The 288,358-nt window shown below is 40.8% G+C and overlaps 8 protein-coding genes across 8 annotated transcripts; 4 read left to right on the plus strand and 4 right to left on the minus strand.

Annotated features, from left to right (window-relative positions):
• Window positions 1–527: 527 nt before the first annotated feature.
• On the plus strand, window positions 528–8,436 carry wfdc2 (WAP four-disulfide core domain 2). The gene is made up of 3 exons (XM_034171634.1): window positions 528–793; window positions 883–1,014; window positions 6,843–8,436. Exons 1-3 carry the CDS (start codon window positions 640–642, stop codon window positions 7,001–7,003), a joined length of 447 nt encoding a protein of 148 aa, XP_034027525.1. The 5' UTR covers window positions 528–639; the 3' UTR covers window positions 7,004–8,436.
• A 3,024-nt stretch (window positions 8,437–11,460) lies between these two features.
• On the minus strand, window positions 11,461–28,882 carry pigt (phosphatidylinositol glycan anchor biosynthesis, class T). Its single transcript, XM_034173222.1, has 11 exons — window positions 28,489–28,882; window positions 25,828–26,005; window positions 25,535–25,662; window positions 23,024–23,124; window positions 22,679–22,853; window positions 22,452–22,549; window positions 22,157–22,313; window positions 18,180–18,380; window positions 14,548–14,713; window positions 14,226–14,309; window positions 11,461–14,119 (listed from the first exon to the last, which is right to left on the minus strand). The coding sequence occupies exons 1-11, from the start codon at window positions 28,838–28,840 to the stop codon at window positions 13,870–13,872; spliced, it is 1,890 nt and encodes a 629-aa protein (XP_034029113.1). The 5' UTR covers window positions 28,841–28,882; the 3' UTR covers window positions 11,461–13,869.
• A 1,405-nt stretch (window positions 28,883–30,287) lies between these two features.
• On the plus strand, window positions 30,288–127,155 carry phactr3a (phosphatase and actin regulator 3a). Its single transcript, XM_034171542.1, is given in 22 exon segments — window positions 30,288–30,454; window positions 76,290–76,454; window positions 81,155–81,322; window positions 83,397–83,459; window positions 83,462–83,611; window positions 83,758–83,820; window positions 83,823–83,982; window positions 84,057–84,154; window positions 84,157–84,198; window positions 84,201–84,344; window positions 95,655–95,717; window positions 101,003–101,296; window positions 106,000–106,167; window positions 108,251–108,466; window positions 108,613–108,841; window positions 108,917–109,167; window positions 112,253–112,406; window positions 124,529–124,584; window positions 125,518–125,579; window positions 125,690–125,830; window positions 126,098–126,174; window positions 126,537–127,155. Coding segments are annotated over 22 exon segments (2,883 nt in total). The 5' UTR covers window positions 30,288–30,351; the 3' UTR covers window positions 126,553–127,155.
• Window positions 127,156–127,239: 84 nt separating this feature from the next.
• Window positions 127,240–173,509, minus strand: sycp2 (synaptonemal complex protein 2). The gene is made up of 46 exons (XM_034173223.1): window positions 173,430–173,509; window positions 169,534–169,622; window positions 169,272–169,412; window positions 169,063–169,191; window positions 168,863–168,967; window positions 168,754–168,778; window positions 168,348–168,433; window positions 168,172–168,263; window positions 168,000–168,034; window positions 167,784–167,926; window positions 167,592–167,644; window positions 166,046–166,091; window positions 165,625–165,729; window positions 165,445–165,508; window positions 164,823–164,971; window positions 164,661–164,735; window positions 159,583–159,669; window positions 158,863–158,968; window positions 157,853–157,998; window positions 151,009–151,063; window positions 150,592–150,637; window positions 150,387–150,466; window positions 149,827–150,209; window positions 148,126–148,253; window positions 147,972–148,008; window positions 147,007–147,077; window positions 146,841–146,901; window positions 146,719–146,762; window positions 146,539–146,599; window positions 143,645–143,807; window positions 143,357–143,424; window positions 143,068–143,247; window positions 139,314–139,445; window positions 138,852–138,965; window positions 134,698–134,812; window positions 133,772–134,070; window positions 132,336–132,620; window positions 131,620–131,671; window positions 130,469–130,603; window positions 130,147–130,319; window positions 129,866–129,960; window positions 129,611–129,710; window positions 129,391–129,449; window positions 127,981–128,059; window positions 127,743–127,799; window positions 127,240–127,606 (listed from the first exon to the last, which is right to left on the minus strand). Exons 2-46 carry the CDS (start codon window positions 169,555–169,557, stop codon window positions 127,535–127,537), a joined length of 4,755 nt encoding a protein of 1,584 aa, XP_034029114.1. The 5' UTR covers window positions 169,558–169,622; window positions 173,430–173,509; the 3' UTR covers window positions 127,240–127,534.
• Window positions 173,510–183,191: 9,682 nt separating this feature from the next.
• On the minus strand, window positions 183,192–197,335 carry ppp1r3da (protein phosphatase 1, regulatory subunit 3Da). Its single transcript, XM_034173224.1, has 3 exons — window positions 196,987–197,335; window positions 196,628–196,735; window positions 183,192–185,137 (listed from the first exon to the last, which is right to left on the minus strand). The coding sequence occupies exon 3, from the start codon at window positions 185,107–185,109 to the stop codon at window positions 184,198–184,200; it is 912 nt and encodes a 303-aa protein (XP_034029115.1). The 5' UTR covers window positions 185,110–185,137; window positions 196,628–196,735; window positions 196,987–197,335; the 3' UTR covers window positions 183,192–184,197.
• Window positions 197,336–205,874: 8,539 nt separating this feature from the next.
• Window positions 205,875–212,048, plus strand: fam217b (family with sequence similarity 217 member B). The gene is made up of 4 exons (XM_034173226.1): window positions 205,875–206,375; window positions 206,453–206,546; window positions 207,292–207,356; window positions 207,437–212,048. The coding sequence occupies exons 1-4, from the start codon at window positions 206,266–206,268 to the stop codon at window positions 208,872–208,874; spliced, it is 1,707 nt and encodes a 568-aa protein (XP_034029117.1). The 5' UTR covers window positions 205,875–206,265; the 3' UTR covers window positions 208,875–212,048.
• Window positions 212,049–223,472: 11,424 nt separating this feature from the next.
• On the minus strand, window positions 223,473–248,460 carry ttll9 (tubulin tyrosine ligase-like family, member 9). Its single transcript, XM_034171543.1, has 14 exons — window positions 248,452–248,460; window positions 248,008–248,051; window positions 240,282–240,365; window positions 240,087–240,198; window positions 234,943–235,116; window positions 233,281–233,349; window positions 233,077–233,182; window positions 232,964–233,004; window positions 232,802–232,889; window positions 230,740–230,798; window positions 230,429–230,625; window positions 224,703–224,816; window positions 223,771–223,895; window positions 223,473–223,606 (listed from the first exon to the last, which is right to left on the minus strand). Exons 1-14 carry the CDS (start codon window positions 248,458–248,460, stop codon window positions 223,530–223,532), a joined length of 1,299 nt encoding a protein of 432 aa, XP_034027434.1. The 3' UTR covers window positions 223,473–223,529.
• A 17,855-nt stretch (window positions 248,461–266,315) lies between these two features.
• Window positions 266,316–266,760, plus strand: LOC117511538 (endothelin-1-like). The gene is made up of 2 exons (XM_034171544.1): window positions 266,316–266,439; window positions 266,519–266,760. Exons 1-2 carry the CDS (start codon window positions 266,373–266,375, stop codon window positions 266,758–266,760), a joined length of 309 nt encoding a protein of 102 aa, XP_034027435.1. The 5' UTR covers window positions 266,316–266,372.
• The last annotated feature ends 21,598 nt before the right edge of the window (window positions 266,761–288,358 follow it).

Genomic DNA, 288,358 nt, shown 5'->3' on the forward strand with positions numbered 1-288,358 from the left:
GTGACAAAGGGGGACCTTATTTCACAAAATCCTTCCCTTATTGGTCCCTGTGGGCATTGGAGGGAGGTCCAGCCCCCTCCCCATAATGGAACATATTATGATTTATATTGTAACTTGAATGCCTTCAAGTGGTAAAACCAGTTCAACCCAGTTTGACATGCACATTTAGACAAATAACAGACTAAAAGCACATCAAACTAATTACATAATACCAAAACAAATAGCAACGAAAACAAAATAACAAAATAATAGATAAACACTCAAATATATCTAACAGTAGCTAACTTGGAAAATGGCCACCGCCTTGGCTTTCCCAGTGGTCAACTGACCAGACTTGGTATTACTTTAGGAATCATTATGCCAAATTTGGTGCTAGTATTATCATTTGCATGATTTTGCTGTAAAACCTATGTTCTCTGCTCCATAATTACCCTCCTTGCACATGCACTACTCTTTACAGTGCTTTACATAAGTGGGAAAAAAAACTCATCATGTGGGGCCAATGTATACATTTAAATCAAGTCAATACAAAGTCCCCATTAATTTGACAGGCACAAGGACCCAGCGTCCTCTGGTCAAGCTGCTTCTTCCACTCAGTATAAAAGTAACAGGAAGCTCGATTGTGTGCAACAAGTTAAAATGGGCCAACACTGGTGGGCCATTTGGGCCCTGGCTGCTGTGCTTTGTGCGTTTATGAACTTGAACACAGTTTTTGGTGTCAGCGTTCCTGGTCCTCCTCCACCACCACCACCACCTCTTCATCCTCCTCCTCATCCTCATCCTCCTCGTCCAGGTATGTTTTGTTTATGTTGTTGATTTTACACAAACTTGGTGATGGTTCTATCAATTCGCTCCCCCCCTCCCCTTTTTCCCATCTTTCAGAACCACCCAAGCCAGGCAACTGCCCACGCAAAGCAAAGTACGGTAAATGGTGCACATGTGACTCAGACTGTCACGGCAAGGAGAAATGCTGCATAATCAACTGTCAACCCATGTGTGTCGCCCCTTACAAATGTAAGAGCCACAAACACACATGTCTAGTGCTTCATCGCTCTCTACGTTAGATAAAACCTAGAGCTCAAAAATCATCCAGAAAGGTGGTTATGGTTGATGAACATAAGTTTATACGAGGGCTGTGATAAAAGTATCCGACCTTATTATTTTTTTCAAAAACCATATGGATTTGAATCACGTGTGATTACATCAGACATGCTTGAACCCTTGTGGGCATGCGAGAGTTTTTTCACACCTGTCGGTTACGTCATTCGCCTGTGGGCAGTCTTTGAGTGAGGAGTGGCCCACCCTCTCGTGGATTTTTTCATTGTTTAGGAATGGCTCAGAGACTGCTGCGTTGTTTGATAAAAAATTTTTCAAAAACTGTAAGGCACAACTGAGTGGACACCATTCGATAAATTCAGCTGGTTTTCGGTGAAAATTTTAACAGCTGATGACAGATTTTTGTGTGTAAGTGTCGTTTTAAGGATGGCCCACGGCGATCTGTGCTCCGAGGCGGCGTCCTCTCGCTGTTTCAAGGTGAAAACTTCCACATTTAGGCTCTGTTCACCCAGTAAGTCGTCAGAGAACTTTCAGAAGAGCTCGGGATCAGCAGTTTATTCGGACATTCCACTGTTAAAGGAGATTTTGTAATGAAAGAACGTGCGGGCAGAGTCGCATGTCGGGCCGGACCCGACCGTGGGGGGTCGTGACAGGAAAAACACCTCCGTTGGAAACCTTAACGGACAAGTTGGAACATGCCCAGCTGTTAAACAATTTCTCAGATACTCACTTGCTGAAAGCCATCAAAAGCCGCCTGAATTTTACAAATGGTTTTCAACACGGAGGTGTTTTTCATGTCGCGGCGCAGACAGATTTGCCACGTCGTCACGGATCCGACTCGGCAAATTCGTCTGCACGTTCTTTCATTACAAAATCTCCTTTAACAGTGGAATGTCTGGGTAAACTCCTGATGCCGGCTTCTTCTGAAACTTCTCTGTTCTCTGACGACGTCCTGGGTGAACAGGGCCTTAAATTAGGATGTTTTCAGCTCGAAACAGCCAGACGGATGCCACCTCCAACCGCGCCGATCCGCTTTGTGGGCTGTCCTTAAAGCGAAAGAAACTCCATAATCTCTCATCAGCCGTTAAACTTTTCACCGAAAACCAGCTGAATTTCTCGAATAGTGTCCACTCGGATATCCTTCACAGGTCCTGAAAAAATTTGATAAAGCAACGCGCGCCGTCTCCAGCGGCTTCTCAAAGAGATTCCGACGGGCGGGGTGGAGCACTCCTCACTCAAGGCCTGCCCACAGGCGAATGACGTCACCGACGCGTGAAAAAACTCACGCATGCGCACAAGGGTTCAAGCATGTCTGGTGTAATCGCACGTGATTCAAATCCATATAATTTTTTTTTTTAAATAAAACTGCCGGTTAGTTTTATCACAGACCTCGTATACACTTTTACAAAAATAATAATATTTACAACATGGGCTTACTTCATTGTGTCACAATGTCAGATTTTCAGTGGGTCAGTAATTTACATGCAGTAAGGTGAAGACCTCCTTACACTGCATGGAAAATTCCACATTATTCAAAAAATTGATGGGATTACTTATTACATTTCTGGATAACTAATCTGCATAATATGGGGTCAACTGGGGACTTTTGGCTGTTTTTAAGGTCCCAACTGAAGAATCTGTACCCTCTTGGGAGCAGGATTTTTTATTTATTTTTTAAGATTTATTTGAAAGCTTCTGGAAAGTGTTGGTTCTCCACATAGTCCAGGGTCAAGCAGATTTTCGGTACCACTTAAGGGGAATAATCAACATTTACAATCCAGCCTCTGTGTACCCTGACCTACATAAAACTGTATGGTGGCCATCCCAGTGTGGTAGCTGTTGCTAGGTAGAGGTCAATGAAGAATTATACAGATGTCAAGTTTTTAAAATGCGCCAATTATATTGAAGGGTTATTTGTCTGATTATAACAATCCAAAAAAGGTATAGTTTGGACTAACTATGACTGAACATTTTGGAGTTATAGTGTTAAAACAGCAAATAATGTTCACAATGGTCAGCTTGTGCAGGGGCTAGAAGTTAAAGTTCCAATTTTTGTAAAAAGTTATGGAAATTAATAGTTTGCTCTATCTGTTATGCTTAGTTATTGCATTACAGGGCAACACGTTATACGTCATAGAATCCAGTAGATGTTCACCCTGTTTGACCTTTACTTTGGAGACCAAACATTCAACATAGTCAAAACTATTCCATATTAACTCGACCAATAATTTGCATCACTTTTTACTAAATTGGAGTGACATTACTTTAACGTTTGACCCCTGTACAAACTGTAACTGACCTTTGTCACCATTTTTGCTGTTTTTACTCCATAACACTGAGACACAGATAGGCCAAAGTATACTTTTTGGAATCTTTATGATCATACAAATAATGTGGTGTAGTTTTTTTTAATAAGATTGGCATATTTTCATGCACTCTGTCTTCTCGTTTATACTGTGTTAGAGTTGATTTAACACCATGACAGAGTTCATTTAACTATTTGCAGTGGGACCAAATGTCGTCCCTGCAATGGCACCATGAGGAACTGCATAATCAATTCTACAATTTAAGAAGGATGGAATCATAATAGCATCATCATTGAGGAAGGATATCCAAATTAATATAAAGGATTAACAAAACGTTGGTTCTAAAGCTCCAACAGAACTTCGGGGTCACAACAAATAAACTGATAGAGGAGTCTGAGGCATCAGATAGAAATGTGACATCATCTATTAATACAAAATCTGAAGAAAAAACAAGACCATTGCTGTTTAGTGTTGATAACCTCGACAAACAGAGTTCTCTCTTAAAGCTAAATGATGTCATCTGAGGTTTTGTTCAATCTTTAGGACAAAATTAAATTTTTGGATGTAAATTTGGACCTCTTTCTTCGACAATGTCAATTTCTGGAATCTTCCAAGCTGTTTAAAGAGGCGGTCATACTGGAATGTGTAAATTATTGTCCCACTTAAAATTTCATATAGTGCAACTATTGTTTTAAAATAACTTTGTATAGAAATAAAACAGGTATTCTAACCGCGTAATACACATAAGATATGTTGGAACATGTGCAGTAGGACTAAATTGAGTTTGAAGGTTTTTAATCCAAGGTGTAGGCAAATTTATGTCCACAATTCATTTGACAAATGAAGTGGTTTTCACACACAAAAAAAGGTCTAACCTATAGCACACACATTACATTTAGATATTCAAAAAAGAGCAGAGCCAATAAAATGTACCAAGAATTTGTTGAAGGTATTATGCACTCCAATGAGCACCATTCATTTTCTAGAAATGGTTTTCGTTTCTATGCTGCACATCTGGTCTAAAATACTAAAATATATTTAAGTAAATTGCACTTTAACTTAGTACAGAATAATCTGACATAAATTAGGAAGGAGTCCAACAATTTCCAAAATGCCTTTTTTTTTTTTTTTTTTTTAGCAAAATGCTATGTACACAAGTTATTTCAATTTGAAAAGAAAACTCAAGCTGTGCCCACAAATCGTTTGTGACAACAAAACTATTTGCATCATTATAATTTGGATTAAATGTAGCTTTAGACACCCCATGAGTGGTTCAATAGAAATTTTAACATTTCCAGACATTCTTACTCTAATAAAATGTTCAATTCATTACTATATATATATATATATATATATATATATATATATATATATATATATATATATATATATATATATATATATATATATATAAAATCACCATCAGACCTTGTATAAAAAAAGTATACTCAACAAAAATATAAACGCAACAGTTTTGGTTTTGCTCCCATTTTGTATGAGATGAACTCAAAGATCTAAAACTTTTTCCACATACACAATATCACCATTTCCCTCAAATATTGTTCACAAACCAGTCTAAATCTATGATAGTGAGCACTTCTCCTTTGCTGAGATAATCCATCCCACCTCACAGGTGTGCCATACCAAGATGCTGATTAGACACCATGATTAGTGCACAGGTGTGCAGTTTTGTTTTATTGGGGGGGGGGGGATACCAGTCAGTATCTGGTGTGACCACCATTTGCCTCATGCAGTGCAACACATCTCCTTCGCATAGAGTTGATCAGGTTGTCAATTGTGGCCTGTGGAATGTTGGTCCACTCCTCTTCAATGGCTGTGCGAAGTTGCTGTATATTGGCAGGAACTGGTACACGCTGTCGTATACGCCGGTCCAGAGCATCCCAAACATGCCCAATGGGTGACATGTCCGGTGAGTATGCCGGCCATGCAAGAACTGGGACATTTTCAGCTTCCAAGAATTGTGTACAGATCCTTGCAACATGGGGCCGTGCATTATCCTGCTGCAACATGAGGTGATGTTCTTGGATGTATGGCACAACAATGGGCCTCAGGATCTCGTCACGGTATCTCTGTGCATTCAAAATGCCATCAATAAAATGCACCTGTGTTCTTCATCCATAACAGACGCCTGCCCATACCATAACCCCACCGCCACCATGGGCCACTCGATCCACAACATTGACATCAGAAAACCGCTCACCCACACGACGCCACACACGCTGTCTGCCATCTGCCCTGAACAGTGTGAACCGGGATTCATCCGTGAAGAGAACACCTCTCCAACGTGCCAAACGCCAGCGAATGTGAGCATTTGCCCACTCAAGTCGGTTACGACGACGAACTGGAGTCAGGTCCAGATCCCGATGAGGACGATGAGCATGCAGATGAGCTTCCCTGAGACGGTTTCTGACAGTTTGTGCAGAAATTCTTTGGTTATGCAAACCAATTGTTTCAGCAGCTGTCCGAGTGGCTGGTCTCAGACGATCTTGGAGGTGAACATGCTGGATGTGGAGGTCCTGGGCTGGTGTGGTTACACGTGGTCTGCGGTTGTGAGGCTGGTTGGATGTACTGCCAAATTCTCTGAAACGCCTTTGGAGACGGCTTATGGTAGAGAAATGAACATTCAATACACGAGCAACAGCTCTGGTTCCTGCTGTCAGCATGCCAATTGCACACGCCCTCAAATCTTGCGACATCTGTGGCATTGTGCTGTGTGATAAAACTGCACCTTTCAGAGTGGCCTTTTATTGTGGACAGTCTAAGGCACACCTGTGCACTCACTAATCATGGTGTCTAATCAGCATCTTGGTATGGCACACCTGTGAGGTGGGATGGATTATCTCAGCAAAGAAGAAGTGCTCACTATCACAGATTTAGACTGGTTTGTGAACAATATTTGAGGGAAATGGTGATATTGTGTATGTGGAAAAAGTTTTAGATCTTTGAGTTCATCTCATACAAAATGGGAGCAAAACCAAAAGTGTTGCGTTTATATTTTTGTTGAGTGTATATATATATATATATATATATATATATATATATATATATATATATATATATATATATATATATATATATATATATAAAATCACCATCAGACCCTGTATAAAAAAAGTAATGTTCACTCATTGACAAAATGATTATAAAACCCCTATTTAAATGCAACGCAATTTTATTATGAATTGTGGTAGACTGCCTATTACGGTATGCGAGTTTATAAACCAAAAATTCTAGTTTTTAAGGTAAAAAATGGTTATATGATTTACTTCATTATATTAATGTGTAAACATTACTTTTTTATTTACAGGGCTTTCACTCCACTGCACAAATTTTATCTTTCAGACACATGCACCTGCTTAATGAAAACTGTTTTCGCCTCTGTGTAATTTTGCCACTGCTTCGGTTTTATGTCTTTTTATTGATTTGGATTTAGAGGTGTTAATCCCTGTCTGTCCTCAGCCAAGCCTGGAGACTGTCCGCATGTCTGGGTCAACTCATGGCCATGGTGGCCGTGCCCAGAAGAGTGCTTGGATGACAGCGAATGCAACTACGACCTCAAATGCTGTCCCAATTACTGTGGCCAACATGAATGCATGCCACCAATCGGTTTGATATCATAAATGATCATCCCTGCAAAATTTGTGCATCTTGTATATTTTCTCTGTAATCTTGAACATTTTGTGCAGCTGTTTTTGTTGTGACCTAATAACATGGCCTTAAAGTACTCAAAAAGCAGTCATGCTTTATTGAAGTTTATGGTCCCTTTTGAAAAACCCCTCAAAAGCCATCTTTTGCAGACTTTGGGCTCTTTTGACTTTGTCTTTGAAGCTCTTTGTACTTTCAGGTATACCGCCTACAAGCTGTCCTCCTTACGACTGGGATACGGTGTGTGCTAATGGCTGCTCGTATGACTTCGAATGTGGCCCTTTCCAAAAATGCTGCTCCAGTGGATTCTGCTACAAATGCATGTACCCAGTGTAGCAAAGGTACGCCAGTGGAGGTCAGGATTTCATAGCTTACTTGATTAAGCGTGACTGTAAATACAATATTTTCTGGCGTATAAAGTGAAGGGGGTGTTTCCCACTAGTTTAGGTCCAGCGACTTAACGTATATTTCAGTGCAACTTATATATCGGGGGGGTGGTGGTTCACATTTATTTTTAATAATGACAGTTATAATGACTGTTAATATCAGACTTTTCTAGGAATCAAAACACTAAACAAAATAAACTCACAAAAGAATAACTACCAATAATAATAATAATAAACCACAATGCACAAAAACCCAAATGAAACAACTGATAATACAGAAGAAGGGTGCAACTTATACTCAGGTAGATTAATATATGGTATTTTCTGGAGTATAAGTCACACAAGAGGAAAACACCCATGAAACAAATCACACTTCATTCAGGTGTGTTCACTTAGTTCACCCAGGTGTTAACTAACTGAGCAGACCTGAATTGCCTCATTTATGCAGTTAGAGCAGAGAGAACTCGAGAATATGCAGTAATTTTGTCACAAGGACCTGATTTATAAGACATGGGCCACCTGTAGATAACTTTGCACCAGATGGAAAATAAATACCACAATCCCTCACTTCTGTACCTGTAGTATTAATGTAACATTTTTTTCTGTTACCCTGAACACTAAGACATCATAAATGTTTTTTGTCTCACCAGGTCTGTGTCCACGAGCCTGGATAACCCTAATTTGTACCAGTTACTCCTCCTATGAGGGTCAGTCTGGATTGGACATGATGCAGTAATAAAATGACATGGACCCACCTGATTGGACAAGAAGTGAAAACATTGACTCATTTGGTTCTCATAGTCTGTGTGAACTTTGATTTGGTTTCTTTCATGTAATAGAATGAGAAAATGTTTAATTTTTTTTTCTTAACTTTTAAAGCACTCAGATGTGCAGAGTCACACAAGATATGACATGACTGTTTAACATTTTTATTTTCATTCTAAAATAAATAACTTTTTTTATTTTAAGTACAGTCAATATGCAAAGCGGACATACCCTTGGGCTTTTAAACATTTCATAACACTGCATTTACGCAAAAAAGTATGTGCATATATATATATATATATATATATATATATATATATATACATACACACACACTTTTTTTTGCATAAATGCAGCGTTAAGTACAAGATCAATTCACTAACATATTTTTAGAAAGTTGGTCAAATGTTACACATAAACACCAAGCCATTTTTAGATGGAGCCAAAAAAGGGTGATGGTAAGATTTATTTATTTTTAGACACTGCATGATAGGGAACTTTGGGTCATGTTGGAGGTGTGCAACCTGGCAGTATCCTTTTGTTGTTATTTATGTGAAAATATTATACACAATTATGGAAGGAAAGGTGGTTGACATCACCTGAATCAAATGAGATACAGAGTTGTAAATGTAACAAAGGAAGAAAATAATGGCCGCAGATACGTAACATGTCCAGTTATTGTAAGACCCAATCCTAATATCCCGCCCTTTACCCGTCCACTTCACCCTTTCCCTTCATTTTACAATGTGTGGTGCATTTCCTTGAGTATGAGCCAACAAGACTGAACCCAGAATAGAGACCTGAGGAATCCCACATATAATCTTTGTAAATTAAGACTGAGCCTCACTGAAACTTTGGTCTCACATGTCAAGTTTAACATAAGAGATGCCAGATCTGAGAATTGTTGGAAATGTTTTGCACTGAATCAAAAATAAATACATAGGTAAAAATTCTGCATGTCTCAGTGTGCAACTTATTACTGAAATATGAGATAAACTATGAAAACACACAGCTGTTTAAACTGTACTGGACTTCAATGTGTTAAAGCCAGTGGTGGGCATAGTTCCGCTAACCTGCCAATTATCCAAGATAATGTTTTCATTATCAGATTAGCTTTTCAGATAATGCTTAAAACAGTCAGACTAATTATCTTACGATAAGTTTTGGTCCAATAATTTATAGACCGCTAATGTATTTTTGCAGACGTGGTGAAGCTGAATCATTACAAACATCTATGAAACCTAAAATCAGTTTAGTACCTACCTGTTACATGTTTTATAGTAGATGTGCAGTTCTATCCTCCATAAACAGAGAAGAGCTGGTTCTAGAAGAAACCGCTCTATCCTCTGCAGACAAAGAAGAGCTGGTCACAAAGAAAGAAAAAAGCTAATTTCTTTTGACCCCTTAATGATATGCTGGCAATATCACCCAAGTCATCCCAAGGCATACATTTTTAATTTATGGTTAAAATTTTAACCAAACTAATTTCAGACAAGTTATTTAAATTTATGTCACGTTTTATAAAGTGAAAATGTCAGATACATGTTTTAGTTTTAAAGTAATGCACTAATTTTGAAGGTTTTAGTGTGGACATGTTGTGCCCAGGTGCATTGTGGGTACCTCAGTACATTCACGACAGAAGAATTGCATTTGAGACGCTCTGATCAGGCTCCACACAGACAACAGCATCAAACTCTTTGTATATTGTGCCTAAAACTCTTGTGAATATATTCTCTGGGTTTATAGACATTGTTATTGTGTTTAAGTAAAAATGCCAGAAGCAGCCCAGGTTGCTCCTCCATTATTTTCAATTGGAATCAATGCAATCGATTCCTGCTATTAGAGTCCTGTTTATGCCAAACACTGTCTGTCGTCTTTGTTCCAGAGTAATATATATAAGACGTCTGAAATTTAGTTTGCATTTATTAAATTCCACACGTTAAACGTAGCAGACAGGGATTATCTGGAATTTTGTTTTGGCAAGTTTTCACAGTCTCTACTGCCATCTACTGGCCAGTAGTGTTCATGGCAGTATTTGCCCTAGTACTGAGCGTCCAGTAGTTGGCAGTGCTCTATTTATTTTGACACCCGTTATATGAGACAGTTATCCAATTACAACTTGGCTTTTTTTTTTTTTTTTTAAATGCCTTTGTTTTTTGTTTTGTTTTTTTTGTTTTTTTTACAAAAAAAAGGTATCTCTTAAAAAAGCACATTTATCTGTAAACACCAACACATGGCTCACCTCACATTAACATGTTGGTTTATGAATGAGTCAACCAATCAGTGTTAGCAGAGGCACATTTTACCCATAATCCTTTGCCATCTGTCTGTGTTTGTTACAAAACTTCAAAATTAATATAAGTGCATTATTCAACATTGAAAGATATATGTTATATTTTAACTTTGTACAAATGACAGAATTGACATTAATGGAGTTATTCTATCAGTATTAATTTTATTTATAAACCAAACCATAAGTCAGCACCGCTTTATTTTCCAAGACCTCCACCTCACGGCAACGCTGTTATCGAGTAGAGAGTTGAGCTTCGCTGCTCCTCTCAACTGCTTCACTGCTGGGAGCTATGTAGTAAACAGAAGCTTCCAGCAGCATGCAGGACACACAAAGACAGAAGTGCTGACTCATTGTTTGGGTCTGTAGTCACCTTTGATACGAACAGAATCGACTGTGGTATTAAAACTCAAAATTAGCTTGTAGGTAGTTGCAAGTATACCGGAGACAATACTGGAAGTTATCAGTTATCTGTAGCTTCCGATAAATTTTTGGGTGGTTTATCGGTTTAGCTTTCTTTATAAGATAACTTTTCATTTAGCTCATTATCTGTTATCGAAGCTAATTTTTTGGTTAGCGGTGCCCACCACTAGTTAAAGCCTCCATTAAGCACTTCACAGTTTCCACTTTTAACACTGTGGAGAGTCATGCTAAAGGAGTAAAAATGATGGCCAAAGTTTTCCAAAGAGAATATTAAACAAATTAAATGCAAACTGCCATTTCCTGCCTTTGTATTTCAACCATTTTCCAAATATTCAGGGCTGATAATCACTGTCAAAGGTAATCAAAGGTTTGTTTGAACACAATGACTAAGAAATATGTATTTGTCATTTTATTTAAGACAATAAATTGATGTTCCCCGACACAAACAATAAGTCTTTAAACAATGTCCCCCACATCATCGACAGGAAATGAAGCAAACGCGTACACATGAGCGGAGAAGACGTGTGTGTTATTCTACAAAATTGATGGGCGGTTGATTGTCATGCAGAAATAATTTTTATGAAGTTTTTATGAAGTTATTAGTCCAATTCAAACAATTTGAGGAAACTGATTATCTCAAATAGAAATTAATTTTGTTTGGCTTCTCCCGTTTGGAATGGCCAAAGTGGAGCCGGTGTCACAGACCGAACAGTCCACCCCTAAAAATCCGTCCGCCTTTTGCATGTGTGCATGTGTCATTTCAGACCACAGCAGCATGTCTGAGACGGAGTCTCTTTACCCAAAACAATCAAATGGATTAATGGGATTATTAACCATCAGACAATAAAGGTAAAACCTCTTAAATCATTCTAAAGTCAGTTTTAAGCAGAAACAAGGCTGTTTTAATTCCAAACTCAACCGACGCGCTGTGAACGCATCAGCTAGCAGCTCGTTTAGTAGTGGCGCTCTGATCGCTTCTGCCGCCTTTTATGATGAAATAATGCTGAATTTATGTGGAAATTATTGTTGTACAAAAGCTTCAGATAACTGTCACTGAAACAGATGGTGACTGGAGTGCAGTTTGAAGCAAAAATGATCTGATAATCCGTGAACCGCTACATCAGGGGGGACCAATGTTTAGAGGGACCGTTCGGTCTGCAGCACCGGTACTGAGCCACATGTTGATTTAGCACAGGATTTACATTAGACGCCCTTCATGAAGCAACTCCAGATGGTTAAGAAGATTTTGGCAGAGATGGGCTTTGAACCTTTAGCTGGGAAGCAAAAGTACAAACTAATGCGCCACTGTGCCGTCCCAAACTGATAAGGTCAAACTAACCAAGACAAATGACCTCAAATAGCTGGAGCATTCATAATTATTAATCACTACTCAACCATATTTATTTTACTTAATTAAATAATTATGAATGCTCCTTAGCGCAGGGGTGGTGGCCAAGTGGTTAATGCGCTTGGTTTCAGTTCAGAAGGCTCCGGGTTCAAATCCCACCCCTGCCACATTTCTTCATGTAATGTGGAGTTGCGTCAGGAAGGGCATCCGGCGTAAAACCTGTGCCAATTCAACATGCAGATCCACCTTGGATTTGCTGTGGCGACCCCGAGTGCAAACAAGGGAGCAGCCGAAGGGACTTACTTAGTGATTAATAAACTTAAATGTATAAACTGAGTAACTCCATTTACGGTGTTGAACTTAACAGGCCACAAGGTGGTGCACTGGTCAGTTGGCAGCAGCACACGGTGCTGCCATGCACAGCCCAGTCCTTCATGTGATTCAGCCATAAAATGCAGTACATTCTCATGACAAGGTCACCCCCACACACACACACCACACCCCCCCCACCCCTAGTCACAAGCCATTTGGGGGGGGGTTAAGAGCCACGTAAAGGGACAGAAGAAATATGAATACCACAACTTTTGGGGTAAACCCCTCCACATAAAGGGGTGACGATGGAAATAAGAATAAAGAGTTTGGGAACATTCTGTGACTGAATACTTACAGTTTTGACTCAGCCTTGAATGAATATTATAATTATTAAAATTAAAATACTTGGAATACTTGTGGAAATAGATTCACTTATCTCATCTTCAACCACTTGAATTCAAAATTGAACCACTTTTCCAAGATTGGGTCACGGGTTTGGGGAGAGCACACTGTAAACTGTATTGTCTGGTGTATAAGATGCAATTTTTTTTTTTTATTTACACTAGTTTAAGAGGATCTACAACTTATACTCCAGAAAATACGGTAATTATCTTTTGGCTTTAGTTTGTGGGTCAAAGAAGCTTATTTTAAAGTACATCAGGGTCCTCAGAAACTGTGATGTACATAACTTTTCTTAGTGTCTCATTAACTGAAAACTGAACACTAATTGTGCTGAAATACGGGACACACCTGCAGCTGTTTGGAAGACTTGTTGTAATTTTAAGGCTGGATGTGAGACGGCAAGCCGCTCCCATTCTGTGAAGTGGTGATTGGAAAATTTTGGCCGACGATCTAACTGTGAATCTGACAAAGAAGTTCATTTTGATTTTTCTTTGTAGAGAATTTTCTCTCAGGCTCCAAAACACAAAATGAGGTTTAAAAAAAAAAAAAAGCATCATAATACTACTCCTACACAAGGTCACGCTCATCCCATATTTGCAGAAACAGACTTTAGCTACATTTTCCTCGTAGTAACAAAAACTACAGTATACTACACATTTGGTTGTTCGTACTTGACAAATAAAACTCTTATGCCGTGCCCAACTCAAAGTCCACTGTTTTTCCATTTTCAGTCAGGATCCTGATGAAATTTGTATTAACATCTTATTTCATTTAAGAATGATTCTTCCAAGTGATGTTTTAAAAAACCAATCACACCAGTGTTTGACTCTTTTCTTCCCTGAAAAGTCACATACTCACCCGTGGTTTCACCAAAAACACCAAAAAGTTGGCACCAGTTTGTGCCCGTGTCCACACTCATAGTGGCGGGACGCCTCTAATCTTGCGAATGACGTTTGCTATCCGCTTAGCTAATCCCGGGCTGGGCTCTTCTATCTGGAAACTACGGGTCAGTAGGTTGTACAAGGAGCCGTAGCCCACGGCAATCACGGTGCAGGTCAGGCAGATGACATTGTAAGGCATACTGAAGTCTGGAGTTGGCAAGTTGACCAGGAGAGGCTCTGTGTAGATCCGTACGAAGAAGCTAGTCTCCTCTCTGCAGGGAAAACTAGCAGGAAGACCCAAAAGAAGCTGCTCAAGTTGATTTTACTAACAGGACTTAAGTTTCAAGAAGCCCATCTTAAACTGTTGCTTTTCTGCAATTATATACTTACAACGAGCTGAAAAGGGGACCTTCATGAGTGATGTTTGTGTCCATGGCAACAATACTTGGCACAAGAGCACTGATGACAGAAGACCTAAAGGTTAACACATTTCAGTCATTACAAAAGTTAGAAAGGGATTATCCTCCCCCCACCCCATTCCCAAAATAAATCCAAAAAGAGTTTTGACTTCAAATCCACATGTTGCAGAAGTACTAAATCATGAGATATCGGAATTCACACACACACACACACACACACAAGTTCAGTTTGAAGAGAAACAGCATCAACGATTTCAGGAAATCATGAGGAAATGAGACCCTGGTGTACGTACCCGACGTACAAACCGTGGTTGGCATCAGGAGTGTATTCGGTCCACTTAAGCAGAGCCCTCTCAAACTGGATGCTAACCTCGGTCACCGAGTTAGGAGGAAGCTGGACCAGCATCTCCAGCAAGTGTGGCCTCACACGGTCCTTGGACGGCTGGTAGTGGATGTAACCTGGCAGAGGAAGAGAAACCCGAACAGTCACTCAAGACTCCTGTGATCCTTTGTAGCTTTAGCAAGTCATATCCACACATAATCCACTTTAAGGATGCCAAGAAAGTGATTGATAATGTGGAGTAAGAATGCAAGTCATATCCACACATAATGCACTTTAAGAATGCCAAGAAAGTGATTGATAATGTGGAGTAAGAATGCAAACACAAAAAGAACATTTTTACAACAGAGAAATATGACTCGCTAGCTCCACCCTGTGGTGAAAAGTATCAACTACTTGGAGTAAGTCCTCCGATATGGTAAGGAAATATCACAGATGGATTCAAAGTTATGGAAAACATTTTTGACTTTCCAGGATATGAGGCAGAGATGAGATTATAAGAAGTGCTGTACAGAGCATCTGAATTTGGCAGTACATCTGGATCTGCAACTGTCCTCGAGCAAAACTAAGACCAAAGCTTTCAATGACTTCTTGGACTCAAAACTGTCAGCAGTATATACTTGTTACATTGATCTCTGCACATTCCTGCCTCTGGGTGTTTGATCTTTGACATCAAGAAATGTTTGAGAAGAGCTCAGAGTGATGATGAGGTCCCTGGAGAGAGTTGATGCTGATACCTTTGCAGTAGAATGAAGGTCCAAGTAATTAAGAGTCCCTACCCTTGTAGAGCACCTTGGAGTGGTTTAAGTTATTTAGTGCCATATAAATGAACTGAATTCTTCCTGCAAATACATCTTAAGCTGTGCAATGGTACAGAGTCACCTTCTTCTGGAGCCATGCCTTTGTTATGTGGGCAGAATGTAGTTTTGCATCGTCTTGCTGAAAAAATGCAAGGATGTCCCTGGAAAAGATGTCATCTTTAAGGCAGCATGTGTCGCTCTAAAAGTTCAGTACTAAGTTAATGCTGCCATCACAGAAGAGTAAATTACCTTTGCCGATGGCACTGGCACAACCCCACACCATGACTGACTTTTGTACTTGTTGCTGAAAACAAGTCTGGATGCTCCTTTAGGTCTTTGGTCTGGAGCACACTGTGTCCATTTCTTCCAAAAATAAATAAATAAAAGATATGGCATAGCATTTCATCGGACCACAACACACATTTCCACTGTGATGGTACAACCCAGATGCCTTGGAGCCCAGATTAGTCAACGCCACTTCTGGACAGTTGACGTAATGGTGCGTTTACACATAAGCAAGACGTGTTACGAATGTCATTTTTCTGTCATTTGTGACACATTCCTGACATTCTTAACGTGACTTAATGCATCTGAATAGGTTTCTTAATAGTGCGTGTTGGTGTGTGATATTCTTGATATTCGTGGAGCATGTTTTTGGCTGCCAAAAAAGTCTTCCATGAATGTCACACACCACCCTCATTTGCCTCATGTCGTAGAGGTTGCAACTGAGCGTATTGATCCGTCTTGATGAGTAGTGATCCTTAATAGAATGTGACAACGTTCCTAGTGGTTCCTATGATGGTTCTTGGAGCCCAAACTGTTACGTGTTATTACGAAGTGACACGGAAACTGTCAAGTTTTAACACTACTTGTAATGCAGTCATATTTCACTGCACGCCATGACGGATCACCGTTTTCCGTCCTGTGCACACAATTATTAAACTCGGCTCCACAACGTTCAGTTTGATGCAGTATGCCGAAGAGGAACAGTGACGCGAAGTCGGCCAAGTGTTGTTCCACAGTTCCTGCTGAAGCTCCTCAGGTCACTCCTGCAGGTGTTCCACCTGCTGTTGTGACTGATGAGCAGGAGAACGAGTCTGAGCCAGAGGAACCAGAGGAGTGAGACGAGACTCACGTGCAGCCAGACATCTCCTCACCTCCTCCAGAGCCCAACTACGCAAGCAATGATGAAGTTCTTTTTCTGCTGTGGATTCATCTGGGAGGTGAGGAACAATCTGGAGTGGTGTGAAGTCTTCATCAGCTGATGGTAGAATATGTGGGGTATGTGGAGACAATTCTCCAAATTCAAAACAGCCCGGGGCAATATCCTTGACCATGCGTAATGGCTCGTAATAATTCGCCAGTGACACGTGCCATTAATCCTAACGTGTCTTAACAGGTCCTAACAGTTCCTGGGGGCACCTGACACTTCTGCACAGAATCATCACATTCGTGATCAGTGGCCAAGAATGTGTACTTTGTGTAATTCGTGACTTGTCGTCATTATGTGTAAATGCACCATAAGGCTTCTTTTTGCAGAGTAAAGATTAATTGTCATTTGTGAATGCAAGTACTTATTGTAAAGTTTCCCAAAGTGATGCCTTACCCATGTGGTTATATCAAATATCGATGAATGATTGTTCTTAATGCAGTGCCATTTGACATATCGGAGATCACGGGTGTTCAATTTAGGCTTGCACCCTTTGCCCTTTATGCAATGAAATTCCTCCAGATTAGAATGTGTCAAAGGCCTTAAATGCATGAATGGATGTATATTAACTAATTAAATTAACACAAAACACACTATCTTGGGTTCAAACTGTCTGCAGTGACAAGCAGAAGTCAAAGTAAGTGTAAGGTTCCCCCCGGATTCCTTCCCAAGCCAACTTTTTCTGAATTGGGACTTTCTTTCTGCCTGCTCTAAACACAGATGATTGGCTCAGTCCATTTATGAATGAGTGAAATAGCCTTTGGCAGAGCAGACAGACATGAAAACTGTCCAGGTTAGGGGATCATGAGGAATGGGATTGAGAACCAATCACGGAGACAGATGAGGTGAAGTGCTTGCATTGTAATGTTACATCAGTTATGATACTGCGGCTATGTGGCACATTTTCAAGAGAATGATCAAGCGTGCAGGTGCCTCATATTGATGAGGACCCCAACAACTGCCAAGGGGATGCCAAGTATCACCTGGCTGTGGCAGACAGATGCGTGGAGGAGGGTTGACAGTTCTGTAGTGTACTGAATATGGTGACGCACGGCAACATCTCATTTCAGGAACAACTGAAGACATGCTCTGGAATTTCTGACCGCATCAAACTGTGATCACAAACAGGTACTCATGAAAACACTTTTCTAAATCCTCTTTGGCTATTAATTGACCGAAATGGAGCTTTTTAAATGGTGGTACCCCAACAGGATAATCTCCAGCTAATCAAATGTTTCAGCTGACCCCAAAGCCATTTAAATCTGTTAACTTGAGGTCTACAGGTTTAAGTGAGCAGCATATATGACTTAATTAAAAGTGAAATAATTTGGGGAAAAAAGAAATCAAAACAGAGATTTTTTTTTCCATGAATTTCCTACTTCTAACTGAAAGAGTAAGCCATAAAGCTCTATGTCAGCCCTGAAGCCTGTCAGGCTATAGTTTATCCCCAGATACTGTCACATGAAATGAATGCAGGTTTCTCCCCTTGTGAAGGCTGATACCCACTTACATCTGGGTGGACAGGTAGCCTGATGCACACATCTGGAATCAAATTTATTTTCTACAGTGACTCACTGGGCTTGTTGTCCTTTCCCTTGCTGATGACAGTGAGGGTGTGGACGTAAAGACGCAGATACCAGGGCACCGAGTCCAGTAGCAGCACAGGAAATGACCTGTACGGGTGATTGTTGTACATCAGTGTGTGAATCTCTCCTGTCTGCAGCCCGTAACCGGCCACATAACGTTCAGCATGCAGCCGAGGATGCAGCATTTCATCTGTGGGCAGGAGAGTAAAAAAAAAAAAAACACACACAAATACAAGGCACGTGAAGGAACACTCAACAGAACATGGTTCAATTCAACAAGCACAGAGCTGATAATCTATTTTTTTTTTTTTTTTTACTATGGTGCACATTATAAATGGATGTTACATCACAATATTTTCCAAATTAACAAAAGGATTATACAACCCCTGACAAAAATTATGGAATCACCGGCCTCGGAGGATGTTCATTCAGTTGTTTAATTTTGTAGAAAAAAAGCAGATCACAGACATGACACAAAACTAAAGTCATTTCAAGCTTTAAGAAACACGATAAGAAATCAGGAAAAAAAATTGTGGCAGTCAGTAACGGTTACTTTTTTAGACCAAGCAGAGGGGAAAAAAAAAATGGAATCACTCAATTCTGAGGAAAAAATTATGGAATCATGAAAAACAAAAGAACACTCCAACACATCACTAGTATTTTGTTGCACCACCTCTGGCTTTTATAACAGCTTGCAGTCTCTGAGGCATGGACTTAATGAGTGACAAACAGTACTCTTCATCAATCTGGCTCCAACTTTCTCTGATTGCTGTTGCCAGATCAGCTTTGCAGGTTGGAGCCTTGTCACTGACCATTTTCTTCAACTTCCAAAGATTTTCAATTGGATTAAGATCCGGACTATTTGCAGGCCATGACACTGACCCTATGTGTCTTTTTGCAAGGAATGTTTTCACAGTTTTTGCTCTATGGCAAGATGCATTATCATCTTGAAAAATGATTTCATCATCCCCAAACATTCTTTCAATTGATGGGATAAGAAAAGTGTCCAAAATATCAACGTAAACTTGTGCATTTATTGATGATGTAATGACAGCCATCTCCCCAGTGCCTTTACCTGACATGCAGCCCCATATCATTAATAACTGTGGAAATTTACATGTTCTCTTCAGGCAGTCACCTTTATAAATCTCATTGGAACAGCACCAAACAAAAGTTCCAGCATCATCACCTTGCCCAATGCAGATTCGAGATTCATCACTGAATATGACTTTCATCCAGTCATCCACAGTCCACGATTGTGTTTCCTTAGCCCATTGTAACCTTGTTTTTTTCTGTTTAGGTGTTAATGATGGCTTTCGTTTAGCTTTTCTGTATGTAAATCCCATTTCCTTTAGGCGGTTTCTTACAGTTCGGTCACAGACGTTGACTCCAGTTTCCTCCCATTCGTTCATTTGTTTTGTTGTGCATTTTCGATTTTTGAGAAATACTGCTTTAAGTTTTCTGTCTTGACGCTTTGATGTCTTCCTTGGTCTACCAGTATGTTTGCCTTTAACAACCTTCCCATGTTGTTTGTATTTGGTCCAGAGTTTAGACACAGCTGACTGTGAACAACCAACATCTTTTGCAATATTGTGTGATGATTTGCCCTCTTTTAAGAGTTTGATAATCCTCTCCTTTGTTTCAATTGACATCTCTCATGTTGGAGCCATGATTCATGTCAATCCACTTGGTGCAACAGCTCTCCAAGGTGTGATCACTCCTTTTTAGATGCAGACTAACGAGCAGATCTGATCTGATGCAGTTGTTAGTTTTGGGGATGAAAATTTACAGGGTGATTCCATAATTTATTCCTCAGAATTGAGTGAGTCCATATTTTTTTCCCTCTGCTTGGTCTAAAAAAGTAACCGTTACTGACTGCCACAATTTTTTTTTCTTGATTTCTTATAGTGTTTCTTAAAGCCAGAAAGTTGCCATTTGAAATGACTTTAGTTTTGTGTCATGTCTGATCTGCTTTTTTTCTACAAAATTAAACAACTGAATGAACATCCTCCGAGGCCGGTGATTCCATAATTATTGCCAGGGGTTGTATAATCTATGATGTTCAGGTCTGATTACCAGTGAGGAGACACACAGGCCTGTGACAAAACCAGACTTTGGTCACAACACTAAAGTTACATCACTAGAAAAGAACTGTTGTCATTTCGCCTTTAAAAGATTTTGCTGGTCACAATGTATTTCTGACCACTATAATCCATGTCCAGGTGGCAGCTCTGTGAGGAAAATTTGCAGGATCCCCAACAATTTGCTGGACATCATAGATGGCCTACACACAGGTACTGCGAGTTCTGTGCAAAGCAAAGGCAAAATCTTTGACTTCTTCATGGAGAATTCTACCATTGATCAGGGAAACATTCCGGTTCCTACACTATTCGATGGCTGACATCTCAAGTTCCGCCACCGGGGTATCCACTGAGTTGTGGAGGCTGAGGTGCCTTCATCCACAAGTCAAGGTCAGTAAACTTTCCCTTGCCGACAAAGGTACTTATGTTGATGGTCTCTACAACCCTTCACAGATGATGTGATCTTTGAAGAACCAATGGAAACCCTGATGGCAGTGCTTGAGAAGCTGAATGTCTAAGAACCAGACTTTCAATGACTTCCTGAACTTTGCCATCAAAACTGTAGCTGTATGTGGTGAAATTGTCAAACACCCACTTACCTCAGCAGTAACGTTCATGTCTCCAAGCCCTCTGTCTTTGAGACAGACATGGCTGAAAAGAAATTATGGAGTCACGAGTTGCTTCTCAGATGCGTTTCATGATGCAAATGCTTTTTCAGGAGAAAAAAGGTCCACGTCTTTAGGGTGCCGGTGTTTCCGGTCTTACTGTATAGTTCTGAGATTTGGACAATAACCAGTGATGTAAGGAGATGAATGGATGTCTTTGGATGTCTTAGGTCACTGCACTGATGTTGTAAAAGTAACAGCTAATTTGGGAGACAGAGATGAGAAGTATCACATGCATTATGAGGGAATGTCAGCTGCAACATTTTTGGCCATGTGTCTCTTTGCATGATACAGCATGCAGTTGCCTCAAAGTTGAGGACTCCTGCAGCTGGAGAAAGCCAAGGGGATGCCTGTGTTTCACCTGGCTGAAGCAAAAAGATTGTTACTTTTGACAAGTGAGGATGGACCGGCTGTCTGCCTGAGATGTTGTCATCCACCATAGTGTGGTGGATGCAGCGATGCATGGCACCAGCGGCAGCTCCCAGACCTGATCTGATGATCAGGGTGAGTTTCCCCACACAATGATGGAAGTTAACAGAAATAGACAATGAGAGTAAATTTACTGTAGATGTACCTAGTTTGGCATCTAAAAAGCAGGAACTACTTTTGTGATAGAGAGATGACAATGTGACATCCCCCCCCAAAAAAATCATCCAAAATGCTCAAATACTACAATATCCTTTGATTAAAATAAATATGGCCCAAAAAAATAACCATAGCAGCATCACAGCAACTCCTATCATCATCGCAGAACACTTGTCATTGCACTGAAACATGCAACAGGCACCAAGTGACACCACGGTCATAAATTACAGTCTTCAGCCACCTTGACACTTGCAGGAATTTGATCCCCGCACTGACACACAATCTTGCATACCAATAAGTAAATTGTGCCTAATCTGTGCGAGGCTATGTGCAAGTGCGCAAAGAAAAGTTTAAAATGTTCAAAATTTCTGTCACGCATGAATTTCGTGCCACTTGCGTGAACACTGCACAACCTATTCACAAACACTGCATGTCACGGCGTATCAATGCGTGCCATTGCGTGCAAGGCCTCGCACAGATTACGAGTTTACTCACTGGCATGCAAGAATGCATGCCAGCATGGGGATCAAATTTGTGCAAGTGTCAAGGTGGCCTTACAAAGACTTTCAACTCTGGTGTTTGTGCCTGCGAAAAATGAAGATTATTCTCTTCTGACTTCAGTTTGACTCACTCACCCTCACTAGACTTCCAGCGTATCAGCAGGTTGAGGGAGCGCACGGACCCATAAGTGGCTTGTTCCTTCAGATCGTAGACTGAGAAGGTCCGTCTGTCCCCCAGAACGACTGCCTGGGTCAGTAGGGGAGAGGCAGGGCTCAGATCGAAGTGCTCCCCCTGTAAATGGACCAACATCTGGAAATGTCTACATTGTCCTGGGAAATAATTATGATTAAAGAAGTGCTGCTTCATCTTTTTTTTTAAATATCTCTGCTGCTTTGTGCATCATGTGGAGAATAAAAAACAAATGCTGACCTGTGAATTATCGGTGATGTCAACATAGATTTTGCTGGAAGAAGCCAGCGGACAGGCGTCCGTCAGCGTGCGAGAAAACATCTTGAACAGAGACCACTCTAAAGGAACAAACAAACGTGTTATTGGTTTGCTTCTTTAAACATGAGAACTCCAAAACAATAAAAGATGGAAACAAATCTAAATGAAGGAGATAACATCAAAGAATGGCCAGCGGTGTTTTGATTCACCTCGCTTGCTCTGTCCAGAAGTGTGCAGATCAAAAACCACATTCAGCGTCTGTCTCAGCTCCCAGGATGTGGTTTGACACTGCTCGTCCTGACACAGCGGTCTGATGTGGACCGCCTCCGAGTGGAAGCTGCTGTGGAAAAGTTTCTCTGACTTCAACAGGACAGCGAGACCAGCCTTATTAAAAACAACATGGAATGCAAGACAGAAAGCGTTGAAGAAGAAATATAAAATCAAAAATTGCAACTGCAGTTACAGGTTTAAAGATGTGATTAAATGTGCCACACAAAGTGGCGGACATGGTTAGTTCCTGCAGTGATTGTTAGACGAGATATACACAGACACACCTTGGAGGCGCAGGGTAACAGTTTCTTCCAGGGGGTCAAGTTTTCAGTGCAAACAATTTCTCCTGGCAGGGTGGCGTAGCGAAGAAAGCGGTGATCCGTCACTTCAAGACAAACAAACACAAAACAAAACCTCAAGAATTATCTTCCATACCTGCATCCTGCAAAATCTTAAAAAGGCAAGTTGACTTATTTTCAACCTGAGACATCAATCAATTCCATTTTCAAACAATTGCTGAACAAGAAGTACAACTGTATCAACAGGGTCCCAGTGTTCTGTCGAGATGTGTGGGTTTGTCGATTTATGCGTCCGGACCACTGACCTCTATATAATACTGGATCGCTCACTGGCCAATATTTTTGAAGCAAACCGGCCGCCATATTACCACTCCGTTGTTGCTCTCCTGAATGCTCTTTTCTATTGATCTTTAGTGAGGCACACGTAACTTTATTCTTTGTAATTTTGTTTAAAAATATCTTCAACAAACTGCACAAATTACCAGATCAAAGGCTGTGGATGAATATTTCACCTGTGAGTATGACTGAAATGGGAAGTAATGAACAATAATTTGAAGAGTTCTCTCCCTTATTCCAGCATATAAGCAAAGATAATAATAATAATAATAATAAGTGGCTTATTAACACAACATGTGCAGTCACGTGTTTTGTGTTGGATGAACTATTTTAAGACATTTATTAGGTCTACTTGTGCATAGTTTTGGAGCTTTAGGCGTTGAGAATCAGCTCAGTTATTACTTGAAATTGTTGATGTTCTAATAAGCTGTCTATGTGTGGTCTGCATACGTTGGGAGTGGCAAGATGGCAGCCAATGAGCTATCCAGTAATATACACAGATCAGTGGTCAACCCCGACAGGGGGATGGGTGAAAATGTTGGTCAAGAGAACTGTGCACACATGACCATGTGCGTGGGGGGGCTGGCATCTCAATAGGAATGACATCTCCGGGACACCGGCAGTACGGCTTTAAATGAACTCAAACGACTGTGTGACACAACAATATATGTGTTTTAGGAGTTATAAAAATAATGACTGATTATAGGCCACACTGTTTGTACTCTATATTCTCTCTCTAATGATCCAGTTAATCTAGGTCAGGGGTCTTCAACTCCAGTCCTCAAGGACCAGTGTCCTGCACCTTTTAGATGTGTCCCTGGTCCAACATATCTGAATCAAATGGTTGAATTACGTCCTCAGTATGCAGTCAGGTTCTCCAGAGTGCTGCTAATGAACTCATTAATTGACTCAGGTGTGTTGAAGCAATGACATCTAAAAGTTGCAGGACACTAGCCCTTGAGGACTGGAGTTGAAGACCCCTGATCTAGACTATGCTGCACACTGTTTAGCCTAACTGGAGCTAGCTAATTATATCTGGGTTATTGCTGTTGACATGTTAGCCTGTCCATCAAACACTGATGTTTTTGTCTACGACCAACACTTATAAAGGTACATAGGAGATATATACATTAGACCTGTAATGGTTGAAAACAGGGAGACCACACCCACAGTTTACCTTAATCACCTGCTGCTGGTAAATTTCTCTCCCCCAATCAAGAATGTGCACAATGTTCAAAAGAAGACAGGAAGTGAACTCAGCACCGAGTCATTGCAAATGGAAAACATTATAATTTGTAATAAAATAATGAGAAAAAAATTAACCTTTTTATCAGTTACCATTATTTCTACTAAATCCTTCTGTTCTGGAGCATTAAAAAAAAAGAAGTTTCTGGTTTAATATTTATTCCTAGCAATATGTCAGTTGTTTCTTGTTTTCGTTACTTGACCTGGTTCAAAGCGGTGCTTACATCACATATTTCTGGTGATATTATTACATTTTTAGAGGGACTATTTACCTACAGACAGACAGACAGACAGACAGACAGACAGACAGACACCGGAACTATGTTATACCGGCCCAGGGTTGATACAATCCAGTATATGAAAGGAAGAAAAAACAAATAAAACCAAACAACAGCCACATTTCCAACATTTTGTGCCACCAACTAAAAAAGTAGGTCACTGGTGTTATTTTGCTTCTATTTTGAGTGAACGTTGGATTTTGAGATTACCACACTGACATGCATTTATTTCTCAAATTAAAGATAAAAAAATGAAAATTTCTCACAAATGTAACACTTATCAAATGTTTCTACTACTTGAAGTAGATGTGCATTTGTCTGAAATCTCGTAACTGTTTTTGAAAACGCTAACAGGCAGAAAGCGGACAGCCTCAGCAGCCAGGATGGTGGGATCTGGATCCATTTCAGGCATCCAGACGCCAACATCCCTGAATTAAATTCTTTCAGGACTGAGTCCACATTTTTACAAAATCACCTCCTGTTTCAACTACTGGAGCATAGTAATAGAGCTCTACATCACTCAGAGTCTCGATTGTTAAGGGTTTTAATTTAACTACGGTGTTAAAATATGAACTTATCCCTTAAGGTACCCGATTACAGTCCATCTTACATTTTGCAAAGCCACCTAAAGTCTTACCATTATGGACCCCCAACGGTTTGAAGGAGGCACTGGGCTGCACGGTGTTGGTGGAGTCTATGAAGTTCAGTGAGGCGCAGAAGATCCCTGACAAAACGTTAGTCAGCTCCTTCCATGTGCCGTCCACACTTAAAGTGGAGGAAAAAGAAAGGGGGAAAAAAAAGAAGTACAAAGTGTAATATACAAATCTCCTGAAAGAATAGTGACATATAATCAGCTATTTACAAAAACTCACCCAAATATAAAAACTGCATTTGTTTTAAAGGCAGACTTTGCTCATATGTTGCACTCACTCTGTCACAGAGTCCTGAAACCAGACCCACAGCTCAGCCCCGGGTGGGGAGGGCAGAAATGGCTGACCCCACTGCATGGTCCTCCAGTAGCCCTGTGTGAAGGAGATGTGCAGCTCTCGCATGGAAAACTTTGAGATAACCTGGCCAAGTGACTTGGGGAACAGCCGGTAATGAGAAACTGAGGAATAAAATGCCACATTTTAGACAGCAAAAATAATGTTGTCTGTATTGATAATAGAAAAGTCACTCTGAGCTGTTATTCATTGATCGACTGGGTAGAAGGAAAAAAGGGTAGGAGGAAAAAACAAACTTTGTCATCACTGTAATGTGATTGTGCCAAAATAACATGCCTGATTTTTTTTTACATTCATAGCGATGTAAAAACTAAACTTCATTTGTACAACTTTAAAACCAGATTGTCACTTACTTAACAGATTAAACTGCTGTTGAACTGACATTACCACTACACAATTTCTAACTTTTATAAACTAAACAAACAGTTCTATAGGTTTAGACCTGAGAATATTTCTGTCCAGGTACAGCTCTGCAACATTTCCTGCAAATCCGCTAGTGTTAAAAATTGATGCTGTACCGCAACCTTGCCTCTGCCCATTCCACTGCATCCTGGGCACACCAGTTAGTACGGCTGAGTGGAAATGGAGCAGCATCCACCAGCCAGCCAGCAGGTGGCAGACAAGCTGCACGTTCAGCCACATGTGTGCCTAATTTTGAATCCAGACACGCCTATGGGATATGATATACTCAAAAACAATGTTTCTTTTTATATTTGATGCATCGTTCTATTGAAGTGCTTATTTTTAAGTTTTCAACTTGAGATCCTTTTATTGCAATGTGACTAAAACACTTCAATGCCCTGTTACCATGGATACACAAATGATCAAGTTCAGCAAACACCAATTTTCAACAAGGAATAAATGTAAATTAGGAATTCTCAAGATGCATATTTACAACTGGAAGTCAAATAAAAACAGCATGTAGGCATTCATTTACAGCCACCATCACCAATAAATGGACTGCTGTTCGGGTACAGAACCAAATACCGTGCTATATGGACCCAGACCTATCATTAGAATTTGACAGACCATTTCTGTTTTAAGCTGGGCAACTTTTCTTGCGGCAGCACGGTGACTTAGTGGTTAGCACTGTTGCCTCACAGCAAGAAGGTCGTGGGTTCAATTCCCGTGGCCTTTCTGTGTGGAGTTTGCATGTTCTCCCTGTGTTTGCGTGGGTTTCCTCCGGGTGCTCCAGTTTCCTCCCACATCCAAAGACATGCGGGTTAGATGGATTATCTTTAAATTGTCCGTAGGTGTGTGTGTGGGTGTGTCTGTGTTTGTTTGTCTGTTTGTGGCCCTGCGACAGACTGGCGTCCTGTCCTGGGTGTACCCCGCCTCGCGCTCTATGACTGCTGGGATAGGCTCCAGCCCCCCGCGACCTTTAATTGGACTAAGCGGTAGAAGATGAATGAATTAATTAACTTTTCTTGCATTTACAGTCATCTTATTTTAACTGTGCAGCTTTCCTCTTTGTTTTTACGGTAGACAGTGAAAGTATACACAGGAAAGGTAGCGACAAATCACAGCATTGTTACACAGTGTCTCTGGTTCAGGAGCAGCTTGACACTTGGAATGCAACACCTGTAGTCCATTTCCTGGACCCGTCTGTGCGTGGTTGCTCTTGATACATGGACACCAGTGTCAGTCCACTCCTTGTGAAGTGCCACCAAGTTCTTGAATCAGCTTTGTTTGACAGGCTGTGGTCATCCCTGCTGCTTTTCCTACCACGCTTTTCCCTTCCTGTCAACTTTTCATGAATATGCTTTGATATAGCACTCTGCAAATAGAAAAGCAATGACTTTTTGCAGCTTACCCTCTTTGAAGAGGAGGGAGTGTCTACCGGACAACTGTCAAGTTAGCAGTCTTCCCCGTGATTGCGGTTGTGTGTACTGAACCAGATAGAGTTTCACGGTATTAAAACGGCATAAATAGTATGTTCAAATCCCAGCCGGACCGGAAAAATCACTAAGGACCCTTGGGCAAGGTACTTAATCCCCAAGTTGCTCGCGGTGTGTAGTAAGCACCTTGTATGGCAGTACCCTGGCATCAGTGTGTCAGTATGTTTGTATGAATGGGTGAATGTGAGTCATAACTGTAAAGCGCTTTGAGCGTTTGATGCAGATGGAAAAATGCAGTCCATTTACCATTTAAATAACAACTTACACACCCCCCACCCCCACTTTTTTAATTATCAATTAATTAATTGATAATCAATTAATTATCAACATTAAAATAAAAATGCTTGAAATTTTTTTTAGTTTATATGTAAGGCATGAGCCTAGAATATCTCAAAATTTACACATCCTGAAATATCTGTCCAAAAAAAAAAATAAAAAATAAAAAATAAAAAATTTCCACAGTATTCTAATTTTTACTATCCTTGACCTATTTTAGGGGGTCAAAAGGTCACATTGTTTCCCCGTTTTATGCTCATACAGCAGAGGGTATTTTAGCATTGTGTTATATTATATTTTAGATCCACCTGTACTGGGCTACTTTGCTTGAGGAATTTTTTCGAACTGGACCTCTTCGAATTTTAATTTTGAACTGGTTTACAATCACGTAACCACCGTATAAGACACTCTACCTCTATTTCGTGTCGTAAAATCTGTTTCCCACAGGGTGCGGAACTGAAAGCTAGCGTAAATATCACCGGAGTGCAGCGGTCTGAGCACCAGCTCCTCCTGGAAGTCGTCTATGGGCGGCGGGACGCCAGCTGAGGCTTCGACGGCAGACGGGAGTTGTTCGCCTATTGAAGCTGCTTCTTCCACCGCGGTCTCTTCCCAAAGACGGTCCTCGCCCACCACGGCTCGGTGTGGCTCATTTACCGCAGAGTCATCGCTGACTGGTGCTGTCTTTTCGTCGTCGGCAGCATTACACACTGATAACCTACAAATTAATAACAACAAAACTACGAAAACGCACTTTGAAGGTACCATTTTTCTGCTGCGAAGTGATTTCACTTCCGTGATTTGACGTCACACCGCCGAGTAGCCAATAGGCTGCTTCCATGGAGTCCTTTGCATTTTGTTTTTATGTTCAAAAAATAAACGATATTTAAAACAAACAAACAAACAAAAAAAATCAATAAAGAAGCGCACATCTTACTTTATTTAAAAATAATGTAATTTCGCGGACATATAAATAAAAGTTTAAATTAATTTTACGTTATTTGTAATTATATATAAAAATATATTAAATTAATTTTATGAAACATTATTGTTGAAGCAGTTTTAAACAGGTTTTTTTTTCGTGTGCATGGCTTAGTGCAACTTTTGGGCTAATGTTCAAATATTTAGGCATATAAATATTCATTTTTCTTAAAAAAAATGCAAATGAGAGATAGAGAAGTATGAGCACTTTTCAACTTTAAAATACACATTTTCTTCCTTTTATGTTAAAAAAAAGTGCATTTCCTTTTGGTCGTTTACCGTAATTTCCAGTAAGTTTTATTTAATTAGGCTTTTCTAATCATTTTTATTATTAAGTCACAAAGGCAACACACACAAGTAAATCTGTTTTGTTTTTTTAAATGTGAAAGGCAAGTTTGTGATTTGATACGAACCCCCCCCCCCCCCCCCCCCCCCGAAATATTCAAACAAATGTAAGTTGATTTTTGATGGAATAGTAACACTTGAACATTTAACATTATTTTTAAAAATCTAAATTCTAATGTGCCTAAAACTTTTACACAGTACAGATACACTGAGCTTATATTTAACATATTTTAATATAATAGCATGTGGTGTAATGCAATTTGACATAGTTGATGTGTTATTTATAACAGACAATGTGTCCCATTATTTATATCTTTTAAAATGGGAAAAAAAATAGACGAGCAAACTCTAGTTTGGCAAACTAGTGACCAAAAGAAAAGAAAAGAAAAAAAAAAACATATGTGGCATAATCATAATGTCAATTTGTCAGAAACATGATTGGCTCGACATTATTCCTGAATGCTGGTACCACGTGACCCACGTGTCATCGCATTTTGCACTTAAATACATAATGAAACATACATTTATAGCTTATATTACTTAGTTTGCGGCACAGTGCGTTGGTATAACCTGCAAAATAAAAAGTAAAATAAAATAGCCTAAAATAGAAATTGAGCCTGAAATTTTGTCTTTCTCTCCCTCTTTTTTTTTTTTTTTTTTGTATATGACCCACATATCCTAAAATAAACACCGCACGCGCCTGGTCAGCGTGCACAGCCTGCATTATATTTGGTGTTGCTGAGCTTCGGGCATCATCGGGGGGCACGTCACCCCTCCCACATCCACGCGGCGCGCACGGACGCATGCACGGAATCTGCACTCGGCTCCGTGGCGGTGGTTGGATGCTCGAAGACGCTGCTGTCGGGCCGAATTAAATCTTCTTTTCCTCCCGACCTTGCCCGGCTCCGGTTGGCTTTTGAATATCTGACCGGGGATTCCTGCGCTGCCTCCCGATGGCTGCAGCGGGCGGACTGGACAGCTGTCTGCAGCGGGCCAGATCTCAAAGTGACCCGAACATCCTCACCGAACCGGACATCGATTTGGCGCACAGCGCAGGTAAGACGGACGGACGGACGGATGGAAGAATGTTTGTTTGATTGTGTGCCGTTTCTCCGCGCGCGCGCTCCGGGACGCGAGGACACCGGAGAGATAATTAGCGCATGTGCGCGTCCAGCAGCCAGACTGAGATTACGAGCGGCGGCGATGATGCAAATTGAAAATTAATGTTCCGTGTCTGTGGATGATGGCTGCTGCGCGCACACACACGTTTAAACGCCGGTGGGTTCCACAGGCTTCGGTCATTTACATATATATATATATATGTGTGTGTGTGTGGTCCGTGATGTGGGCACTCACGCACGCTCACAAACACATGGCGGCTGCTGGAGCTCCGCACTGACAGCTCATCTGACTCACCCCTCCTTCCCCAGGACTGATCAATAATCAATACATACCAAGTGATCACGTGCTGCAGGTGGTCTGTTCGGCTCAGCGGTGCGTGAACGCCACGCATCGATTCATGCGTGAGTGGTATGTGCACAGAATGGCCTCCATCAACAGATAGGAAAAAATAATCATCAATTTTTTGGTCAACATACATTTTTAAGGGGGAGGCCAAATTTTGTCTTGTTTGTGCTCCTTTTTTTTTTGTTTAATTTGAATAAGTTTAGCTCTAAACAATTTTACAAAGATACCTGCTTTAAAAACCGTTTGAAACCAGACGTTATATTTAATTTTCATGATTGAAAATAATTCAGTTTATTTTTATCGAGCAACACCACAACATAAGTCACCCCAAGGTGAAATAAAATGCCACCAACTGGCTATATTTGAACTTTAAAGTTTAAAAGTACAAGGGAAACAGCTTTTAAACCTTTTCAAAGTTAAATTACCTCACGTGGATGGCTAATAGAGAATTTTTAAAACATTGTTTTAAATTGATCTCCACCAAAGTTTTAAAGTCTGTAAATGCTTTGAAACCATTAAATCCGTGTGAACTGGCAGCTGGATTAAACTGGTTTTAGCTATTTGGTTTTAAACTGATAATAATGAGTGCTTTTAAACTTCTTGAAACGTGTTATAAACATGGATAAATCAGATATTATGTTTTCATTTTTAGTGTTTCAAACAAGTCTAAAGCCAACAGTAAATTAGTTTATATATATTTAAGATAATCTGATTTTTAAATGGTTTCAAACTGAAAGACATGAAGATCAATGGCTTAAAGTGCTTTTAAGAAACACTTTGAAACGGAGTTAAATCAGATGGTATAATTTTTGTGATTGAAAATAATTCAGTTTATTTATATCGAGTCACATCACAGCATATGTTGCCCCAAGATGAACTAAAATGGCTATATTTGAAAATTTAAGTAAATGGTGATTTTAAATTATTTCACACCAAGGAAAGCAGCTTTTAAACCTGTTGACATTAAAATGGATGTCTCAACATTGGCTATATTAGAGAATTTTAAAAAATGGTTTTAAACTGATCTACTGATTTAAAGTTTAAAAAATATTTCATTATATAAATGCAGTCCATTTACTAATAATGTACAGCTGAATTAAACTGGCTATTTGGTTTTAAACTTTTTTAAAACAATCATAATGACTGTTAAATCAGATATCATGTTACTTTTCACCATTTCAAAGCAGTCTGAAGCAAACAGTAACATTATTTTACATATACTACATATTTTAAATAATCTGACTTTTTAAATGGTTTCAAACTGAAAGACACAAAGTTCGATGGTTTAAGTGTTTTAAGCCATTTAAAATTGGGTTAATGTGCATTTAAATGTTATATTTGAGCTAAATGCTGGTTTTTAAACTGCTTTATGGCTAGTTTTATACATTGTCAATCATTTTTAAATGGTGTTAGATAACAATTTTCACTGATTTTTTTTTTTTTTTTTTTTTTTTTTTTTTTTTTTACATCAGACAGTCTGGTTTAAACTGAGACCAAATGTAGACTAATGATCTTTCAAGTCTTATAGTTGTTCTGGGAATGGTTTTAAACACTTTAAACTGGTCTTATTTTAAATACGGTTTCAACTTTTTTTTTAAAGTAATTGAACATGGTTGAATGATGTCTTACATTTTACAATGGTAACAGCACACTTGTCAAAAATATTTTAAAAGTGCTTTTAATTCAGAAGTTAATGCCATTTTAACTAGTGTTAAAATGTTCTGAACAAAATGCAGTGCTTCAAATGAGTTAAACTGGGTTTTAAACCAAGTGCTTACTGCTTTTTTATATAGGATTTTAAATGGATGAATACCAATGGAAAAATGGCATGACCCAATTTTAAATGTTCTGTTCATCATAAATAAGATTTTAACAGGTGTTCCACAGTAAATATGATTTAATGACATAAAATGCATTTCAACTTCTTCAAACATTAAATAAACAAAGTGTTTCATTCGCATTAAAATGTTTCAAACTGGTTGTAAAACACTGAAAAAGGAAACGTGACTTAAGTATGTACATCAGTTGCACATGATTAGAATGTGCCCAAATAACATAATTTTCAAATGTAGGAAAATTGTTATTTGGACTTTTAAGTCACTTTAAATAAGTTAAAATCAGCATTTACTGCTTTGTTGTTGTTTTTTAACTGTTTATAACAGCTACAAACTGATCATAAAGATATGCGAGACGAACTGATTTTGTCTTCAGTTTTAAACTAAGATTGATGGAATGGTTTGAGTTACTTTTAAGCCACTTCATACATATATTAAATAGTTTTATTCTTCACAGGCTTTAAACATTTTAAAATCACGTGTTAAATGTCTTACACTGAATTTCCAGTCTGAATTTGAGGTCATCCAGTTTTAAAGTGATTCATCCCGACTTTCAAGTGCTTTTAATACAGTTAAACTGCTTTTAAACCAGATTTCCATTTTCAAACTGTATCTAAACATCTGTAAATTGGATTTAAAGTGTAAAACGATGACATTAACTGTTTTTTTTTTCTTTTTTTTCTGTGATCAAGGAAAATATTAGGTGGTGGTTAACTTGCATTCAGAAAAAAAACTCTGTTCACATTTTGATATTTTTCTGGTGGTTAATTATAAACGTGATTAAAATAATCAGACCTCCTTTTGATGGTGTGTGCTCTGATAGTCTCCTGGCTGCATGTATAATGAACTGATCTTTCAATATTAAGAGAATAATGTGCAGAGAACATCTCCTTCCCGTGGTTCTTATTATGTCTCATTTATTTCATTGGTTCTTGCGTTCCGTTCAAATGGATTTTTACATAAGCGAGACTATTTAGGGCCACTTTGTGTGGGTTTGGAAAGACTCATTGCTCGCTCCCACTCATGCTTAGTTTTACGCACATGCACAAGACTTGACTGAATGATTCAGAAAAACAAGTGCCATTCACCTTTCAACTGTTGTCTAATGAGGCTTGTGTTTTTCACACCTGTGTAAGATCACAGCACATTTTTTAAGGAGCCATGCTGGAATCAAACCTCCTGTGGATGATTAAATTCACACGTGTCGATGTGGTAATGTCACACTAGGTCTTTGACACACCTGAACAAACAACACGACCGCTCTGGTGATGAGAGGTGCAGAACATTGGATGTGAATGTGCAAATGAAAGGCACTGTAAATGCATTCGTCATTGCAAGGACAATGTCAGTGTCTGCTGACCCAAAGTACACACTACCCCCATCCCAACCCCTCCCCTGTGCCAGCGTCTGGGACACCAGCCTTTGCCAAAGTAATCCTTTGGCAAAGTAATCCTTTGGCAAAGGCTGCTTTTTCACCCCGACACAGCAGACTGTGCAGCTGCAGAGGCTGACACCGTTTCCTCCAAACACTGGAGAGAAGAGTCAAAAGCAACGACAGTTCCAGCTGATACAAAACCAACAATGATTTTTCTCTTGAACAAATGAATGCATAATATTCCAGCCAGTCTCACGCTTTTGTTTTTTCATGCTCTTTTCAGGACACTTTTTTTTTTTTAGTTTTATTTTACTAATTCTATCCTTTTTCCTTCCCCTACCCCTGACCATAACCCCCACAGACCCTCCCACATCACTGCATTTTGTGATATAGTCACAAAATAAATTTGTGCTTGTGTCATGAAAATGTAGAGCGTTTCGTAATGGTATCACAATCTAAGAGATTAATTTACTTTTCATGAAGCCATCATGAAATGGTGTGAGATTGGACTTAATATTCATGCAGAAATGTAAATGTAGTTCTCAGCTTTTTCATTAAGGTCTATGGTGACCTGACATTTGACCCCAGTGACCTTGACCATCGCCAAAATTCTATTGACCTCTGTGTGTGTCAGACTCCAAACCCTCGTCCATGTCGTGACACCTGGATAACGGATCAAGTAGGGGACTGCCTATTGGGGTGAAATGTGGAACAGCTGTGAAGGCAAATGAAGGTTTCAGCAGGTCCTCAAACCTCAATCGTCTTGGATTTCCCAGCCATCAGACCAGGCTGAAGATCTGTCAAGGACCGTGTGTTTGTCTGCATGCAATGGCATTCCCATGTTCAACAAACCCACGCACAGGCACCTCTAGATCAAACCTGGATGCAGAATTGCAGCATCCCATCAGGAATCAACCAAGAGACAATCTTCCTCGCCACCGAGGGATTGATATGATTATTGACCCCTGTCTAATCTTGACAGGACAGTTCCGGAATCCACATGAATGTGTATCACAGTTGGGCTAAATAGGATTTTAAATCAAATTTGTCCTTTGCCAAGATGAATGCTTAAAGGGTAATTTTAAGGTCAACCTTCACTGGCAGACCAGAGCCAAGTTTGGTAGAAATAAACAAAAGAATCTGGGAGGAGAAAGTTAACAAACAGACTCAGTGATTGCCCAGTGCCTGAATTTTGGCAAATTTGAAGTCACCTGGGCAACTGCAGAACTCACCTCTATATTTGCGCCAAATGTTGCACAAATTAGACTAAAAAAGCTCAATTTGACCTTTGACTCCAGTGACCTTGAACCGCAATAATTGGCCTGTAGTAAATGTGACCTCATCTGGGCAACTGCAGAAATTCAAATTAGAGTGAAAAACATACATTTTGACTTTTGACCCTTGCAAGAACAAATCCTGTTCTGGGGTCAGTGTTCATCGACCACAGGACCCCAGAGGAGTCAAAAAACATACAAACGTCCCTGAAATTATATCATGATAAACGCTTTAAAGGCAGCCAGCTGATATTCAGTGTTTTCTCTCTTGCTCGCTGTAACATTTCTGAGTCGTCGCCTTGTGGATATTGAAGTGAGAGTTCTCCGTGAACCTTTTGATTTGAGAATATGTTTGTAAAGGCTGATTAACAAATGAGCAGCAACACGCTGTTAAAAAGCTTCAGCCACTTACTTTGTTTGTTCAGTCAAGGATTCTTTCAGATGCGCCGCTAATAAAATGTCACTTTTGTTCAAAGTTGCACTTAATCTTCATTGAGTTTGACCAAGCTGACTGTTTGGAGGGGACACCTGAAAGCTTCATTCCATAAAGAAACCCCATCAGTCCTGCATGAACTGGTCCACAGCGTCAAGAACACCGGTGATTATATATTAGTATAAGGACAATGAAAACATGATTATATTTATTCTGCCTAATATGAGCGAAGCGTCACACAGCGGCGCGAAGCTCACTCATGGTACAGGGCGTCCTAAACAGGAAGTGCCAAATTTTGAGTCCACAGTGAAACAGGAAATGTCAAACACTTCCTGGATTGACAGACGAGATCCCATGGAATCTCGCGGGAACTCAGTGGCAAGTTCACACTGAAACAGGAAGTGCCAAATTTCGAGTCCATAGTGAAACAGAAACTGTCAAATGTTGCACACTTACTGGCATGGGTAGAGCTAGAGTGGAGGCCAGGGTTGCACTGGACTCCCCTGAAATCTGATTGGACACAGATGATTGAGATGTCACAGCACCGCATGTCTGGTTGAAAAGAGCTGCATTTTAAAATCAGTGAGTCACACTGACTGCTAGGTTCCTCCTGTCCAGTAGTTGGTGCTGTGTACCACAAAAAGTTCTAATCCACCTTAGTAGAAGAAGAAAAATGTTTGCCTCAGATTTGAACTGAACACGTCGTTTGAACCGTGGACTAATAATTACACCAAAGTTATATTGGTGAGTAAACGACCGTATTTTATGTCAGAAATGAGGTCCAGGTTGTTAAAAGCGGCATTTCTCCTTTAATTCAGGTTGTCTTATATATGCATTTGTCTCCAGTGTTTTTTAAGCGAGCAGGCAACTGTTGATTAAATAACCTCTTAATTTTGCTGTCTGAAGGACTTAAATAATCACTTAATTTTGCTCTCTGAGTGACACCAGGATGATGCATTTCACTTAAAAATACACACGCCACAAAGTGTTCCTCAACTGTACTCAAAAGCATTGGAACACTTGGCATTTCACTCATTTTAATTTGTTTATGCAATTTCAAATACAAATAAATAAATCTAAAGTTATCTTCCTTAACTGAAACTGAAAGCAAATGTCTACAACTTGATATAAGTTAATTAAAAATATAAAATCCAGCTTCCTGATGAAGTGGTGTAGAGGAGGATTTTCTTAAAAAGAAGACCTGATAGTTCAGCTACAATTTGACAGAAAGTACATTTCAGATGAAAGCTTAGATTTGATGTTTTGGTGAAACTTTTGTATTTCTTCATAATTGATGTAAATAAAGTCAAAGACATATTCAGTGACTTGGGAATGTTCATGTTTCCATCCCCTGACTTGTCTGAATAAAACTGATTATTATTTACAGGTTTTATCAAGTTTTAGAGATTTGCTTGCAGTTTGAGTTTGAGGAAGATAATTTTAGAAATTTTTATTCTTTATATTTTTGTATTTCTTGTATTTGAAATGGCATAAACAAATTAAAATGTGTGAAATTCCAATTGTTCCAATACTTTAGGAGGACACTGTATCCTAATGTTATGATGAATGCACCACCTTTCTGTGAGAGCTCCCACAGAAACTCAAAGGCAAAAAATGGTAAATGGATTGCATATTGCATTTATATAGCGCTTTTCCATATGTATCAGACGCTCAATGCTCTTTACAATAATGCCTCACATTCACCCCGATGTGAGGGTGCTGCCATACAAGATACGCACTACACACCAGGAGCAACTAGGGGATTAAGGACCTTGCCCAAGGGCCCTTAGTGATTTTCCGGTCAGGCTGGGATTTGAACTAGGGATCCTCTGGTCTCAAGTCCAACAGCTTAACCACTAGACCATCACATGGATTGACAGAGAAGATCCCATGGAATCTCGCGGAAGTGCCAAATTTTGAGTCCACAGTGAAATTTTTTTTAAAAAGGCAGGGGGTCTTGGGCTGAAAAGAAGAAGCTGAAAGGTTTTAGCCATGCTCATGGTCCCAAGAACCATTTTACTGAAAAAAAAAGTCTGAAGGACCTAAATGACATGGTTAGATGGTGAGGAGCTTCCAGGCATGTGAGAGACAAATAAAGAAAAATGCTTAAAAAGACAGGGGGTCTGGGGGAGCGGAGCTCCCATGCTAATGCTCCCCTGAAGCATTTACTCAAAAAAAAAAAAAAATAGTCTGAAGGACCTAAATGACATGGTGAGATGCTGAAGAGCTTCACTCGTTCATGTCCACGACATATACATACACTCAACAAAAATATAAACGCAACACTTTTGGTTTTGCTCCCATTTTGTATGAGATGAACTCAAAGATCGAAAACTTTTTCCACATACGCAATATCACCATTTCCCTCAAATATTGTTCACAAACCAGTCTAAATCTGTGATAGTGAGCACTTCTCCTTTGCTGAGATAATCCATCCTACCTCACAGGTGTGCCATACCAAGATGCTGATTAGACACCATGATTAGTGCACAGGTGTGCCTTAGACTGCCCACAATAAAAGGCCACTCTGAAAGGTGCAGTTTTGTTTTATTGGGGGGATACCAGTCAGTATCTGGTGTGACCACCATTTGCCTCATGCAGTGCAACACATCTCCTTCGCATAGAGTTGATCAGGTTGTCAGTTGTGGCCTGTGGAATGTTGGTCCACTCCTCTTCAATGGCTGTGCGAAGTTGCTGGATATTGGCAGGAACTGGTACACGCTGTCGCTTTGAGTTCATCTCATACAAAATGGGAGCAAAACCAAAAGTGTTGCGTTTATATTTTTGTTGAGTGTATTATATACTTATTTTTTTAAACAAAACAAAACAATTTTTTTAAACCAGACTCACACAAAGGTGTTCTTTTCCTGTAATAATTAGTATATGTGATTATGTTCAGTTTGTTTAATCTCATTTTAGAGCTAGATAACAAAATGTGTGTAAGCTAAGGTGAATTGCACAGTCACTGCTGTTAGCTTTGTCTGCTCGTAGCTTCCTTTGATTTAAGCTAACTTTACTGAGCTAGCTTCTATAATGTTTTAAACTTGGGATAGCTTGAGCTAGCTAGCTTCCATGAGCTTTCTCTGACTTTAGCTAACTAACATTAGCATTCTATAACTTGGAGAAAGTTGCATGAAATTTATGAAAATGGCTAAATTTACTAAGAGGGCACAGCTCCACGTTTTCCAAAAATCAAACATATTGCCAGAGTGAACAGTTTTTACTGGTGTTCTATTTTTGTTATTTCCCATAATACAATGTGTGGCTAATCAATGGTGCATTGGTGCGAAAGTATTGGAAGAGGATTGGTTTGGTACAGTCACTTGCCCAGTTCCGGATCATTGCCAGTTCTGGATCACTGCTGTAGTTTTTGTGCCGCCGTTTCTCGTAATCAGCACGAATAAGCTAATACTTGGTACCAATGGAAAGATTGATGTTTTGTCTACAAACGACCACAAGCTCGACCGGATCCAGCCGTCCTTGTGATCAGCAGAGGAATCAAAACATCCCGGTGTCTGCGGTGTGCGCGCTTTTTCTGACTCACTGATTACTGCAAGTTTTAAAGTAACGATCTCTAAAACATAGCAAAGGTGAGTTAGCCGTTCGGTGTTTTTGGTTCTAGAGTGGGAAAATACTTACTTACTTGGGTAGAAAATGTCAGTGTGTTATGTCTTGCTGTTTAATTGCTGCGCACATTTATCTCCGACGTGAAAATTTGCCAGTTGCGGATCACTGAAGCAGCAGCCTTGTGTCTGTAGTTGTGAACCTTGTGGACTTTGGGGGTCATCTCGACATCACGAATGGACATGAGTGTGGGGGCTTTTACTTTTTAATTCGGGAGAAATCTCACCTCCACACTTCATTTTTTGCTCGTAAAAATGTATAACGGCGCTTTTCGAAACAAAGTAAATTCTCATTTAATAAGTATTATTTCTATCATTTTGTGTTCAAAACACATTCTCGGGCACAGTGTGTATCATTCTGCATTAGAAGGGCTCCAGACAGATGCCAGGAATACCCCCAAAGTGACGCAGAGTGTCCTGATCCGGAACTGGCAAAAGTGATCCGTTTCTGGCAAATGTTTGCGGCACACTTAATGTGGCTTCACACTTTAAGTAGAAGCGCTACTCCACCCATACTTTTTCAGCTAAATAACATCCAAATACCCAATACAACAATACACAATAAAGGACATTCAGTTGCATTATGGCTCCGTATAACGGGACTTTAAGAAAGGTGATCAGGAACTGGGCAGCCGTCTGTACCGGAGTCTATATGCTGCGTTCAGAACCCTCGGACATTCGGTAAGACCCGACAGAAAAAATGCCCTACTACTGGAGAAAGTGTGTTCGTGACATGACCTTGGAGAGCCTTTGAAATACATTGAGTCATCAACTACTCGGCCTGTACCACGGTAAAGCTATGCTGACATTATCTTTTGGGCTAAATAATTGATGTGTGGTGCTGCTAACTTAACTAACTTTACATAGAATGTGAATATATTACATATTACAATGTTAAAAATTCATTTAAAGATGCATTTTCAACATTAGTAACATTGTTGTCTCTCCACTTGCAAAGGGAGAGACGTTAACTTCCGTACCCCGGGTTGCTTAATTTCTTCGTGAGCAGAAAGTCCGGCCCGAAGTAGCATTGAAGGCATTTTTCCACAAGCTAAAGGTTGGTATATCCCAAAATTCCAAGAGTTCTGAATGCAGCATTACTCTTGAGTTATTTACATAGACTGTGTACATATATTGGACAAAGCCTGTGTGACATCACCCATTGGTTTTCAATAGAGACACCTAACAGCCAAAATGACCCCCCAGTTCTGGGCATCACCATGTTGGCAGCGCTTACTTTGCCCATAGATTGTATATACGGGTTATTTGGTCTTTCCCTGGCAAGTTCCGATCTCCTCTGCAAGGGTGGAAAAGGAAGCCGGCGTTCCATTTCATTGGCTGAGAGCTCTTTGCTCTGAGCGCTTCTGATTGGCTCAGACAGATACAAGCCATTCACAGCACTGGCTGGTTCCCTCCTCCTATGTGCCACTGTGCTCATTTTTATGCATGTTTATTTTTTGCCACATAAAATTCTACTCAAAAATAGTTTTTAGCCCAAATGTTTTTCAACAGACATGCCAAGTTAAAGCAGACCAGCAATAAATAAATAAAAAAATGTCCCCACTTCCTGTGTGTGACATCACAACCGGGTAGTTTTCTGCCTGTTTTTGCCAGTCTGTGCCTGCCTGCTTTTCCTCCCGAGCGGAGAAGGCAGGAACCAGCCAGTGTCTGATTTGGCACAAGTTTGAACATGACAGAAATGCATTAGTGCCATGCTTTGTAGACCATCAAAACATGGCCTAACACTCGGGTTTTGAGAACTGCCTATGCCAGACAGATTTACCACATTGTGCCAAACTGTTTCTGTTTCTTCATTGTTGATGTAAATTCATCATCGAGCCCTGGTAGCACTGTCCAGCATTCAATTTACACTGTCTATTTTTATTTCAAAAGGTGAAATGAAATTTTTTTTATTTTGTCATTGTTCAATAACTTTTGACATTTTATTACATATTATGATAATGCAAAATTAGTTTATTTGCATTTATTTCTGAAAATATTTTAAATTCTGTTATTAAAATTCAGGGGTGTTTACAATTCTGGGCAGATTATCCGACTTTCTTTACCACCTCATGAGTTAAAGTATTTGGCAACCACTGATTGGGGTGTTTTTATCTCTGCTGTTGACACCTAGACAGTCAGATCTACAGTAACATCAGACAAAACAAGACGTGAAGAGCAAAATGTAAACTATTCAGTACATAAAATGTTGAGATATAGATATAAAATTAGGAGATTATGAAGTTAAAAATGATTTTGAATGTACAGTGCATCCGGTAAGTATTCACAGTGCTTCACTTTTTTCACATTTTGTTATGTTACAGGCTGATTCCAAAATGGAGTAAATTAATTTTTTTTCCCCTCAAAACCCACAACACCCCATAATGACACCTGAAAAAACTTTTTTTTTTTTCAAATTTATTGAAAATAAATAACTAAGAAATCACACCCTTTGCTCAATAATTTGTTGATGCACCTTAGGCAGCGATTACAGCCTCAAGTCTTCTTGAATATGATGCCACAAGCTTGGTGCTCCTATCTTTGGGCAGTGTTGCCCATTCCTCTTTGCAGCACCTCTCAAGCTGCATCAGGTTGGATGGGGAGCATCGGTGCACAGCCATTTTTAGATCTCTCCAGAGATGTTCAATCAGATTCAGGTCTGGGCTCTAGCTGGGCCACTCAAGGACATTCACAGAGTTGTCCTGAAGCCACTCCTTTGATATCTTGGCTGTGTGCTTTGGGTCATTGTCCTGCTGAAAGATGAACCGTCACCCCAGTCTGAGATCAAGAGCGCTCTGGAGCAGGTTTTCATCCAGGATGTCTCTGTACATTGCTGCATTCATCTTTCCCTCAATCCTGACTAGTCTCCCAGTTCCTGTTGCTGAAAAACATCCCCACAGCATGATGCTGCCACCACTATGCTTCACTGTAGGGATGGTGCCTGATTTCCTTCAAACATGATGCCTGGCATTCACACCAGAGCATTCAGTCTTTGTCTCATCAGACCAGAGAATTTTGTTTCTCATGGTCTGAGAGTCCTTCAGGTGCCTTTTGTCAAACTCCAGGTGTGCTGCCATGTGCCTTTTACTAAGGAGTGGCTTCTGTCTGGCCACTCTACCTTACATGCCTGATTGGTGGATTGCTGCAGAGATGGTTGTCCTTCTGGACATGCACTGTCTACTGTGGGACCGTATATCTAGACAGGTGTGTGTCTTTCCAAATCATGTCCAATCAACTGAATTTATCCAAGTTGACTCCAATTAAGCTGTAGAAACATCTCAAAGGTGATCAGTGGAAATAGGATGCACCTGAGCATTTTGAGCTTCATGACACAGGCTGTGAATAATTGTGTACATATGATTCTACATAAGCTTGTGGCATCATATTCAAGAAGACTTGAGGCTGTAATTGCTGCCAAAGGTGCATCAACAAATTATTGAGCAAAGGGTGTGGATGGTTATGTACATGTGTTTTCTTGGGATTTTTAATAATTTTGCAAAAATCTAAAAAAGAAAGAAAGGAAAAAAACAGACTTCTTTCACATTGTCATTATGGGATATTTTGTGTAGAATTTTGAGGGGAAAATAATGAATTTCATCCATTTTGGAATAAGACTGTAATGTAACAAAACGTTGGAAAAGTGAGGCGCTGTGAATACTTTCCGGATGCACCGTATCATGAAAAAAAGAGATCTTTTTCTCATTAGAACTTCAGTAATTGTTTTTTCCTATTTCATGTGATTAAAATAAAAATAATATTTCTAACTCCACTGAGAGCTTAGTTTGAGCTATGACAGTGACTCACCCTGACCCACAGCAGTGTCTTGAACATAATATCTCCATTCTCCTCAGCCATCATGAGCGAATAGCGGAAATTGTGACTCAGTGTTTCTTATTTAACCTCCTAGGGCCTGGCATCCACATATGTGGACATGACATTTTTGGTTGTCTAGACCATAATACTAAGTTTTGTTTCATGAGAACCTCCGGGTCTTAGGAGGATAACAACCTCCCTGATTTTTAAGACTGTTTTATAAAAAATGAATATGAAATTGTAAAAAAATACTCTTGAAATTGTTTTTGAGATGAGGTGCACAATATTTGTATTTTTAGCTGTTTAGGACACGATGTTGGTGGCACGGTGGATTAGTGGCTAGTGCTGTTGCCTCACAGCAAAAAGGTCCCGGGTTCGATTCTGATATGGTTCGTTCTCCTCATGTTTGATTGGGTTCTCTCCGGGTACTCCGACTTCCTCCCATTTTCAAAGACTTGTTGGTTTAGTGAGTTGGTGACTCTAAATTGACTGTAGGTATGAATTAATTTGTCTGTCTGTATGTGTCGACCCTGTGATAGACTGGCAGCCTGTCCAGGGTGCACCCGCCTCTCACCCAGTGACTACTAGGCTGATAGCGGGTTGAGAAAATGAACAAATGAATAACATGATGTCTTCTGACTCCTGCACTGTTTAATTCTTGTATGGACTGGGTGTTGGGTAGGGTTTTGGAAACCAGTGAGCTCAGTACATTTTTTTTTTTTTTTTTTTTTTTACAAGTGAAGGTTTAATGACCTTGACTTTGCAGATGATGCTGTGATCTTTGCATAATCAATGGATACTCTAATTGCAGCATACGAGGATCTGAATGAGGCTTCAGAGTCTCTTGGTTTGACATGCTCAAGGATCAAGACTACGATCAAGACTTCCATTGAGTTCCTGGAGTCAGCCATCAGAACTGTATCTGTATGTGGTGAAGTTGAGTTTGTACAAACATTGAGTTATCTCAGCAGTAACATTTATGTCTCTGGGTCCTTGGCCTTTGAGATTGACAGATGCCTAGGAACGGCTTATGGAGCCTTGAGGTTGTTGGACAGAGGTGCTTTTGAATGCTGATATCTTTTGCAGGAGAACAAATGTCCACGTTTTTACGGTCCTGGTGCTTCCTGTCTTACTGTATAGTTGTGAGACTTGGATGCTAACCAGTGACCTAAAGTGACAACTTGAAGTCTTTGGTACTCTGTCTCTTTAGAGGGTCCTTGGGTACCGTCTGAATGACTAAGTGGTCAGTTGCTCAGTGGAGGAGCAACTAACAATTGCACTGTGAACAAACATCTGCTATGATATTTTAACTACGTTCCTTTGGCCATGATCCAGGGTGCATGTGCTTCAGTGGCTTGGAAGACAGCTGGGCGCCTCATATTTTACCTGGCTGTGGCAGATAGATGGTTAGTCTTCAGACGTGGGGATAGACTTGTTACCTGCCTGGGTGATTGCCATCTAGCACCCAAGGTGGTTCCGTGAGGTGGTGGATGCTCCCAGACTTGACCTGTTTATGACAAAATATTGAAGCTGATGATGAATGAATATGAGTTCATGTTGTGTTAACACACACAGACATAAACAGTGCTGTAATTCTGACACTGAATATATTTACCCTCGAATTAAAGCTCACAATCTGCCTTCAATGCTCACAGTCACAGTTTGCTATCAGTTCTAACATACTGTGATAGATGACTGAAAAGTTTGTCAATGTCCAAATATACACTCACTGGCCACTTTATTAGATACACCTTGCTAGTACCGGGTTGGACCCCTTTTTGCCTTCAGAACTGCCTTAATTCTTCATGTCATAGATTGAACAAAGTGTTGGAAATATTGACATGATGGCATCACACAGTCGCCCATTCAACCAGTCTGTCCATTCTCCTCTGACCTCCGATATCAACAAGTCCATACAACTGCCGCTCACTGGATATCTTCTCTTTTTCAGACCATTCTCTGTAAACTCTAGAGATGGTTGTGTGTGAAAATCCCAGTAGATCAGCAGTTTCTGAAATACTCAGACCAGTATGTCTGTCACCAAAAACCATGCCACCTTCAAAGTCACTGAAATCTCCTTTCTTCCCCATTCTGATGCTCGGTTAGAACTTCAGCACGTCATCTTCACCACGTCTAAATGCCTAAATGCATGAAGTTGCTGCCATGTGATTGGCTGATTTGCTATTTGTGTTAACAAGCAGTTGAACAGGTGTACCTAATAAAGTGGCCAGTGAGTGTATAGTGGACCTAATTCTGTCTATCATGGACACCACAGAGGCCTGAAATAATAATCAATCTGTTCCAAAGCAGATTCTTTGGACTGTCATGCTGACAGCAGATCAACACGAAGAATCTTTTTGTCTGCTCAGTAATGAGGCAGTTGAGTTCACTTGCTGGAGCAAAAGAAGGAGCTGAAGAGAAGCTGGAAGTGGTGCAGTAGTCGGGATGACTTTTCACCGCTGCTGTGTTGTGGTTAGTCTTGAACCAAAAACAAAAAGCATAAATGCGGCAGTGTTAAGAGTGCGGATATTATATTTGATGATGAATGTGAGACCAGTGACGGGCACCGCAGGCACTGAGTTGTTGTCTCTTGTGTTTTGCAGTCTGCATGTGGTTGGGCAACAGTAACGAAATTTCAGTGACAGAAAAGTCCAGCCATCTGTTAGCTTAGTATTTAAAATTTGTTCTGATTGTAATTCCGTTACTGTGGAATTACCCGGCTGTTATCTTGAATCCATAAACATTCAGAGAGCGAAATAAAGCCACGTTTTTATTATTATTATTATTATTATTATTTTATTTATTTATTTATTTTAACTGTGCCGTTGTGATCACACCTGTCCATAGGGATGTTGTTTTCTTATCAAAACTCCTTCCAAAATATTCAACACATGGTTTTGGCAGAAACAATGTTTTTTTTTTTTTTTTTCTGGAACCAAATTAGCAAACTGCTTCACAAAACGATTCACTGTTTCAACACAGACTCCTATATCGGCCCTGAGGCCCATTGTTGTTGGTGCCTGCTGGTTGTCCAACTGTTCTGCCAAAATAGCAAACTGACCGTATTTATAATTGCATCTCTCTGTCTGAGGCAGACGATGAAAGTGCTTTGCAACATATCGCATTCACCCGGGCACATTAAAAGACCCCTGTATGGTCAGGGGCTTGAACTCATGACCCTTTGGTTACAAGTCCCCTTCCTTAACTTTTGTGCTGCCGCTTCCCCGATGAAGGACTTGGTCCCTGCAACAGTTCATTCTTTTGAAAAGCTTCAAACCGTAAAGTGTGTATCTCACGGAGCGATGAAAGCTAAGGAAAGCAGCGAATTTTGGGTTTCATCAGGGTTCATAAAAGGCTGCAATAGTTTCTAAGGTGGCAAACAGTATTTCTTGTCACAAATAGATTTTGAACATGTTCAAAATTTCTTAGCAAATTTATTTTTCTGCAAATGTTTGTAAAACAGTTTTAAGCATTTTGTAACTGGGGTAACGTGTGTTGCTAAAGTTCTTTTTGGTTCACAGCCACTCTCTGATCCAAACAGTTTTTTTTTTCTTCTTTTTCTTTATCTTTTTTTCTTCTCTTCTGCAGCAGCAGACAGATAAAGCACTTCTGTCTCAAGGGCAACAAAAATTCACTACATTTGTCAGCATTCACCAGTCTGAGATACTAGCCTAAATGAGCAGATGGCCACTTCTCTGAGTTCAGTCTGCTGGAGGTTTCTTCCTGTTACAGTACAAAACAACCAAATGTTTCATGCTGATGTTGACAGCCTGCTTGTTCACGTGTTGAGTCGGGTCTACACTGAAGCAAAACGTCGGATTTGTTGGATTTGCATGACTTCAGTATGTCGTACATGATCAGAATGTGTCCAAATAATTTCATTTTGTTCCATGATTCATTGTTTTGAAACACTTCAAACCGTAAATAAACAAATTGCTTCACAAAATGATACACTTTCATGAAGAGATTCTCAGAAATTGATTCTGTTGTGTGGGCCGCTGAAGAGGAGGTACTGCTGGCCCACCACCACCAGATGGCGCCCTGCTTGAAGTGCGGGCTTCAAGCACGAGAGGGCGTCGGAGCAACAGAGAGTGACAGCTGTCACTCATCATCAGCACCAGCTGTCACTCATCATCCACATCACCATAAAAGCCGGACTGCAACTCCACCTCCCCACTGAGAAATCAGCTACCGTAAGAGGTAATTTCTCTGCTACAGTTAACTCTGACTTAGAGTCTGAACTCTTTTGCAGCCATTTTCCTGTGATGTTTTCCTTATCTGTGGAATTGGCGTTTGGTGTGATCAGCAGCGGCTTCGCTTCACACTCCAACCAGATAAGTGGTTAGACAGGAGCTGCACGAGTGTGTGATTGGAGGTGGAGGTGCTCCCTCCCAAAAGGAATTACTGAGTGTGCGGACACACACTCATCTACACTGTTTCTGTTCTCTGCCAGCAGTACCAGGTCTGACAGCTGGAGACAGTGGCCACCTGGGGATCCAGGACTTGGCGGCTCCGGTGTTCTTCAGATCCGTTGGCGGTGGGGGCCGTGTGGGATCCGGCTCGGTTCTGGACGGACGTCTTCTATCCTCAAGCCTACCCACACGTCACTCTACATATTACCAAAACTGTATTTGTCTGTATTCCGTTGTGCACTTCACAACATTAAATTGTTACTGTTTGGCTTATCCATTGCCCGTTCATTTAACGCCCCCTGTTGTGGGTCCGTGTTCCTACACTTTCACAACAGATTCACTGTTTTAAATCACCAAATTTCAGCAAAAGCATTTATTGTTTTTATGTGCTTGAAATTTCAAAAATATGATGCAGTGCTAAAATACCCTCAGCTGTATGAGCATGACTGGACTTATGCTGAGCATGGACAGATGGATGGACAGATGGAGGGACAGACGGACAGACACAAAAAACCTTTGCAATACCCGATGGCCATATTTGATGGCCTCAGGTAATGAAACAGGTTTTAAGAACAATAATATTTGTATGTCTCAAAAGACCCAAATAATCAAACTGTTTCATAAAATTATTCCCCGTTTCTAAACACTTGGCTCACTAAGTGAAACAGTTTCTTCAGAAAATGATTCAGTGTTTCAAAACACTTTAAACACTATGATGGTAATAATATACTGCGTGAGCAGATGTCTGAGAAAGGAATTCATGATTTTGCTCCAATCCTGTCTGTCCATCTGCTGATTTGTTTGTGTGATTCACTGACACGACTACAAAAACTAACAGATTTTGGTGAAGAGTCAGAGCAGAGCTGAGGTCACATTAGAGGTGAGTCACTTACCTCAGCGGTGACATTTGAGTATCTGGAACTTTGGCCTTTGAGATGGAGAGATGCCTGTGAAGCCTTTATGAGGTCACACAGTTTTTGGACAGTCCTGATAGCGTGTCAACATTAAAGGATTACCTGTTGACAAAAATCGTTGCCAGTTACTGATTTTGAGTGTCAGTTCAGACGACAGCACAGAACAGAATTACATCAGGCTAGAATGAGGTGCTTCAAAATATTGCATGTAATGAAGCGATGTATATTTCAGATGTAATTTTAATAAAACATCAAATTTTGGGTGAGGGGTCAAAACTCCTGGAAAGCATTTTGTCAGCTCAAAACAGGGAAAATATTGAATTTGTCTTTACATGTATAAACATTAAAAACCATAACCAGAAGAAAATAATGATTTTCTCTTTGCATACTTTATTATCTCCCGTGACCCCTCTCAGGGTTTGAGAATGCACAGAATAAACTATAACAAATTACATATTAATGTGAATAGAAGAGGTGGTGAGCACTGGTGCAAATTTGTATCTTTATATCAGTTTTTGTTTTGTTGTTTGTGAATCAAGCAGAAGTAAATCTAGCAAATATGTAAAATTTAGCAGAAATAGTAAAACATTCTGCTGTATAAAGTGTTGAAAGTAATTTCAACTCATAACAGTGTAACAAAAATTAAAATGTAAAAAATCTCAATGACTTCAATGTTTAATCAGTTATTAAAATAGTTAGATTCTTGTTTCAAATGGTATTTTTCTATTTTGTTTTTTATTTACACACGCACACACATGCACGCACACACACGCACACACACACACACACACAGATGTTTTTTTTATTAATTATGAAGTATCTTTATTTTGAACACATAAAAAACAAAATTATATGCATCTGAATGCTGGAATAACATCAAATTTTAAAGAAAAAAATTCAGACTTCTGTATATAAAAAGTTTTAAAATGCTGCACTTTAAATTCCCAGTGAAATGTAATCTTGACAACATGACATCAATTAAATAAAAAATATAAATGCCAGAATAATGGGTTGCATAAGCAATGGCACCATTTTGTGTAACACACATAAATCATCATTTTTATGGCCAGTTTTTTTCAGACAAGTCAAAGGATGGATACATGAACATTTTCAAGTCGCTGAATATGTCTTGTCTTTATTTTTGGTACATCAATCATTAATACATACAAACTGTGTGGTACTTTGTGATAAATTTGTTTGGGGGAGGCAGCTCTCAAAAACTGGGCAACCTTGGAAGAAGGAGACCAGAAAGCGTAGAAAACCGATACATAAATCAAAGGTCATACAAAATGGTTTATTAGTTATGAAATAATCCCACTAAGTGATGACAATGTAACCTTTTTGAGGTAATAATGCATTAGCTGATGATGCATTTCTGCTCAGTGGTTTGCAGCATGGCGTGTAATAGCCTGATTTAAGCAAATATCTCAGTGTTTAAAATGGGCTTCTTGGGCTGAAGTGACAAACCAGAAGTAATCAGGATAATCAGGATTCTTGCTGAGCTGTGATTCTGGGAAAGATGTTAATGCTGATGATTTTTACTCTGATATGGTCCCAAGATCAGCTAGAATATTTTGGCCATGTGGAGCGTTTCTCTGTGCATGATCCACCATGTGGGACCCCAGTGGCTGGAGGAGGCTGAAGACATGCCCATGTTTCACCTTAGCCACAGCTGATAGATGGTTACTTTGGGGAGTTGGGGATGGCCGTCTTGTCTGCCTGGGTGGATGTCATCCAGGACCTAAGGTAGTTCTATGGTGTGGTGCACCAGTTCGTGCTCCCAGACCTGAGCTGTACAACATTATAAGGGTGATTCTTTAACTACGGGCACTATTGGCCTTGTAAATGTTATTTCCACCGCACCATTGCCTTACAATATAAAGCACCTTGGGGCAACTGTTTGTTGTGATTTGGCGCTATATACATGTGCTCTGATGTCACTGTTTATCGCCATAGAAACTACCCAAACAATCTTTCATATAAACTGTTTAAAGGGACATTACAGTGTTGTGGTGGAAATTACGGCAATAGTGTGGGACAACTACATTTTGTTTAAAAAAGTCACAACAGTTGTATGACATTGAATACCCCAATTATGTTTTGATTATTTTACTGATATTTTATTCAGAGATATTTTAAAACATTAGAAAAAACTTTTCTTTACCATTCATTTTTATCATTGAAGAACTTAAAAAAAAATCATTCTGTGTTGCAAAGCGGTTATCATATCACAGTGTCAGGAACTGGCAAATTGACACCCCGCAGGCGCCCCTATCTGCTGATGTGCACAGAACAGAAGCAGTGACAGAGGTTCGGTGACTGTCTCTTGCGTAACTGGGGACAGGTGCGCTTGTCACCGGGCCGTGTTTTTTTTTTTTTTGGTGAGTGAATGTGGTGTGCGTGTGTGACCCCATCCGCCCTTCCCAATCAGCCTACAACAACCTACTCAAAGCCAACTGACAACTTCTATCAGGAAGGGCCGACCACCAAAACTACACAAAGACAGAGAAGAATGAAAGACAAGTGATGAAGGCAGTAACTATGAAGTGAGACACCGAGGAGACGGGGCCCCAACCATACAACATACGACAAATAACTACACATGAACAATCAGTGACAGCAACAGTCTGTTGTCTAATTAGTGACCATCCGTACCCTAATCTAGGACACCAGACTCTTGATCCCCTTGAGAGCACCCAAAACCAAACTGTGGTGACGGCCACAAACACATAACCATCCACACACAGAGACCCATATCACAGCTAAATATCTGATCACTACTGTGGCTGGTGTGTTGGGTCAAGACAAAAGTACAGAACCTTACCATATGACATGGACCACTCCGGCATGTCAGAAGCCATACGTCCGACCGCAAGCAATGACAGGCCATGTGTTCTACTCCGGACGGAGCAACTTGCTGCCTGCTGCTCCGCCTCCACAGCCGGCACAGCGTCTCCTCTCTGGCAGAGCAAAGCCCATGTAGGATGCAGCAGAACCAGAACTCCAGCGAATGAGGCAGGCAGTTAGTTTATGAAATAAAAGGATTTTCAAAGCGGACAGACGAGGTGGAACAACGGGTTTGAATCTCACCTGAGAGGACAGGAGCTCCGTTCACATTTCTAGTTGAAGTGACTTGAATCTGACCTTTTTTGTGTGTGCCTGCAAGCGTATGTGTTATCCAATTTTTACAATAATATTCCAGCAGCTGGAAACACTCTTTTTGTTGTCATGTACATTGACAAGATAATAATTATGTTAATAATGAAATTTAAAATGAGGCTTATCTTGAAAATTAACCCCTTAACGCCCATCGTCGAATATATGCTACAATCTCTGACTCAAATATGCAACTTACCAAATTGACCTGTATGCCCGTTGTCGCAAATTTGCAACATACCATCATTATTATTATAACATAAAGTCATTACCAGAATACCCAATATTACTATCTAGTTTTTGTGCAAAAGTGAAATTAATAATCTCAACATTATTTACCATCTACTTAAAGGCAAAAACACACACAAAACATTTTTTTTATATACAGCTATATAAATTCGGGCGTTAAGGGGTTAACTGACTTATTTGATGGAGAAAAATAATCACATTTGATTTCATTGGCATGGGAATGCTAGTAACATTTCAGTTTAGATTTTCTTTTGATCCAGAGATGAAGACCAAAAATTGGGGAGAAAAAAGGCAAATACGACACTATCAAATTTCTGTCAAACCTAAAACATTTGCAGATTAGTTAATGCTAAGTATTTTAACTTTTAGCCTAATATTTACAAATACCAAGTGAAATATTTAACTAAATGTTGAGACAAATACGCACCTTAATAAAAGAGCTAATTGCTCCTCCCTGAAAGACAGATAATAACCAGTTTTGCCACAGTAAGTTTGAAAAGCTACTTTAGTAGTTACTTTAAACAGTAACATTTTACAGTTACTTCATTAGCAGCTGTGGACAACTTGTTGGCAGCAAATTTCCACCCGGGTTTTGGGTTCAAATTGGCTGTGCCACCCAGCACAAAATTTCTAAAAAATGAACTGAAATGTTGCTGAAAATGTACCAATTATATCATAATTCAAGCTTATAGAGTCATAAATTTGCCATTTTAAACCAATAAATAAAGTAATAAGAAATATATTTCTCATTTTCTTCATATCAAATCGCAAACAGCAGCGATCAGAGAATCATCATGTTCTGTGGCCACAATGCTGTGAAGGGTAGCAGCTGAAAACAGTGTCTCTGCTGCGCTCTGAACAGAAGAAATAAGAAAAACTGCCATGAAAATTCTACATTAAAATAATCCAAAGGTCCTTCTGTGTCTGCATGTGATGATATATTCAGAAATTTACACTTTATTTTACAGTTGAAAGGCTCAGAGTTTGAAAAACAGTAGACAGAGTGAGCGATGAGAGAGAGAGAAGGGGCACAGTGTCAGTGATGGAGGAAAGTGAAACTGATTCACAAAGGTTTTCATTTAAAAGAGCGGGTTTGACAAATCAGTCCAGGTTCAGCTCTTGTTCAAACAAGGCAGTTAGGTGTTATATTGTTTAAAAAGAGAAAGTAATGCAATCCCACTCAAGAATGTTGAAAATAAAACCAACAAAACTATCAGGATGACAGAAAAACTGCCTGCTAAACTGGATTAAAAACTACTGTGTGTCATTTTTGAAGAAGAGAGCAAAAGCTATGTCCATTAAATATTATGTGTTTAGACTTTGACATAAACATGCAAAAAAAGAACTTTGAGCTTACAAATATTACAACATAAATGTAATTTCTTTTGTTTGTTATTGTTGCTTTCAAAGCATCTAAAATCACTCAAAATGAGTTAAAATAGGGCTTGCCAAGAATATTTTAGTGGTATAAAACACCTATAGTGCCAGGGCGGCCACTGCGGCTATAGGTGTTTTATATTTCAATTGCAGTTTCATGGGCACTTCTAAAATATTAAAATAATAATAAATTAATAAAAAATGGCTGTTTGTGCAAAGGTTTGTGGGGTTTTTTTGTTTTGGGGGGGGGGGGTCTCTCAGAGGGGGTCTCGCCCGGGAAGTAATTCAGTGTAAAACCGCCACTGGGCACAAAACTCCACATCGTGCCCAGTCCTTGTGGGCGCAGCAGCAGCAGATTTGGTATTGGATGGCGTTTGAGCCGTGTGTCGCTGCGGCTATTGTTTGTGTGTGTGTGCACCTGCATGTTGTGCTATGTGCGTCCATGAGGAACTGGTGGAGAATGTTCTCATCTATGTCAGACTCGTGCAAACAAGAAGAAGAAGAAACCAGAGCCGCAATGTGCAGTTGAATTGACACCAGCTGAAGACGAGAAAGAAATAAAGAGCAGCCCTGAACACTTGTCAGACACACTGGCGTGAAGGCAGCCTGTTATCTGCAGCAGTTCAGACTATAATAGTTAAATGGAATGGAAGGTTAAATGGGATTCAGCAAGAAGCAGGCACTGTGGTGCAAAGGGGTAAAGATCCAAGAGAGGCAACTCCTCTGGGCATCATGTCTGTGAAACACTGAAGGCCCACTTTTTTGGAACAGGAGGAGAACTGCAGCTGTTGACTGAATTGGAGATGAGACAGAGGAGAGAGAAATGGTGCAAGGAGAAAAGGAGGAAAAGCGTCAGCTTTTGTTGAAAGAAAGCCAAGAAGTCCTAATTGGCAAGCGGACACAGTAAGATGATGGATAGTTTGTAGCAGAGCACTAACGGAGCGTGAGCTTCCACAGCTCCTCTTCATCGTTGTGTCTGTCCCTTGGTGGTGAGGAAAATGGTCTCTTGGTTGATTCCTGAACGGGGTGATTGACCCAGAGATGAGTTGACTTCATATCGAGACATTATCAGGTTCAACAATGATGATTTAAAAAAAACAAAGAAAGTCGTAAGTCTTTACAATAAGGGTGCAGTAATTAACATTAGTTAATCATTAGTACCGGTAAGTCCCTTCGGCTGCTCCCTTGTTTGCACTCGGGGTTGCCACAGCAAATCCAAGGTGGATCTGCATGTTGATTTGGCACAGGTTTTACGCCGGATGCCCTTCCTGACGCAACTCCACATTACATGGCATGTGGCAGGGGTGGGATTTGAACCCGGAACCTTCTGCACTGAAACCAAGCACATTAACCACTTGGCCACCACCCCTGCTAACATTAGTTAATCATTACTAAGCATTAACAGTGAATGAAGAATTAGCTTGGATGATTGCTAATCATTTATTAATGTGTTCATGATAGTTAAAGCATTAAATAACAGGTAATTTGGAGTTATGGACGGTCCATAGCAATCATATATTAATGGTGTTCATGTTATGTACTGCATTAATAAGCACTAACTAACAGTTCATTAAGATTGAATGAACTCAGCCCGATTCTCTGATCATCTACTGCTGAATTCCCATGAAAAATCTTAAAGCCCTCCCAAAAATGACAGCTTTGAGAAGTAGGAAGGCTACATTTTAGTTGAGGGGCGAACATGATTTTTTTGGATTAAGCATTTTTGTGAACAACTTTTGTTTAAAAAAGTTATGCATTCACAGCAGATTACATAATTGTTGTATATATTAAAATAGTGATGAAAACATATTTCAAATTTATATTTAACTTTTTTCCCAGAAGGTTTTGACATTTCTTTTTAAATTAATATTTACAACTCAGGCACTTACAATGAATAAATAAATTTTCTTAAACTTAACACTTGTGATTTGTTATATTTTTACATAGAATTTTTAAAAATATTTTATTATTGTGAACTGCGAGCAGGAACGTGTTTGAAAGTACTTCTTTGTCAGTGCGTTCAATGAAACTCTGACATCGGAACTTTTAAAATCAGCCACTGAAAAGTTTGAAACTTGAAATGAAATACTGTTTTACAAATAGAATATTTTTGTAATTATAATCTTTTATCAGGATCATATTGGAAGCTTTATTCATTTATTTTTAGTTCTATTTTTATTTTTACTTTAGTCAAGTTATTGCTGTACTTATTTATTGACTGTGTCTGCACTAGTTTTCGGAGCGTGTGATACTTTTTAATTGTACATGCTTCAAGTGCAGTAGAATGACAATAACATTTAATTGAATCATACTTTATTTCCTCACATTTCCTAATCTGAGGTGTGTGTGTACACGCAGTCACACCTGTATCCTCTCAGTAGCTTTGCAGATCTGTGAGGTTCAGTCAGAAACACACAATGAGGACAGAGGATAGTCACAGGCTCTGTCCACAAAAACACATTCCTGTCCAGGAGACAGAACAGAGACCCAGATTAAGGCTGAGTTACAGAGAGAGAGAGAGAGAGAGAGAGAAAGAGAGAGAGCTGAAGTGGACAAGCCTCAGCAGAGATGAGAGAACGCTGCATGAGGCGTTGATAGGCACTTATGCTCCAGTTTTATTGAGCTTCTCCTCCAGGGCCTCTCAGGAGCTGCTAAATTAAATACACAGCCAGATCAGATAACTGGATGAGAAGGAATACAGTTGTAAAAATGAAACCAATCGAAGCGTTTCATTGTGCTGCGGTACAGTGTGTGAAATTCTTTTTTCAAGTTTGTTGAAGGAAAGCTAGTGAGAGTTTACAGTCCAGTGTCAAGGATACAATTTGTGGCCCATCAGGATGTGTAACAGTAAAAACAGAAACAGGCAGCTGTTACATGCAATAAAAAATTCTGCACAGGAAAAAAGAGAAAAATGTTAAACACAAATAAATGAAGTTTGTCCAAATTAAGTTTGCATGTTGGTATAAATATTGCTTGTTTGGTAATTTGGACAACCTTAATTCACCTGAGTGTTAACAATCGAAGCACTTTAACCAGGACTGGTTTAAAAAAAAAAACAAAAAAAACTTTTTTCGGAAAAAGTCATGATTTTTTTTAAAGACTTTTATTGATTTAAATCAACTTTTTTATTTTTTATTTTTTATTTCACTCTTCTAAATGAGACAACACAAATAATATCATTAGTTATAGTCTTTAATGACATGTTAAAAAATAAAGGTACAACATGTACAAGTACCATTAATTAATAGTACTCATTTCATATTTTCGTGATGTTTTAAGTACTGATTGCTATGGAAATCATTATTTATTTATTTTTTTCTACAGCAACTTAAATCATGATTTAAATCATACCAGCCCTGAATTTACCTATGTTTTCTGTTTTTTAAACTTCTGTTGTTTATTTAATAGAATATTGTCACCTGAATGGTTGAAAAGATTGGAATGTGTGACTACTCCATTTTCCTGTTTTTATTTTTATGCATTTGTTCCTTGCAGTATGCAATTAGAAGATATTTAGAAATATTTCAGACTTGGACCTGAACCATTTCCATATTCAATATGCAATGTTTGTTAGTCAGCTTAGGCATCAGGATTTGAGCCTTGGTCCAACAGCAGAAACACAAAATGCCCTCACAAAAGTGGCGGTCAGTCTTTGAGGTTTGTCCACATTCATATACTACGTAAAACATTTGTAAGTTAGCAAGATATTTTAAGAACACCTGACCTGATTTGATCAAACTTGGTATGCACATTGGGTCTGTGACTGTGAAGAAGTGAGTTGTTATTGGTTTGGGTCACTCAATTATCAGGGTCAGAGGTCAAGGTCAAATTTATGGGCCCTGTGCTACTATAGAGGAAAAGGCTGTTTTATGGAAATTAGTTCACTTATTTTATAGTTGTAAACTTGACCATTTAAAATAACTTTTAAATGTGAACAAGTGAACAACATTTCTGTGCTCTTTTTTTGATAGACCCTATAGTTTTCTTCTTGTTTTAGTTCTTGGCCAACAAAAGAGGAATTTTCATTATTATTTATTTAGACAGAATTACCAAAGTTATTATAGTGCAAAACTTTTGCTGTTAAAATTTGGACACTCAGATCAATTCTCAGACAGTAACACTAAGGAGAGATTTGACAAGCAGTGTTTGCTGTGAGCTTCAGCACCATGGACAGCTCCTGAATGCACCACGGTCGTGTCCTGTGTGCTGATCAGTCCAGAGCACAGATGCCTCCACTTGATCTGCTTTTTCAGTGTGTGTGTGTGTGTGTGTGTGTGTCAGTGACACATTAATGAGCAAAGCACAATGTGCAGATCCAGGCACAAATTCTGTTTAATTTAATCTCGCCAAAAGCTCGAAACCAGTCCCATTAAAGGTGCTGTTATAGCTGTTGTCCGTTCTTTTTGATTAATCATTGCTTCTAGAAACTTCTTCATCAACATCAGCTCATCTTATGCTCATCCCCATTTGCATTTCCAAATTCCCTGTGAAGAATCAGTCAGTGATCAGATTGTGATGGTTGGATTTTGATCAATTTGATCCTGAGCCATCAGCAATAAAATTCATAAAATCAGTTGTTCTCCATCAACTTCAGTCGGGAACAACTCTGAACATGATTGAAATAAACTGACTTAACTCATCTAAAAGCTCACTGGCGCAGATATTTAACTTATAAAGGTTGCTTATTTTTGTCATGGGTCAGGTTTGTTTGTCTCTGTCATTCTGCCGTTGTTCTTGTTGTTGTTGTTGTTCTCCATGCTATCTGGCTTATTTCCTCTGTGGTAAATATTTTCTATTATCTAACACCTAAATAGAGCCTTGTTATTTGATTGGTGGTTTGTATGTCACGTGATATGGATCATTTGTCCCATTTGCCATTGTGTTCCATTGACCATGCAAATTTTGTTCATTTACCGTGTAATTTGGGTTCCATATGTTTTGTACCATTGCACGGCACCACCACCATGCGTGCTCACACTAGCTGCAGTGGTGCTTAGCTTAAAAACAAACTTGGTGGGATTTGTTTTATTAACGGTGCTCATTATTGTAACACACAAAAAACCCAAATTGAGTATGTCATAAACCTGTGTAAAAATAAATAAATACATAAATATCTTTTAAAAACATTCCATCTTTCACCTCATGAAATATTCTCACCATTGCACTCATAAACATTCATTATTTGTATACTACTTTTACTTTGATATTCCTTCCGTGTTCATTGTGTGTAGCTTCACTTCCTGTTTGTTCTTGTTCCACTGCTTTCCTCCATATTTTCCCTTACTGTTACAGATCTTTTCTGCCGTCCCGTGTTCCTGGTTTTTGCGTGTCATTTTAGATTGATCACTTGGTATGAGGACTCTCTGTTACTGACCTTTGCCTGTTTTTGGATAACCTTGTCCTACCTGCTTTAGACAAATTGTTACCTGATGGATTGATCATCGTGTGCCTGGTCTGTTGCCTGTTTTTGATTAAACCTGCTTTGTGGTTCTCTGCCATGAGGTCCATTTGCCAAACTGTTACAGTTTTATTTGGAAGATTTATTCACTTTTATATTTCATGCTGCTGATGAGAACTATTCAGTCAGTGAAGTAAAAATTAATTACTTCCACTGAGGAGGGGGTTATGTTTTCAGCCTGTTTATTTCTGTGCCTGTTGTGTGATTGTCAGCTGGATATTGCCAAAACACATTAATGAATTTCAGTTAAATTTGGTGGAGTTGTAGGTTTTGGGTCTAGGAAGAGTTGAGTAGATTTTGAGTGCAATGTGGATTCCAGATTATTTTTAAATACACTGCTCAAAAAACAATTAAAGGAATACTTTTTGATCAGAGTACAGCATCAAGCCAATTCAACTTCTGGTATATTGATCTGGTTGTTAATCAGTTTCAGCTGCTTTGGCGTTAATTAAATTAACAACAGGTGGACCAGAGGGACAAAAATGAGACGACCCCCAAAACAGGAATGGTTTTACAGCCACAGATGTTTTTTTTTTTCCCTCCTCATTTTTCTGACTGATTTTTCTCTAGTTTTGCATTTGTCTAGGGTCAGTGTCACTACAGGTAGCATGGTGCGGAACCTGGACCCTACACAGATTGCACAGGTAGTCCAACTCCTCCAGAATGGCACATCAACATGTGCCATTGCCAGAAGGTTTGCTGTGTCTCACAGCACAGTCTCAAGAGCATGGAGGAAACTCCAGGAGACTGGCAGTTACTCTAGGAGAGCTGGACAGGGCCTTAGAAGGTCCTTAACCCTTCAGCAGGACCAATATCTGCTTCTTTGTGGAAGGAGGAGCAGGATGAGCTCTGCCAGAGCCCTACAAAAATGACCTCCAGCAGGCCACTGGTGTGGATGTCTCTGACCAAACAATCAGAAACAGACTTCATGAGGGTGGCCTGAGGGCCTGACATCTTCTAGTGGGCCCTGTGCTCATTGCCTGGCACTGGCATCTGCCATAGCACACCAGAATTGGCAGATTGTCGACTGGTGCCCTGTTTTTATGACAGATGAGAGTAGGGTCAACCTGAGCACGTGACAGAGGTGAAAGGGTCCTGGAGAACGTTATGTTGCCTGCAGCATCATTCATCATGACCAGCTTGATGGTAGATCAGAGATGGTCTCGGGAGGCAAATCCCTGGAAGGACACATGGACCTCTACAGGCTAGACAACAGCACCCAGACTGTTATTAGGTATAGGGATGAAATCCTTGGACCCATTGCCAGACCCTGTACTGTTGCAGTGAGTGCTGGGTTGGTACTGGTGCACCACAGTGCCCGGCAGTATGTGGTGACAGAAAATCCTTTTAGCAGTTGAAGGATTGTGGTTTAAACCTCTACTAAAAAGTGAGGCATTACAGTTGTTGTGATAGAAAACTTTTTCATGGTCGACATATTTTGTTCTTTTCCTCACTGTCTGTTCGGCAACTGTGAGGACTACAATGTTCAAATTCTTTGAATCTGTTGATTTCAGGATGAAAAGAAGAGTGAGATCATATTTACTGGTGACTGCAGGAAGTTTAATTAGTCTTTTCAGTTTCATGGTCACACATGTACAGTAAATGCGGTTGTGCATCTTTCATGTTTGCTGTCAAATATCAACAGCTTTTACTGCAGATTAGTATAGAAGGATTTTCCACTATATTTAAGAAAAGACAATCAAATGTATTGATAGACTTTCCTGCAACGTACGTGTGTGTGTGTGTGTGTGTGTGTGTGTGTGTGTGTGTGTGTGTGTGTGTGTGTGTGTGTGTGTGTGTGTGTGTGTGTGTGTGTGTGTGTGTGTGTGTGTGTGTGTGTGTGTGTGTGTGTGTGTGTGTGTGTGTGTCTGAAGTTACAGGATGCTTAAAACTATTATTTCTATGCAGAAGGTACCTGGTGCGCTCCGATATCTGTGTAGTTTTTCTGTACCCACCGGGGTGTTGAACCAAATAATTCAACAAAAAATATTATACGCATCTTATTTAAAATGATAAAACACATTTTTTTTCAGTCTGATAAAGGAGCATCTTTTCCCCTTCACATTTAAGATCATTATTTAGATGAATAATCATCACAATGACAATGTGATCAAATTTACTTTGTGATTGAATTTCAGGTTTTCTCTCTCTCTCTCTCCTCTCTCTCTCTCTCTCCTCTCTCTCTCTCTCTCTCTCATCTCTCTCTCTCTCTCTCTCTCTTTTAGCACTTTTGGAGAACTGCACTGGTATTTATGCCAAGTTGGGAAGCCACACCTCTTGGCGGAGCAGAAATGGTTCCAAGTAAATGAGGAACTACATGTTCATCCATCAATGTAACGATTTGAGTCAGGCGCTGCAGTGGACGGATTTTTTGCTCCATCGTGTTGGATTCAATGTTCATAGTCGGCCTTTTGCACAAGAACACTGGACTGATTTGCGGGTTTGTTTTTAAGAGAGGTTGCTGTATCTCTATTTTATGAAATTCTGTCATAACCATTGTAGTTTTGCAATTGTAAAGGAACCGAGTGTTTGTGTTTGGCCCCCACAGTCTGTGTGTCCTGTGATGTTCTTGCGATGGTTGTTTACACGGTTATTACACGCTATCATAGTGCAGCCACAGAGCCGTGACAAATGAGGTCATTGGACAGTTAGTACGTGTGAGACAGGGCATGTGGTCTTATAAAATGAGCTGTTGGTCGCCACTCTTACCAATTGGTCGTGATGTGTTTGAGGCCATAGTTCAGCCACATGGTGAGAACTGGTGAAATTTATGGTTCTCTGTAGGAGAACAAAAACATATACAGTGAGGCAAATAAGTATTTGATCCACTTTTGATTTTGCAAGTTTTCCCACCTACAAAGAATGGAAATGTCTGTAATTTTTATCGTAGATACACTTCAACTGTGAGAGACAGAATCTAAGAAAAAGAATCAGAAAATTGGACATCGGACGGATAACAGTTCCATTATGTCTCTTGCTATTCTCACCATAATACATCGTATGAGTGTCACTCTGTGAGAGCAACACTTTTTTATTCCGCTGCGTTGGAGTCTGTGAAGAACTGGTGCTTTTTGTTTGTGAATTCACTCGCTCACATGCACGACTTGAATTTTCTCCTTTCTGTTCCTGACAAGCACATCTTGAATGTCCATTTTACTCGTCTTTCACTGAAATACAGCGAGAAGCCATTTTATTGGTGGACAAAGGTAAAAACAGTGGTCTCCATTTACTATCAGGTAAATGTGTTTCCAGTGTCACAAAAGAAACCTGGGGTCATTTAAGGCAGAAATCTGCCGTGTGGCCTCAGTGGTTACTGAGATACCCAGAGGGATGACTTGTTTGGGGTCAAAGGTAAAAAAAATAGGCGTGTCTAGTCGTTTTTGGTCCATTCCATCTCTGTGGGGTTGGAGCTCATGGACACTTGGGCTTGCTGAGATTGAAGTAGTGGACATGCAGATTATGTTGGACCTTTTGAACTTGCTTTGCTGGATGGCTGGTTGTCATGTTGGAGGTACATCTGGCTTGGTGAAAATCTCCTTCCTCAGTGTCTGTTCTGACTTGCGAAAACAGTCTGTTTCACTGCGACTCTAATCTTCACCCCATCAGTGTAGACCAGGTTGCTCAGTGGATAAGAAGCTGGCCTGATTAGCATATGTAGACCTGGGTTTGATACCGTTCATGGTACCTGTCTGTGTCCTTTGACAAGACATTTAATCCACATTGTTTCAGATGACCTATCTGTCAATGGGTACAAGACTTGCGTGGGGAAGTAACCTGCATCAGACTGGCGTCCCTTCCAGAGTGAGTCTCGTGCCTTGTCCACACGGAAATGGAACTTTCCCTGTACAGTCTTGTTCTTTGTCATTTTCAAAAAATGTTCCATAAACAAGGCACCGTTTCAAGAAAAACTGTGTACATATGAAACCACTGAAAATGCTGTAGTATATATGCCAGGCCTGTATGTGGCGATGTAACACTCCCACAAAAAAATGGAGAAGATGACATGGAACATGTGCATCAAGCTTGACGGTGAACACAAATGCTGAAGCAAGCGCAAAAGCTGAGACATTGGTGTAGACCAGGGGTGGGCAACTTGTTCCAGAAAGGGCCATGAGGGTGCAGGTTTTCTTTGCAGCCACTGACTCCACCAGGTGATTTCACTGATTAATATCACTTTGAGCAGGTGGAATCAGTTAATGAGTCACGTTGATGAGTCAATAATAACAGACTACACGTCTGTAGTCTGTTGTTATTGTCGTTACGTGACGGCTTGCAGCTGAGATTCAGGCTACAATTACAGAGATGGAGCTATGACATCATTATTTCACAAAAAAACAGAAAACATAGCATTACAATAGTCCAATCTGGAAGAAATAAAAGCAAGAATCAGCGTCTCATATATCACAGAGTTGATATGACACAAAACTTTTGCAGATACGCCTGAACTCATCTCCGTGTTGATGGGCTGTTGTTAGAGCTAGAACTCAGTGCCTCAAAAGTCCTTGAAAATGCTCCCTTCTGTGGCGTTCCTTTACCCCCCCCCCCCCCCCACACACACACACACACACAGGTAAAATCTGAAAACACCAAAGGTTTCTTCTTCACGTCACAGATTCCAACACTTGGTCTTAATATTTCTGTCCTGTATCTTTATTATAACTCTAGTTTGATTTTGGGGATACAAACAAGTGTTCATGTTCACCTCAGGAGATCTTTGCTCAGCTGTGAAAGCTCACTGGAGCCATCAGCCATCGCGTTTTTAAAGAGTCCTTCCTGTCACACACACAATAGGGTGAGCCTCATGTCACTTCAACCTGCTCGCCCGACACCAACTCTCAACCCCCGACGGTTGTGAGATGTTCTCGCTCTAAGAAATGTCATCCTGTCCCACCCAGAAGCTCTCTCTCCAATCAGGTAATGGAAGTCTTGGTTCACCCCATCTGCCTTTTGTGCTGCGAATCACTTCAATTGAACGACCTACAAGTTCCACGCTGAGGTGTGCGGCTCCTTTTTACCCTCAAACATGCAGAAATTGTTTATTTTTTAACACGTTTTGTCACTGAGAGGAAGGAAAGCTTTCCCACAACAGAGAGGTCACATATTAACATTTCTAATAGTTCAAGTCCCTCTGGATCAGCTTCATCCTCAGAGTTTGTGCACAGGTGTGTCCGCTGTGGGTCTGAGGGTATTTTTCGCTGACGACGGTTTCAGACTCCAACAGCAGCATCAGGTGGGGGAGGAGCAGCATGTAATTTTATTCATGATATTTACAACCGATTGGGTCAAAGCCTGAAAATTTATACAAAGCGTACTGTGCATGTGTTTGAACGAGAGAGTAAACACGCTGCTTGCAGAACGTGCACGCTTTGATATGCAACTGTTCCACTGAGCCCCCAGCATGCTGCAGGAGCAGAGTGCATCATGGTCTCCAGGCAGGAAAAGGCAAGGTGCAAATCATTGCTGTTTGCACTGTAACCTCCAAACGAGTCCCCAAAATAATCACGACATTTGCAACGCAAGTGTGCAGAAATGTGAGCGTGGGTTTGGTTTAGGCTTATTAAAAACAACTTAATGTGCTGTAACAGCTCAAACACGAGCTGCAATTAGAACGAGAAACCAGTGTGCAGCAGCAGCTCGCCACATTTTTCTGATTGTGCCGTGTCACCTTACAACTGTTCCTCAGGGAATGAATGGCTGTGAGCCAAGGTAAAGGGACTTTTTTATTCTCAGACTGTTGCATGACCTGACTAAATCACTGCTCTGTTGTAATTATGTAAGTTCCCTCTGTATGTGGATCCATATACCCTGCCCAATAATAACAATAATAATTTGTGCTTATTGCCTGCCTGATAGTCAACGTGTCCAATCGTGTGCATCCATCAATGTTATTTAAAATCTCAGAAACCAGTGATTTTAGTGTCAACTTATTTAACAGACAAGTTTCCATTGGCAGTTCATCAAAAACACAAGTGTTACCAGAGTTATGATTTAAAAAAACCCATCAGACATTCAATTTTTTTTCAATTTATTTTCATTTATATAGCGCCAAATCGCAACAGAGTTGCCTCAAGGTGCTTCACACAAGTAAAGTCTAACCTTACTAACCCCCAGAGCAGCAGTGGTAAGGAAAAACTCCCTCTGAGGAAGAAACCTCAAGCAGACCAGACTCAAAGGGGTGACCCTCTGCTTGGGCCATGCTACAAACATAAATTACAGAACAATTCACAAAATGAATACACAGGAAATGCTGTTGGTGCACAGGACAGGAGGGTCTCCAGTACAAATACCACACCCATCTCTAGATGGAGCCGCACCTTAAACAGAGAGAAAAAAACAGAATCAGTCATCAGAAAGACAAGAAATACAGGATAATTTGTCAGCATTAAACAAAAAAAAAAAAAAAAAAAAAAACAGGAAATACTAAGGTGATTGCCAGCCACTAGCCCAAAGCTTCACTAAAAGACCCAGAATTTAGGTAAAGCTGAGGCCGCGGCACACTCCATTTCCAAATAAAATGAATTGGAGTAAAAAGCGTAGAACTATACTATGCCAGTATGCTAACCATATGAAAGGGAAAATAAGTGCGTCTTAAGTCTGGACCTGAAAGTTTCCACAGAATCTGACTGTTTTATTGACGCAGGGAGATCATTCCACAGAACAGGGACATGATAAGAGAAAGCTCTATGACCTGCAGACTTCTTATTGACCCTAGGGACACAAAGTAGTCCTGCACACTGAGAACGCAAAGCCCGGGCTGGTACGTAGGGTTTAAGTAGGGAGGTGCCAGTCCACGAACAATTTTATAGACTAATAGCAGAACCTTAAAATCTGATCTCACTGGAACAGAAAGCCAGTGAAGAGATCCCAAAATGGCTGTAATGTGGTTGAACTTTCTACTTTGTGTCAAAAGTCTGGCTGCGGCATTTTGAACCAATTGGAGAGCCCTAATGCTGGACTGTGGTAAACCAGAAAATACAACATTGCAGTAGTCCCAAGCAGTCCTTGTAATATTTCTAATGTGGAGGTCAAAGGATGTAGGATCAAAAATTTACACAGTTAAATTCATTTCTTTATATAACACCAAATAATTATGCAAGTTACCTCAGCACATCATACAGGAGCAAAATCTAGGCCAGTGGGGGACAAGACGACCTAAAACGGTGCATGTTTCCCGTACAACTGATCACCCTCATAGTGTTGTGAAGTGTAGGAACACGGACCCACAACAGAGGGCGCAAATGAACGGACAATGGAGGAAGTCAAATAACACTTTACTGTTGTGAATAAGCACAACAAACACAACGGATTACAACAATAGACAAAGAAGTCAATTCACAAAAATGTGTCACGTGGGCAGGCTCGAAGATAAGAGACGTCTGTCCAAAGCAGAGCCGGAACCACACGATTTCCTCCGCCACCGAACCCCGGGAATACTGGAGCCGCCAAGTCCCGAACTCCCAGGTGGCCACTGCCTCCGCGTGTCGGATCTGGTACTGCTGGCGAGGAACAAAAACAGTTAAATGTGGGTGCGTTTGCACCCAGCAACCCGTATGGCGGGAAAACCACCTCCACCTCTCGTTGGAAGAATGTCTGCTATTTAACGCACAAAAGTAACAAAGGGTTAATGTCAAAGAACACAGTCGGCTGAGTACGGTACCTTCTAGGTAGAGCGATATCTCGGCAAAGAGGTGGAGATGTCATCCTGCTGATATACCCCTGCTGATCAGATGATTGGTGACAGCTGTTGTAGGCGATAAGTGACAGCTGTCACCCCGGCTGCTCCTGTGAGGCGGCAGCGCCCTCTGGTGCCTGGAGCCCGCACTCCAGACAGGGCGCCCTCTGGTGGTGGTGGGCCAGCAGTACCTCCTCTTCAGCGGCCCACACAACAAATAGGTGATTTCACAGATGATCAAGGCCCAAATCCACAAAGCATCTCAGAGCACTCCTAACTTAGCCTAAAAATTCCTGGCAAGGAATCCTATCCTCAGAGTGATCCAGGAAGTGCCCAAGAGCAACTGAGCAAGGAGGGGACGCAACAGTTTTATCTTGTGAGAAGGCGGGGTTGACTCCGTTGCTAGGTATGATGCAGTCTTCTAAGAACTGTGAAAAAAAGAACTGTCACAAAAAAAAGGAAATGAGAGGAAAAAAAAAAACAAATGCGCTCTGTGCTCCCCATTTAAATGGACAGTGAAATCAGCGATCATATAACCTGAACTGTTTTAAGAAATGTATAATCGTGAAAATAATTTAATGTCATGATGATTAAACTCTGCTTGACGTTTCTTCCTCAGAGGGAGCTTTTCCTTAGCGCTGCTGCTCTGGGGGTTGCTAACGTTAGACCTTACTTGTGTGAAGCGCCTTGAGGCAACTCTATTGTGATTTGGCGCTATATCAATGAAAATAAATTGAAAATTGAAATTGAAAATACCCTTTATTGTCATTACACAAAATGTACAATGACACTGGAGAGAGCTTCTCCTTTGTCAGTGCAGACAGATAAAGTAAAAGTGTGAGGTGACCATCTGCTATTCTCACCATGCAATGACAGAAATATCATGGCAAAAGAACTATATGAGGTCTCGTGATCACGATGATGGAAGATGTAAGTCCTATATGCACCCTGTGGCCCATTGGTGCTGGTGCTTGTCTCATGAAGTATATACCTCCTTCAGTGAAACCCAACCTCCATGATCGCATCAGCTAGAAGAAACAGTGGCACAGCGACCAGCTGCCATTCGTTTTCAGAGTGGGCCTTTTTTTAGCAACAAGACACAATTGGTCACTATGCCGCCAGGTAGTTCCAGCCAAAATAGACAAGAAGTCTATTTTATGCAAATGTTGAATGATGTGACACAGTGACTGCCAAACCCAGTGATTGACAGCGTGATGCACATTGTTTGATTGTGTGAACAAACAAATCCAAGATGATGGAACAGGCGATAGCTGTATTTCTGTATAAATCTAACATGTTTGGTATTTCTTCTCTTAGGCTTAGTAAATTACTGTAAAATAGACACTTTTAAATCTGAAAAGTTTGTTCTTGTAACCAGATGAAAGTTTGTTCTTGTAACCAGATGAAATCTCTGAGGGTATTACAAGACACACAAATCAGTCATACGTTGGTTCCATCAAACAGCGAGTGAAAGCTCATTGGTTCCCCCGTCTTTTATATCTATTAAAACATTATGTGCAAGTAACGCCATTTAACCACAAGCTGGGCCCGCCTTGGAACGCCAGACAAGCGGCAAACGCAAACTGCTTGTCACCCTTGTTTGTAGCTAATCTGACCATAGGGGCACTCCCTCAATGCAAACTGTGACCATTAACCTCGACCCCTAAACTTAACTCTTTCAATGTAAAAATGAATCCGAACTCCCTTAAATTAAAACCAAACCTACGTTCAGCATGAAGGAGGAGAAAAAAGCCTCCAAACTGATTTTTGTGTCTGACTGTTTGTGCTGCAGCCACACTGACAGTCCTCAATCTCAACACCAACATATGGCAACAAACGAGGGCCTCGGGCTTTTCCTATTGGCTGTCAGCCGCGTTGACATCACTTCATGTTCTTGGTGCCAGTAGCCCACATACTGGAGCTTCACACTCGAGCTGTAATCACTTTGATGATCTGGAAGCTTGACCTTTGCAGACTCATGGAGCCTGACACGGACACAGAAACCGCGTCCCAGAAACAACTTCTGTTCCCAACCAGTGACTCATCTCATTAACACGAGCCTTCGCGCTTTCTGTCTTTCTTTCAGCTGACTTAAAATTTTAAGAGATGATGTGATGTCACCATGACTTGGTCCTTCCAGGTCAGCCAGGTTCAAACCCAAATATTTCATATGGATGCACACATGAACTGTCCAGCAGGTGCCAGTGTTCAGCGTGTTTTCTTTTTGATACTGACTTTGGTGCAATGTTTCGTGACAGATGTTGCAAGGTTATTGAAACATTACAGGATGGAGTTCCGAGTTGTAGTGCCAACAAAAAGTTTTCATATCATCCCCAGCCGCACATTAATCTGTTCTTTAGTTCTCTTCTATTGTATATTTATGCAATTGTATATTGTTGCATATTTATTAAATATATTTACATACGTATTTACACATTTTTTTTGTATGTGAAGGGTTCAGATGCAAAACCCAGAAGTTCAATAAAAAAAGGAGACTGCAGTTCAAATGAGGATTTAAAAGAAAATATACGAGGTCTGTGAGAAAAGTATCCGACCTTTTTATTTTATGCAAAAATATATGGATTTGATTCATATGTTTTTACGTCAGCCAAGCTTGAACCTTCGTGCACATGCGTGAGTTTTTTCACGCCTGTCGGTTGCGTCATTCACCTGATGGAAAATTCGATGGAATAAAGCCCAAATCATTCCGCCATTTCCTCGCAATGAAAAAAACGACAAGAGGGGTGGACCAGTGCTCACTCAAAGCCTGCCCACAGGTGAAATGACGCCACCGACAGCGTGTAAAACTCACGCATGCGCACGAAGGTTCAAGCTTGGCTGACGTAAAAAACATATGAATCAAATCCATATATTTTTTGCATATAATGAAAAGGTCGGGTACTTTTCTCACAGACCTCGTAAAATGCACAGATTTCCATAAATCAAATAAAAGTCATTCATTCAAATTCTTTAATATTTTGTCACACTGATAGTTCCCGAAGCAGTTAAGTGCACGCTGGCCTCAACTAAAAATTTGTCATTTTGGAGCTATTGTGTTTCGCATCTGAACCCTTCACATGTTGCGTATATGTGTCCATATTATGCCACATAGTGCACATTGTATTTCTCCGTGCAGTTGCTATCTGTTGCATGAAAAAAAAAATCGAATGAATACTGTGAGAAAGTTATTATTCCCGAAAAAAAAAACAGACAAAGTAAAACATGTTCTAATGCTATATTACAAGTAAAATGCAACAATGTGCAAGATCATGTTACCCATTCTGCCATGTTTTTTTTTTTTTGTTTGGGGTTTTGCATGGATTGGGGGCGGGGACTATATCACTGTAATTTTGTTGGTTTTTGTAATTTAGTTATATTCAGCTAACATTTACAAACTGACTGGTTGGTACGAATACAGTAAAAGTCACCAGATTTGTCACTAGCTGCTTGATACTATTTAGTCGCTAAGAGCCAAAACGTCACTAAATCTAATACAAAGTCTCTAAATTGGCAGCACTGGCTAGCAGGTTACGGAGTATCAAAGAACACACCCACCGCAGCATCCTTGCAATCTGACTGGTTAAAAACATAACAAAAATCCCACATCATTTTTTAGCCAGCTCAGGGGATTCGTTAAACCCATGAGTGCCTCTGAGAAGATTTATTACTTGGAGACAGCATGGAGAAACCTGACTGGATACAGGAAGCTGATGTGGAGGCAGCCACAGCTCTCACTGCTATAAATAAATGTCAGTAGAATATAAATAATTAACTAAGTTATTGAAATCCTTTTGCAAAACAAATGAAACATGAATGAAAATATTAAACACGGAAAATAAAAATTCTCCCTCTGACAGGTGTCTCAGCTAGTGCAGAAGCCGTTGCTGCTCCTCTGGCCTTTGCCATTTTCGTGTATTATACTGTACTTAATTGGTAAATAAACAAAACTGAAGATGTAATAACTAATCTGCAATGAAAAAAGTCCAGATTTAATTATGCATTTTGGTCCAGTGAGCAGAAACACTGTACTTATGTATTTCTGCACTAAGGAATCTTTTATTGTGTTACAAAGTGGGGCCGTGCTTCGCTGTTATTATTCCTATAATATAGTATTTTCTCATTGTAAATTAGGCTTTCACTAGAAAGCACCATTCTTCTGCCTTTTTAATAAATTATTGCTGCATGAAAAAAAGAAAAAAAATACTAACAAGAGATAACCGTTACCAAGGATGCGACCTCAGCGTCCCCAGTGGACATTGTTGCCTTCTGTTCAGTGAAATTTTACTTTCAGATTTGCCGAATGAAACGTAGCCCAAAGAGCAGAAAAACACTTGATAATTTTGCTATTTATCCGCCAGTGTGGTCCAGCTTCACCAGCACGAATTCACAGTCATGTGACGGCATCATGGACGTTGAGGATGGTGACTGAGAAACAATCATCAAAGAACCAATGCTTTATGATGCAACATTTTCTAATCCCATTCATGTGAGGGGACTTTGCCTGAACAGCCACTTTGTGCAGGCGTTTGTTTCTGTCATTTCCTTTAATAAATCCCTCTGCCATTCTTGATCTCAGCTTTTCTCTTTCATTGATACCCTTTTTTGTCTTTCTGAGCTCAGGCTCTTCTCTTTCTCTCACTCATTATCTGCACTCACTGACTGTGGCAGGACCCTGAAGGCAGCAGGCTGCAGACAGATGGCAGCACAGTTGTAATGCCAGGGATGTAAAGCGAGGAGGTTAGCCGGCGTGTCAGTGGGTAAGAAGGTGGTGCGTTCAAGGGCACGTTGGCAGCTGCCTGTTTGGATGTTAGGGCTTTAGAGCAGGAAGAAGGTGAGGTTTTTGTGATGGCTGCAGCAATGATGGGAATCAAGGATCACTTTCTTTATAGCTGCAGTGAAACCGCTGCAACATGCACACATAAGATCAGAGGTCTCAAACTGCCGGTAGGGGGCCTGCTTTATGACCGTCAGTCAGCAGTTTGCAGCCCAGTGCAGACATCATGTATTAAATGTGGCCAGTGTGTTCATTTTGCTTTGCACCATGGTATAAATGGTGTGTGTCACTGTTCTGTACAAGACCAAGTTTGAGGTTGGGACAGGACGTGTGTGAGGACAGTGGTAACTGCGGTGACATGTGAGGTCTAAGGTTCAAGGTGGAGGTGGGATTATATCAATCAAATCACTGTTGTAGCTGGTCCGGTTAGTAGCGCCTCTCATTGACTCACAGCTGAGCTCCGGCTGCTGCTCAGGGTCATGGAGCTGTAAGGTGCAGGGGTCCCTGGGTCAACTTTGAGCTCTTTCCTGTTGCAAGGTGATGGACAGATTGATGAATGAGATCAGACAGGAGTCTCAATGGACTGTAATGTTTGCAGATGACATTGTGATCCGTAGTGAGAGCAGGTTGGGTAAACCTGGAGAGTTGAAGATATGCTCTGGAGAGAAGGGGAATTAAATCAGGAGGAGCAACATGGAGTACGTGTGAATGAGGTGGAGCACAGCAGAATGGTAGGTTGGAAGGACACAACAACAGTCTTGCACAGAGAAGTGTGACACTTAGACGTGTCACATTGAATCTTCATATTTGTTCAACTATGACTAAGCAACTACAACTGCAAAACAAAAAAAGTTTCCTGTTGAGTCCATATAAAGACATGTAAATTTTAATGTGGGCAGTTTCTGCCCTGAATTTAACAGTCCTTAGTGATTTTTACATGGGTTCTCTTCCTCTCTGGGTTGGCCAGCAGACAGCACCCAAAAACCAATCTGAACTGAAGGCTACATATTGGTTTGAAATAAAAATGCACTGATAGTAAATCATAAATATTCATAATAAACCACGCTTGAATACTAAAGCAAATTATAAACACTAATACTTGACAGAAAAACTCAATTCATGTCCGCTTCAGAAGTAAGTCCTACATATGCCCTATGGCCCATTGGTGCCAACACTTATCCTGGATTCCAAAGCATGAAGCAGATGATAGTCTATGTCTTTTCATGGACAGGTCACCAGACTGACTCAGGTTGCTTCCTCAGCCAAGGCTGGTATCCATTTACAGCTGGATGGACTGAGACAATGTAGAGTTAGCGCCTTGTCTGAAGGCACAGAATGGTAGTTTGAGCAGGATTTGTACCTGTCTACATATTAGTAGCCTGTCTCCTTATCCCAATGAACTACCTGCCTTATCCTGTTTCAGAGTGCACAGAATTTTCTGTCAAGTCAGAGCAAACAGTTTTTATCTTACCACTATAAAGGCTGCAGGTGATGCAACTTTTTATGGACAATCCTGAGAACCTTGTCCTTACATTTATTCAGGAATGTAGTTGTGATGTTTAACCAACTACATGATATATAGTTGCCATTCTGTAATACTGAGAATCAAGCTTCACCCACAGCAGTGACTGCAACAAGTTTTAACCCACATCGCATAGCAGACAGTATATCTGGCTCAGCTTCCAGAAAATTGTGGTAGTTTGACAGGAATTTTTGTCTTGTTTATATCACTTGTGTCTCTCCCTGGATGGGACAGCTGGGTGGACTGAGACAATGCAGAGGAAGTGCCTTCAAAGGTCGGGGATTGAACCCAGGTCTACATATTGGTAGCCCAACTCAATCCCATTGAGCTACCTCTGCAGATAGTTGATTCAAGTGAATAGTTTGCAGATTTTGCAGCGTTCAATAGAAGCGTGTGTTGGAACACATCCCAAATCCACTGGCAATGTGCACTTTAGATGGTGCACCGCTTATCGTGAAGATAAGGCTGTGCACGTGGCTGTGTATGAGAACTGCAGCAGCAGGTAGTAAAAACAAGTTATTCCATGGTGATTATTGAAACTTTGCATGTAGTGTCACGTACATCGTCGCTGCTCAAACCGTTCTGTAAAATAATCCATCGCTGTAAACATCACAAATAGGTTCCCTGTCATATTTGTAGCTCACATCTTCTGCATTTGCGGTTTTCAGAGCTGGAAACAACCTTCTGAAGCTGGACTTTAGCGTTTTATTGTGGAATAAGCATTTTTACACTCGGGTTTAGGGTGAGGGTTTTTACATTTTAAGAGGGCATGTTTCACCTGTATTTCTAATTGCTTCGGTGACATTTTGTGAGGCGGGAGGCTGCAGGACTCCTGCAGAGCTGCTGAAATCTGCTGACGTGCTGCTTAAGTGGGGTGTGGCCCCTGATGGCACAAATATGCTCGGCTTTATTTGCAAAGTCACGTGATCATATTCCTGACTTTATTACCTGCTTTAAAATGTTTTAAATGTATGCCAGAGTGCAGCGTGCACCAGGATGGTTTTTATTTGTGTGTGTGTGTGTGTGTGTGTGTGTGTGTGTGTGTGTGTGTGTGTGTGTTGTGTGTGTGTGTGTGTGTGTGTGTGTGTGTGTGTGTGTGTGTGTGTGTGTGTGTGTGTGTGGCGTCTTGCCGTCCACCACCTGATCGGGATGACAGCGTGTGCAGACTCCTCATGCACAGACGATAGAACTCGTGGTGCACTGCATCAACGCGACACGTGGCTTTAATAAATCCTGCACGCAGTGTTATATTAATTAGACGTGCACGTAATCGCTGCACACAGCTCATTCATGCTTCTCTGACACACATTTTAAGACATAAACCTCCATGTGCATGTGTTCCCTGCGATCATCCCACACTTCTACCATTCTCACAAAAAAAAAAAACATAAATAAATAAACACCCCTCTATAAAAAATGAAGAGTTACTTGATATGTATTATCAATAGCCGCTTTGTGATTGGACGAGGCCAGATTCTCCTGCATGCTCTTCCGTATAGCAACAGCTCCCCCCACACACTCCCCTCCCCTCCCACTTCTTCTCCCTGGAATCCCCCTTCTTTGCACCCCCCAACTCTTTCCCTCCTTCAAATGCAGTCAGATCTCATCTTCCATGTGGATTGGCCGCCCTACCCATATGCATCGGTGCTGCAACATTGGCTTCAGATGTAGCTATGTCTGCACAGGGGGCTCTCTCCTCCAGCTACAGACAGACTCTCTCCTCCCACCGGGCTCTCACTGTTGCTGCCGCATCTGGATGTGGTCACCATGGCAACAGCAGCAGGCCTAACCCCACCTCCTCTTCCCCCTCTTGCACAGACATACGGCCTCTAACCCCTCCTCCTCCATCCTCCTCCCTCCCTCCCCCCTCCTCTCTCACTGTTTCTCTCTTTTTGACCGGGTGCATTTCCTTCCAGATTGACCTGGATTCTGTGCAGCATCAACTCTGCTGATGTGGCATGTGTGACTGCAGCTGAGATGGCGTTATGAGACCGATGTGCACGGGCTGCTGGCATTTTAAAAGCAACGTTTAGGCCCAAATGTTCAAATTGCCGTCACTTTCCTCTAATCATTATGACCATCCTGTTCCTCAAAGAAGAGGCTGTGCACAGCATGAAAAGGAGCAAGCTGATTGGTCCCTCCTCCATCACTGTACGCCACATCACACCCTGCATCCCCCCCAAACAATCCTCGCCTCCTCGGCCTGAATATTTGAACAAGCTCTCTCCTCCTCCTGAAGGTTGATTTCACTCCAGTTTTGTCACACTGGCAACATGTAGCTCTTCAGTACATGAGATTCATTTGCAAACACCGGTTTCGTGCCTCTTTGTGACTGGATGTGAGCAGCCCTGTGGACATGGACCCACCCATTGCCAAAGTGCTTTCAAGAGAGAAACAAGCTCTCTGTAAAGGCATGGCAGTGTGGCAGCTCATCCATTATTATAACTACATTAATATATAATTTAAAAGCAACTGCACTTTTCATGGATTATTGTGTTAGCTTACGTTGTTTTCATTCCTGTTATCGTGAGGATAAATGGATCAACGTCAGACACACACATAATTGGCATAAGCACACTGAAATCATAATGGTACTGTGTAACGCCATTGGCAGCTCTAGAAGGGGAGTTTGAGGCGGCCAGTACCACCTCTGGATCCATTACAAATCATATTCCAACCCAACCATCCAAGAAACTCAGTGGCTTCTGCTTTGCACAGGGATTTTTTTTGTTTTATTCACCCACGTATTTTGCAGGGTATATGCCAAGGCTTTAACAACCTATGAATGAGTGACTGACTGAATGAATAAATAATAATAATATTTATTAAATTTTTGTGTTGTAAAAATATTTTGACCATAAATATTAATGGTTTCTATTCCTAGCCAGTAAAATCTCAGTTAAGTTAAATAAAATGTTTCTTGTTACAAAGTAACAGGCGTGAGTGAATGCATTTACCCCCATGGCCACCCCATTTAATAAATTATAGAGCCGCCCCTGCGTGATTTCTTTGTCTGTTTGGGTTCGCTGTGCAACGTGGTAGAGCAAAAATAAAAGTAATTTGCTGATGTTTACTTCACCTAAAAACAGAGATACACTATGTGTGCAAATGTTGACTCATCTGAACAACTGTCCTTGTTGTTGCCGGCCGTGTGTCTGATGCCTTTTCTGGGAAAGCACAGAGACGCACACACCTGTTGATCTTCTGGAAAATCCATCGCCTGTGTGTCTGTTGTGTTCTCACAGCCAAATTATTACTGTGAAATATATTTAACCTGACAAATGATGTATTGCTCAAAGGGAGGAGATTCAGGATGGCCCTGAGGGAATATTCCTTGATCAAATTAGTCCTCCTAATTCAATCATCTCACAGTGGCTGGAGTCCATCATGATTTATTCAGTGAGGTGAGAAAACTAACCCTGCTTCATTCTCTCTCTCTCTTTCTTCCCACCTCATTTTTTATCTACATACTTGGTCGGTTTCCTGCCATTTCCTCCTTCTGGATCAACTCTTGGGCCTTCTCCACTCACGCTGCAGTGGAAGTGTTGGACCAGCAGAGGGTGCTGAGGACAGGTTGCCTGGTGACAGGGGTGCACACACCGCCGATCCGCCGGAACAGCAAGCTGGCCACCCTGGGGCGCCTCTTCAAGCCCTGGAAGTGGCGGAAAAAGAAAAACGAGAAGCTGAAGCAGAGCTCCACAGGTATGCAGGCGAGTGGGCGAAGGCAAGAGGAGATGTTCAGGGTCACCTCCACAAATAGGAGCACTCACATTCCTCCTCAGCGCCTTGACTGAAAGCTCTGAAGAGAAAATGTGTGGGTGGAAAAATGTGAGATGAAGCGCACAACCTGATAAAACACTTGAAATTCTATCAAGCTAAAAAAAAAAGGGTGATATCAATATTATTAATATTTATTTTAGATCAATATTCATACAATACGACAAATGTGATGCATCACATAATTATTAACTTTGCCAATAGGAAAATCGTTGTCCAGTAGCTTCCATTCTTCAGTACTGACACATCTGATCATACAGAACTTATCAGAAAGCAAATAATACTGTATTTTCCAGACTATAGATATAAGTTACACCACTCCATAAGTCACATTTATTTTTGAAATGTGGTGCTACTGCTTCATGCAACAAGAAGGAAAATGATTTCAGTTGGTGATTTATTTATTTATAATGTAAACACAGTGTTAGGTAGCCGAAGTTAATGTGCTAATTCTGTTACTGTACCAGGCACAAAGAACTGAGGGTAAACCGATGTCTGTTCGGTGGCTCTGTTCAGAGCTAAACATGCACACATTTTCCTTGTTAAATGTAATTTTTAAACTACTTTTAAAACTTTTTAAACTCCTATACATTTTTAACACACAATAGTTAGTCTTACTTAGCCTAGCCGTCCTGCTCTTTCTGTCCTGACTGTCTCACACAGTCCAAACAAGTGGAGTGCAGAGAAGTAGGGAGATTATATTTCTTCTCTTTATTCTGGGGCACGGCCTTTCAGTTTGAGAGCATGCTTTCATGATTTCACTCCATCTCATTCAGAGCATCATCTTCGTCTTGTTTTATGGTGGTTGGCATCCAGTGGCTGGAGGTGGCAGAGCTGAAGATGTTGAGATTCTTTTTGGGAGTAACAAGAATGGACAAGATTAGGAATGAACATATCAGAGGGACAGCTCAGGTGGGACAGTTTGGAGACAAAGTCAGAGAGGCAAGATTGAGATGGTTTGGACATGTGCAGAGGAGGGACCCAGGGTATATACCTGGGTCTGAGGAGGATGCTGAGGATGGAGCCACCAGGCAGGAGGAGAAGAGGGAGGCCAAAGAGGAGGTTTATGGATGTGCTGAGGGAGGACATGCAGGTGGTTGGTGTGACAGAGGAAGATACAGAGGACAGGGTGAGATGGAAACGATTGATCTGCTGTGGCGACCCCTAACGGGAACAGCCAAAAGACAAAGAAGAAGAAGAAGACATCCAATTTAGCTGTGCATTACCACCACCTTCTGCTCTGGAGTTTGAATCACAGTACTTCCTTCACATCAGTATACAGGAGCAGTTTGCCACAGGTGTAGATGATGGCATGATGTGATTATAGATGATGATGTAGGCTTTTTTCATATGCCACTTCAAAATATAAGGTGCAGGACTAGCAAAACAAGCTAAAACTAAATACAGTAGTGTTCAGAATAATAGTAGTGCTATGTGACTAAAAAGATTAATCCAGGTTTTAAGTATATTTCTTATTCTTATATGGGAAACAAGGTACCAGTAGATTCAGTAGATTCTTACAAATCCAACAAGACCAAGCATTCATGATATGCACGCTCTTAAGGCTTTGAAATTGGGCTATTAGTAAAAAAAAAAGCAGAAAAGGGGGTGTTCACAATAATAGTAGCATCTGCTGTTGATGCTATAAACTCAAAACTGTTATGTTCAAAGTGCTTTTTTAGCAATCCTGTGAATCACTAAACTAGTATTTAGTTGTATAACAACAGTTTTTCATGATTTCTTCACATCTTCGAGGCATTAATTTTGTTGGTTTGGAACCAACATTTTGCCTGTTTACTAGTGTGCTTGGGGTCATTGTCTTGTTAAAACACTCATTTCAAGGGCATGTCCTCTTCAGCATAAGGCAACATGACCTCTTCCAGTATTTTGACATATCCAAACTGATCCATGATACCTGGTATGTGATATATAGGCCCAACACCATAGTAGGAGAAACATGCCCATATCATGATGCTTGCACCACCATGCTTCACTGTCTTCACTGTGAACTGTGGCTTGAATTCAGAATTGGGGGTCATCTCACAAACTGTCTGCGGCCCTTGGACCCAAAAAGAACAATTTTACTCTCATCATCCACAGAATATTCCTCCATTTCTCTTTAGGCCAGTTGATGTGTTCTTTGCACATGTCTTTTATTTAACAGAAGGACTTTGCGTGGGATTCTTGCAAATAAATTAGCTTCACACAGGCGTCTTCTAACTGTCACAGCACTTACAGGTAACTCCAGAGTGTCTTTGATCATCCTGGAGCTGATCAATGGGTGTTTGCCATTCTGATTATTCTTCTATCCATTTTGATGGTTGTTTCCGTCTTCTTCCACGCGTCTCTGTTTTTTTTTGTTTGTTTTTTCCATTTTCAAGCATTGGAGATCATTGTAGATGAACAGCCTATAATGTTTTGCACCTGCGTATAAGTTTTCCCCTCTCCAATCAACTTTTTAATCAAACTACGCTGTTCTTCTGAACAATGTCTTGAATGTCCCATTTTCCTCAGGCTTTCAAAGAGAAAAGCATGTTCAACAGGTGCTGGCTTCATCCTTAAATAGGGGACACCTGATTCACACCTGTTCCACAAAATTGATGAAATCACTGACTGAATGCCACACTGCTATTATTGTGAACACCCCCTTTTCTACTTTTTTTTACTAGCCCAATTTCATAGCCTTAAGAGTGTGCATATCATGAATGCTTGGTCTTGTTGGATTTGTGAGAATCTACTGAATCTACTGGTACCTTGTTTCCCATGTAAGAATAAGAAATATACTCAAAACCTGGATTAATCTTTTTAGTCACATAGCACTACTATTATTCTGAACACTACTGTACATTTATTTATGTAGTGCCTTTCAAAAACAGCTGCTACAAAGGGCTTCACACTCAGGAACAAACACAATTAAAACACAATAAACACAACAAAAGTCTAAACAAGTGGAATTTTAAATATCCACTGATCTTCAATCCAATGGAAATAGTGACCTCAAAAGGACACTTGCCATTAGGTTACCATCTGGATCAAAAGCCAGTTGACCTCAGAGATCTGCACATCTCATTTGAAAGATGACAAATGTAAAGAGATAATTGACTATGCAGTGTCACCAAACTCTTCAAGTCTGAACTTTATGGGAAACCAGTAGAGATAAATCAGCATTGGTGTCATCCAGGAACTCTCGGAGGACCTCGTGAGAAGCCTATGAACTGCAGTGCATGTAAACAATCCAAAAATGACTTATTGGGGATCTCACAACTAGCAAATTTCACTAATCTTAACAAAATGACACAGATACATGTACAGTCAATTCCATCTCAGGTTGTGCAGTAAGGCTCCGTAAATGGATAAGGCAAGAACACAGATGACATTATTATCCAGACTTGAAGCCTTGTCAGATAGAATATTTATGTATCGTGCAATGTGTTTGACATCCACAGTCTGTCTTGGGCTCAAAGTCATAGAGTTAGGTTAAGTCGCTGCACAGTGCTATCATTACACCTGGATTCTTGTAGCAAGCTTGCTGTAGCAACTTCTGACTCATTGAAGAAGTAATTTGGATATGTAGCAAACCCTCTTGAAGTCCAACAAGTAGTCCACTTGATGTAAATTTCTAATTATCTTCTACGTGGATAACTAAGGACCGTTCGATTCCTCACTGTTTGTTGACCTAAAGATGAAAGAGAGCTGAGGTTCTCAATCTCTGTACAAGCAAACCTGACTGAGGGGCATAATACTTCACTTTTGTGAAGAAAACTGATTAATAACGCCAGTGCAGTTCTGTAGTATGGAGATGTTAGTAATGTCATGAAAACTGAATATCATCTGAATAGCATTCATATAAGATGCTTTCAAAAGTTCTTAAAATGTAGCCAAGCAAATAAAGAGAACAAAACATTCCAGGCTCCAGGACAGAACCTTGGTGCACACCACATGATAAAATAGCGGAGGGCAATATAGACATAGCAGCTGCAATCTGGGAAAAAAACTGTGGTCAAAGAGGTGACTGTAAACCAATCTTAGGTTGACCAGGATACACCCACTCATGTCTTAAGTCCTGTAACTGAGATATAGAATATCGATCAATTCTACCAAAAGTAGAATCCAGTGATGGATCATTATCCTGCATCACTTAATTGTACCCCGTTCCTACATCTGTGGTTTTATGAGCAGTTAGGCCTTACACCACCCCCAAAATCTGTAAAACAAAAACTGATGCTGATTGAGGTTGGCTGAGAACAGACAAGAAATGGGCCTCAGAATCGAGACATTCTCTCCAACTATTGTGTTTTTCCACATAAAAGTGATAAATGTAATTATTGCAGATTGTAACAAAGCTGTCATGCGTAATTCTGCGTTGGTATTTGGATGCCAAAGTGTACAGAGATTAGATGGAGGACAGGGGTGTGGAGTGGGAGGGGTCATCAGTGGCCCAGAAGCTTTTTACCCCAGGGACCCCTGGTGGGTTAATCCACCCACAGCTTTCATTGTAATTTTACTAAATCGGCTTTATAAGAGGCAAAACATGAAGGACATAGTGGGGGACTTAAAAACAAAAAAACAAGTCCTCAAGGAAAGCCGGCCTGATTATTTATGTGTGCTCACTTTCCCACTGACAGATGTAGCGTTATCCAGCAGTCTTCTATGCCACGACCCCAGCTCTCCTACTCAGGGCTGCTGCTCAGACGGCGGCGTCCTGCTCGGAGGCTTCGGGGGACCTCTGACACCAAACCTCACAGTGAGCAGTGTGGAATACCTCGGCCCTGAGGAGGAGCTCCCCCCTCCAGGTATTACACACATACACCTGATTATCAGTGTACCATTATTACAATGGGTTTGATGAAACAGCACAAAAACACTCTAAAAAGTTTGGATGGGAATGGAGGACGGGCTCCATTTGAGATTTCGTTTGAAAGGTTTCCATCAGAATCGTATGAGTATGCTAAGGGGTCGACCGATTATTGGCCTGGTCAATTATCGGCACAGATAATCCCTTGACCCCTGATATACAAATTTGACAAATTGCTAATGTTTGATGTAGGGGTCGACCCAATATATATGCTAAGAGACTACCGATTATTGGCCTGGGTTCGACCAGTTATCGGTGTTGATAATCTACACCAGACATTAGCAATTCATCTTCATATCATGCTGACGTGCTTTTTTGAAAGTTTCGTGTTGGAAGCTCGTGTCATAATTTCAGCTGTAACGTCGTGATGTCAAACCAACCAGGAAAACAGCTCCACTGATGCTGAAAACATCTGTCGGCCTTCATTTTTCTACAAAGAAAATTGATCAGGAATTGATAAGGAATCGCAAAAAACAACTGGACCGGCAGGAATCAATCTTAACAATTTCAATCCTGAATATTTACAAAAAAAACATGCTGCTGCTGCTATAAAATAATTATTTGATTTATATTAAATATTATATATATATATATATATATATAATATTTATTGAACCTTTATTTAACCAGGTTAGTTGAGATCGAGATCTCTTTTGCAATGGAGACCTGGACAATTATGAAGTTTCCATTTCACTTAACCTGCATGTCTTTTAATGTGGGAGGAAACCGGAGCACCCGGAGGGAACCCAATCAAACACGGGGAGAACATGCAAACTCCACACAGAAAGGCCACAGGTGGGAATCGATCCCATGACCTTCTTGCTGTGAGGCAACAGTGCTAACCACTAAGCCACCGTGCTGCCCATATCATCTTTAGTACATTTTCCAAAGTATAAGTCACATTTTTCTGTATTATCAGCTATTTAATTTGGGATTTTAGTGGATTGTTGCAGTGGACCTTTTTTTCTCTGTGTTGTTTAGTGCTTTGATTCCTGGGAATGCCCTGTGTAAATAGTGTAAGTCACACCAGGCATAGGCCTCTGAAACCCCCCCAGAAAATGCGGTAATTGTTGGCCTGTTCCTACAGTTACGTTTTCTGAGCAGTTACACATCACAAGACGGCTGATCAGTTCCAGTTTAACTTTCCAACCAAGGCTGGTTGGCTGAGGACAGACAGAAGGTGCACAGAATTTTGCCGTTCTCTCGCAAAACAATTCCCTTTTTCTCTGGGGAAAAAAAAAGTGACACAAGTGAAGAAAAGAGCTGATTTGACATTTTTTGCCTCAACATTGCCATGTTATAATCGTGTGTTTGTGCCATAAAAATGACACATCTTCAGTCTCTTAGCCTTACAAGATTCATTGACAAGAGCAGTTTTTGTTGCTGGGGTTTCCCCGTGATGTCATCGGGGATTCCTCCAATATATTTACTCCTGGCAGAGGGAACAGTTGAGGCTGTTTTTAATAAACTATTATCTGCCAAACTATCATCTTAATTTAAGTCAACTCTTTGTGTCCTAGTGGATTAGTGGTCAGCACTGTTGCCTTACGTAATAAGGTTGTGAAATCACCTCCCACCTGGTTCCGTTTGAGGTTTGCATGTTTACCTGCGTTCCCTCCAGGTGCTCTGGTTTCCTTCCATTTCCAAAGACAGGTTTGGTAAACTAGTGACTATAAATGGACCGCAGGTCTACATGTTGCCGTGTGTTGAACTGGCGTCCTGTCCACAATGCACCCCGCCTCTCACTCAGTGACCACTAGGATAGACTCCAGCTCCCCCGCCCCGGGACCTTTAATTGGAATAAGTGGGTATAGAAAATGACGTTTGTGTCCTACTCAAAGTATTTGTGTTGCAGGTCTACATTCATACCATTAGAGGGCAGCATATACATTTCAATGATGTTCTCAACCCATGCAGTCTGCTGAGGTCTGCAACATGCATGATGTTTCTGCTAGAACAAAGATCACAGTCAAGTCAATTTTTGGTGAAGCATCAATATGTTCTTCCTCCAGTAGCTGCTCCTCTTCAGGACTGCGAACGTGTGAATGAGAACCTCCCACTGCCAGAGGAGGATGGAGAAGAGAGGCGCACCCCGCCAGTGACTTGCTTGAGGGGCTGCAGGAAGAGGCTGTGCACATGGAAGAAAAACCAGAAGAGGAGATTCCGCCAGGAACGTCTCCACCACAAGTACCTCCTAAACTGTTGTCTCAGATGAGTCATGGAGAAGGTGAGCACCCAGAAGTCAGGAGATGGGATCAAACCGGATTCTGTAGAAACATGCAGTGCATTATGACACAAAGCATTTCTGTTACAAACGTAACTGTTTCTTTGGGTCCCTCAGACCAGTCAAGGGTGGTAACTGTTGGTTTTCAGATTCAGGACCTGTGTCGCTTCCTGCTCACCTGCCCAACTCCTACCTCCCCAAGGAGCCTCCACCAGGGCCACAGAAAGTCTGGTTTCTATGACCCTGCCACTGCGAGGGCCCCTCTCCAACCCCTCAGGGTCCCCACATCTCGGCAATATGCACCCTCCAATGCCCCCTAGCTGCATTATGGAAGAACTGCAGAGAGCCTTTGCTTCGAAGAACAGACAGGAGAGGTGAAGTCAGATTTGATGAAATGTTCTTTTCATATGAAACATCCACATCAATGTGTTTTTACCTGTCTGTTTAGTGTCCGTGACGGGTGTGAGCAGGGCTCACCTCCCAGGCTGTGGTGCTCAGACGGACGACTGTCTCGCTCCTGCAGCTCGGAGAACCAACACGGCTCCTTGCTGGGGGCGGCTGTGTGGGAGGCGGCGGGTCTGACTGGCCCAAGAGGAGGCTGAGGAGAATAAGGAGAACGTACGGCTGGACCAGTGCTTCTCCAACACCTCAGGCCTCCCCACTGACCTGGACGGCTGGAACGAGTCCGTCATCTCCGGTGGGTTGGACAACTTTCAGAAATGTAGTTTACATGTATAACTCATGGTATCTATTCCTGTTATGTTGTTCTGTTTCTGCAACCCAGCATGATACAATAACACTATGGAGGGAAGGTGCTTTCAGATCCATTGGGAAGTGGATGAAGTTGTTATCCGATGTGGCTGTTTGTTCATCTAACTCAAAAATATTAAATAAGATTGACCTGAAAGGGTCACCCAATGTTGGATGCCAAGTTCATCCAGAATTAAATCAAGATGGTTTAAAAAAAAAAAAAAATTACCTTCAATCTGTGTTTTATTACCCATAATGCAACATGACATGGTACATTAAGGCAATGGTGAAATTGTTAGAAGAGTTTTGGTTTGCGTTTGCATCAATATTATGAGATCACAAAGCTTAACGGAATAAAACTGTCAATAACTTCTGTTTGGCGCGTTTTTACCTGAATACTCAAGGAAAGAACTTGGATTCCCAAAAATTGTAACAAACTGGAACACTTGCAGTGATACATTGCATTATGGGTAATTAGAAAACATCAATTTTTGGGTTGGTCTTCATCAAAGGTCAGGTAGATTCAAATCTGTAGTCAAAAACTTTTTAAAATGACTCTTATGTTGCGAAATATTTTTTTTTCCAAGAACTACCTTTAACAAAGTCGAGATTTCATGTTCAACAACTGAAAAGTGCAACGTAATCAGCAAACTATTAGTTACTTTGTTGGCAGCTGCTAATAAAGTAACTGCATAAAGCTGCCATGGAAGTAACTGTATACATTGTATGAAGTAAGAAATAAAGTAACTTTTCAAAGTAACTGTGGCAACATTGTTCAGTTGTGTGCAAACTCCTCCTCTATCGTGTTCCACACTTGTGTGACAACCTCAGTTTTATTATTATTATTTTTTTTAAGGGTACTTGACCTCAACGTCTGTGTTGTATTTTTGACGAAACTCAAAAATATGTGTTTAAAGACTCTTTTAGCTGGGCCAGGGTTCGAAATTAGCTTTCTTAAAAAAAAAAAAAAAAAAAAAGTAGTTTTCATGACCCGTTTAAAGAATTCTTTCTACTGGACATGGAAACAGATAAAAATGGTCCTACTCACAGTATCTCCAATCACAGCCATAAACCCCTTCAGATTTGTCAGGGGAGCCTTGGTGGCTTCCCTCACTGGTCTCAGTCTTTGAGGACCGTCTACTCCAGACAGATTTATCATGTTGTTGTTGAATAATCTCATATTTTATGAAACATTATGATTTTAAAAAAGAAAAAAAATCATTTATTTTGGAACATATTTGAAATTCTGTACTTAAAATTCAGGGATGCAAATAATTCTGACCAGACTGTAACTGAGCATCAGAGCCATTTCCAATATTTTGTTCATTATGCAAGATCTTTAAACAACAAACAAACAGACAACAAAAATGAGAACAGCACTAATGGAGTGCACACCTCCACCAAGATGAGGTGCTCTAACAGATGCCCGAACCTGCACATTTTCCATCATCTCTCCCTGATCTGCCACGAGATGATGATCACATTCTTGTGTGCTCCACCAATCAAGCATGAACAGACAGTAGAGATGGAAAACATGCAGTTAGAGGGGGACCAGGATTGGGAACTACTGATCTTCTGCATTTTTTTTTTTAAGTTTAATAATAAGAATCCTGGATCCACTCCTCCATTTGGATCACTTCAAAAATTCATATATAGAAACGTAAATATACACATTAAATATTTAGTAAAATCTCTATTGTTGTACAGATCTGCACCAAATCTCACCTTCTTTTTCTCTTTTTTCCCCCTAAAAAGATCTGTGCATTATCACTTGAGAAATTCCTAAAAATATTGAAAAATTTTCAATTTTACAATCACGTAATCCTGCTCAAAGTCAGACAGCACTAAAAACAACCTTCTTGCAGGAGGTAATGTATCTACCACTCTGCGTGCAAACGTTTGTGACTGAAATGTTTGTCTGGATCTGGTGGCAAAAAATGTGATTTGTATTTATTTATTGTCATACAATTGGAGTTATTATAATTCGGCATGTGCTACATTTTGATCGGATTAAGCGGCTAACCATCTGTAGAGTGTGAATTCTCTGTAGGAGAACAAAAACATATACAGTGAGGCAAATAAGTATTTGATCCACTTTTGATTTTGCAAGTTTTCCCACCTACAAAGAATGGAAATGTCTGTAATTTTTATCGTAGATACACTTCAACTGTGAGAGACAGAATCTAAGAAAAAGAATCAGAAAATTGGACATCGGACGGATAACAGTTCCATTATGTCTCTTGCTATTCTCACCATAATACATCGTATGAGTGTCACTCTGTGAGAGCAACACTTTTTATTCCGCTGCGTTGGAGTCTGTGAAGAACTGGTGCTTTTTGTTTGTGAATTCACTCGCTCACATGCACGACTTGAATTTTCTCCTTTCTGTTCCTGACAAGCACATCTTGAATGTCCATTTTACTCGTCTTTCACTGAAATACAGCGAGAAGCCATTTTATTGGTGGACAAAGGTAAAAACAGTGGTCTCCATTTACTATCAGGTAAATGTGTTTCCAGTGTCACAAAAGAAACCTGGGGTCATTTAAGGCAGAAATCTGCCGTGTGGCCTCAGTGGTTACTGAGATACCCAGAGGGATGACTTGTTTGGGGTCAAAGGTAAAAAAAATAGGTGTGTCTAGTCGTTTTTGGTCCATTCCATCTCTGTGGGGTTGGAGCTCATGGACACTTGGGCTTGCTGAGATTGAAGTAGTGGACATGCAGATTATGTTGGACCTTTTGAACTTGCTTTGCTGGATGGCTGGTTGTCATGTTGGAGGTACATCTGGCTTGGTGAAAATCTCCTTCCTCAGTGTCTGTTCTGACTTGCGAAAACAGTCTGTTTCACTGCGACTCTAATCTTCACCCCATCAGTGTAGACCAGGTTGCTCAGTGGATAAGAAGCTGGCCTGATTAGCATATGTAGACCTGGGTTTGAATACCGTTCATGGTACCTGTCTGTGTCCTTTGACAAGACATTTAATCCACATTGTTTCAGATGACCTATCTGTCAATGGGTACAAGACTTGCGTGGGGAAGTAACCTGCATCAGACTGGCGTCCCTTCCAGAGTGAGTCTCGTGCCTTGTCCACACGGAAATGGAACTTTCCCTGTACAGTCTTGTTCTTTGTCATTTTCAAAAAATGTTCCATAAACAAGGCACCGTTTCAAGAAAAACTGTGTACATATGAAACCACTGAAAATGCTGTAGTATATATGCCAGGCCTGTATGTGGCGATGTAACACTCCCACAAAAAATGGAGAAGATGACATGGAACATGTGCATCAAGCTTGACGGTGAACACAAATGCTGAAGCAAGCGCAAAAGCTGAGACATTGGTGTAGACCAGGGTGGGCAACTTGTTCCAGAAAGGGCCATGAGGGTGCAGGTTTTCTTTGCAGCCACTGACTCCACCAGGTGATTTCACTGATTAATATCACTTTGAGCAGGTGGAATCAGTTAATGAGTCACGTTGATGAGTCAATAATAACAGACTACACGTCTGTAGTCTGTTGTTATTGTCGTTACGTGACGGCTTGCAGCTGAGATTCAGGCTACAATTACAGAGATGGAGCTATGACATCATTATTTCACAAAAAAACAGAAAACATAGCATTACAATAGTCCAATCTGGAAGAAATAAAAGCAAGAATCAGCGTCTCATATATCACAGAGTTGATATGACACAAAACTTTTGCAGATACGCCTGAACTCATCTCCGTGTTGATGGGCTGTTGTTAGAGCTAGAACTCAGTGCCTCAAAAGTCCTTGAAAATGCTCCCTTCTGTGGCGTTCCTTTACCCCCCCCCCCCCACACACACACACACAGGTAAAATCTGAAAACACCAAAAGGTTTCTTCTTCACGTCACAGATTCCAACACTTGGTCTTAATATTTCTGTCCTGTATCTTTATTATAACTCTAGTTTGATTTTGGGGATACAAACAAGTGTTCATGTTCACCTCAGGAGATCTTTGCTCAGCTGTGAAAGCTCACTGGAGCCATCAGCCATCGCGTTTTTAAAGAGTCCTTCCTGTCACACACACAATAGGGTGAGCCTCATGTCACTTCAACCTGCTCGCCCGACACCAACTCTCAACCCCCGACGGTGTGAGATGTTCTCGCTCTAAGAAATGTCATCCTGTCCCACCCAGAAGCTCTCTCTCCAATCAGGTAATGGAAGTCTTGGTTCACCCCATCTGCCTTTTGTGCTGCGAATCACTTCAATTGAACGACCTACAAGTTCCACGCTGAGGTGTGCGGCTCCTTTTTACCCTCAAACATGCAGAAATTGTTTATTTTTTTAACACGTTTTGTCACTGAGAGGAAGGAAAGCTTTCCCACAACAGAGAGGTCACATATTAACATTTCTAATAGTTCAAGTCCCTCTGGATCAGCTTCATCCTCAGAGTTTGTGCACAGGTGTGTTCGCTGTGGGTCTGAGGGTATTTTTCGCTGACGACGGTTTCAGACTCCAACAGCAGCATCAGGTGGGGGAGGAGCAGCATGTAATTTTATTCATGATATTTACACCGATTTGGGTCAAAGCCTGAAAAATTTATACAAAGCGTACTGTGCATGTGTTTGAACGAGAGAGTAAACACGCTGCTTGCAGAACGTGCACGCTTTGATATGCAACTGTTCCACTGAGCCCCCAGCATGCTGCAGGAGCAGAGTGCATCATGGTCTCCAGGCAGGAAAAGGCAAGGTGCAAATCATTGCTGTTTGCACTGTAACCTCCAAACGAGTCCCCAAAATAATCACGACATTTGCAACGCAAGTGTGCAGAAATGTGAGCGTGGGTTTGGTTTAGGCTTATTAAAAACAACTTAATGTGCTGTAACAGCTCAAACACGAGCCGCAATTAGAACGAGAAACCAGTGTGCAGCAGCAGCTCGCCACATTTTTCTGATTGTGCCGTGTCACCTTACAACTGTTCCTCAGGGAATGAATGGCTGTGAGCCAAGGTAAAGGGACTTTTTTATTCTCAGAATGTTGCATGACCTGACTAAATCACTGCTCTGTTGTAATTATGTAAGTTCCCTCTGTATGTGGATCCACATACCCTGCCCAATAATAACAATAATAATTTGTGCTTATTGCCTGCCTGATAGTCAACGTGTCCAATCGTGTGCATCCATCAATGTTATTTAAAATCTCAGAAACCAGTGATTTTAGTGTCAACTTATTTAACAGACAAGTTTCCATTGGCAGTTCATCAAAAACACAAGTGTTACCAGAGTTATGATTTAAAAAAACCCATCAGACATTCAATTTTTTTCAATTTATTTTCATTTATATAGCGCCAAATCGCAACAGAGTTGCCTCAAGGTGCTTCACACAAGTAAAGTCTAACCTTACTAACCCCCAGAGCAGCAGTGGTAAGGAAAAACTCCCTCTGAGAAGAAAAACCTCAAGCAGACCAGACTCAAAGGGGTGACCCTCTGCTTGGGCCATGCTACAAACATAAATTACAGAACAATTCACAAAATGAATACACAGGAAATGCTGTTGGTGCACAGGACAGGAGGGTCTCCAGTACAAATACCACACCCATCTCTAGATGGAGCTGCACCTTAAACAGAGAGAAAAAAACAGAATCAGTCATCAGAAAGACAAGAAATACAGGATAATTTGTCAGCATTAAACAAAAAAAAAAAAAAAAAAAAACAGGAAATACTAAGGTGATTGCCAGCCACTAGCCCAAAGCTTCACTAAAAGACCCAGAATTTAGGTAAAGCTGAGGCCGCGGCACACTCCATTTCCAAATAAAATGAATTGGAGTAAAAAGCGTAGAACTATACTATGCCAGTATGCTAACCATATGAAAGGGAAAATAAGTGCGTCTTAAGTCTGGACCTGAAAGTTTCCACAGAATCTGACTGTTTTATTGACGCAGGGAGATCATTCCACAGAACAGGGACATGATAAGAGAAAGCTCTATGACCTGCAGACTTCTTATTGACCCTAGGGACACAAAGTAGTCCTGCACACTGAGAACGCAAAGCCCGGGCTGGTACGTAGGGTTTAAGTAGGGAGGTGCCAGTCCACGAACAATTTTATAGACTAATAGCAGAACCTTAAAATCTGATCTCACTGGAACAGAAAGCCAGTGAAGAGATCCCAAAATGGCTGTAATGTGGTTGAACTTTCTACTTTGTGTCAAAAGTCTGGCTGCGGCATTTTGAACCAATTGGAGAGCCCTAATGCTGGACTGTGGTAAACCAGAAAATACAACATTGCAGTAGTCCAAGCAGTCCTTGTAATATTTCTAATGTGGAGGTCAAAGGATGTAGGATCAAAAATTTACACAGTTAAATTCATTTTCTTTATATAACACCAAATAATTATGCAAGTTACCTCAGCACATCATACAGGAGCAAAATCTAGGCCAGTGGGGGACAAGACGACCTAAAACGGTGCATGTTTCCCGTACAACTGATCACCTCAATAGTGTTGTGAAAGTGTAGGAACACGGACCCACAACAGAGGGCGCAAATGAACGGACAATGGAGGAAGTCAAATAACACTTTACTGTTGTGAATAAGCACAACAAACACAACGGATTACAACAATAGACAAAGAAGTCAATTCACAAAAATGTGTCACGTGGGCAGGCTCGAAGATAAGAGACGTCTGTCCAAAGCAGAGCCGGAACCACACGATTTCCTCCGCCACCGAACCCCGGGAATACTGGAGCCGCCAAGTCCCGAACTCCCAGGTGGCCACTGCCTCCGCGTGTCGGATCTGGTACTGCTGGCGAGGAACAAAAAACAGTTAAATGTTGGGTGCGTTTTGCACCCAGCAACCCGTATGGCGGGAAAACCACCTCCACCTCTCGTTGGAAGAATGTCTGCTATTAACGCACAAAAGTAACAAAGGGTTAATGTCAAAGAACACAGTCGGCTGAGTACGGTACCTTCTAGGTAGAGCGATATCTCGGCAAAGAGGTGGAGATGTCATCCTGCTGATATACCCCTGCTGATCAGATGATTGGTGACAGCTGTTGTAGGCGATAAGTGACAGCTGTCACCCCGGCTGCTCCTGTGAGGCGGCAGCGCCCTCTGGTGCCTGGAGCCCCGCACTCCAGACAGGGCGCCCTCTGGTGGTGGTGGGCCAGCAGTACCATCCTCTTCAGCGGCCCACACAACAAATAGGTTGATTTCACAGATGATCAATGCCCAAATCCACAAAGCATCTCAGAGCACTCCTAACTTAGCCTAAAAATTCCTGGCAAGGAATCCTATCCTCAGAGTGATCCAGGAAGTGCCCAAGAGCAACTGAGCAAGGAGGGGACGCAAACGTTTATCTTTGTGAGAAGGCGGGGTTGACTCCGTTGCTAGGTAGATGCAGTCTTCTAAGAACTGTGAAAAAAAGAACTGTCACAAAAAAAGGAAATGAGAGGAAAAAAAAAAACAAATGCGCTCTGTGCTCCCCATTATAAATGGACAGTGAAATCAGCGATCATATAACCTGAACTGTTTTAAGAAATGTATAATCGTGGAAAATAAATTTAATGTCATGATGATAAACTCTGCTTGACGTTTCTTCCTCAGAGGGAGCTTTTCCTTAGCGCTGCTGCTCTGGGGGTGCTAACGTTAGGACCTTACTTGTGTGAAGCGCCTTGAGGCAACTCTATTGTGATTTGGCGCTATATCAATGAAAATAAATTGAAATTGAAATTGACAAATACCTTATTGTCATTACACAAAATGTACAATGACACTGGAGGAGAGCTTTCTCCTTTGTCAGTGAAGACAGATAAAGTAAAAGTGTGAGGTGACCATCTGCTATTCTCACCATGCAATGACAGAAATATCATGGCAAAAGAACTATATTGAGGTCTCGTGATCACGATGATGGAAGATGTAAGTCCTATGCACCCTGTGGCCCATTGGTGCTGGTGCTGTCTCATGAAGTATATACCTCCTTCAGTGAAACCCAACCTCCATGATCGCATCAGCTAGAAGAAACAGTGGCACAGCGACCAGCTGCCATTCGTTTTCAGAGTGGCCTTTTTTTAGCAACAAGACACAATTGGTCACTATGCCGCCAGGTAGTTCCAGCCAAAATAGACAAGAAGTCTATTTTATGCAAATGTTGAATGATGTGACACAGTGACTGCCAAACCCAGTGATGACAGCGTGATGCACATTGTTTGATTGTGTGAACAAACAAATCCAAGATGATGGAACAGGCGATAGCTGTATTTCTGTATAAATCTAACATGTTTGGTATTTCTTCTCTTAGGCTTAGTAAATTACTGTAAAATAGACACTTTTAAATCTGAAAAGTTTGTTCTTGTAACCAGATGAAAGTTTGTTTCTTGTAACCAGATGAAATCTCTGAGGTGATTTACAGACACACAAATCAGTCATACGTTGGTTCCATCAAACAGCGAGTGAAAGCTCATTGGGTTCCCCCGTCTTTTATTATCTATTAAAACATTATGTGCAGTAACGCCATTTAACCACAAGCTGGGCCCGCCTTGGAACGCCAGACAAGCGGCAAACGCAAACTGCTTGTCACCCTTGTTTGTAGCTAATCTGACCATAGGGGCACTCCCTCAATGCAAACTGTGACCATTAACCTCGACCCCTAACTTAACTCTTTCAATGTAAAATGAATCCGAACTCCCTTAAATTAAAACCAAACCTACGTTCAGCATGAAGGAGGAGAAAAAAAGCCTCCAAACTGATTTTTGTGTCTGACTGTTTGTGCTGCAGCCACACTGACAGTCCTCATCTCAACACCAACATATGGCAACAAACGAGGGCCTCGGGCTTTTCCTATTGGCTGTCAGCCGCGTTGACATCACTTCATGTTCTTGGTGCCAGTAGCCCACATACTGGAGCTTCACACTCGAGCTGTAATCACTTTGATGATCTGGAAGCTTGACCTTTGCAGACTCATGGAGCCTGACACGGACACAGAAACCGCGTCCCAGAAACAACTTCTGTTCCCAACCAGTGACTCATCTCATTAACACGAGCCTTCGCGCTTTCTGTCTTTCTTTCAGCTGACTTAAAATTTTAAGAGATGATGTGATGTCACCATGACTTGGTCCTTCCAGGTCAGCCAGGTTCAAACCCAAATAATTTCATATGGATGCACATCATGAAACTGTCCAGCAGGTGCCAGTGTTCAGCGTGTTTCTTTTGATACTGACTTTGGTGCAATGTTTCGTGACAGATGTTGCAAGGTTATTGAAACATTACAGGATGGAGTTCGAGTTGTAGTGCCAACAAAAGTTTATATCATCCCCAGCCGCACATTATATCTGTTCTTTAGTTCTCTTCTATTGTATATTTAATGCAATTTGTATATTGTTGCATATTTATTAAATATATTTACATACGTATTTACACATTTTTTTTGTATGTGAAGGGTTCAGATGCAAAACCCAGAAGTTCAATAAAAAAAAGGAGACTGCAGTTCAAAATGAGGATTTAAAAGAAAATATACGAGGTCTGTGAGAAAAGTATCCGACCTTTTTATTTTATGCAAAAAATATATGGATTTGATTCATATGTTTTTTACGTCAGCCAAGCTTGAACCCTTCGTGCACATGCGTGAGTTTTTTCACGCCTGTCGGTTGCGTCATTCAACCTGATGGAAAATTCTGATGGAATAAAGCCCAAATCATTCCGCCATTTCCTCGCAATGAAAAAACGACAAGAGGGGTGGACCAGTGCTCACTCAAAGCCTGCCCACAGGTGAATGACGCAACCGACAGGCGTGTAAAAACTCACGCATGCGCACGAAGGTTCAAGCTTGGCTGACGTAAAAAACATATGAATCAAATCCATATATTTTTTGCATATAATGAAAAGGTCGGGTACTTTTCTCACAGACCTCGTAAAATGCACAGATTTCCATAAATCAAATAAAAGTCATTCATTCAAATTCTTTAATATTTTGTCACACTGATAGTTCCCGAAGCAGTTAAGTGCACGCTGGCCTCAACTAAAAATTTGTCATTTTGGAGCTATTGTGTTTCGCATCTGAACCCTTCACATGTATGCGTATATGTGTCATATTATGCCACATAGTGCACATTGTATTTCTCCGTGCAGTTGCTATCTGTTGCATGAAAAAAAAAATCGAATGAATACTGTGAGAAAGTTATTTATTCCCGAAAAAAAAACAGACAAAGTAAAACATGTTCTAATGCTATATTACAAGTAAAATGCAACAAATGTGCAAGATCATGTTACCCATTCTGCCATGTTTTTTTTTTTTTGTTTGGGGTTTTGCATGGATTGGGGCGGGGACTATATCACTGTAATTTTGTTGGTTTTTGTAATTTAGTTATATTCAGCTAACAATTTACAAACTGACTGGTTGGTACGAATACAGTAAAAGTCACCAGATTTGTCACTAGCTGCTTGATACTATTTAGTCGCTAAGAGCCAAAACGTCACTAAATCTAATAACAAAGTCTCTAAATTGGCAGCACTGGCTAGCAGGTTACGGAGTATCAAAGAACACACCCACCGCAGCATCCTTGCAATCTGACTGGTTAAAAACATACAAAAATCCACATCATTTTTTTAGCCAGCTCAGGGGATTCGTTAAACCCATGAGTGCCTCTGAGAAGATTTATTACTTGGAGACAGCATGGAGAAACCTGACTGGATAACAGGAAGCTGATGTGGAGGCAGCACAGCTCTCACTGCTATAAATAAATGTCAGTAGAATATAAATAATTAACTAAGTTATTGAAATCCTTTTGCAAAACAAATGAAACATGAATGAAAATATTAAACACGGAAAATAAAAATTCTCCCTCTGACAGTGTCTCAGCTAGTGCAGAAGCCGTTGCTGCTCCTCTGGCCTTTGCCATTTTCGTGTATTATACTGTACTTAATTGGTAAATAAACAAAACTGAAGATGTAATAACTAATCTGCAATGAAAAAAGTCCAGATTAATTATGCATTTTGGTCCAGTGAGCAGAAACACTGTACTTATGTATTTCTGCACTAAGGAATCTTTTATTGTGTTACAAAGTGGGGCCGTGCTTCGCTGTTATTATTCCTATAATATAGTATTTTCTCATTGTAAATTAGGCTTTCACTAGAAAGCACCATTCTTCTGCCTTTTTAATAAATTATTGCTGCATGAAAAAAAGAAAAAAAATACTAACAAGAGATAACCGTTACCAAGGATGCGACCTCAGCGTCCCCAGTGGACATTGTTGCCTTCTGTTCAGTGAAATTTTACTTTCAGATTTGCCGAATGAAACGTAGCCCCAAAGAGCAGAAAAACACTTGATAATTTTGCTATTTATCCGCCAGTGTGGTCCAGCTTCACCAGCACGAATTCACAGTCATGTGACGGCATCATGGACGTTGAGGATGGTGACTGAGAAACAATCATCAAAGAACCAATGCTTTATGATGCAACATTTTCTAATCCCATTCATGTGAGGGGACTTTGCCTGAACAGCCACTTTGTGCAGGCGTTTGTTTCTGTCATTTCCTTTAATAAATCCCTCTGCCATTCTTGATCTCAGCTTTTCTCTTTCATTGATACCCTTTTTTGTCTTTCTGAGCTCAGGCTCTTCTCTTTCTCTCTCATTATCTGCACTCACTGACTGTGGCAGGACCCTGAAGGCAGCAGGCTGCAGACAGATGGCAGCACAGTTGTAATGCCAGGGATGTAAAGCGAGGAGGTTAGCCGGCGTGTCAGTGGGTAAGAAGGTGGTGCGTTCAAGGGCACGTTGGCAGCTGCCTGTTTGGATGTTAGGGCTTTAGAGCAGGAAGAAGGTGAGGTTTTTGTGATGGCTGCAGCAATGATGGGAATCAAGGATCACTTTCTTTATAGCTGCAGTGAAACCGCTGCAACATGCACACATAAGATCAGAGGTCTCAAACTGCCGGTAGGGGGCCTGCTTTATGACCGTCAGTCAGCAGTTTGCAGCCCAGTGCAGACATCATGTATTAAATGTGGCCAGTGTGTTCATTTTGCTTTGCACATGGTATAAATGGTGTGTGTCACTGTTCTGTACAAGACCAAGTTTGAGGTTGGGACAGGACGTGTGTGAGGACAGTGTAACTGCGGTGACATGTGAGGTCTAAGGTTCAAGGTGGAGGTGGGATTATATCAATCAAATCACTGTTGTAGCTGGTCCGGTTAGTAGCGCCTCTCATTGACTCACAGCTGAGCTCCGGCTGCTGCTCAGGGTCATGGAGCTGTAAGGTGCAGGGTCCCTGGGTCAACTTTGAGCTCTTTCCTGTTGCAAGGTGATGGACAGATTGATGAATGAGATCAGACAGGAGTCTCAATGGACTGTAATGTTTGCAGATGACATTGTGATCCGTAGTGAGAGCAGGTTGGGGTAAACCTGGAGAGTTGAAGATATGCTCTGGAGAGAAGGGGAATTAAAATCAGGAGGAGCAACATGGAGTACGTGTGAATGAGGTGGAGCACAGCAGAATGGTAAGGTTGGAAGGACACAACAACAGTCTTGCACAGAGAAGTGTGACACTTAGACGTGTCACATTGAATCTTCATATTTGTTCAACTATGACTAAGCAACTACAACTGCAAAACAAAAAAAGTTTCCTGTTGAGTCCATATAAAGACATGTAAATTTTAATGTGGGCAGTTTCTGCCCTGAATTTAACAGTCCCTTAGTGATTTTTACATGGGTTCTCTTCCTCTCTGGGTTGGCCAGCAGACAGCACCCAAAACCAATCTGAACTGAAGGCTACATATTGGTTTGAAATAAAATGCACTGATAGTAATCATAAATATTCATAAAAACCACGCTTGAATACTAAAGCAAATTATAAACACTAATACTTGACAGAAAAACTCAATTCATGTCCGCTTCAGAAGTAAGTCCTACATATGCCCTATGGCCCATTGGTGCCAACACTTATCCTGGGATTCCAAAGCATGAAGCAGATGATAGTCTATGTCTTTTCATGGACAGGTCACCAGACTGACTCAGGTTGCTTCCTCAGCCAAGGCTGGTATCCATTTACAGCTGGATGGACTGAGACAATGTAGAGTTAGCGCCTTGTCTGAAGGCACAGAATGGTAGTTTGAGCAGGATTTGTACCTGTCTACATATTAGTAGCCTGTCTCCTTATCCCAATGAACTACCTGCCTTATCCTGTTTCAGAGTGCACAGAATTTTCTGTCAAGTCAGAGCAAACAGTTTTTATCTTACCACTATAAAGGCTGCAGGTGATGCAACTTTTTATGGACAATCCTGAGAACCTTGTCCTTACATTTATTCAGGAATGTAGTTGTGATGTTTAACCAACTACATGATATATAGTTGCCATTCTGTAATACTGAGAATCAAGCTTCACCCACAGCAGTGACTGCAACAAGTTTTAACCCACATCGCATAGCAGACAGTATATCTGGCTCAGCTTCCAGAAAATTGTGGTAGTTTGACAGGAATTTTTGTCTTGTTTATATCACTTGTGTCTCTCCCTGGATGGGACAGCTGGGTGGACTGAGACAATGCAGAGGAAGTGCCTTCAAAGGTCGGGGATTGAACCCAGGTCTACATATTGGTAGCCCAACTCAATCCCATTGAGCTACCTCTGCAGATAGTTGATTCAAGTGAATAGTTTGCAGATTTTGCAGCGTTCAATAGAGCGTGTGGTGGAACACATCCCAAATCCACTGGCAATGTGCACTTTAGATGGTGCACCGCTTATCGTGAAGATAAGGCTGTGCACGTGGCTGTGTATGAGAACTGCAGCAGCAGGTAGTAAAAACAAGTTATTCCATGGTGATTATTGAAACTTGCATGTAGTGTCACGTACATCGTCGCTGCTCAAACCGTTCTGTAAAATAATCCATCGCTGTAAACATCACAAATAGGTTCCCTGTCATATTTGTAGCTCACATCTTCTGCATTTGCGGTTTTCAGAGCTGGAAACAACCTTCTGAAGCTGGACTTTAGCGTTTTATTGTGGAATAAGCATTTTTACACTCGGGTTAGGGTGAGGGTTTTTACATTTTAAGAGGGCATGTTTCACCTGTATTTCTAATTGCTTCGGTGACATTTTGTGAGGCGGGAGGCTGCAGGACTCCTGCAGAGCTGCTGAAATCTGCTGACGTGCTGCTTAAGTGGGGTGTGGCCCCTGATGGCACAAATATGCTCGGCTTATTTGCAAAGTCACGTGATCATATTCCTGACTTTATTACCTGCTTTAAAATGTTTTAAATGTATGCCAGAGTGCAGCGTGCACCAGGATGGTTTTTATTTGTGTGTGTGTGTGTGTGTGTGTGTGTGTGTGTGTGTGTGTGTGTGTGTGTGTGTGTGTGTGTGTGTGTGTGTGTGTGTGTGGTGTGTGTGTGTGTGTGTGTGGTGTGTGTGTGTGTGTGTGTGTGCGTCTTGCCGTCCACCACCTGATCGGGATGACAGCGTGTGCAGACTCCTCATGCACAGACGATAGAACTCGTGGTGCACTGCATCAACGCGACACGTGGCTTTAATAAATCCTGCACGCAGTGTCATATTAATTAGACGTGCACGTAATCGCTGCACACAGCTCATTCATGCTTCTCTGACACACATTTTAAGACATAAACCTCCATGTGCATGTGTTCCCTGCGATCATCCCACACTTCTACCATTCTCACAAAAAAAAAAAAACATAAATAAAATAAACACCCCTCTATAAAAAATGAAGAGTTACTTGATATGTATTATCAATAGCCGCTTTGTGATTGGACGAGGCCAGATTCTCCTGCATGCTCTTCCGTATAGCAACAGCTCCCCCACACTCCCCTCCCCTCCCACTTCTTCTCCCTGGAATCCCCCTTCTTTGCACCCCCCAACTCTTTCCCTCCTTCAAATGCAGTCAGATCTCATCTTCCATGTGGATTGGCCCGCCCTACCATAATGCATCGGTGCTGCACATTGGCTTCAGATGTAGCTATGTCTGCACAGGGGGCTCCTCTCCTCCAGCTACAGACAGACTCTCTCCTCCCACCGGCTCTCACTGTTGCTGCAGCATCTGGATGTGGTCACCATGGCAACAGCAGCAGGCCTAACCCCACCTCCTCTTCCCCCTCTTGCACAGACATACGCCTCTACCCCTCCTCCTCATCCTCCTCCCTCCCTCCCCCCTCCTCTCTCACTGTTTCTCTCTTTTTGACCGGGTGCATTTCCTTCCAGATTGACCTGGATTCTGTGCAGCATCACATCTGCTGATGTGCATGTGTGACTGCAGCTGAGATGGCGTTATGAGACCGATGTGCACGGGCTGCTGGCATTTTTAAAAGCAACGTTTAGGCCCAAATGTCAAATTGCCGTCACTTTCCTCTAATCATTATGACCATCCTGTTCCTCAAAGAAGAGGCTGTGCACAGCATGAAAAGGAGCAAGCTGATTGGTCCCTCCTCCATCACTGTACGCCACATCACACCCTGCATCCCCCCCAAACAAATCCTCGCCTCCTCGGCTGAATATTTGAACAAAGCTCTCCTCCTCCTGAAGGTTGATTTCACTCCAGTTTTGTCACACTGGCACATGTAGCTCTTCAGTACATGAGATTCATTGCAAACACCGGTTTCGTGCCTCTTTTGTGACTGGATGTGAGCAGCCCTGTGGACATGGACCCACCCATTGCCAAAGTGCTTTTCAAGAGAGAAACAAGCTCTCTGTAAAGGCATGGCAGTGTGGCAGCTCATCCATTATTATAACTACATATAATATATAATTTAAAAGCACTGCACTTTTCATGGATTATTGTGTTAGCTTACGTTTGTTTTCATTCCTGTTATCGTGAGGATAAATGGATCAACGTCAGACACACACATAATTGGCATAAGCACACTGAAATCATAATGGTACTGTGTAACGCCATTGGCAGCTCTAGAAGGGGGATTTGAGGCGGCCAGTACCACCTCTGGAGCCATTACAAAATCATATTCCAACCCAACCATCCAAGAAACTCAGTGGCTTCTGCTTTGCACAGGGATTTTTTTTTTGTTTTATTCACCCACTGTATTTTGCAGGGTATATGCCAAGGCTTTAAAAACCTATGAATGAGTGACTGACTGAATGAATAAATAATAATATATTTATTAAATTTTTGTGTTGTAAAAATATTTTGACCATAAATATTAATGGTTTCTATTCCTAGCCAGTAAAATCTCAGTTAAGTTAAATAAAATGTTTCTTGTTACAAAGTAACAGGCGTGAGTGAATGCATTTACCCCCATGGCCACCCCATTTAATAAATTTATAGAGCCGCCCCTGCGTGATTTCTTTGTCTGTTTGGGTTCGCTGTGCAACGTGGTAGAGCAAAATAAAAGTAATTTGCTGATGTTTACTTCACCTAAAAACAGAGATACACTATGTGTGCAAATGTTGACTCATCTGAACAACTGTCCTTGTTGTTGCCGGCCGTGTGTCTGATGCCTTTTCTGGGAAAGCACAGAGACGCACACACCTGTTGATCTTCTGGAAAATCCTCGCCTGTGTGTCTGTTGTGTTCTCACAGCCAAATTATTACTGTGAAATATATTTAACCTGACAAATGATGTATTGCTCAAAGGGAGGAGATTCAGGATGGCCCTGAGGGAATATTCCTTGATCAAATTAGTCCTCCTAATTCAATCATCTCACAGTGGCTGGAGTCCATCATGATTTATTCAGTGAGGTGAGGAAAACTAACCCTGGCTTCATTCTCTCTCTCTCTTTCTTCCCACCTCATTTTTTATCTACATACTTGGTCGGTTTCCTGCCATTTCCTCCTTCTGGTCAACTCTTGGGCCTTCTCCACTCACGCTGCAGTGGAAGTGTTGGACCAGCAGAGGGTGCTGAGGACAGGTTGCCTGGTGACAGGGGTGCACACACCGCCGATCCGCCGGAACAGCAAGCTGGCCACCCTGGGGCGCCTCTTCAAGCCCTGGAAGTGGCGGAAAAAGAAAAACGAGAAGCTGAAGCAGAGCTCCACAGGTATGCAGGCGAAGTGGGCGAAGGCAAGAGGAGATGTTCAGGGTCACCTCCACAAATAGGAGCACTCACATTCCTCCTCAGCGCCTTGACTGAAAGCTCTGAAGAGAAAATGTGTGGGTGGAGAAAAATGTGAGATGAAGCGCACAACCTGATAAAACACTTGAAATTCTATCAAGCTAAAAAAAAAAGGGTGTGATATCAATTATTATATTTATTTTAGATCAATATTCATACAATACGACAAATGTGATGCATCACATAATTATTAACTTTGCCAATAGGAAAATCGTTGTCCAGTAGCTTCCATTCTTCAGTACTGACACATCTGATCATACGAACTTATCAGAAAGCAAATAATACTGTATTTTCCAGACTATAGATATAAGTTACACCACTCCATAAGTCACATTTATTTTGAAATGTGGTGCTACTGCTTCATGCAACAAGAAGGAAATGATTTCAGTTGGTGATTTATTTATTTATAATGTAAACACAGTGTTAGGTAGCCGAAGTTAATGTGCTAATTCTGTTACTGTACCAGGCACAAAGAACTGAGGGTAAACCGATGTCTGTTCGGTGGCTCTGTTCAGAGCTAAACATGCACACATTTTCCTTGTTAAATGTAATTTTTAACTACTTTTAAAACTTTTTAAACTCCTATACATTTTTAACACACAATAGTTAGTCTTACTTAGCCTAGCCGTCCTGCTCTTTCTGTCCTGACTGTCTCACACAGTCCAAACAAGTGGAGTGCAGAGAAGTAGGGAGATTATATTTCTTCTCTTTATTCTGGGGCACGGCCTTCAGTTTGAGAGCATGCTTTCATGATTTCACTCCATCTCATTCAGAGCATCATCTTCGTCTTGTTTTATGGTGGTTGGCATCCAGTGGCTGGAGGTGGCAGAGCTGAAGATGTTGAGATTCTTTTTGGGAGTAACAAGAATGGACAAGATTAGGAATGAACATATCAGAGGGACAGCTCAGGTGGGACAGCTTGGAGACAAAGTCAGAGAGGCAAGATTGAGATGGTTTGGACATGTGCAGAGGAGGGACCCAGGGTATATACCTGGGTCTGAGGAGGATGCTGAGGATGGAGCCACCAGGCAGGAGGAGAAGAGGGAGGCCAAAGAGGAGGTTTATGGATGTGCTGAGGGAGGACATGCAGGTGGTTGGTGTGACAGAGGAAGATACAGAGGACAGGGTGAGATGGAAACGATTGATCTGCTGTGGCGACCCCTAACGGGAAACAGCCAAAAGACAAAGAAGAAGAAGAAGACATCCAATTTAGCTGTGCATTACCACCACCTTCTGCTCTGGAGTTTGAATCACAGTACTTCCTTCACATCAGTATACAGGAGCAGTTTGCCACAGGTGTAGATGATGGCATGATGTGATTATAGATGATGATGATGTAGGCTTTTTTCATATGCCACTTCAAAATATAAGGTGCAGGACTAGCAAAACAAGCTAAAACTAAATACAGTAGTGTTCAGAATAATAGTAGTGCTATGTGACTAAAAAGATTAATCCAGGTTTTAAGTATATTTCTTATTCTTATATGGGAAACAAGGTACAGTAGATCAGTAGATTCTTACAAATCCAACAAGACCAAGCATTCATGATAGGCACGCTCTTAAGGCTTTGAAATTGGGCTATTAGTAAAAAAAAAAGCAGAAAAGGGGGTGTTCACAATAATAGTAGCATCTGCTGTTGATGCTATAAACTCAAAACTGTTATGTTCAAAGTGCTTTTTTAGCAATCCTGTGAATCACTAAACTAGTATTTAGTTGTATAACAACAGTTTTTCATGATTTCTTCACATCTTCGAGGCATTAATTTTGTTGGTTTGGAACCAACATTTTGCCTGTTTACTAGTGTGCTTGGGGTCATTGTCTTGTTAAACACTCATTTCAAGGGCATGTCCTCTTCAGCATAAGGAACATGACCTCTTCCAGTATTTTGACATATCCAACTGATCCATGATACCTGGTATGTGATATATAGGCCCCAACACCATAGTAGGAGAAACATGCCCATATCATGATGCTTGCACCACCATGCTTCACTGTCTTCACTGTGAACTGTGGCTTGAATTCAGAATTTGGGGGTCATCTCACAAACTGTCTGCGGCCCTTGGACCCCAAAAAGAACAATTTTACTCTCATCATCCACAGAATATTCCTCCATTTCTCTTTAGGCCAGTTGATGTGTTCTTTGCACATGTCTTTTATTTAACAGAAGGACTTTGCGTGGGATTCTTGCAAATAAATTAGCTTTCACACAGGCGTCTTCTAACTGTCACAGCACTTACAGGTAACTCCAGAGTGTCTTTGATCATCCTGGAGCTGATCAATGGGTGTTTGCCATTCTGATTATTCTTCTATCCATTTTGATGGTTGTTTTCCGTCTTCTTCCACGCGTCTCTGTTTTTTTTTTTGTTTGTTTTTTTCCATTTTCAAGCATTGGAGATCATGTAGATGAACAGCCTATAATTTTTGCACCTGCGTATAAGTTTTCCCCTCTCCAATCAACTTTTTAATCAAACTACGCTGTTCTTCTGAACAATGTCTTGAATGTCCCATTTTCCTCAGGCTTTCAAAGAGAAAAGCATGTTCAACAGGTGCTGGCTTCATCCTTAAATAGGGGACACCTGATTCACACCTGTTCCACAAAATTGATGAAATCACTGACTGAATGCCACACTGCTATTATTGTGAACACCCCCTTTTCTACTTTTTTTTACTACTAGCCCAATTTCATAGCCTTAAGAGTGTGCATATCATGAATGCTTGGTCTTGTTGGATTTGTGAGAATCTACTGAATCTACTGGTACCTTGTTTCCCCATGTAAGAATAAGAAATATACTCAAAACCTGGATTAATCTTTTTAGTCACATAGCACTACTATTATTCTGAACACTACTGTACATTTATTATGTAGTGCCTTTCAAAAACACGCTGCTACAAAGGGCTTCACACTCAGGAACAAACACAATTAAAACACAATAAACACAACAAAAGTCTAAACAAGGGAATTTTAAATATCCACTGATCTTCAATCCAATGGAAATAGTGACCTCAAAAGGACACTTGCCATTAGGTTACCCATCTGGATCAAAAGCCAGTTGACCTCAGAGATCTGCACACTCATTTGAAAGATGACAAATGTAAGAGATAATTGACTATGCAGTGTCACCAAACTCTTCAAGTCTGAACTTTATGGGAAACCAGTAGAGATAAATCAGCATTGGTGTCATCCAGGAACTCTCGGAGGACCTCGTGAGAAGCCTATGAACTGCAGTGCATGTAAACAATCCAAAAATGACTTATTGGGGATCTCACAACTAGCAAATTTCACTAATCTTAACAAAATGACACAGATACATGTACAGTCAATTCCATCTCAGGTTGTGCAGTAAGGCTCCGTAAATGGATAGGCAAGAACACAGATGACATTATTATCCAGACTTGAAGCCTTGTCAGATAGAATATTTATGTATCGTGCAATGTGTTTGACATCCACAGTCTGTCTTGGGCTCAAAGTCATAGAGTTAGGTTAAGTCGCTGCACAGTGCTATCATTACACCTGGATTCTTGTAGCAAGCTTGCTGTAGCAACTTCTGACTCATTGAAGAAGTAATTTGGATCTGTAGCAAACCCTCTTGAAGTCCAACAAGTAGTCCACTTGATGTAAATTTCTAATTATCTTCTACGTGGATAACTAAGGACCGTTCGATTCCTCACTGTTTGTTGACCTAAAGATGAAAGAGAGCTGAGGTTCTCAATCTCTGTACAAGCAAACCTGACTGAGGGGCATAATACTTCACTTTTGTGAAGAAAACTGATTAATAACGCCAGTGCAGTTCTGTAGTATGGAGATGTTAGTATGTCATGAAAACTGAATATCATCTGAATAGCATTCATATAAGATGCTTTCAAAAGTTCTTAAATGTAGCCAAGCAAATAAAGAGAACAAAACATTCCAGGCTCCAGGACAGAACCTTGGTGCACACCACATGATAAAATAGCGGAGGGCAATATAGACATAGCAGCTGCAATCTGGGAAAAAAACTGTGGTCAAAGAGGTGACTGTAAACCAATCTTAGGTTGACCAGGATACACCCACTCATGTCTTAAGTCCTGTAACTGAGATATAGAATATCGATCAATTCTACCAAAAGTAGAATCCAGTGATGGATCATTATCCTGCATCACTTAATTGTACCCCGTTCCTACATCTGTGGTTTTATGAGCAGTTAGGCCTTACACCACCCCCAAAATCTGTAAAACAAAAACTGATGCTGATTGAGGTTGGCTGAGAACAGACAAGAAATGGGCCTCAGAATCGAGACATTCTCTCCAACTATTGTGTTTTTCTCCACATAAAAGTGATAAATGTAATTATTGCAGATTGTAACAAAGCTGTCATGCGTAATTCTGCGTTGGTATTTGGATGCCAAAGTGTACAGAGATTAGATGGAGGACAGGGGTGTGGAGTGGGAGGGGTCATCAGTGGCCCAGAAGCTTTTTACCCCAGGGACCCCTGGTGGGTTAATCCACCCACAGCTTTCATTGTAATTTTACTAAATCGGCTTTATAAGAGGCAAAACATGAAGGACATAGTGGGGGACTTAAAAACAAAAAAACAAGTCCTCAAGGAAAGCCGGCCTGATTATTTATGTGTGCTCACTTTCCCACTGACAGATGTAGCGTTATCCAGCAGTCTTCTATGCCACGACCCCAGCTCTCCTACTCAGGGCTGCTGCTCAGACGGCGGCGTCCTGCTCGGAGGCTTCGGGGGACCTCTGACACCAAACCTCACAGTGAGCAGTGTGGAATACCTCGGCCCTGAGGAGGAGCTCCCCCCTCCAGGTATTACACACATACACCTGATTATCAGTGTACCATTATTACAATGGGTTTGATGAAACAGCACAAAAACACTCTAAAAAGTTTGGATGGGAATGGAGGACGGGCTCCATTTGAGATTTCGTTTGAAAGGTTTCCATCAGAATCGTATGAGTATGCTAAGGGGTCGACCGATTATTGGCCTGGTCAATTATCGGCACAGATAATCCCTTGACCCCTGATATACAAATTTGACAAATTGCTAATGTTTGATGTAGGGGTCGACCCAATATATATATGCTAAGAGACTACCGATTATTGGCCTGGGTTCGACCAGTTATCGGTGTTGATAATCTACACCAGACATTAGCAATTCATCTTATCAATGCTGACGTGCTTTTTTGAAAGTTTCGTGTTGGAAGCTCGTGTCATAATTTCAGCTGTAACGTCGTGATGTCAAACCAACCAGGAAAACAGCTCCACTGATGCTGAAAACATCTGTCGGCCTTCATTTTTCTACAAAGAAAATTGATCAGGAATTGATAAGGAATCGCAAAAAACAACTGGACCGGCAGGAATCAATCTTAACAATTTCAATCCTGAATATTTACAAAAAAAACATGCTGCTGCTGCTATAAAATAATTATTTGATTTATATATATATATATATATATATATATATATATATATATAATATTTAATTGAACCTTTATTTAACCAGGTTAGTTGAGATCGAGATCTCTTTTGCAATGGAGACCTGGACAATTATGAAGTTTCCATTTCACTTAACCTGCATGTCTTTTAATGTGGGAGGAAACCGGAGCACCCGGAGGGAACCCAATCAAACACGGGGAGAACATGCAAACTCCACACAGAAAGGCCACAGGTGGGAATCGATCCCATGACCTTCTTGCTGTGAGGCAACAGTGCTAACCACTAAGCCACCGTGCTGCCCATATATCATCTTTATAGTACATTTTCCAAAGTATAAGTCACATTTTTCTGTATTATCAGCTATTTAATTTGGGATTTTAGTGGATTGTTGCAGTGGACCTTTTTTTCTCTGTGTTGTTTAGTGCTTTGATTCCTGGGAATGCCCTGTGTAAATAGTGTAAGTCACACCAGGCATAGGCCTCTGAAACCCCCCCAGAAAATGCGGTAATTGTTGGCCTGTTCCTACAGTTACGTTTTTCTGAGCAGTTACACATCACAAGACGGCTGATCAGTTCCAGTTTAACTTTCCAACCAAGGCTGGTTGGCTGAGGACAGACAGAAGGTGCACAGAATTTTGCCGTTCTCTCGCAAAACAATTCCCTTTTTCTCTGGGGAAAAAAAAGTGACACAAGTGAAGAAAAGAGCTGATTTGACATTTTTTGCCTCAACATTGCCATGTTATAATCGTGTGTTTGTGCCATAAAATGACACATCTTCAGTCTCTTAGCCTTACAAGATTCATTGACAAGAGCAGTTTTTGTTGCTGGGGTTTCCCCGTGATGTCATCGGGGATTCCTCCAATATATTTACTCCTGGCAGAGGGAACAGTTGAGGCTGTTTTTAATAAACTATTATCTGCCAAACTATCATCTTAATTTAAGTCAACTCTTTGTGTCCTAGTGGATTAGTGGTCAGCACTGTTGCCTTACAGTAATAAGGTTGTGAAATCACCTCCCACCTGGTTCCGTTTGAGGTTTGCATGTTTACCTGCGTTCCCTCCAGGTGCTCTGGTTTCCTTCCATTTCCAAAGACAGGTTTGGTAAACTAGTGACTATAAATGGACCGCAGGTCTACATGTTGCCGTGTGTTGAACTGGCGTCCTGTCCACAATGCACCCCGCCTCTCACTCAGTGACCACTAGGATAGACTCCAGCTCCCCCGCCCCGGGACCTTTAATTGGAATAAGTGGGTATAGAAAATGACGTTTGTGTCCTACTCAAAGTATTTGTGTTGCAGGTCTACATTCATACCATTAGAGGGCAGCATATACATTTCAATGATGTTCTCAACCCATGCAGTCTGCTGAGGTCTGCAACATGCATGATGTTTCTGCTAGAACAAAGATCACAGTCAAGTCAATTTTTGGTGAAGCATCAATATGTTCTTCCTCCAGTAGCTGCTCCTCTTCAGGACTGCGAACGTGTGAATGAGAACCTCCCACTGCCAGAGGAGGATGGAGAAGAGGAGGCGCACCCCGCCAGTGACTTGCTTGAGGGGCTGCAGGAAGAGGCTGTGCACATGGAAGAAAAACCAGAAGAGGAGATTCCGCCAGGAACGTCTCCACCACAAGTACCTCCTAAACTGTTGTCTCAGATGAGTCATGGAGAAGGTGAGCACCCAGAAGTCAGGAGATGGGATCAAACCGGATTCTGTAGAAACATGCAGTGCATTATGACACAAAGCATTTCTGTTACAAACGTAACTGTTTCTTTGGGTCCCTCAGACCAGTCAAGGGTGGTAACTGTTGGTTTTCAGATTCAGGACCTGTGTCGCTTCCTGCTCACCTGCCCAACTCCTACCTCCCCAAGGAGCCTCCACCCAGGGCCACAGAAAGTCTGGTTTCTATGACCCTGCCACTGCGAGGGCCCCTCTCCAACCCCTCAGGGTCCCCACATCTCGGCAATATCATGCACCCTCCAATGCCCCCTAGCTGCATTATGGAAGAACTGCAGAGAGCCTTTGCTTCGAAGAACAGACAGGAGAGGTGAAGTCAGATTTGATGAAATGTTCTTTTCATATGAAACATCCACATCAATGTGTTTATTACCTGTCTGTTTAGTGTCCGTGACGGGTGTGAGCAGGGCTCACCTCCCAGGCTGTGGTGCTCAGACGGACGACTGTCTCGCTCCTGCAGCTCGGAGAACCAACACGGCTCCTTGCTGGGGGGCGGCTGTGTGGGAGGCGGCGGGTCTGACTGGCCCAAGAAGGAGGCTGAGGAGAATAAGGAGAACGTACGGCTGGACCAGTGCTTCTCCAACACCTCAGGCCTCCCCACTGACCTGGACGGCTGGAACGAGTCCGTCATCTCCGGTGGGTTGGACAACTTTCAGAAATGTAGTTTACATGTATAACTCATGGTATCTATTCCTGTTATGTTGTTCTGTTTCTGCAACCCAGCATGATACAATAACACTATGGAGGGAAGGTGCTTTCAGATCCATTGGGAAGTGGATGAAGTTGTTATCCGATGTGGCTGTTTGTTCATCTAACTCAAAAATATTAAATAAGATTGACCTGAAAGGGTCACCCAATGTTGGATGCCAAGTTCATCCAGAATTAAATCAAGATGGTTTAAAAAAAAAAAAAAAAATTACCTTCAATCTGTGTTTTATTACCCATAATGCAACATGACATGGTACATTAAGGCAATGGTGAAATTGTTTAGAAGAGTTTTTGGTTTGCGTTTGCATCAATATTATGAGATCACAAGCTTAACGGAATAAAACTGTCAATAACTTCTGTTTGGCGCGTTTTTACCTGAATACTCAAGGAAAGAACTTGGATTCCCAAAAATTGTAACAAACTGGAACACTTGCAGTGATACATTGCATTATGGGTAATTAGAAAACATCAATTTTTGGGTTGGTCTTCATCAAAGGTCAGGTAGATTCAAATCTGTAGTCAAAAACTTTTTAAAATGACTCTTATGTTGCGAAATATTTTTTTTTTCCAAGAACTACCTTTAACAAAGTCGAGATTTCATGTTCAACAACTGAAAAGTGCAACGTAATCAGCAAACTATTAGTTACTTTGTTGGCAGCTGCCAACAAAGTAACTGCATAAAGCTGCATGGAAGTAACTGTATACATTGTATGAAGTAAGAAATAAAGTAACTTTTCAAAGTAACTGTGGCAACATTGTTCAGTTGTGTGCAAACTCCTCCTCTATCGTGTTCCACACTTGTGTGACAACCTCAGTTTTATTATTATTATTTTTTTTAAGGGTACTTGACCTCAACGTCTGTGTTGTATTTTTGACGAAACTCAAAAATATGTGTTTAAAGACTCTTTTAGCTGGGCCAGGGTTCGAAATTAGCTTTCTTAAAAAAAAAAAAAAAAAAAAAAGTAGTTTTCATGACCCGTTTAAAGAATTCTTTCTACTGGACATGGAAACAGATAAAAATGGTCCTACTCAAAGTATCTCCAATCCACAGCCATAAACCCCTTCAGATTTGTCAGGGGAGCCTTGGTGGCTTCCCTCACTGGTCTCAGTCTTGAGGACCGTCTACTCCAGACAGATTTATCATGTTGTTGTTGAATAATCTCATATTTTATGAAACATTATGATTTTAAAAAAGAAAAAAAAATCATTTATTTGGAACATATTTGAAATTCTGTACTTAAATTCAGGGATGCAAATAATTCTGACCAGGACTGTAACTGAGCATCAGAGCCATTTCCAATATTTTGTTCATTATGCAAGATCTTTAAACAACAAACAAACAGACAACAAAAATGAGAACAGCACTAATGGAGTGCACAACCTCCACCAAGATGAGGTGCTCTAACAGATGCCCGAACCTGCACATTTTCCATCATCTCTCCCTGATCTGCCACGAGATGATGATCACATTCTTGTGTGCTCCACCAATCAAGCATGAACAGACAGTAGAGATGGAAAACATGCAGTTAGAGGGGGACCAGGATTGGAACTACTGATCTTCTGCATTTTTTTTTTTAAGTTTATAATAAGAATCCTGGATCCACTCCTCCATTGGATCACTTCAAAAAATTCATATATAGAAACGTAAATATTACACATTAAATATTTAGTAAAATCTCTATTGTTGTACAGATCTGCACCAAATCTCACCTTCTTTTTCTCTTTTTTCCCCCTAAAAAGATCTGGCATTATCACTTGAGAAATTCCTAAAAATATTGAAAAATTTTCAATTTTACAATCACGTAATCCTGCTCAAAGTCAGACAGCACTAAAACAACCTTCTTGCAGGAGGTACTGTATCTACCACTCTGCGTGCAAACGTTTGTGACTGAAATGTTTGTCTGGATCTGGTGGCAAAAAATGTGATTTGTATTTATTTATTGTCATACAATTGGAGTTATTATAATTCGGCATGTGCTACATTTTGATCGGATTAAGCGGCTAACCATCTGTAGAGTGTGAACGCAGTCATTATCAGATGAAATGGTTGGGTGTTGTTTAGGTAGGGGAGGCTGAGGGATCAAGAAACTTCAAGGAGAGAGCATATCTCACCCATATTGGCCTCTCTTCATTGGCTTCCTGTTAATTCTAGAATAGAATTTAAAATTCTTCTTCTTACTTATAAGGTTTTGAATAATCAGGTCCCATCTTATCTTAGGGACCTCGTAGTACCATATCACCCCAATAAAGCGCTTCGCTCTCAGACTTGCGGGCTTACTTGTAGTTTCCTAGGGTTTGTAAGAGTAGAATGGGAGGCAGAGCCTTCAGCTTTCAGGCTCCTCTCCTGTGGAACCAGCTCCCAATTCAGATCAGGGAGACAGACACCCTCTCTACTTTTAAGATTAGACTTAAAACTTTCCTTTTGCTAAAGCTTATAGTAGGGCTGGATCAGGTGACCCTGAACCATCCCTTAGTTTATGCTGCTATAGACGTAGACTGCTGGGGGGGTTCCCATGATGCACTGTTTCTTTCTCTTTTTTGCTCTGTATGCACCACTCTGCATTTAATCATTAGTGATTGATCTCTGCTCCCCTCCACAGCATGTCTTTTTCCTGGTTCTCTCCCTCAGCCCCAACCAGTCCCAGCAGAAGACTGCCCCTCCCTGAGCCTGGTTCTGCTGGAGGTTTCTTCCTGTTAAAAGGGAGTTTTTCCTTCCCACTGTAGCCAAGTGCTTGCTCACAGGGGGTCGTTTTGACCGTTGGGGTTTTACATAATTATTGTATGGCCTTGCCTTACAATATAAAGCGCCTTGGGGCAACTGTTTGTTGTGATTTGGCGCTATATAAAAAAATTGATTGATTGATTTGCTGAATGAAGCTTCTCGTTAATAACAAACTGTCCATCTTTGTTTTGTTTTGTTTTCCAGAGTTTTTTTTTTTTTAAAGTGCATAAAGGTGATGTTGCGTTTCCTGTGTTGCTAAACATGTGAATGCATGCACGCGCATGGGTGCAGGCACACTTCCTCGCAGGCTAAGGAAGGAGCTGCTGGCTGTCAAACTACGCAACCGGCCCAGCAAGCAGGAGCTGGAAGACCGGAATATCTTCCCAGCAAGGAGTGACCAGGAACGCCAGGAAATACGCCAACAGATCGAGATGAAACTTGCCAAGTAAGTAATAAAATTATCACTGCTTGGATGTTTGCTGCTTGATGACCAACTGTGTTTCCATGGCAACCTGCATATTAGGTCCACAAGATTAAAATGATCTGCACCAAAATTGTAATTTTGGGTATCTCATTACATTGTGATTACAATTCCCCAATGAACTGTACTCACAGTGGAATTAGAGATGCTCTCAAAACTTAAATTATGAACATCTGGTATTCTAATAGAAGATATTGAATCACAGTTCATACAGGTATTGAACAGAAAACTTGTACCAGATTAAATTTATGTAATATGATCACTTGAGGATGTACAGTTACCAACACCCGGATGATTCATCCAGCATTTTGAATAATCACATTAAAAACAAACACCTGAACCATCCCTGGTTCTCAAGACCAGGCACCTAAGTGGCTCCACTCTACTCTTTTCTACTCTCCTATTTTACTTTCCCTTTTAGATATTTAGATATACCTTTATATACTAGCATAGTTCCACCTTAGAATTGGAATATAATATAGATAGATATACCTTACTGAATTTTCATGATAAACATAATTCAGAATTCGACGTTGTAGACCTTTAGGGGATGTATATACACACTACCAGTCAAAAGCTTTGACACACACAACCGTAGACAATACCCCTATGTATACTACCTACCACACATGGGTGTAAAACTACTTTACCTGTAGTTATTCAAATAATTTAATGAGCCTGACATAGTTCATTCTGGAATTAATGTTGCATCCGAGTTACCACATTAGTTATAAGCCACAGCTGGGAATGATGTCACACTCGAGGTAAATGCGTTCTGGTTTTGACACAGTAATGCAAGTCAGACCACAAGCTATGTTGTCTCCAAGAGTTTGGAGTATAGTGCTACAAAAACATGTGGTTCCCCAAAGAGACCTCATAGAAGAGGACAGACGTTTCAATAACACTGACCAACACAATTGTTCTTGCATGGAGTTTATCAGTGGATTTTGGATAAATTGGGGGTGCCGAATCTGAATCTGGTGTTAGTTTTTGCCAGTCACATCACATTTTTGACATATGACACATTATGTTTCTCGTATCAAGCATTGAAGCAAAAGCTGCAGTCTCGCACACCTCTTCAGTGCCATGAACAATATTATGATTCTTGTTCACATTTCGTGGATCTGGTTTAAAAACTATGCTTTTGAAGCTGCTTTTGTGCACGATTAGTGGCATCAAACCCGTGAGTGAATGAACAACTTTTGCGTAATCCATCAATACGGAACATGCAGATTTAAAAAAAAACATGATGTGATAGAGGAAATCTGAGCTCAGATTTGGATTCAGCACCTCAAAATTACCATGAGTCAGTTCTAGTCCATGGAAGAATTTTTTGTTTTGTTTTGTTGACCAGTGTAATGTTTAAATGTACTGCCTGGCATGTGGCGCGGCATAGCCAGTCATTGCATCTACCGGGTTAGCCAATATGAGCGCCAACAGTTATTAAAGGTTATACAGTATTTCACATATAAAAACATTGCAAAATATTGTCCAGACAGCAGTAGGACAGTCATGGTAATCCCTCATTGGCGAGGAAGATCATCTCTTGATCAATTCCCAGACAGGATATGTACATTCAGGACAATCTACAGATGCCTGTGTGTGGATTTGTTTAACATGCGAATGTCATTGCACGCCAACAAATACACAGTCCTTGACAGATCCTCAGCATGGTCAGATATCTGGGAAATCCCAGACAATCGGGGTCTGAGGATCTGCTGCAGCCTTCCATCCACCTTCACAGCCGTTGGGTTACAAACCATAACCTCCTCCACTTGATCCACCATTGAGGACTTCTTGAGTCACCAGAGCCCCGTTAGCCCTCTCATGTTCAGGGTTCCTGTTGGGTCTTAATGGTTACAGTAGCGGCCACAGGGCACACAAGGTCCCCACCGTATTTCACCGCAACAGGCAGTCCCCTACTTGATCCTTTATCTGGGTGTCACGACACAGACGAGGGTTGGATTTTGACACTCACTAGGACAGTACTGTCACTGCCAAGGACAGTGCCACCTTCTGGAGATCTAACACCTGTCTGTGAGACAACTAAGAATACCGCCTTCCTACTTGTAACTGGGGGATTTATGGACCTCTGAGTGTATCTGGAATGCACCATAATTATTAATGATGGAAATAAGAGTTTTCAGTCACAGAGTCTTTGCACAAATCTCAGGCTGCAGGGTGTTAATGTCACACAGCTGTGCTGTTAATCACACTGACTGCTTATTTATTGTGCAACAGTGCAAATCTGTGGCAGATGTGGGAAATGCGTTTGCAGAATCCGTAAGTTGAACTGTTCAAGTTCCATAACACGGTGAGATGAAAAATATGTGATCTAAATGGATTCTTATTGTTCTGCGTGGATTTGATTTATGCTGTGTAATGTGATGTTCCTCTGAGGAGGCCATTTGGGTGTAAACACTGCATAGTCAAAGCCAAAAGTGTCTTTATTATCATTCAGACCATCACTTAAAGCTTTTAGCAAACACAGGAATTCCCAAAGGTGGAAAAACCTGGAAAATTTGCAAAGAAAATGAAAATGAAAATGACGCAATGAATAATTCTGCTTTCACAAGTTGATCTGGTATGCAAAAAGTGCAGACGTTGCTTCCAGGAAACATTTCGGTGCATGAAGCACAGCTGTGCTCCCCTGACAGAGCATCAGTGCAACTCACTTAAAAAAAAAAAAAAAAACGACAAGCAATTGAACCTTTAAACCCTGACAGCAGCAGCAAGTGTGCGACGGGATCCAAGTTCTCCTACAGCAGCACATCAGACGTTACGTAACCTGCTGTGCAATAACTCACTGCCAAGCACACAACGCCACCACCCACCCTCTGGAGATCTAACGCCTGTCTCTGAGACAACTAATAATACTGCCTTCCTGATTAATTGTTAGTCCTGAGAAGAAAATTCCACAGTGTCATTTGATAAACAGCACATCTGCAGGTTACGTAAAAGCTTCCCGGAGTTTGTGTTTAGAGTCCAGCTGTCAGGACTGGGCCAGGTCAGGGCGCTGAGCCCTTGTTTTTCCCCTTTTCATGGTCTCCCGTCTGCTGTGGCCTTGATTTATTAGTAATTATTTTCATCATGCTTTATTCTGCCATGTTTTTCTTGTCACTTTGTTCTTGTTACGATTCACTTATTATTTTCACCATATGGTTATTCTCAGTTCTGTTTTGATTTGTCACTTTCATCATGTGTTTATTCTACATTCTAATTCTGCTTTGTCACTTTCTTTCCTTGTTACTTTTATATTCTGACCATGTCTCAGTTCCATTCTATTAATCTGTTTTCATGGTTGATCATTTAGTTATCGTTTGCTTATTTTTGCTGTTCTCTTTTCTGTTTGCACTTTGTCAGGTTTTGTTTCTTTTCTACTTAGACCTTATGTCTGCCTGTTCCAGTTTAGTTTTGTCATAGTGTTTAATTTCTTATTATTCTCTGAGCAGTTTTATCTAGTTTACCTCCTGTCTGCTTTTCTGTCCTGTTAAATCCATCTCGCCAGTTCATGTTTAGTCTAGTTCTCATGTTCATGTCTGATTCCTGTTCTTAGTACTATTATTCAATTGTAGCTCAGTTTTGTTTTTGCCTCTTGTTCCCACTCCACATCCTGCACCTGCTTTCATGTCCTCATCTCACACCCAGTTATTTATGTTCACTTCATGTCCTACACCTGCCATGTTTTTCTCTTTCTTTAACTCTGTCTGCTTTGTTTCCTTTCACTCACACTCTGTGCACCTGTTCACATATCTTTGTCTTTTCTTCACTCCACCTTGTGTTGTCCTCCCTCACTGTCTTGCACAATGTAGTATCTTCATTCACTAGCCACGCCCCCTTCTTGATTGTTCCTCACATGCACCTTGTTACTCCTGTCTTATTTAATCTCCACCCAGCCATCACACCCTTGCTCGTTGTTGTCCTTGTACACTAACGAGCGCTTTGTCTAGTTCTGTTTTTGCCGTGTATCCAGATCCTGCTTTGTGTTTTTGAGTGCGCCTTTTGCCTCGCCCATGATGTCTGTGTCTGCTCGTGCCTTTGAACCCTGCTTGCCCATGACTGCGTTTTTGCCTGACCCTGTTTGTGCTTCTGCCTCGCTGACTGATCACCTGTGTACCGAACCAGAGCCTGAATTAAAGACCATGATTTCTTCTACATCCAAGCCTAGTCCGAGAGTTTGCATTTTGGGTCCAAACACTTCGGGTGCCTGGCACCCGCCGGGCATGACACCAGCAATTTACCAACAGTAGCTAATACATGAAGTATCAGTGGATTTTGTCTTTTTGGATTTGTAGCCATTGAATTTCCTTTGTGACTCATTTAGGGGGGTTTAACAGTAGCAATTGATTTGTTTTCATCAGCTTTGAATGAGCTCTTCATACTTACACGGGAGTGGGTTGCCTTGCGGAGACCGCCATGTTGATGTAGTAGCCTAAAAGGGAGACGTACTTCGTCTTTCAAATTTCTGTGATGATAGCATTTAGTTTTTGAGCTGTCATGTTAAACTGAACCGGACTCATTAATGTACGTATATGTTCATAAGATGGCCCATTGTACAACCCCAATTCCAATGAAGTTGGGACGTTGTGTAAAATGTAAATAAAAACAGAATACAATGATTTGAAAATCCTCTTCAACCTATATTCAATTGAATACACCACAAAGACAAGATATTTAATGTTCAAACTGATAAACTTTATTGTTTTTGTGCAAATATTTGCTCATTTTGAAATGGATGCCTGCAACACGTTTAAAAAAAAAAATGGGACAGTGGTATGTTTACCACTGTGTTACCTAATTGTTGAAGCTTTGTAGGTGGAATTCTTTTCCATTCTTGCTTGATGTATGACTTCAGTTGTTCAACAGTCCGGGGTCTCTGTTGCCATATGTTGCACTTCATAATGTGCCACACATTTTCAATGGGCGACAGTTCTGGACTGCAGACAGGCCAGTCTAGTACCCGCACTCTTTTACTACAAAGCCACGCTGTTGTAACACGTGCAGAATGTGGCTTGGTATTGTCTTGCTGAAATAAACAGGGACGTCCCTAAAAAAGACGTTGCTTGGATGGCAGCATGTGTTGCTCCAAAACCTGGATGTACCTTTCAGCATTGATGGTGCCATCACAGATGTGTAAGTTGCCCATGCCATGGGCACTAACACACCCCCATACCATCACAGATGCTGGCTTTTGAACTTTGCGCTGGTAACAATCTGGATGGTTGTTTTCCTCTTTTGTCCAGAGGACACAATGTCCATGATTTCCAAAAACAATTTGAAATGTGGACTCATCAGACCACAGCACACTTTTCCACTTTGTGTCTGTCCATTTCACATGAGCTCGGGCCCAGTGAAGGCGGTGCTGTTTCAGGATGTTGTTGATGTATGGCTTTCGCTTTGCATGGTAGAGTTTTAACTTGCACTTGTAGCACCGAATTGTGTTAACTGACAATGGTTTTCTGAAGTATTCCAGAGCCCAAGTGGTAAGATCCTTTACACAATGATGTCGGTTTTTAATGCAGCGCCGCCTGAGGGATCGAAGGTCACGGGCATTCAATGTTGGTTTTCGGCCTTGCCGCTTACGTGTAGAAAGTTCTCCAGATTCTCTGAATCTTCTGATTATATTATGAACTGTAGATGATGGAATCCCTAAATTACTTGCAACTGAACATTGAGAAACATTGTTGTTAAACCGTTGGACTATTTTTTCATGTAGTTGTTTACACTGAAAAAAGTGAAACATCAGTGCACTTCATTCAAAGTACTTATTTACACTGGTCTAATAGAAAATTGTGGTTTCCAGTTTAAATCTGCTGGAATCATTTTACCAAATCATAAATATACATTGTGAAAAACAAAAAAAATTAGCTATAACAAATTACATCATTTTTAAAAAAGTTGATCCAAAGTATCATTTTTTTCAGTGTACAAAGTGGTGATCCTCGCCCCATTTTTGCTTGTGAATGGCTGAGCCTTTTGAGGATACTCCTTTTATACCCAGTCATGACACTCACCTGTTTCCAATTAGGTGTTCTTTGAGCAGTCATCAGCTTTCCCAGTCTTTTGTTGCCCTGTCCCAACTTTTTTGAAATGTGTTACAGGCATCCATTTCAAAATGAGCAAATATTTGCACAAAAACAAATAAGTCTACCAGTTTGAACATTAAATATCTTGTCTTTGTGGTGTATTCAACTGAATATAGGTTGAAGAGGATTTGCAAATCATTGTATTCTGTTTTTATTTACATTTTACACATCGTCTCAACTTCATTGGAATTGGGGTTGTATTAAACACAACCATTGACTGGTTTGGTTAGTCCAGATGTCATAATCTGCTGAAGTGGAATATTTATATCATGTAATGTCACTCTGTCCAGTTACTACATCTTAAACATTCACAAAATCCTAGAGTTGGCACCTAGAATGGTTGTAAACTGCACACTATGTACGACGCTACTCGGAACTCACTTCATAGGACAATATGTTGAGTTGTATGTTGGGTAAATCCTTCATCACGCACACCTTAGTGCCACCAAAATGTCTCAAGAGTCTAGACCAGTGGTGCCCAAAGTATTCCAGAAAGGGCCAAGAGGGTGCAGGTTTTCTTTGCAGCTACTGACTCAAGCTAGTGATTTCACTGATTAACATCACTTTGAGCAGATGGGATGAGTTCATCAGTGAAATCACCTGCTGGAGTCGGTAGTTGCAAAGACAACCTGCACCCTCTTGGCCCTTTCTGGAATACTTTGGACACCATTGGTCTAGAAGGCTAGCAATGAGGGCCGATCGAGAAGTTTTAAGCCGGATCCAGGAAAAAGTATGGTGCAGTTCTCCATTTCTTGCATTCTGATTGCACCCAGTGAGTCAAAACTTAACACATTCTTGAGAAATGTCAGTTTGGAGAACCACACCCTACTTTTTCTGAGTCAGGCTTAAAACTTCTCAGTCACCCTTAATACCTTGAAAAAATGCCAGTGGTGGATGCAAAACTGAGATATGCAAAAAGACAAGAGCAGTCACCAAATAAGCAGAGTGGTATCAGACAGTTGAATCCAGGGACCTCATCTAGTCAAGCTGACTCAGGTATTTTTGACTCGAGGGACCTGTCACCTGCAAACCTGGACTGTCATTGCTCAGGTATCCATGGTAGCATCTGTGTGTATGTGTGTGTGTTTTACAGCATATATGGGGCGAGATGCAGTTCCAGGGCATTTTGTCAATGCCCATTAGGGGCACGTCGACACAAGGACATGCTCTGACTTTCTTATTTAAACGTATATTTCACGTCACCAATAGCTTGGAGCAAATGCAAAAAAAAAAAGTAATTTCATCCTGATGCGTGCGTGCTGACACGATATTCTGCTTCGGAGGGGAATCCTGGCTAAATAAAGCTCCACGCTGGAGAAGAGCAGCAGCTCATTACCTCCACACTTTCATATTGAATGACAAAACAATCCGTCATGCGCCTCTGGATTCCTGTGGGTGACACACTGCTCTGGAATCAACTACAGATGAAGCAGAAAATCCAATGAAGACTTAAGGTGGAGGCTTTGTGAGCGACTCGTGACCTTCTGCTCTTTCCGCGCTCCCCTCCCTGCAGCGGTCACGTGCTCCTGTTTCTAATGTTAGTTTCTGCTTCTGGCACCGTTCAATAATGTATCTCCCAGACACTCCACAAATGTCTTTTCCGGGAGGAAGATCAGCAGAAATAATGGAGGAGTGAAGGATTGGGTGGGGGCGGGGCTACTACACTCCAAAAGAAGAAGGCTTCACAGCATGGGTGTGAGCAGTTTCCTCTCACTGCACAGTTGGCAGCTGAAGTAAAAGAAAGAAAAGAGTAAAACGCCTCTGCTGCCCATGTAAAGTCTTTCACTCCTTTGTTTGCATTTTTCATTCCCCACTTGGCATAGTTAGCGTTTCTGTACTCATTTATTTGTGGAATATCCCGAGTCGGAAATGGAAATGCTCACATTAAGAGGCGTTTATGTGTCATCGTTATATTCCGAGAATAAATCTGGGTTTACGGTAAAATCACACAAGTTTGTCAGAGTGGGAGAAACCAGTGGGTTGCTCATTTTCTGTTGAGCTCATTATTATAAGTAAAGCATCAGCACCTGTCCGCGGAGAGACAAGATATAACAAGAATATCTGACAGTGGTCTCACGAACAGGAGATATAAAAAGATTCGGCGTCTAAAAATAGCATCACGTTCTGTGTAGTAACCAGTGAAATCCCTCTTTGTGTGTTGTTAGGGAAGATTCTGCAGGAGGATCCTGCCATCTCAGGCATACCAAGTGTTGTTGCTAAGCAACTCGGCAACCAAGTCAATAAGTTAGTGGGTCCACGGAGGCTTTGGGAGTGATTCTTTTTTTGTTTTTTTCTGTTTAGAGTGTAGTAGCGCCGCAGTTGTTGGCACACTGTCCTTCGGTTTGTTGAGAGCAAAGTCAGTCTAGATTCTAAAATATTACACAATTGGAAATTATTTGACATAAAAGAGAAACATCCAGCAGCATCGGATAAATGACATGCAAAAAGCTCCACTCGCCCGCAGCACGACCATCGGTGTTAGTGTTCCATTTTTAAGCGTAGGTTCTCGAAATGCAGCTGGCTGAGGGAAACAACCCTGAATTATTAGTCATGCAAATTAATGAACAAAGTCTTGCCTGCATTTGTTACAATATTCCGTACAGACAGAAAACAGTGTGGAAAAAAAATGAATATAAAAGGCTAAATATCACATTTTGGTGCCTGTTGAATTTTATGTAAAGCAGCTGAGAGCCACTGCTGTTTCCCTTTAGATAGCTGCTCTTATGTATGCATTTGGCAGATGTTTAACAGGACACTCACTGAGGCCAAGAGAATTCTGACCCTCACACTGTACACAAGGGCACTCGCCACATAGACAGAAGTAGCTGGGAATCGATCTCCCAACCCTTAAGGAACATCCCCTCGAGTAGCAGGGATATGAGAGTCACACTTATCAAGTTCATATTAGCTCTCTAAAATAACTTTAATACTTCTGCCAACAAGGTTACGTTTTCCTCCACCAACCACCAGAGGAGAATTGGAGGTTATGTGAGTGTGCCATCTGTCTGCAAGCATTATATCCTGAAAAGGTTCAGGTGCATTGTGGTCAGAATTTGTGGAGTGATAATCCTTTTGGTGGCGATTTGAACATGTCATAATATGTATAATTTCTCCTTCACACTCCTGCTTTATGACATCACAAAGGTGATAAACTGCAGTGGTGTCAGAGGAGGTATGTACTCTGTAAGTACTGCTCTAACTTGTTTTTCCTGCTAAAAAGTAGTGGAGGGATTTAAACATTTCTTGAAGTATTTTTCCCCTGTGTGCTGGTAAAGCAGGGTATTGTAATTGTGTGTGTGTGTGTGTGTGTGTGTGTGTGTGTGTGTGTGTGTGTGTGTGTGTGTGTGTGTGTGTGTGTGTGTGTGTGTGTGTGTGTGTGTGTGTGTGTGTGTGTGTGTGTGTGTGAAAAATATAACTTCAACAACAACAAAAGTCTGGATGTCTTTTCACAAATCCTAGTGAAATAATATTACAACCCCAATTCCAATGAAGTTGGGACGTTGTGTAAAATGTAAAGGAAAAACAGAATACAATGATTTGCAAATCCTCTTCAACATATATTCAATTGAATACACCACAAAGACAAGATATTTAATGTTCAAACTGATAAACTTTGTTTTTGTGCAAATATTTGCTCATTTTGAAATGGATGCCTGCAACATGTTTCAAAAAAGTTGGGGCGGGGCAACAAAAGACTGGAAAAGTTGATGAATGCTCAAAGAACACCTAACTGGAAACAGGTGAGTGTCATGATTAGGTATAAAAGGAGCATGCCCAAAAAGCTCAGCCGTTCACAAGCAAAGATGGGGCGAGGATCACCACTTTGTGAACAACTGCATTAAAAAAAATAGTCTAAACATTCAATTGCAAGGGATTTAGGGATTCCATCATCTACAGTCCATAAAACATTTTAAACAACATCCCAACTTCATTGGAATTGGGGTTGTACTTGGACAGATATCGAGATAATCAGCTTTTGAAAGGTCAAAATAAACATTAAAATAACAAACGCTGCTTTACCTCAGCAACAAATAAGGGTAGAGAGATGAGAGAGATAAAGTTTATATTGATCAGCAAAATATTTTTGATTGATTGAAAACACTGTGCACACTCAAAAGCTGACATGTACGAGAACTAACATGAACTATCAGACATGGATGTACTTCAGTGTTCAGGTCTATGTTAAAATTGTTTTCCATCTCTCTCACTTTATTTATGTATTTTTTTACCATCGGTCAGAGGTTATGTGATGATCTGTACATATGTGTTACAGAGGTTTTGCGGCGGTTATCTCTGGGTCAGCGATGACCTGAGTAAATTTTGGTGCGATCCTACTTATCGCTTCCTTATGATCTCACTCTTCATTATAATGTTCAGTCTTGCTTTACGATGTCACAAAGATCAGATGATGAAAATAAGTGTACCCACTAGATAGTGCCCATCAGCTGTACTTAGCCATCTGTGGTTGGCTGGCTTTTAGTGCCAAACTTAAAATAAAAGCCTTCGGGGTAGGGGGGATCTCTGAAAGTGTGACCTAACTTTGATGTGTCCCAGGTTGGAACTATAAAGTGTACACTGTTAGCTCATATGCAGGGATGAAGAGCGTCCTGCTGTGACGCGTCCTTTTCACCTCTGGAGGTGTGCTGCAGGTTATGCTGTCACATTTATTATTTATGCAGAAATAAGAATAGTGCATGTGGGGGCTATGAAGGGGGTAAAAAATTCTTTCATGGTGATGTAACATGACAGTGAAACATAAATGCATGAAGAAGTCAAAACAAAGCACTCAGAAGGTGCAAAACGTTATTATTTAGACTGCATTTGTGCGTGCAGGAGTTTTGGCCATGCCAGCTGGTGTTTACTGCAAATAAAAAACTATAGATGTTATTTTGTAACTCGCCAAAACGACAATGAAGTAGTTTTTTGGTGGTTAACTGATGCACCAGATCAAATTGTGGGGGCATGTTTGTTTTGCCTAGGCATTGTCCCAAAAAATATCTGCTAGAACCCGACTGATATATTGGCTGGCTGATATCGCCCATTATCATTTTTTTATATAATTTTGCCAGTTATTAATTTACCAAATTATTATCTGATCAGTCTAACACAGAACAGACCAGCTGCGGATCACATTTGAATAAAAAAAAAACAAAAAAAAAACCCTAATGTCTAAAATATTAAAGCTATGCTGCTTTACATTTTGATGTGCAGTAATGGCACATTTCTGAACTATGTCATCAAATCTAATTGTCCTTATTTTGAAGTAGCACCACCACTTCCTGTCTGCTCAGCAACCTCAGACTCAGTTTTGTCCTTCCCCAGAGAATACTGACAAATCTGGTGACCTTTGTTCCACACAAACGGGTCAGTTTTGTACCAGTGAGACTGTTTGGAATGTCACTGGTCAGTGGACAGGGAAGACCTGGGGTGAGACCTGGGGTACACGCAGGGGAGGAGCAGACGTCTGCAGGTGACCCTGCACTCTGACTTCAGGTTGTAGTGCAGAATAAAAATTTAGCACCGATGATCACTCATTTTTATCTGTTGTTTGGCTCATGTGGTTAAAGTGTGAGTAGCTCAGAACGGCTCCCCGCCGGCTGGGGATATCGCGAGTACGATAGACTCCGCCCCCTAGAAATTACACATGCAGTAACCATGGAAACAGGGGAAGTCGCGCCCCAGCGCTCCATCACGACGCGCTTTAAAAGCGCCTGCAGCGCGCACGGACAGCGACAGCAGCCGATGGTTTAAGAGCCGCCACGCGAACCTAAACGGGACATTAATTCCGCACAGACAGAACAAGTGTGCGACTCTTCCAGATGTGGGGAGCGTCTGTGCCCAAGCAGCACAGCCGCGGTCCCGACGGCAGGTGGAGACGCTCCGGGTTCCGCTGGAGAGCGCGCGACTCGCCGAAAAGTTCCGAATAAAAGAAAAAAAAAAAATCAATCAAACCAAAGAAAAGGAAATGGTTCAGAACGTGGTTCTGGTGTTTCTCCGCAGGAGACTGAGCCAGAGGCCGAACGTGGAGGAGCTGGAGAGTCGGAACATCCTCAAACGTGAGTTTACGACCAAATACTACAGGCACATTTATGGAATGCAAAAAAGAAAAGAAAGAAAAACTTAAAACGCGCAGTGGCGCATTATTCACGAGCGCAAATACGCACGAGTGCGCACTTCACCTCAACCTGACGTGCGCAAAATGATACATCTCTCTCATATATATATATATATATATATATATAAAAACCCTGTTTAAATATTTTAGCTTTATTGACATGTCTATTTTTTAACAATTTCAGTTAAATGACATTTAAATATAAAAACTTGTTTTATTAAAAAAATACAGTACATTATAGTAGGAAGTAAACTTTTTACACATTTACTGATACTGTACTTTCAATCAATTGATATATTATTATAAAGCAATGCCAAAAATAATTGTTTTAAAGACAATTGCGTGAAATTTAGTCTATTTAGCACAATTTATCAATTTGTATGATTATTTTGTTAACGTTTCTTGCTTTTTTTGCATATACCTTTCATTCAGCAACTATTATGATAATCAATTAACAAGTTTGAATCAGTTTTATTAAAAAGAATCCAAATTCTTTGATTTCAGCATCTTGAATATTTATTATTTTAATAGTTGCTTCACTGCTGTCTGGCAGTAAACTCATCTTTTGGGCATTTAGTCATCATGTTTGCTGACACTAATCACACTTTTTTTTTTACATTTAACAGATCTAACAACTAGAGGACTAAACAAGAAAACAATCAATTAATTCATTATGAAAATAATTATTAGTTGCAATCCCTCTTTTTGAACATTTACTTTGTTTGCATGTTGCTGCATCAGAATTCCCGTTTGGGATGAATAAATAAGATTAAACATGCACATCTGCAGAAATGCATCAAACACGTCGAGTCAACAACTGTTGTGGTGTTAAAATGTCCATATTTCATGTAACGGTCATATTTTTCCCCCCCAGAGAGAAACGACCAGACAGAGCAGGAGGAGAGACGAGAGATCAAACAGCGACTAAACAGAAAGGTACAAATGAGTGTGAATGTGGGTGGCAAGCTCACGCTAATGATTCTGGATTCTTAAATTCCAAATTAAGAGCAGCTGCATGATTGTGTCCCACTTATTTTTTATTCCAGCTCAACCAGCGGCCCACAGTGGATGAACTGCGTGACAGAAAGATCCTGATCCGCTTCAGTGACTATGTGGAGGTGGCCAAAGCTCAGGACTACGACAGGAGAGCAGACAAACCCTGGACTCGGCTCTCGGCAGCAGACAAAGTGAGCGTTTATGGAAAAAAAACCCAAAACATTAACTGTGTGCCCGCCACCACACTTTAACGTTACAGTTTCAATTCGATTTACTGTGCTGTTCCTCAAAGTCTCTGCCCTTCTGCTCCCGCAGATGATGAGATTATTTGTTCCACTCTGCTTTTCAGGAGATTTATAAATTTCTACTCTTGCTGTTGCTTTGCCGTTCAAAGGTCACGGCGGGCTCAAGATGCACTTACGGCCACGCTAATGCTGTTTGTCTTCTCTGACCTGCAGGCTGCAATTCGGAAAGAGCTAAATGAGTTCAAAAGCACGGAGATGGAAGTGCACGCCTCCAGCAAACATCTAACGAGGTCAGTATTCCGGAGTCCGCGTGTGAGCCTCAAATACATGCATGCTCTATTCTGGGCTGCTGGTGTCTAATTTTAGCTCTCCTTGGGTGTCCACGAAGGACCCAAGAGCTAAAGATAGATGAGAGCTTCCAAACTGGAGGGTGTCCTCTAGCACAGTAATGATGAACACCACAGTGTCCTTGGATACGCATGTTTGTGAAGCAGGCGTCCTTGCTGTGAGGTGTAACAGTGACCCAGAGGGATGATGGGAACAGCGTATATGATTAATAGCACCACACGCGGGATAACCACAGCAAGGACGTCTTTTTTTCCCCATTTATCACCTTCACACGGCCTCTTCTTTTTGTTTTTTGTCCCTGCAGGTTTCACCGCCCATGAAATCGACGTGTTTCTTCTGTGAAGAAATGTCGAGTTTGGAAATGTTCTGCAGCTGCCTTGATGCTGCTCAGCAGCAGCGGCTCAAAGAGGCCTGGAGCCTTTTTGTCTTCAGAGTGTCTTTAATAATCTTGCAGCACCTCTTTGCTGTCGTTCTGACACAGTAGGGGGGCAGAGGTGTTGCAGGACGGTGGCTCCTGGGGGAGCGTTTGCGGCAGCGTGTCCGGAGGACAGCTGGGCGTGGCCACGCGGAGGCTGGCTGGTGGGAGATGACTTTGGTGAACCTTCTGACTGTCGTGGCAAGAGCTTGAGGAAAATAGTCTTGTCAGTCAGTCAGTGTTGGGTTTTTTTTTTAACTACTTCATGGACTCCTTTGATGAGACGTAGGAAATCTGTGTCATGGGAAGAAGTTGTGCATGTGACCAGCTACACCTTTTTGTAACTGATGAATAACATGTCACTTGGACAGTGGCATCTGGGGAAAGGTTGTGTTTGGGGTGGAGAATTTGATATGAACTGTACATACAGTACGTCAATCTGAATGGATCGTCAATGTCTTCAATGAAAAGAGAGCGACACCTTTGTAAGCACTTTTGCTCTTCAAAATACAGGTTTTGTTTTTTTAAAATAAACAACGGCTTATGTCATTTTTTTAACATGTTTATTTTGAAGTTAGAATACAGTTGAAGTGGCATTTAAAAACATTTCTTCTGTTTAACATTTTAATATGTTGTCGTTTTCAGGAATAAATCAGGGAATATTAATAAATTAGTCAAGATGACATAACGTGTATAAATCGTCTTACGTCTGAAGAGCGATAAAATGCAATCAGCATGTTTGTAAATCAGTTGATAAATATTCCTTTAACATTGCTTATTAAAGCAAACAAACAGCCATAACATCCCAGTTTACAATAAATTAAACACCCAAAAACTTAAAGAAAACATCAACGCTTCAATGAAACAGTGTTCATACTGTGGTGAACTCAAAACCTGGCTCCTCCCGGGAAGAACAAGGCATGCAGACCCCTCCTCATGCTCTGGATCTCTCCTTCTTGCTACAAAGATGCACAATCAGAAAACATTTGTGCTGACAGCAGTGAAGAAATAATAACGATAATAAAACAAGCACATGGAGGCGGCTGCTGAGTGTGAAGCTTTGCTGAGGGTTCAGCAGTTAACGTGTGACCTCACCATCTCACTGAGGAGTTTGTCCTGGAGCGACCTCATGTCTTTTCTGATCAGGCACATCTGAAAACAGCAGGCAGAATACAACACAAGACCCACGAAAAAGGAAAATAAAACACAATGACTGAGGAGGTTAAAAACCAAATGGCTCATGGATGAAGATTATTCACTCAAAGCTCACTGCGCTGTTGAATGGCACAGCGTCAACCTAGCATGATGTAGCTGCTAATAGTGGGGTTCAGACCTGGGCTGCGAATGTTCTCTCCTCGTATTCCGTGCTGTGGCACACATTACTTTGGAGGGCTTTCCTCAAGGCCTCAAAACTGCAAGGAACAATACAAAACAAAAAAACATTGCATGGATTTCTGCAAAAGTGAAGGTGTGGAAAAGGATTTGTAGTTCAACCACATTGCTCAGATAATAGACCCCTTTCCATTCATCCTTTTTACCCATGATGCATCGCGCAACACTCTTTTGTTAGGCAAGCTGCTTTAAAGCCGAATCAGGAACATTCAAAATATCTTAAAAACACTGTAAATGCCTCTGGTTCGATGTCACACAAACACCATTGTGATTCTCTGGATGAAGCCACAGTGAGAAGATGAAGGCGATGGATGGCATCGATCCTCACAAGGTCAATGCTGATCTCATTGGTTAAAGAAACAGTGAACCAAAAACACCAGATCAACATTCAAGCTAAGTTTCACATCATCTCTAAAGCTTTTTGGACACACTAAAACATTTGTGTAAATGTTTCTGATGATCACAGGTGGGTGAGGAAAAAACAACAATCGGGGTCCTGAAAATACTCAATGGAGCCTCAAAATGACAAATTTCACCATTTTTAGAGCTCGCAGTCACTGTGTTACCGCATCATATATTATTTTAATAATTTCAGAATGATCAGCAAAAAATACATACCGGAGAAGTTTTCAGTGCGCAACTTGTACGGCCGCTTGCTCTGGGTTGAAATTTGCTCTGTTGATACGTGCTAACCACAGCCTGCGTCTCTTTCTCCTTGATGTGTAACGACTCAGGATGTCAAAAAAAATTCTAGCGACCTGTTGTCTACATTGACACAGTTTGTACACCTGAACGCCATGCATGAAGTAACCATTGTGTCACTTCAGCAATAACTGGTGCTTCATGGGTAATCACAGCCAGAATGGAAAGGGGTTTGTAGACACGATTGCTTTCAATCATGTGCCTGTCTTTAAATCTTCCATGTTACATCTGTACAGCTTGACATCGCTTTTAAAATCGGATTATTTTTAAGTAGCTGGTCACTGCTCTGACAGTAAAACATTTTTTAAAGATTCGCTGAAGCAGGAATTTTGAGTACGTATAACTTTCATCATCAGACGTATTTTCCAGTAAAACAGAATTTTACATGATCTTGAAATGCCTGGACTGATATGATTGGACACTCTGGAAGTGGGTGGGATTTACAGCAGCGACCATGACTGATGAGGAGACGGACAAGAAGTGTTTTAGGTGATGGTGGTCGTTGCCCACTCAGGCATTGCATTAAATAAAGTGTGGGCTCAACATGTCATTAAGAAGTGGGATGATGCACATGTACAAACTGCAGTGATGAGTGTGGGAGGCAGGAAAAACAGCAAAGCAAAAAACAAAGCACATTCAGTACACACACCTGCTGTTGTACTGCTGGAGGTAGGAACGGAAAGCAGTGGACTGTTTTTTCCAGTAGACCTGTGAGAGCAGATAAACAATAATGCACCATGACCAAATCAGTCATCAATGACATATTCTGTGATCAGCCCATCTAAAAGCTGGAAAGATTCTTTTGTTTTCATCCGTGTTACGTTTACAGTAACTGGTACAAAAGACAGCGGTAATAAACACAGACTTACAGCGTGATCTTTTTCCATGTTCTTCAGCAAGGCCTCATCCTGTTCCAGTTTCTGGATCTCTTCCAGGAGCGTCCTGCAAACCTGTTCGAGCCTCTGCGTCCTGAACAGACACACAAGTAAAAAAAAAAAAAAAGAAAAAAAAAAGAAGCAAAATACCAAAATGAATTAAAAAAAATAAAAACTATTAGCGATTAATAACAGTGGAGAGAAGCACTGGTTCTGTTTGCAGCGCTGTTGCCATAGCAACAACATCACCTGTACTTGTTGATTTGCTCGCCGAGAGACGAGACGTGCAGCTGAACAGTGTTCAGAGACTGTTTGTTGTAAACCTCCATCAGCTTAGATCGGCCCTGAAAGCAAAGGTATTTAACAGCACATCACCTTGAAGGTTGGAGGTTATGAGTTCGCTGCTCATTCAAGCTGATCTTTAAAGCTGCTGACATAACAGCTAGGACAGAATGTGTCACTGCAGGCACTGCTGGGTTTCCCTGCTGATTTTTAGTGTTTAAATGTGTGTGTTAGCCTGCACGTTCCACCTCAAACTTCTTCTTCAGCTCAGAGCTAAAGCGTTGGCACATGCTGCTCGGGTTCACAGTGGCCTCCATCACCTCCAAATCCTCGTCCACCGCTTCAATGTCCCAGTGAGTGGAGTTCAGCGTGTGTGATGAAGACATCACATGACTCACCTCAGCTTCGGCATGCTCAATCACTGAGGGGAAGAGAGAGAACCACTCTTGAGATAATCCAAAGACTCTGTGTGGTTCACATAGTGTTTTTTCCATCTCCTGATAGATCTCATTCCACCCTGAAAAGTTATTTTGCTGCTGTGTGACCAGATATATCTACAGAACAGCTTACAGGATCTGAAGAGCTTCCTCGGTTTCATGCGAGGAGAATGCTGTGATCTCATCTTGCTTATCTTCACCTCCTCCTTCTCATTTTCCTCAGAATCGCTGGAGAAAGAGTATGTGATGTGGTGCTTATGGTTGGGTCCTGGAAAAACAGTGGAGGAAAGTAATCACGTGCACAGACTAAAATACTGTAATTTAGTACAAATTGGAGCCACTTGAATTCCTATTTTGTGCTGCTACTTCGACTCCACTACATTCATCTGAAAACTTTACTTTGTAGTTTCACACTAACAATACAAAATATAATCAATCAATATTACATCAAAAACAAATGTGTGTAAAATTACAGGTGTCAATTAAATGATTATATTAAATTAATCAACAATTACTTTGAGATTTTTTTTCTAAAAATATCCAAATTCTCTGATTTTAGCTTCTTAAATGTGAACACTTTCGGTTATATTTTACTAGTTTAACTCTTTTCTGGCAGTAAACTGAATATCTCTGGGTTGTGGACAAAACCAGACATCTGAAGGCTTCATCTTGAGATCTAGAAAACACTGATCAACATTTTTCACCATTGTATGAACCAAACAACTTATCGATTATTTGAAGATAATAATGGATCGATAATCAATAATGAATATAATAATTTGTTACAGTCCTACGTAAAATATGTATGAATAAGAGCTTTGCATCAGACTGAAAAGTGCTCAAGGAATTCAGGCTGTTTAACAAAAAAACACTAAATTATCTTTTTTAAACCTCTGATTTGAGGAGTGCTTTCAAGCAAGAACAGAAAAAACCTGAAAAGCAGATTTACAATTTCATTGTTTCTTTGGAAATAAAAAGCTTTTCCTCAATATTAAAATATAGGGAGAGAAGTGAGAAAAAAAAATTGTTAGAAAATCTGATTTAAAATTTTAGTTAGAGTATCATTGGCTTTTCATTTTAAACAGCCTTAAAGTACCACAGTTTGATGCCTGTAAGAAATAGTCCTGTTTTGAGCCATCTTTAGCCTGGAACTGTTTTAGACTTCTGTGACAAACACTCCCAGGCCACTTCATTAGTTACACGCATCTGACGCACCATAACCTTGTACCAGATGGAAGACAAGGAAGTAAATCTGTAAAGAACTGAACATGAAAGAGCTTTTACCTGATGTGTGATGCTGGGCAGGCTTTGGGTCCCAACGTGAAGGTGGTGTTGTCTGTCAGGTAGAACAGTAACACAACTACTAGTTCATGATAACACATCTCAGTGATCAGTCATCTTTCATGAGACCTCCTCAAATTCTTCTTTTACTTTACTTTGGTATATAAACCAGTCTTCAGTGACAGACGGAAAACCAGATGTTCCGTTGTTTTCAATGAGAGGTTTATGGAAAAATTCTGCCACCTTTGGCTGTGAGTGTGGCAGCTGTGCACCGCAATAGCACTTGCTGTTAAAAATCCCAAACTTTCAACTTTTGCCGCTTACCGCAGCGACGAGGACAAACTGGCTGTTGTTTTGTCTTTAACGAGGAGGGGAAAATGGACAGAGAAATGGATTATTTAAGTGCAGAGTCGACAGGTTTCAATCAGGTAAACGTGAATAATTTGTGCGATTTTACAGTAAGAAATTAATTTATCACCTCACAGAAAGTTAACATTTTAAGCTGCACATCAGAGCCAGGGTTGCCTGTTTTAATAAAATGCTGTGCAAAACACAAACTCTGGTCTTACAATTAAGCAAATTATTGTCCATGTTGTTAGCACTAAAAAAATGACAGCATCTCATTCTGCTGCTGCAAACAACAGGAACTGTGCTATAACAACCGCTGTGATGGTTTTTCTGTTGCCGACGTGAATGCAGCAAAGTAAAGCCATTCTTACCTCTATTGTATGAGGCATGACTGGAGAAAGAGTGGACTCAGCCTTTCTCTTCTTTATGCGCCCAGTGGACTTAGTGGAAGACCGGCTCACTGAAGCCCAGGACACTGGAGATGCTTTACTGGAACCGTAACGAAGGTCATAGTTGACATTAGGGAATGGTGACTGGGGAGGAGAAGGCAGAGATGGTTTGTCCAAATCCAGAAGCGTGGAAGTTAATGGGGCATGAGAGGACAAGGATAAAGAGGGCTGTGGCGGTGAGGGTGGACACCGTTGAACTGGGCTAATCTGAAGAAAGAGAAATGTGAAGAGGTAAAACTCACCTGCTGTTGAATTGTGACAAAGAACTAAAGATATTTTTCCAAGGTATCTGCTCTGCTTGTCTTTACACTGGAGCTGTAATGGTTAAGTGATTATTAATGAGCCATCAACTATGGCTGCCAATCAATGAATCATTTCATGTTCTCCATTTGTTTTTTAGCCAAATTCACTGATTTCAGCTTCGTAAATTGGAATATTTTCTGTTTTTTTTTACTAGTTTATTTACTGCTCTCTGGCAGTGAACTGAATATCTCTGGGTGGTGGACAAAGCAAGAAAACATCGATCGACATCTTTCCCCATTTACAGCAAATATTTTGCTTTATAGAAAGACCTAAATTGATCCTTGTCATTTGATTGGCAGACTGCAGATCACATGGAATTAAGTGTCCCACTGAATAGAAAAATTATCCATTGTATGATTTACGTCACTTTTTGTGCAATTTGGTTCCATTTGTTGGTCATTTTGGTTTCGTACGTTTTGCATCACTGAACAAGTTCACTAACTTTTCATAAAAATAAGAGGGGGACTAAATCCACTAAGCTGGAAGCCAGTCAGAAGCTTATGCAGTGTTCTTTTTCACCTGTCTAATTTTAAGGAAAATATCAAACAACAAGGATCTATTTAGGTGTCATATATGTAAATAATAAATGTTTCCATTTATGTCAAATCATGCAAACTTTCTTAGCACTGAACTCGTATACATTCATTATTTCGATATGGATGGATTTTGTAAACCTGAAAGTGATTTTGAACCAGAAACAGACAACAATGGTGATTCTGAAAAGCTTTTTTTTTTTTAGCAAAACTCCTAAATCCAATTGCTACCAGATTACCTTGCCTTAAATTCATTAAAACTGACATGTTTGAGCCTCCTCTCACTTCTTCATCGCTTATGGTACACAGACATAAAAAATAAAACTTGTAAAAGGGATTTAAATGTTGCCTGTCAAAGTAACTTTTTCACTGGTTGTTGCATCATCGTGAAAATAGGGCCTATACTGTTTAAATGATGATGTAAAAATGCATCCTTTAGCCTAAAAGTGTCTAATCCTGTCATAATTTTTAACTGTGGTTATGAGTCACTGTAAAGAATATTAGAATGAAACAGTGTGTCACCTCCAGGGCACCAGGGGCAGTGGGAGGACAGGGTGGAGATTTTTGACCCTTGGAAGTCAGTGAAGACAAAGACTGCATGTAGTGCATCTTGGATGTGCTGTGCTTCATGTTTGCACTGCAGAAAGAGGAGGGCTTGCTGTTTCCTTTGCTGCTGACTGTGGAGTGAGATTTAGGCTGCAGCAGGATGGGCGAAGGGGTGTCCTGGCAGGGAGGTTTGAAGGAAGCAAGGGGAGGGGATCGCCGCGGGGTGAGTGGAGGCGAACAGGTCAAATCCAAGATTAGGGTTGACCGCCCAGCAGCTGTGAGGATCCAAAACAAGCACAGATGTTCAAACAGCTGGATTCAGAAGTAGGAAAGAGCACAGAAGCTCAATGTACACAGACTGTTCTCATGAGTATTTTACAGTAAGGAGGCTTCAGAGCACTGGGGTCACTTATGTAACAGTTTTCTTCAAGATAATGAGCACATCAACATGCATCATCTGCAAATATACATTAACACAAAGTTTTAAGGTTTTTAAAAGATTAGTATATGAAGGTATTTCTCAATAATTAGACAAAATTATTATTACAAGTCAATCTTACATAGTACTTTCCAGGACTTTTAGTGTTTATATCTTACAAGTATAAATGTTCAGCAAAAAATAAAGCAAAATCAGCAGACTTCCCAGAATAACAACATGCAATGTGTTGCATATCTAATGGCTTTAGCATTAAATGAAAGCAAAGCATAAATCTACAAAATGAAGACGGCAATGTTACTGTCAAAACAGTAATTAATAATAATAAAAAAATGTGGCAAAAAAGTCATTATGGTTATTTCATACATATGACCACGGTGATGAAAAAAAAAAATTTCACTAAAAATGTGCAAAATACAGACGAGAGAAAACCAACAATTCAAACTTTTGTTTTGGACGGTGTTACCTCTCATTTTTTCGATGGACAGTGGGGATGGAGAGGATGCTTGTGTCCGGTGCTGAGCAGCAACATTTTTCTTGTTTAACATTGTAGTTCCACGTTGAACATATCGAGGCTTCTGCTGGTGAGAAAACAAAGAGTTCCTCGTACACATGATAATCAACGAGGAGAAAAACAAAAAACATCTAGACTCAAGTGCCTTATTTACATTTAAGAAAAGAAGGCTGAAACCAACTTTAAAGGTGCCCTGACACTTGCACGATTTTGATCCGTGTACTTGCACGCACTTTGTCATGATGATCCCACCCGTTATGTTCCCAGCTGGACGCTGTGCTTTGTTCCACTGGACACTGCGCTTTGTGCGCTGGATGCTGTGTATATAAAATAATTATTTCGTAGTGGATTAATCATTTTCTCTAAGAGTTGGGTGTTGAAAACACCTCTAATCACTTCTGGAATCACAAAGGACCATTTCATCATCAGCTTTTTTTCCTCTCTCTTTCCTGCACTTCATGAGGTGGAGAAAGCATTTGGAACCGACTAAAAGGTAATTACAGTTGTATGTAAAAGTTTGGGCACCCCTGATGATTCTGCTATATGATATTTAACTAAAATTTCTGATCCAGACACCCAATGATTTATAAAGGAAAATCATGAAAATTATCAGGGGTGCCCAAACTTTTGCATACAACTGTATTTGTCATGTTTATATTGTAACGGCTTGGTAAAACAGTTGCATGTTCATTCCTTCTTATAAGTAGCTGTAAAATTATGTTTATGATAGATTTAACATCTCATCTTCGATCACATGAGCTGTGCTGTGATGCAGTGCACTGATGCAATCACTTGCACTCACACGCAGTGTTTTTGAATTGTTTGTGCAATGTTCAAGTGAAGTTCGCATAATTAATGCATGCCGGAGATTTTGAGCATTTCAAAATTTTCATTGCACACTTGCACAAAGCTGCACACAGTTTTCAACAGTTTACAAAATGCGACAAGTTTCAAGTCTACTCTCCTGCACGGCAGAGTGCGTACAAGTGCGTGGATCAAAGTCGTGCAAGTGTCAAGGCACCTTAACTTAAAGCCTACAAACTGCACCAGCTACAGTCTTGAATCAAGCACTAAAAATCCTATTGTCATCAAACTCCCTTCTGTCTGATCATTTCTTAATAACATTTACATTTACTCTGATGGACTACCCAGCAGTGGGGAATAAGTATCATTACACTAGAAGTCTTTCAGAAAGCGCTGTAACTAGGTTTAAGGATATGATTCCTTCTTTATGTTCTCTAATGCCATATACCAACACAGTGCAGAGTAGCTACCTAAACTCTGTAAGTGAGATAGAGTATCTCGTCAATAGTTTTACATCCTCATTGAAGACAACTTTGGATGCTGTAGCTCCTCTAAAAAAGAGAGCTTTAAATCAGAAGTGCCTGACTCCGTGGTATAACTCACAAACTCGTAGCTTAAAGCAGATAACCCGTAAGTTGGAGAGGAAATGGCGTCTCACTAACTTAGAAGATCTTCACTTAGCCTGGAAAAAGAGTCTGTTGCTCTATAAAAAAGCCCTCCGTAAAGCTAGGACATCTTTCTACTCATCACTAATTGAAGAAAATAAGAACAACCCCAGGTTTCTTTTCAGCACTGTAGCCAGGCTGACAAAGAGTCAGAGCTCTATTGAGCTGAGTATTCCATTAACTTTAACTAGTAATGACTTCATGACTTTCTTTGCTAACAAAATTTTAACTATTAGAGAAAAAATTACTCATAACCATCCCAAAGACGTATCGTTATCTTTGGCTGCTTTCAGTGATGCCGGTATTTGGTTAGACTCTTTCTCTCCGATTGTTCTGTCTGAGTTATTTTCATTAGTTACTTCATCCAAACCATCAACATGTTTATTAGACCCCATTCATACCAGGCTGCTCAAGGAAGCCCTACCATTATTTAATGCTTCGATCTTAAATATGATCAATCTATCTTTGTTAGTTGGCTATGTACCACAGGCTTTTAAGGTGGCAGTAATTAAACCATTACTTAAAAAGCCATCACTTGACCCAGCTATCTTAGCTAATTATAGGCCAATCTCCAACCTTCCTTTTCTCTCAAAAATTCTTGAAAGTGTAGTTGTAAAACAGCTAACTGATCATCTGCAGAGGAATGGTCTATTTGAAGAGTTTCAGTCAGGTTTTAGAATTCATCATAGTACAGAAACAGCATTAGTGAAGGTTACAAATGATCTTCTTATGGCCTCGGACAGTGGACTCATCTCTGTGATTGTTCTGTTAGACCTCAGTGCTGCTTTTGATACTGTTGACCATAAAATTTTATTACAGAGATTAGAGCATGCCATAGGTATTAAAGGCACTGCGCTGCGGTGGTTTGAATCATATTTGTCTAATAGATTACAATTTGTTCATGTAAATGGGGAATCTTCTTCACAGACTAAAGTTAATTATGGAGTTCCACAAGGTTCTGTGCTAGGACCAATTTTATTCACTTTATACATGCTTCCCTTAGGCAGTATTATTAGACGGCATTGCTTAAATTTTCATTGTTACGCAGATGATACCCAGCTTTATCTGTCCATGAAGCCAGAGGACACACACCAATTAGCTAAACTGCAGGATTGTCTTACAGACATAAAGACATGGATGACCTCTAATTTCCTGCTTTTAAACTCAGATAAAACTGAAGTTATTGTACTTGGCCCTACAAATCTTAGAAACATGGTGTCTAACCAGATCCTTACTCTGGATGGCATTACCTTGACCTCTAGTAATACTGTGAGAAATCTTGGAGTCATTTTTGATCAGGATATGTCATTCAAAGCACATATTAAACAAATATGTAGGACTGCTTTTTTGCATTTACGCAATATCTCTAAAATCAGAAAGGTCTTGTCTCAGAGTGATGCTGAAAAACTAATTCATGCATTTATTTCCTCTAGGCTGGACTATTGTAATTCATTATTATCAGGTTGTCCTAAAAGTTCCTTAAAAAGCCTTCAGTTAATTCAAAATGCTGCAGCTAGAGTACTGACGGGGACTAGAAGGAGAGAGCATATCTCACCCATATTGGCCTCTCTTCATTGGCTTCCTGTTAATTCTAGAATAGAATTTAAAATTCTTCTTCTTACTTATAAGGTTTTGAATAATCAGGTCCCATCTTATCTTAGGGACCTCGTAGTACCATATCACCCCAATAGAGCGCTTCGCTCTCAGACTGCAGGCTTACTTGTAGTTCCTAGGGTTTGTAAGAGTAGAATGGGAGGCAGAGCCTTCAGCTTTCAGGCTCCTCTCCTGTGGAACCAGCTCCCAATTCAGATCAGGGAGACAGACACCCTCTCTACTTTTAAGATTAGGCTTAAAACTTTCCTTTTTGCTAAAGCTTATAGTTAGGGCTGGATCAGGTGACCCTGAACCATCCCTTAGTTATGCTGCTATAGACGTAGACTGCTGGGGGGTTCCCATGATGTACTGTTTCTTTCTCTTTTTGCTCTGTATGCACCACTCTGCATTTAATCATTAGTGATCGATCTCTGCTCCCCTCCACAGCATGTCTTTTTCCTGGTTCTCTCCCTCAGCCCCAACCAGTCCCAGCAGAAGACTGCCCCTCCCTGAGCCTGGTTCTGCTGGAGGTTTCTTCCTGTTAAAAGGGAGTTTTTCCTTCCCACTGTAGCCAAGTGCTTGCTCACAGGGGGTCGTTTGACCGTTGGGGTTTTACATAATTATTGTATGGCCTTGCCTTACAATATAAAGCGCCTTGGGGCAACTGTTTGTTGTGATTTGGCGCTATATAAAAAAATTGATTGATTGATTGATTGATCAAGTTGATGCCCCCCACAGGATAACACCATACCAGTCACCATCTATATGTGGTTTTAACCTGGGTGAATCTTTTAACAGTAGCTGGACATGGTAATGCCAACATCAACTTTGTATTAGAGCTGTAGGCATGCCCACTCCCATGCCCACAGGTTAAAAACAACCAATTTGGTGGCAATTTGGCATTTAATGTCTTGGCTTCTTCACACAAACAGGAGTACCCAGGATTTAATCTCCTTACTGTTCACTTGGCAGTCAACGTGCTCCACCGAATGAGCTGTGGCCTCTCATACTTCACTCAGCCTACATAAGGAACTGTGGCCCTACCTTGAGAAGTGGCTGGTGTTCCAAATCCAAATGGGTTTTTTTCTTCTTCTTTTCCTTTGAAGCATTTGAACAGGTCGTCTCACCCTTCCATTGCGGAAACACACATTCCTGTTTCTGGTGAGAGATTAATGTAGCCTATAAATACCTACTACAATAAACAGAAAAGGATTTGTTCTTTTTTTACAGTGCAGTCATACTACGAGCAACGCAAGTCTGGTCAAGGAGTTTATTAGCAACAGAAACTTAATGACACATGAAGAATTCAAAAGCAATAGAGCTGAGAAAAGCTTCCAAAGGCTTCACTTTGGTTATCATCAACTGTCAGCAATCAGTTTCAGCTTCAAGAGACATGTTGACAGTAAAGGCATTTGTGCTCTATTCAGATTTTTTTAATTGGATCTTGTTGTCATCATGGTTCAATCATTTTAAGCTTTGATATGAAATGATCTGCTTGCAGAATACCTTGGAAACAGGCTGAGCTGATGCTAACTGGTCGCTCTCTAGCTTATCGTTGGTCTTTGTGTTTTTGCTCAGTTGGGCTTTTTTCTTCTTCATGTGAGCAGCCTCATGACAGAATTTGTCAGATTTCCGTTGCTGATCAATAAATTATGGGATAAACAAAAAACACAAACAGTTTGTTTCAATACGCTGCACACACAATTCAACATAAAAAAATTATTTGTGACATTGGATGGGATCAATTCCCACAGTTGCTGGTTGTTGTGCCTGTTTGAATGTGCAATCCTGGCATATCTGGATGCACCACACTTAGGTGACTGAATGTGGGAATAAGTAATTACCTGTCTGTACATGTTAGTACTGTGACTTCATATAAATGCAAGGTTCCCAAGCAAACCTCAAACAAGATAACTGGATATAGGTAAAATGCATGGGTACTAGAATAATGAAGATAAACTTAACATTTTTCATCCACTCCATTTGAAGTAATGCTAAATAATTTCATTCATCCTGTATTTGTTAAGGGCCCCTTCACACAGTGCAAATTTGGTCAATTTGCGCATAAAGTGCGCATGAAGCAGAAATTGTATGCAAAACATGTAGAATCGTAGCTGCTTCTAATGCCTCATACACCTGTTGGTACAACTATTTGCACACACCACCGGCTGAAAGACAGAGTGTGCGCTGTGCGAGACCACTGAACCCTCTCGCGGCAGGTGTCGGACAAATTCCAGGTGACATGCACGCACATCTAACACTGCTCATATGGCACTTAGAAAATGTGCGGCCATTTGCATTATTAACATGAAAACAGTGAGCAGACAATCACTGTGTCCCACGAGTGTGGCTTTGGTCTGTGCGCTGAACTGCCAGGTGTGGCCGCTGACAGAAGCGGCTGTGGAGATCTGTTGCTCTGGACATCCCAGCTGGACAACACTACTGTGTTTGGACGGACATAGACTAACAACTGCCCACTGTGACGCGCGTGTGTGTCTGCTTGCTGTCATCACGTGGACATAAATAAAAACATATACTGCTGTGGTGACGGGCTGCATCGAGCAAGCACGCGCATGTCGTGGACACTGACAGGCTGTGCCAAGGTTAAAACGGACTGTCAGATCATAACACGCAGCGGGCGATCTGACTGTCACGTCACCCACGTGAGCTCTGTTCCACATGACGTGGTGTCAGTTCTGTAGCGCACCGGCTACAAGACACGTGTGTCAGTAGGACACACGCCAGCAGATGTGGACGTGATGAGACAAGCAAACTGCTTCTCATTCATGTCATTTCATGACTGTATGTCTGTGACCAAGGGTCATCTACAGAGGAACAGATGATAAGAGGGATAAGAGGGATTCAATGAAATGCGGTGTTTTTATATGGTGTGTAGTTTAAATTTTTTTAAATACATCCATGTCCTTCCTGATATCAGGCATTTTCCTTCACCTTTCACAGGACAGCGATCGTAGCTCAGTGGTAAAGTTTCTGACTGGCAATCATAGCTTTTGGAAAGCACGGGTTCAAGTCCGGTGGATGACATGTATTTTTTTATTTTTTTTATTTTCACAGCAGCAGTGCAATGTGGGTTACACATCGCACAGCTGCTGCCACTGTGTTCCCGTGTGCATGAACCGTCGCACTGGCATCATGTACGCCTGCCCGTCGGCCGGCGTTTCGTGGCACGCTCATACGAACTGTTCCGACGGGAGTTTCCCTGAGTTGTACATATTTGCACTATGTGTGAAGGGGTCCTAAATGAATAAAGAAAATGAGCAAGAGAAGGCTTGATAATGTGGAGAGAGCAAATCAGGAAGGGCAACAGATAAGTAAAGGAGTAAGGAGTAAAAGAGTAAGGACAACTATGATGAGGATGAAGAGTGGGAAGGCAGTTGGTCCGGATGACAAACCAGTTGAATCATGGAAATATTTAGGTGAGATGCAGTGTTGTGTTTTTTTAAAACCATAATGTGATAGTATGCTTATAGGAGTGGAGACGTATGTTGGTTGTCATTTTAAGAACAAGAGTGAGCTGTACAGAAGCATAAAGTTCATCAGCCAAAGCCTGAAGTTATGCGAATAAGTAGTGGAAACTAAGCTTAAAGGACATGTCACAGCGAAATCATAACAATTTAGATTTAGGCTGTTAGTGACCATCCGATGATCCACCGGATTACTTTTGTGCACTTCCGTGACCGGTTTCAAAGTATACAGCATTCGCAGCAAACAGCTACAGAGACTTCCGAAAACGAAGGACTCGTGAGCACTCGAGTGTTTCCGACAGATGTCATAGTTACTAGAAGCGTCCCAGCGTGCGCTTCAGTGAGCTGAGGCACAGAATAATTCCAAAGTTTACACAAGTGTGATGTTGTGTTATGACGACTCATTTTTAAGTGATAACTGTTCATTTTGATGCAGTCACGGTAAAAGCAGCAGCTGTGAGAAGGTTTTGTGCACCTGTGGCAATTAGTCATAAACGCAGCCTGTTAAAAACTCTAATAAGTGTTGTATATAACTGTAAAAAAACTAATAAATATGTATATATCTGTGTCATCACAGAGACATTCCATGTTCATTAAGTGGCAATAAACAGCTGACATGCGGGTTAAAACAGTGTAACAGACGATTTAACCCGCATGTCAGTTGTTTTTTTTTATTAAGCGATTATTCAACATAAATTCTCTTTTAAAAAGTTCCTTATAGAGATTGACAGTTTTATGACATTTGAGTGAGTCTACAAGCTTAATACTGATTATATATTGTTCAAATTCAACCAGAAGTCCGTCTAAATTGGAGGTTAAAACAGCTGCTGCGCGCGCACAAACACACACAGACACACCACATCCACAAACTCTCTCAAAGTAAATAGCTCCATTAAAAAGAACACAAAGCAAAAGATGAAAAAAAAAAATTAACGTTCCACTCACCCAGTGTAAAGATTTCCAAATTAGTCCACAACAAAAACAAGCCTGCATGTGTCACGTGCGAACGATTGCAATTGCGATCGCCAGCCATGGAAAGGTCCAGCGGTCCAATGAAGAGGAGCATGGTGAAAGGTTGCAAGGTGGTTAAGGTAGGTAAGTTGAAATACTTGGGGTCAACTGCCCAAAGTAATGGAGAGTGTGCTAGAGAGGTGAAGAAGTGAGTGCAGGCAGGGTGGAGTGAGTGGAAAAAGGTGACAGGAGTGATTTATGACAAGAGGGTATCTGCAAGAGTGAAAGAGAAAGTTTTCAAGCTATACTGCACAGCTTAAAGATGGTGACACTAACAAAAAGGCAGGATGCAAAGCTGGAGATGCTATGGCTTTCTTTGAGAGGTTTTGAGGATGGACAGGATTGGGAATTAAGATATTAATGGGACACCGCAGGTATGTCAGTTTGGAGACAAAGTTAGAGAGGCGAGACTAAGATGGCTGGGACACATGCAGAGGAGGATCCCAGGGTATATAGGGAGAAGGATGCTGAGGATGGAGCCACCAGGCAAGAGGAGACGAGGGAGGCCAAAGAGGAGGTTTGTGGATGTGCTGAAGGAGGACATGGTTGGTGTAACAGCGGAAGATGCAGAGGACAGGGTGAGATGGAGAAGGATGACCTATTTGTGGTGACCCCTTACATGAGCACTCAAAAGAAGAAAGTGGGTAAATAAAAAAATTGGCAAAATTTTACATTGGGGGAAAAAATTTTTGCTCATCTGAGAAGGCTAAGCAGTTACTGTGTTTCTCAGAACGCATTGGGATTAATAACGGAACATGTCTCACCTTGGGAGCAGGAGGCTGCTCTGGTTCTGACTGGCTGTCATCAGTGTTTGGCTCTCTGTAGCTCTTTGTGGTTGTGGCTGCAGCTCTCGGAGGCCTCTTGCCTGCTGCTGCCCGTCTCTTGGATGCTGTCGGTGGCTTCTCCTCTGCTTTCGCCTGCATCTCCCCCGTGCACAGCTTCTTCTGGTTAAACAACAGTGACACACTGTGGCTAACTGGGAGATTACATCTCAAACCTACAGTATTTACAAAACAGAAACAATTAACGTTACAAATTAGAACTACCTCTCACCTTATTTTGTTTCCTGCCATTCCCCTTCACAGGTTTGGGAGACAGAGGGGGCCAGTCCGGGGATTCACCTGCAATGAATGAGGTTCTCACTCATCCAGGAAGGTGATGTCTACATATTTACTCAAAAGCAACTGGGAGTATCATACCATCTTACTTTTTAAAAAATCAAAAGTCACTTGGATGAGTGGCAATATATCTCAAACCCCAACAAGTCCAGTTGCTTGAGAGTAAACATCTAAGTACCAGATTTATCCGAGTTAGTAGAATGAGTTCTGACTTAAAGCTTACACGCTGTATTAGGTGACGCTGTTTTTTTGACAGCCACTGGATTGGAGTATTTGGTAACTTTGGGTTTGGGCTTCCTGCTGGATTCCCTCAGCCAGCTGACCTCCGTCATGCCACAGTCTGTGTCCGTGTCACTGAACAGATGCTTCTTCACGTATCGCTTCGCCTGCAGCATACAAGGAACATGACCACGGACAAAGAGGAATTCACCATTAGTAAGGCTTTAGTCTAAAAGCAATCATTTTCAAAAAACTAACCTGACATTTAAGCGAGTTCACATATGTAGAATACATAATATACCTGTAATAATTAAAAGTAGTGCATGATATGATGCAAAGGTAGTAACTCCTACATGGATGTCAAATAAATTCCTCCCAAGTTGGAATGAAATGTCCTCATCCAATCAAAATTTTACTTGGAATAAAAGGAGTATTTTAGAAAAGAAAATTTCAGGGCTTACTCACCACTTAAATGTTTGACGCAATTGAATTCACTTTTTCCTCAATGTTCCGACCATGCTCTTGTGCACACTGAACTGATTTGTAATAACTAATTACAACTGCCCAGGTAATACAATATATCAAGGCAACTTGCACTGCCTGCTGACGTTCTATGGATTGCCCCATTAAATGACCTTACAAATAATTGATGGGTGATTAGCAAATTTTGCTTCCATTTTACGTTAGTAATTTTTAATTTAATTGAACCTTTATTTAGGTTAGTCCCACTGAGATCAAGATCTCTTTTACAAGGGAGACCTGAGCAATTATAAAGTTTCCAATTCACCAAACCTGTATGTCTTTAAATGTGGGAGGAAACTGGAGCACCTGGAGGAAACCCACGCAAACACGGGGAGAACATACAAACTCCACAGGTGGGAATCGATCCCATGACCTTCTTGATGCCGAGGCAACAGTGCCTAGATGAGCATGACAATCTGCAGGCTCCTCATTTGTTTAGAAGAGGGAAGAATATTGATGGGTATCATGCATGGGTTAAATATTTTTGTCTTTAGACATTCTTTAATGTCTTTAATCCTTGTCCATCTTTAAACTTGCATGGCTCGTGACTTGACAAAGACAGATCTATGCATGCCATATCTGTTCCAAGTATAAAGATGAGTACATGAATATTATTAATATGCATATATCGTAGACATGAATGAGCAAAACCCATCAGCATTTCACCATGTCATTTAGGTCCCTCAGACTTTATTTTGAGTAAATGCTTCAGGGGAGCATTAGCATGGCAAAAACCTTTCAGCTTCTGGGGGAGCTCCCCCCCCCCAGACCCCCTGCCTTTTTACGTATTTTCCTTATTTTGTCTTTCAGCTTATGGAGGGGCTCTGCCCCATACTCACCTTTTTAAACATTTTTCTTTTTTGTTTTTGTAGCTGAACTTTCAGGTCTTCTTTTTAAGAAAATCCTCCTCTACACCACTTCATCAGGAAACTGGATTTTTTTTTATTAATTTATATCAAGTTGTAGAGATTTGCTTTCAGTTTGAGTTAAGGAAGACCATTTTAAAAAATGTATTTGAAATAAACAAATTAAAATGTGTGAAATACCAAGTGTTGCAATACTTTTGAGGGCACTTGAGAAACACAGAGGAGCAGCAGCTTACATCTCATATATAGTGCAGCAGATAACAGAATATTTAGAGTGGAATCCTGCAAATGGTGATACAAGCATCACATTTAGCACAAATACTCCATATACATGAGCTCTTAAAAAATAAAAAATAAAAAAAAATAAAAATAAAAACTGACTGGCCACTTGAATTTTCAATAGGCAGCCAGGAAGGGGTCAAAATTAAAAGCTGCTCCAATCATATAGAAAACTACAACACATTATTTGTCTGATCATAAAGACTCCAAAAAAGGTGTTGTTTGGACAATCTCTGACTGAATGTTATGGAGTTATGAGGTAAGAGCAGCAACAATGGTGACAAAGGTCAGTTTCAGTTTGTACAGGAGTCAAAAGTTAAAGTTGCTCCACTAATTTTACTCCAGCTGTATTTGTGCTGAATTTGATGCTTGTATCACCATTTGAAGGATTGTTTCAGTTATCTGCTGCATCAATAAGCCAACAGAGCATGAACCAGCTGCTGTCTGTTAGCTTAAACATGTGTATATAAGGCAACCCAAATAAAAAGAGAAATGCTGCTTTTAACAACCTGGACCTCATTTCTGGCATAAAATAAGGTCATTTACTCACCAGTATAAGTTTGGTGTGATTAGAAGTCCATAGTTCAAACGGCGTGTTCAGTTCAAATCTGAAGCAAACATTTTTATTCTTCTACTAAGGTGGATTAGAACTTTTGTAGTACACAGCACAAACTACTGGACAGGAGGAACCTAGCAGTCAATGTGACTCACTGATTTGAAAATGCAGCTCTTTCAACCAGACGTGTGGTGCCGTGACATGTCAATCATCTATGTCCAATCAGATTTCAGGGGAGTCCAGTGAAACCCCAGGCTCCGCTCTAGCTCCACCCATGCCATGAAGTGTTCAACATTTCCTGTTTCACTGTGACTGAGAATTCAGCACTTCCTGTTTGAGCGTGAGCTTGCCACTGAGTTCCCGCAAGATTCCACAGGATCTCGTCTGTCAAACCAGGAAGTGTTTGACATTTGAACATTTCCTGTTTTACTGTGGATTTTAATTTTGGCACTTCCTGTTTAGGATGCCCTGTACCATGAGTGAGCTTCGCGCCGCTGCATGACGCTTCGCTCATATTATTATTATTATTATTATTATTATTATAAGCATTTAATCACTTTACATGAGTTTTTTCATATGTGTGAAGTTTTTTCTGGGAGATGTATGAAGCACAAAAACAGACATGCACAATTCCTGCCTTTTCCAACTTGTAACACTTCCAAAATAAGAGCATACTTTTGCCACAGGTGGTCCTTTCTTGGTTGTGCACTTGCGTGTTGAAGAATCATGGACATCACTGTAAAACAATGTGGGTAAGATTTAGATTTTAATATAAAAACATTGACAAAACTTTGCTGTTTAAATTGTGGCATTCTTGAAGTGAAAATCCATATGCCATATTTTAACAAAAGCCACCTGCAGGATATGGCAGACACATTTATGGAGCTTCTGTTCTTTCCCTGAAGACCAATAAAAACAGACTGAGAACAATTCAAACAGCAGCTAATGTTACAATGAAGAAATTAAAAATCACTAACATGGGTAGTATTTGCTCCAATGTCTGACAGTGACTCAACAGTGAATGCAAAAATGTCTTCTCTGCAGAAGAATGGAGAAAATATCTTAGATATGTCACAAAACACACCAAGAAGAACCATTTAAATGTGCAAAAACACTTCAAGACATTTCGCTGACATACGTTACCTCTGCTTCTCTGAGTTACCAGAGGATTTGTTTTGGAGTTTCAGAAAGCTGACAGATCCAGGCTGTTCTTTCTGTGGTAGATATACATTAGTTTATGAGAGCCACAGCCAGCACAAGAATAATGGCATTCCATTTATCTTCTACTACTTGTAAATTCAGTGAAGACTGAGATGGCAGTCAGTGGCCCTACTAGACCCACAATGGGACCTAGAAGTTATCACTGGACACTTGTGGGGTTCTTGAAAACCAGAAGGTCTTGGTCTAATTTTCAGCGCCACCCTGACCTTTGAATTACAGGTAAGAAGTACTCAAAATGGCTTTTATTACATGTGCAAATATTTGAGACTTGGCTTCTCCCTGACAGATGCAGACACACTGATTCATGCAGACTCGATTATCACAGGGTTTTAATTCATAGCCCTCTGTGCAGTGGTGGTCAGGTCATGTCTAGAGGCAACTACTGGTGCTGTGTACTGCCGGACCCACAACCTCCCAGACCTGCATCGAGTCACAAATGGCAACCACCAGACTGACCTGTAGTCCAGTAGTAGTCTAGACACAGATAACCTCAGAAGGTTGCTCAGTTTTATCCAAAACTAAGAAATTTGGCCATGTGACTCCACGACTAGTCTCACCTTACTGACCTCTTGAACATGAAAGATAAAATTGTAACATTTTGTTAACACACAAAACACAGATTTGCTTTGCACCATCCTACTTGAACTGAAGTGACCCGTGTCAACCCAAGAGAACAGTCATTGTGTTAAGTTTTTATTCACCCTGTAAAATTAAGTCCCTTCAGCGGCTCCCTTGTTTTTCACTCTGGGTCGCCAAAGCATATGAAACCAAGTGCATTAACCACTTGGCCACCACCCCCGCCCACTAAGATTTTATTCACCCTGACAAAGATTAAATAATATGTATAAATAGACAAATAGATAAAACAGAAAAAACACAACACTTACTTTAGTTGTTGCTAACCAGCTCATATCAAAGCTTGACCTGTCACAAAAGCAGAATTGTGAACTGGCACTGTTCTGCTCGCTGTGGCATTTCTTTACTTTCTACAGCATATTATAACTGTAAAATATTCTAGAAACAATGAACACTCGTGTGCACCTGTTAACAAGTGGAGGAATCCAGCAATGCGGGACACTGTCCCCTGTGACTTTAGCTGCGGATTTTGTTTTAATGTTGTAGTGGCTAGAGATGAGCTTCACCATGCTGCCTGCAACCTCTGCATCTCTCTAAGTAAAAGCAGGTTCAAACAGAAAACACAATATGATACAAACATACAGTAGTGTTCAGAATAATAGTAGTGCTATGTGACTAAAAAGATTAATCCAGGTTTTGAGTATATTTCTTATTGTTACATGGGAAACAAGGTACCAGTAGATTCAGTAGATTCTCACAAATCCAACAAGACCAAGCATTCATGATATGCACACTCTCAAGGCTATGAAATTGGGCTATTAGTAAAAAAAAAAGGTAGAAAAGGGGTGTTCACAATAATAGTAGTGTGGCATTCAGTCAGTGAGTTTGTCAATTTTGTGGAACAAACAGGTGTGAATCAGGTGTCCCCTATTTAAGGATGAAGCCAGCACCTGTTGAACATGCTTTTCTCTTTGAAAGCCTGAGGAAAATGGGACGTTCAAGACATTGTTCAGAAGAACAGCGTAGTTTGATTAAAAAGTTGATTGGAGAGGGGAAAATTTATACGCAGGTGCAAAAAATTATAGGCTGTTCATCTACAATGATCTCCAATGCTTTAAAATGGACAAAGAAAACAGAGACGTGTGGAAGAAAATCAACCATCAAAATGGATAGAAGAATAACCAGAATGGCAAAGGCTCACCCATTTATCAGCTCCAGGATGATCAAAGACAGTCTGGAGTTACCTGTAAGTGCTGTGACAGTTAGAAGACGCGTGTGTGAAGCTAATTTATTTGCAAGAATCCCACGCAAAGTCCCTCTGTTAAATAAAAGACGTGCAGAAGAGGTTACAATTTGCCAAAGAACAGATCAATTGGCCTAAAGAGAAATGGAGGAATATTTTGTGGACTGATGAGAGTAAAATTGTTCTTTTTGGGTCCAAGGGCCGCAGACAGTTTGTGAGATGACCCCCAAACTCTGAATTCAAGCCACAGTTCACAGTGAAGACAGTGAAGCATGGTGGTGCAAGCATCATGATATGGGCATGTTTCTCCTACTATGGTGTTGGGCCTATATATCGCATACCAGGTATTATGGATCAGTTTGGATATGTCAAAATACTTGAAGAGGTCATGTTGCCTTATGCTGAAGAGGACATGCCCTTGAAATGGGTGTTTCAACAAGACAATGACCCCAAGCACACTAGTAAACAAGCAAAATCTTGGTTCCAAACCAACAAAATTAATGCCTTGCAGATGTGAAGAAATCATGAAAAACTGTGGTTATACAACTAAATACTAGTTTAGTGATTCACAGGATTGCTAAAAAAGCAGTTTGAACATAACAGTTTTGAGTTTGTAGCGTCAACAGCAGATGCTACTATTACTGTGAACACCCCCTTTTCTACTTTTTTTTACTAATAGCCCAATTTCATAGTCTTAAGAGTGTGCATATCATGAATGCTTGGTCTTGTTGGATTTGTGAGAATCTACTGAATCTACTGGTACCTTGTTTCCCAAGTAACAATAAGAAATATACTCGAAACCTGGATTAATCTTTTTAGTCACATAGCACTACTATTATTCTAAACACTACTGTAACATTAGAACACAAAATAAGTAATTTACATGTTTTTCTTTCTTTTTTTAGAGCTTGGAAAACTCCTACCTTCTCTTTTCTGGTGATACCCTTGATAGTTTTATCTTTAAGGCTGGGTGTTATTCTCTCCTGTAGTGTATTTCTGACTGGAACAGGATCTGCCCCCCGTGACATCTGACCTTTGCATTTCTCTGTAACCAGACCAGCCCTTTGGGTCCGTGGCTCTTTTGGAGCACGCAAAGTGGAAGCACACTGGTCCACAGGGCTTCTGGATTTTGTGTCCTTTCCCATCTCAGAATTCTTTCTCAGGGATTGTGGTGGCTCTGGTGTAGCAGCAGATTGGTTCCTCTCATCGACGACCACCTGCAAACGCCGAGTGAGTTCAGCGTGACTGACTGGACCTGACCCCGGAGCAGACCGTTTTTGGCCTCGTGCTAAACTTGTGTTGGGCTCTACAAAGAACATATAAATCAATAAAACAATTATTAAAATAAAGACTACCAAGCAAATAAGATTATTTTGACTAGCAAATGTGTATCACAAAAAAGTAACATCCCTGTGTTTGTAGCTTTGAAGTTTGCACAACATTTGAAAAATCCTGACGATAATGGAATTAGGCTTTGGCTTACCAGGTTTTTGCACTGAACTCATTTTCTGTGTGGGCATCATTATCATCTCAGAAATGGATCGTTTGCTCCAATGAGGAGTTCTACAATTTAAGGACAATGAAAATATTTGCATGTGACAATATGTGCAAAAAAAAAAAGAGAAAATAATTCATCTCAATCAGTATAAAATTGTGCAAAAATATTAAAAATACATAACACTGCTTACATGCTTTTCTCAGTTATAGGCTGAGTATCAGGCACAAAATTGTGGTCTGCAAGTAAAAAATAAATAAAAGTAAAGAGCTCAGGAATGGGTGCATTATAAATGTGGACAACACCAACATATCGTATACATTGACAACAACCCAGAGATGAAAGCAGGGTTCACAAAACACTCACAGCTGTGCATACACAGGCTGCATGTGCAGAAACCTTCTACAACCCCAATCTATGAGAATAATACCTTCATAAAATTCAATCTAATTCTTATTCTATTTTGCTCTGTTTGTGGTACTTGCAATTCTTTTCAAATGGAAGCAGAATTGTGTGTTTACATACAAAACCACTTGATGTCTAACCCTTGGTATAACATGGTATGTTTTGGCCCATGCCTAAGGTCACTGTCATGATCTTAATACATTACCAACAGCATCCTGGTCAGTTATATCAACATTGTCCGATTCCACTGTTGGTATGTTCTGCAAAACAATCACAAGAAACTGCAAATGTAAGATATATTGGTGAAAACACACACACACACACACACACACACACACACACACACACACACACACACACACACACACACACACACACACACACACACACACACACACACACACACACACACACACACTTATATGTGGATGTGTGTATATATACAGTGGCTTGCAAAAGTATTCAGCCCCTTGGTATTTCATGCATTTTTATTTGTTTATGGCATTTCAAATACAAAAAGTAAATCAGACTTCTCAATATAAAAATTAAACTATCTTCCTTAGACTCAAAGTGAAAGTAAATCTTTACAACTTGATATAAATTAATTAAAAATATAAAAGCTCAGATGATGGGTTGCATAAGTAATGGGCCCCTTTGGTATAATACCTGTAAATAATCAGTTTAATTGCCTGTTTTCTTCAGACAAGTCAGGGGATGGATACATGAACATTTCCAAGTAACTGAATATGTTGAACTTTATTTACATCAATTTAGATCAAGTTGTACATATTTACTTTCAGTTGGAGTCTAAGGAAGATAATTTTATACAATTTTCATATTGAGACATCTGATCTACTTTTTGTATTTGAAATGCCATAAATAAATTAAAATGCATAAAATACCAAGGGGCTGAATACTTCTGCAAGCCACTGTATATCCCAATAAAAACACAAAAGTTGCTGTTAGGTCAATTACCGCTGTATTTTCCTGACAATTGGAAGAAAGATCATGTCGTCATTGAAACCAATGTGACCATGTCTGTTATTATTTAATCTTAATCTTGACTATATTTTATATCATATGTAATTGACAATTAGACATTAATGTTAAGTGAATCAAAGAAAGTATATTGACGCACTTATAACTGATGTCTCAGTACTGCAATACTGAGTTTCTGACTACATGGAGCATGACAACAATATACAGTGCAATCAGATTCACCGTATTCACAGCGCAACACTTTTTCAACATTTTTTTAAATGTTACAGCCTTATTCCAAAACGGATGAAATTCATTTTCTTTCCTCAAAATTCTGCACACAATACCCCATAATGGTAATATGAAAAAAAGTGTTTTTTGAGATTTTTGAACTTTATTAAAACAAATAAACAAACAAACCAAGACATCACACGTACATACATAAGTATTCACAGTCTTTGCCATGAAGCTCAAAATTGAGCTCAGGTGCGATGTTTCTGCAGCTTAACTGGAGTCCACATGGGGTAAATTCAGTTGATTGGACATGATTTGGAAAGACATACACCTGTCTACATATAAGGTCCCACAGTTGACACTCAGAGCTCAAACCAAGCATGAAGTCAAAGGAATTGTCTGTAAACCTCAGAGACAGAATTGTATCAAGGCACAAATCTGGGGAAGGGTACAGAAACATTTCTGCTGCTTTGAAGGTCCCAATGAACTCAGTGGCCTCCTTCATCTGTAAATGGAAGAAGTTGGGATCCACCAGGACTCTTCCTAGAGCTGGCCGCCTGTCTAAACTGAGCAACCGGGGAGAAAAGGCACATGGCAGCCCACCTGGAGTTTGACAAAAGGCACCTGATGGACTCTCAGACCATGAGAGACAAAATTCTCTGGTCTGATGAGACAAAGATTGAACTCTTTGGTGTTAATGCCAGGAGTCATGTTTGGAGGAAACCAGGCACCATCCCTACAGTGAAGCATGGTGGCGGCAGCATGAAGCTGTGGGGATGTTTTTCAGCAGCAGGAACTGGGAAACTAGTCAGGATTTAGGGAAAGATGAATGCAACAATGTACAGAGACATCCTGGATGAAAACCTGCTCCAGAGCGCTCTTGACCTCAGACTGGGGTGATGGTTCATCTTTCAGCAGGACAATGACCCTAAACACACATCCAAGATGTCACAGGAGTGGCTTCAGGACAACTCTGTGAATGTCCTCGAGTGGCCCAGTCAGAGCCCAGACCTGAACCTGATTGAACATCTCTGAAGAGATCTGAAAATGGCTGTGCACCAACGTTCCCCATCCAATCTGATTGAGAGGTGCTGCAAAGATGAATGGACCAAACTGCCCAAAGATAGGAGCACCAAGCTTGTGGCATCATATTCAAGAAGACTTGAGGATGTAATTGCTGTCAAAGGTGGATCAACAAAGTATTGAGCAAAGGATGTGAACACGAATGTACATGTGATTTCTTTTTTTTATGTTGTCATTATGGGGTGTTGTGAGAAGAATTTTAAGGGGAGAAAATTTATTTACTACATTTTGGAATAAGGCTGTAACATAAAATGTGGAAAAAGTGAAGTGCTGTTAATACTTTCTGGAAGCACTGTCTATACAATATACATATACATATATATACATATATACATATATATACATATATATACATATATATACATATATATACATATATACATATATATACATATATACATATATATACATATATATACACGAGGTCTATTAGAAAAGTATCCGACCTTATTATTTTTTTAAAAAACCATATGGATTTGAATCACGTGTGATTGCGTCAGACAAGCTTGAACCCTCGTGCGCATGCGTGAGTTTTTTCATGCCTGTCGGTTGCGTCATTCGCCTGTGAGCAGAGCAGGCTTGGAGTGAGGTGTGGTCCACCCTCTAGTCTATTTTTTATTGCGAATAAATGTCTGAACGATTTGGAGCTTTGCTGCATCAATTTTTTTCCAGAAACTGTGAGAGACCTCCAGGTGGACACCGTTCGGAAAATTCTGTTGGCTTTCAGCGACGATTTTATGGGGATTACACAGATTAAGGAGTGCTCCAGCCGGTTTAAAGACCACCCACAGTTGCTGAGGGAGCTGCGGAGGGATGCGCCACCGTGCCGCTCATGGCGCAGACAAAACCACCTCCGTGTTGGTCTCACAGGACAGCTTTCAGATGGATTTCAAACGGCTGTCGGTAGCTTTTCAGTCATGTGACTATCCGACGCGCAGAATTCCTCCGCACGTCTGTCTCAATGTGCCGAAAAAGTGCTGATGTCCACGTCTTCCGCAATTCCTGTGCTAGTCAGAGGACGTCCCGGATAAAACACAACGTCCAGTTTGGAAATGAACGGCACATTCTACTGTTACAGGAGTTTTTGTCATGGAAAGAGGAGCGGAGGAATTCCGCGCATCGCGGCGGTGCCGCATGGCACAAAGCAATGCCGTGATGAAGCCTCACAGGACATGTTGGGGCATGTCCAGCTAATCCACAATTTCTCGGATAGTCACACGACTGAAAAGCCACCGACAGCCGTCTGAAATCCATCTGAAAGCCGTCCTGTGAGACCAACACGGAGGTGGTTTTGTCCGCGCCATTGAGCGGCACGGTGGAGCATCCCTCCGCTTCTCTTTCCATGAAAAAAACTCCTGTAACAGTGGAATGTGCCGAAAAAGTGCTGATGTCCACGTCTTCTGCCTTTTTTGTGGAAGTCAGACGATGTCCCGGATCAACAAAGCCTTCACGTTGGAAATGATCTGGTTGTTTCAGCGGGGTTTCAGCCTGTCGATCGGCGCTCGAAGTGCGCCGCACTCTCAGACACTGTGGGCGGTCTCTAAACCGGCTGGAGCACTCCTTAATCTGTGTAATCCCCATAAAATCGTCGCTGAAAGCCAACAGAATTTTCCGAATGGTGCCCACCTGGAGGTCTCTCACAGTTTCTGGAAAAAAATTGATGCAGCAAAGCTCCAAATCGTTCAGACATTTTATTCGCAATAAAAAAAAACTCACGCATGCGCACGAAGGTTCAAGCTTGGCTGATGCAATCACACGTGATTCAAATCCATATAGTTTTTGCAAAAAATAAAAAGGTCCGAAACTTTTGTAACAGACCTCGTGTATATATATATATATGCAGGGTTCTAGCTAGCGCAAACTTGCGCCCGTTACGCTATAGTTTTGGACCGTTACGCTTATTTTCAATACAGAGTAACGGGTCTGTAATCAACCATTTCTGCAGCGTGACTCCAGTTTAAAGCGTGAATCAATGAAGCAATGCTTCAATTCAATTGCTCGTGGCTCTTTGATTCGCTACTCTTCAGAAGCGACTGCCTTGTTGCAGTCAACAAACGAGAATCATCCTCCGTTCCATTGGCACAGCTTCAAATGCTGTGTGCTTCTCTGCTGAGACAGAGTCCGCTCGGAATTAATAACTTCAAAACGAGTTACCGCTTTAAATAAAATGACACCTCTTTACAAACGTTGCAATACAGACAATAAATTACAATAGATTAAAATGTTTTTTTCCTCCCAAAATGAGACGTCCTGCGTTCCTCTTGAACCTGATGTGCAGCACAGCTGCAAGAGCTCAGCTCATAGGTATGGAAAGACATTCACGTCAATAATAATGTTTGAAAGGAAATCCTTCTGACAACAACTAACAGATTTTATTTCTGTTTATGTCCAGAGATCAAGGATCCACCATGTAGAGTTTATTATGTCCAGAGTTTAAGGATCCAGTAACCAATTTCATATTTATTTACTTTAAGACTCAATAAAATGTTGTTCAATTTCAATTTAATCAGCTTATAAAGAGCCAAATTACAACAAAAGCCGTCTCAAGGTGCCTCACACAGAACAGTTCAACATAAAAAAATTAAATTAAATAAATAAAAATTTAAAAAATTCAAATACCTAATTAAAAACAGAAGTAAAAGAATAAAACATAACAAAATAAAAACTACTCATAAGAAAGAGAATAAAAATAGGTTTTAAGTCTTGACTTAAAAATGTCCATGGACTCTGACTGCCTCACTGAGGGCCATGTACTGGCAAACCCAGAATGAGATTGCCCACTCAACAAACTTCCCCAGCCTTCTGGACATGATGAAGGGATTTGGGCTGTCGTACCTGGCTTTTGTCCTTTGGGTACCCCTAGAATGGCCAATTTTTAGCTTAAATTTTCAAAACTGTTGAACTGTTCTATGTGAGGTGCCTTGAGATGGCTTTTGTTGTGATTTGGCGCTTTATAAGACAATTAAATTGAAACTGAATTGAACAACATTTTATTGAGTCAAAGTAAATAAATATGAAATTTGTCACTGGATCCTTAAACTTTGGACATAATAAACTCTACATGGTGGATCCTTGATCTCTGGACATAAATAGAAATAAACAAAATCTGTAGTTTTTGTCAAAAACATTTCCTTTCAGACAGTTTGGCATGAATGTCTTTCCATAGATCTGAGCTGAGCTCTTACAGCTGGCTGTAATGTATGTCAGCATCAGTTTAATTCATAAAGAACACAGAATGTCTCATTTTGGGAAGAAAAAAAAACATTTTAGTCGATTGTAGTTTATTTTCTGTATTACAGCGTTTGGAAAGAGGTGTCATTTTATTTAAAGCGGCAATTTTGTGTCAACAGAACGGAGGACGATTCTCGTTTCTTGACTACAACATGACAAGAGTCCCAGTTAGTGACTTTAATCCACACAAAAGTGACTCACGATATTTTAATGGCTTTGAGAGGAGTTAAGAAGCGGACTTACCGCTTCTGAAGAGCAGCGAATCAAAGAACCACGAGCCAGTGGTTCGAAGCATTGCTTCAGTGGCTCACGCATCAAAGTGGAGTTGCGCTGCAGAAACAGGTGATTACAGAGCCGCTGCAGACCAAACCCTGAATATCCGTAAAACTTTATTTGTATGTCCATATGACTCTGAAACTCGGAAAAATCCGTATAATTTACGGACAATCCGTATAGGTTGACATGTATGGATTTAAGGAAATAAAAATTAATGTTTTGCTAGTTCTTTTAGATGGCGAGATTTTGCAAAAAGATGGAAATCCGTCCAAAGACGGCGAATAAGCATCCATGCATATACATTATTAAATTAATTATACATTAGCACAGAGACTGAGCAGTACGGTGGCTTAGTGGTTAGCAATGTTGCCGTACAGCAAGAAGGTCAAGGGATCGCTTCCCACCTGGGACCTTTCTGTGTGGCGTTTACATGTTCTCCCCATGTTCGTGCAAGTTCTTTCTGGGTGCTCCAGCTTCCTCCCACATCCAAAGACATGTATGTTAGGTGAATGTGTTTGTTTGTCTATATGTGGCCCTGCAATAGACTGGCATCCTGTCTAGGGCGTACTTCACCTTACACCTTATGTCTGCTGGGATAGGCTCCCATGACCCTTAACTGGAGTAAGTGGGTATAGAAGATGGATGGATTAGTACAGAGACTTAAATAATTTGACACTATACAAAAATGGCACTTTTTTGCCTCCTGAAGAACTGTTTTTATTTTGCAGTCCGATGACTGCAGCAGCATTCACAGTAACACGACTGAAATCATCAACTTGTTCTGTGTTCAGAAGCATTTCCTTCAATCAGAGAGAAAGTAATTTCCTTCAAGCACATCTGGTGTGATCTTGACAACGGTTAGTAAAATAAACCTTCCCATTTAAACTACAGCTATATTTTAACAGCAGCTCCCCACCTACAAACCCTTCATCTGCATACAGAAGCAGGACATGGCGCTGTGTAAAGGACCTGCGAGGAGGTAATTAATTTTTGATGGCTGGATTAAGCGAACAAAGGCTTGATGTGGATAGGGCTTCATTAATCTGAACACAATCCTCAGGCATTGCCCTGATTCTAAAGGATCAGGAATCCTGATCCTGTAGACATACAACAAACCCACAATGCAACAAAATAAATTTACACAATATACATCACGTTGAACTTACTAGAGTGACCATTCAGAAAGTGTACCTTTAATATTTTAAAGATTTCCAAAATCTGTGTATGACCATAAATTGGAGTCATACCTTATCTTCAGGGTCACCGGCCCTCGTGCTGTGGAAGGTTCCATGACTGGAGCTCTTAACAGCTGTCTTAAGCTCTCCTGAGGAAACGGTGCCCTTCTTGTCACATGAATGGACACTCTCCAGAGAAGACTTTCCTTTACTCTTCTCTGCAGTAACAAAAAAACATTGTTGGAAATTAAAACCTAAATGTACTGCAGCCCACACTTAGAGAGAAGTACATAGGTATCTGGACAGTGCACTGTTAAACCAAACACTCCATTTTAATACAATAATTAAGTTAATGTAACTCAAACTTTGAAAAAAGTTACAGTCACTCATTTCCATTAATTAAAGTAACTCAAAAATGAATTGTTGCCATAAGAACCCAGTTCCTTTAAGTGCAATTAAAGTTTTAATCCAAAATATAATGCAAGTCACTTTTTATTGAAAAACATAAACTAGATTTACATAAGTTAAATGACTATACATTGTTAAGTTACTAAAACTTTAACAATTACATTTTTGAAAATTATTTTAAGTTGGCAAACTCAAATGGTTTAAGGCAATTGGTTTCCTCAAATGGTTTGAGTTCAACTAACTCAATCAGCTTTACAGTGTGACATTTTTGTATTTTTGTCTCTGCAGACCACCAGACATTCAATATGAATTCAAACTGTATATTCTGCATTAACCAAGAAGAATTTACAGCCAATTTTCACACAGTTCCTCTGTTGTCTGTGGCCAAACATAACTAGGCAAACTAATAAGGATTATTGTTAAATATGATGCAGTGAATGACGGCCTGAAGCCTCGAACATATGAACATCAAGTGCTGAATTTGCCCCGCTGGGGTGCTTCCTTTAGGCCTTTAATGCAGCCTCCTTCACTTACTGCTTGTTTGTGGGTCCTTCTAGCTTTAGTTTTGTCTTCAGCAAGAGGAAATCATGCTGCACTGGTTTGAGGTCAGGTGATTGACTATGCCACTGAAGAATAACAGGGAGAAATGTACTTCATTTTCCAGCATCACTTACTTTGCTTAGCAGTAGACTGTGAACTGGCAGCATGTGCATGTTTTTCTGCACCACTGTTGATGAAGGTATTGGGCTCTGAAGTCTTTGTCATTGCTGGAGTAACCACCTGTATAAAAATAATAATAATAATAATACTGCATAAAAGTCCACACCTAGTACTGTGCAAATGAGTTGGCAAACCTTATCTGCCTAAAAAGTTATGACAATAACTAAATAATATTTTTTAATAATTAATCATTGAAAAAGGAAAAAAAATTGTTGGAATGTTTGGACATTTTACAGGGAATCTTTTTGTTGAAATGATGATGTAGGAAAAACATCAAAAAATATATTTTCAACAAAATTCTGAAATGGTTAAAACTTTTGCACAGTGCTGTGTATGTTGACTTCTGCAACATCTTTTTTTGATGCATCAATCCCGGTATTATGTTACATTAAAGTGAAATGTTTCACTAGGGCTTTCCAATCTTATTATTCCTTATTGCTCTCAAATGCCTATATAATGTATATAAAATATGTACAGTACATAAAACAACAAAAAGTGATAATACATGTGATGAAGTACTTGAAACACTGGAAAAACTTGATATTCATTGTTCGCATATGACATTTGCCTGGTTTATATGTTTACTGAATTATTTGTAACAAAAAATATACAATGGGTGTAACAGAAACAAACTGCCACACATTTGATTTAATATTACTGCAAAACTCCTTCACCTGTATAGGTGCAGACTGCTTAGAGAAAAGGTAGGGAGCAGTGCTCTTCTCACTTTCTGATACAGACACCTGACTCTCTGGAACAACCTGAAAGGAAACAGAGTGGTAACTGGCACAAACTGTAACTTCAAAATGTTCATCACCCCAGGTGATCGATATCTCTTAAAAATCTTTATGGCACCAAGTAAAAAGGCTATAATCAATCAATCAATCAATCAATCAATTTTATTTATATAGTGCCAAATCACAACAATCAGTTGCCCCAAGGCACTTTATATTGTAAGGCAAAAGCCATACAATAATTACAGAAAAACCCCAACGGTCAAAACGACCCCCTGTGAGCAAGCACTTGGCGACAGTGGGAAGGAAAAACTCCCTTTAACAGGAAGAAACCTCCAGCAGAACCAGGCTCAGGGAGGGGCAGTCTTCTGCTGGGACTGGTTGGGGCTGAGGGGAGAGAATCAGGAAAAAGACATGCTGTGGAGGGGAGCAGAGATCAATCACTAATGATTAAATGCAGAGTGGTGCATACAGAGCAAAAAGAGAAAGAAACACTCAGTGCATCATGGGAACCCCCCAGCAGTCTAAGTCTATAGCAGCATAACTAAGGGATGGTTCAGGGTCACCTGATCCAGCCCTAACTATAAGCTTTAGCAAAAAGGAAAGTTTTAAGCCTAATCTTAAAAGTAGAGAGGGTGTCTGTCTCCCTGATCCGAATTGGGAGCTGGTTCCACAGGAGAGGAGCCTGAAAGCTGAAGGCTCTGCCTCCCATTCTACTCTTAAAAACCCTAGGAACTACAAGTAAGCCTGCAGCCTGAGAGCGAAGCGCTCTATTGGGGTGATAACAATCAATCAATCAAATCAATTTTATTTATATAGCGCCAAATCACAACAAACAGTTGTCTATCTCATATCTATCTCGGCTTTCAATGCTTACCAGTCCAGTAAGTATCAGTGAAATTGTGGAGAGCTGGACATGTCCAAACTTGTCCTCTGACACGCCGAAACGGAGGTGTTCCTTTGTCTCGCTTCCAAAGCGAATCGGTCGTGACGCGCGAAGCCTCCGCACGGCTTTCCATGACAAAATCTCTTGTTAAAAGTGAAATCTGCCGGAAAATGGCTGATGTCCAGCTCTTGTGATAACCAGAGAAAGAGCACACGACGGTCTCGTATCCACAGAGCCATCAGCTCAGAAATGGTCCAGTGGCTTGTGCCGTGTCGTCACAGCTCGGAGTGCGGCGTGCTGAGCATCCTTAAAGGGGTCCTTAAAGCTGTACTACCAGACCTTATTCTCTGTGAAGCCCGTAAAATTTTCACCGAAAGCCAGATAAATTTTTCGAATAGTTTCCAGGTGCCAGTCTCTAACAGCTTCTGAAAAAATTCTGATGGAAAAAAACCCCAAATCATTCCGACATTTCCAGACAATGAAAATCCGACGACGGGACGGGACCACTCCTTCCACAAGGCGTGCTCACAGGTGAATGACGTCACCGACAGGCGTGGAAAAACTCACGCATGCGCACGACGGTTCAAGCTTGTCTGACGTGAAAACATATGAATCAAATCCATATAGTTTAAAAAAAAAAATAAAAAGGTACGATACTTGATATATATATATATATATATATATAAAAACGTTACTGTGCAAAATGACTGCGCGAAGGGCATCCAAAAATCAGGGCTTCACAATATGTAGTTTTCACGCAAGTTTGGCTTTTTTTTTTTTAGGAAACAATAATGTGTCACAAAAAATAATTACTGTATTTCTGGAGTATACCGTAGTTTGTTTTGTGTTTATTTTTTTTACTAGTTTGGGAGACCCTGCAACTTTTACTCCAGTGCAAATTTATATATTGATATATCAGACATTTTTTTAACAAAAATAACTTGAATAACTATTTATATCAGACTTTCCCAGGAATCAAAGCAGTAAACAATATAAACTCTAATAAAAGATTAATAAAGAGTACACTGCTGCAATGCACAAAAATCCCCAATTAAAGGGCTGATAATAGAGAAAAAGGGTGCAACTTGTACTCCAGTGTGACTTATACAACCCCTGGCAAAAATTATGGAATCACCGGCCTCAGAGGATGTTCATTCAGTTGTTTAATTTTGTAGAAAAAAAGCAGATCACAGACATGACACAAAACTAAAGTCATTTCAAATGGCAACTTTCTGCCTTTAAGAAACACTATAAGAAATCAAGAAAAAAGATTGTGGCAGTCAGTAACGGTTACTTTTTTAGACCAAGCAGAGGAAAAAAATATGGAATCACTCAATTCTGAGGAAAAAATTATGGAATCACCCTGTAAATTTTCATCCCCCAAATTAACACCTGCATCAAATCAGATCTGCTCATTGACATTGACCCTATGCCATGACATTGACCCTATGTGTCTTTTTGCAAGGAATGTTTTTGCAGTTTTTGCTCTATGGCAAGATGCATTATCATCTTGAAAAATGATTTCATCATCCCCAAACATCCTTTCAATTGTCCAAAATATCAACATAAACTTGTGCATTTATTGATGATGTAATGACAGCCATCTCCCCAGTGCCTTTACCTGACATGCAGCCCCATATCATCAATGACTGTGGAAATTTACATGTTCTCTTCAGGCAGTCATCTTTATAAATCTCATTGGAACGGCACCAAACAAAAGTTCCAGCATCATCACCTTGCCCAATGCAGATTCGAGATTCATCACTGAATATGACTTTCATCCAGTCATTCACAGTCCACAATTGCTTTTCCTTAGCCCATTGTAACCTTGTTTTTTTCTGTTTAGGTGTTAATGATGCCTTTCGTTTAGCTTTTCTGTATGTAAATCCCATTTCCTTTAGGCAGTTTCTTACAGTTCAGTCACAGACGTTGACTCCAGTTTCCTCCCATTCGTTCCTCATTTGTTTTGTTGTACATTTTTCGATTTTTGAGACATATTGCTTTAAGTTTTCTGTCTTGACGCTTTGATGTCTTCCTTGGTCTACCAGTATGTTTGCCTTTAACAACCTTCCGATGTTGTTTGTATTTGGTCCAGAGTTTAGACACAGCTGACTGTGAACAACCAACATCTTTTGCAACACTGCGTGATGATTTACTCTCTTTTAAGAGTTTGATAATCCTCTCCTTTGTTTCAATTGACATCTCTCGTGTTGGAGCCATGATTCATGTCAGTCCACTTGGTGCAACAGCTCTCCAAGGTGTGATCACTCCTTTTTAGATGCAGACTAACGAGCAGATCTGATATGATGCAGGTGTTAGTTTTGGGGATGAAAATTTACAGGGTGATTCCATAATTTTTTCCTCAGAATTGAGTGATTCCATATTTTTTTCCTCTGCTTGGTCTAAAAAAGTAACCGTTACTGACTGCCACAATCTTTTTATCTTGATTTCTTATAGTGTTTCTTAAAGCCAGAAAGTTGCCATTTGAAATGACTTTAGTTTTGTGTCATGTCTGTGATCTGCTTTTTTTCTACAAAATTAAACAACTGAATGAGCATCCTCCGAGGCCGGTGATTCCATAATTTTTGCCAGGGGTTGTATAAGGGTTTTTCCTCTTAAAGAGGCATTTGTTTTAACATGTGCAACTTACAATCGGGCGCAACTTATACTCCAAAACATACAGTAATTGTTTTATCATGTGCCTCAGACATTAAATTAGCAACAGCAATTATACAAGTACAGGTTCCAGCCCCCTCCTGACAACATGTACAGAAAATGAATGAATTATACAAGTACTTATGTAGAGCTAAGAAATAACTACAAAATTGTAGCAACTTGGCACTGGGTGATGAGCAGTGTTGCCACAGTTACTTTGAAAAAGTAATCCAATTACTCTTTACTGATTACTCCTTGAAAAAGTAACTTAGTTACTTTACTGATTACGCAATTGGAAAAGTAACTAAGTTAGATTACTAGTTACTTTTTTAGCTACTTTTCCCAGCTGCCGACAACAACCCTCTGCCACCTCAACATGACAATGATACCTGTTTTGCCAAAACTCACTTTATAGTCACCCTTTCTTGACTTCAATGAAAATAAATACTTGTTTTATAAAAAGTAAAATAAAGACCTCTTTCTTGACTTCATATTTAACTGTTGACAGCACTGTAACAGTAAAACTTGCCATTTCTAACCTACATTGTTTATAAATGTAACTATTGAATTCTTTTTAACATTTTAATTCTCTCTAAACATTTTACTTGTCCAAATTATTATTATAAGTAGTATTTGTAGTTGTAGTAAACAAAAAAGGCTTAAAAACTGGACCTTTAATCTAGGGGTGTTGTGTGTGTGTGTGTGGGGGGGGGGGGGGCACATCCTTGCCCCACGCCCCCATTCAATCTGGATTCGCCCCTGCTTTGGCATCTGAGCACAAAGCATGGATAACATTTATTTATGCAGAAAACATGACCAGATTTACAGGTAAGAAAGTTTTATTGCGTTTTCACATCATGTGGTCCTCAGAAAGAGAGTTTAAGTGCATTTGAGTGGAAAATAGTGTTAGTTGTTGACGTGTCGCGGAGGATCAGCTGTTTTTAGCAGCAGATACGGAGCGGCTCAGCTCAGAATTCTAAATAAAGGAGAAAAAAAAGCATAAAAATGTCTTTGTAAATCTCAGTGCAGGTGTGCTGTTATCACTGCGCTTTAAGAGGTGAGGACGAGTTGTAGCTGCTGTAGAAAACCGCGGATGAAAAGCTCACAGCTCGTTTAAAGTGGGCAGTTCAGTCGAACCCCGACCTCCTGCCCACGGACCACGTTTAATGCCGCTGTCGAGCCACAATGCAAAAATAATAGTAATGCACAGTGACTTGGAGAAGTAACTTTAATCTGATTACTGATTTGGAAAGATTAACGCGTTAGATTACTCGTTACTAAAAAAAAGTGGTCAGATTAGAGTAACGCGTTACCGGCATCACTGGTGATGAGCATCCATATGTAAAATGTTTGGATTGTAAACATCAATTAACAAGTGAAATAATGTCACAAACAACCAGCCAACAACAACAATAATAATATGCAGTTTGAGGAAAAATTCAGCAAAGGGGATCAATAAGTTAGATCTTCATCTTACCTGTGAAGCGTTTTCTTCCATTATGACTCTGACTGTAGTCTTCACTACAGATGTGTTTGTTTTTCCTACAAAGTTCTGACAGGCAGAGAGTCAGGCATTAATGCAAATCACATAACACTTCATCTTACTGATGTAACATAATCTTTTCACAAGCTTCTTTACTGTGTTTTTGCTGTGTCCGTAGACACTACGAGCAGCCTGTAGAATGTCCAGGGAAGAGCTGAAGAAGATTTTTAGCTCCGACCCTTCCACCACACCTGCAGCCACCACGTCTGACAGCTTTATCTGCAGTACTTGTCTCTTGGCATCCTCTGGAAATAAAAAAATAAATAGTGACACTGTTGCACAACAGCAAACACAAGAAACACATGACACTTAAATCAAAAAGTGAAGCTGTTTAATGATGTTTACCACTCATGTTTAGCATGTAATTTTCTTTACTAAATCCAGGACACAAATCTATCAAAATCATTTCTTTATCAAATCTGTGGTTTAATAGAAAAGTTACATTTTCATACTACTAAGGAGGAGTGAATGTGATGTTTTTGTTTCCGTTTTCAGCCGGAAGCCATTCCTGACGTCTGCCCTTCCAGACTTTAAAATCAGAAGCAATTAGGGGTTTAGCATCTCACACAAGAACACCAACATACAGGAGTAGACAGAATTCGAACCACCAACTCCGGCACTAATGGATAACCCCTCACCAGAGCTATAATCCACTCCCCTCTATTTTACCTATTAATGTAGAGGCAAAATAAAAACTAATCCAGTGTGCATCGATTACCTTCTTTAACAGTGTAGCGTTGGACTTCGTTTTCATGGATAGACATTGTTTCCCACTGACTTTCCTATTTGAACAGGATAAATAATCAAAATATAGTCACCACCATATTGGAACCACGCAATGTGAATTTGCTGCTAATCACAATGTTTTAGTTTTTTTTTAACCTTGACCTTGAAGTACCTGTGTCTCTTCGTCAGCCAAAGAGAAGTAAAAAGAGATGCTGTGGCTGCCGACGTTGAAATCAATCCAGAATTCTTCCAGCTTCTCATCTGAGGGCATCATCAGCTGGAAAAAAAACCCTTTTTTAAGTCAGCAAATTGCATTATAGAGTCCACGACGTATGTCAAATCAAATCAACTTTACTTGACTAATCCAGACAAAATTAGGGTAACTATTACCAGTCAGAGTACTACTGCAGTCAAGATCCTTTAGTAAAATTGAACCTTACATGCAAAATAACTTTCAACTGAGTGTAACCAGTCAGAAAAAGACATTCCACAAACCATCAGGCTGTATAGAATCTATCTAAGTGATATCTTTATGACTTACTAGCTGATTATTAATCCAGTTTCATAACTACAGAAAATCTTTAAATACTGACCTCATGTTTATCCAGAAAAACCTCCAAACAAGGATAAGAATACACTCTGAATACACACAGAGAGCACTGTTAGGTATGTGTAGGAACACTGACATACACACACCGACTCACTTCAGTACAGATACTGTAAAAACAATGAACAAGATCTCTTACTTTTTATAACATATTTCATTGTACCTTCTTTTGCAAAGTACTTGAAATTGTCTTTTTTAAAATAGCAATTTGAATCTATCTTGGGTTTTTACAGATCTATTAAGTAAAATCAGAAAAAACACATTTGTAGAGAAACAGTGGGGTGCTCAGGACTTTTGGACAGTACTGTACATCAGTGTCTGAAGCACTCTCTTAGATCAGGATATGTTGATATATACATATATATATATATACACCCAACAAAAATATAAATGCAACACTTTTGGTTTTGCTCCCATTTTGTATGAGATGAACTCAAAGATCTAAAACTTTTTCCACATACACAATATCACCATTTCCCTCAAATATTGTTCACAAACCAGTCTAAATCTGTGATAGTGAGCACCTCTCCTTTGCTGAGATAATCCATCTCACCTCACAGGTGTGCCATACCAAGATGCTGATTAGACACCATGATTAGTGCACAGGTGTGCCTTAGACTGCCCACAATAAAAGGCCACTCTGAAAGGTGCAGTTTTATCACACAGCACAATGCCACAGATGTCGCAAGATTTGAGGGAAGCGTGCAATTGGCACGCTGACAGCAGGAATGTCAACCAGAGCTGTTGCTCGTGTATTGAATGTTCATTTCTCTACCATAAGCCGTCTCCAAAGGCGTTTCAGAGAATTTGGCAGTACATCCAACCAGCCTCACAACCGCAGACCACGTGTAACCACACCAGCCCAGGACCTCCACATCCAGGATGTTCACCTCCAAGATCGTCTGAGACCAGCCACTCGGACAGCTGCTGAAACAATCGGTTTGCATAACCAAAGAATTTCTGCAGAAACTGTCAGAAACTGTCTCAGGGAAGCTCATCTGCATGCTCGTCGTCCTCATCGGGGTCTCGACCTGACTCCAGTTCATCGTCGTAACCAACTTGAGTGGGCAAATGCTCACATTCGCTGGCATTTGGCACATTGGAGAGGTGTTCTCTTCACGGATGATGCAAAGAGATGTGTTGCACTGCATGAGGCAAATGGTGGTCACACCAGATACTGACTGGTATCCCCCCCCAGTAAAACAAAACTGCACCTTTCAGAGTGGCCTTTTATTGTGGACAGTCTAAGGCACACCTGTGCACTAATCATGGTGTCTAATCAGTATCTTGATATGGCACACCTGTGAGGTGGGATGGATTATCTCAGCAAAGGAGAAGTGCTCACTATCACAGATTTAGACTGGTTTGTGAACAATATTTGAGAGAAATGGTGATATTGTGTATGTGGAAAAAGTTTTAGATCTTTGAGTTCATCTCATACAAAATGGGAGCAAAACCAAAAGTGTTGCGTTTATATTTTTGTTGAGTATATATGAGCACATACACAGACAGCTATAGTACGAATGCTGTACCTTCTCCTGTCTCCCTGCATCCCGTTCACCATATTCAGAAATTTGCGGCAATCCTAAGGAGTACATTATTTTTAACATAACAGACCAACACCATTAGGTACTGCAATATTATTTTAGAATTATATTTCCACTGAAGTTTCACAAAATATGAAACCTATGAGCTGTGACGATGATTGAGGTGCATTTTTTTACCGTCTCAAATTGAGAATCACTAATCTTAACAAAGGCTTTGGCCACGTGTCCCATGCTGAACCAACAATCTGCCAGCTCCTTCCTCTGCTCAGCAGTAGCCATCCTGCATAAGGCCTCCATTAGAGCCGTCTGCAAGTCATAATCTAACACAGAGACACACTTTATTGTGTATTTGTCTATCTGTGGTAACAACTGCAGTGCTCAATGAAAACTCACCACCACCATCCAATATGTACCCAGCCAGCTTGATCCTGCAGAAATATGACAAATAAGCAACAAAACAATATATATATATATATATATATATATATATATATATATATATATATGTGTGTGTGTGTGTGTATGTGTGTGTAAAAGCTATTTTCATGAAAATTCCATTACATACATGGTATTTGAGGCCTCCTGAGATTTTAGAATCTTTTCCTTTTTAAGATCCATAGTGATTTTGCCCAGAATCATGTTAAATTTTCTAACAGCCTACAAAGACATTAGTAAGTTATTTTCTCATAGACAAATGCAGCTGCAAATAAAATTAATTAACTTATTAAAATTATGCCAAACCTCCTTTTGAATCAGGATGTAGATTCTTCGGTCTACTGCCAACTCACCAATAGGGTACAGAAATGATTCTGTGACTTTATAGCTTCCTGTGAAGAAGCAGGTGAAACTGACAAAGAATACAAAGCTTTGTGCTGCACAGTGAAATGCAGTTTTATCATAACTGAGTTTGACCTGAACTCACATTTGCTGAATGCAGCAAATGTGGGCTAAACCCACCTGACCTGTCCCAAAAATAACACAATTGTCTTACAACAGTATGAAGAACACATAATTGCACAGTAGCCTACAACAAGTGGTATAACTGGAAGAAGACTGCAAACTGTGTTCTTATAAAGGCTGACTAAAGACAAACCATTTACATAAAAGGAAGCATTAGTAAACCAAACTTAAAAAATGTGAAAAATACCCTCTCTAGATGCTTCATGAACCACCTATAATAGAGAGAGAGAGAGAAAATGACATTAAAGAGAATAATGTGACTTCTCTATGCACTTTATTTTTCTAGATTAGCTCACCATTAAGGCATCAAAGAAGTCCTCTGAGAGGTTTAACAAAGACTCGTTCCTCTGTGGGCCGCACTGTATCCAGAGCTGTCTGCATTTCTCAAACCACTGCACCATGTGCACAAAAGCAGGTTTAGTCAGCAACTGGCTAAGCACATGACTAACTGTAAATATAAAGGATATGTGGCTGTAGACTGATATGAAATACTTATTTTATTAATCAGACTTTGAGGTACTGTTTCTAATAACCGTTGACCTCCAGGTAGTGTCAGATTTCTCCCACACTTGTACAGGACAGTGAGACCCAGGTTGGCTGATCTGGCATCTTTTTGGTCTAAACCCTGCAAAAGCAGTGCAGAAAATGATTAATTATATTTACTGACACAGTAGTTAAATGTTTTATGTTACCTGTACATCTTACCCTGCTGATAAGTTTATCCAATTTGTTGAGAATCTGCTGGGAACATTTTAAGTGTGCTTCTTCATACACATCTCTTTGCAGAAATAAATCCAAGGCTTGCAAATCGCTGCTCTTCAAAGCCTCATCGATAACTTTCTCTAGCTGCAATGAAAATAACTAATCTACATTTACTTTTCATCATAACACTAGAGACAGTTTATGCGTACTGACCACACAATGACACCATGTCACCATATCAACAAATAAACATTTGTATTCTCACCTGTTTGTCCTGACTAGTTGCCATTTCTAACACCGACAAAGAGCATTTACAGGTTTACTGCCACTTCAGCTCTGCTGTCTTCAAGATGACTGTAAAAATAGAACTGCAAACATTGGTATTTTGACTTTTCTCCTGAAATCCCAAAAGTATTTGCTGTTTTGCAGTTGTAACTCTCGCACCATCTCGCTGTCCGTGACTCACGCGAGAGGTCAGTTTCAGCAGAATTCCGGTTCAGGGCACAGTGTAAACAAACTTCGTGAAGTATGGACAACAAGGTAACATCGGGGCACAGCAGAAGTCTATCACAGGTGCTACACTTCCTCTAGATAACCACCTCAATGTGGGAGAACGTGTCATCATCATAATCACCCGTGAACTCGCTGGATCAACGTCATCCACATTCTCGCTCACCATTGTTAACATGCGCTGTGAGACCCTGGAACTCTGTTGGCACCGCGGTGCATTCTGGGAAGCACAGGGGGCCACCAGGGCGATTATGGGAAACATTAAAGTACTGAATGAAAGTATCTTCCCCGTCATAGCTGTTCATCTGATTTTCATGTCTTTTTCTTATTCTTTCATTGCATCTTTTCCAAGTTTTGTGTGATGGGGGTGGAGTTGTTTAACGTTGTGACCACATTGGAACTTTTTTTTGGTGAGAGACTGATTAGAATCAGAACCAGAATCAGAAGAAGTTTATTGCCATTGCCAATGAACAGGATTCAGACTAGGAATTTGCTTCGATATAATGGTGCAACATTAAACAGAGAGCAATATAAAATGCTAAGATAAAATATAAAATATGTGCCAAAATAAGACAAAATATAAGCTACAAAAATGACATTTGAAATATGAAAGGCTGTGTGCAACACAAAAACAGAAAGAGAAACAGAAAAAACAATGCAGTGGGAGGAGTGCAATTAGAACCAAAGTACATTGTCTAAAGTGACCCGTGATAAAATGATAAAGTGACAGAGTTAAGGTTAAGGTGACTGAGTTATGAGGAGTTCATGAGTCTAACGGCAGAGGGGAAGAAACTGTTCTTATGGCGGGAGGTTCTGGTCCAGATCGACCGTAGCCTCCTGCCCGAGGAGAGTGGTTTGAATAGACTGTGTGCAGGGTGAGAAAGGTCAGCTGTGATTAGGGTAGGGATATGAAGATAAGCCAGCTGATATTCATTTTCTATACCTACTTACTCCAACCAAGAGTCCGGGAGGCCAGAGCCTATCACAACAGTCTTTGGGTGAGAGGTGGGGCACACCCTAGACAGGACGCAGTCTATCACAGGGTCACTGACAGACAAACACATTCACACTTGCCTATGGTCAATTTAAAATTCCCAGTTCACCTAACCTGCATGTCTTTGTAAGTGGGAAGAAGCCGGAGCACCTGGAGGGAACCCACATCCAAGATTCATACAGAAAGGACCAGGTGGGAAGTGATCCCCAGGACCTTCTTGCTGTGAGCCAGCACTGCTAACCGCTAAGCCACCATACTGCCTGCCAGCAGTGAATAACAAAATAAAATAAAAAAAAATAATAATAATGAAAAAAAAACAACTGGGTGAAAATATGATCATTTTATTTCAAGGTATCACCCAATCATGCTCAAAATTGAGCTTGATCAAATCTGGTGAAAATCCAATAAATTTGGTTCATGTCACCACAGACACAAGGATCAAAACTATATTCAGTAAAGTGGGCGATCACGGATAAAAAAAATTGTGACTATTAACAGTAAAAAAAAAGAAAGAACAAGAACTAGATAGATAGATAATGCAAAGGACTTTAGATCTACCTTAGCTTTTGCAGCGCTTAATGAGGAGAATTGGTTTACCATTCATTATTTATCATTTTTCAACAGGATGAGATCAGACAGGAGTCCCCATGGACTATGATGTTTGCAGATGACATTGTGATCTGTAGTGAGAGTAGAGAGCAAGTTGAGTCTAGTCTGGAGAAGTGGAGATATGCTTTGGAGAGAAGGGGAATGAAAGCCAGTAGAAGCAAGACTGAGTACATATGTATGAATGAGAGGGAGCCCAGTGGAATAGTGCAGTTACAAGGAGCAGAAGTGGTGAAAGTAGATGAGTTTAAATATTTGGGGTCAACTGTTCAAAGTAATGGAGAGTGTGGTAGAGAGGTGAAGAAGAGAGTGCAGGCAGGGTGGAGTGGGTGGAGAAAGGTGGCAGGAGTGATTTGTGACCGAAGAATATCAGCAAGAGTGAAGGGGAAAGTTTACAAAACAGTAGTGAGACCAGCTATGTTGTATGGTTTAGAGACAGTGGCACTAACAATAAGACAGGAGGCAGAGCTGGAGGTGGCAGAGTTGAAGATGTTGAGATTCGCTTTGGGAGTGAGAAGAATGGACAAGATTAGGAATGAACATATCAGAGGGACAGCTCAGGTGGGACGGTTTGGAGACAAAGTCAGAGAGGCGAGATTGAGATGGTTTGGACATGTGCAGAGGAGGGACCCAGGGTATATAGGGAGAAGGATGCTGAGGATGGAGCCACCAGGCAGGAGGAGAAGAGGGAGGCCAAAGAGGAGGTTCATGGATGTGCTGAGAGTAGGGTTGCCAACTCTCTGAAAAATAAATAAGGGACACCTCGCCAGGGCCGACCGACCATTGCCTTCACCCTTCCCAGTGTCTGTGTGAAACGATTTTTAACCATTTGACTGTTGACTTGACCCTGAATTTAAGTAGATGCATACGTGCATTTGTTCTAATATGAACACGTGGAAAACAAATTATTATTTAGCAATTTATTTTTAGTGCAAAATAAATTTTCACTCACAATTTCAATATGAGCATTTTGTCCTGCTTCAAAGCATAAAATAAAAAAAAATTCTTTAAAAATAAATCTCTCTGTAGTGCTTAACTTAAAATTGTATAAATTAACAAAAAACAATTGAAAATTTGCATCATCCAAAACAATGTAACAGTGCACATTTACACATTTAGTGTGATAAAAAGTGCAAAAAATAAAGTCTGAAAAGTAAACAATACTTACAATACTTATAGCTGTTGTCGCGCACCTTTTCCACCCAGCCATTTTCCTTTTCTCATTCGCCCCTGTATTTTTGCATTTTTTTTTTTTTTTTAGGAGGAGTAACGACGTTACAGATATTGCTGTCTGTAGGCATATCTGCAGTGCTAGTGTCGGTGTCTGCATCGATATCAGCCATGCTGCTTTGTTATTGTCGTCCAGCGACCGTCGTCGGCTCATGACGTCGGTATCTACTTGCGAGCAGATGTCCCTCGACCAATGAGATAAGAGTGATTCTGTATCGTCAACTCGTGTCTGTCAGCTCATTGGTGAAAAGCAGGAGAGAGGCTGGGATCAAATTTACCGTAAGTTTCCATATAAAGCGCCAGTCAATTCCATTGACATTTTACAGACTTTTTGATTCTCACAGAAATACGGGACAAACTGCGTCCCGTTTCAGGTCAATACGGAACGCACACTTTTATTTCCAAATAAGGGACGATTCCGTTTTTCAAGGGACGGTTGGCAACCCTAGCTGAGAGAGGACATGCAGGTGGTTGGGGTGACAGAGGAAGATACAGAGGACAGGGTGCGATGGAAACGATTGATCTGCTGTGGCGACCCCTAACGGGAACAGCCGAAAGACGACGAAGAAGAATTTATAAGCTGCTTGGCAAGCAGCTAATCTGTAACTTGCTAACGGCTAACCTGTGTGTGTGTGTGTGTGTGTGTGTGTGTGTGTGTGTTGTTTTTTTTTTTTTACATGAAGCAAAACAGCTTTTCTAGCTAACGCTGACGTGCTCCCGGTCATTTCAGCCGTGACATCAAGCAAACCGGCCGCTATGAGCTCTCTAAGAAAACGTTTTTCATTAAACATCAGTGGATGTGAATCAAATAACATACTCACTGGAGTTAAAAATAAATTCCTGTGAGACGACGTTGGTCGTTGGTTCTGTTCAGCAGAGCGCGCGAAATATGACGTCACACATTCACGCGCCAGGTTGACAGCATCACCATGGCATCACCTCCCCCCGCCCCCCGGCTAGCATATTTTTGATTTTAGCTTTCATCACAAATCGATAAAATATTCTGAGCAAAACAATTTGAAAAACAAAACATATAATTTATTTAAAATTTTATTTTCAAAGTGCGACTTCAAACAACCATGAAACTGCATTTTATCGAAGAAGAAGTCTTAATTTAACATGGGTAGCCAAAAACTCAACTTTTATTTCCAGAAGGACCCACGGCACGTGTCTCCGCCTTCAGTTGGGAGCTTGAATCCACGTATCATTCATTCCTTCATTCTTTTTTCAATGAGAAACCAAAAATAACTGAAAACACTCATTCTTTCCGCTGTTCATTTCCCAAAAGCAACACAAAACAAACAGATGACTCATCTGGGTTGCAATCCGATAATAAAACCGGATTGCTGGCATCAGTCCCAATGTTACGTGCAAACAATTATACTACCCCACTAGCCCAGTCTGGAAGCTTTGTTGTCCATGGAGAATTTTTTTCCCTGTGCAATTTTCCCCACCCCACAGTCTGCATCCGTGCAAACTTTCAGGCAAGTGAAAAATCCACATCTGCATGGTTTGACCTAAAAAATCTACATCAAAAGTCAATGCGAAAATCCGCAAGTCCAATTCCATTCTTCTTGCAAACATTTAGCATTAAGAAAATCTCAACTTCCTGAAAGTTCAGTTGGAATTTTGTTACAATGCAGAGGAATTAGGACTGAGTCAGTAAAGTCTCACTCACTAACTCATCCTCAACCCCTTACTCCAACAAAGGGTCACGGGGGGCTGAAGCCTATCCCAGCAGTCACACATAGGGTACACCCTGGACAGGACGCCAGTCTGTTGCAGGGCCACATATAGACAAACACATTCACACCTACGGACAATTCAAAGTTTCCAATCCACCTAACCTGCATGTCTTTGGATATGGGAGGAAGCCGGAGAACCCGGAGGAAACCCATATAAACACAGGGAGAACATGTAAACTCCTTACAGAAAGGCCACAGGCAGGAATCGATCCCATGGCCTTCTTGCTGTAAGGCCACTAACCACTAACCCACCATGCTTCCCCTCAGAAAAATCTCTGGGATGAAGTTTATCAGTTTATTAAGTACTTGTTTTCAGTTTATTTTCCTCACAAAATAGCATAGAGCCCTAAATATTTTTAAATACGTATTAGTTTGCTGTAACGTTCATGTAATTTCAAGTTCTTATAACTATGATGTATGCTCGTTACTCCACACATATAAGAATTGTCATCACTTGCTTCTGAGGATCCACGCAAAATATTACCCATATGCTACTTTACAGTAATCCATCTGAGCAATCGTAAAATCTATCAAAGCACCTTCCCTGTGCACTTAAACTTTCCAGTCTGGCCACCACCACCGCCCTATTAACATTTACTTTTACCATTGTGTCAGAGAGAGCTGACAATTTCAAACTTCATGTTTGAAACCTTTAGAAAAGTGTTTTTTGATTACCAATGTGACGACTGACGACTGATAAGTATTGTATTTGTTTTACTTGTACGTCGGCACCCAATAACTACTGTGACTGAACAGTATCCAAGAAGAAACCGCTATAACCACAAAGATAAAAGGAACATCATGCCATTAAAACTGTGCAGGAGGTAATTATGAATTTCAAGCTCAGAACTTAGGGTTAAGGTTGTGCGTAAATCGTGAATTTGGGTAAATAACAATAGGTGTTGTAAGATAAAGATAAGACTTTATCGATCTCACAGTGGAGAAATTCATGTTACATCAGCTCTTAATAAACACACAAGATGAGTGCGAGTAGAAGAAAATGTGCAACAAACAGCGTGTGCAAAGATAAGCAATAATAATAACACTTGTAACAATACAATAAAATAAGAAAATGAGGCAGAAATTTTATATATATATATATATATATATATATATATATATACACTCAACAAAAATATAAACGCAACACTTTTGGTTTTGATCCCATTTTGTGAGATGAACTCAAAGATCTAAAACTTTTTCCACATACACAATATCACCATTTCCCTCAAATATTGTCCACAAACCAGTCTAAATCTGTGAGAGTGAGCACTTCTCCTTTGCTGAGATAATCCGTCCCACCTCACAGGTGTGCCATATCAAGATGCTGATTAGACACCATGATTAGTGCACAGGTGTGGCTTAGACTGTCCACAATAAAAGGCCACTCTGAAAGGTGCAGTTTTGTTTTATTGGGGGGGATACCAGTCAGTATCTGGTGTGACCACCATTTGCCTCATGCAGTGCAACACATCTCCTTCGCATAGAGTTGATCAGGTTGTCAATTGTGGCCTGTGGAATGTTGGTCCACTCCTCTTCAATGGCTGTGCGAAGTTGCTGGATATTGGCAGGAACTGGTACACGCTGTCGTATACGCCGGTCCAGAGCATCCCAAACATGCTCAATGGGTGACATGTCCGGTGAGTATGCCGGCCATGCAAGAACTGGGACATTTTCAGCTTCCAAGAATTGTGTACAGATCCTTGCAACATGGGGCCATGCATTATCCTGCTGCAACATGAGGTGATGTTCTTGGATGTATGGCACAACAATGGGCCTCAGGATCTCGTCACGGTATCTCTGTGCATTCAAAATGCCATCAGTAAAATGCACCCGTGTTCTTCATCCATAACAGACGTCTGCCCATACCATAACCCCACCGCCACCATGGGCCACTCGATCCACAACACTGACATCAGAAAACCGCTCACACACACGACGCCACACACGCTGTCTGCCATCTGCCCTGGACAGTGTGAACCGGGATTCATCTGTGAAGAGAACACCTTTCCAAAGTGCCAAACGCCAGCGAATGTGAGCATTTGCCCACTCAAGTCGGTGACGAACTGGAGTTAGGTCGAGACCCCGATGAGGATGAGCATGCAGATGAGCTTCCCTGAGACGGTTTCTGACAGTTTGTGCAGAAATTCTTTGGTTATGCAAACTGATTGTTTCAGCAGCTGTCCGAGTGGCTGGTCTCAGATGATCTTGGAGGTGAACATGCTGGATGTGGCGGTCCTGGGCTGGTGTGGTTACACGTGGTCTGCGGTTGTGAGGTTGGTTGGATATACAGCCAAATTCTCTGAAACGCCTTTGGAGACGGCTTATGGTAGAGAAATGAACATTCAATACATGAGCAACAGCTCTGGTTGACATTCCTGCTGTCAGCATGCCAATTGCACGCTCCCTCAAATCTTGCGACATCTGTGGCATTGTGCTGTGTGATAAAACTGCACCTTTCAGAGTGGCCTTTTATTGTGGGCAGTCTAAGGCACACCTATGCACTAATCATGGTGTCTAATCATGATTAGTGCATATATATATATATATATATATATATATATATATATATATATATATATATATATATATATAGCCTATGGCAGCAGCCATAGGGCGTGAGGCAGGGTACACCCTGGGCCAGGATGCCAATCTATCACCAAGGCATTATTCACAACTAGTTACAAATTCATTTCTTTTGGCAGCCCCTGATTTTACATGGGGTTGCCACAAAAGATCCCGTATGGATCTGTATGGTGATTTGGAACAACGTTTAGGCTGGATGCTCTTTTTAACATAAATCTAATATTAGTCCAGGAGCTGGGTGACTTTTATTCAACATGAAAGGTGCGGAAGGTCTGTAGTATCAAAAATGCTTATTAGGCTAAACTGTACCAGGAAATGTGATTCTTAAGTTTCACAAGTGGTGGGTGTGGCTAGGGACCACACCCAAATTACCCCCCAAAATGGGTTTATTTAACATGCGAGGTGCAGACTTCGTTCCAATGCCAGTTGATGCAGGTGTATTTACTAAATGAAAAAATACAACTTAAGAAGATTTTTTTTGGTGGAAGCACGAATTAAGAACACAATTAATTAGTGCTAATTACAGTTTTATTAAACATAAAAGTGCGCAGTTGAAACAAACTTCATTACATAGTGCCACATCTCAGTAGTCAGAAAAATGAACTTAAGAACAAAAATTATGGCAGAAAGACCCCTTTAGAATGGTTATACCAACATACCCCCAATCACTGGAGGGGTATTCACTGAAACCTGTTAAATCCTTTTGGAAGGTCACAGTTGAAACCTACTTCATTACATAATACCACATCTCGGGGGGATAAGGAAAAAGTAATGCCGAAAGTCACTCCTTACAAATAAAATTGACAGGCTGGAATGGCTGGACACAAATTGCACTTTTACCCAATGATCAAGATGGAAAAACGTAGTGCCCAAAATAGTAGTTATACCTTTTTTCCTCTGATTACCTAATGGTCATTCAACATGTTTTAGAAAGTATAGCATTTGAATATACCACTTGCACAGGTAGGAGCATTATGATGTCTGCTATTTAATACTTTAAGGATGATAATTTGTATAAAAGCATCTATTATACCTCTTTGCTTTTATACAAATCATCCTTCTTATTTTATCTGTAAGGAGTGACTTTCGGCATTACTTTTTCCTTATCCCCCCCGAGATGTCATATTATGTAATGAAGTAGATTTCAACTGTGACCTTCCAAAAGGATTTAACAATAGGGTTTCAGTGAATACCCCTTCAGTGATTGAAATTAAGTCTAAACCTATTGTGATTTAAAATACCATTTGGGGGTATCTTGGTATAACCATTCTAAAGGGGTCTTTGCACCATCATTTTTGTTCTTAAGTTCATTTTTCTGACTACTGAGATGTGGCACTATGTAATGAAGTTGTTTCAACTGCGCACCTTTTATGTTAAATAAAACTGTAATTAGCGCTAATTAACTATGTTCTTGATTAGTGCTTCCACCAAAATAAATGTTCTTAAGTTGGGTTTTTCCATTCAGTGAACAGTCCCGCATCAATTGGCACTGAAATAAAGTCTGCACTTCCCATGTTAAATAAATCCATTTTGGGGGTGTGGTCCTTCTTAAGGGGTCTTTCCACCATCATTTTTTTCTTAAGTTTATTTTTATGACTACTGAGATGTGACACTATGTAATGAAGTTGGTTTCAACTGTGCACCTTTCATGTTAAATAAAACTCTAATTAGCACTAATTAATTGTGTTCTTAATTAGTGCTTCCACCAAAAAAATCTTAAGTTGGATTTTTGCATTCAGTAAATACACCTGCATCAACTGGCTTTGGAAAGAAGTCTGCACCTCCCATGTTAAATAAACCCATTTTGGGGGTACTTTGGGTGTGGCCCCTAGCCACACCCACCACTTGCCAAACTTAAGAATCGCATTTCCTGGCACAATTTAGCCTCATAAGCATTTCTGATACTACAGACCTTCTGCACCTTTCATGTTGAATGAATGTCACCTAGCTCCTACACTATAGATGGACATGGAGATTTGGGAACAGGTAGCTTTGAACAGGTGACCTTTTACCACCATGGTGGGTGTTCTATCAGCTTGGTCCAGCATTCACAACTACAAATGACTAGAAATTAAAACTGACATCACTGTCATTTCAGAACAAAAATTTAGATGTCGACAGACTGAATCTCAGATGTTTAAAGTGTCATCTCGGTTAAATAAGAAATTCTAATTTGGTCCTTTGTTGTCCAAAAAGTAGCTTTGCCCAGAGAAGTTGTAAACTTGTGGTATTCATTTGCTTGTGTCTGATGTTTGAAGGTAATTTACAACTAGAAAGTATAACAAACATCTTAACCAAGGATTAGTAAAGCACAGTATACACAGTATCCTATACCTTTGGCCCTAAAATTACTTAACCTTTGATCATTTCAACCTTCAAAGTGACTCTCATGAAAAATCAACTGTACCTTAAAATAAATGAGGAAACTGATTTTTATTACAAAGTGCCTTGATCTTTAATGTTGCCATCAATATTTGACCTCTGACACTGACAGTGACCTTGACCTCAGTGACCTACATTTGCATCAGCATTATCCAAATAAGCACACATAAAAGTAATGACTTTCCAAATAAGGGTGCATAATGGCAAAAAAAAAAAAAAAAAAAAATTATATATATATATCAACATCAAAGGTCAAATGGCTCAAAACAAACAGCACAGACAAAAAAAAAACAAAAAAACTGACTTTGGCCTTCAATCACAGACAAGACAGGATCATTATCTGAGTGGATGCCAAAAATCAACATCAAAGGTCACTTCATCCAAAATTGAGAGCACGAATCCTCAACTTTCCCCATGAACATAATCAGTACTGATGACATTTACTCAACAATCAAGTGCTACACATCAATCATATTCACAGATCTTCATCTCTTTAATGGTTTTTAATAACATTGTAAAGCTTCCAATAATGTTATTTTAAGTCTTTGTGAAATACTTTCAGCTCTGGTGTGCTTTGAACTGTACAGCTTTGGTTAATGCTGTGGAGCTTTTGGCAGTACTACGCTACACTAACATAGGATGCATGGTATGCATAGGCTGTAGTACTAAACAAGAGGGCACTAAGAGCGTGCATACCTCCGCCAAAGCCCAACAATCCTGTTTCCCTTGTCTCATGCTAAACTGCCAGTGGGCAGGGCTACCCATACAATATGTTTTCTTATACTTTTTACTTTCATCATAGTTTTAGTAAAAAGCAAATGTGTTCGTGAGGTTGTGTGTGAAGATGTCCAAACAGATAATTACTGCCTCACTTAAAAGATTGGGTGATTATAAGAATGTCTCAAAAAGACATGACTGTACAGTAGTGTTCAGAATAATAGTAGTGCTATGTGACTAAAAAGATTAATCCAGGTTTTGAGTATATTTCTTATTGTTACATGGGAAACAAGGTAACAGTAGATTCAGTAGTCTCACAAATCCAACAAGACCAAGCATTCATGATATGCACACTCTCAAGGCTATGAAATTGGGCTATTAGTAAAAAAAAAGGGGGGGTGTTCACAGTAATAGTAGCATCTGCTGTTGACGCTACAAACTCAAAACTATTATGTTCAAACTGCTTTTTTTTTTTTTTTAGCAATCTTGTGAATCACTAAACTAGTATTTAGTTGTATAACCACAGTTTTTCATGATTTCTTCACATCTGTGAGGCATTAATTTTGTTGGTTTGGAACAAAGATTTTGCTTGTTTACTAGTGTTTGGGGTCATTGTCTTGTTGAAACACCCATGTCAAGGGCATGTCCTCTTCAGCATAAGGCAACATGACTTCAAGTATTTTGACATATCCAAACTGATCCATGATACCTGGTATGCAATATATAGGCTCAACACCATAGTAGGAGAAACATGCCCATACCATGACGCTTGCACCACCATGCTTCACTGTGAACTGTGGCTTGAATTCAGAGTTTGGGGGTCGTCTCACAAACTGTCTGCAGCCCTTGGACCCAAAAAGAACAATTTTACTCTCATCAGTCCACAAAATATTCCATTTGTCTTTAGGCCAGTTGATGTGTTCTTTGGCAAATTGTAACCTCTTCCGCACAAGTCTTTTATTTAACAGAGGGACTTTGCGGGGGATTCTTGCAAATAAATTAGCTTCACACAGGCATCTTCTGTCACAGCACTTACAGGTAACTCCAGACTGTTTTTGATCATCCTGGAGCTGATCAATGGGTGAGCCTTTGCCATTCTGGTTATTCTTCTATCCATTTTGATGGATGTTTTCCGTTTTCTTCCACGCGTCTCTGGTTTTTTTTGACCATTTTAAAGCATTGGAGATCATTGTAGATGAACAGCCTATAATCCTTTGCACCTGCGTATAGGTTTCCCCCTCTACAATCAACTTTTTAATCAAACTACGCTGTTCTTCTGAACAATGTCTTGAACGTCCTATTTTCCTCAGACTTTCAAAGAGAAAAGCATGTTCAACAGGTGCTGGTTTCATCCTTAAATAGGGGACACCTGATTCACACCTGTTTGTTCCACAAAATTGACAAACTCACTGACTGAATGCCACACTACTATACTCAACAAAAATATAAACGCAACACTTTTGGTTTTGCTCCCATTTTGTATGAGATGAACTCAAAGATCTAAAACGTTTTCCACATACACAATATCACCATTTCCCTCAAATATTGTTCACAAACCAGTCTAAATCTGTGATAGTGAGCACTTCTCCTTTGCTGAGATAATCCATCCCACCTCACAGGTGTGCCATATCAAGATGCTGATTAGACACCATGATTAGTGCACAGGTGTGCCTTAGACTGCCCACAATAAAAGGCCACTCTGAAAGGTGCAGTTTTATCACACAGCACAATGCCACAGATGTCGCAAGATTTGAGGGAGCGTGCAATTGGCATGCTGACAGCAGGAATGTCAACCAGAGCTGTTGCTCGTCTATTGAATGTTCATTTCTCTACCATAAGCCGTCTCCAAAGGCGTTTCAGAGAATTTGGCAGTACATCCAACCAGCCTCACAACCGCAGACCACGTGTAACACCAGCCCAGGACCTCCACATCCAGCATGTTCACCTCCAAGATCGTCTGAGACCAGCCACTCGGACAGCTGCTGGAACAATCGGTTTGCATAACCAAAGAATTTCTGCACAAACTGTCAGAAACCGTCTCAGGGAAGCTCATCTGCATGCTCGTCATCCTCATCGGGGTCTCGACCTGACTCCAGTTCGTCGTCGTAACCAAATTGAGTGGGCAAATGCTCACATTCGCTGGCATTTGGCACGCTGGAGAGGTGTTCTCTTCACGGATGATGCGAAGGAGATGTGTTGCACTGCATGAGGCAAATGGTGGTCACACCAGATACTGACTGGTATCCCCCCCCAATAAAACAAGACTGCACCTTTCAGTGTCCTTTTATTGTGGGCAGTCTAAGGCACACCTGTGCACTAATCATGGTGTCTAATCAGCATCTTGATATGGCACACCTGTGAGGTGGGATGGATTATCTCAGCAAAGGAGAAGTGCTCACTATCACAGATTTAGACTGGTTTGTGAACAATATTTGAGGGAAATGGTGATATTGTGTATGTGGAAAAAGTTTTAGATCTTTGAGTTCATCTCATACAAAATGGGAGCAAAACCAAAAGTGTTGCATTTATATTTTTGTTGAGTATATTATTGTGAGCCCAATTTCATAGCCTTAAGAGTGTGCATATCATGAATGCTTGGTCTTGTTGGATTTGTGAGAGTCTACTGAATCTACTGGTACCTTGTTTCCCATGTAACAATAAGAAATATACTCTAAACCTGGATTAATCTTTTTAGTCACATAGCACTACTATTATTCTGAACACTACTGTATTTCAGCTAAGAGGGTGGCATTGACTTGCATGATCTTGTACTCAGGTGAAACAGCCACAGCAGCACAAGAACATAAATGACAAAACATGAAGCACAAAAACATGATTTGTAGTTGCATTTTATTCTTAAGAAATAAAAGCAATGTGATTTATCAACCCAAATTTTTTTTCTAAATTAACCCAACAGATTGGACATTTAAGTTGATCAAAATTATCATCAAATATTCACTCATTTAAAGTATTATTATCCATGTTGCCCAGCTGGTGGCAGTTGTGAACTCCTGACCACTCACTCATTGACTAAATTTTTATTCCATAATTATTTATTTATTTATCTTTCATTTAATTTTTGTGTGAAGATCAGTCAATGTTCTTCCTGTTGGGATGGTCCAACATCAAAGTGCAGTTTGACCTAAAAACAAAAAAGGGACTAACAATTAGTAGGAATTTGTCATTCTTAAAGTGAACAGTGTTGTTTAAGTCAGTATCTGAGTTTCCATTACAATTATGTGCAAAGGTTAAGCAATATTTTCAGAATATTCAAAGCAAAAAACCCCAAACAATTGCAACTAATGGGTTTGTCTTCTTGCAGAACCATTCTAGCGAGGCTTTAGCCAGAAGTAGTAAGTCCCTTCGGCTGCTACCTCGCTTCGGGGTCACCACAATAGATCAGCATACATTTTACATCAGACGCCGTTCCTGACACAACTCCATATTCAATGAAGAACAGACAGTGGTGGGTTTCTGAAACAGGAACCTTCCACAATGGAAATAAGCACACTTAACCACTTGGCCACCACCTCTGCGGGGGCTCTATCAGGTAATATAATTTCAATATTTACACCGACAGCAATTAAAGTCCCACAAAATACTGGAATTTTGTTGTTTTTTTAATCTAATATTGCCATAACATCATCTCTTATAAAGTTGAACAAGGTCTCAGTCTGTTCCTCTGTCCACATATAACTTATCACAGGTTTTTGAATATCATGTGACCAACATTAGTGAAACATAGTGTCTCCATTGCAGTTTTTCAAAATAAGACTTTTTCAATTCTCCTGAAAAACCACCTCATGCGAGTGTAAATACTTTTTTATGATATCTGAGGGTTCTTTCAAAATACATGTGCATCTATGAAGCAGATTTTCAATTTGCTACTTCAAACTGCACAACTTGAAGGGTAATGGAAACCTCCCTAGTGTCAGATATTAGTGCAATATGTGCAAAAAATTCAGTCTGGCTAAATCAGTCCAGATTTAGTTGTTTAAAGTGGAGTAATTTCATTCAAAGGAATCCTGTTAGCAATACTCTAACAAAATGAAACTCATATTAGAGCGCAGTTAGACATGTTCAACCAGCCTGGTGGCGTTCAATTTAAACATGCCTGGTTTCGCAGTTGTAATGCGCTCTATAAAAAGGCTTTGGCTGCCTAAATGAAGTGCACCATGCTGTCCTCACATTCTTTTGGCACAGTGAGCTTGTAATTTTGGCAAACCAATTTATAATTCTCTCCGTTGTTGTTGTCCCAGTATTCAGCACCACAGACTTTGTACTGGATGGCGAACTCTAAGACTGCCCCAGGCTGTAGGAACGGAGGAACAGGCAGGTGGAAACGAAAAGTATCACAGCTGAACTGACTGCCTCCTCCCTCCCAGGTTTTGGTGACGGTGGACACCCATGAAGCTTTAGTTTCTGTGTAGCTCTTCCACTCTGTAAACGAGTAGCGGACTGTGACAGATTTGTCAAAATCCAAATTGAGGACCTGCGTCATTCCGACGATGCCCAGTTCGAAACACAACACTCTCTCCAGACACACTTTCTGCCAATGGAGACGATGCAGGAACTCTGGTTGGTCGCCAGGTTGTTCGGCAAAAATGGGCTTCAGGTACGGCAAGGAAATCTCCAAATGCCTCCCATCTGCCAACTCTGCACTCATCAATAACCTAAAGGTGACGTGATCTGGCACAAAGGGATCATCTCCAGATTTGAAAAGCCTGACATCTTCCAGATCCAGCCCCAAAGAGTCAGCAAACCGCACTCCAATGCTTCTGCAGTGCTTCTTTTTCATTGTGGCTGAAGGCAGAGAGCGTGAACGTTGTCGGATGATGGGTTTGGGTGCAGGCTCACAGGAGAGACTATGGTGGAATCCTTCTTGCTTTCGGACTCTGGGGCTCGGCGGTCGGATTGGAACTGGCTTCTTCTCAGAACCAGGTTTATCGGCTTGCAGCATTTTAGTCAAGTTGATCGTTATACAGGGCCTGGGAGGACTGGAGCTGGGGATCTGTGGCTCGGATTTCCAAGGGGAAATCGGCACCTGTCCAATAAACCAGCCTCTATCCATGTTCAGAGACAACGGGTGCCCTGATGACCTATGAGAGAAAAACAAAAACATCACTGTCCACATGGCCATCCCAGTAGGGACACATAACACAAAACTAAAACATGGATGTGGGCCAGCACACTAACTATGCCCAAATACCAAAGGCAAAAACTCAAAACAGCAATTAATTAACACAGTGCACAGATACGAGGTCTGTCCATAAAGTATAGGTCCTTTTTATTTTTTTCAAAAAGTATATGGATTTCATTCATATGTTTTTACGTCAGACATGCTTGAACCCTCGTGCGCATGCGTGAGTTTTTCCACGCCTGTCGGTGACGTCATTCGCCTGTGAGCACTCCTTGTGGGAGGAGTCGTCCAGCCCCTCGTCGGAATTCCTTTGTCTGAGAAGTTGCTGAGAGACTGGCGCTTTGTTTGATCAAAATTTTTTCTAAACCTGTGAGACACATCGAAGTGGACATGGTTCGAAAAATTAAGCTGGTTTTCAGTGAAAATTTTAACGGCTGATGAGAGATTTTGAGGTGACACTGTCGCTTTAAGGACTTCCCACGGTGCGAGACGTCGCACAGCGCTCTCAGGCGGCGTCATCAGCCTGTTTCAAGCTGAAAACCTCTACATTTCAGGCTCTATTGATCCAGGACGTCGTGAGAGAACAGAGAAGTTTCAGAAGAAGTCGGTTTCAGCATTTTATCCGGATATTCCACTGTTAAAGGAGATTTTTTTAATGAAAGACGTGCGGACGGGTCCGCGCGTCGGCTCGCAGCCGCCGCGACGCTCCGCCACAGGAAAAACACCTCTGTTGGAAGCCTTAAAGACAAGTTGGAACATGTCCAGCTGTTAAACAATTTCTCATATACTCACTCCACTGAAAGCCATCAAAAGCCGCCTGGATTTTACAAATGGTTATCAACACGGAGGTGTTTTTCCTGTGCCGCCGCTCTGCGCCGGCTGCGTCCCGACGCGCGGACCCGTCCGCACGTCTTTCATTAAAAAAATCTCCTTTAACTGGAATATCCGGATAAAATGCTGAAACCGACTTCTTCTGAAACTTCTCTGTTCTCTCACGACGTCCTGGATCAATAGAGCCTGAAATGTGGAGGTTTTCAGCTTGAAACAGGCTGATGATGCCGCCTGAGAGCGCAGCGCGACGTCTCGCACCGTGGGAAGTCCTTAAAGCGACAGTGTCACCTCAAAATCTCTCATCAGCCATTAAAATTTTCACTGAAAACCAGCTTAATTTTTCGAACCATGTCCACTTCGATGTGTCTCACAGGTTTAGAAAAAATTTTGATCAAACAAAGCGCCAGTCTCTCAGCAACTTCTCAGACAAAGGAATTCCGACGAGGGGCTGGACGACTCCTCCCACAAGGAGTGCTCACAGGCGAATGACGTCACCGACAGGCGTGGAAAAACTCACGCATGCGCACGAGGGTTCAAGCATGTCTGACGTAAAAACATATGAATGAAATCCATATAGTTTTTGAAAAAAATAAAAAGGACCTATACTTTATGGACAGCCCTCGTATGCTGGATTTCCATTATAAATGGACCACGAGTGTCACCCCCTGCAGGACGTTCTGTCTGCTCTGGAGAGCAGTTTCAGTGACAGACTCATCCACCCTCGCTGTGTGAGGGAGAAATTCCGCAGATCGTTTCTCCCGGCTGCTGTCAGACTGTACAATGATCAATGCTAGTACTGTGGTAACCACAGCAACCAGGACAATAATCATGTCACTAACTGCTGTATTTATTAGTGCAATAATTTAACTTATGGTGCACTCAAGTCACTTTACATATATTACACTACATATTACATATATATTACTTATATTTTGACCTGCCCATATTGTAAATATCAGAGTAATGTGTCGTACATTTCACGCTGAATTCATTTTACCTGATCACTCTCACACCCCGACGGTGTATATCATCCCGGCAGTGCAGCATTGAACTGAACAATGGTAGCCTCAGCTTTACTCGGCACTCAGTGCTTTTTTTGGTTCTTGTTTTTGAGAGACGCTTGTTGTTTTGTTGCATGCCCTTCTATTCCTACTGTTCTATGCTGCGATGTGACACTGAAATTTCCCCATTAAGGGATGAATAAAGGCTTTTCTTATCTTATCTTAAATACACCTCTAGAAGCTCAAAGTAGTTTGAGAAAATCAATTTTAAACATCTATAAAGGTTTGACAAAGAATAAAAATACATCAACACCGAGTTTTAAAAAAAGTACAACTATTATAAGCAGAACAATTATAATTACAGTTGTATGCAAAAGTTTGGGCACCGCTGATAATTTCATGATTTTCCATTATAAATCATTGGTTGTCTGGATCAGAAATTTCAGTTAAATATATCATATAGCAGACAAACACAGTGATATTTGAGAAGTGAAATGAAGTTTATAGGATTTACAAAATGTGTGCAATAATTCTTTAAACAAAATTAGGCAGGTGCTTTTTTCCACACTTTTCCCAAAAGCTAAAATTTATCTGTTGTCCGTCTTCCAGCTGCCCCCAATTTTTGTACAGTGTCGCCCACAGCAGATCTGCATTGGGATTTGCCAGAAGTTATATGCTGGATGCTTTTCCTGATACAACTCCAGTACTACCTGGAGAAACGCACACAGACCCTGGTTTTCCTAAACAGTATCCCAGCCAAGTACGAATCAGGACTTAAGTCTGGTTCACACGGCAAGATAATTAGGCCGATATCGGACCCGATCTTCCCCTTACGATGACAAACGAACACGTAGCCTGCTGAATGTGACGTGCAGCCAATCAGAAAGCGAGATGACAGATGCACAGAGGGAAATCTAAAATCAAAACAGCTGTTCTGAATTACCAAAAAGCCCGGTGGTCGTGCTGTCGCCACTCCTTTCAAAGAAAGCCTTTTTTTTTCTTTTTTGTATAATTTTTTTCTTCTGTTGTAAATAGTCCACAAAGTATCTCTGTTTGTTTACTCTGAAGTCACGTTTAATCTCGAGAGATTGTGTGAGATTTCCTGTCTGACCTGCTCGTGTGTGAAATCTGTTTGTGTGTGGTGTTGTTGTCCTTACCATGTGGCTGTACACCACACACTGTATGACCAACAATGTTAGATGTATGTTTTTTTTTTCCACGTGTGGTCTCTCAGGTTTTGAAAACCTACAGACAATTTTAAAATCCTGCCCTGTGAACCAGGCTTTACCCTGCTTAGCTTCTGAAATCTGACTGGCGTAGAGCAGAACAGGTGCTTAAAAGTTCTCTGTTAGCATTTCAAAATTGTCTTCTGTTGAAGAGTTCAACATGTTTTTTAATGGGTTTCATGTTGCAGAGGAGGATCAGAAGGTTTCTGCTTTTAGAACGAGAGGGCCTGATTACTGCATGCTGTACCTGAATGTCCACTTCCACCTAGTTGTACATGATCACCCATAATTTTCACCAATTACTCCATTTTTTTTGGGGGGGGGGGGGGGGGGTGTAATGATTTGTTTCATCACATTTTTTAAACTTTCCCAATCACTCACAATGTTCTTTTGTCACAGATAACACACAATTTCAGGCTCCAATTTGTTGACCATCGGGTATCAAATCTGACAGCGACATCCAAAATCCTATAGCTAACCAGGCCCCTGTAGTCGGTGCGGACCAAGGTAGCTTAGCCGCCATTAGCTGTCCCCCAGCAGATCCCGAGCAGCCGGGAAAGCAGGCCGGCTGGGTGACTGTGAGGAGGAAGCGTAGTCCTAAACACAAGCCCCCTGTACACCACCAACCCGTTCACATCTCTAACCGTTTTTCCCCAGTCGGCGACACACCCGCCGAGGAACAAACTCTGGTTATTGGTGACTCTGTTTTGAGAAACGTGAAGTTAGCGACACCAGCAACCATAGTCAATTGTCTTTCGGGGGCCAGAGCAGGCGACATTGAAGGAAATTTGAAACTGCTGGCTAAGGCTAAGCGTAAATTCGGTAAGATTGTAATTCACGTCGGCAGTAATGACACCCGGTTACGCCAATCGGAGGTCACTAAAATTAACATTGAATCTGTGTGTAACTTTGCAAAAACAATGTCGGACTCTGTAGTTTTCTCTGGGCCCCTCCCCAATCGGACCGGGAGTGACATGTTTAGCCACATGTTCTCCTTGAATTGCTGGCTGTCTGAGTGGTGTCCAAAAAATGAGGTGGGCTTCACAGATAATTGGCAAAGCTTCTGGGGAAAACCTGGTCTTGTTAGGAGAGACGGCATCCATCCCACTTTGGATGGAGCAGCTCTCATTTCTAGAAATCTGGCCAATTTTATTAAACCCTCCAAACCGTGACTATCCAGGGTTGGGACCAGGAAGCAGAGTTGTAGTCTTACACACCTCTCTGCAGCTTCTCTCCCCCTGCCATCCCCCCAATACCCCATCCCTGTAGAGACGGTGCCTGCTCCCAGACCACCAACAACCAGTAAAAATCTATTTAAGCATAAAAATTCAAAAAGAAAAAATAATATAGCACCTTCAACTGCACCACAGACTAAAACAGTTAAATGTGGTCTATTAAACATTAGGTCTCTCTTCTAAGTCCCTGTTAGTAAATTATATAATAACTGATCAACATATTGATTTATTCTGCCTTACAGAAACCTGGTTACAGCAGGATGAATATGTTAGTTTAAATGAGTCAACACCCCCGAGTCACACTAACTGTCAGAATGCTCGTAGCATGGGCCGAGGGGGAGGATTAGCAGCAATCTTCCACTCCAGCTTATTAATTAATCAAAAACCGAGACAGAGCTTTAATTCATTTGAAAGCTTGATTAGTCTTGTCCATCCAAACTGGAAGTCCCAAAAACCAGTTTTATTTGTTGTTATCTATCATCCACCTGGTCATTAATGTGAGTTTCTCTGTGGATTTTCAGACCTTTCGTCTGATTTAGTGCTTAGCTCAGATAAGATAATTATAGTGGGCGATTTTAACATCCACATAGATGCTGAGAATGACAGCCTCAGCACTGCATTTAATCCATTATTAGACTCAATTGGCTTTGCTCAAAATGTAGTCCACCCACCACTTTAATCATACTTTAGATCTTGTTTTGACTTATGGTATGGAAATTGAAGACTTAACAGTATTCCCTGAAAACCCCCTTCTTTCTGATCATTTCTTAATAACATTTACATTTACTTTAATGGACTACCCAGCAGTGGGGAATAAGTTTCATTACAGTAGAAGTCTTTCGGAAAGCGCTGTAACTAGGTTTAAGGATATGATTCCTTCTTTGTTATGTTCTCCAATGCCATATACCAACACAGTGCAGAGTAGCTACCTAAACTCTGTGAGTGAGATAGATTATCTCGTCAATAGTTTTACATCCTCAGTGAGGACAACTTTGGATGCTGTAGCTCCTCTGAAAAAGAGAGCCTTAAATCAGAAGTGCCTGACTCCATGGTATAACTGACAAACTCGCAGCTTAAAGCAGATAACCCGTAAGTTGGAGAGGAAATGGCGTCTCACTAATTTAGAAGATCTTCACTTAGCCTGGAAAAAGAGACTGTTGCTCTATAAAAAAAGCCATCCGTAAAGCTAGGACATCTTACTACTCATCACTAATTGAAGAAAATAAGAACCCCAGGTTTCTTTTCAGCACTGTAGCCAGGCTGACAAAGAGTCAGAGCTCTATTGAGCCGAGTATTCCTTTAACTTTAACTAGTAATGACTTCATGACTTTCTTTGCTAATAAAATTTTAACTATTAGAGAAAAAATACTCATAACCATCCCAAAGACATATCGTTATCTTTGGCTGCTTTCAGTAATGCTGGTATTTGGTTAGACTCTTTCTCTCCGATTGTTCTGAGTTATTTTCATTAGTCACTTCCTCCAAACCATCAACATGTCTATTAGACCCCATTCCTACCAGGCTGCTCAAGGAAGCCCTACCATTAATTAATGCTTCGATCTTAAATATGATCAATCTATCTTTATTATTTGGCTATGTACCACAGGCTTTTAAGGTGGCAGTAATTAAACCATTACTTAAAAAGCCATTACTTGACCCAGCTATCTTAGCTAATTATAGGCCAATCTCCAACCTTCCTTTTCTCTCAAAGATTCTTGAAAGGGTAGTTGTAAAACAGCTAACTGATCATCTGCAGAGGAATGGTCTATTTGAAGAGTTTCAGTTTGGTTTCAGAATTCATCATAGTACAGAAACAGCATTAGTGAAGGTTACAAATGATCTTCTTATGGCCTCAGACAATGGACTCATCTCTGTGCTTGTCCTGTTAGACCTCAGTGCTGCTTTTGATACTGTTGACAATAAAATTTTATTACAGAGATTAGAGCATGCCATAGGTATTAAAGGCACTGTGCTGCGGTGGTTTGAATCATATTTATCTAATAGATTACAATTTGTTCATGTAAATGGGGAGTCTTCTTCACAGACTAAGGTTAATTATGGAGTTCCACAAGGTTCTGTGCTAGGACCAATTTTATTCACTTTATACATGTTTCCCTTAGGCAGTATTATTAGAAAGCATTGCTTAAATTTTCATTGTTACGCAGATGATACCCAGCTTTATCTATCCATGAAGCCAGAGGACACACACCAATTAGTTAAACTGCAGGAATGTCTTACAGACATAAAGACATGGATGACCTCTAATTTCCTGCTTTTAAATTCAGATAAAACTGAAGTTATTGTACTTGGCCCTACAAATCTTAGAAACATGGTGTCTAACCAGATCCTTACTCTGGATGGCATTACCCTGACCTCTAGTAATACTGTGAGAAATCTTGGAGTCATTTTTGATCAGGATATGTCCTTCAATGCGCATATTAAGCAAATATGTAGGACTGCTTTTTTACATTTGCGCAATATCTCTAAAATTAGAAAGGTCTTGTCTCAGAGTGATGCTGAAAAACTAATTCATGTATTTATTTCCTCTAGGCTGGACTATTGTAATTCATTATTATCAGGTTGTCCTAAAAGGTCCGTGAAAAGCCTTCAGTTAATTCAAAATGCTGCAGATAGAGTACTGACGGGGACTAGAAGGAAAGAGCATATTTCACCCAAATTGGCCTCTCTTTATTGGCTTCCTGTTAATTCTAAAATAGAATTTAAAATTATTCTTCTTACTTGTAAGGTTTTGAATAATCAGGTCCCATCTTATGTTAGGGACCTCTTAGTACCATATCACCCCAATAGAGCGCTTCGCTCTCAGACTGCAGGTTTACTTGTAGTTCCTAGGGTTTTTAAGAGTAGAATGGGAGGCAGAGCCTTCAGCTTTCAGGCTCTTCTCCTGTGGAACCAGCTCCCAATTCGGATCAGGGAGACAGACACCCTCTCTACTTTTAAGATTAGGCTTAAAACTTTCCTTTTTGCTAAAGCTTATAGTTAGGGCTGGATCAGGTGACCATGAACCATCCCTTAGTTATGCTGCTATAGACTTAGACTGCTGGGGGGTTCCCATGATGCACTGAGTGTTTCTTTCTCTTTTTGCTCTGTATACACACCACTCTGCATTTAATCATTAGTGATTGATCTCTGCTCTCTTCCACAGCATGTCTTTTTCCTGATTCTCTCCCCTCAGCCCCAACCAGTCCCAGCAGAAGACTGCCCCTCCCTGAGCCTGGTTCTGCTGGAGGTTTCTTCCTGTTAAAAGGGAGTTTTTCCTTCCCACTGTCTCCAAGTCCTTGCTCACAGGGGGTCGTTTTGACCGTTGGGGTTTTTCTGTAATTATTGTATGGCTTTTGCCTTGCAATATACGAGGTCTGTTAGAAAAGTATCGTACCTTTTTATTTTTTCAAAGACTATATGGATTTGATTCATATGTTTTTACGTCAGCCAAGCTTGAACCTTTGTGCGCATACGTGAGTTTTTCCACGCCTGTCGATTGCGTCATTCGCCTGTGGGCAGGCTTTGAGTGAGCACTGCTCCACCCCTCTCATCGTTGTTTCATTGCGAGGAAATGGTGGAATGATTTGGGCTTTTTTTTCCATCAGAATTTTTTCAGAAACTGTTAGAGACAGACAGCTGGAAACCATTCGAAAAATTTATCTGGCTTTCGGTGAAAATTTTACGGGCTTCACAGAGAATAAGAAGGGTTACTACAGCTTTAAGGACGACCCACATTGGTGCACGGCGCGCCACGCTCCGAGCCGCCATCGAGAGGCAGAAACCACCACATCATTTCTAAACGGATCGCTGTGTGGAGCCATTTTCCGGCAGATTTCACTTTTAACAAGAGATTTTGTCATGGAAAGCCGCACGGAGGCTTTGCGCGCCACGACCGATTCGCTGATGAAGCGAGACAAAGGAACACCTCCGTTTAGAGGACAAGTTGGGACAAGCCTATCTCGGCTTTCAGTGCTTACCAGTCGAGTGAGTATAAGAGAAATTGTGGAGAGCTGGGCATGTCCCAACTTGTCCTCTAATACTTTAATAAATAATAAAGTTTAATAAATAAGTGCCATTGTTTCTGTGTAGGCTCTCAGTTGTCCAGGTGGTTTTCATAGTAGAGAAGCTTGAATCTTCGACTGAATCTTGGACTTGAATCTCGCGTTAAGCAACCCAGTCCAGTCGAAGATTCAAGCTTCTCTACTAAATAAGTGCCATTGTTAAATCTCAAATGTGGGACTTTGCTTTTACCAACTGTTCATCTTAATGATTGTTAATTAACAGCCTCACTGGATCTTTACACTTTACAATGTTTGATTCATGATGTTTTTAATCCAGATTTGAATTTTTAATGGACAGGTTTAAAAATGAAATGGTCTTGAATGCAATAATAATAATTATTAAAGAGGTGATGTTGTGCAAAATCATCTTTTACATTTTGCAGTTTTTCACAAGCTTTGTCCTGATTCTTTACCACCTTCAGCAGTCTGCAGTAACGTAGGTCTATCTCTTTGTCTGACCGACTGCGGCAGCCGATGTGCCACCAGAAATTCACCATGACAGCATTTGAACGCTAAAGTAGATGCCAGTTAACAGAAGGGATCGCGGAGTATCGCCAAGATGGCTGACTTCCAGGTTCATGACAACACCTGAAAACAGTCCATTTGCCCTACTGAGGTTTCAAATCCCACAAAATTTCAGAGTTCGCTGTTCCGCAAGATGTCAGTAACATTGAGATATGCATTGAGATGGTCTGTTAAGGCTGCCTCATAACTGTCCTTTACAACACCGTGTGTTCCAGAGTCATATATATAAAGCTATCTGAAATTCGGTTTGCGTTTATGAAGTTCCATGCAGGTTAAACGTAGCAGACATGGATTAGGTGGAATATTTGTTTTAGTGAGTTTTCAGGGTGTCATGCATGCAGTTGATTATTAATGTGATGAAAGGCATAAAAATTTACATTTTGGTAGTATAATGTTTATTTGCAATTGCTGACATGTGGTTTCTCCATGTTGTTTAGACTGCAGCAACTCTCTGGCAAGCAAGGGATTGTGGGATACAGACAGTTGCCCAGTTCCGGATAACCTTTTTTAAAGTCCCGCTATACAGAGCCATAATGCAACTGAATGTCCTTTAATTGTGTATTGTTGTATTGGGTATTTGGGTGTTATTTAACTGAAAAAGTCTGGGTGGAGTAGCGCTTCTACTTAAAGTGTGAAGCCACATTATGTGTGTGCAAACATTTGCCAGAAATGGATCACTTTTGCCGGTTCCGGATCACGACACTCTGCGTCACTTTGGGTTCATTCCTGGCATCTGGCTAGAGCCCTTCTAATGCAGAATGATACACACTGTGCCCTAGAATGTGTTTTGAACACAAAATTATATAAATTATACTTATTAAATGAGAATTTACTTAGTTTCGAAAGGCGCCGTTACACGTTTTTACGAGCAAAAAAATGAAGTGTGGAGGTGAGATTTCTCCCGAATTAAAAAGTAAAAGCCCCCACATTCATGCCCATTCATGATTCTGAGATGATCCCAAAAGTTCACATGACTCAACTACTGACACGAGGCTGCTGCTTCAGTGATCTGCAACTGGCAAATTTTCGCGTCGAAGATAAATGCGCGTAGCAATTAAACAGCAAGACATAACACACTGACATTTTCTACCCGAGTAAGTAAGTATTTTCCCACTCTAGAACCAAAAACACCGAATGGCTAACTCAACTTTGCTACGTTTTAGAGATCGTTACTTTCAAACTTGCAGGAATCAATCAATCAATCAACATTTATTTATAAAGCGCTTTACAGCACCGACTGGTGTCCAAAGTGCTTAACATTAAAAACACAAATTTACAAAATAAGACACATATAAAATAAAATTTTAAAACAACACATAAAAAGAACATAAAAATAACAGAACATGTCACCTCCCCACTAAGTGTTAAAAGCCAGTTTAAATAAATAAGTCTTTAACTTAGATTTAAAAAGTGCTAGGTCAGGAATAGTATGTAACTCAAGAGGTAGCTCATTCCACAGTCTGGGGCCAGCTACCGCGAAAGCATGATCACCCCAACGTTTATATCTTGACCTTGGAACATCTAAGTAAAGCTGGCCAGACGCCCTTAACGTCCTACTGTAGGTGTGCAAAGTTAAAATTTCAGACAAGTAGGGAGGTGCAAGGCCATAAATAGCTTTAAAAACAATTCTAAAACGAACTGGAAGCCAGTGGAGTGAGTATAGGATGGGCGCAATATGCTCACGTCTAGAAGTGTTTGTCAAAAGACGAGCAGCAGCATTCTGCACCAACTGGAGACGCGCAAGAGACGACTGATTAATGCCCGCATAAAGTGCATTACAATAATCAAGTCTGGAGCTGATGAAAGCATGAATGGCCGTCTCAAGATCACGTCTACTGAGAAAGTGCTTTATTTTAGCCAAGAGGCGAAGTTGGAAAAAACTAGCTTTGACAACAGAATTTATCTGTTGGAATGAGTGAGTCAGAAAACGTGCGCACACCACAGACACTGGGATGTTTTGATTTCTCTGCTGATCACAAGGACGGCTGGATCCGGTCGAGCTTGTGGTTGTTTGTAAACAAAACATCAATCTTTCCAAAGGTACCAAGTATTAGCTTATTCGTGCTGATTATGAGAAACGGCGGTGCAAAAACTACAGCAGTGATCCGGAACTGGTCAAGTGACTGTATCTCAATAGGGCAAACAGTCTAAAAAGGGTGCTGACTTCAGGGAATCATATGCGATAGCCTTTTCCCTGCATTCTAAGGCAATCTGGGAAACTAAATACTGATTCTCTCGCCATTAATTGTTTTTCAACACAATTTTTATTTCTGAATAGAACAGTAAGTCCCTTCAGCTGCTCCCTTGTTTGCACTCGGGGTCACCACAGCAAATCCAAGGTGGATCTGCATGTTGATTTGGCACAGGTTTTACGCCGGATGCCCTTCATGACGCAACTCCACATTACATGGAGAAATGTGGCAGGGGTGGTATTTGAACCCAGAACCTTCCGAACTGAAACCAAGCGCATTAACCACTTGGCCACCACCCCTGCTCTATTTCTGAATAGAACACCTTCTCAAATTGCGCAGAACATTTGTATTTAACTGTATTAGAAGATACAACCTTACCTCCAACTCTCTCAGTCAGTGCCAGAACAATGTCTTGGCCGACCGGATCCGCCAGAAGAATAGATGACAGAGATCCAGCCCCGGTTTGGATCCAATGCACATGTGAAACTGCAAGAGAAGAATAAGGAGTGTGTTTCTGTCCAGGTCCGGCTTACTTATCTAGCTCAAAGTAATTGTGTAAAATACACAACGAAAGAAAGTGGAGATGAATATAAAGCAACTGAGTGTTTTCCTGTAAATAAGTTTGGTTAAACAGCAGTGGGCGTGTCCGACACAAACGGCTGTTAAGTTTCGTTGCACCGCGACTGAAACAGCCTGAAAAAGCTTCATATCTGAAGGGAAACAAAAGCTTCACGAACCTGACCCTGTGCTTTTCCGGAAGGTCCCACCTTTCGCCCGCTTGATTCTGATTTTTCGTGAATATGTAATTAATAAAAACTCGCTGGCTGTGTGAGCTGAGTTCGATGGCGATCCGCGAAACTTACACGCAGTTAGCAGGAAGCTACACACGCACAGGGTCAATGGAGTCGCATGGGAGGTTGTGTAAGTTCAAATATTACAGACTCTCAAGAGTTTCTAAAGCTTGTTCGGCTTCTCTTGCAAAGGCAGCGTTTGAATTTACGCTCCGCCAAATCTGTAATCCTCGCACCGTTAGCAGGTTCAACGAGCGACTGCAGGTTACGTGCAGAACGGTGATTGACGTGCCTGCACTACAACTCCCATAATGCACCTTTGACGTTTACAACCAGTGTTGCCAGGTCCACTGATTCTCAGGGATTTGCGTTTTGTTACTATTTAAGAAAAAGTCGAAATGAAAAGTATTGTTTGTTTTTAAATTGTAGGGGGCTTTTTTCCACCTTCTTTACACCTGAATATTGACCGAACTCGATCTGAATTAGAAGTAGCACCACATAGAGTCCATGCACTTACAAATATAATAATAATAATTATTATTATTATTGTTGTTATAATGTGGTACCAATTAATATCAATCAATCAATCAATTTTATTTATACAGCGCCAAATCACAACAAACAGTTGCCCCAAGGCGCTTTATATTGTAAGGCAAGGCCATACAATAATTACAGAAAAACCCCAATGGTCAAAACGACCCCTTGTGAGCAAGCACTTGGCGACAGTGGGAAGGAAAAACTCCCTTTTAACAGGAAGAAACCTCCAGCAGAACCAGGCTCAGGGAGGGGCAGTCTTCTGCTGGGACTGGTTGGGGCTGAGGGAGAGAACCAGGAAAAAGACATGCTGTGGAGGGGAGCAGAGATCGATCACTAATGATTAAATGCAGAGTGGTGCATACAGAGCAAAAAGAGAAAGAAACACTCAGTGCATCATGGGAACCCCCCAGCAGTCTAAGTCTATAGCAGCATAACTAAGGGATGGTTCAGGGTCACCTGATCCAGCCCTAACTATAAGCTTTAGCAAAAAGGAAAGTTTTAAGCCTAATCTTAAAAGTAGAGAGGGTGTCTGACTTAGACTTAGACAACTTTATTCATCCCACCAGGGGCAATTAATTTCAGCAGCCTGCATACCGGCACATCACAAAAAAAAAAAAAAAATACTACATCCACATAAAATGTGCAACATACTACATCCACATACCCATACATCCACACCTTACAAGGAATTTAAAAGACGGATAGCAGAAGGAATAAAAGATTTTAACAACCGATTCGTCCTGCAGACAGGTGAAACATAACGACGGCCCGAAGGCAACAAAGAAAATTCACCTGCCAGCACATGTCTGGGAGAAGACAAAATACAATTTGCCTTCCTCACCATTTGCTGTTCACAAAAACTAGCTAGGTCTCTGGTTTCCACTCCAATGATCTTTGAACATGTCTTTGTGATACTATGCAAGCTACTTTTATCTTTCAGTGCCAGGCTAGGAAACCAGCAGATGAAAGAAAAACATAAAAGACTTTCAATAAAGGACTGATAAAAACGACCCATAATAACAGAACTGACAGAGAAGGACTTCAATTTGCGAAGGAGGTACACTCTCTGATGCCCTCGCTTCACAATGTCTGCCGTATTTACGTCGAATCTCAACTTCTCATCAAAAAAAGTGCCCAGATATTTATATGCAGGAACTTTTTCTACAGCTTTCCCATGAATAATGCTGTCTATAGCAAACCCTTTGTTATGTCTAAAATCAATTATAAGCTCCTTCGTTTTAGATACATTTAACTCCAAGTGATTTGTATCGCACCATGAAACAAAATCAGCAAGGGCCTCCCCATGTCCTGACTCCTCTCCCTGAAGAAGGGACAGCAGAGCAGTATCATCAGAGAACTTAACTAAATAGCTGCGTTGCCTGACACTTCTGCATTCATCTGTATATAAGATGAAAAGCAAGGGGGAAAGAACACAGCCCTGTGGTGAGCCTGTGGACAAAACTAAGGAGTCTGAAACGCGTCCATTTACCAAAACTCTCTGTCTCCTATTCGTTAAAAAGTCCGCCAACCAATCCACCATCTGGTGAGGCAATTTAAAATCACACCTTAACCTCTTAATTAAAAGGCAAGGCTGCATCAAGTTAAAAGCTGAAGAGAAATCAGCAAATAAAAGCCAAGCATGAGCTCGAGGCTTTTCCAAATGTCTGTAAAGACAGTTGAGAATAAAAAGCTTAGCATCTTCTACTCCTTTACCCGCCTGATATGCAAATTGAAGTGGATCAATATTCCTTTTCATATTTGACATTATCATATTCTTCATAATTTTCTCAAAGACCTTCATACACAGTGATGTAAGTGCCACAGGTCTAAAATCATTAAACTGTTTAGGAAATGACTTTTTCGGGACAGGAATTATAAGTGATGATTTCCATAAATCTGGCACTCGGCCGCAACTAAGTGACCTCTGAAAGATATAGAGGAGGACACTACTGAGTTGCTCACCACAATACCTCAGTGTACGTCCACAAATTCCATCTGGACCACAAGACTTCCTTACATTAACCTTCTCCAGAAGTCTTTTCACACTATCCTCGCTAATGATTATACCATCGTCAGTAGCAGCGGAAGTGTTCTCAAGGGGGAGTTTATCTGCAACCTCATAGTTCTCAAACCTAGAATAGAAACAGTTAAATGCATTCGGCAGATCCTCATCGTAGCTCCCCTCTACTTTAATTGGCGCTCTATTATTATCCTGTTGGACATTAGTAACTGAAGCCATAGATTTCTCCCTGATCCGAATTGGGAGCTGGTTCCACAGGAGAGGAGCCTGAAAGCTGAAGGCTCTGCCTCCCATTCTACTCTTACAAACCCTAGGAACTACAAGTAAGCCTGCAGTCTGAGAGCGAAGCGCTCTATTGGGGTGATATGGTACTACGAGGTCCCTAAGATAAGATGGGACCTGATTATTCAAAACCTTATAAGTAAGAAGAAGAATTTTAAATTCTATTCTAGAATTAACAGGAAGCTAATGAAGAGAGGCCAATATGGTTGAGATATGCTCTCTCCTTCTAGTCCCCGTCAGTACTCTAGCTGCAGCATTTTGAATTAACTGAGGGCTTTTCAGGGAACTTTTAGGACAACCTGATAATAATGAATTACAATAGTCTAGCCTAGAGGAAATAAATGCATGAATTAGTTTTTCAGCATCACTCTGAGACAAGACCTTTCTAATTTTAGAGATATTGCGCAAATGCAAAAAAACAGTCCTACATATTTGTTTAATATGCGCTTTGACTGACATAACCTGATCAAAAATGACTCCAAGATTTCTCACAGTATTACTAGAGGTCAGGGTAATGCCATCCAGAGTAAGGATCTGGTTAAACACAATGTTTCTAAGATTTGTGGGGCCAAGTACAATAACTTCAGTTTTATCTGAGTTTAAAAGCAGGAAATTAGAGGTCATCCATGTCCTTATGTCTGTAAGACAATCCTGCAGTTTAGCTAATTGGTGTGTGTCCTCTGGCTTCATGGATAGATAAAGCTGGGTATCATCTGCGTAACAATGAAAATTTAAGCAATGCCGTCTAATAATACTGCCTAAGGGAAGCATGTATAAAGTGAATAAAATTGGTCCTAGGACAGAACCTTGTGGAACTCCATAATTAACCTTAGTCTGTGAAGAAGATTCCCCATTTACATGAACAAATTGTAATCTATTAGATAAATATGATTCAAACCACCGCAGCACAGTGCCTTTAATACCTATGGCATGCTGTAATCTCTGTAATAAAATTTTATGGTCAACAGTATCAAAAGCAGCACTGAGGTCTAACAGAACAAGCACAGAGATGAGTCCACTGTCTGAGGCCATAAGAAGATCATTTGTAACCTTCACTAATGCTGTTTCTGTACTATGATGAATTCTAAAACCTGACTGAAACTCTTCAAATAGACCATTCCTCTGCAGATGATCAGTTAGCTGTTTTACAACTACCCTTTCAAGAATTTTTGAGAGAAAAGGAAGGTTGGAGATTGGCCTATAATTAGCTAAGATAGCTGGGTCAAGTGATGGCTTTTTTAAGTAATGGTTTAATTACTGCCACCTTAAAAGCCTGTGGTACATAGCCAACTAATAAAGATAGATTGATCATATTTAAGATCGAAGCATTAAATAATGGTAGGGCTTCCTTGAGCAGCCTGGTAGGAATGGGGTCTAATAGACATGTTGATGGTTTGGATGAAGTAACTAATGAAAATAACTCAGACAGAACAATCTGAGAGAAAGAGTCTAACCAAATACCGGCATCACTGAAAGCAGCCAAAGATAACGATACGTCTTTGGGATGGTTATGAGTAATTTTTTCTCTAATAGTTAAAATTTTATTAGCAAAGAAAGTCATGAAGTCATTACTAGTTAAAGTTAAAGGAATACTCGGCTCAATAGAGCTCTGACTCTTTGTCAGCCTGGCTACAGTGCTGAAAAGAAACCTGGGGTTGTTCTTATTTTCTTCAATTAGTGATGAGTAGTAAGATGTCCAAGCTTTACGGAGGGCTTTTTTATAGAGCAACAGACTCTTTTTCCAGGCTAAGTGAAGATCTTCTAAATTAGTGAGACACCATTTCCTCTCCAATTTACGGGTTATCTGCTTTAAGCTGCGAGTTTGTGAGTTATACCACGGAGTCAGGCACTTCTGATTTAAAGCTCTCTTTTTCAGAGGAGCTACAGCATCCAAAGTTGTCTTCAATGAGGATGTAAAACTATTGACGAGATACTCTATCTCACTTACAGAGTTTAGGTAGCTACTCTGCACTGTGTTGGTATATGGCATTAGAGAACATAAAGAAGGAATCATATCCTTAAACCTAGTTACAGCGCTTTCTGAAAGACTTCTAGTGTAATGAACTTATTCCCCACTGCTGGGTAGTCCATCAGAGTAAATGTAAATGTTATTAAGAAATGATCAGACAGAAGGGAGTTTTCAGGGAATACTGTTAAGTCTTCAATTTCCATACCATAAGTCAGAACAAGATCTAAGATATGATTAAAGTGGTGGGTGGACTCATTTACATTTTGAGCAAAGCCAATTGAGTCTAATAATAGATTAAATGCAGTGTTGAGGCTGTCATTCTCAGCATCTGTGTGGATGTTAAAATCTCCCACTATAATTATCTGAGCTAAGCACTAAGTCAGACAAAAGTTCTGAAAATTCACAGAAAAACTCACAGTAATGACCAGGAGGACGATAGATAACAACAAATAAAACTGGTTTTTGGGACTTCCAATTTGCATGGACAAGACTAAGAGTCAAGCTTTCAAATGAATTAAAGCTCTGTCTGGGTTTTTGATTAATTAATAAGCTGGAATGGAAGATTGCTGCTAATCCTCCGCCTCGGCCCGTGCTACGAGCGTTCTGGCAGTTAGTGTGACTCGGGGGTGTTGACTCATTTAAACTAACATATTCATCCTGCTGTAACCAGGTTTCTGTAAGGCAGAATAAATCAATATGTTGATCAATTATTATATCATTTACTAACAGGGACTTAGAAGAGAGAGACCTAGAGACAATTGACTATGGTTACTGGTGTCGCTAACTTCACATTTCTCAAAACAGAGTTGCCAATAACCAGAGTTTGATCCTCGGCGGGTGTGTCGCCGAGTGGGGAAAAACGGTTAGAAATGTGAACGGGTTGGCGGTGTACACGGGGCTTCTGTTTAGGGCTACGCTTCCTCCTCACAGTCACCCAGTCGGCCTGCTTTCCCGGCTGCTCAGGATCTGCCAGAGGGAAACTAACGGCGGCTAAGCTACCTTGGTCCGCACCGACTACAGGGGCCTGGCTAGCTGTAGAATTTTCCACGGTGCGGAGCCGAGTCTCCAATTCGCCCAATTTGTCACAATTTTCCTTGTAATAATATTGGTTGATATTGTTGAAGCTGTGTTATGGTTTCATTGTTATGACTTGGTATTGTGAGATTACTGTGAAACTCTCACAAATTTCAGAGGATTTGAAAAAGTGCCAGTTTGTATCAATAATGCCATGAATATTTGAAATTCAAATAGTCCTACAGTTGCAGAACTTCAGTAGGATATCATCTATCCACTTCCACTGCGATTTAAAAACAGCAGGATATTATTATTATTATTTCTCTTGGCGTTATGTTACGTAATAGTGTAGAGCCTGTACAGCAAAAATGTAGACAAGTGGGTAGGTGGGTCCATCCTAAGTTATGTAAACAATAACTCAGAACTAATAAGTGTCCTCACCTTGTAACTCACCACATTACAAGAGCACATAATGACGGTGACGTGATTAGATGTGGTTAACTTTGATGCACTATTTCTGTTAAGAAAGGAACTTTGTTTTGCGTATGTATTATCCTATGGACATTTGTATCACCTGCTGGATGGTTAGGGGAGGTGCCCACCTTCAGAAGTGTCAGCTACAAACTAAAGCTAATGTAAGGGAGGCCAGCAGGTGGTGCTGTGCTGAAGTTAGCAAACCTCACACTCCAAGGCCAAAAGTCACTCTATTGACAGATGCTACAGCCTGTGGGTTTTGGCTCCTATCTCCCATCTTGGAGGTCACACCCAGAGTGGGATGCAGGTTACATTTGTGCTGTGACTAGCAACCTTGCTGTTATCAGTACCAATGTAACTTGCATTGCTGCATCTTAAGCCCCTTTCACACTGTTGTATTTGTAGAGCTGCATATTGCGGTGTTGTGTTTCATTTAAGTACACCTGAAATGCGCGTACTCAGCCAGAGAGTGAGAGAGAGTCTCAACGTATTGCTGCATAGGGAGCAAAAACTCTGTGTAGAGCTGCTCAACTCGGCGTAGACGATACGCCACAATATGCAGCTCTACGAATACGCCAGTGTGAAAGGGGCTTTACTCTTGAGCTTGAACTCATAACCTCCAGAATGAGAGGCAGGCACTTCAACTATGAAGCTAAAACCCACAAGCTCTAATGTGTCGCAGGAGAGTCTTCTGGACTTGGGGAGTGAGGTTTATTTAAATTCCTCTGCACAGCACCACCTGCTGGCCTCTATTACACTAGCAACCGCAGGGAGGAACGAGAAACATGATTCCTACTACATCAGTAAATACGTATAAGGATTAAACAACGAGAAGCCGTGCATTATACGGTTTGAATGCACAACGCGGAGTTTAAAACATCATGACGTGAAGCAGAGTGGTGTTACTCTGCGAAGTGCTCCGCTTATACCATGGTCCCACACAGTGAGCTAACACACAAATATTTATTTAACTTTTTCGTGTTCTCTTCTTCTTTCCCGTCTTCAATCTTGTCCAGTTTGTCCGATGTTAAATCTTTATGCCGTGGCTTTTGCTGTTCTTCTTGTTTGCAGTCCTCCTCTTCCCATTCCTCAACCATTTTATTTTGGCCAAAAATATTCAAACTCACTTGGAATTCCATGTTTTATCATGCTTCTGTCATTCACCTGTCAAAACACAGCTGATCTGCGCCAACTGATTTGCGCGTTGCTATGGTGACGACCAGAGAGGATATTAGTGACTTAACTCGCCGAACTACGTGTGCGTATACACGAAAATAATGCACGCCAGTTAGACATGGAATTCTCACTGACCATGGTGTGTGTGTATATATATATATATATATATATATATATATATATAGGCTGAGTGGATTCTTGTCATTTGATTGGTGCTTTGTATGTCACATGACATGGATTAATTGTCCCATTTGTGTTGCATTGCATTCATTGGTTCCATTTAGAGTGCAAATTTGGTTCCATACATTTGGTACATTGCACTTGCACGTGTACGTGCACATGCACGGCCTCATGCGCGCGCACCCCATGTGATCATGCATACACATGCGCGCACGTCCTCGTGCATTCACTCGTGCATACGTTGCGCACATACTCGTGCGCACCACGCATGCTTGTGCGGGCACACGCACACACAAAACCAATCCATTGTGCTGCCTGGAGGTTGTTAGCAGGAAGAGAGAACAAAAGCTGGAGTCATTTCTGATGTGATTTTTTTTTTTTTTTTTTTTTGCTGCACTGAGGATGTATACAGTCTTATTTTTTTGTTCACGCACGCACAAGTGCCGACCAGGTTGTGTGTGTGTGTGTGTGTGTGCACGTGCGCAGGGGACACGACTCTCCTGAGACATAATTTGAGCTAACTGACACTGCTAATGTAAGACACAGACACATACACACACACACAAAGCAAATCCACTGTGCTGTCTGTTAGCAGGAAGAGAATTAATTCACCAAATTAAATATTCGTACCATTGAACTCATAAACATTCATTATTTGTATAATACACACACACACACACACACACACACACACACACACACACACACACACACACACACACTGAGCAGAAAAAAAAGATTAAAGAATAGATAGAATGTGTGGCTTGGGATAATATCTAAACATTTCATCAGTCCAGTGATGGCAAACACAAAAGACTTCCAAAACATATAACATCTTTAAAAAAACGTTTCAAAACACTGTTCAGCATCATCAACTGTTATTTTTTATTTTTAACATTCGACATGATTTGCCCCCTCTGGTGTTGAAACATAATAAAACACAATGAATTCAAGCTGTAAATTGTTGTAAAATTGTAAGTCTAAAAATGAATGCAGCAATTGCATTGTTCCTTTTAGCATATGAACACTTTTTATAGTATTTTATTTCGACTCCCACGTGTTTTTCTTTTTATAAATTTCTTTATTCTTTCTGGTGTTACTTCGAGCATTTCGCCATTGTCTCTGCTGCTTCTTTTACCGCTATGCTTGCTTGTTTCTGACGTGAGATCTGGCAACACAGAGCACGGGCAGTGAACCAGTCAGCAGCAGGTAAACAAACCCATCTCCTGCAGGTCCAAACAAAGCGTCGCTCGACTCCGTTACATTCGTAATGGCGTGGAAGCTGCGGGGAGAGAAACGAAGACGTCGGCGGTCACCGAAATAAAGGCTGTGAACAAACGCAGGAGCGACTCGACCATAAAACAGTGTCAAGTAGAAGCGCAGCGACCGTCGACATCTGCGCACGATGCAGTGCAGCACTCTGGGGACAATGTGTGTTTTCAGCCTCAGCACGAGAAGACCTTGTCCGGTCAGAGATGTCGGTTGGGCGCTTTAGCTACAGTGTTGTATAATTCTTATTTATTATTTGTTTTGTGCCGGAGTCAAAACGGCGTCCCCTGTGGCGAGGTGCATCATGGGGCCCGTCATGCAGGAGCGCACAGCTGCTTCCGCCGCGCTCAAACGCGTAGTCTCTAAAGACAAGATACGAGTGAAGAACACCGAAAACACCGGACCAGGAACCAGGTAGGCCCCGTCCGTCATCAAACCAGCACATTAAGTCTTTGTCACTTTAGTGCTGAGAGAAGAACCTGTTTCGACAGTTCCAAGAAAGGCAACAAGGTGAAGAAAGTGGTGGGGCAAATGAAGAATGGACTCCCAGGAGCGGGTCAGGATAACGACACACCGGCCAAGAAGGTGGGTTATTCCACATTACATCAACAGTTCCTTACATTAGGTCACATGTGTAAAATCACATGGCACAGGGGCGTAGCCAGCAGGTTGCTGATAGGGAAGTATAAGGAAGTACAAAAAGAAGAAAAACTACTCTGCTAAAACAACAAAAAAATAAAAATGACAGAATGAACAAGAAAAATATTCTGCCATCAGATTGAGATGAGGTGGTGTTAAAGCGCTCAAAATCAAATTTTTTATACATTAATACTGGGAGGTCAAAGCTCTGCATGCCAATAAATAAATAAATACATACATAGCTCATGCATTTGTGACATTTAATAATACATTTACTTTTTTCTTTTTCATTTATTAATGAATTGTGAGTTTTAAATAGGAAATGTACCAGAAGCCCTGAAATGCTCACATCACCCACTAGATGGTGACAAAGCTGCTCAAACCTGCTGCAAGGTCTCGACTGTTTATTCATTTGAGAAGTTAACTTTAGGTGAAAATAAGATGGTCTGGCAGCCAAAAATCAACTTACACTTGTGTCGTTTCTCTGTTGGATTTATATTAACAAAAGCTACAGCAGGCTTGTTGCTTGGAAATGTGAGCTGGATATCGTGTCAAACCACAACAGGTGGCCACTGTCTGGTTACACCCCCTGCAGTGACATAACAGTCAGAAAGGTTTTTTTCAGAGACAAGAATTTGTCCAATCAGACAAATCTTAAAACATAGTAATCTCCCCAATAACTGTTTTACAGGCTGCACAGTTAAAAGGAAGCAGGGTCAAATCTGGCACGACAAGGAATACGAGCAAACTCTCCAGGTACGTACAGGGAAGTGTTCAGCTTCTTCACCAGCGATTTTGTTGCAATTAAAACATCACGCTAATTGTTCTTTGTACAGCCCTGAAGAGGACAGAGATTCAAGACCACACCTTCGCAAGCACCAATCCGTGCACAGAAAAGAAGAAAAACGAGAGAACCGGCGAGTGCCACAGTGCAGTAGTGAGCTGCAGCAGAGTCACGGGGCCATGGGGAAAAACCGGCGAGCCCTCTCCTTGCCTCTTTCCCCAATCACAGGGTTCCGACAGGTGCCAACACACCCCTTTACACAGTCTCCAGCACCTACTCCAGAGGCACTACAGCAGCACTACACCCAGAAAGAGGAGGACACGGACAGTGCCAGTGATCTGTCAGACTCTGAGAGACTCCCTGTGCTGCCCTCCCCCTGCACTCCCTGCACGCCTCCTCATCTCAACCTCAGAGCCGAGGTCATCAACACCAACGACTTCCCTCCAGACATCCCGGGACCTCGCGGCACTGCCGGCGATGAAGATGAGATTGAGAAACCCAGCTACGTTTACCCAGACTTTCTGCCTCCTCCGTTTAACAGCTGGAGCCTGAGACAGTTGGCGGTGTTTCTTCACACTGAGGGTCGCGGCGCTCCTCGGCCGAAGCCAGTCGGGCCCCTGGAGAAGTACCTGGAGAGACTCCTGCAGCTGGAGTGGCTCCAGATCCAAACGGTGCATGCAGAGAGTAGCCGCCCACCGGGGAGCCGTCCAAGGCCGCAGGGCTTCCCTTCTGCCTCCGCCGCTTCCGCCGCCACCCACCCCCCCAGGCCTCACACAGCACCACCATCCAGACTCAACTCACCTAAGGGGCTGCGGCAGAGTCAGCGAACTTTCCCCTTTACTCCTGTCAACAACCCTCCATCACCAGCCTCTGCCCAGCACCAGCTGTCCCGCTTTCCGGTGTGCCCCCACTGTCACATTCGCTACCCGTTGTGTAACGGGAGCTGCTCCGCTTATGCATACCAGTGTCACTCCCGGCTCAGCCCACTGATTGAACGCAAGGCCAGACCTAGTGCAGGAACCAAGAGAAGCAGTAGTGAGACCCGAGCCGCTTCTTCGGAAGGTCAAACTGCAGGAGGAGGACAAGGTGGAGGTGCTCAGACTCCAGTTAGCCCGTCGGCAGGACGTCATCTCAGGCACATGCGGGCTGCGGGCAATGCCCGTAAGCAAGCACATGAGTCTGGAAGTGCCCCCAACAGAGGTCAGGTCAGGAAAAGCCGCGTCAGAGCCAACTCCGAGACAGATGTTAAAAAGGAGCCTGGTGGCGTTAAAGCTGCCAGTGTGGAAAAACATGTTTTTGCGAAAAGCAAGCGAGATGTGGTCACCTCAAAGAGAGGAGAAATGGACTGGCAGAGGACAGAAGCAGGAGGTCAGGTAGCTAAAACTGCCACGAAAAGAGCTGCTAAAGAGCCGAAGCAGTCTGTCTCCAAAGCTCCGCTGAGTACGAAGCAGAACGGAAAAATGAAAAATGTGCACTTTGTTGAAAAGTAAGTAACCGGCGAACACTGCAACGTGGCAGCAAATTTTCAGAGCGGGTTTCAATTCATGTCAAAGTACTTTGCTGCGATGGATGGATTCAGTCAAAGAAGCAAACTTTTCACACAAATAATCTATGTGGATAGTCTGTAATTGCGTTGAAACTGAATTTTTGATGAATTTGCACCCGCCACCCAATCAGAAGCCATCGATGAAAACAGTAACGCACAAGGTGACAAAAGTAAACGGGTGTGATGTCATGAAATCCTGCCGTAACTGTTCCAGAAACAGATTCATGAGTATAGTTTGCACTTAGTTACAAGGCGAGACTAGTTAGTAGGGATGTTCCGATACCAGTCGGAGGATCGAATTGGAGCCGATTCAGGCATTTTCTGAAGGATCTGTATCAGGTTCTTTGCACCCCGTTAAAATCCAGTCATTTGTTGGTTTAAACCAGCAATCACAAATTGCTTGTTTCCTTTGTCTCTGCTCTGTCACACAGCAGTGACTGACCCGCATCCAAATGCAGTCAGGAATCCCACTGTTTCAATACGCTTCCAGTGTAATTTAGCCACAAGTAATGTTGAGCAGTTGTTTCTCCTCCGAGTGTTTTAGAAGCCACATTAAACGTGCTTTGAAGATACCGTGTCCTTGTACGTGTCCGATAACACAGGCCAAATTAATTTCTCCAGATCCTGATTTACACAGAACAAAAGTCAAAAAAGCACACCTTTGGCAGCATCACTGAAGGAAAAAAAAATGCTGCTACACAAGGTTGATATTGTTTTAGCTAAATCAAATCTACAGCTCTTCAAGAATCTGTAAAATCTGACCTTTTTTGAATTCCGACAGAGAAAAGCGCGCAAGTTCAGAAATTTTGACTTTTAATGAATGTCATTTGTGCAACTATTTACTTGTATTTTTATGATGGCCTTTGGACGCACACTCTTGAAAGACATCAAATAAAAATTAAATTTAAAAAAGTTACAGGGTTGTTTAAAAATATAAAATTTAAAATTGCTCTTTTCCCCACATGAAAAAAGTCTCAAATTTCGTGCCATATTCTCTTTTCTTAGCAGTTTCGTTAACTGAATTCTAAGAGACATTGAGTGACTTGTATTCATGATGTAATTTGTTTAGAGCTGACAGGCTGTAAAAAATTGTTAGAATAATATGGTATTTTTGAATTTATATTACATTATTATATTTTATTTCTGATTTACAGAGACATTAGGTCACATTTTTTCTGTTTTTTGTTTAAAGAAACTTGATTAGTTATTTATTTGTTGTTAAAAAAATGTAATTTCTTTAGAGCTGACAGTTTAAAAAAAAAGATACGGTTGTTTCTACTTATGTTAGCCCTTTTTTTGAGTTTATATTACACGTTATATTTTAGCGACAGTCTACAGTTTTTTTTTATAGTTTTTTAAAGAGGCTTGATTAGTTATTTGTTGTGATAATAATAAAAATCATGTAATTTGGCAGAAAGATGCAAATTGTTGTACTATGATTTAATGAATGCTTATCAGTCTGTTGTGTGTATTAATATATGAACATATACCAGTATTCACATATTCATATATCAATATGCAATCAGTTAGCACTTAAAAAGTATATTAGGCCTGGTATTTTCAGATACTAAATATTAGTTGACGGGGAAAATGTTCTGGACATCCCTACTGGATTGTTAAAAAACAAAAAACATAGGTTTAAGTAATCAACATGAATTACCAAGACCCCTTGTAAGCTAGCTAAAACAGCATGGTTGCTTTATTAGCTGCCAAAGCAGGCTAGCTTGGCTAGTTGGCGTGTAACAAGCTTGTTTGCAAATCAATAACATCTGTATACGTGGTATTATCAGGGTGTTCCCAGACATATTTACCGTCACAGCTGCAGTGATACGTATTTACACATACGGTATATATGACGATTAACACCACGATGCAATAGCCACGGTCAGACTTGCAAGAACTTGCTTCGTCACCAAACCTCCAGCTGCGTCCATTTCACTTGAGTCGTGTGGCCGAAATTCACTCTAATTGTGTGTGAGCGCCGGTAGTGCTTTATGTAGCGGTTACTTGGTACAGTAGCTTCAAACGATAACTGCTTGCTGTATAATCTGTGCATTACTAACATGTAATAACGCTTGCGTGACAGAATGAGATCGCGAGTTACGCCATTCAAGAGGTCGACAAAGCAGCTATCATTTCAAAAAACTTTAAGATGCTTTTTAAGAAAATTCCTGACAATGTGCATTATGTAAGAGTCATTCCAATCATTAATGGTGATATACAAATACAGAACTCTTACCTACACTGAAGTTGTTTCTCCATATATGCGATTAATGTTCAGCTAGCCATCCAATATGCATTGTCAGCTTCCATCCTGCAGTTAAACACGGAGCATTAAGACCATAGTTGGGCTAACTAGTGTAGCTTTTTCTGTTGTTGTTGGATTGTAGTATTTGTTCACTGCTCTTATTTCAATTGATGTTGCTTTTCCCCCCATTGGTGCCTCGTTTTCACACGCGTTCAGTTCTAGCAGAATAAGGAGTTGCAGTGCTGTAATTTTGTTCTGACATTCTTGTAATTGTTTTCCTTTTTTTTTGGTTCCAAGGGCTTCTCATGTTTAAAAAAGCTTGAATTATAGTCTACAACATATTGTATTTTGCCTCGAGCTGAGCTCTTTTTACTCATAAAAGATGGTGTAATGTTTGCTATGAATGTAAAATGCATATTTTTCCAAATTTTATATACCATAATTATATTTCTGTAAAATTGTAGTGGAACTTGTATTCATCGTTGTTATGTTTACACCATCATGCACAAAAAGAAATGGAAAAAATAATGAATGTAATTTTTTTGTTGGAGCACCGTCATGTTTCACAACATACTTGGAGTGTTTAAAATAGCGTTTACGTTGCAGTACTCTATCGATTTTTTTTGTGATTTGCCATGTTGACTTTGATTTATGGGAACTTCATCTGTGTAAAATTGTGATTATGTATCCAGACTGCACATCTTTCCTGAATAATCATGTGATGTGTCAAAGCCATAGATAAAGGAACACGCGTGCTGGTGAGAACATACATGTGTACATTTTATTGACCCGCACGCAGAGCAGTTGTGCTATTTTCTCAGTGTTGAATGCAGGTATTTGTAAGGCATAGAAATAAATGTTTTGCACTCAGTCATATCTGTTTATTGAGTACTGGACCATCAGAAATACTTTAGTTTTCCACTGTTTTTAGTTCAAAGTGTCTAAATGGTAAATGACTGCATTTATACAGTGCTTTTCCATCTGCATAATACGTTCAAAGCGCTTTACACACCAATCGTCACTTTCACCCCGATGTGAGGCTGCTGCTATACAAAGGTGATTAGTGATTTTCCGGTCAGGCTGGGATTTGAACCGAGGATCCTGTGGTCTCAAGACCAACACTTAACGTCTACAGGTACGGCAGACGTATCCTAAAACATGAATACTACAGGTACGGTATGAGAAGTGGTTGAAGCACAAAGAGCTACAAGAAACATTTTATACACGGGAAGAATTTGATGGGTGAGTTAACAAATCACCTGTGTATGTAGAAACTGAAGTGAAAGGGATTGGGGGATTGTCATGCAACTATCAGTCTTCTATACCTGTAATTACTGCTTTTTAAATTTTTCTTTTAGTATCTTGAGGACATGTACAGTTCCTTAAACCCCCTATACATGTGGTGGAGATGAAAACAATGGCCAGACCGCTAAGCAATCTGTCAATGAGTACCCAGTATACACAAAGATCTCTCAGTGATCTCCATGGTCGCCATGGTCTCATTATGACTCAGTCCAAAATAATCTTGATCTCTCAATGAACACTCATCAATCTCTCAAATGAATGCTCAACAATCTCTCATTGATCTCCCAGTTATCTCTCTTGGTAATACCGGATCTCTCAGTGATCTTCATAGATCTCAGTGATCTCTCTTTGTCACACGACTGCTCAGCAAACCTTCAATGGTCACTGCAAGAGGCTCCGACAATTACATTTTTGAACACAAACAGACTCCCAAACATTTATACAGACACTGCCTTTTCGAGGCATTAAGAGATCGTTGAGATCGGGCCAATTTTTGGTGGTCACCCAGTGATTGTGTGTGTATATAAAGTCAACCCAATATCACACCAGTTTGTGATGATATCATGAAAAGTAGGTTTGTGGGGGTTAGGGTTAGAAATAGTAAAATAACGTGTCATGAAAATGTAATATTTCGTGACGGGAGAACGACGACAAAAAAACAAATTTGTGAGACAGCTGCGTAAAGTGGGCCTTACCCACTTGGGGGGGGGGGATGTCTTTACCTGACATTAGTTTCCTAAAGTTAATATTACAAACCTGCAAACATTAGCTTTAGCTGGTTAGTTTTTTAAACTAACTTAAAACACAAGATAGAAACTAGCTAATGTTAGGATTCATCTGTAGACACACAAACAAGCTAGTTCACTATTAGTGCAGCAGATAAATGCATATATCAAAAATATTTCATTTTGTCATGCAGGCACCAAATCTGGCACAATGGTACTTCTTGGTTTATTTTTTATTATTATTATTATTTTTTTTTCTGAAAAAAAAAAGTGTCCTTTGTCTTTGCAAAGTTTCCAAGATGGCAGCCTTTTTAAAAGGTGACACCTCAAAATATGTATTTTCATCATATATTTGCACAGCATGTGTGATAGTATTTGGGGCGTCAGGGTTTAGTAGTAGAGGTAGTATTTTGCTTTTAAAGTTAACCATGTCCTTTGAATGAACACTAGTCCTCACTGCTTTTGTTAAAAAATGTCTATGTGAGTTCAAAGGCTGTGGACGACCATCTCATCTGTGAGCATGATTTAAATGGAAAGTAATGAACAATAATTTGAAGAGTTCTATCCCTTATTCCAGCATATAGACATTGATAATAATAATAATAATAATAATAATAATAAGTGGTTTGTGTGTAGCCACATGTTGAGTTTTGTGTTGGACAAACTATTTTAAGACATTTATTAGATCTACTTGTGCATAGTTTTGGAGCTTTAGGCTGTTGTTGCTACGAGCTTTATTACTAATATTAGGCTGAAGCAGAGCTCAGCTGTATATAATAAATATTAACTTTGCAAGGGAAAACCAACTCTCCTGTAGCTAGTTAAGTGGTGTTTTATTCTTTCAGTGCAACCGTTCAAAAAAATCCATTATTGCTATATTATCCATCATGACTTTTGTTGTCCATCCACTTTTGTTCATGATATGGTACATACATATATATAACCTGCTCTCTCTCCATCTGATATGGTACCTACTATATATATATATATACAACCTCTGGCAAAAATTATGGAATCACCGGCCTCAGAGGATGTTCATTCAGTTGCTTAATTTTGTAGAAAAAAAGCAGATCACAGACATGACACAAAACTAAAGTCATTTCAAATGGCAACTTTCTGGCTTTAAGAAACACTATAAGAAATCAAGAAAAAAAGATTGTGGCAGTCAGTAACGGTTACTTTTTTAGACCAAGCAGAGGAAAAAAATATGGAATCACTCAGTTCTGAGGAATAAATTATGGAATCACCCTGTAAATTTTCATCCCCAAAACTAACACCTGCATCAAATCAGATCTGCTCGTTAGTCTGCATCTAAAAAGGAGTGATCACACCTTGGAGAGCTGTTGCACCAAGTGGACTGACATGAATCATGGCTCCAACACGAGAGATGTCAATTGAAACAAAGGAGAGGATTATCAAACTCTTAAAAGAGGGTAAATCATCACGCAATGTTGCAAAAGATGTTGGTTGTTCAGTCAGCTGTGTCTAAACTCTGGACCAAATACAAACAACATGGGAAGGTTGTTAAAGGCAAACATACTGGTAGACCAAGGAAGACATCAAAGCGTCAAGACAGAAAACTTAAAGCAATATGTCTCAAAAATCGAAAAATGCACAACAAAACAAACGAGGAACGAATGGGAGGAAACTGGAGTCAACGTCTGTCACCGAACTGTAAGAAACCGCCTAAAGGAAATGGGATTTACATACAGAAAAGCTAAACGAAAGCCATCATTAACACCTAAACAGAAAAAAACAAGGTTACAATGGGCTAAGGAAAAGCAGTCGTGGACTGTGGATGACTGGATGAAAGTCATATTCAGTGATGAATCTCGAATCTGCATTGGGCAAGGTGATGATGCTGGAACTTTTGTTTGGTGCCGTTCCAATGGGATTTATAAAGATGACTGCCTGAAGAGAACATGTAAATTTCCACAGTCATTGATGATATGGGGCTGCATGTCAGGTAAAGGCACTGGGGAGATGGCTGTCATTACATCATCAATAAATGCACAAGTTTACGTTGATATTTTGGACAATTGAAAGGATGTTTGGGGATGATGAAATCATTTTTCAAGATGATAATGCATCTTGCCATAGAGCAAAAACTGTGAAAACATTCCTTGCAAAAAGACACATAGGGTCAATGTCATGGCATAGGGTCAATATCAACGAGCAGATGTGATTTGATGCAGGTGTTAGTTTTGGGGATGAAAATTTACAGGGTGATTCCATAATTTTTTCCTCAGAATTGAGTGATTCCATATTTTTTTCCTCTGCTTGGTCTAAAAAAGTAACAGTTACTGACTGCCACAATCTTTTTTCTTGATTTCTTATAGTGTTTCTTAAAGCCAGAAAGTTGCCATTTGAAATGACTTTAGTTTTGTGTCATGTCTGTGATCTGCTTTTTTTCTACAAAATTAAACAACTGAATGAACATCCTCCAAGGCCGGTGATTCCATAATTTTTGCCAGGGGTTGTATATATATATATATATATATATATATATATATATATATATATATATATATATATATATATATATATATATATATATACGAGGTCTGTTAGAAAAGTATTGGACCATTTTTTTTTTTCAAAAACCTGATGGATTTGAATCACGTGTGCTTGCATGAGCAAACCTTGAATCTTCATGCACATGCGTGAACTTTTTCACGCCTGTCGAGTGTATCATTTCCTGGTAAGCTGCCTTTGTGTAAGGTGTGTGTCATGCGCTCGGTGTTTTTTTCATTCCAAGGAAAAAGATGGAACGACTGGCGCAGCGCCGCATCAAATTTTGCCAGAAAGTGGGCGACAGCCAGGTGGAAACCATTCTGATTATTAAGACGGCTTTCGGTGACAATCCTATGGGCATCACACAGATTAAGGAGCAGTACAACCGGTTTAAAGACGTCCGCACAACGGTGGAGAGCGCGCCACGCTCCGGGCGGCCATCAACATGCTGAAATGACCAGATAATTTCCAAAGTGAACACTGTGGTGATGCGGGACCGTCGTGTGACTATCCAAGAAATTGCGGAAGAGGTGGACATCAGCACTTTTTCGGAACATTCCACTGTGATAGAAGAATTGGCCATGAAAAGAGCGGCGGTGAAAATCATGCAGATGGCTTCGGCACGAAGCTGACGGCGGAGCAAAAGCGCCTTTGTGTTGAAGTCTCACAGGACATGCTGTGACATGCCCACCTCTTCCACAATATCTCGGATAGTCACACGACTGAAAAGTCACAGAAAGCCATCTGAATCATCCGAATGGTTTCCACCTGGCTGTCGCCCAGTTTCTGGCAAAATTCGATGCGGCGCTGCTCCAGTCATTCCGTCTTTTTCCTTGGAATGAAAAAACGCCGAGTGCACGACACATGTCCCACACAAACGCTGCTTACCAGAAAATGATGCAATCGACAGGCGTGAAAAAGTTCACACATGCGCATGCAGGTTCAAGGTTTGCTCATGCAAGCACATACGAATCAAATCTATCAGGTTTTTGAAAAAAATAAAAAGGTCCACATATATATATATATATATATATATATATATATATATATATATATATATATATATATATATATATATATATATATATATATACACTCAACAAAAATATAAATGCAACACTTTTGGTTTTGCTCCCATTTTGTATGAGATGAACTCAAAGATCTAAAACTTTTTCCACATACACAATATCACCATTTCCCTCAAATATTGTTCACAAACCAGTCTAAATCTGTGATAGTGAGCACTTCTCCTTTGCTGAGATAATCCATCCCACCTCACAGGTGTGCCATACCAAGATGCTGATTAGACACCATGATTAGTGCACAGGTGTGCCTTAGACTGCCCACAATAAAACGCCACTCTGAAAGGTGCAGTTTTGTTTTATTGGGGGGGGGGGGGGGGGGATACCAGTCAGTATCTGGTGTGACCACCATTTGCCTCATGCAGTGCAACACATCTCCTTTGCATAGAGTTGATCAGGTTGTCAATTGTGGCCTGTGGAATGTTGGTCCACTCCTCTTCAATGGCTGTGCGAAGTTGCTGGATATTGGCAGGAACTGGTACACGCTGTCGTATACGCCAGTCCAGAGCATCCCAAACATGCTCAATGGGTGACATGTCCGGTGAGTATGCCGGCCATGCAAGAACTGGGACATTTTCAGCTTCCAAGAATTGTGTACAGATCCTTGCAACATGGGGCCGTGCATTATCCTGCTGCAACACGAGGTGATGTTCTTGGATGTATGGCACAACAATGGGCCTCAGGATCTCGTCACAGTATCTCTGTGCATTCAAAATGTCATCAATAAAATGCAACTGTGTTCTTCGTCCATAACAAACGCCTGCCCATACCATAACCCCACCGCCACCATGGGCCACTCGATCCACAACATTGACATCAGAAAACCGCTCACCCACACGACGCCACACACACTGTCTGCCATCTGCCCTGAACAGTGTGAACTGGGATTCATCTGTGAAGAGAACACCTCTCCAACGTGCCAAACGCCAGCGAATGTGAGCATTTGCCCACTCAAGTCGGTTACGACGACGAACTGGAGTCAGGTCGAGACCCCGATGAGGATGACGAGCATGCAGATGAGCTTCCCTGAGACGGTTTCTGACAGTTTGTGCAGAAATTCTTTGGTTATGCAAACCGATTGTTTCAGCAGCTGTCCGAGTGGCTGGTCTCAGATGATCTTGGAGGTGAACATGCTGGATGTGGAGGTCCTGGGCTGGTGTGGTTACACATGGTCTGCGGTTGTGAGGCTGGTTGGATGTACTGCCAAATTCTCTGAAACGCCTTTGGAGACGGCTTATGGTAGAGAAATGAACATTCAATACACGAGCAACAGCTCTGGTTGACATTCCTGCTGTCAGCATGCCAACTGCATGCTCCCTCAAATCTTGCAACATCTGTGGCATTGTGCTGTGTGATAAAACTGCACCTTTCAGAGTGGCCTTTTATTGTGGGCAGTCTAAGGCACACCTGTGCACTAATCATGGTGTCTAATCAGCATCTTGATATGGCACACCTGTGAGGAGGGATGGATTATCTCAGCAAAGGAGAAGTGCTCACTATCACAGATTTAGACTTGTTTGTGAACAATATTTGAGGGAAATGGTGATATTGTGTATGTGGAAAAGGTTTTAGATCTTTCAGTTCATCTCATACAAAATGGGAGCAAAACCAAAAGTGTTGCGTTTATATTTTTGTTGAGTATATATATATATATATATATATATATATACGAGGGCTGTCAATAAAGTAATGGTCCTTTTTATTTTTTTCAAAAACTATATGGATTTCATTCATATGTTTTTACGTCAGACATGCTTGAACCCTCGTGCGCATGCGTGAGTTTTTCCACGCCTGTCGGTGACGTCATTCGCCTGTGAGCACTCCTTGTGGGAGGAGTCGTCCAGCCCCTCGTCGGAATTCCTGAGAAGTTGCTGAGAGACTGGCGCTTTGTTTGATCAAAATTTTTTCTAAACCTGTGAGACACATTGAAGTGGACACGGTTCGAAAAATTAAGCTGGTTTTCAGTGAAAATTTTAACGGCTGATGAGAGATATTGAGGTGATTCTGTCGCTTTAAGGACTTCCACCTCCATTGGAAGCCTTAAGGACAAGTTGGAACATGTCCTGCTGTTAAACAATTTCTCATATACTCACTCCACTGAAAGCCATCAAAAGCCACCTGGATTTTACAAATGGTTATCAACACGGAGGTGTTTTTCCTGTGCCGCCGCACCGCGTCGGCTGCGTCCCGACGCGCGGACCCGTCCGCACATCTTTCATTAAAAAAATCTCCTTTAACAGTGGAATATCCGGATAAAATGCTGAAACCGACTTCTTCTGAAACTTCTCTGTTCTCTCACGACGTCCTGGATCAATAGAGCCTGAAATGTGGAGGTTTTCAGCTTGAACAGGCTGACGACGGCGGCTGAGAGCGCTGAGCGACGTCTCGCACCGTGAAAAGTCCTTAAAGTGACAGAATCACCTCAAAATCTCTCATCAGCTGTTAAAATTTTCACTGAAAACCAGCTTAATTTTTCGAACCGTGTCCACTTCGATGTGTCTCACAGGTTTAGAAAAAATTTTGATCAAACAACGCGCCAGTCTCTCAGCAACTTCTCAGACAAAGGAATTCCGACGAGGGGCTGGACGACTCCTCCCACAAGGAGTGCTCACAGGCGAATGACGTCACCGACAGGCGTGGAAAAACTCACGCATGCGCACGAGGGTTCAAGCATGTCTGACGTAAAAACATATGAATGAAATCCATAGTTTTTGAAAAAAATAAAAAGGACCTATACTTTATTGACAGACCTCGTATATATATATATATATATATATATATATAAAAAAAGCCTGTACACACTTTGATTAAAGAATCATAATTTTTAGAACTGAGTATTTGTCCCACTGAGATATGAGTAACTGAGAATAGAAGGGGAAAATGTGTCAAAGTAGTAAAAGACGGAAAGGAAATAAATCAAATAGCTAATCATGGCAGACACAGATTAGGAGGGATGAAGGTTACATTATTCGGAGAACAAAAATAAGAAAATGAGAGAATCAGCTCACTTATTACTTGAAATTGTTGACGTTCTAATAAGCTGTCTATGTGCGGGCCGCATAACTTGCGAATGGTAAGATGGCCGCCAGTTTGCTTCAGAGGTTTGTGTGGAGTGTGCGGGCCAATGACCTATCCAGTGTTATATACACATCAGTGGGCCAAACCCAGTCAACCACATTGGTTTATGGGATAAACTCGGTCAGAGTAGCACACAGACATTCTCTGTGATGGAGTTTGCTTTGCTGCCATATCAGAGCATGAAGACTGGAAATGGATTCAACATTAGTCCCGCAAAAAGTACAATTTAAAAATTCCATGTGTCTAATGCCTTTTTGAAGAAAATGACTGTTCAGAAGTATCTGTACCAAATTTGGTGCTTGTATCATCAACTCAATGCTTCTTACACTTACCTGCTGCACTATACTTACATGAACGTAGCACACTGCCCTTTGGTTTGCTCCACACATTTGACCAAACCAGACTTAAATGAGCCATTGCAATGATGGGAGTGAGACAGGTGGACAAGACGCTTAACTCAGGTTAAGAAATGGAACGGCCTACTTTAAGATCGTCTGAAATCGTATTACCGGATTCTTCAAAATAGGAATATTGGAAACACACAGTAAGTCCATAGAGGTTAATAGGGAAGCTAACAGAAAAATCCCAGAGTTCCTCTTAAAGAATACATCTACACCCAGGATGCTGGTCTTTCAAGGAGGGGAAGCTCAATTTCGGCCTACATCATAAAATGTGTCGGTTTATTTATATGTAAATTCTACCCTCCGTTCCTTTTCAAGAAAATGATCTGTGACCCTGTCGTACCAATAAGGCATCTTTTCCAGGGACTTGATTAGTGTCCTCTCAATGGCCAGCAGAGCTAGGCTGCTTAAACGGCCTTGGCCCATGGTGTTGCGGGTGTAAGACTTGAACCGCTTTAAACTGCAGATGTAGCTCCAATCGTTGCCACTAATGACAATAGTTTGTACACCTGAGGCATAGCACTGTCCAACTCCATGTCTTTCAGAAACAGCAAGAAATCACATAGCTTTCCCCTGTTGCCCTGCAAGTCCTGGTTTGAATATAGGACTTGAAGTTCAGACCTCAGTCTCCCTGAATCAAAGAACTGGCCAAAACTTTTCAGGACACTCTGAAATGCCTCCTCTGGAAACACTTGTCTCATCTCATCAAATTTCCCTGGATTGACCAATTACAAGAAGCGCAGACTTTCCAAATTTGCAAAACGCCGAGGTAGCTGCTCTGTGAGATTGTCTAGGATGGCCATGTACAGATTTCTGTAGCACTCCTTGGGATCCTGTAGTTGTGACAGACAGCATTTTCTCGTGGGCTCAGTTTGTGGGTCTGATGTGAGATCTGCTGCTTTGGCATAAACAGCTTGGAAAGCCCCCTCTGACCTCTTCTCTTTGACAAAAGCAAGAAGAGACTCAATTCTTTTCTTGCAGTACAGAACATCCATAGCTCTCTGCTGGACAGTGTCAAACACCACATCAGTCTCAGAGATTTGTTCATATGTGTACAACATGAACACAAACTCAAAATCCTCCAGTTTCATCAGAAGGCCTTTGGCACAGTCTAATGTGTCATCATCCATGGACTTATCTGCAATGATCATCTCAAAAGTGTGCAGGAGGGCATCATAATTGTTTGCCAGTGCTCACTATCCGTGATGTGAAATTCCATCAAGTAGGAGCATTTCTGGGCAACCTTGCGCAGCCTGCAGACTCAAGAAAAGACATCCTCTTTGTGGATTTTGAGAAAAATGTGGCAAACCCAGAGAGTGATGCAAAAAATATTCTGCACTCAGATAAGCATTTAGCTCCCTGAGACAGAACCAGATTCAGTCTGTGTGCATAGCAATGCACAAACATTGCACTGGGGGCTATTGCTTTAACTTTGACCTGCAAACCATTGAGAGCTGAAGCCATGACAGCAGCCCCATCATAGGTTTGCGCCACAAGTTTCTCCCTGAAATTGTAGCCCTGCTTGTTCTCATTCAAGACTTCAAAAACAGACTGAGCATCTCTTCCCCCAGAAACATAAAAAAATCCAATAAAGCGCTCCTGAATTTTACCTGCCCTAACCACATAGCGAACAATGACAGAAAGTTGAGCATGGCAAGCTCTATCAGTTGTTTCATCCACCTGCCATGCAAAAAAAGGAGCAGCCTGGATTTCATCCTTGATCTCATCAGAAACAGTGGCTGAAAGAGCAGAGATCAAGTCATTTTGGATTGCATGGGACATACCAGAAAACACAGCTGATGAGTGGAATTGTGTGGCCAGGACAGAGTCATATTTAGCTAATGTTTCATTAAACTCCCTGTAATTTCCCTTGTTGGATGATTCAACACTCTCATCATGCCCCCTAAATGACAGCTCCTGACGGCCAAGAAAGGAAGTCACATCAATAAGGTGGTTTAGGAAAGCTCTGTTTTGTTTAACTGCTTCATTATGTTTTGCCACTTGAATGCGAGCGCCTTCATTGATTGCATGCTCAACCCTGACTCTGCCCAGGCAACTTAATGTTGCACATGCACTCACATGTTCATTGCTTTTTTTATGCCTTTTGTATGCCCTGTCAAAGTTGGACAGATCCCCAAAACCAGACAACACATCCCTGAGATGGTTTCATCAAGAGGCATGGCCAACAGTACATTTTATTTGTTACAGCACTTCCAGTCAGCCAGCTCACTTTGTCATACCAGGACAGCTGAAAAGACCTGTTACTTTTCCCCACCTTTTGCACCAAATTAATCTGAGGAGTTGATCTGCCCTGCTGTTTAACTCTTAGTTTTTCTTTGTAAGGAAGACTATCAAATGGCTTCACCAAAATCCGGTCCACAACATTCAAATTGTCTGCCATTATGTGCAGCTTGCTACCTAGCTAGCTCGCTAGCTGGGACTGGCGCAAGGCTAGTGTGAAGTTTGTCCGCCTGTGAGTGCTTTGTGACGGTGGAGGGGCTCAGCAGCACCCGCTGCTCGGTAGGGACAGAAACTGCAATAGAAGTCAGAAAGAGTGATAGAAGTCAGTCTCCAAACACAAGCAGCTACAAAAAACCCCCCACCAGAAATAGAAGCTTGATTTGTCACTAGTCGTTTTTAACAAAGAAAATGCCGCTAAGAGGATTAGGAAAGTCTCCGGTTCAACTCAGAACAGAATGAAAATTAAAACATGCTCCCACGGATGTTTACACCAAAAGATCGCTGATTCGCTCATTTCACTGTCAATCAAAAAGGGATTCAGCCTCAGACAGATCATCCAATCATCATGCAGAAGTTGAGCGTCCGGGCCAGCCGAGGCCAGCCCACTGCCCCATAGACCCCCAGAGACGCTGAGCGTCCGATGGGCGGGACAAAGCCCAGCATTTATTCAATGACTCGTCTCGTTTCGCTGCACTCTTTGCTTCGCTACTGAAGTCTGTGGACACTCAGCGTCCACACTGTTTAAAGCACTGTGAAGCTGTGGGTTTGAGTGAGAGGAAAGCCGCGTCGTTACCAGTGATAAGAAGCTGATTCTGAACAAAAGTTGAGCGCGTTGTAGTCAATGACGTACACACAACAGTATATATTTAATCACTTATTTTTTGACATTTTAAGGGAAGCTGAGCTTCCCTTGCAGTCTTAGAGCAATCGCCTCTGATATATAAGTAACAAAGATAAAGTGAAGTCATACACCATAGTGACGGGATAGAAAACTTAAATCTGCGCTCATGGCCGCTTCTGCCCTGGAAATGGTTTCAGAAGTTGCTGCTGACAAAGTTGCTTCTCCCTGTCATTGAGACACCCTGCAACAACAAAGTGTAAATTACGGTATTTTCCAATGCAACAGCATCACACATGCTCAAATTATAGTCACAAATGCTTATTGACTTTTATGTATTTATAAGTCAATTGTTAAAAACAAACATTTGAAACATTTTTTGCATTAAAAGTAGCACAGTCAAAATACCTAAATGTGTGTTGACTGTAACAAATGAACTTCCACGCGTGTCTGCATTGATGTCCTCTCTGTAGACAGGCCCATTGTTCCACATGAGGTCATAGCCTCCTACTCTCTTCTCCTTCCCAGTGAGCCTAACGAGATGGAGCAAATTTAGGATAAAGCTCGAACATCTCAGAAAAAAGACATGTTCATTGTCTCAGCTGTGCGACTTTTACATGACAATGGAGGTAAATTCTTTCTTGTAATTAGGACAAGGTCTTAAGGTGCACTGACACTTGCATGACTTTGATTTACACACTTGCACACCCTGTGTTGTGCAGGAGAGTAAACTCATTTTTAACGGGTGTAGACTGAATGTGAGAGGGGCGCCGGCGCGTGCAATTGCACAAAGAGAATTTTGAAATGTTCAAAAAAATCTTTCACGCATAAACATCGCGCTACGTGGCGCGATCTGCTCGCCAACAGGACGTGCAGCTTGTCAAGTGGAGTAAAGAAGTGAACAGAGCACATGGTCAGCGGATCGCATCAGAGCGCAGCTCGTCTGAAGGATTATAACGATATGTTAAATCTATCATAAACATACTTTAACAGCTGCATACAAGAAGGAAAGAACATGCAACTGTTTTACCAAGCCATGAAAATGTAAACATGACAAATAATTAACTTTTTAGATGGCTCCAAATGCTTTCTCCAGCTCATTCAGCACGCACGTGAATGCCACTGCTGGAGCGATCCTCTGTGATTCAGGAAGCGATTAGAGCCATTTTCAACAGACAACTTGCAGAGAAAATGATTAATCCGCTATGAAATAATTATTTTATATACACAGCGCAGAGCGCATGGCAGGCAGTGGAATAAAGCATGGCCACTCCCATGTGTCCTTCATACTCTCACAGCGTGTAATAATAATAATCATATACAAAGTACGGGGCCTTTACCTCCCCTCCATGTCAACAACATTCAGAGTGTCATCCAGAAGTCGGCACTTCATCTCAAAATCCTCTTGACTACTGGGCATGTGTGATGGAGAGGCGTTCACTTCAATTAACCAGCTGCAAACAGATGGAGTGAGAGCAATTTTAACAAATGGTTTTTTGTTGTCGTTGATTATTTTTTCCCCTGTGCATTCTGAAGACCAGCAGCAGCTGATTTATTGAATGATGTTCTGGTCAGCTTAGTCGGCTTGAAGTTGGTGTTTTGATGAAGCTGCAGCCCCCCCGCCCAAAAAAAAAAATCAGTTGCCAGTGATCCCATCAGAAAACTGACATTTTTTTCAGTCACCCTCAAGTGGCCAGTCAAGGAAATTCAACGTTTTCCTTCTTCCGGGTGGCTTCATTTGGCAGAGCTCACGCTTACCACTTGGTGTTACTCATTGCTATTCTGGCTGTTCCACAATGTGCAAACAAGTGGAGCGCTGAGTAGTATCTTTATTCAAGAGCACCGTCTTTCAGTTTGAGAGCATGATTTATTCATTTCACTAGTGCTCTAATGATAACTGTCCTCTTCATTCAGATCTTTTTGTTTATGATGGTTGGGCATCCAGTTTAATGATATATTACCACCACCTTGCGTCTACTGGTGGTTGGCTCTCACTGCGGTATTGTATCACTTCCTGTTCCGGAGCACAGCGGTGCTTTGCTGTATCAATCAATCAATCAATTTTTTTTTTATATAGCGCCAAATCACAACAAACAGCTGCCCCAAGGCGCCCCATATTGTAAGGCAAGGCCATACAATAATTATGTAAAACCCCAACGGTCAAAACGACCCCCTGTGAGCAAGCACTTGGCTACAGTGGGAAGGAAAAACTCCCTTTTAACAGGAAGAAACCTCCAGCAGAACCAGGCCCAGGGAGGGGCAGTCCTCTGCTGGGACTGGTTGGGGCTGAGGGAGAGAACCAGGAAAAAGACATGCTGTGGAGGGGAGCAGAGATCGATCACTAATGATTAAATGCAGAGTGGTGCATACAGCGCAAAAAGAGAAAGAAACGGTGCATCATGGGAACCCCCCAGCAGTCTACGTCTATAGCAGCATAACTAAGGGATGGTTCAGGGTCACCTGATCCAGCCCTAACTATAAGCTTTAGCAAAAAGGAAAGTTTTAAGCCTAATCTTAAAAGTAGAGAGGGTGTCTGTCTCCCTGATCTGTATCTGTTAGCTGTTTAATCTGCGTAGTTAGATTGATCTAGATAACGATTTGTTTCACAGTGTCACAGTGTAATCTTCACGTGCCTTAACTAAAGCACTCCCTCTGCTGAATCACCTCTAAATTATTTACACATTATTCACTTTGTGTGTTTTTAGGAATCCGCTAGCTTAGCGCAGCTACTAGCTCTTGCCGGTTTAGCATGGCAGCTTCTCCTGTTTCTCTCGCACTTTTCTGCTCTGGGTGTGAAATGTTTAGTTATTCCTCGGCCTCCTTTAGCAGTAACGGTACTTGTAAGTGTAAGTGTAGCTTATTCGTAGATTTAGAGGCCAGGCTGGGCGAATTGGAGACTCGGCTCCATACCTTGGAAAATCCTACAGCTAGCCAGGCCCCTGTAGTTGGTGTGGACCAAGGTAGCTTAGCCCCCGTTAGCTGTCCCCCAGCAGATCCCGAGCAGCCGGGAAAGCAGGCCGGCTGGGTGACTGTGAGGAGGAAGCGTAGTCCTAAACAGAAGCCCCCTGTACACCACCAACCCGTTCACATCTCTAACCGTTTTTCCCCACTCGGCGACACACCCGCCGAGGAACAAACTCTTGTTATTGGCGACTCTGTTTTGAGAAATGTCAAGTTAGCGAGACCAGCAACCATAGTCAAATGTCTTCTGGGGGCCAGAGCAGGTGACATTGAAGGAAATTTGAAACTGCTGGCTAAGGCTAAGCGTAAATTTGGTAAGATTGTAATTCACGTCGGTAGTAATGACACCCGGTTACGCCAATCGGAGGTCACAAAAATTAACATTGAATCGGTATGTAACTTTTCAAAAACAATGTCGGACTCTGACTCTGAGATGGTGCCTGCTCCCAGACCACCAACAACCAGTAAAAATCTATTTAAGCATAAAAATTCAAAAGGAAAAAATAATACAGCACCTTCAACTGCACCACAGACTAAAACAGTTAAATGTGGTCTATTAAACATTAGGTCTCTCTCTTCTGAGTCCCTGTTAGTAAATGATATAATAATTGATCAACATATTGATTTATTCTGCCTTACAGAAACCTGGTTACAGCAGGATGAATATGTTAGTTTAAATGAGTCAACACCCCCGAGTCACACTAACTGTCAGAATGCTCGTAGCACAGGCCAAGGGGGAGGATTAGCAGCAATCTTCCACTCCAGCTTATTTTATAATCAAAAACCCAGACAGAGCTTTAATTCATTTGAAAGCTTGACTCTTAGTCTTGTCCATCCAAATTGGACGTCCCAAAAAACAGTTTTATTTGTTGTTATCTATCATCCACTGGTCATTACTGTGAGTTTCTCTGTGAATTTTCAGACCTTTTGTCTGACTTAGTGCTTAGCTCAGATAAGATCATTATAGTGGGCGATTTTAACATCCACATAGATGCTGAGAATGACAGCCTCAACACTGCATTTAATCTATTATTAGACTCAATTGGCTTTGCTCAAAATGTAAATGAGTCCACCCACCACTTTAATCATACTTTAGATCTTGTTCTGACTTATGGTATGGAAATTGAAGACTTAACAGTATTCCCTGAAAACCCCCTTCTGTCTGATCATTTCTTAATAACATTTACATTTACTTTAATGGACTACCCAGCAGTGGGGAATAAGTTTCATTACAGTAGAAGTCTTTCGGAAAGCGCTGTAACTAGGTTTAAGGATATGATTCCTTCTTTGTTATGTTCTCCAATGCCATATACCAACACAGTGCAGAGTAGCTACCTAAACTCTGTGAATGAGATAGATTATCTCATCAATAGTTTTACATCCTCACTGAGCACAACTTTGGATGCTGTAGCTCCTCTGAAAAAGAGAGCCTTAAATCAGAAGTGCCTGACTCCGTGGTATAACTCACAAACTCACAGCTTAAAGCAGATAACCCGTAAGTTGAAGAGGAAATGGCGTCTCACTAATTTAGATCTTAGATAAAAAAGAGTCTGTTGTTCTATAAAAAAGCCCTCTCTAAAGCTAGGACATCTTACTACTCATCACTAATTGAAGAAAATAAGAACAACCCCAGGTTTCTTTTCAGCACTGTAGCCAGGCTGACAAAGAGTCAGAGCTCTATTGAGCCGAGTATTCCTTTAACTTTAACTAGTAATGACTTCATGACTTTCTTTGCTAATAAAATTTTAACTATTAGAGAAAAAATACTCATAACCATCCCAAAGACATATCGTTATCTTTGGCTGCTTTAAGTAATGCTGGTATTTGGTTAGACTCTTTCTCGCCGATTGTTCTGTCTGAGTTGTTTTCATTAGTTACTTCCTCCAAACCATCAACATGTCTATTAGACCCCATTCCTACCAGGCTGCTCAAGGAAGCCCTACCATTAATTAATGCTTCGATCTTAAATATGATCAATCTATCTTTATTAGTTGGCTATGTACCACAGGCTTTTAAGGTGGCAGTAATTAAACCATTACTTAAAAAGCCATTACTTGACCCAGCTATCTTAGCTAATTATAGGCCAATCTCCAACCTTCCTTTTCTCTCAAAAATTCTTGAAAGGGTAGTTGTAAAACAGCTAACTGATCATCTGCAGAGGAATGGTCTATTTGAAGAGTTTCAGTCAGGTTTTAGAATTCATCATAGTACAGAAACAGCATTAGTGAAGGTTACAAATGATCTTCTTATGGCTTCAGACAGTGGACTCATCTCTGTGCTTGCCCTGTTAGACCTGAGTGCTGCTTTTGATACTGTTGACCATAAAATTTTATTACAGAGATTAGAGCATGCCATAGGTATTAAAGGCACTGCGCTGCGGTGGTTTGAATCATATTTATCTAATAGATTACAATTTGTTCATGTAAATGGGAAGTCTTCTTCACAGACTAAGGTTAATTATGGAGTTCCACAAGGTTCTGTGCTAGGACCAATTTTATTCACTTTATACATGTTTCCCTTAGGCAGTATTATTAGAAAGCATTGCTTAAATTTTCATTGTTACGCAGATGATACCCAGCTTTATCTATCCATGAAGCCAGAGGACACACACCAATTAGTTAAACTGCAGGAATGTCTTACAGACATAAAGACATGGATGACCTCTAATTTCCTGCTTTTAAATTCAGATAAAACTGAAGTTATTGTACTTGGCCCTACAAATCTTAGAAACATGGTGTCTAACCAGATCCTTACTCTGGATGGCATTACCCTGACCTCTAGTAATACTGTGAGAAATCTTGGAGTCATTTTTGATCAGGATATGTCCTTCAATGCGCATATTAAGCAAATATGTAGGACTGCTTTTTTGCATTTGCGCAATATCTCTAAAATTAGAAAGGTCTTGTCTCAGAGTGATGCTGAAAAACTAATTCATGCATTTATTTCCTCTAGGCTAGACTATTGTAATTCATTATTAACAGGTTGTCCTAAAAGTTCCCTGAAAAGCCTTCAGTTAATTCAAAATGCTGCAGCTAGAGTACTGACGGGGACTAGAAGGAGAGAGCATATTTCACCCATATTGGCCTCTCTTCATTGGCTTCCTGTTAATTCTAGAATAGAATTTAAAATTCTTATTCTTACTTATAAGGTTTTGAATAATCAGTTCCCATCTTATCTTAGGGACCTCATAGTACCATATCACCCCAATAGAGCACTTCGCTCTCAGACTGCAGGCTTACTTGTAGTTCCTAGGGTTTTTAAGAGTAGAATGGGAGGCAGAGCCTTCAGCTTTCAGGCTCCTCTCCTGTGGAACCAGCTCCCAATTCGGATCAGGGAGACAGACACCCTCTCTACTTTTAAGATTAGGCTTAAAACTTTCCTTTTTGCTAAAGCTTACAGTTAGGGCTGGATCAGGTGACCCTGAACCATCCCTTAGTTATGCTGCTATAGACTTAGACTGCTGGGGGGTTCCTATGATGCACTGAGTGTTTCTTTCTCTTTTTGCTCTGTATGCACCACTCTGCATTTAATCATTAGTGATTGATCTCTGCTCTCTTCCACAGCATGTCTTTTTCCTGATTCTCTCCCCTAAGCCCCAACCAGTCCCAGCAGAAGACTGCCCCTCCCTGAGCCTGGTTCTGCTGGAGGTTTCTTCCTGTTAAAAGGGAGTTTTTCCTTCCCACTGTCACCAAGTGCTTGCTCACAGGGGGTCGTTTTGACCGTTGGGGTTTTTCTGTAATTATTGTATGGCTTTTGCCTTGCAATATAAAGCGCCTTGGGACAACTGTTTGTTGTGATTTGGCGCTATATAAATAAAATTGATTTGATTTGATTTGACCTTCTGTTCGGGTGTGCAGATTAGACAGTACCTCATTTAGAACAGTACACAGGAACAACTTATCACATGTGTAGATGGTGCCATCTTATGGTTGTAGATGATAATGCAGTATTTTTATTTACACTAAGTCACTTTGAAATATAACATGCAAGATTAGCCAAACAAGCAAAAAAGCATGACACATAGTCTAGAAAATACAGTATTTGACCATGCACTGTGTGCTGTCACATGAGTGTGTGCAGTTGTGGATATGGTGTTATGTCTTACGGTTTGAGGTTCTGATCCAGCAGAATGTCATATCCATACAACTCAAAGCAATGCTTGTCACATATGATAACCTTCTGTACACTCTGCAAACTGCGTATAAAAATGTTGTCCATTTCTGTAAACAGAGCTTCCACCACTTCTCTTGTATGTTTTGCAGTCAGGTATCTTCGAAGTTGCTGCAGTTGCCACTTACATCCCTGTTTAGACACAGACAAAGTAATACAATAATAAAGATAAAGACAGGACTGAATTGATTAAAGACATTTAACAAAAGGACATAATGTAAACTTTGAGATTCTTTAGTGACACACCTTTTCAGGGTCGTAGTCAGGTGCTGTTTTTTGAACAGCCACATTAGTGAGATGCACATCTGAACACAGGATCTAAGGATAAATGAGGAATGTTAACAGCTGCCTTTCCACTGCACTAGGTCTTGAGCACAGTACCACCCCGTTACAGGGATTAGTGAATTATTTTTCTTTCGTTTAACCTTTATTTATCCAGGTTCATCCCACTGAGATCAAGATCTCTTTTACAAGGGAGACCTGGACAATTATATCGTTTCCATTCCACCTAACCTGCAAGTCTTTGGATCTGGGAGGAAGCCGGAGCATCAGGAGGAAACCCACGCAAACTTGGGGAAAACATGCAAACTCCACACAGAAAGGCCACAAGAGGGAATCGATCCCATGACCTTCTTGCTGTAACAATGCTAACCACTAAGCCACCGTGCTGCCCGTTAGTACGAGGACCAGATCCTGATTCTGTTCAGACTGGAAAGAACTGAGCTTTTAAGGCAACAGTACATGTGGGCATGAAGATATTAAACACTATGGCAGTATGTCCTACACTGGACGTCCTATGTCCTAAGGCCCACTGGTGTTTATCCTGAAAATCTGCAGCATGAAGTAACCTGTACTGGACAAGATACCGGTCCAACACAGGTTACTTCTCCAGCTAAGGCTGGCATCCACTGGCAGTGGGGTGGACAGGAACAATGCAGATGAAGTATCACGTGCACAGACCGGTAGTGTAACCAGGAATCAAACCCAAATCTACATACTGGTAGCCCAACAACCATGGTGTGTAGAGCTCTGTGCTCCCGATAAGTAGGGTAAATATACGGCAGCGTTAAAATAATGTAGTCAACATAAATGACTGCTGGTGGAAAACTGATTTTTGACTGAAATGATCTTGACTGTCACCCAAACGAGTGAGCTTTGGTTGACTTTGCCAGGGGCATTCTAGAATCTAGCTAAATGCGTCTGCTAACTTTGGTCCAAACTCGGTTGAAAATCAATTTCCTTGAAAATGACCCGAAAAATTCGAAAAATTTATCTGGCTTTCGGTGAAATTTTTACGGGCTTCACACAGAATAAAGGTCTGTTGCTACAGCTTTAAGGACCCCTTTAAGGACGCTAGGCGCGCCGCGCTCCGAGCTGCGACGACGCTGCACAAGCCACGACGACGCGGCACAAGCCACCGGACCATTTCTAAATGGATGGCTCTGTGGATACGAGACCGTCGTGTGCTCTTTCTCTGGTTATCACAAGAGCTGGACATCAGCCATTTTCTGGCAGATTTCACTTTTAACAAGAGATTTTGTCATGGAAAGCCGCGCGGAGGCTTCGCGCATCACAACCGATTCGCTGATGAAGCGAGACAAAGGAACACCGCTGTTTCGAAGTGATAAAGGACAAGTTTGGACATGTCCAGCTCTCCACAATTTCACTGATACTTACTGGACTGGTAAGCATTGAAAGCCGAGATAGACATGTCCAAACTTGTCCTCTGACACGCCGAAACGTCACCGACAGGTGTGGAAAAACTCACGCATTCGCACGAGGGTTTAAATATGTCTGACGTAAAAACATATAGCTTTTGAAAAAATAAAAAGGACCGTTACTTTATTGACAGACCTCGTATAAGGACAATTTCAGGGTCAACATTCATCCACATGTCAAGCTGGGCAGAAACCAGCCAAAGCACCTGGAAGGAGTACAGCAACAAACAGACAGACATGACCTTGACCCAATTGACTGACCTTTGGCTAATCTGACAACCCCTGGGCAAATCTACAAGACATCTGTACCACCTTTGGGCTAAAATGGAATGTAAAAGTTTGAACTTTGGCTTCGCCTGTGTGATTACTGAACTCATCTAAATGCAACGTGCGCCACATTTGGTGCAAATCAGAGCCGAGGCTGGTACCCATTTACAGCTGGGTGGATTGAGACCAAGCAGATGAAATGTCTCATCCAAGGACACATACAGACTACCTGAAGCACACACCTGGAATCGAAATCCAGTCTACATACTTGTAGTCCACCTCCTACCCCACAAAACCACCTGCTCTGCCTGGGAAAAGGATACACTTGTCATCTATAATGCTCAGGGAGAAGCGGGTGCTCGAGAAGCGAGCAAAGCCGTCGCGATAGAGCCAAGCCTTTAAAGGACAAAACTGAAACACAAAAAACACACATAGATAAATGTGTGCATGGTATACAAGTAACACTTAAAAAGTTCTGCACGTACTGATGTTACCAGCACGTAGACTCTCAGGTCAAATTTTCTGCCTGTGTGGAAGAAGAACATAAATCAAAGCATTAATCTGCCTGCTCCTGCTTCCAAATTACAAACGTACTTACCATTAATTAGGTATGGCTCCTCGATGTAGCGCTGAGTCACGTAGCTTTCCACCTGATCCCTGTGTTCCTCTGAGCACGGGGCATCCTGTGCACGCACGCCATTACTCTGAAAATGTGTCCGTGGTTGTTTGTTGTTTTTTTTCCCTCTGTGATTTACTCATTTCAGGTTGTACTTGATTCCTTGATGAAATCTGTGTAAATTACCTTCTTCCAATCCATGATGTCCTTCAGTTTCCTGAAGAGGAAAATTCCTTTGCCTTGAGATTTTGCGACCTAAATAAACATCCCAGTTAACTTTGAAGATACAGTATAAATGTGCATTTGATACAAAATCACATTAAAAGTCCAGAACCGATTTCTGTTCTGTGAATGTGTGCACAGTATGTGAGACATTAGACTGTGATGTTTCCACTGGTCTTTCTGCACGTGGCCGCATTATTGTGAACACAATAACTCATTAAGAATACATAGTAGATACTTCATACACAATACAGTAGGTACCCCCTGGGCAGACGGTTAGGTTTAAGGTGGTGTGGTGAATGTCAGACCTGGTCTGGGAGCATGTGCTGGTACTGCACGTTGCTGCACCCCCTACCCTATGGAACCACTTTAGTTCTTGGATGGCAACTGTCCAGGCAAAATGCTGGTGCCACAGACCAAACGGTTCCTTTAAAAATCAGCCCCCCCGATGATGCGGTTCACAGATTAACACCTCGTTTCTGCTTCAAACTGCCTCCAGTCATCATCTATCTCAGCGACAGATATCTGAAACTTTAGTACAACAATCATTTCCACATAAATTCAGCATTATTTCATTATAAAAGGTGGCGGAAGCGATCAGAGCACCGCAGCTAAACGAGATGCTAGCTGATGCGTTCACTGCGTGTCTGACATTTCAAAGCGTCACGGAATTTCGCCTCGTTTCTGCTTAAAATGGCCTCATTCTGCCTAAAACTGACTTTAGAATGATTTAAGATGGTTTACCTTTATCATCTGATGGTTAATAATCCCATTAATCCATTTGATTGCTTTGGGTGAACAGACTCTGTCTCAGACGTGCTACTGTGGTCCGAAATGACGCATGCGCAGATGTAAAAGGCGGACCGATTTTTAGGGGCGGACCGTTCGGTCTGCGACACCGGTCAATACCCACTGCAAGAAGGTTGCCATGTGTCTGCTGTTTGCAGGTGAATGATAGGCAGCCCGTTGTACTTTTCCAGTTGTTAGGGTCCTCAACAGTGAGGCACCTGAATCTTGGATCATGAGAAGAGAAGTGTGCCACCTGGCCATAATGTCTTACATGATGTTCCTTCACAATGCCAGTTGTACATCTCATCTGAGTCTCCCAAAGTACATGTTTGTTTGACATTAAGTCCTTCCAACAGGACCCAAGAATCCTCTTAAAAGACCATGTACCAAGAACATCCCATCATCACCTCAGGTGGCTAATTAGCATCAAACCCTCTCAACCAAACAGAGAGACAGGAAGCATCAGGAGCCGAAAGACCTGGAACCTCATTCTACTGCAAAGGTATTGGTATCACTAAATACTTCTGTCCAAGGACTCTCTGCAGAAACGTCTCTCAATCTCACAAGTTGAGGACCCAGAGACATCAATGTCACTTGAATTTTGCTCAAGATCTTTTATCTTCTTAATGTGAACTCACATCTGATAAGTAAACAGCTGAGAAGACCAACTGCCCAATGGGGTAACCTTCAATAAAAACTAAAAGGCCTCACTTTGAGCACATATTTATGATTTGATTTTAATTTCTGTATTCTGTGTTCAGCGGCAGAAATATTTGTACACCTGTCAGCAGTATTGAGTGTTCTTCTTTAATCTGAAATCACTGTAGTTAAACTTACCGGTTTCATGATCCAGATGCTGCCAGGGTTTCGTTTAAACTCCTCTACGAAGAGCTTATACTCACTGGGGAGTGAAAATGTGCACGGGAAAAAATCACACTTGGATGCTTCCTCCTTTTGTAGGCTTTTTTGAAACCTCTTAAGATTTTTAACCATCTTGTCTTTGCGAGTCAGCTGCAACATCAAATACAGAGAGGCAGAAAAATGGATTTAGACTTACACTTATATACAGAATAATAAATGAGTTTATATGATCGTAGGGTCATTCCATGTCATGAGGACTATACAGGCAGGAAATCAACACCCTTCAATAACTCTGGAAGAAAGTTATACTGCAGTATGACAACAGTGGTTGCCAAAATTCTAGGTGTCTGTCTAAAATTTGCTGATATGATTCACTGAGATTTAGGTTTCAGTGACATTTTGCAAGTTGTTTGCAAGTTGTCTTTGCCATCCAGCTGCCTCGAAACAAAGATACCAAAACAGAAACTACAGACGGTGATTGAATGAAAGTTTGCATATTTACTGAATCTGTACATCAAACAGTGGGCGATTTTAACATCCACACAGATGCTGAGAATGACAGCCTCAACACTGCATTTAATCTATTATTAGACTCTATTGGCTTTGCTCAAAAAGTAAATGAGTCCACCCACCACTTTAATCATATCTTAGATCTTGTTCTGACTTATGGTATGGAAATAGAAGACTTAACAGTATTCCCTGATAACTCCCTTCTGTCTGATCATTTCTTAATAACATTTACATTTACTCTGATGGACTACCCAGCAGTGGGGAATAAGTTTCATTACACTAGAAGTCTTTCAGAAAGCGCTGTAACTAGGTTTAAGGATATGATTCCTTCTTTATGTTCTCTAATGCCATATACCAACACAGTGCAGAGTAGCTACCTAAATTCTGTAAGGGAGATAGAGTATCTCGTCAATAGTTTTACATCCTCATTGAAGACAACTTTGGATGCTGTAGCTCCTCTGAAAAAGAGAGCTTTAAATCAGAAGTGTCTGACTCCGTGGTATAACTCACAAACTCGTAGCTTAAAGCAGATAACCCGTAAGTTGGAGAGGAAATGGCGTCTCACTAATTTAGAAGATCTTCACTTAGCCTGGAAAAAGAGTCTGTTGCTCTATAAAAAAGCCCTTCGTAAAGCTAGGACATCTTTCTACTCATCACTAATTGAAGAAAATAAGAACAACCCCAGGTTTCTTTTCAGCACTGTAGCCAGGCTGACAAAGAGTCAGAGCTCTATTGAGCTGAGTATTCCATTAACTTTAACTAGTAATGACTTCATGACTTTCTTTGCTAACAAAATTTTAACTATTAGAGAAAAAATTACTCATAACCATCCCAAAGACGTATCGTTATCTTTGGCTGCTTTCAGTGATGCCGGTATTTGGTTAGACTCTTTCTCTCCGATTGTTCTGTCTGAGTTATTCTCATTAGTTACTTCATCCAAACCATCAACATGTTTATTAGACCCCATTCCTACCAGGCTGCTCAAGGAAGCCCTACCATTATTTAATGCTTCGATCTTAAATATGATCAATCTATCTTTGTTAGTTGGCTATGTACCACAGGCTTTTAAGGTGGCAGTAATTAAACCATTACTTAAAAAGCCATCACTTGACCCAGCTATCTTAGCTAATTATAGGCCAATCTCCAACCTTCCTTTTCTCTCAAAAATTCTTGAAAGGGTAGTTGTAAAACAGCTAACTGATCATCTGCAGAGGAATGGTCTATTTGAAGAGTTTCAGTCAGGTTTTAGAATTCATCATAGTACAGAAACAGCATTAGTGAAGGTTACAAATGATCTTCTTATGGCCTCGGACAGTGGACTCATCTCTGTGCTTGTTCTGTTAGATCTCAGTGCTGCTTTTGATACTGTTGACCATAAAATTTTATTACAGAGATTAGAGCATGCCATAGGTATTAAAGGCACTGCGCTGCGGTGGTTTGAATCATATTTGTCTAATAGATTACAATTTGTTCATGTAAATGGGGAATCTTCTTCACAGACTAAAGTTAATTATGGAGTTCCACAAGGTTCTGTGCTAGGACCAATTTTATTCACTTTATACATGCTTCCCTTAGGCAGTATTATTAGACGGTATTGCTTAAATTTTCATTGTTACGCAGATGATACCCAGCTTTATCTATCCATGAAGCCAGAGGACACACACCAATTAGCTAAACTGCAGGATTGTCTTACAGACATAAAGACATGGATGACCTCTAATTTCCTGCTTTTAAACTCAGATAAAACTGAAGTTATTGTACTTGGCCCCACAAATCTTAGAAACATGGTGTCTAACCAGATCCTTACTCTGGATGGCATTACCCTGACCTCTAGTAATACTGTGAGAAATCTTGGAGTCATTTTTGATCAGGATATGTCATTCAAAGTGCATATTAAACAAATATGTAGGACTGCTTTTTTGCATTTACGCAATATCTCTAAAATCAGAAAGGTCTTGTCTCAGAGTGATGCTGAAAAACTAATTCATGCATTTATTTCCTCTAGGCTGGACTATTGTAATTCATTATTATCAGGTTGTCCTAAAAGTTCCCTAAAAAGCCTTCAGTTAATTCAAAATGCTGCAGCTAGAGTACTGACGGGGACTAGAAGGAGAGAGCATATCTCACCCATATTGGCCTCTCTTCATTGGCTTCCTGTTAATTCTAGAATAGAATTTAAAATTCTTCTTCTTACTTATAAGGTTTTGAATAATCAGGTCCCATCTTATCTTAGGGACCTCGTAGTACCATATTACCCCAATAGAGCGCTTCGCTCTCAGACTGCAGGCTTACTTGTAGTTCCTAGGGTTTGTAAGAGTAGAATGGGAGGCAGAGCCTTCAGCTTTCAGGCTCCTCTCCTGTGGAACCAGCTCCCAATTCAGATCAGGGAGACAGACACCCTCTCTACTTTAAGATTAGGCTTAAAACTTTCCTTTTTGCTAAAGCTTATAGTTAGGGCTGGATCAGGTGACCCTGAACCATCCCTTAGTTATGCTGCTATAGACGTAGACTGCTGGGGGGTTCCCATGATGCACTGTTTCTTTTTCTTTTTGCTCTGTATGCACCACTCTGCATTTAATCATTAGTGATCGATCTCTGCTCCCCTCCACAGCATGTCTTTTTCCTGGTTCTCTCCCTCAGCCCCAACCAGTCCCAGCAGAAGACTGCCCCTCCCTGAGCCTGGTTCTGCTGGAGGTTTCTTCCTGTTAAAAGGGAGTTTTTCCTTCCCACTGTAGCCAAGTGCTTGCTCACAGGGGGTCGTTTTGACCGTTGGGGTTTTACATAATTATTGTATGGCCTTGCCTTACAATATAAAGCGCCTTGGGGCAACTGTTTGTTGTGATTTGGCGCTATATAAAAAAAATTGATTGATTGATTGATTGATCAAACATCAGTCATCATCAAAATGGCACAAAAAAGCAACTTTTCTAACTAAATGGCCAAATAATTGAAAAATGTGTTCTTGTCTTCATTATTATTATTATTATTACCACTACTACTACTATTATTTACTGTTATTCAGGGTCAGGGATGAAGCCGCTGAGAATGGGGGAGGCATGCATCCAGCGCCCCCCCCCCCCAAAAAAAAAGATGTGAAGAAAAAATATTAGAAGAAAATAAAGAAAGGAAAAGGTTTGAACAAAAACAAAAAGAAAGGAAGAAAATAAAGTTTTAAAATGTGATAATCTCATGTTTTCCACAATTTCTTCATCATCATCTTCCCCTGAAAAAACAAACATGAACCTATCTCACCTTGTTCAAGATGTTATCAACAGATGTGGGGGAGGGGGGGGGGGACCCAGGAGACTGGACTTTCTGATCTAAACAAATTTTTTCCATGACTGTTCAGAGTTTGCAGGGGTGGTGGCCAAGTGGTTAATGCACTTGATTTCACTGCAGAAGGTTCCCGGTTCAAATCCCACCCCTGCCACATTTCTCCATGTAATGTGGAGTTGCGTCAGGAAGGGCATCCGGCGTAAAACTTGTGCCAATTCAACATGCAGATGCAGCTTGGATTTGCAGTGGCGACCCTGAGTGCAAACAAGGGAACATCCGAATGGACTTACTGTTTGTTCCGAGTTCACTGATTGATCGTTTTATTGGTGTAACACATTTTGACATTTCTCATGCTTGCAGACTTGGATTTTCAAGTTAGCATATGTTGAAAAACACTCAGATTAAGAATCTTTCTGATTGTTTTGTAATTGGGCAATTCTATGGTAACGGAATTACAACAGCAGCAAAATCTGGACATATGGCATCTAACCATGACAGATTAGCTCAGATTGTAATTCCGTTACCGTAGAATTGCCCAATTGTGCCTGTCTGCTGACTTAACTCAATGTTAACAGCTGCAAACACTAGAAATATCACATTGTATATTATTGTCATGTCCAGAGTAATGAAAAATACGGTTCACAATAAAAATTAATATTTTACTTTGCAAATTTGACTTTTTTATGTTAGTATTCATGATAGAAAGAGTTGCTTACTAGTGGAATAAAAATAGTAAATATTTAAATATCAGTGACAATATTCTGTTGTTATTCCATACCTATTTGTGCTGAATCAGAACCCCCCCTCCCAAGCGCGCGCACACACACACACACACACACACACACACACACACACACACACACACACACACACACACACACACACACACACACACACACACACACACACACACACACACACAATCACCAAAAAACCTCTGGATCCACCGCTGCTCTGCACTTGATCAATTTAGATTTTGGTAAAACTCTTCTGTGAGGTCTGAAGCCTGCAGATGAAGCTGATTAAATCCTTTTTTTTTTTTTGAGTGTGTAGATTTCAAATGCGCAACAGATTCAAACTCAAACTCTTGATGATATAAAAATGAAGGAAATCCTTTCCCCCTTTATAATATTAACTGTTTAGTGTTCACTGAAACTACTTCCAGTTCTGGTCGAACCTTCAACCCTGACATTTGATGTGCACATTTTGTGCATATTAAACCAGTGTAAAGTGGTTAGTTGATATTCTCCATAACTTGACTTCCCAGCTTCCTGAAATTTGCTCCAGTTGACCTGGAATGACCCCACAGCATGCATGCCTGCCGTTTGTCTCACCTCATAATGGTTTGGAAAATGGTTTATTCTTACATGCCCCTCCATGTAGGAATTTGTGTAATTCTCCCTGAGCCAGGCCACGTCACACCAGATGAAGTCCCAATCTCCATCACTGTGGAAACAATGGAGAAACGTGCAGATAAGAGAAGCCAGCCAATAACAGCCAAGCTGATAATGCACATGTAGCTGACTCACTCTTTGACATCCACCCAGCCTGGTCTTTGGTGCAGCACCTCCTGCACAGTGGGGAACTGGCTGCATCTGTAGCGAATACTTCTACTGAACGTGGAGCGAAATCTACAATCAGTAAATATCACTATTCATTTGTTCATTATCTACACCCACTCATCCAGGAGGGTGGAGCCTGTGATAGCTCATGATACACTATAGGAGCAGGGGATGACATGGACTGGCCAATATCACAGGCCCACCACAGATTTAAACAATTTATATGCACGCACAGAAGGACACACACAGGGAAGGAACCCACAGGTTTCCCAATGCGGTAACAGGAGCTACAAATAAAGTAATAGAGAATGTCGTGGAGAGATGAACACAGTGCAGGCAAGATGGAGTGGGTGGAAAAGAATGATTTGTTATAAAAGATTATCCGCAAGAGTAAACTATGTTGGATGGCTGATGGATGTTTGAGCTAAAACGCTATTATTTTCCTTTGGTTATGAAGATAGACCAGTTAGGAAAGAGCATATAAGAGGAACACCAAAGGTGGGCCACGAGATTCACGGTGCATCCGGAAAGTATTCACAGGACTTCACTTTTTCCACATTTTTTTCATGTTACAGCCTTATTCCAAAATAATGAAATTCATTTTTTTAATCAAAATTCTACACACAATACCCCATAATGACAATGTAAAAAAGTTTTTATTTGAGCTTTTTGCAAGTATATAAAAACAAAACAAACAACAACAACTAACAAATCATGCACACAGTCTTTGCCATGAAGCTCAAAACTGAGCTCAGCTGCCTCCTGTTTCCACTAATCATCCTTGAGATGTTTTGTCACCTTAGCTGGAATCCACCTGGGGTAAATTCAGTTGATTGGACATGATTTGGAAAGACACACACCTGTCTACATATAAGATCCCACAGTTGACAGTGTATATCAGAGCACAAATCAAGCATGAAGTCAAAGGAATTGTCTGTTGACCTGCGAGACAGGATTGGTTCGATGCACAAATCTGGGGAAGGGTACAGAAACATTTCTGCTACTTTGAAGGTTAAAATGAGCACAGTGACCTCCATCATCTGTAAATGGAAGAAGGTGGGATCCACCAGGACTCTTCCTAGAGCTGGACGCCCGTCTAAACTGAGTGATCAGGGGAGAAGGCCCTTATTCAGGGAGGTGACCAACAACCTGATGGTCACTCTGTCAGAGTGCCAGCATTCCTCTGTGGAGAGAGGAGAACCATCCAGAAGGACAACCATCTCTGCAGCAATCCACCAATCAGGCCTATACATTGATTTCTATCAACTCACTAGATGGAGGACTGGGGCTGCCATCTTGGTTAGCATCTAGCAACCAGTGGTGGGCACAGATAACCAAAAAATTAACTTCGATAACAGATAATCAGATAACTGAAAAGTTATCTTTGATAAAGCTAAAACAATAAACCAGCCAAAAGTGTATCGGAAGTTACAGATAACCGATAAATTCCCGTATTGTCTCTGGTACACTTGCAACTACTAACAAGCTGATTTTGAGTTTTAACACCACGATCGCTTCTGTAAGCATCAAAGGCGACGACGGACCCAAACAATGAGTCAGCACTTCTGTCTTTGAGCATCCTGCCCGCTGCTGGAAGCTCCTGTTTACTACATGGCTTCCAGCACAAACGCAGCAGAGAGAAGCCACAAAGCTCAACTCTCTACTCAATCACAACGCTCCTGTCATGTGGAGGTCTTGGAAAATAAAGCAGTGCTGACTTATGGTTTGGTGTAAATAAAATGAATACTGATAGAATAACTCCATTAATGTCAATTCTGTCATTTGTGCAAAGTTAAGATATAACGTATCTTTTAATGTTGAATAATGCACTAATTCTGAAATTTTGTAACAAACACAGACAGATGGCATTCTGGGTAAAATGTGCCTTTGCTAACACTGATTGGTTGACTCATTCATTCTATGTAAACCAACACGCTAATGTGAGGAGTGTTGGTGTTTCCAGATAAATGTGCTTTTGTAAAATATACCATTTTTTATTTGTAAAAAAAGGCATTTTCAAAAAAAAAAAAGTTGTAATTAGATAACCGTCTGATATAACCGGTGTCAAAAATAAATAGAACACTGCCATGATCTACTGGTGCCAGACGTTCAGTACTTCAGCTGGGTTTACACTGTGCGAGTTTTGGCCCTTTTTCAGCTGATTTTTCATTCGTGCGAGAATTTTTTGGATCACACAGAGTTTCAGGTTAATCGCACGTCCTGCATCGTTTAGTATAGCTGCGTTTAACATCTCACGACCACCTCCTGATCGCCGATCGTATGGTCAGATGAAAATCAAACCTGTTTGATATTCTGGTTGGCCGTTGTGAAGGTATCCCAATGCTGAAGCGCTGCAAGCGTCCAACCTCTCGCACTGTGCCTGTGCACACACCGCAGACCTGTCTTGTAATGTTTTTTTTTTTTTTTTTTTTTTTAACTTTGATGTCTCCCATCGAGAGTTTTTGTAAATTAAGTTTGAAAAAAAAAAAGCTTCTGTTTACGTTTTGTTTCTGGAAACACGAGTCCAACGTGTGGTTTTTGAATGTACAATGTGTGTGAGAACATAAATCGTGCGCTCTGAACTTTTACACCGTGCGGTTCTGTGGTACAGTTTGAGCTGGAACCGAGTACAGTGACTGAAAATATCAGCCCAGTTTCAGGGCGAATACTGCCATGAACACTACTGGACAGTAGATGGCAGTAGAGACCTTGAAAACTTTCAAAACAAAATTCCAGATAATCTGTGTCTACTACTTTTAACTCATTGAGTGCCTCAATGAGTTAAATGAAGTTAGTTAAATGAGTTAGATGAAGCCTCACAGGACATGTTGTAACATGCCCTGACATGTCCAGCTTGTCCACAATTTCTCGGATAGTCACACGACTGAAAAGCCACCGAAAGCCGTCTGAATCTTCCGAATGGTTGACGAGCTGGGCATGTTACAACATGTCCTGTGAGACTTCAACAAAATCTTCTTTCACAGTGGAATGTGCCGAAGGGTGCTGATGTCCACCTCTTCCGCAATTTCTCGGATAATCACATGACGGTCCCACATCACCACAGCGCTCACTTTGGAAATGATCCGGTCATTTCAGCGTGTTGATGCCGATCGGACCGCGGCGCGCCCTCCACCGTTGTGCGGACGTCTTTAAACCGGTTGTACCACTCCTTAATTTGTGTGATGCCCAGAGGATTGTCACCGAAACCCATCTGAATAATCCGAATGGTTTCCACCTGGCTATTGCCCAGTTTGTGGCAAAATTTGATGCAGTCGTGCTGCTCCAGTCGTTTCGCCATTTTCCTTGAAATGAAAATCTGAGCGCTCTGCACATGTCCTCACACAAAGGCTGCTTACAAGCAAATGACGCAACCGACAGGCGTGAAAAAAATCACGCATGCGCACGAAGGTTCAAGGTTGGCTCATGCAAGCACACGTGATTCAAATCCATCAGGTTTTTGAAAAAAATAAAAAGGTCGGATACTTTTCTAACAGACCTCGTATAAACCCAGAGAGAGTTTTAGGCACTAGAGTTTAATGCTGTTGTCCGTGGAGCCTGATCAGATGTCTCAAATGCATTTCTCATGTCATGAACGTACTGAGATTATCCTATCCAACCTATAATGCACCTGGACACAGCATGTCCACACTAAAACCTTAAAAATTAGCGCATTACTTTAAAACTAAAACATATATCTGATATATTCACTTTATGAAACTTCAGATGTGATGTTAAATTGAATAACTTGTCCAAAATTAGTTTGGTTAAAATTTGAACCATAAGTTAAAAATGTATGCCACTGTTATGTGTCGACGCGGGTTGAGAAGCGGACCTGTGTCAGACGGAACCCAGCGCTAAAAATAACCAGAAAGCGGTTCCAATAACAAAAACAATTTCTTTATTTCACCCGCTGGTGCATAATAAAGTGTAAAAACTGAAATAGCGTCCTTCTGGTGGAGTGAAGGCTGGCACGCTCTCCAGCGCCCAAAAGGATCGAAGCCCGGCGCTCCTGGACTCACCACTACCGCCAAATACCCCCCAGGTGGACACGACAAACCGACTCTCTGCGAAGGATAGAAGGGGTGAGGTAAGTCAGCAGTTACAACTAATATCCTTCAAAAGACACACACTATCAGCAACACATTCAGGTCTGTATTTTAATGAGCAGCTTCTCACAACAGGTGGAGGATCACTTGTCCGCACGCCACAGCAGTGAGAAGCAAGCTGCACAATTCTCATCACAATTCAAATATACTGCGTAACAAAATACCAAGTTACTATCAACAATTAGTCAAATACTTAATCACCTCTGATGTGTGCTGACAGCATGTGTCCCTCACCCTTCCTCCTTCACGGGCTCGATGTGTCAAACCCAGGCGCGGTCTCAGCGTCTCACAAACGAACATCACAAGGTCGAGTTCCCTGGCAATTCTGCTTGAATCACACATGACTTAAATGCAGAACGCCATCCAATTATCTGCTTCAGCTGAAAGTCTTTAAAGCTGCACGTGAGCACTATTCACAGGTGCTGCACATGATGTTGATGAGGGTGAAGGACTCTTCAGCCAGCACCTTCTCCACAGACAAATCAGTTTTCATGCCACCTGGAGAGCAAAGAAAAGAATAGAACACCAAAATGTCCAGCCACACCCCCCAACACACAACAGCCTCTGGATGACTTGGGTGATATTGCCTGCGTATCAGTATCGGGTTAAAAGAAATTAGTTTTTTTTTTTTTTTTGGTGTCCACTTCTCCTTTGTCTGCAGAGGATAGAGTGGTTTCTTCTAGAAGTAGCTCTCCTCTGTTTGCAGAGGGTAGAACTACACATCTGCTACAAAACATTTAAGAGGTAGGTGCTCAACTGATTTTAAATTTTCTAAGTGTTTGTAGCTGTTCAATTTTGTTTACCACATTAATTATTGGACAAAAATTTATTGGAGGATAATTAGTCTGATAATGATTTTTAAAGTTATCTGAAAAGATAATCCAATAATGAAAACATTATCTTTGATAATTATCGGTTATTGGATTATCGGAACTGTGCCCACCACTGCTAACAACCAGGCATAAATAGAAATCGATGGGCATGATCAACATTTTCACCATAAATCTGAATTTTCTGTGGTGTTACTGTGCTGTTACATTTATTTAAACTCAGTCCCACATTTGTACAGCCACTATTTGCCAAAACAAATACAGAGGAGGATCAGACTATTTATATATTAGACTTGAATTAATTTGTTAGTCCCAGTCCTGATGTTGTGAAGAGTTCACCTGGAATTCTGACTTTTGTTTATACTGTCTCAACCACTGAAGTCTTTATCTTTATCAAGATAGAAAAATAACACCATCAGTTTGTCAAACACACTATGTCTGCCACGACACGAGATACCAGTCTGATCCTTAATTAATTTCATTATGAAGTTAAGTTAAAGATGAAAATAATCACACGCTTGCATCATATTAAAGATATTAATATTAAAGACTGCTCTTAACCCACCTGTGGTGCTGCTTTTACAGAGCAAAATTTCAAATAGACTAAATACAATGAAACAGCCATGCTAGCCAGGGTGAAAGTAAGATGATTCAATCATTTCTGGACCACGATGAAAGAAATATGAAAACACTACACTGAAATATGGAGTATATCAGAGAGAAATTCTTATATTAGTAGAATATACAAGCGACTGTCATGTGACACACCAAATTCAGAGAAAAAACATTTCCATTCTATGAATTTGCTCTTACAGAATATCTCAGGATGGAAAACCTGATATGAAGAAAAAACCCGAGTCCAATTAAAAAGGGATAAATTGAGACTTATGCAAGTGACAATTCTAATTGAATTGCTAAACGAATGGTGCGATATTTCTCACAACAAAGCATTGAGGCAGTAAAACTGAAGTCACTACTTTACAGAACACAAAAAATAAATAAGTTTTCAACCTTTATTCAGCAATTTTAGTCATTTCCCCACAACATTTATATTACATATAATACACACTTATCAAAGCTCACTCCACATTCCTGTGTTAGCTTGTTGCTGCAAACAAACGCTGCACAAAACAGCATTTTCGGATCACTTTAACCCAAGTTTAAGTCAGCGCATCACCGATTTCTATTTAACGCCTAATAATGCCGAATAATGCTAAGCAAGATGAAGGCTGCTTGGAAACAGCTCATGGGCTGCATCCGCCAGCTAGTGGATTAAATAGAAATCAATGGGCCTATATGGTTGAGTGGTCAGATAGAAGCCACTTCTTAGTAAAAGGTACATGGCAGCCCACCTGGAGTTTGCTAAAAGGCACCAGAAGGACTCTCAGACCATGAGAGACAAAATTCTCTGGTCTGGTGAGACAAAGAATGAATTCTTTTGAATGCCAGGCATCATGTTTCACCAGGCACCAGTGAAGCATGGTGTTGGCAGCATCATGCTGTGGGGACATTTTTCAGCAGCAGGAACTGGGAGACTAGTCAGGATTGAGGGAAAGATGAATGCAGCAAAGTACAGAGACATCCTGGATGAAAACCTGCTCCAGAGCTCTCTTGACCTCAGACTGGGGCAATGGTTCATCTTTCAGCAGGACAATGACCCCAAACACACAGCCAAGATATCAAAGGAGTGGCTTCAGGACAACTCTGTGAATGTCCTTGAGTGGCCCAGCTAGAGCCCAGACCTGAATCTGATTGAACATCTCCGTAGAGATCTGAGAATGGCTGTGCACTGACGCTCCCCATCCAACCTGATGGAGCTTGAGAGGTGCTGCAAAGAGGAATGGATAAAGTTGTTCCAAGATAGGTGGACCAAGCTTGTCGCATCATATTCATATGATATATTCATATATCATATGAATTCATATATATTGTGAATGTAATTGCTGTCCAAAGGGCATCAACAAAGTAAAAAAAAAAAATCAGAAAAAACTTTTTTCATGTTGTCATTATGGGGTGTTGTGAGGAGAATTTTGAGGGGAAAAAAATAATTTACTCCATTTTGGAATAAGGCTGTAACATAATGCCATGAATACTTTCTGGGTGCACTTTGTGTGGAGAAGGGTGCTGAGGATGGAACCACTAGTTAGGAGCTGAACGGGGAGGCCAAAGAGGAGGTTTTACGTGACAAGAGATTGCATGCAGGTGGCCGGTGTGGCAGAAAAAGATGCAGAAGACAAGATGAGATGGAGACAGATGTCTGTGCGGTCACTCTCACAAGCAGCTGAAAGAAAATATTTATAATAATTTAAGAGTCTTATACAGTAGTGTTCAGAATAATAGTAGTGCTATGTGACTAAAAAGATTAATCCAGGTTTTGAGTATATTTCTTATTGTTACATGGGAAACAAGGTACCAGTAGATTCAGTAGATTCTCACAAATCCAACAAGACCAAGCATTTGTGATATGCACACTCTTAAGGCTATGAAATTGGGCTATTAGTAAAAAAAAAAGTAGAAAAGGGGGTGTTCACAATAATAGTAGTGTGGCATTCAGTCACTGAGTTCGTCAGTTTTGTGGAAAAACAGGTGTGAATCAAACACAACAAACTTTTTTGGATCCACACCATCTTTTCATGGGCGATGGGCCTCTGGACAATCAAGATGATTTCTGCTCCACCATCCCAAGGAGGAGTTTTCTGACAGTACCAATCAACCGGCCATTTATGGTAAGATTACAACCAAAATAACACCACTCACCGCTCATTCTTTTCACAGTCATGTGACCCTTTGTATCCAGCCGTCTGCAGAACAGAAGAATACCAACAATTCAGTATTCATGGGATTAAAAAAAATTACAATTCCCAGCAAACACACAACATCAAAGTAGTAAGTCCCTTCAGCTGCTCCCTTCTTTTTTCTCCAAGGTGGATCTGCATGTTGATTTGGCAAGTTTTCGCCAATTCAACATGCAGATCCACCTTGGATTTGCTGTGGCGACCCCGAGTGCAAACAAGAGAGCAGCAGAAGGGACTTACTTTTACTCTGCCAAATGCTCTTCCACATTACATGGAGAAATGTGGCAGGGGTGGGATGTGAACTGGGAGCTTTCCACAATGAAATCAAGCGCACCAACTACTTGGTCACCACCCCAGCCTCAAACATGCAACATAAATACAACGTTGGATTCTGGTTGAGGTTTACCATTGCCATGATGTCATTCTGTTGATTAAAGGCATGTTCGTGTAGTTCTGATCCACCTCCCCTCAGTGAGGGCCAAGGTGGAACAGCGAATTTAATCTGAAGTTTCCCAGTGCATAAACACAGATGTCAACATAGGCAAGTATTATTTGATTCCAATTCAAACTTACTAAGTATTTTGCAACAGAATTACATTGTGGCAATGTCACTTTCAAACGTCATTATTATGAGCGAAGCGCGGCGCAGCAGTGAGAAGCTCGCTCATATGGTAGATGAAGGCACAAACACACACACACAAAAAAAATCTCCCCAGTGGAGAAAAAGCCACAAACCGGACAACACTGTCGTAAAAAAAGCCACAAACTGATGGTAGACGAAGCTGCAAACCGGAAATGGCACAGAATGATTTGTTCCACCGACATCAAATAGCCTTTTTGCTTAACAATACCCTTATTGTTCCTTCAGAGCTGCTATTGTTTTTGAGGGTGTCTGTCGGGAAAATGATCATTTCTCTACACTGATTGCAGACCCTCAGCGAGTCGGTAATAAACCGCTTCTGCAGTGGTTGTTCTTGAAGCAATTAACCAACGAAGCAGTCCTCCAACTCACTGCTTCGTTGGTTCATTGCTTCACTGCTTTTCAGAAGTGGCAAGTCCACTTCTTAACCCCTCTCAAAGCCATTTAAAAATGTCAATCATGAGTAACTTTTGTGCGGATTAAAATCACTAACTGGGACTCTTGTCTTTACAGGCAAGAAACAAGAATCATCCTCCGTTCTGTTCGCACAGCTCCAGATGCTGTGTCGCTCTCTGCCGAGTCAAGTTAGAGTCCGGCCAGAATGAATAAATTCACAGCGAATCGCAGTTTTAATTCAAATGACACCTCTTTCCAAACACTGTAATACAAACAATAAACTACAATTGACTAAAACCTGCAGACCGTGCAGGAGAGAAAAAAAGCTTGAGTATCGATCTTTTACACGAGGATCATTCATTATCAATACCAGCGTTGTTATCGATATTAGGATCGATCTGCCCACCTCTAAGACATACTGTATTACTAAATTATTACTATTACCAAAAAAGTGATGTAACAACGTTATTATCTTGCTACAACCTGGCAGTGTGGATTGTTTAAAACAGGTTGCCAAGGCTACCCCCCCCCCCCCCATGTACAGCTCCAAGTCAACAGTTCTCTAGATGTTACAAAGTGTTATTTTGGTTTGTTACCTTATTCTTTGACATCAGGGACGCTGGAGTTTAACGGCAGAGGTGCAGCAGCTTCCGGTGTCGCCACGGTAACGACCACTAGTGTGAAACGGGGGGGGGGGGGGGGGGGGGGACGACTCTTAACTAATGACATCTGAAACCCGTGGAGTGCTTCATGTGGGTTGTGGTTCATGTGGTTGGTTTCACGTTTCACAGCTAGTGAAGCTTTTACTTTTGGTTGACCACATAACATTTGCACAAGACCTAAAACAAACAAACAAAATACATTTTTATACACATTTATGTTTTATTTTATACATAAAAAGTGGATCTTTTTGAGTTTTATGGAAAGATATTAGAAAAATGGCTAACTAATGATTTAAAACAGCAATTTATAATTTTTTAACCCGTTTTCAACTGACAGACTTTTCAAACAATTCATCTATCATAATCTTTAAAAACTAGACAAATCTGTTATTTTACTCACAATCAGAAATTTTTACTTTCATGTTTTAGTTTAGTTTGTATGTCTAAAAAATCTGTCTTTTACGCAAGTCACTGTTTATTTTTAAATTACATTGTTTTATTGTTTTATTGCATTTTAATTTGGGAGGCACTTTGTACATATGGTTGGAACATCCTTTATTATTATTATTATTATTATTATTATTATTATTATTATTATTATTATTATTATTATTATTATTATTATTATTATTATTATTATCATCGCCTTAATTGTACTCCAAATTCAATATTCAAAACGTACCACTAGGTGGCAACAAAACCTCATTTAAGAGCCCTGGTCCCAGCTCCTGCCTCACAGACGTGGACTTGCATCACGGAGACGTCAGTCTGCAGCTTTTCTTTGCAGCAGGAACCGCCAACTGATTTGTGACTCGCCCTCCTTTAATTATATCATCAGTGAAACCACCTGCTGAGGGAGTTTGATTGGAAAAACAAACTGCACGCTTACTGCTTGTGTCGCATTATTTGCCAGTCCTGCCATGCTGCAGCACATAATTGAACAGTCTATTCTGTTCTAATAATGAAAGTGTGAATAAGAAAAGTATGAAAAATTTTCGTTTGGCATCATTTTTTATTTTATTTGTAATCAATTACATTGTGTTTAGATGGCAGCTAGAGAGGATTTTTGAATATGACACATGGAAAAGATGCAGCATATTGCAGAATGCACGTGATGATCAGTGCATGATGATGGAGGGCATAACACCTTCCCTCATTGGAGGACTAGAATACTATATTATAGTTGAAGCTAATAATAATAATTATTATTTGCATGTATGTTTCTGACTGGAGCTGGAAATGCTGGTCTTCATGCATTTGGCATTCAATGGCTTGAAAACAATAACAACATATGTTGTATGTATAGAACTGTGGGGCTGTGTAATTTAAATAAATAAATAAATTAACTTTTTTTTTCTCCCATTGGTCAATTTGCAGAATGAGTGAGCTTCTTCTTCGCGATACAAAACACACAGCATTTATAGTATGTTGGAGCTTGTGTATGATCCTTACACTGGTGTTTTATTTTATTCTACATGGTCACCAGTGGGTCTTTTATTACCTGCACAGCTTTCTGGTCTCTTCAGAATGACACAGGTCAGAATGCATTTCTTTTAAAATATTAATAAAATAATTTTAGACATTTCACTGCAATTTTCTGTTGCTGTCACTATTAGATATTTTGTATCTGCTGCAGCACTCAATGTTCTTTGATTATTTCACCATCTTGTGGTTGTTCGTTAGATGACACTATACAGTGAGATTTAACCTGTTTGATATTTTGGCAAAACATTACATTACATTACTTCAAATCACTCAGTGATCAGTGGTATATATATATATTTTTTTTTTTTTGCCCCATGCCAGTATTAGGAAATAGCTGGTTTTATGGAAATTATGTCAAATATTTTATTATTGATGAACTTGATTGTTTAAAAGTTCATGTTTTTGTTCATCTTGTAATTTTTAAACAACAAATGTTGTTATTTAATGATCATTTTTTTAAACTCCATGTAGTAGTGGACAGGTGTTACCATCACTATAGGGGAGGTGATTGTGTAGTGGTTAAGTGTTGGGCTTCAGACCAGAGGATCCTCGGTTCAAAACCCCGCCAGACCGGAAAATTACTAAGGGCACTTGGGCAAAGTTCTTAATCCCGTAGTTGCTTCTGGTGTGTAGTGAGCGCCTTGCATGGCAGCATCCTGACATCAGGGTGTGGGTGTGTCTGTGTGAATGGGTGAATGTGAGGCATCAGTGTAAAGCACTTTGAGCTTCCGATGCAGAAAAGAGCTTTATAAATGCAGTCCATTTACCATTATTGATGAAATGTGTGCACAGTGAGGTTGTCATGAGGTTCTGCAAGGTTGCAAATCTCACAGGGCCCCAAATGGCGGCGACCAGTATCAGGACCTGGCAGATATCCTCAAATCCAAGACCACCATGTGGGTCCAGTGCAAGTTGGGCCAGCTGGCTAAAAGTACTGTGCATTGAGTGTACAAATTAATAATCTGAATGTAGGAGGTACTTGGCATTTAAAAGGCAGATTTACACATTTACTATAAATTCTGTTGCCCCACTCCTGATTGCCCCCCCCCCAAAAAAAAACAACAACAACAAAAGAAAAATCCCTAAAGCTGTCAAACCAGAATTCTTTTTTTGTTTCTATTTGGTTAATTCTAGGCAAAACCACAGTGAAGCAAGTTACCGTTATTCTGCTCTGAACATCTTTAAATCATAAAGTTTCTGGTTTTGTTCGTCTTCCAAGTGACATATCAGTTATTTCTGGTTTATGTTTTCATTCCTTGAGTCGGTTCAAAGCTTTGCACTCGAACTGCTTCCATCCCTGCTGATCATATTCATTTAAAGAGGCTTTAGGCGTCAGCACCTTTAAGGATGTTAATGCTGGCTGTTTGTTGTTTCTACCTCAGTCCTCGTTGAGATCTTGGCCCTTCAGGAGTGAAAAAATCCTCTGCACACCCAGAATGTTATATAAGAAAACACAAGGGCAGGCCGAGGAAAAACAGGATAATGTTGCAGCTGGAATCTTGTTTTAGTGTATTACGTTCCCGTATCTCCACAGTTGAGCCTGAAATACGCCACAGTGGCTTTACATCCAGCAACAAGATCACAATCAGCATTTATCAGGCAGAGATACGGAAAGTGAATAAACAGAGTTCAGGTGTCACAGTGTGAAACCAACAAATCCAATCAACAGGGAAAGGCAGAAAATACAAACAAGCTGTGAAGGCATTTTTACAGGGATTTAGACAACTGTCATGGGGTGACCCTTAACTGGAGTAAGTGGGATTTTAAAAATGGATAGATGGGTTTAAACAATGCCAGACTTTTTCTGATGGGGAAATGTAACATGACTACATGGTTTTTGTTATTTTTATTATTTTTTTTTTTTTTGCATTGTGATTCTAACAATAAATACCAAAGCAAATACAGTTCAGTGAGAAATTCAAGTACTGGAATGAGGCTGGACCTTAAAGCTTTACGGCCTTTGGGATTTTTAAGGTTTAAGTCATTAGACTTAAACGTAGACTGCAATTTTTATGAAACCACCAGTAAGAACAAATGTAAAGGGTTTTTGTGTGTCTGTGGTTGGGGTGAAGAAGTGGAACGAATGTTCAACAGAGGTTAGAATGAGTGGTACCTTAGAGATTAAGATTTAAGAAACTACTCAAAAAGAACAACATGTCTAAGTATCATAAAGAAGCAAATATAATTTGATTTATAGGGAATGTTCAATTTATAAGTGGGATTTATTGTAGGTGTATATGTATATATGTATATAAGTGACCGTGTATATGTGTGTATATATAAGTATATATTTATGTATGTAAAGTATATATGTATGTATATAGGTATATATGGCACAGCCCAAGCAGAGGGTCACCCCCAAGAGCCTGGTCTGCTTGAGGTTTCTTCCTTATAGGGAGTTTTTCCTCACCACAGTTGCCTAGTGCTTGCTCTGGGGGTTGGTTGGTAAGGTTAATCCTTACTTGCGTAAAGTGCCTTGATTTGACTTTCTTGTGATCTGGTACTATATAAATATAATTATAAGTGAATAGTATATTGATGTGTATGTCTGTGTGTCGACATGTAGTAGTGAATTTGTATTTATGTAAATATGACTGATTAGAATTGATGGACTTGTACTAGCAGGGGTGGGCGCTAATAAGCTTTGCTTCAGCCCACACCCTTTCGGACTCACTAGTTTTGTTTATGCTTTGTGGAATTGTTCATTTTTTTTCTATTTGAATATTTTGTGTGCCGAATAAAAAAAAAAAACTTTGTCACTTTGTCAGACTAATTTTCTTTGGGACCACTACAGTTTTATTCCTAAGTATTTAAATAAGGGATTCATAGTAGAATATTGCAATATGATCAAAATTCATGCTGTCTGGAAACAATTTAGAATTTCGCCCCCTGATGAGTAGAAATTCAAGCGATCTGATGCCATGATGACCTACATTTGGTAGTGACATCGTAGATCATGTGGAGACTTCCCCCATGCTGCTTGAGGGATGCTGGAAAGGACACGGTGACAGCAAATCAGAGTAAAGAAAAGTGACGCGATGTCAGCTGGCTGCTCGCTTGAACAAAACCAAGATGGTGGAAAATGCTCCGAAACAGCTTATTTCTGTATAAATCTAATATGTTTCTCATATATTTGGTAAAAGTTGGTGAGGAATAAACACTTCTAAATCTAAAAAACAAAAAAACTGTTTTTGTCACCAGATACATCTTAGGGCCCCTTCACACCAGCGGTGGGCACAGTTCTGCTAATTATCGAAGCTAATGTTTTCATTAGCGGATTAGCTATTCAGATAACTTTGAAAACCATCAGCAGACTAATTAGCTTCTGATAAATTTAGGTCCGGTAATTTTTAGACTGCTAACGTATTTTTGCAGGCATAGTGAATAAAACTTAACAGTTAAAAAAATTTGTAAAGTCTGAAATCAAAGGTTTCAGTTTTGACTTATGATTAAAATTTTAAACTAATCCCAGACAAGTTATTGAAATTAGTGTCACGTCTGTCGTTTTATAAAGTGAAAATATCAGCTATAAATGCTGTTCATGCTGCCATATGTCATGGCAGTATGAATACCAAGTGCCACACATTCGCTAAAGGTGCTGAAATCACTTAACAAACAGAATTTTCAGTGTTCAAATTTCCTTTTTTACAAATGAAAACACGTTTCATTTGTAAGTTGTTTGTTATACCAACCAACCAACCCCTCATGTCAGGAAATTAATTACCCATAATGCACTGCGGCATGTGTGTCTAAACACTAACACCTTCAAAATTAGTGCATTACTTTAAAACTAAAACATATAGCTGTTGCTGACAGACGTGACGTTAATTTAAATAATAATCATAAGTCAAATCTGTCTGCTTGTGCAAGACTTGGGTGATATGCTGGCAAGTCTGTATGGTGTGAAGAGAAATTGTCTTTATTTTCCTCTCCCACTTCCCTTTCCTCTTCTCTTTTCTTTCTTTCTGGTCAGCAGGTCTCTTTTGCTGAAAGAAGGCTGATCTGAGACAGAAGCACTGGCTCGTTGTTGTGTCTGTAGCTACTAGTGTACTGAAGTCAATACTGAAAGTTATTGGTTTAGCTTTTATCTGTAACTTTCACTAAATTTCTTAGTGGTTTAGCTTTATAAAAGTTAACTTTTCAGTTAACACATTAACTATTATCAAAGCTAACTTTCTGGTTAGCTGTGCCCACCACTGCTTCACACATAGTACAAATAAGTACAAATCAGGGTGAATCACAGTGAAACAGCTCATACGAGCGAACCACAAAAACATGAGCCAACCGTGAATGATTCTGCTGCAACGGTTTCGTGCACGAGCATGCACGAAACCGTCACAGTGGGAACAGAGTGCGAGCAGCTGGAGCATGTGTAACCACATTGCTGAGCTGCTGTGAAAAAAAAATACATACCACCCACGAGATTCGAACCTGCAATTCACAAAAGCTATGATTGGCAGCCAGAAAGTTTACCACTGTGCTACCATCGCTGACCTATAAAAGGTGCGGAAAAATGCCTGAAATCAACAAGGAGATTCGAGGTCTGTTACAAAAGAATCCGACCTTTTTATTTTTTGCAAAAACTATATGGATTTGAATCATGTGTGCTTGCATCAGCCAGGCTTGAACCTTCGTGCGCATGCGTGAGTTTTTTCACGCCTGTCGGTTGTGTCATTAACCTGTGAGCACGCCTTGTGGGAGGAGTGGTCCAGCCTCCTCGGCAGATTTTCATTGTCAGGAAATTGGCTGAGCAACTGCCGCTTTACTGCATCAAATTTTTTTCAGAAACTGTGAGAGACATTTGTTGTGGAAACCATTTGGAAAATTCAGATGGCTTTTGGTGAAGATCTTATGGGGATCATACAGATTAAGGAGCATTACAACCGGATTAAAGACGGCCCACAGTGGCGGAGGGCGCTCCGAGCGGCCATTGGCAGGCTGAAATGACCAGATCATTTCCAAATTGAACGCTGTGTTGATCCGGGACGTCATCTGACTACTACAGAAATGGCAGAAGAGGTGGACATACCACTTTTTCGGCACATTCCACTGTTATAGGAGTTTTTGTCATGGAAAGAGGAGTGGAGGAATTCGCCACTGAGCCACTAATGGCGCGGGCCAAAAGCACCTCCGTGTTGGTCTCACAGGACATGCCCTGACATGCCCAGCTCTTGCACCATTCGGAAGATTCAGACGGCTTTCGGTGGCTTTTCAGTCGTGTGACTATCCGAGAAATTGTGGATGAGCTGGACATGCCACAACATGTCCTGTGAGGCTTCATCACGGCATTGCTATTTGTTCTGCGCCATGCGGCTCCGTCCTGACGTGCGAATTCCTCCGCACGTCTTTCCATGACAAAAACTCCTGTAACAGTGGAATGTGCCAAAAAAGTGGTATGTACACCTCTTCTGCCATTTCTCTAGTAACTTATTACAAACAAACTTATTAAAAAAAATAAAACGACACACCATAAAAAACCCACCGCGTTTTATTGAATCCCTCTTATTGAGCGGACAATGCAATATGAACCCTCTGTTCCTCTGTAGATGAAACATGGTCACAGACGTATAGTCATGAAATGACATGAATGAAGCAGTACGCTCTTATCGTGTCCACATCTACTGGCATGTCCGGGCTGACACCTGTGTCTTGTGGAGGGCGCGTTGCAGGAAAGACACTGTGTCATGTGGAAGAGCTCACGTGAGTGATGTGACATTCAGATCGCCCGCTGTGTGTTATGATCTGATGGTCCGATTCACCTGGGGCAGCCTGTCAATGTGTGCGTGCTGACTGCAGCCCGTCACAACAGCAATATATGTTTTTATGTATGTCCACATGAGGACAGCAAGCAGACACACAAGTGTCACAGTGGACAGTTGTACATTCATGTCCGTCCAAACACAGTAGGTGTTCCCCAGTTGTGATGTCCAGAACCAGAGATCTCAACAGCTGCGGCTGTTGGTGTTAACACCCCCTGTCAGGTCCAACGCCCCCTGTCAGTTCAGCGCATACACCAACATGTCACTCTGTGTCTCTGTGTGTGATCATTTCTTTTTAGTTATTTTACTGCTATTTAGTTATCCCCCCATCTGCAACACATCCGCCACATGTTGCGGATGGGGCAGGTGAAACACATGCAATTCACACGCACAGCACATGTGTTATAGGGGGAGCCGACACTCTGGCACGCTGCATGTGCGTTGCTGTTTTGCAGCACCACACTCGTGGGGGCACCTTGACAAATTTCACAGCCAGATCGAAAGTGATTGTCTGCTCATTATTTTCGTGCTGACAGCACAAATGATCCCACATTTTCTAAGTGCCAAGCAAGTGGTGTTAGATGTTCGTGTGTGTCACCTGGAATTTGGCGGACACCTGCTGCGAGAGGGATTGAATGGTCTTTAGTTGTAGCAACAGGTGTACACGGCGTTAGAGGCAGCTCCGATTTTAACATGTATTGCATATGATTCTGGCTTTGTGCGCGATTCAGCCACATTCGTACTATGTGTGAAGGGGCCCTTACAGATGTTAGCATGCACGCCCCGAGAAGTACATCAAGCAAGTCAGTCAGGACAGAGGTCATCTGAAAAGCTCACACATGCACACACGGCATTATAATGCTTGGATTTGGATAGAATCTGAATGTTATCTATTTGAAATTTGAAAGCTTTCGTAAAAACAAGTCTTTATTTACCTAATTTATTATGGATTAGTAAAGTATGGAAGCTGATTTTTAACTGTTATATGTGTTTATATTCTGGGTTTACATTTGAATATAGCATGTAAATAATACAATGGAGACGTCACAGAAAACAGAGAAAAACTTATCTTGAAAACATGAAAGTAGAAAAAAATGAAGAAGTAGAGGACAAGTTTGGTTTGGACCATGATGATGATGATGATGATAATGATGATAATGAAGTCAAGCAGCATACGGTGGTGCTGCACTTTGAAGCAACCACCCACAGAGACAGCCAGTCCATCCCCAATTCTCGAAAGTAACCACCTGCTGCAGTCAGGTGATGCGTCATGGACGCCCCCTGGCCGACTCCAGCCACTGGGGTCCTCAACAGATCCTGCACAGAGAAACATGCCACATAACCAAAATGTTGAAGCTGACACTCCCTCACAATACAAGTGATCCTCCTTATCTTAGTCTCCCTACGTAGTTGCTGCTCATTCGACACAAAGTCAATGCAGCCGTATTGAACCTCCTGTAGATTTAGTTGACTCAAACTAAAATACTTCAGATGACTGAATTATGACTCAAACTGAGTCACATTTTAGTCACGATTATGACTAAATATGCTGTCAGAATGAACTCTTAATCTGGTGTAACTTGCATCTGTTTTTTCCTCTTCAAAAGGCATTTTTTAGGATGTGCAATTTATAGTCCGGAAAATACGGGAATGATATAAATACGTTTAATTGCACTTTATCTTTCCATAATTTTCCCTCACAAGAACACAGAAACACTGGAGAAAGAAGAAAATACTCATAAAATACCGCTCTCACTGCGGTATTGTATCACTTCCTGTTCCGGAGCACAGCGGTGTTTTGCTGTATCTGTTAGCTGTTTAATCTGCGCAGTTAGATTGATCTAGTTACCTAGATAATGATTTGTTGTTTCACGTGCCTTAACTAAAGCACTCCCTCTGCTGAATCACCTCTAAAGTATTTACACATTATTCACTTTGTGTGTTTTTAGGAATCCGCTAGCTTAGCGCAGCTACTAGCTCTTAGCCGGTTTAGCATGGCAGCTTCTCCTGTCTCTCCTGCACTTTTCTGCTCTGGGTGTGAAATGTTTAGTTATTCCTCGGCCTCCTTTAGCAGTAATGGTACTTTTAATAAGTGTAGCTTATTCATAGCTTTGGAGGCCAGGCTGGGCAAATTGGAGACTCGGCTCCGCACCGTGGAAAATTCTACAGCTAGCCAGGCCCCTGTAGCCGGTGCAGACTAAGGTAGCTTAGCCGCCATTAGTTTCCCTCTGGCAGATCCCGAGCAGCCGGGAAAGCAGGCCGACTGGGTGACTGTGAGGAGGAAGCGTAGTTCTAAACAGAAGCCCCGTGTACACCGCCAACCCGTTCACATTTCTAACCGTTTTTCCCCACTCGACGACACACCCACCGAGGATCAAACTCTGGTTATTGACGACTCTGTTTTGAGAAATGTGAAGTTAGCGACACCAGCAACCATAGTCAATTGTCTTCCGGGGGCCAGAGCAGGCGACATTGAAGGAAATTTGAAACTGCTAGCTAAGGCTAAGCGTAAATTTGGTAAGATTGTAATTCACGTCGGCAGTAATGACACCCGGTTACGCCAATCGGAGGTCACTAAAATTAACATTGAATCGGTGTGTAACTTTGCAAAAACAATGTTGGACTCTGTAGTTTCTCTGGGCCCCTCCCCAATCGGACCGGGAGTGACATGTTTAGCCGCATGTTCTCCTTGAATTGCTGGCTGTCTGAGTGGTGTCCAAAAAATAAGGTGGGCTTCATAGATAATTGGCAAAGCTTCTGGGGAAAACCTGGTCTTGTTAGGAGAGACAGCATCCATCCCACTTTGGATGGAGCAGCTCTCATTTCTAGAAATCTGGCCAATTTTCTTAAATCCTCCAAACCGTGACTATCCAGGGTTGGGACCAGGAAGCAGAGTTGTAGTCTTACACACCTCTCTGCAGCTTCTCTCCCCCTGCCATCCCCTCATTACCCCATCCCCGTAGAGATGGTGCCTGCTCACAGACCACCAATAACCAGCAAAAATCTATTTAAGCATAAAATTTCAAAAAGAAAAATAATATAGCACCTTCAACTGCACCACAGACTAAAACAGTTAAATGTGGTCTATTAAACATTAGGTCTCTCTCTTCTAAGTCCCTGTTAGTAAATGAATTAATAATTGATCAACATATTGATTTATTCTGCCTTACAGAAACCTGGTTACAGCAGGATGAATATGTTAGTTTAAATGAGTCAACACCCCCGAGTCACACTAACTGCCAGAATGCTCGTAGCACGGGCCGAGGCGGAGGATTAGCAGCAATCTTCCATTCCAGCTTATTAATTAATCAAAAACCCAGACAGAGCTTTAATTCATTTGAAAGCTTGACTCTTAGTCTTGTCCATCCAAATTGGACGTCCCAAAAACCAGTTTTATTTGTTATTATCTATCGTCCACCTGGTCGTTGCTGTGAGTTTCTCTGTGAATTTTCAGACCTTTTGTCTGACTTAGTGCTTAGCTCAGATAAGATAATTATAGTGGGCGATTTTAACATCCACACAGATGCTGAGAATGACAGCCTCAACACTGCATTTAATCTATTATTAGACTCAATTGGCTTTGCTCAAAATGTAAATGAGTCCACCCACCACTTTAATCATATCTTAGATCTTGTTCTGACTCCGTGGTATAACTCACAAACTCGCAGCTTAAAGCAGATAACCCGTAAGTTGGAGAGGAAATGGCGTCTCACTAATTTAGAAGATCTTCACTTAGCCTGGAAAAAGAGTCTGTTGCTCTATAAAAAAGCCCTCCATAAAGCTAGGACATCTTACTACTCATCACTAATTGAAGAAAATAAGAACAACCCCAGGTTTCTTTTCAGCACTGTAGCCAGGCTGACAAAGAGTCAGAGCTCTATTGAGCCGAGTATTCCTTTAACTTTAACTATTAATGACTTCATGACTTTCTTTGCTAATAAAATTTTAACTATTAGAGAAAAAATTACTCATAACCATCCGAAAGACGTATCGTTATCTTTGGCTGCTTTTAGTGATGCCGGTATTTGGTTAGACTCTTTCTCTCCGATTGTTCTGTCTGAGTTATTTTCATTAGTTACTTCATCCAAACCATCAACATGTCTATTAGACCCCATTCCTACCAGGCTGCTCAAGGAAGCCCTACCATTATTTAATGCTTCGATCTTAAATATGATCAATCTATCTTTATTAGTTGGCTATGTACCACAGGCTTTTAAGGTGGCAGTAATTAAACCATTACTTAAAAAGCCATCACTTGACCCAGCTATCTTAGCTAATTATAGGCCAATCTCCAACCTTCCTTTTCTCTCAAAAATTCTTGAAAGGGTAGTTGTAAAACAGCTAACTGATCATCTGCAGAGGAATGGTCTATTTGAAGAGTTTCAGTCAGGTTTTAGAATTCATCATAGTACAGAAACAGCATTAGTGAAGGTTACAAATGATCTTCTTATGGCCTCAGACAATGGACTCATCTCTGTGCTTGTTCTGTTAGACCTCAGTGCTGCTTTTGATACTGTTGACCATACAATTTTATTACAGAGATTAGAGCATGCCATAGGTATTAAAGGCACTGCGCTGCGGTGGTTTGAATCATATTTATCTAATAGATTACAATTTGTTCATGTAATGGGGAATCTTCTTCACAGACTAAGGTTAATTATGGAGGTCCACAAGGTTCTGTGCTAGGACCAATTTTATTCACTTATACATGCTTCCCTTAGGCAGTATTATTAGATGGCATTGCTTAAATTTTCATTGTTACGCAGATGATACCCAGCTTTATCTATCCATGAAGCCAGAGGACAACACACCAATTAGCTAAACTGCAGGATTGTCTTACAGACATAAAGACATGGATGACCTCTAATTTCCTGCTTTTAAACTCAGATAAAACTGAAGTTATTGTACTTGGCCCCACAAATCTTAGAAACATGGTGTCTAACCAGATCCTTACTCTGGATGGCATTACCCTGACCTCTAGTAATCTGTGAGAAATCTTGGAGTCATTTTTGATTAGGATATGTCATTCAATGCGCATATTAAACAAATATGTAGGACTGCTTTTTTGCATTTACGCAATATCTCTAAAATTAGAAAGGTCTTGTCTCAGAGTGATGCTGAAAACTAATTCATGCATTTATTTCCTCTAGGCTGGACTATTGTAATTCATTATTATCAGGTTGTCCTAAAAGTTCCCTGAAAAGCCTTCAGTTAATTCAAATGCTGCAGCTAGAGTACTAACGGGGACTAGAAGGAGAGAGCATATCTCACCCATATTGGCCTGTCTTCATTGGCTTCCTGTTAATTCTAGAATAGAATTTAAAATTCTCTTCTTACTTATAAGGTTTTGAATAATCAGGTCCCATCTTATCTTAGGGACCTCATAGTACCATATCACCCCAATAGAGCACTTCGCTCTCAGACTGCAGGCTTACTTGTAGTTCCTAGGGTTTGTAAGAGTAGAATGGGAGGCAGAGCCTTCAGCTTTCAGGCTCCTCTCCTGTGGAACCAGCTCCCATTCAGATCAGGGAGACAGACACCCTCTCTACTTTTAAGATTAGGCTTACAACTTTCCTTTTGCTAAAGCTCATAGTTAGGGCTGGATCAGGTGACCCTGAACCATCCCTTAGTTATGCTACTATAGACTTAGACTGCTGGGGGGTTCCCATGATGCACTGAGTGTTTCTTTCTCTTTTTGCTCTGTATGCACCACTCTGCATTTAATCATTACTGATTGATCTCTGCTCCCCTCCACAGCATGTCTTTTTCCTGGTTCTCTCCCTCAGCCCCAACCAGTCCCAGCAGAAGACTGCCCCTCCCTGAGCCTGGTTCTGCTGGAGGTTTCTTCCTGTTAAAAGGGAGTTTTTCCTTCCCACTGTCGCCAAGTGCTTGCTCACAGGGGGTCGTTTTGACCGTTGGGGTTTTTACGTAATTATTGTATGGCCTTGCCTTACAATATAAAGTGCCTTGGGGCAACTGTTTGTTGTGATTCGGTGCTATATAAATAAAATTGATTGATTGATTGATTGATAAAAATGAATTTGTACTTCTTTTGTGCTCCAGTTGTTGTACAGTGACTTCGCATTTGTGTTTGCCACAGTAGACGGCACAAAGAGAGGAAATTGGGGTCGGATACTCGCTGACCCTTAAATATTTTCCTAATACTGATCTGAGGTGAGCTTCAGGAAAACCTTTATTAAAAAATCTGCTGTTGAACTTTCCAGTTGTTCCTGTCCACACTCAGCATTCCTGTCAGCTTCTCACTTGGCTTCTTTAAACATTGATGGATTTCTAGAAGATAGGTTGTGAGACAAAATACAGCACATTTGCACAAGGCCACAGAGCACTGGAGAAAAACTAGAGATTACACGTATACGAACATGCCTGTGAGGGAAACACGATGCAATGTACTCCACTGTGTAAACAATTTCAACACAGAAGTAACGATACAAGCATAAAGCGTGGCGTTAAAACCATGAGTACGTACACCCATAATAAGCACAGCTCTTGGGCATTTTGGCTTTATTTCCCATCTTTTTGTCACCAAAACAGGAGGATTATGGGGCTACTCCACAGAGCGGCGACCCTTCCCCTTTCATTCCAATTAGCAAATTGGGGCACGTTTTTAAGTGTCGTAGTAACTTCTTCATCTATCTTCGTCAGTCTTGAACAAACTTGGTATACATCGTAGTTACGGCCATCATCGGCACCAGATCTTATATCGTGGAATTGTTGATAGTATTTCGCAACTTCCAGGTATTTGTAATCTTAAGCGCTTCAATCATGTTCAAAACTTCAAATGTAGCATTTGTAGTGACGATGGCTTGAAATTTGTTTGATTGGGGTAAAAATTGAAGCTGAAGCAGCTCTGATGAATGTTTGTTGCGGTTTTTGTTTAGAGGTGAACAGCTCAATCATATCTGGAGGAGGTAAGCCTGCAGCTAAGGGGGATTCAACCATTTTATTTAGGCAATAACCTGGTTGTGTCTGATGATTTGTGGATGTTCATGCTGGTTATACGGTCGCAAATTGAGCTTTACCTGTGACGCATTAGCGGAGCCTGTAAAACAGATTTTTGCAACCGTATAACGGCATGAACATCCGCAAATCACCAGACACTAGGGGGTTCTTCCCATTTATAATCCAATTCCACCGTTTGCACAGTTTATTTTTCTCTAGTTAATTAGGCTTACCGTGAGGCAGCGTCACTCCAACAGTGGTTAGGGCAAAGGTGCCCAAGTTCGGTCCTCAGATCTACCTTCCTGACACTCGTAGTTGTCTCCCTGCTCCAACACACCTGAATCCAATGAAAAGCTCATTAAAAGCCTGCTAACGAGTCTTTCATTGGATTCAGGTGTGTTGGAACAGGGAGACAACTAAGAGTGTCAGGAAGGTAGCTCTCGAGGACCGAACCTGGGCACTCCTGGGTTAGGGAGTAACCCATCAAATGTGAAACTCCATCAAATCCATCAAATGTGAAACGGTAATTCTGTATTAGAATCCTCATTGATACTTTTGCATGGTAAATTTACCCATTTCGGTGGCTGGCAGCAGTACACGACTTTCTCTTGCTCTCAGCTAACACTGCTAACAGTTAGCAGTGCACGAGGCCGGTGTTCTGTCGGTCTGTCTTGTCGCATAAATTGACAGTTCTGTGTCCCAACAATACTGCACATGCATGTGCAGTTGCGCAGAGGACAGGAATGATATTTAACAGGAATGACATCTCGTCAGAACACCTGTCACGGCGCGGAGTAATACATCCAATTGTGAAACGGTCAAATATTCTGCCACCGTTAACCCGATATTATACGGCCTGAAATCTCGATTAACCAATTAGATTTGCGGAAAAAAATGTAACTGGATTAGAATCTTTTTTTTTTACATTTTTGGATTGTGGACATTCATAGTAGCATGGTGCCCTGTAGAAGAGCCCTGTTATAATTGTGTTCATTGTGGAAATGTGACGATGGCAACTGCCCACTCTAGCCCTCTATCTCGGGCTCTGTGCACCACTGAGTCATGGAGTGAGTTGGCCCTCAGCCATCTGCCTCGTCTGTTTGCACGGCCTGAAGTTCTGGATCTTGTCATCTTGCCTTTCGGACTGTTCTTGGACTACACATTCTGTTTGATGTTTTTGTTTTCTGACCTGTGTTCAATTTGTGATCGCCATCACAGTTGGTGCTCTTTTTAAGAATGATTCTTCTGTTGCCAAGTTGAATCCAAGTTTGTTGTCAAGTTGTTGTCTGCCTTCAAGAAACATCATGGAACCTTTGAAAGCAATGTACTTTGTGTCCTCATCTTGTACCGTGATAGTCATAGACAGAACTGAAGCACGAGGTTGGATTCTGGCTGTCACATATCAGCTCAACTCAAGACAGCTTTTACTGGGGATGGAAATAGTTTTGCGTTTCCTGACGGCCTACAAAGCTTCATATTTGACATATTCAGTATACATCTTAACTCAACTTTCCCCTCAGATCCAATACTGGTGGACTGGTACCAGATGTGAGCTTTGCCTCCTCTGCAATGTTACAATTTGTTTTTTTCTTTTAACTTTAAAAGAAAAGACGCATCACGTCTTAAAATTTTAAGTTGACTGGACTGAAAAGGTAAGTGGAGGCAACCTTTATAGCCATTCAGCTATTACACTACATATCATGTCTTTTGTGACATTTTTTCTCTTTGAATTGGAACCAATTATCCATGAAAGGTTGATGGTTTACTTCCCACTTGTATGCCCAAATTTCAATAAAAAAGTATTTTATTAGAACTGGCAGCATTTTTATCAAAAGTAAATTTAACTCAGTATTTTTTTCCAGTGTGCATAAATAGCAGTCCAGTTACGACTTCCTTATTTTATTGCAGAGAGAGCAGATAAAATAAATGGTGTCATTTTATTACCTAGAAGAAATGATGCATTGCTAAAGGTGAAAAGTAGACACACACTTTGGTGATGAATGTGAAATATTTTGCAGCTTTTAACATGTGGTGTAGCTGTTGCACATGTGTGGTAATTGCTTGCATGCATGAACAGGCGCTTCAGTGTAAAAGTTCTGGTGTGTTCTCTGGCTGCACGTGGATTGTAGAGGTTGTGGGCGTGTGCACTAGTCTCTTCATCTTTCAGGGCAGAAAGCATCATGTTTCAGTGTGTAGCCTGTGCACAGATCACGAGAGGTTGCAACAGTAAGGCTCCGTTGGGGGAAAAACTTAAAAATGAACTGTTTTCAGGTGACATTTGCAGCATGAAGTGATGAATATGAAAGGAACGTGCACAGAGCTCTGACCTTGTTAGACAAGCACCACATGGACATCCACACCTTGATGGATTTCTACTCGATGGTGGCGGGAGATTAATTTAGCACGTGCACTGGGATTAGGTGACATGGCGACGGTTTCTGTCCACGCTGCACTCATGCTTTTCAAAGTCCTGCTGTTCATTCTCCTGCAAAGTAAGTGCACAGCCTGCAGCACAACTTTCAGGAAAATGTGTGTGTTTTAAAGTGATTTATTGACATGTTTCTTATTCAGCACACAGCGTGTTGATGCCAGACCCCTCGATCACCTCCGAAGTGAACCCTGGAGGTCTGCAAGACTCTTTGAAGGAGCGCTACAGCGGGGCGTTTGTCTCCATGACCTCTGCGGATTTACTGCCAATTGTACCAAAGGATTCAAAGTCCAGACCAAAGCGCTGCACCTGTTATTCCTACAGGGATAAAGAGTGTGTTTACTACTGTCACCTGGACATCATCTGGATCAACACGCCAGAGTAAGGCATGCTTTAAAATAGCAAAGTGGCTGTATGAATGTAGCTGTAGAGATAATACAGAATTCTGTCCTATGTAGCCGTGGTATTTATCCCAGGGGTTTGGGTTTATCCCATAGCAATCTGTACATAGTGCATCTAATAACTTCAAGCTATGACCATTGAAGAATGTGACATGAAAATTCAGTAAGGTATATCTTATATATTATATTGCAATTCTAAGGTGGAACTATGCCAGTATACAAAGGTACATCTAAATATCTAAAAAGGAAGAGTAAAATAGGAGAGTAGAAAAGGGTAGAGTAGCCACTTAAGTGCCTTTATCTTGAGAACCAGGGATGGTTGCACTGTAAGCGGTAGGACATGGGACTTTTGAGCCTACAGCCCTGAGTTGGAACCCCACTTATGTTAAGCATTTTCTTTTTTCTACTTCAATCATCACAACTATAGACAATTCCAAATATTTTGGAACCAGAGAAAGTGTTTGAGTTACACAGCTTCATGATGAAGTGGTATAGAGGAGGATTTTCATTCATCAAAACTTCAAATCTAGGCTGCATCTCAGATGTACCTTCTGGCAAATTGTATCTGAACTTTCAGGTCTTCTTTTTAATAAAATCCTCCTCAGTACCACTTGTACAACTCGAGATACAAAATGCAAAGCTTGCACTGTGCACAATTTCTCCAATCACAGCCACAGAAGCCTGTAACTTGTTATGGGTTGTCTGGGTGTGTTGGTGGCTTTCCTCACTCTTCTCCTTCTTGCACAGTCACTCAGTTTTTAAGAACCGTCTACTCCACGCAGATTTACCACAGAGTGCCATGCTGTTTGTATTTCTTCATCACTGACATAAAGACATAAAGTGGCAATAAAAATGATTATTTACAGGTGTTATACCAAAGCGTTGCATTACTTATGCAATCCATCTTGGCTTTAGATTTTTAATTAATTTATATCACGTTGTAGAGATTTGCTTTCAGTTTGAATTTATTGAAGATAATTTTAGAAAATTAATTTTTTGTATTTGAAATAAACAAATAAAATAATAAACAAATTCAAATGTGTGAAATACCAAGTCTTCCTATACTTTTGGAGGGGACTGTAATACAACAAATATGTATCTACATTTTTCCACACGTTTGAAATGTCGCAAACGTGAGGAGCCCTCGACTGTATCCACTCCAAGGCGGCAATGTAGTTGCTACTTTACAATATTTCCGCGGGTTTGTGCAGCCCATTACTGCGCAGTGTGCAGGGTTGTTATTGTGGTGACTTCCTCACAAAACTCTAACAGGTTTGTGTTGCATCTGTTTTACATACTTTACATGCTGAGCAAACAGTCAGTGACCAGGACATCTGCTCCAGTAGTCATGAAAATCCACCTTATAGTGGGGTAAGTATGTGAAATGCTTGTGCATTTTATAGTAAAGGCATCAGTTTTGTTTTTATATTTTCGCAAGGGACATTGCTTGATATAAAATCAAAATAAAAATTGGGTATCATGCCAGTCTATTTTTATGTATTTTATTTTCATGTAAGAAAACACAGAAGACAGTAAATGAAGTTTATGTCGTCTTCTATGTTTTCTTGTAGGCTCAATCCATTCCAGCCACAATTAAACAAACAAGTAACTGCCCATAAGGACAAGAGACACAACAGTTGAGAACTTGCCACACATTTAAGCAGCTTTTATTGCCATCTAAAGGGCAATGTGAGCATTTCAGGGCTTCTGTCTATTTCCTACTTGAAACCCAAGATTCAGGAAAACAATAAAAAACAAACAAAAAAACAAAAGAGCATTTATAAATGTCAGAAATACATGATTTTCTGTCAGGCAGAAGGTTGCCCTCCTGGTATTAATATGTAAACATTTAGATTTTCATAGAGTTTTCTGGTTCTTGAGTTCTTGAGACAGACGCAGACCTGTCTTGTAATGTTTTTTTTTTTTTTTTTTTTAACTTTGATGTCTCCCATCGAGAGTTTTTGTAAATTAAGTTTGAAAAAAAAAAAGCTTCTGTTTACGTTTTGTTTCTGGAAACACGAGTCCAACGTGTGGTTTTTGAATGTACAATGTGTGTGAGAACATAAATCGTGCGCTCTGAACTTTTACACCGTGCGGTTCTGTGGTACAGTTTGAGCTGGAACCGAGTACAGTGACTGAAAATATCAGCCCAGTTTCAGGGCGAATACTGCCATGAACACTACTGGACAGTAGATGGCAGTAGAGACCTTGAAAACTTTCAAAACAAAATTCCAGATAATCTGTGTCTACTACTTTTAACTCATTGAGTGCCTCAATGAGTTAAATGAAGTTAGTTAAATGAGTTAGATGAAGCCTCACAGGACATGTTGTAACATGCCCTGACATGTCCAGCTTGTCCACAATTTCTCGGATAGTCACACGACTGAAAAGCCACCGAAAGCCGTCTGAATCTTCCGAATGGTTGACGAGCTGGGCATGTTACAACATGTCCTGTGAGACTTCAACAAAATCTTCTTTCACAGTGGAATGTGCCGAAGGGTGCTGATGTCCACCTCTTCCGCAATTTCTCGGATAATCACATGACGGTCCCACATCACCACAGCGCTCACTTTGGAAATGATCCGGTCATTTCAGCGTGTTGATGCCGATCGGACCGCGGCGCGCCCTCACCGTTGTGCGGACGTCTTTAAACCGGTTGTACCACTCCTTAATTTGTGTGATGCCCAGAGGATTGTCACCGAAACCCATCTGAATAATCCGAATGGTTTCCACCTGGCTATTGCCCAGTTTGTGGCAAAATTTGATGCAGTCGTGCTGCTCCAGTCGTTTCGCCATTTTCCTTGAAATGAAAATCTGAGCGCTCTGCACATGTCCTCACACAAAGGCTGCTTACAAGCAAATGACGCAACCGACAGGCGTGAAAAAAATCACGCATGCGCACGAAGGTTCAAGGTTGGCTCATGCAAGCACACGTGATTCAAATCCATCAGGTTTTTGAAAAAAATAAAAAGGTCGGATACTTTTCTAACAGACCTCGTATAAACCCAGAGAGTTTTAGGCACTAGAGTTTAATGCTGTTGTCCGTGGAGCCTGATCAGATGTCTCAAATGCATTTCTCATGTCATGAACGTACTGAGATTATCCTATCCAACCTATAATGCACCTGGACACAGCATGTCCACACTAAAACCTTAAAAATTAGCGCATTACTTTAAAACTAAAACATATATCTGATATATTCACTTTATGAAACTTCAGATGTGATGTTAAATTGAATAACTTGTCCAAAATTAGTTTGGTTAAAATTTGAACCATAAGTTAAAAATGTATGCCACTGTTATGTGTCGACGCGGGTTGAGAAGCGGACCTGTGTCAGACGGAACCCAGCGCTAAAAATAACCAGAAAGCGGTTCCAATAACAAAAACAATTTCTTTATTTCACCCGCTGGTGCATAATAAAGTGTAAAAACTGAAATAGCGTCCTTCTGGTGGAGTGAAGGCTGGCACGCTCTCCAGCGCCCAAAAGGATCGAAGCCCGGCGCTCCTGGACTCACCACTACCGCCAAATACCCCCCAGGTGGACACGACAAACCGACTCTCTGCGAAGGATAGAAGGGGTGAGGTAAGTCAGCAGTTACAACTAATATCCTTCAAAAGACACACACTATCAGCAACACATTCAGGTCTGTATTTTAATGAGCAGCTTCTCACAACAGGTGGAGGATCACTTGTCCGCACGCCACAGCAGTGAGAAGCAAGCTGCACAATTCTCATCACAATTCAAATATACTGCGTAACAAAATAGTACAAAACAAGTTACTATCATTAGTCAAATACTTAATCACCTCTGATGTGTGCTGACAGCATGTGTCCCTCACCCTTCCTCCTTCACGGGCTCGATGTGTCAAACCCAGGCGCGGTCTCAGCGTCTCACAAACGAACATCACAAGGTCGAGTTCCTGGCAATTCTGCTTGAATCACACATGACTTAAATGCAGAACGCCATCCAATTATCTGCTTCAGCTGAAAGTCTTTAAAGCTGCACGTGAGCACTATTCACAGGTGCTGCACATGATGTTGATGAGGGTGAAGGACTCTTCAGCCAGCACCTTCTCCACAGACAAATCAGTTTTTCATGCCACCTGGAGAGCAAAGAAAAGAATAGAACACCAAAATGTCCAGCCACACCCCCCAACACACAACAGCCTCTGGATGACTTGGGTGATATTGCCTGCGTATCAGTATCGGGTTAAAAGAAATTAGTTTTTTTTTTTTTTGGTGTCCACTTCTCCTTTGTCTGCAGAGGATAGAGTGGTTTCTTCTAGAAGTAGCTCTCCTCTGTTTGCAGAGGGTAGAACTACACATCTGCTACAAAACATTTAAGAGGTAGGTGCTCAACTGATTTTAAATTTCTAAGTGTTTGTAGCTGTTCAATTTTGTTTACCACATTAATTATTGGACAAAAATTTATTGGAGGATAATTAGTCTGATAATGATTTTTAAAGTTATCTGAAAAGATAATCCAATAATGAAAACATTATCTTTGATAATTATCGGTTATTGGATTATCGGAACTGTGCCCACCACTGCTAACAACCAGGCATAAATAGAAATCGATGGGCATGATCAACATTTTCACCATAAATCTGAATTTTCTGTGGTGTTACTGTGCTGTTACATTTATTTAAACTCAGTCCCACATTTGTACAGCCACTATTTGCCAAAACAAATACAGAGGAGGATCAGACTATTTATATATTAGACTTGAATTAATTTGTTAGTCCAGTCCTGATGTTGTGAAGAGTTCACCTGGAATTCTGACTTTTGTTTATACTGTCTCAACCACTGAAGTCTTTATCTTTATCAAGATAGAAAATAACACCATCAGTTTGTCAAACACACTATGTCTGCCACGACACGAGATACCAGTCTGATCCTTAATTAATTTCATTATGAAGTTAAGTTAAAGATGAAAATAATCACACGCTTGCATCATATTAAAGATATTAATATTAAAGACTGCTCTTAACCCACCTGTGGTGCTGCTTTTACAGAGCAAAATTTCAAATAGACTAAATACAATGAAACAGCCATGCTAGCCAGGGTGAAAGTAAGATGATTCAATCATTTCTGGACCACGATGAAAGAAATATGAAAACACTACACTGAAATATGGAGTATATCAGAGAGAAATTCTTATATTAGTAGAATATACAAGCGACTGTCATGTGACACACCAAATTCAGAGAAAAAACATTTCCATTCTATGAATTTGCTCTTACAGAATATCTCAGGATGGAAAACCTGATATGAAGAAAAAAACCCGAGTCCAATTAAAAAGGGATAAATTGAGACTTATGCAAGTGACAATTCTAATTGAATTGCTAAACGAATGGTGCGATATTTCTCACAACAAAGCATTGAGGCAGTAAAACTGAAGTCACTACTTTACAGAACACAAAAAATAAATAAGTTTTCAACCTTTATTCAGCAATTTTAGTCATTTCCCCACATTATATTACATATAATACACACTTATCAAAGCTCACTCCACATTCCTGTGTTAGCTTGTTGCTGCAAACAAACGCTGCACAAAACAGCATTTTCGGATCACTTTAACCCAAGTTTAAGTCAGCGCATCACCGATTTCTATTTAACGCCTAATAATGCCGAATAATGCTAAGCAAGATGAAGGCTGCTTGGAAACAGCTCATGGGCTGCATCCGCCAGCTAGTGGATTAAATAGAAATCAATGGGCCTATATGGTTGAGTGGTCAGATAGAAGCCACTTCTTAGTAAAAGGTACATGGCAGCCCACCTGGAGTTTGCTAAAAGGCACCAGAAGGACTCTCAGACCATGAGAGACAAAATTCTCTGGTCTGGTGAGACAAAGAATGAATTCTTTTGAATGCCAGGCATCATGTTTCACCAGGCACCAGTGAAGCATGGTGTTGGCAGCATCATGCTGTGGGGACATTTTTCAGCAGCAGGAACTGGGAGACTAGTCAGGATTGAGGGAAAGATGAATGCAGCAAAGTACAGAGACATCCTGGATGAAAACCTGCTCCAGAGCTCTCTTGACCTCAGACTGGGGCAATGGTTCATCTTTCAGCAGGACAATGACCCCAAACACACAGCCAAGATATCAAAGGAGTGGCTTCAGGACAACTCTGTGAATGTCCTTGAGTGGCCCAGCTAGAGCCCAGACCTGAATCTGATTGAACATCTCCGTAGAGATCTGAGAATGGCTGTGCACTGACGCTCCCCATCCAACCTGATGGAGCTTGAGAGGTGCTGCAAAGAGGAATGTAAAGTTGTTCCAAGATAGGTGGACCAAGCTTGTCGCATCATATTCATATGATATATTCATATATCATATGAATTCATATATATTGTGAATGTAATTGCTGTCCAAAGGGCATCAACAAAGTAAAAAAAAAAATCAGAAAAAACTTTTTTCATGTTGTCATTATGGGGTGTTGTGAGGAGAATTTGAGGGGAAAAAAATAATTTACTCCATTTTGGAATAAGGCTGTAACATAATGCCATGAATACTTTCTGGGTGCACTTTGTGTGGAGAAGGGTGCTGAGGATGGAACCACTAGTTAGGAGCTGAACGGGGAGGCCAAAGAGGAGGTTTTACGTGACAAGAGATTGCATGCAGGTGGCCGGTGTGGCAGAAAAAGATGCAGAAGACAATGAGATGGAGACAGATGTCTGTGCGGTCACTCTCACAAGCAGCTGAAAGAAAATATTTTAATAATTTAAGAGTCTTATACAGTAGTGTTCAGAATAATAGTAGTGCTATGTGACTAAAAAGATTAATCCAGGTTTTGAGTATATTTCTTATTGTTACATGGGAAACAAGGTACCAGTAGATTCAGTAGATTCTCACAAATCCAACAAGACCAAGCATTTGTGATATGCACACTCTTAAGGCTATGAAATTGGGCTATTAGTAAAAAAAAAGTAGAAAGGGGTGTTCACAATAATAGTAGTGTGGCATTCAGTCACTGAGTTCGTCAGTTTTGTGGAAAAACAGGTGTGAATCAAACACAACAAACTTTTTTGGATCCACACCATCTTTTCATGGGCGATGGGCCTCTGGACAATCAAGATGATTTCTGCTCCACCATCCCAAGGAGGAGTTTTCTGACAGTACCAATCAACCGGCCATTTATGGTAAGATTACAACCAAAATAACACCACTCACCGCTCATTCTTTTCACAGTCATGTGACCCTTTGTATCCAGCCGTCTGCAGAACAGAAGAATACCAACAATTCAGTATTCATGGGATTAAAAAAAATTACAATTCCCAGCAAACACACAACATCAAAGTAGTAAGTCCCTTCAGCTGCTCCCTTCTTTTTTCTCCAAGGTGGATCTGCATGTTGATTTGGCAAGTTTTCGCCAATTCAACATGCAGATCCACCTTGGATTTGCTGTGGCGACCCCGAGTGCAAACAAGAGAGCAGCAGAAGGGACTTACTTTTACTCTGCCAAATGCTCTTCCACATTACATGGAGAAATGTGGCAGGGGTGGGATGTGAACTGGGAGCTTTCCACAATGAAATCAAGCGCACCAACTACTTGGTCACCACCCCAGCCTCAACATGCAACATAAATACAACGTTGGATTCTGGTTGAGGTTTACCATTGCCATGATGTCATTCTGTTGATTAAAGGCATGTTCGTGTAGTTCTGATCCACCTCCCCTCAGTGAGGGCCAAGGTGGAACAGCGAATTTAATCTGAAGTTTCCCAGTGCATAAACACAGATGTCAACATAGGCAAGTATTATTTGATTCCAATTCAAACTTACTAAGTATTTTGCAACAGAATTACATTGTGGCAATGTCACTTTCAAACGTCATTATTATGAGCGAAGCGCGGCGCAGCAGTGAGAAGCTCGCTCATATGGTAGATGAAGGCACAAACACACACCAAAAAAAAATCTCCCCAGTGGAGAAAAAGCCACAAACCGGACAACACTGTCGTAAAAAAAGCCACAAACTGATGGTAGACGAAGCTGCAAACCGGAAATGGCACAGAATGATTTGTTCCACCGACATCAAATAGCCTTTTTGCTTAACAATACCCTTATTGTTCCTTCAGAGCTGCTATTGTTTTTGAGGGTGTCTGTCGGGAAAATGATCATTTCTCTACACTGATTGCAGACCCTCAGCGAGTCTGTAATAAACCGCTTCTGCAGTGGTTGTTCTTGAAGCAATTAACCAACGAAGCAGTCCTCCAACTCACTGCTTCGTTGGTTCATTGCTTCACTGCTTTTCAGAAGTGGCAAGTCCACTTCTTAACCCCTCTCAAAGCCATTTAAAAATGTCAATCATGAGTAACTTTTGTGCGGATTAAAATCACTAACTGGGACTCTTGTCTTTACAGGCAAGAAACAAGAATCATCCTCCGTTCTGTTCGCACAGCTCCAGATGCTGTGTCGCTCTCTGCCGAGTCAAGTTAGAGTCCGGCCAGAATGAATAAATTCACAGCGAATCGCAGTTTTAATTCAAATGACACCTCTTTCCAAACACTGTAATACAAACAATAAACTACAATTGACTAAAACCTGCAGACCGTGCAGGAGAGAAAAAAAGCTTGAGTATCGATCTTTTACACGAGGATCATTCATTATCAATACCAGCGTTGTTATCGATATTAGGATCGATCTGCCCACCTCTAAGACATACTGTATTACTAAATTATTACTATTACCAAAAAAGTGATGTAACAACGTTATTATCTTGCTACAACCTGGCAGTGTGGATTGTTTAAAACAGGTTGCCAAGGCTACCCCCCCCCCCCCATGTACAGCTCCAAGTCAACAGTTCTCTAGATGTTACAAAGTGTTATTTTGGTTTGTTACCTTATTCTTTGACATCAGGGACGCTGGAGTTTAACGGCAGAGGTGCAGCAGCTTCCGGTGTCGCCACGGTAACGACCACTAGTGTGAAACGGGGGGGGGGGGGGGGGGGACGACTCTTAACTAATGACATCTGAAACCCGTGGAGTGCTTCATGTGGGTTGTGGTTCATGTGGTTGGTTTCACGTTTCACAGCTAGTGAAGCTTTTACTTTTGGTTGACCACATAACATTTGCACAAGACCTAAAACAAACAAACAAATACATTTTTATACACATTTATGTTTTATTTTATACATAAAAAGTGGATCTTTTTGAGTTTTATGGAAAGATATTAGAAAAATGGCTAACTAATGATTTAAAACAGCAATTTATAATTTTTTAACCCGTTTTCAACTGACAGACTTTTCAAACAATTCATCTATCATAATCTTTAAAAACTAGACAAATCTGTTATTTTACTCACAATCAGAAATTTTTACTTTCATGTTTTAGTTTAGTTTGTATGTCTAAAAAATCTGTCCTTTTACTGCAAGTCACTGTTTATTTTAAATTACATTGTTTTATTGTTTTATTGCATTTTAATTTGGGAGGCACTTTGTACATATGGTTGGAACATCCTTATTATTATTATTATTATTATTATTATTATTATTATTATATTATTATTATTATTATTATTATTATTATTATCATCGCCTTAATTGTACTCCAAAGTCAATATTCAAAACGTACCACTAGGTGGCAACAAACCTCATTTAAGAGCCCTGTCCCAGCTGCTCTGCCTCACAGACGTGGACCTTGCATCACGGAGACGTCAGTCTGCAGCTTTTCTTTGCAGCAGGAACCGCCAACTGATTTGTGACTCGCCCTCCTTTAATTATATCATCAGTGAACCACCTGCTGAGGGAGTTTTGATTGGAAAAAACAAACTGCACGCTTACTGCTTGTGTCGCATTATTGCCAGTCCTGCCATGCTGCAGCACATAATTGAACAGTCTATTCTGTTCTAATAAGGAAAGTGTGAATAAGAAAAGTAATGACAAAATTTTCGTTTGCATCATTTTTATTTTATTTGTAATCAATTACATTGTGTTTAGATGGCAGCTAGAGAGGGATTTTGAATATGACACATGGAAAAGATGCAGCATATTGCAGAATGCACGTGATGATCAGTGCATGATGATGGAGGGCATAACACCTTCCCTCATTGGAGGACTAGAATACTATATTATAGTTGAAGCTAATAATAATAATTATTATTGGCATGTATGTTTCTGACTGGAGCTGGAAATGCTGGTCTTCATGCATTGGCATTCAATGGCTTGAAAACAATAACAACATATGGTTGTATGTATAGAACTGTGGGGCTGTGTAATTTAAATAAATAAATAAATTAACTTTTTTTTCATCCCATTGGTCAATTTGCAGAATGAGTGAGCTGCTTCTTTCTTCGCGATACAAAACACACAGCATTTATAGTATGTTGGAGCTTGTGTATGATCCTTACACTGGTGTTTTATTTTATTCTACATGGTCACCAGTGGTCTTTTATTACCTGCACAGCTTTCTGGTCTCTTCAGAATGACACAGGTCAGAATGCATATTCTTTTAAAATATTAATAAAATAATTTTAGACATTTCACTGCAATTTTCTGTTGCTGTCACTATTAAGATATTTGTATCTGCTGCAGCCTCAATGTTCTTTGATTATTCACCATCTTGTGGTTGTTCGTTAGATGACACTATACAGTGAGATTTAACCTGTTTTGATATTTTGGCAAAACATTACATTACATTACTTCAAATCACTCAGTGATCAGTGGTATATATAGATATTTTTTTTTTTGCCCCATGCCAGTATTAGGAAATAGCTGGTTTTATGGAAATTATGTCAAATATTTTATTATTGATGAACTTGATTGTTTAAAAGTTCATGTTTTTGTTCATCTTGTAATTTTTAAAACAACAAATGTTGTTATTTAATGAGCATTTTTTAAACTCCATGTAGTAGTGGACAGGTGTTACCATCACTATAGGGGGAGGTGATTGTGTATGGTTAAGTGTTGGGCTTCAGACCAGAGATCCTCGGTTCAAAACCCCGCCAGAACCGGAAAATTACTAAGGGCACTTGGGCAAAGTTCTTATATCCCGTAGTTGCTTCTGGTGTGTAGTGAGCGCCTTGCATGGCAGCATCCTGACATCAGGGTGTGGGTGTGTCTGTGTGAATGGGTGAATGTAGGCATCAGTGTAAAGCACTTTGAGCTTCCGATGCAGAAAAGAGCTTTATAAATGCAGTCCATTTACCATTATTGATGAAATGTGTGCACAGTGAGGTTGTCATGAGGTTCTGCAAGGTTGCAAATCTCACAGGGCCCCAAATGGCGGCGACCAGTATCAGGACCTGCAGATATCCTCAAATCCAGACCACCATGTGGGTCCAGTGCAAGTTGGGCCAGCTGGCTAAAAGTACTGTGCATTGAGTGTACAAATGAATAATCTGAATGTAGGAGGTACTTGGCATTTAAAAGCAATATTACACATTTACTATAAATTCTGTTGCCCCACTCCTGATTGCCCCCCCCCCAAAAAAAAAACAACAACAACAAAAGAAAAATTCCCTAAAGCTGTCAAACCAGAATTCTTTTTTTGTTCTATTTGGTTAATTCTAGGCAAAACCAACAGTGAAGCAAGTTACCGGCTATTCTGCTCTGAACATCTTTAAATCAGTAAAGTTTCTGGTTTTGTTCGTCTTCCAAGTGAACATATCAGTTATTTCTGGTTTATGTTTCATTCCTTGAGTCCGGTTCAAAGCTTTGCACTCGAACTGCTTCCATCCCTGCTGATCATATTCATTTAAAGAGGCTTTAGGCGTCAGCACCTTTAAGGATGTTAATGCTGGCTGTTTGTTGTTTCTACCTCAGTCCTCAGTTGAGATCTTGGCCCTTCAGGAGTGAAAAAATCCTCTGCACACCCAGAATGTTATATAAGAAAACACAAGGGCAGGCCGAGGAAAAACAGGATAATGTTGCAGCTGGAATCTTGTTTTAGTGTATTACGTTCCCGTATCTCCACAGTTGAGCCTGAAATACGCCACAGTGGCTTTACATCCAGCACAAGCAGATCACAATCAGCATTTATCAGGCAGAGATACGGAAAGTGAATAAACAGAGTTCAGGTGTCACAGTGTGAAACCAACAAATCCAATCAACAGGGAAAGGCAGAAAATACAAACAAGCTGTGAAGGCATTTTTACAGGGATTTAGACAACTGTCATGGGGTGACCCTTAACTGGAGTAAGTGGGTTTTAAAAATGGATAGATGGGTTTAAACAATGCCAGACTTTTTCTGATGGGGAAATGTAACATGACTACATGGTTTTTGTTATTTTTATTATTTTTTTTTTTTTTTGCATTGTGATTCTAACAATAAATACCAAAGCAAATACAGTTCAGTGAGAAATTCAAGTACTGGAATGAGGCTGGACCTTAAAGCTTTACGGCCTTTGGGATTTTTAAGGTTTAAGGTCATTAGACTTAAACGTAGACTGCAATTTTATGAAACCACCAGTAAGAACAAATGTAAAGGGTTTTTGTGTGTCTGTGGTTGGGGTGAAGAAGTGGAACGAATGTTCAACAGAGGTTAGAATGAGTGGTACCTTAGAGATTAAGATTTAAGAAACTACTCAAAAAGAACAACATGTCTAAGTATCATAAAGAAGCAAATATAATTTGATTTATAGGGAATGTTCAATTTATAAGTGGGATTTATTGTAGGTGTATATGTATATATGTATATAAGTGACCGTGTATATGTGTGTATATATAAGTATATATTTATGTATGTAAAGTATATATGTATGTATATAGGTATATATGGCACAGCCCAAGCAGAGGGTCACCCCCAAGAGCCTGGTCTGCTTGAGGTTTCTTCCTTATAGGGAGTTTTTCCTCACCACAGTTGCCTAGTGCTTGCTCTGGGGGTTGGTTGGTAAGGTTAATCCTTACTTGCGTAAAGTGCCTTGATTGACTTTCTTGTGATCTGGTACTATATAAATATAATTATAAGTGAATAGTATATTGATGTGTATGTCTGTGTGTCGACATGTAGTAGTGAATTTGTATTTATGTAAATATGACTGATTAGAATTGATGGACTTGTACTAGCAGGGGTGGGCGCTAATAAGCTTTGCTTCAGCCCACACCCTTTCGGACTCACTAGTTTTGTTTATGCTTTGTGGAATTGTTCATTTTTTTCTATTTGAATATTTTGTGTGCCGAATAAAAAAAAAAAACTTTGTCACTTTGTCAGACTAATTTTCTTTGGGACCACTACAGTTTTATTCCTAAGTATTTAAATAAGGGGATTCATAGTAGAATATTGCAATATGATCAAAATTCATGCTGTCTGGAAACAATTAGAATTTCGCCCCCTGATGAGTAGAAATTCAAGCGATCTGATGCCATGATGACCTACATTTGGTAGTGACATCGTAGATCATGTGGAGACTTCCCCCATGCTGCTTGAGGGATGCTGGAAAGGACACGGTGACAGCAAATCAGAGTAAAGAAAAGTGACGCGATGTCAGCTGGCTGCTCGCTTGAACAAAACCAAGATGGTGGAAAATGCTCCGAAACAGCTTATTTCTGTATAAATCTAATATGTTTCTCAGATATTTGGTAAAAGTTGGTGAGGAATAAACACTTCTAAATCTAAAAAACAAAAAAACTGTTTTGTCACCAGATACATCTTAGGGCCCCTTCACACCAGCGGTGGGCACAGTTCTGCTAATTATCGAGCTAATGTTTTCATTAGCGGATTAGCTATTCAGATAACTTGAAAACCATCAGCAGACTAATTAGCTTCTGATAAATTTAGGTCCGGTAATTTTTAGACTGCTAACGTATTTTTGCAGGCATAGTGAAATAAAACTTAACAGTTAAAAAAATTTGTAAAGTCTGAAATCAAAGGTTTCAGTTTGACTTATGATTAAAATTTTAAACTAATCCCAGACAAGTTATTGAAATTAGTGTCACGTCTGTCGTTTTATAAAGTGAAAATATCAGCTATAAATGCTGTTCATGCTGCCATATGTCATGGCAGTATGAATACCAAGTGCCACACATTCGCTAAAGGTGCTGAAATCACTTAACAAACAGAATTTTCAGTGTTCAAATTTCCTTTTTTACAAATGAAAACACGTTTCATTTGTAAGTTGTTTGTTATACCAACCAACCAACCCCTCATGTCAGGAAATTAATTACCCATAATGCACTGCGGCATGTGTGTCTAAACACTAACACCTTCAAATTAGTGCATTACTTTAAAACTAAAACATATAGCTGTTGCTGACAGACGTGACGTTATTTAAATATAATCATAAGTCAAATCTGTCTGCTTGTGCAAGACTTGGGTGATATGCTGTGCAAGTCTGTATGGTGTGAAGAGAAATTGTCTTTATTTTCCTCTCCCACTTCCCTTCCTCTTCTCTTTCTTTCTTTCTGGTCAGCAGGTCTCTTTTGCTGAAGAAGGCTGATCTGAGACAGAAGCACTGGCTCGTTGTTGTGTCTGTAGGCTACTAGTGTACTGAAGTCAATACTGAAAGTTATTGGTTTAGCTTTTATCTGTAACTTTCACGAAATTTCTTAGTGGTTTAGCTTTATAAAAAGTTAACTTTTCAGTTAACACATTAACTATTATCAAGCTAACTTTCTGGTTAGCTGTGCCCACCACTGCTTCACACATAGTACAAATAAGTACAAATCAGGGTGAATCACAGTGAAACAGCTCATACGAGCGAACCACAAAAACATGAGCCAACCGTGAATGATTCTGCTGCAACGTTTCGTGCAGCGAGCATGCACGAAAACCGTCACAGTGGGAACAGAGTGCGAGCAGCTGGACATGTGTAACCACATTGCTGAGCTGCTGTGAAAAAAAAATACATCCACCCACGAGAGTCCGAACCTGCAATTCACAAAAGCTATGATTGGCAGCCAGAAAGTTTACCACTGTGCTACCATCGCTGACCTATAAAAGGTGCGGAAAAATGCCTGAAATCACAAGATATTCGAGGTCTGTTACAAAAGAATCCGACCTTTTATTTTTTGCAAAAACGATATGGATTTGAATCATGTGTGCTTGCATCAGCCAGGCTTGAACCTTCGTGCGCATGCGTGAGTTTTTTCACGCCTGTCGGTTGTGTCATTAACCGGTGAGCACGCCTTGTGGGAGGAGTGGTCCAGCTCCTCGGCAGATTTTCATTGTCAGGAAATTGGCTGAGCAACTGCCGCTTTACTGCATCAAATTTTTTCAGAAACTGGGAGAGACATTTGTTGTGGAAACCATTTGGAAAATTCAGATGGCTTTTGGTGAAGATCTTATGGGGATCATACAGATTAAGGAGCATTACAACCGGATTAAAGACGGCCCACAGTGGCGGAGGGCGCTCCGAGCGCCATTGGCAGGCTGAAATGACCAGATCATTTCCAAATTGAACGCTGTGTTGATCCGGGACGTCATCTGACTACTACAGAAATGGCAGAAGAGGTGGACATACCACTTTTTCGGCACATTCCACTGTTATAGGAGTTTTTGTCATGGAAAGAGGAGTGGAGTAATTCGCCACTGAGCCACTAATGGCGCGGCCAAAAGCACCTCCGTGTTGGTCTCACAGGACATGCCCTGACCTGACCCAGCTCTTGCACCATTCGGAGATTCAGACGGCTTTCGGTGGCTTTTCAGGTCGTGTGACTATCCGAGAAATTGTGGATGAGCTGGACATGCCACAAACATGTCCTGTAGGCGTCATCACGGCATTGCTATTTGTTCTGCGCCATGCGGCTCCGTCCTACGTGCGATTCCTCCGCACTCTTTCCATGACAAAAACTCCTGTATACAGTGGAATGTGCCAAAAAAAAAGTGGTATGTACACCTCTTCTGCCATTTCTCGAGTACGTATTACAAACAAACTTATTAAAAAAATAAAACACACACCATAAAAAACCCACCCGCGTTTTATTGAATCCCTCTTATTGAGCGGACAATGCAATATGAACCCTCTGTTCCTCTGTAGATGAAACATGGTCACAGACGTATAAGTCCTGAAATGACATGAATGAAGCAGTACGCTCTTATCGTGTCCACATCTACTGGCATGTCCGGCTGACACCTGTGTCTTGTGGAGGGCGCGTTGCAGGAAAGACACTGTGTCATGTGGAAGAGCTCACGTGAGTGATGTGACATTCAGATCGCACCGCTGTGTGTTTATGATCTGATGGTCCGATTCACCTGGGCAGCCTGTCAATGTGTGCGTGCTGACTGCAGCCCGTCACAACAGCAATATATGTTTTATGATGTCCACATGAGGACAGCAAGCAGACACACAAGTGTCACAGTGGACAGTTGTACATTCATGTCCGTCCAAACACAGTAGTGTTCCCCAGTTGTGATGTCCAGAACCAGAGATCTCAACAGCTGCGGCTGTTGGTGTTAACACCCCCTGTCAGGTCCAACGCCCCCTGTCAGTTCAGCGCATACACCAACATGTCACTCTGTGTCTCTGTGTGTGATCATTTCTTTTAGTTATTTTACTGCTATTTAGTTATCCCCCCATCTGGCAACACATCCGCCACAATGTTGCGGATGGGCAGGTGAAACACATGCAATTCACAACGCACAGCACATGTGTTATAGGGGGAGCCGACACTCTGGCACGCTGCATGTGCGTTGCTGTTTGCAGCACCACACTCGTGGGGGCACCTTGACAAATTTCACAGCCAGATCGAAAGGTGATTGTCTGCTCATTATTTTCGTGCTGACAGCACAAATGATCCACATTTCTAAGTGCCAAGCAGTGGTGTTAGATGTTCGTGTGTGTCACCTGGAATTTGGCGGACACCTGCTGCGAGAGGGATTGAATGGTCTTTAGGTTGTAGCAACAGGTGTACACGGCGTTAGAGGCAGCTCCGATTTTAACATGTAGTGCATATGATTCTGGCTTTGTGCGCGATTCAGCCACATTCGTACTATGTGTGAAGGGGCCCTTACAGATGTTAGCATGCACCCCCGAGAAGTACATCAAGCAATTCAGTCAGGACAGAGGGTCATCTGAAAAGCTCACACATGCACACACGGCATTATAATGCTTGATTTGGATAGAATCTGAATGTTATCTATTTGAAATTGAAAGCTTTCGTAAAAACAAGTCTTTATTTACCTAATTTATTATGGATTAGTAAAGTATGGAAGCTGATTTTTAACTGTTATATGTGTTTATATTCTGGGTTTACATTTGAATATAGCATGTAAATAATACAATGGAGACGTCACAGAAAACAGAGAAAAAACTTATCTTGAAAACATGAAAGTAGAAAAAAATGAAGAAGTAGAGGACAAGTTTGGTTTGGACCATGATGATGATGATGATGATAATGATGATAATGAAGTCAAGCAGCATACGGTGGTGCTGCACTTTGAAGCAACCACCCACAGAGACAGCCAGTCCATCCCCAATTCTCGAAAGTAACCACCTGCTGCAGTCAGGTGATGCGTCATGGACGCCCCCTGGCCGACTCCAGCCACTGGGGTCCTCAACAGATCCTGCACAGAGAAACATGCCACATAACCAAAATGTTGAAGCTGACACTTCCCTCACAATACAAGTGATCCTCCTTATCTTAGTCTCCCTACGTAGTTGCTGCTCATATCGACACAAAGTCAATGCAGCCGTATTGAACCTCCTGTAGATTTAGTTGACTCAACTAAAATACTTCAGATGACTGAATTATGACTCAAACTGAGTCACATTTTAGTCACGATTATGACTAAATATGCTGTCAGAATGAACTCTTAATCTGGTGTAACTTGCATCTGTTTTTTCCTCTTCAAAAGGCATTTTTTAGGATGTGCAATTTATAGTCCGGAAAATACGGGAATGATATAAATACGTTTAATTGCACTTTATCTTTCCATAATTTTCCCTCACAAGAACACAGAAACACTGGAGAAAGAAGAAAATACTCATAAAATACCGCTCTCACTGCGGTATTGTATCACTTCCTGTTCCGGAGCACAGCGGTGTTTTGCTGTATCTGTTAGCTGTTTAATCTGCGCAGTTAGATTGATCTAGTTACCTAGATAATGATTTGTTGTTTCACGTGCCTTAACTAAAGCACTCCCTCTGCTGAATCACCTCTAAAGTATTTACACATTATTCACTTTGTGTGTTTTTAGGAATCCGCTAGCTTAGCGCAGCTACTAGCTCTTAGCCGGTTTAGCATGGCAGCTTCTCCTGTCTCTCCTGCACTTTTCTGCTCTGGGTGTGAAATGTTTAGTTATTCCTCGGCCTCCTTTAGCAGTAATGGTACTTTTAATAAGTGTAGCTTATTCATAGCTTTGGAGGCCAGGCTGGGCAAATTGGAGACTCGGCTCCGCACCGTGGAAAATTCTACAGCTAGCCAGGCCCCTGTAGCCGGTGCAGACTAAGGTAGCTTAGCCGCCATTAGTTTCCCTCTGGCAGATCCCGAGCAGCCGGGAAAGCAGGCCGACTGGGTGACTGTGAGGAGGAAGCGTAGTTCTAAACAGAAGCCCCGTGTACACCGCCAACACCGTTCACATTTCTAACCGTTTTTCTCCCCACTCGACGACACACCCACCGAGGATCAAACTCTGGTTATTGACGACTCTGTTTTGAGAAATGTGAAGTTAGCGACACCAGCAACCATAGTCAATTGTCTTCCGGGGGCCAGAGCAGGCGACATTGAAGGAAATTTGAACTGCTAGCTAAGGCTAAGCGTAAATTTGGTAAGATTGTAATTCACGTCGGCAGTAATGACACCCGGTTACGCCAATCGGAGGTCACTAAATTAACATTGAATCGGTGTGTAACTTTGCAAAAACATGTTGGACTCTGTAGTTTTCTCTGGGCCCCTCCCCAATCGGACCGGGAGTGACATGTTTAGCCGCATGTTCTCCTTGAATTGCTGGCTGTCTGAGTGGTGTCCAAAAAATAAGGTGGGCTTCATAGATAATTGGCAAAGCTTCTGGGGAAAACCTGGTCTTGTTAGGAGAGACAGCATCCATCCCACTTTGGATGGAGCAGCTCTCATTTCTAGAAATCTGGCCAATTTTCTTAAATCCTCCAAACCGTGACGAGCCAGGGTTGGGACCAGAAGCAGAGTTGTAGTCTTACACACCTCTCTGCAGCTTCTCTCCCCCTGCCATCCCCTCATTACCCCATCCCCGTAGAGATGGTGCCTGCTCACAGACCACCAATAACCAGCAAAAATCTATTTAAGCATAAATTTCAAAAGAAAAATAATATAGCACCTTCAACTGCACCACAGACTAAAACAGTTAAATGTGGTCTATTAAACATTAGGTCTCTCTCTTCTAAGTCCCTGTTAGTAAATGAATTAATAATTGATCACATATTGATTTATTCTGCCTTACAGAAACCTGTTACAGCAGGATGAATATGTTAGTTTAAATGAGTCAACACCCCCGAGTCACACTAACTGCCAGAATGCTCGTAGCACGGGCCGAGGCGGAGGATTAGCAGCAATCTTCCATTCCAGCTTATTAATTAATCAAAAACCCAGACAGAGCTTTAATTCATTTGAAAGCTTGACTCTTAGTCTTGTCCATCCAAATTGGACGTCCCAAAACCAGTTTTATTTGTTATTATCTATCGTCCACCTGGTCGTTGCTGTGAGTTCTCTGTGAATTTTCAGACCTTTTGTCTGACTTAGTGCTTAGCTCAGATAAGATAATTATAGTGGGCGATTTTAACATCCACACAGATGCTGAGAATGACAGCCTCAACACTGCATTTAATCTATTATTAGACTCAATTGGCTTGCTCAAAATGTAAATGAGTCCACCCACCACTTTAATCATATCTTAGATCTTGTTCTGACTCCGTGGTATAACTCACAAACTCGCAGCTTAAAGCAGATAACCCGTAAGTTGGAGAGGAAATGGCGTCTCACTAATTTAGAAGATCTTCACTTAGCCTGGAAAAAGAGTCTGTTGCTCTATAAAAAGCCCTCCATAAAGCTAGGACATCTTACTACTCATCACTAATTGAAGAAAATAAGAACAACCCCAGGTTTCTTTTCAGCACTGTAGCCAGGCTGACAAAGAGTCAGAGCTCTATTGAGCCGAGTATTCCTTTAACTTTAACTATTAATGACTTCATGACTTTCTTTGCTAATAAAATTTTAACTATTAGAGAAAAAATTACTCATAACCATCCGAAAGACGTATCGTTATCTTTGGCTGCTTTTAGTGATGCCGGTATTTGGTTAGACTCTTTCTCTCCGATTGTTCTGTCTGAGTTATTTTCATTAGTTACTTCATCCAAACCATCAACATGTCTATTAGACCCCATTCCTACCAGGCTGCTCAAGGAAGCCCTACCATTATTTAATGCTTCGATCTTAATATGATCAATCTATCTTTATTAGTTGGCTATGTACCACAGGCTTTTAAGGTGGCAGTAATTAAACCATTACTTAAAAAGCCATCACTTGACCCAGCTATCTTAGCTAATTATAGGCCAATCTCCAACCTTCCTTTTCTCTCAAAAATTCTTGAAAGGGTAGTTGTAAAACAGCTAACTGATCATCTGCAGAGGAATGGTCTATTTGAAGAGTTTCAGTCAGGTTTTAGAATTCATCATAGTACAGAAACAGCATTAGTGAAGGTTACAAATGATCTTCTTATGGCCTCAGACAATGGACTCATCTCTGTGCTTGTTCTGTTAGACCTCAGTGCTGCTTTTGATACTGTTGACCATACAATTTTATTACAGAGATTAGAGCATGCCATAGGTATTAAAGGCACTGCGCTGCGGTGGTTTGAATCATATTTATCTAATAGATTACAATTTGTTCATGTAAATGGGGAATCTTCTTCACAGACTAAGGTTAATTATGGAGGTCCACAAGGTTCTGTGCTAGGACCAATTTTATTCACTTTATACATGCTTCCCTTAGGCAGTATTATTAGACGGCATTGCTTAAATTTTCATTGTTACGCAGATGATACCCAGCTTTATCTATCCATGAAGCCAGAGGACACACACCAATTAGCTAAACTGCAGGATTGTCTTACAGACATAAAGACATGGATGACCTCTAATTTCCTGCTTTTAAACTCAGATAAAACTGAAGTTATTGTACTTGGCCCCACAAATCTTAGAAACATGGTGTCTAACCAGATCCTTACTCTGGATGGCATTACCCTGACCTCTAGTAATCTGTGAGAAATCTTGGAGTCATTTTTGATTAGGATATGTCATTCAATGCGCATATTAAACAAATATGTAGGACTGCTTTTTTGCATTTACGCAATATCTCTAAAATTAGAAAGGTCTTGTCTCAGAGTGATGCTGAAAACTAATTCATGCATTTATTTCCTCTAGGCTGGACTATTGTAATTCATTATTATCAGGTTGTCCTAAAAGTTCCCTGAAAAGCCTTCAGTTAATTCAAAATGCTGCAGCTAGAGTACTAACGGGGACTAGAAGGAGAGAGCATATCTCACCCATATTGGCCTGTCTTCATTGGCTTCCTGTTAATTCTAGAATAGAATTTAAAATTCTTCTTCTTACTTATAAGGTTTTGAATAATCAGGTCCCATCTTATCTTAGGGACCTCATAGTACCATATCACCCCAATAGAGCACTTCGCTCTCAGACTGCAGGCTTACTTGTAGTTCCTAGGGTTTGTAAGAGTAGAATG

This window comes from Thalassophryne amazonica, chromosome 6 (genome assembly GCF_902500255.1).
Source record: "Thalassophryne amazonica chromosome 6, fThaAma1.1, whole genome shotgun sequence".
Lineage (NCBI taxonomy): Eukaryota > Metazoa > Chordata > Actinopteri > Batrachoidiformes > Batrachoididae > Thalassophryne > Thalassophryne amazonica.

What these genes read in the sequence shown, in the direction of transcription:
- wfdc2 (XM_034171634.1), top strand. Translation starts at nt 640, where the DNA reads ATGGGCCAACACTGGTGGGCCATTTGGGCCCTGGCTGCTGTGCTTTGT. An exon ending in TCCTCATCCTCCTCGTCCAG is followed by an intron (nt 794 to 882) that starts GTATGTTTTGTT and finishes CCCATCTTTCAG; the next exon opens with AACCACCCAAGCCAGGCAAC. An exon ending in GTGTGTCGCCCCTTACAAAT is followed by an intron (nt 1,015 to 6,842) that starts GTAAGAGCCACA and finishes GTCTGTCCTCAG; the next exon opens with CCAAGCCTGGAGACTGTCCG.
- pigt (XM_034173222.1), bottom strand. Translation starts at nt 28,840, where the DNA reads ATGGTACCTTCAAAGTGCGTTTTCGTAGTTTTGTTGTTATTAATTTGT. An exon ending in TTTTACGACACGAAATAGAG is followed by an intron (nt 26,006 to 28,488) that starts GTAGAGTGTCTT and finishes TTTATTCCTCAG; the next exon opens with TTTCTCATTACCGGCTGTTC. An exon ending in TTCTGGACAGAGCAAGCGAG is followed by an intron (nt 22,550 to 22,678) that starts GTGAATCAAAAC and finishes TTGTTCCTTTAG; the next exon opens with AGTGGTCTCTGTTCAAGATG.
- sycp2 (XM_034173223.1), bottom strand. Translation starts at nt 169,557, where the DNA reads ATGGCAACTAGTCAGGACAAACAG. An exon ending in ACTTCTTTGATGCCTTAATG is followed by an intron (nt 168,779 to 168,862) that starts GTGAGCTAATCT and finishes TCTCTATTATAG; the next exon opens with GTGGTTCATGAAGCATCTAG. An exon ending in TGGAAGAAAACGCTTCACAG is followed by an intron (nt 159,670 to 164,660) that starts GTAAGATGAAGA and finishes GTTTCCTTTCAG; the next exon opens with GTTGTTCCAGAGAGTCAGGT.
- ppp1r3da (XM_034173224.1), bottom strand. Translation starts at nt 185,109, where the DNA reads ATGGATAGAGGCTGGTTTATTGGACAGGTGCCGATTTCCCCTTGGAAA.
- fam217b (XM_034173226.1), top strand. Translation starts at nt 206,266, where the DNA reads ATGGGGCCCGTCATGCAGGAGCGCACAGCTGCTTCCGCCGCGCTCAAA. An exon ending in AACACCGGACCAGGAACCAG is followed by an intron (nt 206,376 to 206,452) that starts GTAGGCCCCGTC and finishes CTGTTTCGACAG; the next exon opens with TTCCAAGAAAGGCAACAAGG. An exon ending in ACGACACACCGGCCAAGAAG is followed by an intron (nt 206,547 to 207,291) that starts GTGGGTTATTCC and finishes ACTGTTTTACAG; the next exon opens with GCTGCACAGTTAAAAGGAAG.
- ttll9 (XM_034171543.1), bottom strand. An exon ending in CTGACTACGACCCTGAAAAG is followed by an intron (nt 230,626 to 230,739) that starts GTGTGTCACTAA and finishes GTGTCTAAACAG; the next exon opens with GGATGTAAGTGGCAACTGCA. An exon ending in CTGGATCAGAACCTCAAACC is followed by an intron (nt 224,817 to 230,428) that starts GTAAGACATAAC and finishes ATCTGTTTGCAG; the next exon opens with CTGGTTAATTGAAGTGAACG.
- LOC117511538 (XM_034171544.1), top strand. Translation starts at nt 266,373, where the DNA reads ATGGCGACGGTTTCTGTCCACGCTGCACTCATGCTTTTCAAAGTCCTG. An exon ending in GCTGTTCATTCTCCTGCAAA is followed by an intron (nt 266,440 to 266,518) that starts GTAAGTGCACAG and finishes TTTCTTATTCAG; the next exon opens with CACACAGCGTGTTGATGCCA.